The sequence below is a fragment of the Emys orbicularis genome, chromosome 1, assembly GCF_028017835.1.
Source record: "Emys orbicularis isolate rEmyOrb1 chromosome 1, rEmyOrb1.hap1, whole genome shotgun sequence".
Classification (NCBI taxonomy): Eukaryota; Metazoa; Chordata; order Testudines; family Emydidae; genus Emys; species Emys orbicularis.
In genome coordinates this window covers 18958827-19247184 of record NC_088683.1, presented here as the reverse complement: position 1 = coordinate 19247184, position 288358 = coordinate 18958827, and the positions used below count along the sequence as shown (strand labels likewise).

The 288358-nt window shown below is 44.5% G+C and overlaps 1 protein-coding gene across 1 annotated transcript; it reads left to right on the top strand.

Moving 5' to 3' along the window:
• The first annotated feature begins 165058 nt into the window (after positions 1-165058).
• Positions 165059-176021, top strand: FAM107B (family with sequence similarity 107 member B). Its single transcript, XM_065423510.1, has 3 exons — positions 165059-165201; positions 172703-172856; positions 175905-176021. The coding sequence occupies exons 1-3, from the start codon at positions 165074-165076 to the stop codon at positions 176019-176021; spliced, it is 399 nt and encodes a 132-aa protein (XP_065279582.1). The 5' UTR covers positions 165059-165073.
• Positions 176022-288358: the final 112337 nt, after the last annotated feature.

The following is a 288358-nucleotide window of genomic DNA, read 5'->3' as shown; positions in this document are numbered from 1 at the left end:
AATAGTGGGACTCTGAAACAGAAGTGATTTTGGGGATTTTGACTATGGGTTTGTAGCGGGGTGGTTACCCCGCTCCTGCCCTGAAGGGCTTAAAACAGCCCTGGGGGAAGGTTGTGGCAAGGAAGCAGCTGCAGCTGGACCACACCCCAATCAGGCCTCAGCTGGCCCTATATAAAAAGGCTGTGAGTCAGAGGCCAAATAGTTTCTCTCTGCCTTCAGAGGGAGAAGGGCCTGGCTGCAGTGAGCTAGAGACAGAGTACCTGAGTGGAGCAGGGCTGGGGACAGGCTGAGGAGCTGGGGCGCTCCAGCCTGGAAAGCCCCAGGCTGCGGCCTAGTAGGAGGCCAAGGGGTACTGGGGGTTGCAGAGGGCAGCCCAGGGGTAGGCCAAGGCAGCAGGTCCAAACCCAGCCTTGCCTATGATGAGTGGCTGATACTGCAGTCTGCCCCAGGGAGCAGGGGCTAGTTGGTGACCGGCAGTGGCCTTATTCTGAGGCGAGGTAGGGATAGTGGGTGGGGGTTCCCTGGGGAGGGGAGACCCTAGTACTGAGGGGTGTACTGCCAGGGGGCAGCATCCGAGATAAAAGGGCACCGGGGTCTGGGAGGGACATGGGGGGCCGGAGGACAGGCGGACCACTGGCCTGCAGGGGGTGCTCCAATGCTGAAATGAGCTAATTCCTGGAGATGACCAGCAGGAGGCGCCGCAGGGGTGAGTCCACTCCTCTACAGGGTTCTTTTTCTTTTAACTCTCCAAAAATGCAGTGCCCCTGGACTTAAGGTTCATGTGATCCCAAAAGAGATTGCTAGGTCCAACAGAGAAACAACAGGTGGATATATGCTGTTATACATTCATGATATTGCCTATCATAGGTGTTCTAATAAGACAAATTCTGCTCTCAGTTATGCAGATATAGTTCCCTAGAAACTTTCCAGAAGCTGAAGTGCTGGAGTTTGATCAAACTTGAAAACATGCCATGAAGCTTGTGGGAAGGATACTAAAGAACCACATGAATCAAAATGAAATAAAAGGGTAACACGAATACCTGAGAAGTGAAACCACCAAGTTTCCCATGAGTAATAATTAATCAAGATAAGTGTAATAGTCTTCATCATATATCAGGGTGTGTGTGTGTGTTAGGAAGTATCTCCAGCTGTCTGTTAATCTAGGTTTTCATTAAGTCACCCATTGCCATGATATCTAAATTTGTTCCATCCTGTACATATCCTGCTGTGTCTGGGTCTTGTGGCTCATGTGGCAAGTAAGTCACGCTGTTGGGAGTGAAATCCCATCTGTCTGTTTTTAACTCTGAATTTGTCTACTCTTGTGAGTCTCTATTGCCATTGCACATACTCTAAAGAGGAAAATATTCTGATCAATGACTGTTCTTGCTGGAGAACTGAGTTGCTAGCATTGGCAAGTATGTTACGATTGCTGTCCGTATGACATGATTTGACATGTGCCCTGTGAGGGGGATAGAAATCTACCCCAGAAGTGGCTGCAATTTCAGTGGTGGTAGAGGGGTAAGGTTAGGCTGAAAGGGGCTGTAAAGACAGGTTAAAAAAGCAAAGTGTTAGCATTTATTACCATATAGTTCATGATTATGCCATGGAAGTGTCACAGGGTGCGAGGGCCCTTTTAAGGGGAGTTTGGTTCTCTCCCACTTGTACCTGGTTACATGCCTCCCTCAGGTGATGGGGTTGGGTCAGGTGACTAGGCATTTTGGGTTTTCTATAAGATGGAATCTGCTGCTGCAGATGTTGCAGGAGGGAGACCTGGGGCTAGGGAAGGGCTCTCTGGAGTGGCCTGGCAGAGATCTGGGGAGCTAACCAAGTTGGGGCCAGATGCCCCGATACAAAGGTAAAGAGGAGAGACACCAGCAGAGAGGCAACTGTAGGGGCTACAAAGGTGATCCAGAGTTGGAGAAGATGGGGAAAGAAGCTCCCCTTACTAGCTAAGGGGCAGGGCAGGAGCAAAATCCTTGAGAGAAAGAATGAGACCAGGCGGTGCATAATGCACTGAAGGGCTGGGAGACTTTAGTTTAGAGTGAAACTGTCATTTTATGTTGATATACTGGACCCGTAGCGGGATGTTATTTCTCTGACAGGGGCCTGGTGTAGTTCTTGGGAAACCCAAGTGGCAGCAGCAGTGGGAACCAATACCAGATGAGACAACACTCCCCTACAGCAAGGAATGTTGGCATTGTGATTTAATAGAATCATAGAAGATCAGGGTTGGAAGAGACCTCAGGAGGTCATCTAGTCCAACCTCCTGCTCAAAGCAGGACCAACACCAACCAATTTCCTGAGACTTTAAACAAGTCCCACAGGAAATCTTTGGCAGAGCTGGGTGTTGAGCCCATAACTTGTGAGATGCTGGCCTGTGTCTTAAAGTCCATCCTTCCTCTCCTGCAATGGGTGCAGTCCCAATCTTGAGGCACTTACAACCCAATAGACAAAGATGAAGAATAAAAAAACTGGCCCCGGCGGACCCTGAGTATTCTCTAGTGTAAAAATCCTGGTCCTCTTGGTGAGTGAGCAATGCATCTTCTGTATTATGAAGTTAGAGTTAGACATCAGGACTCTCTTAAATGGAGCTCCATATCTGACCTCTCAGTCCTCATACTCAAAGGAAACCTGCACAACACCTTCAAAAGACAAGCCGGGGAATTTAAATTCATAACTCTGCTGGATACTAAAAACCAGGGACTTCACAGAGACACTGGTTTTATGGCTCATTACAACAATTTGTAACATGCTAACACTGCCTGCTATCCCTTAATTGCCCACTTCATTTTAAGTGGTCTCCTAATGCTTGTGTGAACCCTGTATATTTAATCTGTCCCACCTGATATTTAGCTTGGACACTCTGGTTACCTTCTCCTGACCAGCTCTGTGAAGCTTAACAGCTTGTCAGAAGTTGGTCTAATAAACGATATTACTTGACCCACCTTGTCTCTCAAAGGTGGTGGGGTTGTTTTTTGTTTTTTGTTTTTAAATTTTCTAGTGTTTCCACTGAAACTGGAAAACAAAGTTGTTCCCCTCTTTTTTTCCTCCTCCTTTCAGTAACAGGGGGCATGTTTGCCAGAAGCTGGGAATGGGCAACAGGGGATGGATCACTTGATGATAACCTGTTCTGTTCATTCCCTCTGGGGCACCTGGCATTGGCCACTGTTGGAAGACAGGATATTGGGCTAGATGAACCTTTGGTCTGACCCAGTATGCTGTTCTTATATTCTTATGGAGGAAAAATCTCAAAACTTTTATGAAAATTGTTTCTTTTCAAAAACCTGGAGAATGAAAATGACTGGTTTTGTCACTTCCCCAACCCCCAATATTTCAACCACCTCTACTTGAAAAGATCTGTGTAAACCAACAAACAAAAACCCAACAAAACCCAGTATGCTGTATTCATTCTGTAAATCCTTTTGCACACTCAGGTTATGGTGGTTCACTGTCTGCTAAATGAGCCTTAATGTCTCACCCTGCTCTCTTTCTGAAGCGGCTGTCTGTGTTGCTGATCCTCATGTGATTCCAGTCTGTGGGGGCCGGCAGGATGAGATCATTCTCATTCAGTTGTCTTTTATACTTTCTGGTACCATTAAAATGACAAGCACGGTCAGCAGCCATACAGTTATAACACACATTGTATTTCTTTGTTCTAGGCTTTCACTGTCCCTCTCTAAACTTACCTTCTTGTCTGGAATGCTGATCAAAGGATGCAATCTCCAGCTAGCTTACAGCCCAAGTGGGAACTGAGGGGCTGATTCATCAATGCGTAAAGGAGACATGGGCCAGGTATAAGCCATCCTTAAAGAATACCCCTGGAGCATGTGGCCTGTGGACCAGCTGCAGAGCAGGCTTCCCCAGCTTTGTGCTACCTCTGCTCTGCCCCCTGCACTAGGCAGGCCTACTGTAGAGGCTAGACGGGGGAGGGTAAATCGGGAAAGGAGGTGGCAAACTGAGGGCAGGAGGGGATGTGGCTGTGGGACAAAAGTTGTGGGGGGTGCTAGCCTGTGCTATCAGGCTGCACCAGCCTAGGGGAGGTGGAAGCCAGCTCTATTCTGACTCTGCCTATGCAGGGATGAATCTAGCCCTTAGTGTTCTTGCTGCAGGTCTCTCACAGTCCTGAAGCCTGGCCTACACTACAAAGTTAGGTTGATGGATCGACCTAATTGTGCATGTGTCTATGCTCAAATTTGTCTTTGGCCAACATAAGCGCTCCATGATGGTGCTGAAGTAACTCCACCTCCCTGAATGGTGTTGAGCCATGGTCAACCTAGTGAGGCCAACACAGTGCGAGGAGTGACACTGCATGACCTGTGTTACCCCTAACAGTCCTCCAGCAACTGTCCCGCAATGCCCTATAGTCACTGCTCTGGTCACAACTCTGAACACCACTGCCCAGGGGTCACAGACTGGAAAACCCCTGGCCCCCACTCAAAACCCTCATGTATTTTTGAAATGCCTCTTCCCGATTGCCCAGCTTGGCAAGCACACCTAGCATCTCTTCCTTGTTGTGGGCAACTGCCCAGCCAACCATGGCAACTCCATGCACTAGACACGCTCCTTCCTGGAGCAGATGGGAGGTATTGGATCTCCTGGGCCTGTGGGGAGAAGAGGCTGTACAGGCCCAGCTAGGGATCAGTCCTAGAAATGCGGACAGCTACAAAAAGCTTGCAGAGGGGATGCAGGTGAAGGGGGACAATCAGGATCAGCAGCAGTGACGCGTGAAAGCAAAGGAACTGCAGCAGGCAAACCATAAGGCCAGGCTGGCCGACAATTGATCAAGTGCTGGGCTGCAGGCCTGCTATGCCGTACTAGGTGGAGACCCCCACCAGCTCCCCACAGAGCACTGTGGCTACCTCCAATGAGCCCAAGACACAGACCCCTGCCATAGATGGGGTGGGGGCCATGTGGTGGTGGTGGTGGTGGGGGGGGGGGGGAGTCCAGGTATGCCACAAGCCAGGATCTTTTTGAAACTGCACCAGAGTCTAGCCAGTCCTGCCAGCAGCGCATAGATGAGCCCAATAAAGGGGAAGGAACCTCAGGTCAGTGTGTACATTTTTTCCCTTACAGTCTTTAAATGTAAAGATGGTGCCTGGCCCATCCCCAAATTAGCAGGACACAGGTGTCGTTTTTTTCATTGTTTCTCTTGTATGAGAAGAGGGAGTGGTCCAACAAAGGGAGAGTTATCTGCTTTTCATTCCCCGGCAGGGTTAGGTGGTGGAAGGGCACGCCGAGCAGTTTGTTTTTGTACATAGGGATGTACCTTGTATCCTTCTGAGCGATCACAATGAAATGGTCCTGGAAATACTCTGCAATCCACTCTGAAGGTTTCTAGGGGTGGCAGCCTTATTTTTTCCTCTGCACGAGGGCACTTTCCCATACCACTCCAAGATAACTGTGGCAGGCACCATTGCAGTACACAGGCTAGCAGCGCGCAGGCCCGGGTGCCTTTGGGACTCCAGCAGCAGCTGTGCTCTCTGTGCCAAAGCTGAAGTGTCAACAAGTACGTCTTATATAAGACTTTTATGGGAATAAGGGAAGTGAGTCCTGAAACTTATCTTTCACTTTCTGCTGTGACTGTAAATAAAAGGATACATCTGTCTATTATAGCTGTAGCTGCTGCTGTTGGAGCCTTGCAGGGTTTTCCCTCCACACGCGGGAAATGCCTGACCCTGATGAGGAGAAAGAGGACTAGGGAGGATAGATTCTGCAAGCCAGTGCTGCACTGGACCGTGACCAAAGGGCCTGGAGGGTGAATATGGCAGACAGCATGGAGATGGAAAGAGCAGATAGGAGAGAGGCCCAGGTGACCCAGCAGGAATAGGAGTGGGAAATGCAATAGGACATAATGGGGTTTCTCAGTAAGCAAACACAAATGCTGCAGACTCTTGTGGCCCTACAGGCCAAATAATCACAGGCTCGCCTCCCTTTGCAGTCACTAGAGAACTCAATTTTATCACCTCCCCCCCCTGATGTTCCCCATGGCATTTGGGGCTACATACCTACCCCTACCACTCCATGCAGGGGGACAGTAAGGATAACCAGATTCACATGCACTGACCTCTGAGCGCAATGGTTGGTCCAGATGTATGCAAAATGGACAGGATATTTTCTACCTTTCCAAGTAAAGTTCTGTTCCATTCATTTCTTTTAGGAGTTTGTATTGTATATGTTTTTCACTGCACCTTATTTCCAAAAAACACTGCAAAAAATAAATTCATTTTCATTATTTTACAAAATCTACTGCAGAATGCCTACAGTTGCTCCTAGACCATTACTTGTAATTGTACAGGAGCATGGAACTCACAGGTTTAGTGAAAAACACTGTAATAATTATAAATGTACAGCAAGCACTGCATAATTCCTAATGGCCCCCACAACTTCAGGACCAGGTAGAGAACAATCCACCCATGCTGAGGCTGGGCATTAAAGTGCTCTTTTAAGGCATCTCTGAGCCTCATAGCTCTATGCTGAACTCTTCAAACTCCACCTCCACCCCATGAGCAACTTTTCCTCCTGTGCCTCACACTTGTTATGCAGGATGCAACAGGCACATATGACTATTGGGATATTTTTCTCACTGAGATCCATTCCTGTGAACACCGCCAGCATCCCTTCAATCTGCCAAAAGCACATTCAACTGTCATTCTGCACCTGCTGAGCTAGTAGTTGAATCTTTCCTTGGTGCTGTCAAGGTAGCCAGTGAAGGGCTTCATGAGCAGTTCCCCAGAATTACTACTGGCATTTCAGTGTCACCAGTGGTAATCTGCCAGTCAGGAAAGAATGTCCCTGTTTGCAGCAGTCCTGTGTTCTTAAAGATGTGAGCATCATGTATCTTCCCTAACCAGCCTGCACTGATTTTGGTGCTGCATCCCTGGTGATCCACCTGTGCTTGCATAACCATAGAAAAGTAGACCCTTCTGTTGCTGTCTTCTGTGGCAAGGAGGGCTGGTGCCAAAATAGGGATGTGAATGCCATCTATCACCCCACCACAGCTTGGAAACCTTATTTCTGCAATCTATGCACTGTGTCCTGCACACAGTGCTGCAGGGCAGGAGATGACTAATTACTCTATGCACTTGCATGACAACGTCCCCCCATTGTGGATTTTCCAACTTCAAAATGATTGCCCATGGACCAGTAGCAAGCTTCCAGAGTAAGATTGCCACTGGCTTCTCAACTCTCAGTGCAGCTCTCATTCTGGTGTCCATGCGCTGGAGGGCTGGGGATAGCCCAGCACACACATCCAGAAACGGGGCCGTTTGCATCCGAAAGTTGAGCAGCCAATGCTTGTTGTCCCAAACCTGCATTACGAGGCGATCCCACCAATTGGTGCTTGTTTCTTGGGCCCAGAAGTGGTGCTCCACCATCTGCAACTCACCAGGCCCTCTGTTGTTGCGGTTCTTCTTGCTGCTCTGCACATACCAGAGGATTGTTTGTCCTGAGTCTGCAACATTCAGGACATCAGTGCAGAGCTCTGTAGGCTCCATGAATCTCTCAGAGAGGGTGGACACTGAAAAGGGCCATGCAGGTTTATAGGATTTTTTTAGAAAGGTGTAGAAATTATGGGATGGAGAAAGCTTCATGATGGGAACTTGAACTTTTGCTCCCAGTCACCCCTGTGTGACTCATTTCTGTCCCACCATTCGTTGCCAAAATTTCCCAGAAGGCATTGCGCATAGACAAGCGCACATTAGGATATCTATCTATGGTGCACTGCACTGCGCATAGACAAGCACTTCTGGTAACTGTGTAGTGCCGATGTAAATAGCCCAGTATGCGCACACACACAAGTGATATACTAACTGTGGTGGCTTTACACCAATGTAACTTGTGTCAACCAAAGTCTGTAGCGTGGATGAGAGTTTGGAGACTCCTGGTATCCCAGCCAAAAGTCTGCATTGCAAGGCAGAAGCCTCAGATTAGGCAGGTATGTCCATGGCACAGTCCCTCTTTCAGTCCTGTGTATTCCATTTTTTTACATATATGCTTTCCAAATCCTGGTTTTGAAGCTCCGAGCAAGATTATACAACTTGGCCTTAGCTCTCTGTCATCTGTTCATGTTGCTGTAAAACGTGTGATTTAATTTTATTTTCACTTTGCCCTAAGCTGAGTTAACATTTCAGAGCTGGAAAATCTGTTTTCATGACTTCGTTAACTTTCAAAATCCCCACACATGGGAAGTCCTGTTAGATGTACAGAGAGCCAGTAGGAACCTGCTCTCTGTATGTCTACGTGATTTTTTTGTTCGCTCAGAAGGAGGCTAAATTTAATTTTCTAATCTCTAATTAGGGCTTTTGGAAACTACTTAATTCCTGAAAGCTGCAAAGCCTTAGCTGTCTGTTCGCTTTCCTGACACAATCAGTTTCCAAGTCTCTAATAAATCCCGTTCCACTCCTAATATAAATGCTGGCACATAAATTAAGGCAGCTCAGAAACAACTCTTATGAGCTGGCCCTTCCACTAGAGATTCCCTCAATGCTACAAGTATTTGAAGAGTATAAACACCAAGGAGGGAGAGGAATTGTTTAGGGTGGTCTCAAGCATGTGTATAACTAAGACAATGATGTGCTGTGCATAAGTTACCAACAGGCTCCAAGGTGCATCTGCTTACAAACAAACAGGGGTGAGGGAATGGGGAAATTTATTAATTTAAACAAATATGCCCTTGTAACATGTAAAATGTGTTATGCTCCTATCTACTTGCTGGTCCACAGGGAGTGTAATAGTCGGCGGTTGCTACCCACTAATGAGGTTATGCCTGTAGCTCAGGTGATAGAGGTTAGTGGTTTGTTGATGAAGGTTCCATATTCAAACCCTACTGATGACCTATAGTAGGTCCCCTAACAAGAACCAAGGACCATTCCTACTTGGCAAATAAACACATTGAGTGTTCCATGCTGCAAGTGTTTAAACTACTGTATATTTCTTGGAGTATGGGGCGAATACAGCATGTAGACTCTAAGGTCAGAAAGGACCATCGTGATCATCTAGTCTGACCTCCTGCACATCGCAGGCCACAGAACCTCACCCACCCACTCCTGTAATAGGCCCATCACTTCTGGCTGAGATACTGAAGTCCTCAAATCGTGATTTAAAGACTTCAAATTACAGAGAAGTGATATAGACATTTACACTAGTCTAAACCTGTAAGTGACCCATGCCTCATGCTGCAGAAGAAGGCAACGCCACCCCCCAGGGTCTCTGCCAATTTGATCTGGGGGAAAATTCCTTTCAGACCCCAAATATGGTGATCAGTTAGACCCTGAGCATGTCAGTGAGACCCACCAGCCAGACACCTGAGAGAGAATTCGCTGTGGTAACACAGAGCCCTCCCCATCTAGTGTCCCACAAAGCAATATAGCACCTGGTTCTGCAACTTGAAGGAGGGTGGGCTGAGGATTTGTATAGAAGTCTGAATGTATTGTGCTCTGGGAAGTTTCATTGAGAGAGCTGGTCCATGTTACATTGAGCCTGTCCCTCTCTTTGGGATCCTTTCTTTCTGTATACAAATGTATTCAGGTCTCCGCCACCATCAGGGCAGAGGTACCTCATTCATGTCCCTGCCTGCCTCTCCAGTTACTGTCCCAACTCTCCTCTTCCCCGTTTCTTGAAACTCCTGCACATACTTCCTCACTGCCAGCTCATGGCTGGATCCATTCCAGTTTGGCTTCAGCCCACTCTTCTGCACTGAAATTGCTCTCTCCAGAGTCTCCTGTGACATTTTCCTGGCCAAAAGTCAAGGCCTCTACTCCATCCTCATTATGCTTGACCTATTTGCTACACTTAACACTGCAGATCACGCTCTCCTCCTTAGCAGCCCGCCCTTTCTTGGCTTTGATGGTGCTTTTTCCTCCTGAGTCTTTAATCATACATTTGGGGGAAATGCCTCATAGTGCTGTAGCTGTTTTACAGTGGTGCAAAGTGGCTACAAAGCAAGTTCCCTATGATCCCCCTGTTGCAGGTCAGATGTAGAGATCCCCAGGAATCTCTCCCAAACTAGTGCCCCCACATTGATTTATTAACATCTACCAACTCCTACAAACTCCCGCTTTCCCTCCTCTACCCTCCCCACCACTGTAGGTTGCTGTCATAGCCCCAACTTCTTCACAGAAATTGTCACAGGAAACTGAAGTCAATGGCTGGTGACTTGCTGACTCCAGTTGGAGTTGGCTCAGCCCTTATCCAATAATTCCTGTGGGTCTTTCACACATGAGCAGAGAGAAACATTAAAGGAAAATGTGATTGTTACAATCACCGACAATATTGTTACAATCACAAGAGGACTCAGAGTGGGTGCAGTGTTTGAAACTACCTTTTTTGTAAGTTCTCTTGGGCAGGAAGAGAGGAAGGATGGTCTAGTGGTTAGGGACTAGCCTAGGATTTGGGAGAATGACATTCAAGCCCCTGCTCTGGCACAGACTTTCTGTGGGACCTTAGGCACTTCGGATGGAATGCTAAAAAGCAGTTTGGCTCCTAACTGCCATTGAAATCAATGGTTGCAGTGGGGTTGTAGCCATGTTAGTCCCAGGATATGAGAAAGACAAGGTAGGCACATTGATGATATGTTCATCCTCTGGACAGACAACCTAAACTCCCTCATAGATTTGCGCCACAACTTCAACAACCACCAAGCCATCAAACTCCCTCTAAAACACTCCCACACTAGCATCAACTTCCTGGACACCATGATCAGCTTCAACAGTAGAAGCCTGCAGATAACTGTATACAAGAAATCCATGGATCACCACACCGACCTTCACTGATCCAGTAACCACCCCAAACACACCAGGAAATCTATTATCTGCAGTCAGGCCCCTCAGGTACCACAGAATTTGGTCTGAAGAGAAAGTCCAGATACACACCTAAACACACTTGAAACTGTTTTCACTAAACAAGGACACTCTACCAGAGAAGTAGATCACATCAGGGAACTGACCACACAGACACCCCAGGATAACCTGCTTCAATACCAGAAAAGAAAAACACACTGACTGCAACCCCTAGTTGTCACCTATCACCACAAACTAGCATCCATATGGGATATCATCAAACAATTACAACCCATACTTGATGGGGATCACATCCTGAAAGAAATCTTTCCAGAACCTCCTCTTTTTGGCCTTCAAACAACCCCCCAACCTCTCCAAGCTCATCATCGGAAGAAAGCTCCATGTAGACCAGGACACACCAACTCAAAGCGGCACCAGACCCTGCCAGAAGAACAGATCTAAAACCTGCAAACATATCTCTACTGCTACAATGATCAAAACCCTCCACAACACCTTTCAAGAGCCAGGAGTCCACACATGACTATCACAACATATGGTGCATCACATGCCCCAACAACATCTATGTGAGTGAAATCAGACAATCACTATGATCTTGATTGAACTCATGCAGAAAAATGATAAAAGACAAAAACATCCTATCAAATGTGGGTGAACACTTTTCACAAAGTGATCACAACATAGCTGACCTCCCAGTCCTTGTTCTCAAAGGAAACCTGCACAGCACTTTCAAAAGACAAGCGTGGGAACTTAAATACATAACTCTGCTGGACACTAAAAACCATGGATTTAGCAGAGACACTGATTTTATGGCTCATGACAACAACTCCCTACTGCCTGCTAACCCTTAATTGTCCACTTCATTGTAAAGTGGTCTGCTACAGCATGTGTGAACCCTTTATATTTAACCATCTGTCCCACCTTGTATGTAGCCTGGACACTTGGTTTACGTTCTTCAGACCTGAGGAAGAGCTCAGGTGAAGCACAAAAGTTTGTTCCGTCCACCAATAGAAGTTGGTCCAATAAAAGATACTCCTGCACATACCTTGTCATTGAAATCAATATAAGTTAGGATCCTAAAGAGAAGTTAGGAACCTGACTTTTTTTGAGAAGTCAGCCCTTGGTCACTCTGTACCTCAGTTCCCCATCTGTAAAATGGGAATAATAGCACTTCCCTATCTCACAGGAGTATTGTGAGGTGCTCTGATACTATGATGATGGTTCCTAGCTATCTTGCTGTTTGCACAGTACATACCACCAGGGCCGGCTCTGGCTTTTTTGCCGCCCCAGGCAAAAAAGCCTCCGCCGCCCCCGCCCCCGCGGGGGGGGCGGAGCCGGGGGGGGGGGCGGCGAGCCCCGGCGGGGGCTCCGCCCTCCCACCGGGGGAGGGCGGCCGGAGCCCCGGGGCGAGGGTGGCGAGCGGCGGCCGGGGGCAGGGTGCCGGGGGGGAGGGCGGCGGCCCCTGGCGGCCGGGGGGAGGGCGCCGGAGGGGAGGGCGGCCGGAGCCCTGGGAGGAGGGTGGCGAGCCCCGGCGGGGGCTGGGCTCTCCCCCCCCCCCCCCCCGGCGGCCAGAGCGCCGGGGGCAGGGCGGCGAGAGGGCAGCGAGCCCCGGCTGGGGCTCTGCTCTCCCCCCGGCGGCCAGAGCGCAGGGGGCAGGGCGGCGAGCCCCGGCTGGGGCTCGGCTCTCCCCCCGGCAGCCGGGGGGAGGGCGCGGGGGAGAGGGCGGCCAGAGCGCCGGGGGGAGGGCGGCGAGCCCGGCTGTGGCCCCGCTTTCCCCGGCGGCCCGAGCGCCGCGCCGCCCCCCTCCAGGTGCCGCCCCAAGCACCAGCTTGGTTGCCTGGTGCCTGGAGCCGGCCCTGCATACCACAGTGGGCCCCTGATCTCACTTAGGGTACACTGGTGAGGTACTACTGAGAATGCTTGAAACTCATTTTTTGAAAGGGAGTGGACTTCAAGTTAATTTTGTCCTCTCAGTGCTTGTTTGGCTTGAGTAAGGACTGCAGGACTTGCTTCACAGAGTTAAAGGCTGTTTAGTTGGTTCTGACAGTGGTGTTCAATCTGCTGCAGTTTTAATTTCATTTCAGTGTCACTATGTGACCAGACAAAGCACAGTTTTTCCCCTTTGCTGATTCATTTAATTTAGTTTGTATTTCTACCCTCCTCTTCAGCCTAGAAATAAACAAAAAATGTATAGACCTATCAGACTTAAATGACTGCTTTTGCAACCTGGAGGGGGGAAAAGAGCTAATTTCCCTTTATAAAAAAATCTGAGAATGGAATATGATCCTAAGCTCAGACATTAGTATTAAGTGTCTGAGAGGCCTCTCTTCTTGAGGTTGAATTAAAATTTTTTTAGTGCATGTCAGTATAATCAAAAGGTTTATAAATAGCCAGAGTCAGGCTGATATTTCAATCAGAAAGTGATTTCTGCTCAAATAAATCACGGGAAAATGGAATACTATTTCTGTGAGGAGACAAGAAAGATGTTTTCCCAGGCAGGAAGTACAAAAGCTGTTTATATGACAATGCCTCCTCTATTTTAAAAGTTGAGGGGGAAAATATATCTGAAAATAGCTGAACATTATAAACGTTATCAGGGCCAGAGGGAGATGAATAATGACAAATTTATCAGATAAATTTCACCTTTTTCCTGTTCAAGAATTGCATGCGAACAGCTTATGGTAGCCGAATACTCTGAGCAAATGATTCTTGATTTGTGGAGGGTATGTACACCGTTCATTGCAAGTATTGGTCTAATATTTGCAATTCAAGTTGTGTTGGTTAGTTTTGATTGGACATGTATGTTACATGGTATTGTTTCTGTTCCCTAATTGCAAGTGTGTATCTGTCCTCTCATTCTCTATCTTAGTGTTGTCTATGGTGCCCATTGCCATAGAATCAGAGTGCTTTCTGAGTAAATTAGTCTGCATGGAAATGTCCCTGGTGATCTTCATGAGTATTCTGCTTTTCTCCCCTACCTGGTAGAAGAAGCTATGATTGGGATACCCCTTAGCTGTCCCATCAATTTGGTTATAGTGGGAAAACTTTGTCAGAGGAGAGCATTGCAATGGTTAGACTTCAGACTAGTCTGACAACTGCTCATCTCCGAACCACTGTGACAGCTGCACTCCTATGGGACAATGCAGATCAAAAAGCCCAGGACGAAGTATTTGAGAGCCCGGGGATGAAGCATTCTTGGCTAAGAGGATCCAACTATTGAACAAACTTCCGGAAGAGATCAGGCAAATCCGGAATCTGACCACTTTTACAAAATACTGCAAATACCTTCCTCTTTGAAAAAGACTTTTTATAATAAGAATGATGCTCACAACACTGACACTCCCTTCGACCACTAAACACCTACCAACAAAAAATGGGGGGGGGGGAAAATAAAACAAAAACTGTACCCTGTAGCGGGGCAGCTGCCCCACTCCATGAGGAAAAGGGCTGGAACAGGCCAGAGAGGCTGCGCAGACCAGCAATCAATCAGCAAAGGCCTGTGGAGAGCCAATCAGGGCCGGGCTGAGCCCTATATAAAGGCTGCCTAGCAAAGGTGAGGGCAGTCTCTTCCTGACTAGTAAGGAGGTAGCACCTTGGACAGAGCAGTGCTGGGCAGGCTTGGGGGAGCAGAGGAGAGCTCCGGCCCAGTTACCTGCCAGGCTGCGGCCCCTGCTAAAAAGGGTCGAAAAGGTGCACGGGGCCAAAGAGGAAGTGGCCCAGGGAAGATAGGCGGACAAGAGGGGAGAGAAGGAGGGCAGAGAGAGGCTGCCGCTAAAGGATCCCTGGGTCGGGACCCAGAATAGCGGGTGGGCCTGGGTCCCCCTTTCCCTCCTTGCACTGCACCTGGCCACAGAGGAGTGTGGCCGAGACAGACTGCAACTTGCCCTGAGGTGAGGGGCTAGACTTTGGGGTTGTGGTTGGCCACTGAGGCAGGTGGAAGCCAAAGGACTGTCGTTACTCTCCCACCCCCCCGGAAGGGTGTGAGAATGGAGTAGTGGGTGCTGCCAGAGGGCAGTGTCCTGAAGCGGACACCGCTGAGCGGGGAGCAACGCGGTTCCCAAATCAGCAGAGCAGACAATGGGCGAGACACCATGCGCAGAGGGCGCTCCATGGCTGACAAGAGCTAATTCCCGAGCAACCAGCAGGAGGCGTCAGCGGTGGTGAGTCCTGATGCCTGATACATACCCCAAGTAGAGTTTCCATCCTGAAAAGGGAGAAATGCCAGACAGTCCTCTAGGGACATTGCTGTTGCTATTGATTTTATGTTGAAGATGCTTAAATGCTATGGGGATGGGCACCAGTATATAACCTTAGATCTGGAAGCTTGTTCTAGAGCTGAATCCCTTTGATTAAGGACAGTTTTTCTCTGACTACCATGTGATTTGGTTTGGGCTTTGTAAGCTGCAATTTCAAAGAGAAATGTGGTCATCTTATGGTCGTACCTCAAATCTATTGAAATAAATGGGACTCTTTCTATCAGCTCCAGTGAGTGTTGGCCCTGGGTAGGCAGCAGATGGAGATGCAGTAGTTGATGTAGCTGTATTCTGACTTCTCCATGGCCTTGTAGATCAGGACAAAGGCCATGCAATAGAAGTAGGCTGGGCACCGCTGATGGAGTCGGATCAGGGTATGATGTGTTCCTCTGCATTGCTGCCAGCCTGGTGGTGTCAAATGTATGGATCAATATGGCCAGATACATGTCTGAGAGTAAAGGGCCAAGTTTCCTAGCAAGCTGGAGATGTACAAAGGCATTTTTCACCACTGATACTACATGGTTTTCTAGGCTAGGAAAAGAATAAAACTTGACCCTGAGACTTTGCCCTACTTTGAACAGGATGCAGGTATCTTTGATGGAAGGAGATGAGCGAACCAGATAGTTCTCAAAAGCATTTCCCCAGCATCAGTTTGGTCTTGCCTGAACTCCGTTTTAACTAACTGTTCTTCATGAAGTCACCGATTTCTAGTAGGTGTGGTCACACGTTTGTGATATCAGTTGATTCTGTGGAAAAGGAGATATAGAGCTTGTTGCCATCTCCATACTATTGGTAGCAGTCTATGGCTCAGCACGTTAGACAATTGGGCCATTTTTATTTAGGAGCCTATCTCTGCATTTTGAAGACAAACTTTAGATGGTCAAATTTAAACATTTTGGCCTTAATATTCAGTTATCTTCTAGATGCACAAAACTACTTAACTGGAGTAACAGTCTGCTTTTGACAGCATCTATAATTGTATTTCAAAACTAGTGCTCAAAGTGACATCTATTTTTAAGATACTTTTTTCTCATGGTTCCTACTAGTAGACGTGTTTGGGTTTTCTCAAATTCCCTTTCAAGATTCAATGTTAGTCTTAGCTTTTGATCAGAGTCCAAAGGGTAGAGTATTTGCTATAACTGTCACAGAAGTTAAGGAAAAGTTTTGTTGAGGGGGAGGGAAATTTCTCAACCAAGAACAGTTTACATCAAAAATAGATTAGTTTCCAAAAAAGGAATAAATATGCTCCGCAATCATTCCATGTCCCAGAGAACTCGTGAAGGATACCATGTGTCTTCTGTATGTCACATGATGTCCCTGTTTCTGGATGGACTCAGTTCTGACTCGCTCTGTCAATCCGAGTGCATCATTCAAAATGTCTAGGACAGTGCATGTTCCTTGGCATTCATAATCTTGGTATTGAACCTAAAAAAAATTGTGTCTAGGCCTTGGACAGCTAAAAGCCTTTGAATGGTGCACGTTGGCTCTTTGGTGCTGGTGATGAGTTTATACCATTGTTCTCCATCCTTTAAGAACTATCATCCTCTTTGTCAGGTAGGAAGAAAGTTTTCTGTCAACCAAAGGCTGGGGTACTGATTGAAATGCTGAGCTATTAGTGCTAGACCCTGGCTACTGGGAAAAGAGTTAGGGATCTACATTTAAACATTTATCCAATTCCAGCCAGATCAGGTTCCAACACACTAATGAAGTACTAGTTTATCTTTGAGTTCCACCACTGAGTTCAGATCTGGATTTGTTGGTGAAACCAGACTTGGGGGAATTGGATCTGCTGTTCCACCTGTAACCCATTTCTACACTTTTGTCACCCTGCAGTAGCAGCTCTGGTACCCTAAACAGGAGAGAGGAGACCTTCAGTGTTTTGAGCACAGCTTGCGGTACTTAGTGACATATCCCTGCAGAAGTATGTCTGCACTTGGGGAAATTACTATTAGTTTGTGTGCACTGGTGCAGGTACACCAGTGCTACCAATGGTGTGGAGAGCACTAGAGTAGGCCAACTGCTTGTGTGTTCACCATTATTTCATGAAACCCTACTCAAAACAAGCCACACAGGCTATACCGCAGGAGCTCTTTCTAGGGGTTATATTATTCCTTGCACTGTCTGATTGGCGCAAAGCGCCCAGAAAACAGACAGATCTGCAGAGCCCTGCAAATCCGCAGATATCCGCTTTATATCCACAGACCATTTTTACGGATCGCAGCTCGGATGAGGATACAAATTTTGTGTCCGCGGAGGGCTCTGACGCCCACACTCATCCGAACGGAGTGGTTGTCACCCAGCCCTCAGGCTCCAGCTCAGCTCTCTGAATCACACAGCAGTGGAAATAGCCCGCTGGGCATTCTGGGAGTTAAAGTCTCCAGCTTTCTCAGAGGAGGTAAACTCCAGAAGGGAGTGAGCCAAACGCCATTTTGGAAGAGGTATGGTTGTACTTTAAACTAGTGAGTGGCAACGGCGGGCGCTGTGAGGAGAGTAGTTGTTGCTGCCATCTATCCCAGCCAGGTCTGTGTGCATTAGAGCTGCCACAGCTGTGTAGGGGTGTCCGAGCCCCGCACTGGGAGGGCGGCGCTGCATACGAGGGCCCAGGATTGTGGCCTCCCTGCCTGGAGCGGGGAAGGAGGTACAGTGGAGATGGGCAGGCAGTGGTGCAGGAGGTCTCTGGGGAGAAGTGGGGGGCGCTTGGGGGCCAGGGGCTTGTCACAGCCCTGCCTCACTGCTGCATGGTGACCTGTGGAGCTGTTAGTAGAGCGCTGCAAATCCATGGATATCTGCAGATATTCATGGAAAATTTTTGCGGATCCTGGATTGGATGCGATAAATTTTGTATCCATGTGGGGCTCTACAGCTAAGAATTCCACCAGTGTGGGGGAAAATGCAGCTGATGCAGAGTTGGTATAAATGGCCCCTGTACTGCCAATCTGCTCAATCCTAGGCTAGGGGCCATGTTGGGAGCATGGCTGCTCTGGCTATACCACCTGTTGTATGGTCCTCTAGGGGTTGTAGCCAGCTGGCATAAGCTAAAGTAGTTCTCAGGCTCCTCCAAACTACGCTGGGACTCAGGGCAGTGCAGATCCACAGTGCGAGTCAGGGATCCATAACCTGCTCCCTGATGGCATCTTCCTGCTGCTGCAAATGGAAGCTGAGTGAGGTGGATAATCTGGGCCTAGGTGTCTGTAACAGGGTAGGCTTCAAGGCTCCTTTGGGGGGACTCTTGTAAGCTGGAAGAACCAGAGGCAGGTTTCTTCACTGGAGGAAAACCCGATCACCTCTGTAAGTCTCTGCATCGAGTATAGATATGTGGCTGGAGTATAGATATTTTTGAGCCGGCTGCTACTCCCAGGGCATTTTTGATAAAGGACAGTCTAGATGCTTGGTAGGATTTATGAGTCTCTGGGAGCAGAACTCCTGAAGAGTGGCTGGGTGTGAGTTCCTCTCCAGCTTGGCTGGGCCGAGAGGAAAAGCAGCTCTGCTTCCTGACTGACAAAGCTCGTCAGAGCAGATGGACACTGTTACCCCGATAAGCAGTTGAAAGATAGTATAGACAGCATGTGCATGGGTACCCATTGTTCAGGTTGCCTACATGTTTCCATTATCAAAGGTCATTTTCGGTAGCACATAACTTTCTCCTTGCTTCATCTTTTTCAGATTAGATTTTATCTACTTGCACTGTGTTGGGGGGGAAAACTTTCCCTAGAAAGGTAACTGAAAATGGTGGAGTCATTATCAAGCACAGAGGGAGTGAATTTAATGCGGTTTTTCTGCTAAGAGAAAAACATTGTGACCCGTCTTTGAACAGCTGTAGCATCACACAGGACGGTGATGACAGAAACTGGAAATTTGCCCAGGGCCATAGTCTTTAGCTCATGAATGTACCTTTCCTTGGTCTGGTGAAAATTCAGTTTGATTGGGCTGAATTATAAAGGGTTTAAAAGGGCATTTGTGCAAGCGTCCTAGAATCCGTTAACCAATAAAGCAAACTGCCTCCTAGTGTTCCGTTGGCAATATGCATAAATGTAGTGGCAATTGCCGAAGGTGGAGGATGTCTCGGATTCCATTGGACGTGCAGATACTTGCAGAACGAAGTGGAGCCCTGTTTTGCTTTTCATAGATATGTGACTGTGGAATCTGAACTGCAAAGACACACACTAAACCAGTGAATGTCTATGAACACAGTTATGGGTTGCCAAGGGCTCCCCGACCACTGGTCGTGCCCATAGGCAGCGAGTTATATGGGCCCGTGGTGCCCAAGCGCCACCAATATTCCTGAAGGTGGGCCCAGCTCCACCAATGTTTGGGCCCCAGTCCCCATGCTTTGGGGGTCCCTGTGCCATGGGTCAGCAACGTGGGGCGCTCTCACCTCGCAGGCAGCTCCCCCGCTCCCCACAAGCAGCTTCCCCCATCCCCGGAGCCCCTGCGTGCTGCGGAGAGTGCCCCCCCCCTGCGCTGACCCGGCTCTCAGCCCATTGGCCAGGAGCCCCGGCCAATGGGAGCTGCAGAAGTGGTGCCAGAGCTGCCTGGCCACGCCTCCACAGCAGGGACGGGGAGGGAGCCACAGGCAGCGGCTCTCAGCCCTGGGCAGAGAGCGAGCAGTAGGAGTCTGTCCCTGTCAGACTGAGACACACAGACACAGCCGGTGAGCCAGGGAGTTATGGGGGCAGACAGACACAAGGACACAGCCGGGGGTTGTGGGGACAGACCGACACAGCTGGTGAGCCAGGGGGTTGTGGGGACAGACAGACACAAGGACACAGCCGGGGGTTGTGGGGACAGACAGACACACAGACACAGCCGGGGGGTTGTGGGGACAGAGAGATGGAGCCGGGGGCGGGGGAAAGGAGCAGCGATGGGCACCCCGGGGGCTGGCATAAAATACACAGGACAGAGGGGGCTTCCTGAAGGGACTATAGCAACACCCCCCGCAGAGCAGACTCGGGCTGTGGCTGGCTCCGTCCATCACTCCCCTCTGCCCCACAGAGACCCACGCAACCCTCTGCCACCCCCGAGAGACCCCCAATGGCCCCTGTGCCCCGTCACCCCTCTCCAGAGAGCCCCCCCACTTTGTGCCAGACAACTCCCCTCCCCCACTGCCTTCCCTGCTCCAAAGCTCCCTACAATCTCCCCCTTTGCCTTCTGCCCTCCTCCCCCCAGCCCAGCCCATTCCATTGACCGGGAGGCTCCCAGTCTATTGGCCAGCACGGCCAATGGGAGCTGCACCTGAGACAGGGTGCCTGCCTGCAGATGCAGACCTGCCTGGCTGTGCCTCCACAGCACGGGGAGGGGGAGCCACAGGTGAGCAAGCCCCAGTCATCATGATCACAGGCACAGCAATTCTCTGGATATTTAATTTCACTGAGGCAAGTAATTCAGTCTACTCTTCCTTTCCAGACAGTTTGTGGCTTTTCCTGTAAGAAAACTTACAATTTCTTTGCCAAGAAGTCCATTTATAGTTTTTTGACTTGAGAAGTACAGTATATTTTCTGGTTGTTCATAAGCTCATTTATTTTGTTAACTCAGTTTCATAGGCAATTTTCAAAGTCACTTGAATTGTACCTGGTTTTTTCCATTGGTCCAAAAACACATAGAAGATGTGCAGATTTTTATTTCTGTGGGCCACACCACCCTGTGTAGGAATGTAAATGTTGGAGCCAGAAAAGCTCTGCGAGGGTAAGGGTCCCTTCAGGAAATTGTCCTCAAGTCATTCATTCTTCTGGGCATTCCACTCTATTGTTCCCTCCTATAGTGATAGTGATCAGTGTTTCCACCCACAGGGGAGAGGCAGAAGACTGGATCAACCCTGCAGTGACTCTGCCTCTACCATTGTTCTCTGTCTGCTCCCTCTACCAGCCCCTTTGGTCTCCCTAGGATTGCCCCTACCATTACTCCCTCTGGGTCTTCTTTCTCTGGAGCTTCTCATGAAGTAAAGTCTGTCATTACAGGTTCTTATCTCTGTAATGTATTTAATTTTGATGTATTTATTAAGAGTTAATTAATGCACTATGGGAGTCCCCTTCAGCCCTCTGTATAAATTGATCCTCTTCTTTCCATATGTTTTGCCCATACGGTTTTCTGCAGCCCTAGGGCAGCCAGCAATAACCCCTGTGCCTTTGCAATGGGGTGAGGGAAGGGGACCATGGGTTCCCTATTTATGTGATTTGCAAGAAGTGTTATCATTACTCAAGGTACCAAATGTATTTAAATTATATAAGTGCCTTGTAAAATCCCAAAGCAAGCTCATTTTCATTTCTCATATAATCTCATATACAGTATACACACTTTTCATTAATTATGAGTTGAATTTATTATTATTATTATTGTTGTTATTATTAGCTAGGTTACTGTTGTTTTTTTTCAGTGTGGCAAAATGTGTGCCATTTTATGGGTTGAATGATTGAATGACATAATACCCACCTGCCCCCATTGTCCGTCACTAAGTCCAGTAATTTTATCAAGTGTTCGTCGCACAACATGGTGGTGCCTACCCCTACCTTGTGCTTCAGGGGGTCATGGGGTCCAGGGCAGCCTGGGGAGTTAGCGGGGGGCCTGGCGCTGGCAGCAGCGAGTGACCTGGCCCCAGGCCACCTCGCCGGCTCCCGGCATTGCTCAGGGGCAGGGGCTTCGGGGAAGAGGTGGAGTGGGAGCAGGGTAGGAAGAGGTGGGGCGGAGCAGGGTTTCTCACTGCTGTTGGTGCCAGGCACCCCGCTAACCCACCAGGCCACCCTGGACCCCACATCCCCCTGAAGCGCGGGGCCCCTATGGGATGGGACGGATCCACTTGGGCACCACCAAAAATTATACAAACCTGCCGCCCATGGTCGTACCCAGAATTCCCTTCATGGGATCCCACTCTGCTGAGCAGTAAGCCGCTCCATGGGATTGAGTGGGAGAGTCTAGCAGTGCATGCCTAGCTCGTGGCTTCCTTCCTGCTCACCCTTCTCAACCTGCAGAATGGGATCCTGTGTGACTACAGGGGCAAGGGGTTAGGAAGCAGGCTGTGGAGGTGGCATGGGAGGCATGCTCCCCTTTGTGACTCTTAGCCAGGAGCTACAGGTGAAGGAACCTGCTGATGGGATGGGGGAATGACTGTGTGATGCAAGTGCAGGGTGGTAAAACACAACAACAAAGGACCTGGCATGAAAATGAGAGGAGACCCCCAAAACAGAACAAAGCCCTGATCTGGCTGGATTGCACCTGGTGGGGTCTATCTCTTTTGGTGCTTGCCATGTTAAAGTATTATTGAACTGAAAATGCTGTGGAGAAGAAGTGAGGTTTGAAAGAGGAAAAGGTAGATGTTCCAACTGCAGAAAGGGGGTGGGGGGAATACACTGAAGTGGGACTGGGAGAAGGAGACATGGAGAACCATTGGGAAAAGAACAAGCCCGATGGGGAGTGAATCTCCTGGGGTTTTCCATGTAAGTTCTTGACGTCATTAACACCTCACCTACTGGCAGGACCCTAATTTATAGAGCAATACATCAAACTTCTTCAATGAATTAAGTACAAAAAAATCAGTCGTGAGCGATGCGCAGAATAGTCAGGATTCCTTCAACTCATCATGCAGTAAATTTCATCCTGACCATTCAGCTCTCTTGATAAAAGGCTATGTATCTTGGCTATCACCAATATATTTTCTCTGCAGCAACATTAACTCCCCTGTTGCCACCAAAGGGAGCAGAGAAGCATTGTACAGATAAATTGCTTTCTTGTAAGGGAAGTTCAATGGGGGAGTCAATCTCCGTTGTTTATCCGGATTCTGTAGTAGTGACACCTGCTAAAGTTCAGTGAAATACATGCAAGTCAAGGGCTCTTTTCTTCTTTGGAGAGAAATTGTCAGCAGTGTAATTAAAAAAGGGAAACTGGTTGCCAGATAAGAGCATCCCAACCAGCCCTTATACAGGCTTTCTCCACCATTTTGCATTAATAGAATTCATTAGCAAATCATCAGCTAGTATCACTTTCCCCAGTGAATAATCAAAGGGACATGCTGCCTGCTGATTGGCTATGCAGCCACTTCTTGTTGGGGAGCTTCAATCAAGGAGAATGAGTCAAAGTTAAAATTCCCCCAGACCTATTATTTGCTATAATTCTTTAAATACTCTTTTCCCCCTTGCATGTGCTTATCATTTGTGAAGCCACAGGGGGTGGATTGGGCTCAAAGGGGGGTTGCCAAGTCTATACATGATTAGGCTGATGTGTGCACATACAGGCCCAGATCCACTGATCCAGTGCACACCCCATGCACGAAACTGTGCACTGGTTACCACTGCAGGAGTTGGGGAAGAGCGTGTGTGAAGGATGCTCTGTCTCTGCCCCTCTAAAACTATGAATCAGCTGCAAGTTTTCTTGGCTGTTACTCAGATACCACAATGATAGGTGCAGAACAAGAACCTTTACATAATAGAGGAGGGGAGGCAGGAGGCTCCAGGTTGCAGCAGATCCTCTGCCCTTTCTCGGATCTACCTATGATTGTTTTGCACAATCAAAGTGTGCAGCTGAGATTTTGCAAGACCCAGACCATCCTTCACGGAGCCAACCTCCCCCTATTAGTTTTGTAAATTCCAACAGTTGGAAAGAAAACCTGGTACAATGCAGCTCTCCCCCCGCCCCCTGGACTCTGCCACCTCGACTCTCCTATCCTTTCTCAGTCACCCCTGAGTTGTTTGCATTATTCCCTGCCTGCACAGTTTGCTCCTTACTCTTGGGAGGCACCTTGCATGCATCATTCTGACAACAGCTTCGGTTTTCTCCCTGGGCTTTGCGTGTTCATTGTCTTTCCTCCACCCTGTGGAGCCAAGAAATGGGTACCATCTGACGCTGCAGTTGGATCTGGTCCCCAGTGTAAAATTCGGGTACTGAATCAGCCAAAGGAGTTCTGTTTGAGGAACATTATCCCAGTAGTTACAAACACATGCACGTACATTAACAACTGCCACATCTCTCCGCACGTTACCTCTGGGAGCTAGAAAGCTCTTTTAATGGAAGGCACATACGGATTTATGGGATGAAAATGGAGACTTTTTACAACACTTTCCCCTCCCCCCCACCCCTCCTGGAGAGAACACTTCAGTTGAGCTCCTCTGAGTGTTCTGCCCTATTAATTCTGCAATCTCTGTTTGAATAGATGACAGCCAGAATGTATGACCTCTACTAGGAGCAAAATTTACCGTAATGTTGGGGTATGCTGTATAAACATCACCATTCACAAGCAATAGAATTACAGCAGGTTGAAAGGTTTCCTAAAACCAGAAGCCAACACTTTCAAATCCAGGTTCCTCAAAGTGAAGCACTTAAATCCATATTTAGGTGCTAACATAAAAGTTTGCTTGATTTTTTCAGAAGTCCTGAGTAGAGACTTTTATGCATGCTCTGCATTTCTGAAACACTAGCCATATTTATTTAGGTGCTTAAAGATGTAATTTAGGAGTGTATCTTCAGGTACCCATGTTTGCAGCTTTTGGGCAGGGACCCCTTATTTACACAGATGTAATCCCATAGATTTTGGTGGGTTTGCACCAGTGTAGCTGGGAGGAGAATCTGGTATCTCTGCACCTTAAAGATCTATGCCAGGGGTCTCAAACTCAATTTACCTTAGGGCCAGTGCTAGTCCTCAAATCCTCCCAGCGGGCCAATAATGTCACTGAAGATGGTTTTCAGAAAATAAAACGTTTATATTGTATTTTTTATTTCAAATTTCTTAGAAAGAATAAAACTGTCATAGAACTTTATACAATTCTTTGCCTGCCAGAGAGTTTTTAGTGTTTGCCAGACACCTGGCAACACTTCAGTTCTGTCAGTTTGTTGATGTTTGGCTGCAGTGAATGAGCAGTTGAAACCTTCAGGATTGCAGGAAGGTGTGCATCAGATAATTGTGTTCGGTCCACTTTCCCACACTGCATGCTCTGCTGACTGCAGGACCTTGCTGGGCTGGGCCTCCTTGGGCACAAAAGTGGCTGAGGAGGAGGCACGGTCCTGGTCTGCCCACTGGTCAGATGCAGGGGGTGAGGAGCATGGCTACTACCCTAAAGAGATGGGGCAGTGGGTGGTTCTAACCCTCCCTGTGTGTCTGGGATTATGCTGCTCCTGCTGAGATGGTCCTCTCCTACCAACATTACATGGGACAGTGGGTAAAAAAGTAAATAAAGGGCCCCATTTCATTACACAGACCTGCAGTGCCAACAGCTAGAAAGAACCTCTTTCCTTTCATCTTATCTTCACCTTATCTTATCTGCAGGCACCAGCACATTGCCTCCCTGCAGGCGCCGTCCCCGGAGCTCCCATTGGCCATGGAGTCAGCGCTCGAGGAGGGGGGATGGAGGTAGCGTGCCCCCTTGCACTGTCATTGGAGCCACACGAGTCACGTCACCTCCCAGCCCATTTCCCACCCTTTTCCCTTGCTCCCTTGGCCTCACGCTGCCCCAGCTGACTCTGCCCGGCAAATAGTGATGCTGCCTCCATGGCTGACTCTGCCAGGCGACTAGTGATGGTATCTCTGTCCCTCTTCCCCAGCCAATGGGAGCTGTGGGGGAGGAGGGGTGGCGCCTGCAGCAGAGAGAGCCGTCAGCATGGCAGCATCTCTCCTGCCCTCTCCCCTCCTGCCCCCCTCCCCATGGCCAGCAGCCACGAGGGCCGGATGAAAGAACTTTTTAAAAAGTTTCCACAGGCCCAGTGGGGAGGTTCTCGTGCCGCAGATGGCCCGCAGGCCGGGACTTTGAGACCCCTGATCTATGCACTAAGACAACACAATAAAAAACACTCTGATACATAAGTAAGGGATCATTCTGCTTGTGTCTTTTTCGTGCATGTGTCTTTCACAACTTATCTAACATTTCAATTTTCAAAGGGCTTGGATAAGCTGCTGACAACCCTGGAGAATGAAGTCCTCTGTTTGGGTCTGATCCGGGGTCCACTGAAGTCACTGGAAAGTCTCCCATTGACTTCAGTGGGCTTTGGATCATGTGCATTTGTAACACCGACAGACACCGGTCATCGACAGGCGGGATCGAACCTGGGACTTCTGGAGCTAAATGCATGGCCTCTACTGCATGAGCTAAAAGCCATGTGGCCGTCAGCTAAAACTGTAGAGCAGACTCATTAATCTCTCTCTAAGTGGTGTTGGTGCCACTAGATGGGACAGAACACCACACCCAGGAGGTGTGTGGGTTACACTATATCCACCGTTACAGGAGTCAGCAGCACAAGCTTCCCCAGCACTGTGCCTCCACTCAGTCTTGGAGGGACCACTTCTAGGCATGACAGCGGAATTTGTTCTTGAGTATCTCTTGCTTAGTGTCTCTGCTCAGACTTTAAATGAATTGCAGTTGCAATGCAGACATTCGGAAATGGACTGAGACAGGGCCGGCTCCAGGTTTTCTGCCGCCCCAAGCGACAAAAAAAAAAAAAAAAAAAAAAAATCGCAGCAGCGCGATCGCGCCGCTCCACTCTTCGGCAGCAATTCAACAGCAGGTCCTTCGCTCCGAGAGGGACTCACCACCGAATTGCCGCCGAAGACCCCGGACGTGCCGCCCCTTGGTACTGGCCACCCCAAGCACCTGCTTCTTTAGCTGGTGCCTGGAGCCGGCCCTGGACTGAGATCACAGTACATTTCCGATAGACTGCTAAGCAAATCTCATGGGAAGGTGCTACTGACCTGGGCTGACTTTTAAGCTGGCAATCTGAAAAGAGAGAGGCTCCATAACCCATTGCCAGACACTTGATTATTCTGAACTATATGCAATAAATAACACATCAAACAGAAATGACACATTAGGTGGTATAATAAATATTGTGTTAATATGAGGAGTGCCCCTAAAGGTCATTTGAAATGACTGTTTCCCAAATAACAAAAACAGGACAATGCTATCATGTCTTTTACCTTTGAATCATATTTGTCACTGACACCAAATACATGCATTTCTAAAGATTATGGGCTAGAAACTTGGCTCACATAAGTCTGCGTAGCTCCTGTCTGTCCCATAAGGCACATGAGAAGACCTTCTCTTTTATCCCAGAAGTGTTAAAATATGGATGAAGTTATGTTTGCCCAATGCACTGTAAATAACCTAATTGTATTGTGATGGGTTGGATCACAGAAACCCCCTTGGGAACTACCAACTGATATGCCAAGACTACTTCTGCCCCTGCTTTCCCTGCCAACCTGGGAATCCAGCACCCTGTCTTGTTGAGCCAGACATGCCAGTCTGCTCCAACACAGACCCAGGGTCTGAACCATGTGCCCCAAAGCTGCAGACTTAACTGAAAGCAACTTACAGAAGTGTTCCTGTCTTTAACACTCAGATGCCCAACTCCCAATGGAGTCCAAACCCCAAATAAATCCGTTTTACCCTGTATAAAGCTTATACAGGATAAACTCATAAATTTTTCATCCTCTATAACACTGATACAGAGGTATGCACAGCTGTTTGCCCCCCCCCCCCAGGTATTAATACATACTCTGGGTTAATTAATAAGTAAAAAGTGATTTTATTAAATACAGAAAGTAGGATTTAAGTGGTTCCAAGTAGTGACAGACAGAACAAAGTGAATTACCAAATAAAATAAAATAAAACACACAAATCTAAGCCTAATACAGTAATAAAACTGAATACAGATAAAATCTCACCCTTTCAATAAGTTTCTTTCACAGACTGGACGCCTTCCTAGTCTGGGCACAATCCTTTCCCCTGGTACAGCCCTTGTTCCAGCTCAGGTGGTAGCCAGGGGATTTCTCATGATGGTTCCTTCTTTTCTCTCTTCCACCCACTTATATATCTTTTGCATAAGGCGGGAATCCTTTGTCCCTCTGGGTTTCCACGCGTCCCCCCCCCCCCCTTCTCAATGGAAAAGCACCAGGTTAAAGATGGATTCCAGTTCAGGTGACATGATCACATGTCACTGTAAGCCTTCATTACCCACTTGCCAGCACACACGTATACAGGAAGACTTACAGGTAAAACAGAGCCATCTGCAGTCAATTGTCCTGGTTAAAGGGAGTCATCAAGATTCCAAACCACCATTAATGGCCCACACTTTGCATAATTACAATAGGCCCTCAGAGTTATATTTCATATTTCTAGTTTCAGATACAAGAGTGGTACATTTATACAAATAGGATGATCACACTCAGTAGATTATAAGCTTTGTAATGATACCTTACAAGAGACCTTTTGCATGAAGCATATTCCAGTTAGATTATATTCATACTCATCATTTCATAAAATCATATAGAGTACAACGTCACATGTATCTCATTGTGCTTTCAGTTAAGACATTATTTCATTTGTCTGGCACATCATTAACCACATAGTCCCATGTCAGTCCACTTCTAAGAGGAGGAGTACTCATGATTCTGGGCCTCTTTAATTTCCGTAACCATTTTATCTGATTAAGTCTTGCACATTATGACTGATGCAAGTACAAAACCACATGGCTTGTGGGAGGAGTGTGGGATGTCAAGGGTTAAAGCAAAAGTTCATCTTTACATTTGGGAAGGATTAGTTGTCATGCTGTCACTGACAAGCTCTGAAAGATTCACTGCATCTGCTTTTGAGCAGTATCAGTTAGCTTTATCTATTGTATATTTTCCGCCTTCCACAATAAACAGTTGTCTCGAGACAAATGCACCGATGCAGATGTAACCCTTCTGCCCATCTAAGTTGGCAGCAACAAGGGCCGGGTTCTGTATCTAGGGGTTCCGTTTCAATAACGCAATGCAAAACTGGCTCGAGCCCCCACCCAGTGACCTGGGACAATTACATACCACCCCCTGGGCGCCTCTAAGAGGCAATACTTCCCCTCTCGCAAGCACAGAGTCTGAGTGTAGCAGAAAATGTTTAATAACATGAGGTAAACGACATCAGCATTAAATTGGAAAAAAACCCACCACAAACAGGATTCATAACACAAACCATGAGCAAAAGACCCACCCCAGCAAATTGGGCCGTGTCCTTTCCCTTTGGTTCTTGAATCCAGCAATCCAAAAATCACCCAGAGTCCCCAAAGTCCAACACCCCCAAAGTCTCTTGGGTCCAGCAACCACCGAAAGTCCCGAAAGTCCAACAACCCCCAAAGTCTCTGTCCCTGGTCAGTGCAGCCCCAGAGTAAAAGGGGGGCACGCAGGGTGTTAAGGGGCACCTTACGTGATCCGAGGCCGACCGGCCATCTCTCCGTGGGGTTCCGCCGCAGCCTTCACCACGAGCCAGTCCACTTCCTGCCGTCCCACGAACTGCTCTGCTCTACGAGCCGCTCCAGCCATCCCCGCAAATGGCTCCGCTCCGCTCACCGACCTGTGAGCCGCTCCAGCCATCCCCGCAAACGGCTCCGCTCGCCGTTCCTTGGGCCGCTCCAACCATCCCCGCAAGGCTCCGCGCCGCTCCTCCAGCCGTCCCCGCAAACTGCTCCGCCAGCCGCTTAGCAATATAGCTTCAGGCTCCCCCACTAGTTAACACAGCACTCAGTGATCTCACCTCTTAGTAACTTTAGCTCTTTTGTGATTTCAGCTCATAGTAGGGGAGCCCCAGTGCTGGTGCACCATTGGCTCAAACTGAATTCAGCTCAGCAGCCTGTAACTAGACTCCTAATAGAATCAAAGTTAGCTCTGACATTCAACAGTGGAGAGAGGAGGTGGTGCAATTGGTGTTTCAGGCCTAGGTGGGTGGGTGTCCCCATACCATCAGATACAAATACCTGTTCCCCATCCTCTCTCAAGTCACTGGGTTGTGGAACCCTTGTCTAGCGAGTGCTACTGAGGTGATGGTGAGACCCTCTGTCATAAAACAGTTTCATTGTCCTTGATTCACATAATCAGGGTAACAACACTTTATTCCTCCTGCCCCAATAACAGAGAAACTGGGGATCCCACCCCATCCAAACTAACCACTATCAGTTGCTGTTGTCTCATGCCAGGCGGGTGGGTGTGCCTATGCAAACAAGATCAGCCCCTGGAGTTCTTTTCCACACTCGCCATAATTCACCACCAGATGTCAGGGTAGAGCTCATCCTGACTCTGCTTACACAGATATGTGATGTAAAGAGAACCACCTTCTTCAAAGACAATGGAATGTAACAGAACAAGTGAAAACCGTACATCTCCACATGGAGATATAAATGGTGTCTAAGGCCTGGTCCCCACTAAGCCCCCACTTCGGACTAAGGTACGCAAATTCAGCTACGTTAATAACGTAGCTGAATTCGAAGTACCTTAGTCCGAACTTACCGCGGGTCCAGACGCGGCAGGCAGGCTCCCCCGTCGATGCCGCGTACTCCTCTCGCCGAGCTGGAGTACCGGCGTTGACGGCGAGCACTTCCGGGATCGATCCGGGATCGATTTATCGCGTCTAAACCAGATGCGATAAATCGATCCCAGAACATCGATTGCCTGCCGCCGGACCCTCCGGTAAGTGTAGACGTACCCTAAGAAGTTTCAACCTCAAGACTCTGATGCTAATAAATTAATAGCTTGAAGCTAGAATCTGAGAGGTATTAAATATTCAATTTCTCCTGAGAGTTTGAGTTTGAGGAGTTGATAGCTCAGTGGTTTGAGCATTAGCCTGCTTAACCCAGGGTGGTGAGTGCAATCCTTGAGGGGGCTACTTAGGGATGTGGGGCAAAAATCAGTACTTGGTCCTGCTAGTGAAGGCAGGGGGCTGGACTCGATGACCTTTCAGGGTCCATTCCAGTTCTATGAGATAGGTATGTCTCCATATATTTATCAACTACTTCTAAAGACGCACTGGATCAGACCCATCTTTTTGAGGCTAAAGAGACATTTTGCAACACTGACTAGCAAGAGACTATACGAACATACAGCTTTTCTTCTTAGCCTGCCTTGCCCATCTGGTGCAACTTGTTTTCACATACATACAAGCAAATGGAGGAAAAAGTAGTGGTTGAAATCCTTGGCTTCTCCACTTTCTCAGCAAAAAAAACCAAAAAATTAAAGATAAACTCCTCTCAGACTCAGCCAGTGGATCTTGACTTTGCTATTCTCCTATCCCACTTTTGCATGTAATTCCCATTGGCAGGGCTGCCCAGAGGATTCAGGGGGCCTGCCCCCTGCCGCCGAATTGCCGCCGAAGACCTGGCACTTCGGCGGCGGGTCCCGGAGCGGAAGGACCCCACTCCAGGGGCCCTGAAAAACTCTCGTGGGGGCCCCTGCGTGGCCTGGGGCAAATTGCCCCACTTGCCCCCCCCCCCGGGCAGCCCTGCCCATTGGCATCACAATCCCAGAAGATGAATGACATATGAAGTAGCCATGGAAAATACCTAGAGGAAAAGCTTCTTCTATCTGAGCCACATGGCACATCACAACTCTGGGATTCTATAATTTCCAGTGAACTGAATGGAAAAAAGTTACACTGAATCAGGCTGTTGGCTCCCAGAAAGGTTGTAAATGGAGCGGGTTGAATAATGGATTTTTCAGTTCTTTGGCAATTTCCAAATAGAATGATTTTATTTTCTGGCTGAAATATTTTGTTTTTTGAATTTTCACCAACTCCCCACCTATTAATTTTCCTTTTTTGGGGGGGGGGGGGGACACAACAATTTTTTCCCAACTAGTTCTAATTAAAATCACAACCAATCATGTTGTCATTAGGCAAGTGTTACACCCACATTCTCAGCTTTCGGATGGAAGCCAAATAACTGGTTTGGGACTTTAGTGAAGGTGAACAATGGTAGATAGGCATGAAGCTGTTAGAGGGGGATTGGGAGGAGTGTGGTGTAATTTGAGGTACATGGGCTAGCTGCAAGTTCTACATTTGCTTTGCAGCTACAGTGGCTGCCATCACGACATTTCACATTGGGCCAGATCCTCAGCTGGTGTATGTCGACATCGGTCTATTGAAGTCAATGGAGCTTAGCCAAGTTACACCAGATGAAGTTCATTCACAACTCAAAACTGAGGATCAAATACAGAGGATGGGAACTCAGCAAACAGAAACTCAAGAAAATGTGCCCACAAACCAGAACTGTTCGGTTTAGCACAGCTCTAGTCGTTTCCAAGAGCACATGTATCTCCCCAATGTGTCTCTGTCCTCTACGCACTTCCTGTCTCTGTCCTCAGTTATCCCTATCCCCTTGCTTCTTTCTTTTCCCAGTCTCAATACCTCCTCCCCCTACCTCACCCCCCTTCTCCATTGTGTGTCTCTCCCTACATTGTGCTTACTACATAAATACAGGACCTTATTCTCAGTTACACTATGGCCACTTGTCACCACCTTGGCATCGTAAAGATGCTTTAAAATGCATGAACATGTAAAATGCAAGCCCAAAGTATTGCTTTGCACAGTTTTTTTCCAAACAATACTGAACCAACCACATACCTGTAATTGAGTGGTATTTTTACAGGTTTTCCCTGTAATTACCTCACCCATCCTCCTCCTCTTTATGGCTATTAGTTTGTAGAAGCACTGTATTTGCTACCTGCAGAACGTTTCCTTAATACATCTCATCTGTCTCAGCTTTTTATGGTAAACGGGTCATTCTGAAGGTGAATCCTAAGGGTATGTCTACACTACCCGCTGGATCGGCGGGCAGCAATCGATCCAGCAGGGATCGATTTATCGCATCTAGTCTAGACGTGATAAATCGACCCCCGAGTGCTCTCCCGTTGACTCCTGTACTCCAGCACTGCGAGAGGCGCAGGCAGAGTCGACGGGGGAGCGGCAGCAGTCGACTCATCGCGGTGAAGACACCACGGTAAGTCGATCTAAGTACGTCGACTTCAGCTACGTTATTCACATAGCTGAAGTCGCATAACGTAGATCGATTCCCCCCGCCCTCCCAGTGTAGACCAGGGCTAAGTGTGTGCCCTCTCAGAATTTTCCTTTTTTTGTTCTGTAAACACCAATTTAAAAATTAAATGTGATTTTTCTGACTTCCAAGCAAGCTTTGCACTCCAAGGATGGATTATTTCCTTGTTGGGAGAGGAGTGAATTGGAACAGGTTTAGTTATCCCCATTTTACAGATGGGAAACCAAGGCAGAGAGACTAACTGACTTAATCAAGGTCACATAGGAGGTATACAGCAGAGCAGGGAACCAAAGCCAGGTTTCCCTAGGCTAGGTTTCCCTAACCACGGGACCATCCTATGGTTAGCAGAATACTTTGACATAAATATATGAGTGAACTGTGAGAGTCTGTTTATAGATTCCAAGGCCAGAAGGGACCATTGTGATTATCTAATTTGACCTCCTGTATAACACAGGCCAGCGAATTTCCCCAAAATAATTGCCGTTGAACTAGAGCATATGTTTAAAAAAAATCCAAACTTGATTTAAAAATTGTCAGGGATGAAGAATCCACCACAATCCTTGGTAAATTGTTCCAGTGGTTAATTATGCTCACTATTAAAAATGTACGCCTTATGTCCAGCCTGAATTTGTCTAGCTTCAACTTCCAGCCATTAGATCATGTTATGCCTTTGTCTGCTAGACTGAAGAACCATTTATCAAATATCTGTTCCCCAGGTAGGTACTTATAGACTGTTATTAAATCACCCCTTAACCTTCTGTTTGTCAAGCTAAATAGATTGAGCTCCTATAAGGAGCAATGGTCCCCAAACTTTTTCAATCATGCCCCCCTTACCTGGTCCATGCCCCCCTGGTATCCAGGTGTGGGGGGGTGAGTGGGGCAAGATGGGGGAGGGGGAGCTGCGCTCCAGAGGTGTGGGGATGACTGGGGCAGGGTGGGGGAGGGGGAGCCGTGCTTGGGGCAGGATTGGGGGCAGCCGGTACCTCTCTCGCTGGAGCTGTTTCTGAGTGCTCCACTGCTCCTCCAGACTCCAGCAGCAACTGCTGCTCTTCCCGCCCCCACCCAGTGGTGGAGGCCGGTTACTGCGGGTAACCGGACATTTAGTGTCTGGTCAGCAGTGCTGACCAGACACTGCCAGGTCCTCTTTCAGACTGGACTTTCTGGTTGAAAACCAGGCATCTGGCAACCCTAAGCCAGGGCCAAGGCCAGGGGTGGGGGCTGTGGCTGGGAGCTGGAGCTGGGAGAAGAGCCACGGCTGGGGCTGGACCGGAACTGGGAGCAGAGCAGGGCTCCCTCCCCACGCCCCAGGGGGCTGGCTTGGGCCCACTTCACCCCCTGGATGTTTCTCTGTGCCCGCCCCAGGTGGGCACGCCCCACAGTTTGGGGACCACTGCTATAAGGCATGTTCTGGCTCTTCTCTGAACCCTCTCCAGTTTATCAACATTTTTTTTGATGATGCTTGCTGATAATCTTGCCCCTCTCACCAGGTTACAGGAAACCACACATGCTCTCCTTCCTGCTTAAAACATCCATTTGCCAGCATTTGGTCGAGCCCAACGGTCTGTACCATGTGCTGCACTAGCACAGAAACCTCACTGCCTTCCCTTTGATAAGGGAAAATATGAGTAATGCAGTGGTGCGGCTGGTGGATGTGGTTGTGTGTGTTGTGAGCCCTTTAGAATAACATTTGTTCTTCCAAACTTCCGTTATGAAACCAGAAGCTCGCCAGGGTCCATTGCCAACTCTAGGTCCAGGTTTATCAAAAATGTCACTCTTTTAAATATGCAGTGTGGCGGTAGCCGTGATGGTCCCAGGATATTAGAGAGACAAGGTGGGTGAGGTAAATATCTTTTACTGGACCAACTTTTGTTGGTTTGCTTACAGAGATAGGCCTGAAGAAGAGCTCTGTGTTAGCTCGAAAGCATGTGTCTCTCACCAACAGAAGTTGGTCCAATATAAGATATTACCTCATCCACCTTGTCACTCTTATAAATGAAACTTTTCAAGTTTTTTGTAAGTTTTAAATGACTCGGATGATGGTGCTTCCACAGGGCACTATCCCTAAGATTTGTAGATTTTGCTGAGAGGATTTTTTGTTGTTGTTGCTCACCTGTTTAAATTTTACCTTGCTAATTTCATTACATCTAGTCTTGTCTTCAGTGGTTTGGCCTAAGAACCAAAGCATTCTCTATCTTAAGTACTTATATGGCACCTCACAGGATAGGTGCAGTCTTTATAAGTTGCCGAGGGTGCTCAACCTCTGCTCCGCCCCCACTCCACCCCTTCCCCCAAGCCCTCACCTCTTCCCGCCCCCACTCTGCCTTACCCCGCCTCTTCCTGCCCCTGCTCTGCCCCATTCTGCCCCCTCCCCAAAGCACGCCCTGTCCTCACTCCTCCCCCTTCCCCCCAGCGCCTCCTGCACGCTGCTGAACAGCTGATCTGTGGCAGGGACGAGGCGCTGGGAGAGAACGGGAGGAGCTGGTCGGCGGGGCTGCCAGCTGGTGGGAGGTGCTGGGGGGAGGAGGAGGAGATGATGGGGGTGCTGAGCACCAACTGAGCACCCATGGAGTTGGCACCTATGCCTCACAGTCTTTAATGTATTCCGCCTGTTAAGTAGGCAAGTGCTATTTGTCTCATTTTACAGGGCATGAGGCAGAGAGACACTGAGTGAATTCCCCCAAGTTACAAAGGAAGTCTGTGGTGGAGCAGGGACTTGAATCCACATCTGGGCTAGGAGTTGGCTAGTGTCCTACCCACTGGACCATCCTTCCTATCTGCTGCAAAGAGTTTTAATACTACTACTTCCATCCTGTTGAATGTAGCTATGTGTTTACTGATTCCATCGCTCCATACGTCTAGTTTATCTAATTACTCCTTTTATGAATCCACTCAAAGCCCATATTGAAAGAATATTAGGAGTCTTTTTCTCAACTCAATTTTGGAAGATGACATTTTAGATCTGGGTCTTGAAAGATTTTGGCCAAAGTGATTTTATTTTCTGAATGCTGAAGCCACACAATTGCAAAAGACAGAGTTCAAGTGCACATTACTTTACTTGCAGAGAAAAATATTGCATTTTATATTTGGTGTTGCTGTCATGTTTAGGTTAACTGCGTTAGTATTTTAATAACTAAAGCTTGAATGAATTTACTAGTATTGTATTTTTGTTTTTTAGACATGGATAAATATACAGAGGCAGTGTATCAAGTGGTTAGCTCATGGGACAGGCAGCCAGGAATCCTGGGTTTTGTTCTTAGCTCTGCCATTGACTTACTGTCTGGCTTTTGGCAAGTCACGTAAACTCTATGTTTTTCAATTTCCTGATATGCCATATGGGGATAATAATGTACTTACCTTTCTGACAGGGGAGTTATGAGGCTTGATTTTAATGTTAGTAATGTATTTTGAGATCCTTTGATGGAAGATGCTTTAGAAATACCTTTATTTTTATTATTAATAATAACTATTCCACATCTTTCTAATTAACAGTTTATTTGCATTTTCTCTCTTTTCTCTTTTGGGGGATGCAACTTAACAGGAACAGCAAGAAGCAGCGGAGTCACAGAAGGATATAGATTTGCCAGTCTCGGACAGTGAGCCGTTATCAGGTAGAATGCATTAAGTGGCACTTGTAGTTTGTTTCCTGACTGCCATGCACTGTACAAAGCATAGCCTGGCTTTTCTAAATCTGCTTTAGACAATCCCCTAAGAAGTGCTGATTTTCAGATCAGCACACATGACAAATATACCTAAAATAGCAAGTCTAAAAATCTGAGAACAGGTCTAATTCAGCTGTCAGTTCCACATCAAGTAACTACATTGGAATTACTCTGGATTTACTCTGATATGAGCAAAAATTGCCCCAAAATTTCCAGGGGTTTTCCCTGGCTGGTCAAAAAAATCCCATTCACCAAAACTTTTTCATGATGACAACTAGGTTTCATATTGGTTAAACTTGAGTCATGTTTAACATATGGGCTAAAGATTTTCTTAACTCCAGTGGATTACTAGATATGCCACATGAATAACAGACCAATTTATCAGTGTTCAGCTGCCATGAGTAAGAAAGGTCCTCTTTTATACAATCTGACCTCTCTGAGGCTTATTACTGAACCTTTAAGGTTTATCCAGGGCCCTGGCATCTCTTCAATGTAGCGTTACCAGATAGCAACTGTGAAAAAATGGGACAGGGGGTGGGGGGTAATACTAGGCACCTATATAAGGAAAAGTCCCCAAAACCACGACTGTCCCTTTAAAAAAGGGACATCTGGTTACCCTACTTCAATGGGGGTAGGACAGATTTGTCTTTTCCTTTTCCTCCCCTGGTGTTTAACAACGTGAACACTATTTAGATCAGTGGTTCCCAGACTATTTAGACCAGTTGTACCCCTCCTAATACCCAAGGCTTTTGTGACTGGTATTCTAGGCTTGCCTTCCTTATCTTAACGGTAAGCCTTCAAACCAGGACCGTGACATGCTGAAGTTGTGTACCGCTTAGCATGAGTTATGGAGCATCGCAAGCATAGTGCATCAGAGTGCTCACATCTGACTGGGAGGTGATGGGCACTGGCTGCTGTGACCAGGGGCTTGTCTACACAAACATTTAGTTCGCAGGAAGCTGGGCTGTGAATCTACCCCACACTAGCCTGCTGCCCCTTCTGGTAGTGTGTGTGAGCAGGGTCCCGTCCTGTGGACCCTGCTCACACACACTACCAGTTCATTAATGCGCTTTGATCTTCTAGTTCCATTTCAGAGTGCCCTCACAGGGAATTAGTGTGGCATAGCTAGTGCACTTTAAATTCACACCCTACTGCACACTGTTTTCCCTGTGTAGACAAGTCATCTGGTGGTTAGCATACTAGACTAGGAGACCTTGGTTCTATTCCTGTCTCTGCTGCTGACTCACTGTGTGGCCTTGGGCAAGACTTAGCCTCTCTGTATTTCAGTATCTTTAAAATGGGATACCTACGGGAAAAGTATGAGGCTTTATTAATTGATCTTGGTAACATGATGTGAGCTCTTTAGAGAAATGCAAAGCAGGGTTACTCTGACGGAAGGGCGTTTCAAGGCTTATAAAAGGGAAATGCCTGGACATATTTTTCAGATTGCATCTATTATTTGAAAATGCTTTTAAGAGCAATGAAACATACAGTCAGACCTGGTAATGATTCCTGGAACCCAATTTAATCTACAGCCCCACCCATGCTGTGGTTCTAGAATATCTGTTTTAGACACTTCAAAGACTGAAAACTTTTACCACAGTTTTAGGCACTTCAAGCCACGCAAGTATACTGTGGTTTCTTTAGACCCTCTCCAGCTTATGTTGTTGAGATGCTTCTGCTGCACCCAGCTGTGAAGAAATCACACTACTCGAGGAAATGGACTCTTGAGCGTAATTAGACTATTCTGGTGCAGTAACGTGCAGTACACATAAGAAAAGTCCAGTTTGTTGTCTGAAGGCTCAGGTTCCGAGCAGGGTCTCTCAGGAGGCTCAAGAGATGCAACCCTGGGAGCGGGAAGGGAGGTAGAGGTGGCTTTATATCACCCTTTCATTCCCAAATTCTGGGGTGGTATGGAGGCTGGAGGCTGCATAAGCAAGAGCGGCTCTAGAGGCTGTTCTGATTTACAGCTGCTGCCCAGAGCTGCCCATGGACTACTCCACAGCTCAGAATAGCTGGAATATTGAGGAGTCTGACCGCTTTCCCTCCCATCCTCAATACGCCTCCCCGCCCCCAGCGTGTCCCTGCATTGGGGGCTATGAGGAGGGGGCTATGTAGGGCTGTTGCACTGACGCTAAGCCAGCAGGGGAGCCCTTTTGTGCTGGAGGAATTCCCAGCTGGGAGATCTAGTTGCTTTCCAGCCCTTGGTGCCACATGAGCGGCATAAAGGGGCCAGAATGAAGCTGAGAATCTGGGCCAGAGTGTTCAAGATGGTCTGTACTGCAACACCGGCTCAGGGTTACTTCCCCCAGTGCGCCAGTGGAATGAGAGCATTAAGCACAAAGGGCCTGATCCAACTTCCACAGAAGTCAGTGGATATCTTTCCACCAGGGAGAGTTGGATTGAGCCCTATGCTTGGGCCAGGATAGGGTATAGACCAGGGGTGGGCAAACTTTTTGGCCCGAGGGCCACATCGGGGTTGCGAAACTGTATGGAGGGCTGGGTAGGAAAGGCTGTGCCTCCCCAAACAGCCTGGCCCCCTCCCCCTATCCGCCCCCTCCCACTTCCCGTCCCCTGACTGCCCTCCTCAGAACCCCTAACCCATCCAACCCCCCACTGCCCCTTGTCCCCTGACTGCCCCCTCCAGGGATCCCCGCCCCTAACTGCCTCCTGGGACCCCCCCATCCAACCCCCCCATTCCCCATCGCCTGACCGCCCCAACCCCTATCCACACCCCCACCCGGGACAGGCCCCCTGGGACTCCTATGCCTATCCAACTGCCCCCTGCTCCCTGTCCCCTGACTGCCCCCGGGGACTCCCTGCCCCTTATCCAACCCCCCCTTGCCCACCCCCTTACCATGCTGCTCAGAGCAGCAGGAGCTCGCAGCCCTGCCGCCCGGCCGGAGCCAACCAGGAGATTTTTAAGAGCAGATTGGACAAACACACGTCAGGGATGGTCTAGATAATACTTAGTCCTGCCATGAGTACAGGAGACTGGACTAGATGACTTCTCGAGGTCCCTTCCAGTTCTATGATTCTATGACTCAGCTGGGACTAATAGTTCTGTTACTGAGATCATAAGTACAGGGAGAAAGGTGGTGTGTTGCTTGCTTCTTCGAGTGGGGTTGTAGCTAGAAATCGGATTGACACTGTGAGGAACACTGTGACTGGGAGAAGTTCATTGCCTTCATATGCTATACTCTGGCTGTAGCTAGCTCATTTGTCTTGAATTGTTGAGACAGACTCAGACCTTTAGGGTTGTTTCTCCTTCCCCTGATCTTGTGTCACTCGACTTGTCAATGCTACAGTCTCTCTCTGTCTTTCTCTGTATTCTTAAATTCTTATGGAACACCTGAAGTATGGAACAGTGCTAATAGCTCTGGTATAAGCCCAGTGCAGTCAGGGCCGGCTCCAAGCACCAGTGGAGCAAGCAGGTGCCTGGGGCGGCCAATGGAAAGGGATGGTACGTCCGGGTCTTCGGCAGCAATTCGGCGGCAGGTCCCTCAGTCCCTCTCAGAGGGAAAGACCTGCCGCCGAATTGCCGCTGAAGAATGAAGCCGCCGATCGCGGCTTTCCCCCCCCCCGCCCCCCGCTTCGGGTGGCAAAAATGCTGGAGCTGGCCCTGAGTGCAGTGCAGACAACGCAGTCTGCAGCCTGGGCTACATAAGAACAGCCATACTGGGTGAGACCAAAGGTCCATCTAGCCCAGTATCCTGTCTTCTGACAGTGGCCAATGCCAGGTGCCCCAGAGGGAATGAACAGAACAGGTAATCATCAACCATCCCCTCTCGCCCATTCCCAGCCTCTGGCAAACAGAGGCTACAGACACCATCCCTGCCCATCCTGGCTAATAGCCATTGATGGATTTATCCTCCATGAATTTATCTGGTTCTTTTTTGAATCCTGTTATAGTCTTGGCCTTCACCACTTTGCCATCTTAACCCTGACTCGAGCAATCCAGCATTTCTCTTCCTTATGTTGAGGTCAGCAGTGATGCCAGGCTGCATGGGGTATGTGATGCCAGAAGAACAAATAATTCCAAGGACAAAGCTAAAATCATCCAACCCACCTGTACAAAACTTGAAAGCAGATCACAAGAATTGAAAAACCAGTGGAGTAAGCCAATGTTATTTTCTTTGTGCTAAAGAAAATTCATAGGATGGTCCCTCGCCTTGCTGAGATGGTGTGGTTATGCATTACAACAAGAGCAAACCATTCATTATTTGCATAAACCACTCACTGGCTCAGTTTGCAGAACACACAGATTTGAAAAAAAGACAACCCTCAGACTTATTGCAGGTAACTTGCAAACAGAAAAAGGGTCCCAATTCATTGAATAAATTGATCACTGAGAATAGCTTGGTGAGCTCTAGTACCTACCTATTTTGCAGCATGCAGTTATTACTTATCACAGTAGCATCAACCAGGATTTGGGCCTATGGTGCTATACAAACACACAGTGAGACAATCCCTGCCCCAAGGAGCTTACAGTCTAAACAGACAAGCAGTGGTTGAGAAACAGAAGCATGGAGAGGTGTAATGACTTAACCAAGGTCACACAGCACACCAGTAGCAGAGCCAAGACTAGAACTCAGGTCTCATGATTCCCACTCCAGTGGCCTAGCCACCAAGCTGCTTCTTGTAGTAAAAAGTAAATGTTTACATACCACTTTGTGAAATATAAAGTTCTACATACCATATGTGCAAAATACTATTATTATTGAGTGTTCCAGAATGATTTTTAGATGTTTTATTACTACTCCACTGCTCAAGGGCTTGCTCCTGCCCCCTGTGAAGTCAATGGCAGTAATTGACTTTGATTTCAGCAGCATTAGGCCCTAAATACTTTCGCATAGCATTGTCCACAGGTAAAAAGAGCTGCAACCATGCTGGCAGTCATGTTTCAATCAGTCTATGTGGGTGCTTACTACCTTATCACTGTTTGGGGAATATCTTAGGCACTGGCTGCATCCAGGAGAAACTGAGGTACAGCCTCCTGTTTCAGCTAACATGGGGGGAACTTTCTGTCAGATTGCTGATCGTTCAGGATCTTTGTTTTGTCTAAGATGTATCAGCTTAACATGAAGAAAGCCGGGAATGTTCAATATGCTTGTTTTCGTGGTGTCACTGTAAATTGAGGTGTAATTGTAGCGCGGGTGGGCATGCATGTGCTAGCTTCAATGTAGCCCACACGGGTAACTACAGCAATGAAGATATGGCAGCATGGACCTCAGTATGGGCTAGGAACCTGGATACATAGCCAGGGTTCCCAGCAGGCTTGTGCTCAAGTGGCTAGCCTGAACTAACCCCTGTGCTCCTATGTCTTCACTATTATTGTTACCTGTGCTAGCTAGATTAAAGCTAGCATGGGTATGCCAACCTGAGCTGCAATTACTCCTTACTTTGCATTGTAGATGTACCCAAATTTGTGCCAATAATGGATAAGGATCCAGCCAAAGAACAACAGTTGGAATTGGGGCAAAATTCATCCCTGGAGGAGGTCCTCTACAAAGCGCAACATGTATCAAACTGCTTCTTCCTTTCTGCTTTTCATGAAGCCTTGGTTATAGAGTATTGTACGCTCCTTGTGAATGCCCAGGGCAGGGTGGAGATTGACCAGTGTAGTGTTATTGATGTAAGATCCATCCTTTGGGAAAAGGGAAAGAAAGATAGTCTCATGCTTTTACCACAAGACTATGACCCTACATCTATCTCTGCTACGAAATATATGTGCAACTTAGGGCAAGGGCTCGTGTCTATGTTTAATGTCATGTAAAAATGGAAATACATAACTTCCTCTGATTTTCTGTATTGCCAATGTAAAAAGAGCCAGCTAGCGTCATGTGTTTTCTTTTTAAAGGGAACTTGACAAGGTTTATATCCGCATTAACCAAATGGTTTTTTCTTTTTTGTTGACACTGAACTTTAACCTGCTGCTGTGCGTAAGAGAGCACAAGGAGCCTTGCAGAAAAGCAGTCCATTTGTTTGTGATGAAAACAAGACAATTTAGAAAACAGTTTTTTACAGAAGCATCTACCACACTCCTTGCATACTGAGTGCTATTAAAACATTACATATAACTTATTTGAAATACAATTGCTATAACACATTTTTATTTCGAGGCTCTGAGAGCATTTTCCTTTCTTTTGCCTGCAGTAGGGCTATCCCAGCGTCTGACCATCCCAAGAGCTCTTACAATAGCTCTTCTGAACGTGAACAGACAGAGGAAGTGGTTTCCCTAGCAACGGAACTATATAGAAGCACTCACAACCTAACAGCTCCACCTCACTTGGGGTCTCTTTCCATTGTAGTTATTTGCTGTCATGGAGAAAGTGGCAAGCATGAATCTATTGGCTTGGCCAGAAGCAAACTGCATTGTGATGATGTCTGTTTTTGGATAGTGGATGGGGGGCAGAGCTCCAAAGGTTTAGCATTTCCCTTCAGTTTGAAGGCTAAGCATCAAGAAGTTGGGGAATCTTATTGGTGCCTCAGGAGCTGCCAAACTGGGCTGCAAACTTTGAGAGATTTGTTATTTCCTACTTCTGGTCAGGCTAAAAACAGCACAGGGACAACCTCTGTCATGGCATCTTGTCCCTCTTGCTGCCAGTGCTGGCGTGCAAACTGAAGGGAAGAGCCACGCAAAAAACAAAGGATCAAAATGTGCTAACCAACACTTTTCTCATTTCTGTAAAGGGAACAAGATCATTCTGACAGTACAGCCTGGTTATTTTATCCATAGGGGTATCTAATTTTAGTCCATGAACTTTCCCCACCTCTGTCTCCCATTTTGTAAAATGGCCTCACTGTCATTCTTTCCTTTTAGGGATAAATTCTCTACTGGCATAACGCCACTGACTTTAGTGGCGTTATGCTAACTGTGACAAAGTTCTGTCCTTGACTCCGTGGGTCCTGCATTTCCTGACAGATTTTTGCTAGCCTCAGAGGCTCACTGTGACCCTCCACATAGCCCTTCTCTCTCTAGAGGCAAGGGTCACAGTCTACTAAGCCATTTTCATCATAAGCCAGCAGGGGAGGTGAGAACAACCAACCCTCCCTCACAGTCTCTGTTGTCTCCCAGTATCAGTGATTAATCAGGGAGGGGAGGGCGGAGCCAGGCTCCAGCCCAGGGACCCTAAACTTAGCAGCTATGAAAGCTGACTTTTGGAAATAAGGCATGCACAATTCCCTGGGCTACTTCCCCACAGCAGCCCCCACTCAATAGCTTCTTCACAATTACCTCAGGGCCTCCTTCCTTGCACCTGATATGGATTCATACTACTTCATTCCTCCAACAGCTCCCTTCTATAGCTCCTGACACCCACCCCATACTGACTAACTGAGAGGCTTTTAACTAGTTCCAGCCAGTCCTTAATTGGCTTCAGGTGTCCCAATCAATCTAGCTGTCTCTCCTGCCTTCTAGAAGGATCTTAATTGGCCCCAGGTGTCTTGATTAACCTGGAGCAACTGCCATTTGGTTACCATGGTACCAGGGATTTGTTTAGCCTGGGGCTAACATACCTGTTCCTCACTACTTTACTGTAGCCATCTGGCCTTGCCCCATCACATAACAAAGACCATCCCAAATAAATGGAAATACTAATACCCACGAGACTGAATCGGCAAAACTTCTGATACATATAAACTTTTTTAAACATACAAAGTTACTTACAAAAAGCAAATTCAAATACAGTAAACAGATTTAAGCATGCACTTCAGGTATCTTCCGAACTTTAGCAAAGACCTTTGGTCATTGGACCAACCATATAGAAAGCCTCTCCTGGAAGATGGCCATAGCAGGGAATTTTTTTGTCAAAACATTTTTTTTGTTGGAAAACGCTGATTTGACAAAACTGAAACTTTTGTGGAAATGTACCAGTTTCGACAAAACTTGTGTCACAAAAGGTGTCTCAGATCTGGGATGGAATTTCTAGTCAGAGAGATAAAAACTGTGAAAGATCTTGATTTGTCCTAATGCAGAACAGGAACATTTTTCTAAATATCAAAAATGTTCACAGGAAGGAAAAACCATTTCCCACTCAGCTCTAATGCTCATTTCCATGGACAGTCCCATGACTCTGCCACTCTTAGACTGGGTCCCTCAGCTTCTGCACCCCTATTTCTTAATGTGACTACTTTAGCCGGGCCAATTTGGCTTGGCTGCCCGCAGGAGCTTTGTAACCAGAAATTGTCTGTAGTGACACCGTACAGAATTTTCAAAACAATTCTCTTTGACACAGAGAATGCTGCAAGGCCTATGCTGAGGCCTGGGGAAAAAAAACTTACTATTTTATCTAGAATGAGGCAGGTGGGTATTTCTCAGTTAATAGTTCCCCCACTGTTCCCTTAAAGACCATAGGTGTTCTTTCTGGAGGTACCACACATCTGTCATTGTTTCATGATCTCCTAACAGTCTTCTTTGATTTAACTCCATGTGGCCAGGCAGAATAACAAGGAGGTAAACTGAGGCACAGTCATACATCCCCTGTTTCATTTGGAGGTGTCAGTTTCCTAGACTGGCCAGTGAAGTCTACAACCACCTGGAAAAGCCTCATTTGAGGGTTTTAAAAAATAAACAAGAGTTGTGGAAGGGATATAAACCCTCATGCTTCAGGGCACAAGCCAACATCTAACTACTTGGGTGTAGGAAGAAACTTTCCTTGCGGGTAGAGTATTCCAGAACTGGCTACTACAGAGGGTTTTGCACCATCTTCTGAAGAATCCAGTACTGGCCAAAGTTGGAGATGGGATATTGAACTAGAGGCACTTTGGGTCTGGCAATTCCTCAGCATGGTGTGTATGTACGTGGACTCTTCAGATTCTCTCCAGCCCCAGGTTTCTGTAATTCCTTTTTTGTTCCTTTCGTGGTCCACATACTTATGGTACTTGAGAGCCAAATTCACAGCTGGTGCAAATCAACATAGCTCTATTGACAGTAATGGTGATACATTAATTTATAGCTGCTGAGGATCTGGCCTTATCCGCCTCTAAACATGTGCTCAAGTAGCAGGATAGCTATGTCCTATAAGACTAAAATGTGTAGCTAGTCACTAAGGGAGGAAAGGTGGTTTATTGGATAAGGCACTGGGCTAGCAGTTGGAAGAAAGAGGTTCTATTCCCAGCTGCACTGCTGTGTTACCTTGTGCAAGTCACTTCCTCTCTCTCGTTGTGTTTCCCTTTCTGCTAAGGCTATTTGAACTTTAAGCTCTTCAAGGCAGGGAGTAGTTCTCATGATGTGCGTGTACAGTGCCTAGCACAATGAGGCTTCAGTCTTGGTTGGGGCTTTCAGGTGCTACTGTAATACTACTAATAATGAGCTCTAGGCAGGTAGGCAGAGGACAGGACAGTGAAAGTTACTGATGTCAGCATAAAGGGCATTGCCTGGTCTACACTAGGAGTTTATATCGAATTTAGCGCCGTTACATCGAATTAACCCCGCACCCGTCCACACCACGAAGCTATTTAATTTGACATAGAGCTGTCTTAAATTCGACTTCTGTACTCCTCGAAAACGAGAGGAGTAGCGCTAAATTCGAAATGGCAATATCGAATTAGGCTAGGTGTGGATGGAAATCGACGGTAATAGCTCCGGGAGCTATCCCACAGTGCACCACTCTGTTGACGCTCTGGACAGCACTTCGAGCTCGGATGCTCTGACCAGCCACACAGGAAAAGCCCCGGGAAAATTTGAATTCCTTTTCCTGTCTGGGCAGTTTGAATCTCATTTTCTGTTTGGACAGCGTGGAGAGCTCAGCAGCACTGGCAACGATGCAGAGCTCTCCAGCAGAGATGGCCGTGCAATCTAATAGAAAGAGGGCCCCAGCATGGACTGATCGGGAAGTCTTGGATCTCATCGCTGTGTGGGGCGATGAGTCCGTGCTTTCAGAGCTGCGCTCCAAAAGAAGGAATGCAAAGATCTACGAGAAGATCTCTAAAGCCATGGCAGAGAGAGGATACAGCCGGGATGCAACGCAGTGCCGCGTGAAAATCAAGGAGCTGAGACAAGGCTACCAAAAAACCAAAGAGGCAAACCGACGCTCCGGATCCCAGCCCCACACATCACGTTTCTACGAGGCACTGCATTCCATCCTAGGTGCGGCCGCCACCACTACCCCACCAGTGACCGTGGACTCAGAGGATGGGATACTGTCCACGGCCGGTTCCTCGTCGGAAATGTTAGCGGACGGGGAAGATGAGGAAGGAGATGAGGAGGACGAGGCAGTCGACAGCGCTTGCACCACTGATTTCCCCGACAGCCAGGAGCTCTTCATCACCCTTACCGAGATCCCCTACCAACCATCCACAGCCGTTACCCCGGACACCGAATCAGGGGAAGGATCAAGCAGTGAGTGCTTTAAACATCTAAACATGTAATTTTAACATAACTGGTCCACCGTGGTAACACACGTTCCCACGCCATGAGTCCAGTAAGTAGTCTGGGATCATGGCACGGCACAGCATGGCGGCATACGGCCCTGGCCTCTGCATGGTCTCCCGAAGCATTCTTCCCCTCTCGCTCTCCGAGATCCTCATTAGAGTTATATCGCACATGACGCCCTGCTTTAAATTAGGGAGGGGAATGTTAGTATTGGGACTGCTTTACAGCCACGCGGTGGAGGCGGCAGAGGGGCAGCATACAGTGATCTTTCCCGGGGACAGCCGCGAGGTGGTGGGACAGGGGCAGAGCTCATGCTTCCCTGATTGCTGCCAGCAGAGAGTGGCCTTGCATTCAGTGCGAAAGGAGCCCAGTGCTACTATTACATTTTTAAGCTGCCACAAGTCTACGGCTTACCATGTTTTCCTGCAACAAAAGTAGAGGTGTCCTGCCACGCTTCTCTGATCGCAACTGCAAGACCCCAGGCACTGAAGGCGAGGGCCGAAAATTCGACCTTGTCCTGTGTGCGCATGTGAAAGGTCCAGTGCATGGTGTTGTTCACAGAGAAAGACTATGTTCTTTGTTAGCAACTTCATTTATCTGTCTCAGGAATTTACTCCCTTTTTCCCATTCCCACAGACACATCTGCGACTGTCTCCCAACCCAGCCTGGCATCACACTCCCAGAGGCTAGCGCAGATTAGGAGAAGGAAGAGAAAGACGCGTGAAGACATGTTTTATGAACTTATGGAGTGCTCACGAGAGCAGGCAGCCCAGACGACACAGTGGAGGGAGAACTTGTCACAAATGCACAGAGCAGTCATGGAACGGGAGGAGAGGTGGCGCCAGGAGGACCAGCAGGCTACTCGAACCCTGCTTGGACTAATGAGGGAGCAAACGGAGACGCTCCGGCGCCTAGTGGATGTTCTGCAAGACCGGAGGCAGGAGGACAGAGCCCTGCTGCTGTCTATCTCTAACCGCCCTCCCCCGCCACCAAGTCCCACACCCCCCTCACCAAAAGTCCAAAGAAGGAGGGGCGGCAAGGGCCGTTAAAACTTTCAGTCGGCCCCTGCACACTGCTGCAGCAATGGAAGGCTCTCGTTCCAAAGTTTGAAAAGCCCTTTCCTACCCATCTCACAATAGCCCACGTCCAAGTTTCCTCCCCCCCTTTTCATGTGCGGTTCATAATAAAACATCTGTTTCTGTTAAGTACTGTTTCCGAGAGTGTCTTTTAGAGGGGATTCTGTCTGAAGGGGGGGAAGGGGTTTGTTACTTGGACAGGACAGTCACCTGTAGCAGGCTACAGAGGCGGGGGCAGGTCCAGCATCAGGACACATACACAGTACAGTCACCAGTTACCCTGGTCAGTCTGGGAGGCGGTTTTCATGTTCTGGGGTGCGAGGGGGTTGATCTGTGACTTTGTGGCGGGGGAGGGCAGTTACAGATCTTCTGCCGCGGTCCTTATCCTGGATCACAGAGCCACGCAGCAGGGGATCTGTTACCCTCCGCCCCCTGCCAGAAAGTCACTTGGCCGACACATACATGCAGTCCCGCCCAGGACTGCTGGCAGGCTGCGTTGAAACAACCAATCCAGCACTGCGGAGCCTGTCATTCCCGGAGTTTAGAAGCATCATTTGCATCAAAACAATAAACCAGCCCCCCGCCACAGTCTGCGTCCCCGGTTTAAAACATTCCCGCGAAAACAGTAAGAAAGAGAACCTTGTTCAGTAACAAAACGGAACAGATTTTATTTGTTGGGAAGGTGGGGAAGGGGGTATGTAACTTGGAAGGATAGTCAACAGTAACTGGGTAAAGAAACGGGGGCAGGTTCAGTATCTGTGTCCACAAAGTGAACAGTCACTGGAGACCCTGCTCAGTCAGGAACCTGGCTTTCAAAGCCTCCCTGATGCACAGCGCGTCCCGCTGGGATCTTCTAATCGCCCGGCTGTCTGGCTGGACGTAATCAGAAGCCAGGCTATTTGCCTCAAGCTCCCACCCCGCCATAAAGGTCTCCCCCTTGCTCTCACACAAATTGTGGAGCACACAGCAAGCAGCTATCACAATGGGGATATTGGTCTCGCTGAGATCACAGCGAGTGAGTAGGCTTCTCCATCTCCCCTTGAGACGGCCAAAAGCACACTCCACCACCATTCTGCACTTGCTGAGCCGGTAGTTGAATAGTTCTTTCCCTGAGTCCAGTGCGCCAGTGTAGGGCTTCATGAGCCAGGGCATTAGCGGGTATGCAGGGTCCCCGAGGATGACTGTAGGCATCTCCACATCCCCAACAGTTACTTTGTGGTCCGGGAAGTAAAGACCTTCCTGCAGCCGTCTATACAGACCAGAGTTCCTGAACACCCTAGCGTCATGAACCTTGCCAGGCCATCCAACGTAGATATTGGTAAAACGTCCCCGATGGTCCACCAGTGCTTGCAGCACCATGGAAAAGTACCCCTTTCTGTTGATGTACTGGCTGGCCTGTTGGTCCGGTGCCAGGATAGGGATGTGAGTCCCATCTATAGCCCCACCGCAGTTTGGGAATCCCATCTCGGCAAAGCCATCTCTGATGAGCTCCACGTTTCCCAGGGTCACTACCTTAGATAGCAGTAGCTTGACGATTGCCCTGGCTACTTGCATAACAGCAACCCCCACGGTAGACTTGCCCACACCAAAGTGGTTAGCGACGGACCGGTAGCTGTCTGGCGTTGCGAGCTTCCAGAGGGCTATGGCCACTCGCTTCTGGACAGTCAGGGCTGCCCGCATCCGGGTGTCCTTTCGCTTCAGGGCAGGGGACAGCAACTCACACAGTTCGAGGAAAGTCCCCTTCCGCATGCGAAAGTTGCGCAGCCACTGGGATTCATCCCAGACCTGCAGCACTATGTGGTCCCACCATTCTGTGCTTGTTTCACGGGCCCAGAATCGCCGTTCAACAGTATCAACAAGACCCAGTGACAGCGAGATGTCCTGGGCGCTGGGTCTCATGTTCTCAGAGAGGTCGGAGCTAGTGTCCGACTTCATGCCGTCACGGTGGTGCCGTAGCCTCCTCTCATGATTGATCTGCAGCTGCCTCTGGTACAGGTGGAGGAGAAGCTGCGAGGCGTTGAGAACTGCCACAACTGCAGCGATGGTCGCAGCGGGATCCATGCTCGCACTGCTGTGGCGTCCGCGCTGTCAGTAATCAGAAAAGCGCGCGAACTGATTTCCCACCGGCGCTTTCAGGGAGGGAGGGAGGGAGGGCGTGAGTGACGGACGGATGACGACAGGCGCCCAAAAGCACCCTCGACACATTTTTTTACCCAGAAGGCATTTGGGGCTCGACCCAGAATTCCAATGGGCAGCGGGGACTGCGGGAACTGTGGGATAGCTGCCCACAGTGCACCGCTTCCAATGTCGACGCTTGCCCCGTTAGTGTGGACTCACAAAGTCTCACAAAGTCGAATTACTGTCCTTAGTGTGGACACACACGTTCGACTTAGTAATATCGATTCCACATAGTCGAATTAACTAAAATCGAAGTACTCTCGTAGTGTAGACAAGGCCCTAGAGTTTCAAATATTGCTTTCCAACTACAAAGTTGTCACTGTTTATATTAGTCAGTGTTTGCTTTATTTCTGAAATGTGAACTGTAAACAGAGCAACAGATGTCTTCTCCGAGGGAGGGAGAAGGGAGGAAGACTGAATTTCCTGCAGATGGGAAAGTCAGACAGGTGGTGGCATCTTTGTAGAGAGATTTGTTTTGCCAACTGTAATGAAGCAAGATACTCCTCAACCACCCACCGCTAAGTAAGTCTGCTATTTGTCATTTCAGAGAGGAGATTAAAACCCAAAGCTCTTCCTGAGCCATAAGCCCTGTACAGTGGCTCCTTTTCTGCCAAAATAATTAATAGTAGAGTAGCTCATCCTTCCATTCAGCTTCTTATACTCTTCACAAAGGGCATCTTCGTAGGAGGGGAATACACTCGCTCATATTAAGTCTCTGAGGTAAGAGGAGCCAGTAGGAAATGAAGAGGAGTTTAAAAGGAATATTGGAAAACTAGTAAGCAGCAGAGACCAATGAAACAGAAATGATAGGATTGGATAAGACATGAGGAGTGCTGAGAGAGCTAAATGTACATACTATCTGAGTTGTTTCTATACAAACTATCTACATCATATCCAAGTGCTAAGGACTCCATTGTGCATGGTACATATTCTCTGTAGTCTAGTACAACAGAAAGGTGTACAGGCCAAATGTGAGTGAGTGGTGTAGTGACCTGGCACATGGGGTCTCTGTGCTACTCAGATTTGGCCCAGGTGCCCCTCTGCCATGAATGTTTTTGGACTGGGGGGGGGGGGGGGGGAGAGACTCAGTTTCAGATTTTGTCCTGGGTCCCAAAAAAAATTCTGTGCAGCCCTGATTAAATCCAGTCCCAGGCTAGTGCCATAACCATTGGACCAACTTTCCTCTCATTGGGGTTACGTTCAATCTAGCAGAGAATGGTATAACATGATCCAGTGCCTGGAAGTTGAAGCTAGACAAATTCAGCCTGGAAATAAGGCGTACATTTTTAACAGTGAGAATAATTAACCATTGGAACAACTTACCAAGAGTTGTGGTGGATTCTCCATAACTGACAATTTTTAAAATCTAGACTGGATGTTTTTCTAAAAGATCTGCCTTGGGAATTATTTTGGGGAAGTTCTCTGGCCCGTGCAATACAGGAGGTCAGACTAGATGATCACAATGGTCCCTTCTGGCCTTGGAATCTATGAATCCAATAATCTATAAGTGTGGGGTTACCCTGTCTCACAGGGGGGTCCAGGATGGATTCTGCTTCAGGCAACCAGAAGTCCTTTTGGAGTTCTGAAGTTGGAAGAAGCAAGTTTTACATCCCGCAGAGGTGAACTCCAAACACAGACTGATGGTGATAGGATTTAGTCTGGCAAACTCAAACAGGGCTGGAGCAGGTGGGTGTTTGCTTATTTTTTCCAACCCCCCTACCCAGCCATAGTGAGGATTGTGGAACAGAACAAAAGGTGATGCTGGGAGAAGGCAGCTGTGAGCTGGTGCCTGGGGTAGTTAGAAAAAGGACTCTGCTCAGTGCCTGATGGGATTGGCTGAAGCTAACCATAGAACATTCAAGAGTTCTAGAAATCCTAGGCCTTGTCTAGAGTAGGATAAAAGGTATGTAGACAAGGCAGTGTATACTTCAGTATCATGGTCAAGTTAAAATCTAGGCTCCCTCTTAGGCTTTAAACCAGCTCAGGACATGTTAGAGGTTGTGGGGCTTTTGCTACATTGACTTTTCACATATGTTAGTTAGAAAGTGTTATCAAGTGCATTCTAACAATATGCATTTTATCGTGCTCTAGTTAAGGTCCCTGTCCACCCAATAAATTTGGCTAGACTGCCAACCTTGTGAGAGCTATCTAATCCTTTGTGGACTCGAAATAAGTCCCACACCCGACTCACCCTTACACCCAGAGATAATCAAAAAATACCATTCCACAGAGAGGATACCAAGGTGTAAAAACCTAGATAGAGAGACAAAGGCTATGCAAGGGATCCAAATTCTATTCTATGGGTGATGTGAGATATTATCCCTAGAGAGGTAGCTGAGGCTTTGCTGGCACAAATAGGATGAGGCGCTGCTGGTGTATTTACAAAAGGAAGTGGGTTAGTACCTTAATAAAGTCCTTCAGTGAGAAGCTACAAGTTACAAAGCAAGAGCAAATTGGATCAAGAAGGCCTGCAGAGGCAAAGCACAGAGAAGAAATCCCAGCAATGAGATAACCAGAAGAGTTCTCAGTGGGGAATTCAAGGGTGCATTGTGCAGAACCAGCATAATGTGGCCATAAAGCAGCCATAAGTCACCCCATTGGAGAATTAGCCTGCACAGGGAGCCTTTCTAACCAGGGCATGTCAGGAGCTGACTGGGAGCTGGAGGGGATGTGGCCTCATCTCTTCTGCAGTAGAACAATGTCCACAGGAGTCATTGTGGCTAAGGTGCAAATTTGAATCATACTATGGGTTGCTGTGATCTGCGTTGGGGGGTGGGGGCTGATTTGGCTCCCAGCGGCCCCAAAATAAGGAGAGCCCCCTTGGTCCATGTACTCAGCATGAGTGCAGGCCTTGGTGTCTAGGATGAGTCTCCGGAGAAACAAATTTCAGAGTAGTAGCCGTGTTAGTCTGTATTAGCTAAAACCACGAGGAGTCCTTGTGGCACTTTAGAGACTAACAAATTTATTTGGGCATAAGCTTTCGTGGGCTAAAACCCACTTCATCAGATGCATGGAGTAGGAAGATATATAGAGAGCAGTACATGAAAAGATGGGGGTTGCCTTACCAAGTGGGGGGTCGAGACAATACAATTAAAGTGGGCTATTATCAACAGGACGAAAAATCACTTTTGTAGTGGTAATGAGAGTGGCCCATTTCAAACAGTTGACAAGAAGGTGTGAGTAACAGTAGGGGGAAATTAGCATGGGGAAATTAGTTTTTAGTTTTTGTAGTGACCCAACCACTCCCAGTCTTTATTCAGGACTAATTTGATGGTGTCCAGTTTGCAAATTAATTCCAGTTCTGCAGTTTCTCGTTGGAGTCTGTTTTTGAAGTTTTTTTGGTTGAAGAATTGCCACTTTTAAGTCTGTTATTGAGTGACCAGGGAGATTGAAGTGTTCTCCTACTGGTTTTTGAATGTTATAGTTCTTGACGTCTGATTTGTGTCCATTTATTCTTTTGCATAGAGACTCTCCGGTTTGGCCAATGTACATGGCAGAGGGGCATTGCTGGCACATGATGGCATATATCACATTGGTAGATGTGCAGGTGAAACAAAGTGAGTCTAGACATCCCCAGTCTCTAATTAAGGTGAGAATTCCCAGCTCTAGCAGGGTAGGTTGGCACCTTTTTTTTCCTTAAAGCAAGTTACATGCTGAGGCTATAGAAAGAAAGGATGGTCTGGTGGCTAGGGCGCTAGCTGGAGATGTGGGTTCAAGCCCTTGCTCTGCCACAGACTTTCTGTGTGATCTTGGGTGAGGCACTTAATCTCTCTATCCTCCGTTCCCCATCTGTAAAAACAGGGGTACTAGCACTGCCCCAATGCCTGGAATGTCCACCATTTGGTATCAGGCACAGAGATATAACCCAGGAGATTCCACCAAACAGATTGCAGGGTCCTTGGAGATCAATCTGTACATACTACATCTGCCTGTGCACCTCTTAGTATTGGATGTCTTACAGGCACAATCCACTACACTGCCACCTTATATCGTTGCTTCAGGAGCTTTAAATCTCTTTAAAATCATATCTGAAAACCTCTTTGCCTCCTTGGAGCAGATCCTCAACTGGTGTAAATCAGCATTGCTCCATGGAAGCCGACGGAACAATGCTGACTGACAAACTGAGGATCTGACCTGCTAATGATCCTTCCCTCTGCTCTTAATATTGCTAAATAAGGCTGTTGTGCGGAATTCTGTGGAGACAGAACAGGCTGTTGCATTTTGCATAATGAAAAGCTTGTTCATGTTTATGCTTAAAGATGTCTATTCTTAATCGGGCTGCAGAACAGGACAGCCCACACGTTTGAATTTCATAAAGAGTGAAAATGAGTTAAATGGAATCAGGAACACAACTTATCTGAGCTTCAGGATAAAAGACAAAGGCCAGTCGCCTAAAGGTTGCTGGGAAAAGAGATTTTGAATGACAAATGTTTATCTTCCTTTGCTCACAGGCACTCTTTTCCATTAGCGGATGGGTAGGGAAGAACAATATGTTTTTTACATCCAAAGCCGGTGAAAAAGAAATAAATCCTTGAGTATGAAAACAACCCACAAGCCTTTGACTTTGTGCATCAGCATCCAGCAAGGAACATATTATAGAGGAAAGTGCTGGAAAAGAGAATAGACCTGTTGGGACCAATCCTCACCTAGTGTGAATTGGCACAGCTGCACTGACTTCAGTGCGGATTCACACCAGCTGAGCATCTGGCTCAGGGGTGAAAGTAACTTAAAGGACTTACCGGTACGCTGGAGTCCTGAGCAGGGGCGTGGCCTCAACCGGAAGAGGTGGGGCCTTTCAAGATTTAAAGACCCTGGGGCTCCGGCTGTGGCTGGGAGCCCCAGGGCCTTTAAATTACCCCGAAGCTACCAGCTGCAGAGGCGGCTGGGAGCCCCGGGGCTCAGGGGCGTATTAAAGGGCCCGGGGCTCCGGCCACCGCTGTAACGGTGGCCGGAGTCCAGTCCGGCACGCTGTAACGGCTCTTGCCGGTATGCCGGACTGGACCGGACCGGCTTACTTTCACCTCTGATCTGGCTCCAAAAGTCCAAAGAGAGCAAACTCTCAGCCAGATGCTCAGCTGTTGTAAATCAGTTTATCTCTGCTGAAGTTGAAGGAGCTAGGCTGATTTACACCAGCTAAGGATCTGGCCCCCTTTCTTTATGTCGTTGGGAGTCTAACGGAGAACACATTCCTGAAAGTCATTCTTAACTTAGCCAGGTGACAAACCTTCAGAGACCCTTAAATAGCAAGAATGACTAAAGCGTTCTTTTTCTCCCGCAGAGAGGATGTCCCGTAGCAGATTTATGAAGTGGAGAATGCAAGGCAGGCAATACAGGAACTCTTTGTAGCTGCAATTGTGATTTGTAACCTATGTCGAAAGGACAGTGAGGTCATACCCATGAAAGAATTGAAGTCTCCATATGATGTGCACAGTAATTGAAATAGTCGTGTTAAGAAATGGTTTCCATTGAACATAGCTTTCTTTTTTCCCCTTCACTGGATTTTTTTTATATATATACCTGATGTGAACGTACTCTCAGTTCAGACTCAAACACTGACACAGCAAGTTTGGTTTAATAACGACCTGTTTCTAAGGCGCAATAGAACTATGAAGAACTCTTTGCCATATTTGCAGCACCTCTCCCAGGAGGGTCAGGGACTGGCACATGGAGCAATGCATTTCCTGTTCTGTGTGGCTGTAAATAAGAGATGAATGAAGGAAACAGATGTGGAAATTTCTCCCTAACTTGTCACTCAAATGTAGCCAAAAGCAGACTTGGCCTCTTTGTCTTCTGAGTGATCTGTGTCAGCTTCATTTATATTATCTATTTCTGCTAAGGGACAAAGGCTGCTATCCTGATTGTGGCATTATCATGTTGCCATTTGAACAGGAGTGAACCGGGGAACCGAAGGACAGAGAAAGCCGAGATTTTGATTATTTAGGTTTCAGAACTGCCATCATTCAGGTAAAACCTGAATGTGATGCCTGACTTGGGGCTCTTGAGTCTTAGTCCTGATCAATGGACCTACTGTACAGTTGTGCCATCGATTAAAGTGTCTCTGCTGAATGTGACTACTGTGCATTATTTCCTGGCTTCTTATGATGACTGCTAAAAGTCTACCAGCTAGGCCTACGCATCTGAAGTTGGCGGAAGCAAGTTTTCTATCCAACAGAGGTGAACATTCATTGCAGGCAGTTTCCATTGTCACCAGCTTAGTTCCCTTGAAGGAAATGTATTAATAAAGAAACCATTTACAAATGCAGTAACCATGGAAAACCCAAGACTGTACATCCTTAATCACTCATTGAAATCAATGGGACTTCCCATGCGTGTAAGGTTTTGCAAGACTGGGCCCATAGAAAGCAGGTTCCCTGAAGAAAGGACTTTGTTTGTGCAACTCTGAGCACAGCTCTGCTCAATACATAGCTAGTAATTGCTACAGCTTATATGTATGCCGCCCCTTTCATCGTAATGTGTAGCAAAAGGTAGGGAAAGTAATTCTATGAAAACCTGCAATTATTAGAGATACAAGTGCGGTAATATTTGTTTATTGAGTCATTTTGTATTAGGAAGAGAAATCTTATCAGTGTTCTTTTACTGCATTAGCATGTGTCAAAAGATACAAAACAAACACTTAGGCCTGGTCTACACTACGAGTTTAGGTCGACTTTAGCCGCGTTAAATCGAATTTAGCCTGGACACGTTCACACGACGAAGCCCTTTCTTTCGACTTAAAGGGCCCTTTAAACCGGTTTCTTTACTCCACCTCCGACGAGGGGATTAGCGATAAAATCGGCCTTAGGGGGTCGGAATTGGGGTAGTGTGGACGGAATTCGACGTTATTGGCCTCCGGGAGCTATCCCACAGTGCTTCATTGTGACCGCTCTGGACAGCACTCTCAACTCAGATGCACTGGCCAGGTAGACAGGAAAAGCCCCGCGAACGTTTGAATTTCATTTCCTGTTTGCTGAGCGTGGAGAACACAGGTGACCACGCAGAGCTCATCAGCACAGGTAACCGTGATGGAATCCCAGGATCGCAAAAGAGCTCCAGCATGGACAGAACGGGAGGTACGGGATCTGCTCGCCATATGGGGAGATGAATCAGTGCTGGCTGAACTCCGAAGCAGTAAACGAAATGGCAAAATATTAGAAAAGGTCTCCAAGGCCATGAAGGACAGAGGCCATAACAGGGACGCACAGCAGTGCCGCGTGAAAATTAAGGAGCTAAGGCAAGCCTACCACAAAGCCAGAGAAGCAAACGGAAGGTCCGGGGCTGAGCCGCAAACATGCCGCTTCTACGCGGAGCTGCATGCCATTCTAGGGGGTGCAGCCACCACTACCCCAACCGTGTGCTATGAGTCCCTCACTGGAGAAACACACAGGGAAGCGGGTTCGTGGTACGAGGAAGATGAGGATGAAGATAATGTAAATAGCTCACAGCAGCAAGGAAGCGGAGAAACCGGTTTCCCCAACAGCCAGGATATGTTTATCACCCTGGACCTGGAACCAGTAACCCCCGAACTCACCCAAGACCCTGGGGGCACACAGGGGACCTCTGGTGAGTGTACCTTTGTAAATATTACACATGGTTTAAAAGCAAGCGTGTTTAATGATTAATGATTAATTTGCCCTGGCAATCGCGGCCAGTACAGCTACTGGAAAAGTCTGTTAACGTGTATGGGGATGGAGCGGAAATCCTCCAGGGACATCTCCAGAAAGCTCTCCTTCATGTACTCCCAAAGCCTTTGCAAAAGGTTTCTGGGGAGGGCTGCCTTATCCCGTCCGCCATGGTAGGACACTTTACCACGCCAGGCCAGTAGCACGTAGTCTGGAATCATTGCATAACAAAGCATGGCAGCGTATGGTCCCGGTGTTTGCTGGCATGCAGACAACATCCATTCCTTATCGCTCTTTGTTATCCTCAGGAGAGTGATATCATTCACGGTCACCTGGTTGAAATGGGGCAATTTTATTAAGGGGACATTCAGAGGTGCCCCTTCCTGCTCTGCTGAACAGAAATATTCCCCGCTGTTAGCCACGCGGTGGGGGGGAGGGGTGAAGTGATCATCCCAGAGAATTGGGTGTGTGGGGGAGGGGAATTAGTTGGGTTTGTGCTGCACGTTAACCCTGAAACCGCAGCCCCTCCTTTTACATTGCAAACCCATTTTAAATGGCCAACCCAACGGGTGCTTGGTATGGTTAATGAGAGCAGTACTGTTTTAAACCATCCCCACATGTTAACAAGGTTAAAAAAGCCAAAAGACTGTGTCTTACCATGGCTGCCTGCAAGCTGAAATCTGTGGCCTGGCACTGCGTGAGTGATCTCTCACACCAAACCGGCAGGCCCTCAATATAAGAGGAAAAATGCGACCTTGTAACGAAAGCACATGTGCTGTGTGATGTGAACAGCAAAATTTAACGTGAAAGAGTATACCCATTGTTCTCTAAAATGTATCTTTTTTAACCACCTCTCCCTTCTCCTCCACCAGCTGCAAATCTTTCTCCTTCACAGAGGCTAGTGAATATTCGAAAGCGGAAGCGAAGGACGCGTGATGAAATGTTTACAGAACTACAGACTGCCTCCCACGCTGACAGAGCACAGCAGAATGCGTGGAGGCAGTCAATTACTGATTATAGAAAAGCCCAATATGAGCGAGAGGAGAGGTGGCGGGCTGAATCGCGGGCTGAAGAGCAGAGGTGGCGTGCTGAATCGCGGGCTGAAGATGAGAGGTGGCGTCAGCTTGCACACAGAAGGCAAGAGTCGATGCTCCGGCTGCTGGAGCATCAAACTGATATGCTCCAGCGTATGGTTGAGCTGCAGGAAAGGCAGCAGGAGCAGAGACTGCCGCTACAGCCCCTGTGTAACCAACAGCCCTCCTCCCCAAGTCCCATTGCCTCCTCACCCAGACGCCCAAGAACACGGTGGGGGGGCCTCCGGCCACCCAGTCACTCCACCCTAGATGATTTCCCGAGCAATAAGTGTTAAAGTTTTAAAGTTTTAAACTGCAGTGTGTCCTTTTCCTTCCCTCCTCCCCCACCCATCCCGGGCTACCTTTGCAATTATCCCCCTAGTTGTGTGATGAATTAATAAAGAATGCATGAATGTGAAGTAACAATGACTTTATTGCCTCTGCAAGTGGTGCTTGAAGGGGGGAGGGTAGGGGAGGGTGGGGTGGTTGGTTTACAGGGAAGTAGAGTTAACCGGGTGGGGGGGTGGGGTCGGAGATTTCATCAAGGAGAAACAAACAGAAGTTTCACACCGTAGCCTGGCCAGTCACAAAACTAGTTTTCAAAGCTTCTCTGATGCGCACCGCGCCTTGCTGTGCTCCTCTAACTGCCCTGGTGTCTGGCTGCGCGTAATCAGCGGCCAGGCGATTTGCCTGTACCTCCCACCCCGCCATAAATGTCTCCCCCTTACTCTCACAGATATTGTGGAGCGCACAGCAAGCAGCAATAACAATGGGGATATTCTTTTCGCTAAGGTCTGAGCGAGTCAGTAAGCTGCGCCAGCGCGCTTTTAAACGCCCAAATGCACATTCCACCACCATTCGGCACTTGCTCAGCCTGTAGTTGAACAGGTCCTGACTCCTGTCCAGGCTGCCTGTGTACGGCTTCATGAGCCATGGAATTAAGGGGTAGGCTGGGTCCCCAAGGATCACGATAGGCATTTCAACATCCCCAACGGTTATTTTCTGGTCCGGGAAGAAAGTCCCTTCCTCCAGCTTTCGAAACAGAACAGAGTGCCTGAAGACGCGAGCATCATGTACCCTTCCCGGCCAGCCCACGTTGATGTCGGTGAAACGTCCCTTGTGATCCACCAGGGCTTGCAGCAGCATTGAAAAGTACCCCTTGCGGTTTATGTACTCGGTGGCTTGGTGCTCCGGTGCCAAGATAGGGATATGGGTTCCATCCATCGCCCCACCACAGTTTGGGAATCCCATTGCAGCAAAGCCATCCACTATGGCCTGCACGTTTCCCAGAGTCACTACCCTTGATATCACCAGGTCTCTCATTGCCCTGGCAACTTGGATCACAGCAGCCCCCACAGTAGATTTGCCCACTCCAAATTGATTCCCGACTGACCGGTAGCTGTCTGGCGTTGCAAGCTTCCACAGGGCTATCGCCACTCGCTTCTCAACTGTGAGGGCTGCTCTCATCCTGGTATTCTGGCGCTTCAGGGCAGGGGAAAGCAAGTCACAAAGTTCCATGAAAGTGCCCTTACGCATGCGAAAGTTTCGCAGCCACTGGGAATCGTCCCACACCTGCAGCACGATGCGGTCCCACCAGTCTGTGCTTGTTTCCCGGGCCCAGAATCGGCGTTCCACGGCATCAACCTGCCCCAGGAACACCATGATTTCCACATTGCTGGGGCCTGTGCCTTGGTCTAGGTCCATGTCAATTTCCTCATCACTCTCGTCGCCGCGCTGCAATCGCCTCCTCGGCTGGTCCTGGTTTTGCTTTGGCATGTCCTGGCTCTGCATATACTCCAGGACAATGCATGTGGTGTTCATAGTGCTCATAATTGCCGCGGTGATCTGAGCGGGCTCCATGATCCCAGTGCTAGCTATGGCATCTGGTCTGAAAAAAGGCGCGAAACTAGTATCTAAAGGACCAGGGGAAGGAGGGAGGGAGGGAGGGAGGGGCGAGTGACGACATGGCGTACAGGTACAGGGAATTAAAATCAAGAAAGGTGGCTGTGCATCAGGGAGAAACACAAACAACTGTCACACAGAATGCCCCCCCCCCCGAGATTGAACTCCTAAGCCTGGGTTTAGCAGGCCGTTGATTTGACGGAGGGAGGGGGGAAGGAAATGAATACAGAACAAATCTATTTTTTACATCTTAAGACGACGGTGCAGCATGACTGATAGCCCTCGGCATTTTCTGGGTGCTTGGCAGCAAATACTGGGCGCTTGGCAGTTAGCCTTCAGGCCTATTGCACGATCTGATACCCACTGCAGTATGATGACGATGGATACCAGTCATAATATACTATCTACTGCCAAAAGGCAAGGGGTTGCTGCTGTGTAGCAATGTAGCCCCACGTCTGCCAGCCCCATGTCTGCCAGCACCCAGATCGCCCTCGGCCTCTTCTGGGTGCTTAGCAGAAAATACTGGGCGCTTGGCAGAAAATAGCATACTACGACTGATAGCCATCATTGTCAAGACAGTTCGATAGGACAGAGCATGTCTGCCCAGGTGCCCATGATTGACAGCCACTGCTGTACGACGAGGACGGTTACCAGTCGTAATAAACCATCTACTGCCAAAAGGCAAAAGGTAAGGGGCTGGTGCAATGCAGCCCTACGGCTGCCAGCCCCACAGCTACCAGCACCCAGATCGCCGATGAAGGCTACCAGTCATGCTGCACCGTCTACCGCCAAAAGGCAGTTAGCTGCTGCTGCTGTGTAGCAATGCAGTCCCACGTCTGCCGGCACCCGGATGACATATGGTGACGGTGAGCTGAGCTGAGCGGGCTCCATGCTTGCCGTGGTATGTTGTCTGCACAGGTAACCCAGGTAAAAAGGCGCGAATCTATTGTCTGCCGTTGCTGTGACGGAGGGGGAGGGGCCTGACGACATGTACCCAGAACCCCCCGCGGCACTGTTTTGCATCATTCGGGCATTGGGATCTCAACCCATAATTCCAATGGGCGCCGGAGACTGCGGGAACTGTGGGATAGCTACCCATAGTGCAATGCGCCGGAAGTCGACGCTAGCCTCGGTACTGTGGACGTGGTCCGCCGACGTAATGCACTTAGAGCATTTTATGTGGGGACACACACAATCGGCTGTATACAACCGATTTCTATAAAACCGGCTTCTATTAATTCGATCTAATGTCGTAGTGTAGACATACCCTAAGAAAAAATATTGTGTTTCTGTGACTCAGTCATGCTATCAGTGCTAGTAGAATATAATAATATAATAATAATTAATAATATATTATTATTATTTTATTTTATGGTAATGCATAGAAGGCCCATCAAGATTGGGGCTTCATTGTAAAAGTACATAATTAAGAGACTAACCTGCAGAGCTAACAATCTAAACAGGCATAAGAAAGGAAGTAGCATTGATCCCATTTTACAGATCAGGAACTCATAGACATTAAGGCGAGAAGGGACCATCATGATCATGTAGTCTGACCTACAGCACATTGCAGACCACAGAACCTCACCCACCCACTCCTGTAATAGGCCCATAACCTCTGGCTGAGTTACTGAAGCCCTCAAATCTTGATTTAAAGACTTCAAGTTGCAGAGGCAGCGAGAGATTGTGACTTGTCCAAGGTCACAGAAGACCTTGGGGCGCCCAGGCAGTGTGAATGGAACCCTGATCTCCTGAGTCTGAAGCCAATGCTTTGACCACGAGGGCATCTCTCCCCTCATACATTTACCCTTTCAGTGGATAGAACTAGTATCACCAACCAAAACGTCAAGTCCAGAGCCAGATGGAGTCAGAATCCATAGGCGTTGCTGTCTGGAATAGGCTGTTGAATCTGATAAATAATTAGAACTGGATGTAAGCTCTGATCTGACTGTTGAAGCCAGTGTGAGTTTTGTCATTGATTCCACAGGAAGCAAGATAGAGCCCTTAATCGGTGTTTCTTTCTTTTTTTTTAAAAAAAAGACGCCACAGTGCAGCCTTTGTGTAAGGAAAAAATTGTGCTGATAATATATAGTGGTTTTATCAGGCCCTTAATTGTTGTTGCCAAGAAAATGTATCCTCTTGGGTCAGGGCTAGTCCAATGAATAAAATGCAAACAGCTTGGTTTGTGTCTAAAGACAGACTGAGACAAATGCATCCCTGGTGTAACTCAGTTGAAATCTGTAGATGAATTTGGTTCATTATCTAGCTAAAATCCTACATTAAAAAAACCCTCTACTTAGGTGTGTTGCTAACAACACTTAGCTTTTTAAGAGGAAAAGTTTAGAAAATCAAATTTACTTATCATCCTTTATTGCTGATTAACTGGCCTTTGCTTGGACAAGGATTCAGTCAATCTCTTCATGGTCAATTTCTGTTCTCAGATCCTATGTGCTAAGACAATGCTGCAAGGCTTGGGTTGCAAACCCTGCAGAGGAAATGTTCTAAATAAATAATACTCCTGATTTTCACTGAATTTTTTAAGGTTTCTTGTAGGGTGACCAGATGTCCTGATTTTATAGGGACAGTGCCGATTTTGGGGGCTTTTTCTTATATAGGCACCTATTACCCCCTACCCCCGTCCCGATTTTTTACGCTTGCTATCTGGTCACCCTAGTTTCATGTAATCATTTCTATAAACAAACTGCAATGGTGGTATACAAACTCCACTCTGGGCAACACAGGGTTAATAAGCTATTGTGGGCTCAGTCGGCCCCACTCTGCCACAACTATGAGAGATGTCAGTCCTGAAGGGAGGAACTTGAAAAAGGAAAATACAGCTCAGTTCATGGCAGACCAGACCTCCAGTCTTCAGCTCCACGGCTGGCTGAAGGCAAGAGCTCCTTGGATGACCACTGCCTGATGACCTCTATTACTAGAGATGTGAGGGATCACAGATCTCAGGCCCCAGGGTCCCCAAGTGGTGTCCAGACCACAACTGCCACCTGACAGCTCTTCAGAACCACCAAGGGAGGAGACTAGCAGAACTCTGGACCACCAGAGGCAGCACCTATGAAGCTCCTGACTCGAGCAGCTGTCTGGCCTCTCCGATTGGCCCAGATACACTACTTAAGCCAGAAGGAGGCACAGGAAGTTGTCTGAGCAACTAAGTGAACTCCCGATCTGCTACTGCAGTGGACTCTAACTCCTCACTCTGGTTTGACCTGTGGTACTGCTCTCTGACTCTGACTTCAGCTTGACCCTTGTACGGCTGTCTGACTCCAGTCCTGACCCTTGGCGAGACTCCTGACACTGATTCTGGCTCAGCCTTTTAGGTGACTCCAAACCCTGACTCCAGCCCTGACCCGTGGCATGATCCTGACTCCGACTCCAGCTCTTACGCTGACTTTGGTTCCTGGCTCTGACCAACAAACATGACCACCCTTGCTCTGGTCCCTACAGCTTGCTTGGATCACTATTCCTCCAACTGGTCCCAGCCGAGTACAGATCCAGCAGAGTTCCCCTTACCCCAAAGAACATCAGCGTCGCATGAGAAGGCAGCTTGGCTGCAGGTAGATAACTGAGCAATGGAGGCACAGATTGCACAGCTGGCTGCCGAAAATTAGGTATTGTGGGAGCAAGCCCATCAGCTCCATGCAGAGAATACTGCGCTCCGTGCCCGACCAGCCGCACCACCACCTGAGCTGGGACTTGTTATCCCCCGCCTGGAGAACTTCAATGGACATTGTTCAAAATTTCAATGCTTCGTGAACCAGTGCCACCTCTTGTTCCTGCTTCGACCACAGATGCACTCTTCCAGCCAGGCCAAGATAGACCTGATTATTAGCCTACTTGACTGGGGAGGCATTGGACTGGGCCTCCCCATTGTTGAAAACCAGCAGTCCAGTGCTGTCTAACTGGGACTCCTTCCAGCGGGTGATGTCAGCCATCTTGGATGACTCCAACCATGCTTGCTCTGCTGGGGCTCTGCTTGACCCTAGGAAATGGGAAGCATGAAGTCGTTTCTCAGTGGTCACAAGCCGGGATAGCAAGGCCATCGAGCTGACCACTGACCTCAGGTCTCAACTCCCATCCAAATATAGTGACTAAACTGACACTTGAAAAGAAAAACACAGGTGGCTTGCCCCCGCACAGCAACTACAATTGCCCAATTGAGTTACAAATGGGGTGAACTTTCCATTCTGTCACATTGACATCATGGCTGAGCCTGAACTAGCTACTCTGTGCACCTACATGCAGGACTTTATTTGCAAGTCCACCTCGCCCACCGGGGTGCCAGTGCTCTTTGTCAAAAAAAAAAAAAAATGATGTCAGTTTCTAACTTTGCGTGGACTCTTGGGCCCTAAAATCAAGTCACCATTAGGTATCAATAACCACTACGCCCAATCCCCAAACTATTGGATCAGGTGGGGGCCTCTTGGATCTACACAAAGTTAGATCTCTGAAGGGCATACAACCTAGTCTGTATTAGACCTGGGGAGGGGTGGAAGATTTCATTCCAAACCCCATTTTGAGTACCCCCATGATGCCCTTTCGTTTGATGAAAGCACCTGCCATGTTTCAACATTTTATTAATGATGTACTCTGGGACATTCTGGACCAATATAGGGTAGTATACCTGGATGACACACTTATTTTTTCAGAGAATGCTAAGCAGCACATCCAGCATGTCCATTCCATCCTGAAGAGACTATGTCAACATGACCTCTGCGCTAAAATGGAGAAATGTGTCTTTGACCAGACCTCCACAGAATTCCTAGGGTTCATCAACCGATGGTATTGAGATGGATCCTTGGAAGGTGAAAGTGGTCCTCGAGTGGGCAGCACCCCATAATGTTCACAAACAATAGCACTTCCTGGAGTTTGGTTTGTCCTGAGGTTCTTGGAATGTGTCACCCCCCCTCAGTGCCCTGTCTCACAAAAACACCAAGTATCTCTGGTCCCCTGAGGCCCAACAGGCTTTTGAGCAATGAAAACTTGCATTCACCACTACTCCCCTACTGGTTCATCCGACACTATGCACACTTCCAATGTGTCAATCGGAACTGTGCTTTCTCAGAGACACAGACCCCAACAGATGTTACATCTGTGTACCTTTTATTCCAGGAAACTCACACCTCTGGATTAGAACTAAGAGATTTTGGACAAGGAACTCCTGGTGATTAAAATGGATCTTGAAGAGTGGTGCCACTATCTAGAAGGGGCCTGGTACCCTGTCCAGGTGTATATAGATCATAAGAACGTAGAATATTTGTGTAGGGCCAAGGCCCTGGAACCAGTGACAACCTCGGTGGGCCCTGCTCTTTTCACATTTCAGTTTCATAATCTCCTATTGCTGAGGAGCCAAAAATAACAATGCCAATGCACAGTCCAAAAAGGGGAAACTTTACACTGATCTAGAGGATTCAGACCCTGAAATCTCCTGCATCCTAAAGCCTCCTAACTTCCTGGGTGCAGTGTCTCGCCAAGACTGGCTTACCTTAATATAAGCAGCCTCAGCCCATGAGGTCCCTCCTGATGAAAAGGAGTCCATAAGAACCCCATGATGTCCGAGAAAGGATAATCTATGTGAAAGGGTGTATATATGTTTCCCCTGGACCTCTGAGAACTATGTAAATATGTCACATCTCCCCATGGGGGGACATTTAGGCCAGATAAAAACTCAGTGCCTTCTGGTGGCTTCGCTTGTGACCCATGGTACAGGCCTATGTTGACTTTGTTGTGTGCACCTTCTCTAAGATGTCACACAAGAAACCGCTCAGATTGCTGCAATCTCTCAAGTCTCCTTCTAGCCCCTGGTCAGTCATTGTCCGAAATTTTATAGTAGAATTACCCGCATCCAATGGGTTCACAACCATTTTGATGGTGGTGGATAACCTCACAAAAGTGGCATACTTCATCCTCTGTACTGGCCTACTCTTCTCCTAGGAGACCACCCAACTATGGGTCGATTAAGTCATCCATCTCCATGGCCTCCCAGAGCACATCATCTGTGACTGTGGAGTGCAATTCTGGCATGAAGCCCTTTGAATGCTGGGCATTTGCTCTTGTCTCTCTTCTGCATATCACCCTCAGACAAATGATCAAGTGGAAAGAACTAACCTGATTCTGAAGCAGTATCTTCACTGCTATATAAACAACCTTCAGAATGATTGGTCCTCTCTGCTACCTCATGCAGAGTTCACGTACCGCAACGCGGAATATGCCTCTATAGGGCAAAGCCCCTTCTTTTCGAACTATGGATTTCACCCTTCGTTCTACCCAGAGCTACCTGCAACTCCCCCTTCCCAGCAGCCCTGGACTGGGCACAACAACTATGTCAAATCCAAGATGACTTAAAGATTCACTTGGAAGATGCCAAAAGGAGCTACAAACAATATGCAGACCACCGTCAACAGGACAGGCCCGCCCTTTCAGTAGGTCAGATGTTATGGCTCTTGATGAAACACCTACACATGGACAGGACATCTCATAAACTGGACAACTAGTTCCTTAGTCCTTACCGAGTTTGCTGCCAAATCAATCCAGTCACCTTTAAACTCCACCTACCTTAATCCCTCTGGATACACCCTTTCCCCCCATATATCACTCCTGAAGCCCCATGTACAGAATCCATTCCCTCACCACTTCCAACCTCCCGCCCCCCACCAGCATGCGTTCAAGATCACGATGAGCATATTGTCCATGAGATCCTCAACTCCACAATGAGATGTGGTAGACTCTGGTATCTCGTAGATTGGGAAGGTTATGGTCCTGAAGAGCACCACTGGGATCCAGCAGAGAATGTCCACACTCCTGGCCTGGTAAAAATCCTCCAGGAGCGCCACCCTGGAAAAACCTAGCCCACTGATGCACAGAGGGCACCCTGGGGGGGTGATGTGAGGGATCATATGTCTTGAACCTGAGCCCAAGGGTCCTCAAGTGATGCCCAGACTGTGACCGCCACTCCACAGTTCTCCAGAACCTCCAGGGGAGGGGCTTGCACCACTCTGGCCCACCAGAAGCTCCGCCCATGAAGCCCCTGATTGGAGCAGACATCCGGCCCCACCGATTGGCCCAGACACACTACTTATGCCAGAAGGAGGCACAAAAAGTTGTCTGAGCAACTGAGTGAACTCCCAATCTGCTGCTGCACTGGACCCTAACTCCTGACTGGCTTGACCCTTGCATTGTTCCCTGACTCCAGTTTGATCCTTGGTACTGCTGTCTGACTCTGACTTGACCTCTGGCACTGTTCCTTGATTTCTGGCTTGACCCTTGGCATGGCTGTCTGACTCTAGTCCTGACTTTTGGCAGGACTCCTGACACTGGTTCTGGCTCAGCCTCTGACATGACTCCTGACCTCAGCTCTGGCCCCAGTGCTTGGTGTGATCCTGACTCCCACTCCAGCTCTGACTCTGGCTTTGGTTCCTGCTTCTGATCCCAGCTCTAAGCACTAGGCTTGACCACCCACGCCCGGTCCCTAGAGCAGGACCTGATGCTGACCCACCTTGGTTGTGAGCATTTTTCTGTACTAGCCTGTGAACCTAGTTGGGGCTGCAGCTCAGGAGAAGCCCTTTGAAGAGAGCCTTGTCCCACCCGTGGGACAATTAGTTTGTGTTTGTGTTTGCTGGCAATCCTAGAAGGGGCTGATTGTCTGGGGCTCACCTGGAGGGCTGAGCCTCTTACAACTGGGCATCACAAAGCAGAGGCCTGGATGAGTGCAAGGGCATGGACCAGGGCATAGGGGGCACGCTGGGCAAGAAACCCAGTGACAAAACTCACGGGCAAACTTCCCTTCATAATAATATTCTAGTAACGACTCCAAGTATGGTGTTGTTATGATATGCTTGTAGTGTTCCTTGTCATCCCTGTAAAATACTGTAGTGGTTTTTTAAAATAAGAGTTTAGGTTTAAACTACTTCACAGCATACCCTGTGCGTGGAACATCTCAATTTCTGTTCATCCAGCCCCTATTCTTGCATGATTAAAATCACTGAGAGCTTGGCCATGGATTTCAGCAAGCATGATTATGCCTGCATAGAACCCGACTGACTTCAGAACTGGTTCTCATTGCCATCATATCCAAATACCCGACTACCAAGTACTTGATTTCTTACGTCTAATGTTGCCTTAATGTTAGGTTTCTTTGCATTTCATTTCTCACATTTTTAAAAAAGTGGGAAAGTAAATATATCTGTTGCTGCTCACCTTGCAGAACTCATGGACTCTGCTAGTTTTGCCAGCAGGGCTTGTAATGTCTTGTTCCTGAGCTATTAAGGCATTATCAGCTCCTCCTGCTTTGCTTGCAGAGTTTAAAAGTAAAGCTGGGGGGAAATTTTCCTTCCCAAAGTTTTCAGTGGAAAATGTCTTTTGCCAAAATGCAAATGTTTACAAAAAGTGTCCACTTTCGCCATAAAATACAAATGTTTCAGTGTCTGCAAACAAAAACTAAAAATGGTTGTTTTAAAACTGAATGTTTTGGATTTTTGATGAAAACCCCAACAATTTTCTACAAAGAAAACAATCATTTCAGCAGTTAATGGATCAAGCCCCCGCTACGTTAAATATGAAATTTTGTTTTATGAACCACCGAGACACCTATCGGACAATGCAGATCACAAAGCCCAGTCTGCAGCATGATAGTTGGGGACAAAACATTCTTGGTTGAAGGGATCTGGCTCTGGAATTAACTTCCAGAGCAGAGTAGGTGAATCCAGGGTCTGACCAGCTTTAAGAGATACTATGAAATCTTTATCTTCAAAAAGACCACAGCAAGCATGACACTCACAACTGACACTGTATTTGCCCAAACTCACCTCAAAATATATACTACTAACACTACTATCACGAAAAATAATTTAAAAAATTTTAAAATAAAAATTAGGGCTGTCAATTGCAGTTAACTCACATGATTAAATCAAAAAAATTAATCACGATTAATCACAGTTTTAATCGCACTGTTAATAAAATACTAATTGAAATGTATTAAATATTTTTGGATGTTTTTCTATTTGGATGATTTCAGTTACAACACAGAATACAAAGTTTAAGTGCTCACTTTATATTTTTCAGAGTAGCAGCCATGTTAGTCTGTATCCACAAAAAGAACAGGAGTACTTAGTCTCTAAGGTGCCACAAGTACTCCTGTTCACTTTATATTATTATTTTTATTACAAATATTTGCACTGTAAAAATGATAAACAAAAGAAATAGTATTTTTCAATTCCCCTCATACAATACTGTATTGAAATCTCTTTATTGTGAAAGTGCAACTTACAAACTTGTTACATAACTGCACTCAAAAATAAAACAATGTAAAACTTTTTAGAGCCTACAAGTCCACTCAGTCCTACTTCTTGTTCAGCCAATCAATAAGACAAACAAGTTTGTTTTCATTTATGGCAGATAATGCTGCCAGCTTTTTATTTACAATGTCACCTGAAAGCGAGAACAGGCGTTCGCATGGCACTTTTGTAGCTGGCATTGCAAGGTCTTCATGTGCCAGATATGCTAAATATTCATATGCCCCTTCATGCTTCAGCCACCACACCAGAGGACATGCTTCCATGCTGATGATGCTCGTTAAAAAATGCATTAATTAAATTTGTGACTGAACTCCTTGGGGGAGAATAGTATGTCTTCTGCTCTGTTTTACGTGCATTCTGCCATATATTTCATGTTATAGCAGTCTCGGATGATGACCCAGCATGTTGTTCGTTTTAAGAACACTTTCACTGCAGATTTGACAAAATGCAAAGAAGGTACCAATGTGAGATTTCTAAAGATAGCTACAGCAATCGACCCAAAGTTTAAGACTCTGAACTGCCTTCGAAAATCTGAGAGGGACGAGGTGCGGAGCATGCTTTCAGAAGTCTTAAAAGAGCAAAACTCTGATGTGGAAACTACAGAACCTGAACCACCAAAAAAGAAAATCAACCTTCTACTGGTGGCATCTGACTCAGATGATGAAAGTGAACATGCATCGGTATGCACTGCTTTGGATCGTTATCGAGCAGAACCCCTCATTAGCATGGATGCATGTCCTTTGGAATGGTGGTTGAAGCATTAATGGACATATGAATCTTTAACACATCTGACACATAAATATCTTGTGACACCAGCTACAACAGTGCCATGTGAACACCTGTTCTCACTTTCAGGTGACATTGTAAACAAGAAGCGGGCAGCATTATCTTCTGCAAATATAAACAAACTTGTTTGTCGGAGTGATTGGCTGAACAAGAAGTAGGACTGAGTGGACTTGTAGGCTCTAAAGTTTTACATTGTTTTATTTTTGGATGCAGTTATTTTTTTGTACCTCATTCTACATTTGTAAGTTAAACTTTCATGATCAAAAGATTGCACTACAGTACTTGTATTAGATGAATTGAAAAATACTATTTCTTTTGTTTTGTATAGCACAGTGAGCACTGTCCACTTTGTATTCTGTGCTGTAATTGAAATCAATATATTTGAAAATGTAGAAAACATCCAAAAACATTTAAATAAATGATATTCTATTACTGTTTAACAGTGTGATTAATCACACGGTTAATCACAATTAATTTTTTTAATTGCTTGACAGCCCTAATAAAAAAATGTAATAAGTAAACAAATCAACCAACACAAAAACAAAAATCACTTGAAACAGAGTTTTGGGGTTTGGTTTTGTTTTTTTACCCTCAAAAGTGAGAACTGACAATGACTCCATGAGATCCACTGGGGACTTTGCTATTGCTATTGATTTTATGTGGAAGGTGCTCAGATACTCGAAGATGGGTGGGATTATAAAAGATTAAAATAGGCAGGCATATATCCTGACCAGCTCTATTCAAAATACTTTGGGCTGCAGCAGAATTGCTGTCCTGCACAGTTTAGGAGCCTGAGTATCACTAGAATCCATTTTTTTTTAGTCTAAAAGCCCCATCCCAGGACACTGACAGAATTCAGATATAACTGAAGGGGGAGAGTGCTACTGAAATCACCTTCAAGGCTGCCTACCACCGAGCTGCATTTTTGCTGGAATGCCTTGTAACTTGTTTTTAAGCTACTGTTTAACTATACCAGTGATACAAGAACACTGGAAATGTCAGTATGCAAAATACTTTGCAGTTTGGCTCCCAATGAGATATCTTATTTCGGCAATTTTGTTTTTGGTTTCAAGACACTCTTAAGTTTCACAGATACCGTCGTACAACATTTTAACCAAAACCACAATCAAATTAGGTTAGTCGTGGGTATATTTAAAAAAAGTTCTTGTATTTCTTGTCAGACAAACAGACTCCTTTGCTCATGAATTTGTGTCCTACAGTCCATGCTTAATTTAATTTGCTGCCTGATTTCTTTTTATGATGCACAAAATTATATTATTTACCATTAATGATTTAAACAATGCCAGAAATATGCTGCAATGTGGGCAATACAGGAAAGAGGAGATGGCATTCTGAAAATGAGTTAGCTGACTTAATTTTTGTCTTGTTTGGATGCTAACGGAACCACAGCAATGAATTAACAGGGTTCAGTGTTTGCACTGGAGCCTGATAATTCCAGGTTAATAAGAGGTTGTGGAATAAGGGTTCCGTTAATCATCCAGTGAAAGGGAGGGTCTCCATTCAGAAGGGGACTTGATTAGCTCTTGACATTTGCAAGGTCCATTCGTTGTCCTCCATTCACTGTGTCACATGGGGTACATTCACCGCTAGTGGTGCCTCCTGCAGGCCATCCTGGGAATTAGCTCCACCAGGCTTGCACTCTCCCTCCAGTGGTGTCTTCCCCTGTCCTGCCTCGCTCTGCTGCCCCACTCACTCTCAGATCTGCAGTCTCCTCTTTGTGGCTTGGCCTTCCAGCTAGGTCACTAAGGTCCTCCCCTTCCAGGGAATTCAAAGTCCTTCCAGACCCACTGGCTGGCGTCTCTAACAGCCAGTGTCACTTCCCCGTGGCTCGTAGGGGAACCCAGACCTGCCCTCTACACTGGGTTCCAGCCCAGGGACACTGTCACAAGCAGCCAATGTCTCTGCACGGTCCGGCCCCTTGCTGCTGTTTCCTTGGGCTTCTTCCTACTCATCTAGCTTCTCCCCTTTCTGGGCTTGTGAGATTCCCAACTCCCTTCACTTAGGGGGTAACTGCAGCCTGCCTTCCTGCAGCCCCTTTTGTTGATCACTGCTCCTGGGTTTTATACTCAGTCCGCCTGTTCCTACCCAGCTGATCCCACTTCTAATTAGCGGCATGCTCTCTGGCTCCTCCTCCAAGTGTACCAGGGGGAGTTAATTGGCCTGTCTGGCCACCTTAATCCCTTTTAACTCTGTGTGGGGCGGACACCCCATCACACAGTGTTTGGTTCAAACAAATCCAGATCACTGTGCACTACAACAAGGCCTGCTGGGAGGAGGGAAACAGGATATAAAAAACAGGTCCTGTTTCTCAAGTGTGGAGAGGGCAGGGAGTCTCACCCTGAAGGGGAGTACCCAGGGGTGAAAGTAACTTAAAGGACTTACCGGTACACCGGAGTCCTGAGCAGGGGGCGGGGCCTCAACCGGAAGAGGTGGAGCCTTTAAAATCCTTAAATCAAGATTTAAAGGGCCCGGGGCTCCGGCTGCGGTAGCGGCGGCTGGGAGCCCCAGGCCCTTTAAATTACCGCTGGAGCCCTGCTGCCGCTACCCCACGGCTCCAGCAGCAGGGCTCTGATGGCAATTTAAAGGGCCCGGGGCTCCGGCCACTGCTGGGAGCCCCAGATCCTTTAAATCACCAGCCTGGGGAAGCTGGTCCAGTCTGGTCTGGCATGGCGTACCGTACTGGGTTACTTTCACCTCTGGGAGTACCAGGAGATGTTAGTTCTCTCCAGGCCAGGGTAGAGACTGCCTGGCGCCCCTCCACTAGGGATGAACCCCTGCAACACAGTGCAAGGACTGAGGAACCCCCAGGATAAGGGGAATTGGTCACCCTGTCCTCACAAGTGGGCTGTGGAGGCCTAAGAGACAGTGCATAGAGGTTGGTGAATTAAGCCTGAAGAGAAGATGTGTATGGGAGCAATTTCCAGATATATGCTGTGTGTTGAGACTTTATTAAACCAGAGCCCCGGGGGCTGGGGGGGGGGGGAGAAGACTTGGTTTTAGAACTTTAGTTGTTTGTGTGTGATTACAGCAGACCCAGGAAGGAAAGAGAGTCATGGCTACACCTGAGTGCTTGAAGGGGAAGTAGCCTCCTCACACTAGGCTTTCATATGTTGTTATTAAAATATAACCTTGAAAAAAAGAACAGAATGTAACCAGTTTAGAATGGTCTTCCTGAGTCTGCACAAAGCCTGAAAGAATAGCACTAAGAGATGTGAAGTGCCCCGTTCCTGTCATTGTGCTGTTAACTCTGAAACCTAAGGGTAGCAGTATAAATGTAAACATTAACTATTTCTCTGTTGATCATGTTAGGAGGAACATCCAGTGAATGGTTGAAATGTTCAAAGCCAATCAGGGGCTTTAGCCACGCACATGCCCTTGAAACCAGTCCCAAACAGCTTCCCAGGAGATGAAAGTCTCAGCTGTTCCTTGCCTAACTGCCAAAACCTCCAGTCTCCCCCTAATAACTTCTGTGATGAAGATATAATGAGTCACAAAAACATGGGACATATTAAAATGTGGGAGAGCACTAAATGAATGGAATTTAGTAGTGTACTGAGTGCATCATTCATTTTCATATTTAAGCATCTCAATTTTAAAAAAATTTAAATGAAACTGCCATAGAATTTGCATTAGGCTGCACCGGAACTCTGCAGAAAAGCTGTTGGTATAATTTTGGATCAGCGATCTAAGTGGCACAAATTATGCCCACATATAATTGAAGTAAAAAAATGCCCTTGAACAATTATTTGCAGGTGCAAAAAAGGAGCTCGGTTTGAAGCGCCAATAAAAATCAGGATCCAGATTTTCTCTTCATGAGTGGCTGGATCCCACTCTGCCTTCCACACTGCACAATCCTGTTGTGAGTCAGTTGTGTTTCACAGGGTACAAGTCACCGCAGAGTTTGGCTGTCTGTCTATACCATTAAATCTGAACTGTAAGACACTGACTACACTGAAACTCATGCATGAATAGACTTGAAAGGATTTTTATCAGTAAATATTGGTGCATGTCAATTTCACTGTATATACACACACACAAACTGATGAAAAAATATTTCCATTAACGATGACAGAAATGTACAGAGAGGCAAAGTATTTACTTTGTATATTTTGACATATGATGTTGGCCCCCACATAATTTCACACAACTGTGAATTTACGTTGATAAAAACTAAAAAAAAATGCTTACAATAAATATCAATATTATGTCAAAATTATAAAAAAAATAAAAATTGAATTTTGCCAAGCCTAAGCACGAAGCACTTCTCTTCCCCCCACTGCCCCCGCTAATGTTTATTCTGGCACATTGTGTTACAGCTGCATAGCAGGTTTAGTCCTTCATGTCTTCCTGCACTGTTTGCTCCCAGCAGAGTTTGCCAGAACAGAGCTCTAATTGATACAAGACCTTGGCTGGAGCAGTTAAAGACCTTGTCACAGAGCAGAGGCCAATGGCTGCTAGGCCTGCACGTGTTGTCGGAGTGTAAAAGGACACGCTGGAATGAAATGAGACGAGGGTGGGGGAAAAGAAGCAGTTTGGTGGTGGTTGGGAAATTGAGGGGGGGCATCATTTCCAGGCAGGAAGCAGGAGGAGTCAGGCAGGCAGAGAGAATAAAATGTGTGGGAGCAGCGTGCTGATTAATATACCCATTGTCATGATCGCTGCTATTGAAGGGATAGGAGACCACAAGCAGTTCCTACAGCTGATCCTTTATACATACAGTAAATGTATGGCTGTTTACTATCTATATTTTATACTGCATCTGTTGTGTTAATTCAAAATTTCCAGTCCTTTCACTCATTAAATTGTTAACCTGTCAAAGGCCAACACCTGTCTGGCTTGCAAAAGAGCCAATATTCTAGTCAGCAGGACTACCTATGTGTGAGGAAGGTATGCAGGATCTGACCCAAAGTGTCTGGACCAAATTCAAAGGTGAGTCTGAGGGCAGGTCTACACTACCGCTTAAGTTGACCTAACTTACGTTGCTCAGAGGTGTAAAAAGACACACCACCCTGAGCGATGCTAGTTACAGCGACCTAAGCACTGTCCACACTGGTGCTATATCGGCAGGAGATGCTTTCCTGCTGACCTAGCTTCTGCCTCTCATGTTGGTGGAGTAATTATGCTGACGGGAGAGTGCTCTCCCATTGGCATAGAGCGTTTTCACCAGACATGCTACAGACACGCAGCTGCTTCTAGTGTAGACCTGCCCTAAGATAGTGTCATTTATACTGTCTTCCCTTAACATTGACTACAGCCTCTGGGTGAAATTCACCCCCGTGTACAGGACAAGCACAAGGGCCTATATACCATTCAATCCCCCTGAAGCCTTGAGGCTCTCAATTCACAATGTGTTGGTTAGTTACATAGCTCCTCCAATCACAGGTCAGAAACCATACCACACAACTTCTGTATCCAACCAACATAGTGCATCTTGAGAACTGCAAATAATCCCCCTGAAATGTGATGAAAGATTTACGGACCAAGAATTTTTCTTAGAAGAAATTCAAATAATGAATAAATTTGTACATTTTGCAAACAGGAAAAATGCAAAATTCACAGATTAAATTAATCATTTCAAGTTTTCTTTACTCGGCTCTGTCTGAAGTGTATTTCCTATTCTTCTTTTAGTTGATTTCTTGGTTCGTTGTGATTTCTTCAGTGTTTCTTGTTATTAGGCACAGCTTTGCCAGAATCCTGTGAAACTCAGTGGCTAGCCCTAGCCCTAACAAACAGGTCAATTTGCAACTTCATTTTAAAACACTTTTTGAGAAAAGCATTTTACTACAACTAACCTCGCCTTTCTTCCTCTCCCTCCAATCCCAGTTTGCTAACAAGCGGAGCCTATTTCTGATAGCAAAGGAGGTAACCATGAAGCCCTTTCGGTAACCCTCCAGATCTGCTGGGAATGCTGCTGCAGATGTATGGAATACTTCCGGCTCCACCCTTTCCTTCTCTCTGCCCCTCTCTTTTCCTCCACTTCAGCACATTCCCATGATCCCAGGGACCCAAGTGAATTCTCAAACCTAAGTGCTGTATCCTGTTTCCTGCAGTAGAACCACATCAGTGGACTTATATTTTCAGTTCTATTTTAGGTGCAGGTTTATGATGCTTTAGTCGTGGGACATATGAATGTGCATGCTATACCCTCAGAACCTCTGACATGTTGTTGTGAAATTCTGTTAAGGAAATTAGCTGGGAATAAGTATTGCATCATACATGGAATATACCAAAACATGTAAAGAAGAAAATATAGGGGGGAAATAGGATGCGGCAGAGAAACTGCCAGCCAGCACGGAAGGGGTTAAAGAGACCCTTTGGGCCCAGCTACCCCTCCCTGTGATACCTGCAGCTAAGGCCAGGCCTGGAGGGGAGAGAAAAGAAGGGAACCTGGCTCAGTTTGGGGCTGACTGGCGAAGAGGCAGAAGCTAGCTGCTTCCCTACCTCGGGGAAGGAGCACTAGCCTGCCAGCCAAGGTAGCCACCAGGAGACAAGCACTGTCTCCCTGGCCAAAGGAGAGTGTGTGGAAGAGGTCTAGGAGCACCTGGCCTTAGAGAAACCTGGGTGACCAAAGCACAGAGACCTTGGGGGGGTTGTGATCCTGCCAAACCTATGGCTGCCCCACCCAGAGGAAACAGGAGCCTCAACAGGATGCTGTCCAAGGTCCACGAGGGAACGCTGCTAGAGACAAGCCGCCACAGTGACTTGGACTATGGGGCCATGCTCCAAACTGAAGGGACAGTGGTAGGAAGTAGCCCAGGGCAGTGGATGTAGACTCCCTGCTGGGAGGTCCCATACTCAGGGATTGACTTACACAGAACCCTAAATTGGGACCTGATGGAGAGGGAAGGCCTGGGCCTCAATTCCTCCCCTCCCCCGCACCTTAAAGGCTGAGGCACCTTGACCAAGCAGGGGCTGGAAATCAAGTGCTCCAACTACTAGGCCGCCAGGCCCTTCAAGCTCCCTGTTAGATTGACTGATGTTCTGAAGTTGTGAATCACTTATAGGTCAGGTGCACCAGAATTTAATCTAGAGTAGCTCGAATAGCTCAGGATCATTTTAATTGGGTTATGTATTTAGTCTGAATGATCACAAGAGGACTCTGAGCAGTGATTAAATAATGGGATTAACACTGGAGATGGGTTGAAACCAGAACCATTTCTCTAAACTCCCTACAATCCAGGAAAGTAGACAAAATGAGAATGCAGCCGCACCAGCCTCAGTTTGGGTAATGTGGAACAAAAACCAGCCGATAAGGTTTTTGCAAAACCCAAACACACACACTCACCCGGCTCCCTGTTTTGTGCACTCATGCAGCACGGGGTCAGGATTTGGGTTTGCCTGTCTGTAGGTCTCCTTTCTGGCACTTTCTCCCAGTTCTCTTCTCAATGTTCTGTCTTACCAAACAGGCACACACATTTACTGCCCTTTGCCAGCATCCCAGAGGATTTCCAGGGCAAGGCTCAAGCTCAGTGGTTTGAGCATTGGCCTGCTAAACCCAGGGTTGTGAGTTCAATCCTTGAGGGTGCTATTTAGGGAACTGGGGTAAAAATCTGTCTGGGGATTGGTCCTGCTTTGAGCAGGGGGTTGGACTAGATGACCTCCTGAGGTCCCTTCCAACCCTGATATTCTATGATTCTATGATATCCACCAGCTGGGCCTCTTCAGCATTCAGGGGGACCCTCCCATTCAATCCTAAGCATACTGTTAGCATACAGCCTAGTTCCCTTCCCAGACGGAGCTTTCAAATGACAACTGAAAGCAGTCTACATCATCTGCCTTGCCATCGCTGCTCAGGGCTATCCCAACATATTTTCAGGATCCAGTCCACCTTTGTCCCCACCTGTAATGGCTCCCACCAAGATTTGCTCACTCCACTCCTCCCAGGCATCTCTGGCTTGCCTGCAACTTTGCCTCATGCTTTGCCAGTTCATGAGGATCCATGGCCACTGGCAACCTCCTTCCCCATATATGAATTGATAGGCAGAGCCAAAGCACAATTTATAGACTGAGGAAGCAGGTCAGAGTGCGGATTCACTACCTGCTTTCTGGCAGGCCACAGACAGGGCTACAGCTGGGGAGCTGAGAATGCACATTGACTGGTGAATCAGGCATGTGTGAGATGTGGGGGATTTCTAGAAGAGCAGGACCCCATGTGACTGCATGGCTCACCCACTGTAAGCCTTAGGCTGCCCACCTGCCTTCTTGTTGTCACAGTCAGTGACATGAAATCAGTGTTCAGTGTGCAAAGTCTTTGCCAAATTTGCTCCATCTACTTTATTGCTAACACAATTTATGACTTTGCTTGGCATGCCACGGGTCAAGTCGATGACATCAATGGAAGTAAGCAATGTGTTTTGACTAGATATTATCAAACTTATTTCCCCACCATCACCTGCAACTGATATATGTTTATTTTCCATAGTCTCCCTTGTACTAAGGAATATGGAGGGAAACCCTATAGTTATCTGTTCAGAATTTAAGAAGGGAAATATCCCTCCTTGCCCCAAACACCAGGAATACAGATAATGGTGTAGTCACTGGAGCTGTCCCGTGAGTAGAGTTGCCAGTTTTGGTTGGACGTATTCCTGGAGGTTTTCTCACATGACATTTAATTAAAGATTAATCTTTAATTCCTGGAGACTCCAGGATAATCCTGGAGGGCTGGCAACCCTACTCGTGAGTGACAGAATCAGAAGAGCTGGTGTAAAATGGCTTTTTCAACCAAATGGAAATTTTTGTATAAAATGTCCATTTTTGTTGAAAGATATTGTCGATAAAAGAAAAAAACGGAAATGTTTGGTTTTAAACTGGAAAAAAAAATCAGATTTTCGGGTTTTCATTCACACTTTTATGACAGGAAAAAATATCATGTCCCAACCAGCTCTAATAGTAAGACTAGAATTTGGCTTGAGAGTAAATGAAAGGAGAATTGTGTTCCTCTGTAAAGAAGAGCAGAACAGTTTATAAGTGATACTGACAGAAAATCATCCCATGACCTCACGTATCCAGTCACTTCACCCGTTGTTTTCACATGGAAGTCAAGGGGAGTTTTGTCTTAGCAGGTCAGCGTTCCCTTCTTCTGCAAGTTGTGCAGGGGACCAAAGATATGGAAATGCATTAGGAAGACTCTATTATTCTACAAAACTGAGGTGCTAAATATTTCAACCATAACATTGTATTCGTGCTAGGATAATTTTTTGGTGTTTTATAACTGTGTTGTATTTCCATAGGACACTCCAGGAATGAATTATTTCACTGATATCCCTCCAGGAAAAGCGAGCAGGAAGCTTTTTGTTTCCTTTTTCTCTCTGTGATTACAGGGATTTATTTATTACAATTGCGAGGCAGAGCTCCCTGGTGAGAGTAGGAATGAGGGCCCCCGGGGCTCAATTTCTAGCTCTGCAACTGACTCAACATAATAAAACAATACGACTGCAAAGCATAGTGAATATATATGGTGGACCTAGTGGTGGTGTATGTAACCTAGGAAAAGGCGGAGGGGTTATATCCACAAATAATACACATACAATACAGTACCTTACTTTTCAGTCTAGCTCTGTACTTGTTGTTAGCACAATAAAGAATAGCTGATTTAAAAGATGATATAAATGTGAAGTAACTCCAGTGAGACCATCTGGCTTTACATCCAACATTGTAACGGCCCAGAATGTAGCCGGATGGGAGCTGCGCCCGCGTCAATGAGGACAGAGCATTTTATTGAAACTATTTGTTTCTGTAATTGCTCACAGCCTGGGCTGGCCTGATTCACTATTCATTAGCATTTGTCATTCCTTGAGATATCTGTATGAATAAGGTCCAGTTTCCAGGTGATATGAATATCATGGTGCTTTCTTTTAGACTGAGAAAGTATTACAAATCTAAAACACAGGGGAGCGTAAACCTTGCTTTGAGTAGTCACATTAAACTTTAGAGTCTCTATAAATATTCAGGATAATCTTATATGGCAGTGAAGAATATGGGCTTGATCCAAAGCCCATTGAAGTCAATGGAAAGGCTCCAGTTAACTTGGATGGGCTTTGTATTAGGCCTTATGGTCTAGCTCCTTCATCATTGAAGTCAATGAGAGGTTTCTCTTCCATAACTGTAGGATCAAGATTTCCATGAGGAAATTTGTACTAAGTATTAGTATTTATTTATAAAAGCTCATTTCCTATCAGTAGTGGCAGATCATCTCCTCCTGTGGGAAAACCTGTAGAAGGAGATTATGACAGAAGAAATCTCCAGGAGGATTTCCTTTTGGAGATCCTGACCTCCCACACTATCTAATTGGGAAGAAATGCGGGGCAGGCAGGGGTATGCACAGGAATAAAAAATTGGCCGCTTTTGGAAGGGTGTTTTCTCTGGCCCCCCACGGCCGGAGGAGCTGTCTTCCCCACTGCCCTGTGGCTGGAGGAGCTGCCTTTCCCCACCATGGCCCTGGGGCTAGTGGAACTGGCTCTCTGTCTGTCCCCCAGTGGTTCCGGGGTCGGTGGAGCTCACTCTCCCCCCGGCAGCCAGAGGAGCTGGATCTCCTCTTACGGCCCCAGGGCTGGAGGAGCTGTCATCTCCCGCCCGGGCCGGGTCAGAGGAGTTCACTCTCATGGCCCCGGCCACAGAGGAGGTCTGTGCTCCTGCTGATTTTTTGGGGGGAGCTGTGGCCCTGCTTGTCCCCCTTTGTGCATGCCCCTGGGGGCAGGGTTTTCTTCTTTGCAGAATAGGCTGTGGTGCTGAACCTGAAGGATCCATGGAGACCACAGCCATTTGGGCACAGCGGGTCCTACACTATTTCTTTGCCCCCAATACACTGCTCCACTCCCTAGTGGGGTGAATCCATTACAACCATGCTACCAGGGTGTCTCTGGCCACAGCTTCCCCTAAGTGATCTGTGGGAAAGAAAATACTTGCCTTAGGCTGCATTTATTTTTTCTCAGAATCTATGCAGGGTAGGTGGAAATTGGAAGGATGTCCCCTCCAAATCTCAGCCCTCCAATTCCTGTCCTCAGCCTGTCCCATCTCTGTCCCCTTCCTCAGTGCCAATCCTGGACCGACTGAATACCCTATACAAGGGATGGTGTCGTGGAAGCAACTGAGCCTCTACTTCCCTAGGAGATGAAAGAGTCCACTCCATGTGTGGATCTAGGGGAGTGGGGGGCATAATTCGATGGAAGAAATTCTATGAAAATAAATAACTTTTATCAATCATACATTGCATTAAACTCCTGTGGAACCCTGGTTTGGAAGAGTTCAGTCATGAACTTCATTAATTTGATTGCCAGAAGCAACTATCTCTAGCGTAGGATGCAAAAACCAAAAAACACATCATCCACCCACACGCACACACAACCAGGCAAACCCAAAAGCCCTCTCTACATTCTACAATTCTAACTGTACAGATAAAAAAGTTTAATCGTGCATAAGAAATACACCATGTACTACTGCCGAAATATACATGATTGATTTGCAATAAAAGACTGCATAAAACTCCACACAGTCATAATTTGAAGGCTGTCTGAAAAAAGAGGTGAGTCTTAATAAAAGCTACAATACAAATGAAGAATCAGGGAAGTTTTATAGTGCTGACTCTGCTAATGAGTGTGGAAGGCAACAGAAATGAAAATGTTCCATCACATTGTTAGATTTTTTCAGGGAGTTATAAACTGGACCAATGGATTCTCCTCAGCATTGATACAGTTTGATCTCTTCTTGGATCGGAACGTTCCCTATACATTGCAACGCCTGGGGTGCTATAATGTCAAAGAAGCTCTTTCTCTTTCCAGTTCCCTTCTGACATTCATTTGTCTCATAAATTAAATGCATTACTTGTAATTTGGACTGAATGTCAGGCATCTCTCAAGGCTTTATCCTGCCTGTGGTAGAGCAAAGAAGAAACAAACTGACCTTTGGAAGAGAGCAGCCTATCTAGTATTTTTTTCCCTTGGGTTGTCATTAGGGTATTGATTTGTCACACCCATGATTCCTAGGAGCGGGAGTATTTGTTTGTGGGCAGCCCTATTGCTAGGCAGAAAGGCATCGTGTTTTTAACTCACTTTTGTGGTGACATAGCAGTCAGCGTGAATGGCACTGGTGATGTGTTATTTAACTGAAAGCTGCACCTGACTGTTTGTGATGGAGACTGGGTTGGAAGTGTTAACCCATACTCCTGAGCATTTGTGTTTACCATACTTAGTAATGTACCTCACTTGTGCTCACTGGGGATGCCACTTCTGAAATTGTAATCTTTGAAATAGCACAAAACATGCAGGATTTGATCAGGTTTTATAATGAGGGGAGAACAGCCATGGGGCAGATGCTTGTAGGCAGAGGATATATTATTTACCAGCAACCTCAGCTGTGATATGCTCAGTCAATAGTAAAGCCTCAAAGGACCTAAGGATAGCCACAATATTGCTCAGCCTGCTGATTTCTTTATAAGGAATGTCAGCTGGTTACTAAAATGGTGGGAGGAGAGATAGAAACCTGGCAAACTGGATATGATGATGATTAATTTCAAGGGGAAACCAGGAATGCATATTTAAAAACTGTTTAAAAATTTAGAATTTCTCATAGCTTCTATTATTATGGTGGCGCCAAGATCAACTGAGATCAGGGCCCAGTTTTGCTAAGTACTGTGCAAACAGAGAGTATGAGACAGTCCATGCCAGAAGCATAGTTCATGGGTGAAATTCCCATGGAGTTCAGTGGGGCCAGGATTTCATCCCACATGTTCAAGTATATTTCACTGAGAACTATAAGGAAAGAAAAATGAAAACACACTGTGAAATATTTGTAAATATTATATGTGAGCACACAGTGAGTGGGGTGTGTGTCTTGTAGTTAGACTATGGAAGGGGTTCTCAAACTGTGGGTCTGGACCCCAATGTGGGTCGCGACCCCATTTTAATGGGGTGACCAGGGCTGTTGTTAGACTTGCTGGCGCCTGGGGCCGAAGCCCGAGCCCCACTGCCCAGGGCAGAAGCTGAAGCCCGAGGGCTAAAGCCCTGGGTGGTGGGGATCAGACTTCGGCTTTAGCTCTGGGTGGCGGGGCTCAGGTTACAGGCCCCCTGCCTGGGGCTGAAGCCCTTGGGCTTGCCCCCCCCCCCCCCGGGGTGGTGGGGCTCAGGCGGGTTCAGGGTTCAGTCCCCCCCTCCTGGAGTCATGCAATAGTTGTAGTTGTCAGAAGAGGGTCACGCTGCAATGAAGTTTGAGAACTGCTGGACTGTGGGACTGGGAGTCAGGGGTTCTGTGTTCTATTCCCAGCACTGTCACCAACTTACTGTAGGTAAACAAACCACTTAGGGCCTAATTTCCGCATGGACTGAGCTGTACAGCTCCCACTGATTTCAAGTGGAGTTGAGTGTTCAGTCCCTCAAACATCGGGCCCTTAACCTCATTTTCCCCATCTGTAAAACCGTTGTTCGGCTGCTGTGACGATGGGCACACTGGAAAGAAGTTAGATAGAAGTTATATACCTGCTTTTTATGAGTGCTGAGGTTTAACCAAGGTTTGTAAAGTATTTTGAGAGCGTTAGATGAAAGATGCTATAGAGTCCTAATCCATCAGAGCACTGAAGTGAATGTTTAACTTTAAGCATGTGAATGATCCCATTGAAGTCATGGAAGCGTAATGGTTACACTGAGGAAAGGTGGGAGGAAGGGGACTCAAACTGTTTGACAGATGTTGTTACATTTTTTAAAACTGTGTTTTTAGGAGCGTTGTGGAGGGGGATGTTTGTTTATTTTCCCCTCCCTGATGGACTGAGCTGTTGATTGTTTGTTTTAGAGGGAAATTATATGAAATTGTCAATTTTAATTGCTGTAAAGGCACCCACAGCACATAGTTAATGAAGTAACATTTTTAATAAATAAAATAACCAGGAAAACTAACACAACCCTACTCCCCCACCCCGCCTGCATTACAGCCCAGATGTGTAACGACTAGATGTACAGACTGGAATTTCTCAGAGGCTACAGTGGAATATTAACATTTATTATTTAACATTTTATATTTTGATAGTACATAAAGGCCAATCAAGTGAAAGCCCTATTGTGCTATGCATTGTACAAACATTTAGTAAATGACAGTCTCAAATTGTAATGCATTGCAATTTACATATTACAGTTCTGGTTATAATGGGCACTCCCTTACCACATATTACAGTTGTTCTGTTGAAGAACTTGATTTCATGATTTTATGAGTGTTCCACAGTACCATACCATTTATCGGATATGCATTGTGTCTATAGAGAGATCACTCATACATTCAGTACCAAACCTATATATAGTCTCAGAAATATAGACTTTCTTTATAAGAGTCTATCTCCATTTGTCATGCACAGTGTTACAATGTATGGTGCTATAACAATTTTAAATAATGACAACAAGAGAAGGCAAACATTAAAATGATTGTGTTAACGGGCAGTAACTAGATATGTACAAGTAACATGTACAAGATAAGAAGGAAGGTGCAGAAAAAAATTCACAGCCTAGATGGTATACAGGACCTAATCCTATGAATAATAATACCCATCGCCTATATTGCACTCTTCAATATTAGATCTCAAAGTGCTTTACTCAAGAGGTCAGTATCATTATTCCCATTTTATCCCCCATCTAGTGGGGTCCTGCAGGTGTCTGTCCTGGGTCTAGTATTAGTTAATATTTTCATTAATGACTTGGATAATGGAGTGGAGAGTATGCTTATAAAATTTGCAAATGACACCAAGCCGGGAGGGTTTGCTAGCACTTTGGAGGACAAGATTACAGTTCAAAATGGCCTTGACAAATAGAAGAATTGGTCCAAAATCAACAAGATGAAATTCAATAAAGACAAGTACTACATTTAGGAAGGAAAACTCAAATGCACAGATACAAAATGGGGAATAACTGTCTAGGCAGTGGTACTGCTGAAAAGGATCTGAAGGTTATAATAGATCACAAACTGAATAAATCAACAATGTGATGCAGTTGCCAAAAAGGCTAATATTATTCTGGTGTATTAAGAGGAGTGTTATATTTAAGACACAAGAGGTAATTGTCTCACTCTGCTTGGCACTTGTGAGGCCTCATATGGAGTGCTGTGTCCAGCTTTGCGGGCTACATTCAAAAAAAATGTGGACAAATAGTAGAGAGTCCAGAACAGGGCATCAAAAATGATAAAAACAATTTAGAAAACTTGACTATGAGGAAAGGCAAAAAGTCTGGGCATGTTTAAGTCTCAAGAAAAGAAGACTGAGGGGGGACTTGATAACAGTCTTCAAATATGCTAAGGGCTGTTATAAAGATGATGGTGATCAATTGTTCTCCATGTCCACTGAAGGTAGAACAAGAAGTAATTTGCTTAATCTGCACCAAGAGAGATTGAGGTTAGAGATGAGGAAAAACTAACTATAAGGATAGTTATGAACTGGACTGGGCTTCCAAGGGAGATTGTGCAATTATTGGAGGTTTTTAATAACAGGTTAGACAAACAGGGATGATCTAGATATAGTTGGTCCTGCCTCTGCTTGGGAGGATGACTAATAGACCTCTTGAGGTCCCTTCCAGTCCTACATTTCTATGATTCTGTGATTTTACAGATGGGGAAACTGAAGCATAGAAAGTGACTTGCCGAACATCACCCAGCAGGCTAATAGCAATGCCAGGAACAGACCCTACATCTTCTAAGTCCCAGTTGAAGGAGTACCGACTGAGTAGCTGTTAAGGTTCTCAGCATAATAGAGCCCAACATGTAGGTAGTGGTCAGAATGATTTCTAAAACAGTTATCAAATAAAATTCTGCTGTCAGAAGGGTAAATAGAATCCCCCTTTGTCCTGCAGCCTGTGGAACAAACATATTTTGTATCTAGCTGTGTAGCATTAATCACAATATAGATTATTTGATCTGTAGGTCAACCACAGGGTCCAACTATTAACATATGGGATGTAGCTATTATCCCTCCTACATAAAGATACAGCATAATAGATAATTAAGCTTCTGAATGACTGCATGTGCAGTACTCTGGTTTTTCCAGTTCTCTTTGTGATTTGATCCAGAATCATTTCCTTTCACTGAATGCTTAGAAAAAGAGGAAACCAAGGTGGCATCCTGATCTTAATTTCAAATACACAGGAAAACTCTGAGGAAATCCCTTTTATGCCCCAGGCTTTATGTAAAGAAAAAAGAGAAAACTAAAATTTCATGTTGTTCATATCCTGTATATATGTGTATAGCAGATGTTTGTTCAGATACATAACTGATGTCTCTGCTAAGTTGTAGCACAGAAAAATGACCATAGAAACCTACAGTCGTATTGTTTTAGTTTATTAAAAGTCTAGACAACCATTTTAAAAATAAACAAATTCGAACACAGAGGACTAGATCCTCATCTGATTTAAATCAGGGTTGCTCCTTTGAACTCACTGGTTGATGCCAGCAGCGTCTGTTGCAAAAACACGGGGCAGATAAAATACAGTATGATTATTTAATATCTTATTACAGTAGCATCTAGAGACCCCAACTGAAACCAGGGCCCCATTGTTCTGGGCACTATGCAGACATCCAGTAAGAGACAGTCCCTGCTCCAAAGAGCTTACAGTCTCAATAATGTAATTTTGTTATTGTTTCTTTTTAACAAAATATAAACACAAACAGATAAGAAAAATCAAGATATTTAATAGAAACCATTTGATTGATAAGGTAACAAGCATGCCAAGTGGTCATGTGACATGATGTTTATAAAATGAAATGACTGTGTACTTTTGGCCATAAATGTTAATAAAAAAAGAAGGCATATCTTGTTAAATATTTCCAGTGTATCTTTCAGTCTGAGAGATGCTCTGAAGTGCAGCCAGCTCATTCATGGCTGGGATTCCAATAAACTATTTTTGGTAAAAAATGATATCTTACGTTTGTATAGTGCCTTTTATCCAGAAGGATCCCTAAGAATTTTGCCAGTGCTGTGTAGAGTTCACTACACCCATTACTTCAAGAGGCAGTGTAATGTAGTGGAAAAGGCACTGGACTAGGAGTTAGGACAGTAGGGCTCTGTTCCTGACAGCTGCAGATGTGCAACCTTGGGCAAGTCATTTCATCTCCCTGCGCCTCTCCCATCCTTTGTCTGTCTTGTCTATATAGACAGTGAGAGCTTCAGGGAAGGAACTCTCTCTCACTATGTGTTTGTGCAGTGCCTAGCACAATGCAGACCCAATCTTGGGCCTCTAAGTGCTACTGAAATACTAATAATTATATACAAAAATTATGTGAAAAGGATATTAAGGTTGCAAGTCAAGCGCTCAAAAGTTAGGAAATGCCACAGTTAGGGTTGCTTGTGCAGCCTTAATTTATCACCCTTGTGCATATGCATTACAAGAGTCTTTAATTACATGATCACATACTATTTTTCCACAGATATCTGCTTCATTCAGTGCTCCTCATTCAGTGTGTGGTCCCATGCCATGTTTACTGCATACTATCCAAACCCTGCACTCAATACAGAATTGTTAATTTCCTCCTAGACATTTCTATGGTGCTCTCTCTGTAGTGTATGAGTGCTCCAGAAACATTAACAAATTTATCTTCACAATGCATTGGTAGTGGTATTATCAGCCCCCTTTTACAGATGGGGAGCTGAGACATTGAATGACTGAGGCTAAAATTGTCAAAATTGTCCACTCATTTTGGGTACCCAACCTGAGATTCCTGTGGGCTGATATTTCAGAGGACATAGTATTTTACAGTACTTTGTTCACAGCACAGCTCCAGTTGACTTCAGTTGTAGTTGTGAGCATTCAGCACATCTGCAAATCTGATCTTTCGTGTCCTAAGTTCAGAAAATAAAGAACACGCAATTCATGGCCACCCACAAAAAATGTTTTCAGTGACTTGCCCAGCATCACAGCCTTTTCGCCGAGTGAAGACATGGCCTCACAGAAAATGCCAAGCAATCCTTAATAACCACAAGTGGTCAGGGCTGCAGCTTTACATCTTACCCTTGAAAAAACAATACTTCCAACCACACACTAATGCCCATAACCATGTTGGGGCATTGGGTTCACTGTGTTGGGGCACTGACTCAGTGAAAAGAGTGCCTTGCCTCCTTCTGAACCCCTGGAACCTTTTATTGTTGGTTTTTTTCTTGAAGGTCTCCCATATTCAAGTACTGTATTGCTTATTGCCCAACCCTGCTTAGCTCATGAGGTACGAGCCTGAGGTGGCATGGCTGAGTGCCATAAAGGAGATGTCCATCATTTGTATGATTCAAGAGTCTGCTGTCATTGCAACCATCCTTCACTGCAATCCAAGTCATTTGCTAAAGAAAAGTTTCCTAGTAATAAATATACAGAGTGACTGGGTGAATCCAAATATGTAAAACATGTATTCCAATTAACACTTCATCCAAGAAGGCTCATTTATGATTTGTGCATTCTCAAAGTATCCGTACCATTGTTTCAAATTGTCTTTTACTTCTCCAGCATGTATTACTTGTACTGAAACAGATTTCCATCTTATCTTCTGCAGTTTCAGATACACTAAAATTATCAGTTACACCCTCATGCTACAGTTGGATCCACACGGATGTATAGGTCTGTCCGCAGGGATCCAATGGCAAAATTGGGGCCTCAATTTACATTTAGTGATTGGCAGAAATATAAATGGGGGATGGGATGGAGTTGTTATGTTTTTGGATAAAGAAAAGAGAAGAAATAAATGGGTGGGGGAAGGGAAATTAAAACAAAAATACAGTTAGGGATTACCCTCTGACAAAGAAAGGAATGAGTCACTTTCTTGGGTGAATGAGGTCACCCAAAGGATTTAATGCCTTGACATCTTTAGAAAATATCTACAGTTAAAGCAAGCCCTGTTTCCCCCCACCCACTCCCAATTTGATTTGTTTCCTCTTTTTTTTTTTTAAAAAAAATTAATGGAGATATCCTATCTCCTAGAACTGGAAGGGACCTTGGTCATCGAGTCCAGCCCCCTGCCTTCACTAGCAGGACCAAGTACTGATTTTGCCCCAGATCCCTAAGTGGCCCCCTCAAGGATTGAACTCACAAACCTGGGTTTAGCAGGCCAATGCTCAAACCACTGAGCTATCCCTCCCCCCTGTTTTAAGAGAGAAACAACCACAACATTAAGGAAGGAGCCCTAAATCACAGCTCTTACCCAGTGTGTAAAACTGGAAAGCCTGGGAATTATACAATTGACATGAAAAGAACAGGAGTACTTGTGGCACCTTAGAGACTAACAAATTTATTTGAGCATAAGCTTTTGTGGGCTACAGCCCACTTCATCAGATGCATAGAATGGAACATATAGCAAGCAGATATATATACATACAGAGAACGTGAAAAGGTGGGGGTTGTCCTACCCACTCTAAGAGGCTAATTAATTAAGATGAGCTATAATCAGCAGGAGAAAAAAAAAACGTTTGAAGTGATAATCGAGATAGCCCATTTCAGACACCTTGACAACAAGATGTGAGGATACTTAACATGGGGAAATAGATTCAGTGTGTTCAATGGCTCAGCCATTCCCAGTCTCTATTCAAACTTGAGTTGATGGTGTCTAATTTGCATATTAATTCAGTTCAGCAGTTTCTCGTTGGAGTCTGTTTTTGAAGCTTTTCTGTTGCAATATTGCCACCTTTAAGTCTGTTACTGAGTGAACAGAGAGGTTGAAGTGTTCTTCTACAGGTTTTTGAATGTTATGATTCCTGATGTCAGATTTGTGTCCATTTATTCTTTTTCGTAGAGACTGTTCGGTTTGGCCAATGTACATGGCAGAGGGGCATTGCTGGCACATGATGGCATATATCACATTGGTAGATGTGCAGGTGAATGAGCCCCTGATGGCGTGCCTGATGTGATTAGGTCCTATGATGGTGTCAGCTGAATAGATATGTGGACAGAGTTGGCATCGGGCTTTGTTGCAAGGATAGGTTCCTAGGTTAGTGTTTTTGTTCTGTGGTGTGTGGTTGCTGGTGAGTATTTGCTTCAAGTTGGGGGGCTGTCTGTAAGCGAGGACAGGTCTGTCTCCCAAGACATGAAATCCTTTCATCCAGAGCCTCCTTTTTCCCCACTCGCCCTCCTTACCCTTTTTGTTGTGTATTATTTGTATTATGGTACTGCCTAGAGCAGTGGTCCCCAAACTTTTTACCTCATGCCCCCCTTATTCCTGTCCATGCTCCCCCCACCACCGAGCTGGGGCCAGGAGTGGGGCTGCGTCTCCTGGAGGGGGATGGGTGGGAGGAAACAAGGACAAGGAGTAAGGGATATGGGATCCGGGGCCAGTAGCGGAGCTGGGTGGTGCTCCCTCCCTGCCCCCTAGGGGGGGCTGGCCCAGGCCCCAGCTGTGCCCCCCCAAACATCCCTCCGCGCCTCCCTAGGAGGGCGTGCCCCACAGTTTGGGGACCTAGAGACTTGGGCCCTATTGTGCTAGGACACCATACAAATACATATTAAGAGACAGCCCCTGCCCTGTCTAAATAGACAAGATAGACAAAGCATGGGAGGGAAAAAAATTAATCCCCATTTTACAGCTGGAGAAAGGGAAGCACAAAGAGAGGAAGGGTATGTCTACATTGCCATGGCAGAGCTACAGTGCTTCAGCAGTATTGCTGTAGCACTGTACTGGAGATGCTGCTTACATTGAGGGAAGGGGGTTTTCCTTCGCTGTAGTTAATTTGCCTTGCCGTAGGGTGGGAGGTAGGTCGGCGGAAGAATTCTTCCATCTAGCTGCATCTACAGTGGGGGATAGGTAGGTCGACCTAACCATGTTGCACAGGGTGTGATATTTTTCTGGGTGGATCTAATTTTGAGGAGTAGCCCAGGCCTAAGTGTTTTGCCCCAGGTCACCAGAGGGTCTGTGGCAGAGCCATGTCGTGATCCTGTATCTCCTGAGTCCCAGTCCAAGACTTTAACCATGCAACAAGCCCTCTCCTGGCCTAACACCAACACAACGCATCTCCTCCTCTGTGAGCCACAGGGGCAGCCCCAGTCACACAGGGGCAGTGTGGTTTGGGACAGATGGGCACACAGGTTTTTTCTCTTAGGGGGCATTGTGTGTTGGGCTCAGGCTCCTAGTCGCAACTCCCTCCCTCCCAAACACAACCCTCTCTCACCCCCACTAGCCCCTTTCTTGGGAAACTCACAGCAGCGAGTGAACCCACCCGTCTCTGCAGACCCCTTCCCCTTCTCCCAGGGACCGTGACAACAAAGGAGGCGCTGGCTGGCTGGCTAGGTGCAGAGCCACAGCACAGCCCGCTGGGCGGGGAGCCGAGGGGGAGGAGCTGTGAGTCAGCAGCCAGCCCCCGCCCCGTGCAGGCAGGAGTCAGGGCTTGCCTGTGTGTGCAGGCAGCGTAGCAGCAGCACGAGCCGGAGGGGCAGCGCGAGCGCGTGCGGCAGGAGCAGCAGACACCGCCGCGCGTGGAAGCCCCTCTCCCGGAGCGGCGGGGCGCAGGGCGGAGCGCGGCAGCGGCTGGGGAGGAAGGTTCCTTTGTGGCAGCTCAGGGGCAGAGCCGCCCAGAGGGGCGAGGTAGGTGTTTGTGTCTGGGTCTCGCGCTCTCCTTTGCATTGCACACAAAGACGCTCTGCTGGGGGCTGGTTGGTTGGGGGTGTGTGTGTGTGCGCGCATTTGCTGGGGGCATTGGGGGGGGGAATAAAACGCAGGGTTTTGTTCTCTAAAGAGAGGCTCGGGGGTGGGGGGGGGGAGAGAGAGGGAACCACCCCCCTTCCCAAATTGTGCTAACTTAATGAAGAGCAAAGACAGATATTTAAACCGCCCCGCCTCCCCCTCCCGCCGCCTTGTGCTGGAAATCTGCTCGCGTGAGTCAGGGAAGCGGCAGCTCCAGGGCTTTCATTGAGGAAAAGTTCCCTCTGGCAGCCCCATGTGGGGTGCAGATGCCGTAGGGTTCAATCAGAGGAGCTGGGCGGGGGGAAGAGAGAGTGCCCCGTCTCTGCTCCCAGAGAGAAAACGAAGGGGTCTGTGTGCCTCGGTTGTAGGGTTTTTCTTAAGTGCCATTAAAAGAAAACAACCCCACGGAGAGTTAATTGTTCCTTTAAAAGGAAGGATGCATCGTGCTCAGTGAATCATGTGGTTCCCTGGACAGATACTGCGCTAAATCTGGGTCTGAAATCAGGGTTCTTGGCCATGAGGCATTTTAATCTGGAGCAGAACAGTTGTGTTTTTCCAGATAATGGTAGGTTTTCCCTGCATTTGGCTTCCACGCTTTTTTTGAGCTTGTGGGGTATCTTTGTTCGCCAGCATGTGTCTCCGAAGTAACTTCTCCTTCTCGTGACTGTTTCCTGAGTCTCTTTCCAGCGTCTCTTTTCTGTGTTAACAGTTCATTGCTGTGCCATACAACTTCTGCCTGCTAAAAGGAAGGTGTGTGCTGCTTGCATCCTCTTTCCATTATTCACAGACGTCTAACATGTCTAGGAACGTATGTATGTGTCCTTGGGTAGACAATGAGAGATACTGTAGGGTGGCAAGACCTATTAGATCATCTTAGCATTGCAGAATTATTCCTTATATTGTCTACCTTTTAAAATGTGAAAATAGTGTTCAGCCTTGAAATTCTGATGGGTAGGGGGATGGGCTGTGAATGTTCTGGCCCAGTCATACCAAACCTCCGGTAAAAAATTGTGTAGCAAACCACAGAGATTTGTTCTTTCTTTTTCTCTCTCCTTGGTTCCAACTCTTACAGCTTATGATTTTGTCAAAATTTCCCGTAGTGGCCTTGAGGCTGTAATTTACTAGATTTTCATAGTGCTTTGGGTTAAAACCCTGTACAAAAGTTACAGCCCAGATGTATTTTTGCTAATAAAATCTGTGTGTTCATTTGATTTAGAGATGGTGGGGGAAGGATATATATAACTTCACATGTAAAGTTTTTACTTCTGTTACATCATTTGATATTGTGTCATCAGATATATGTAGTCTGACTAGTATATCGTACATGTGTTTTTGACTGGATTGTTAGGGTTTGTGGGACAAGGCACAGGATCTGTTCTGCGTAATGAATCTCATGCCTGAAGTTTAGTATCCGTATACATGCATGTATGTTTGTAGCAAACTCTCAGCAATGGGACAGGAACACATGAACATTTGGTTTCACTGAGACTTTGTATAGTAAAATTAAAACACAATAAAGAGAGAGGTATTTCTGAATGATATAGCTAGGGCCCTACCAAATTCACGGCCATGAAAAACGTGTCACGGACCATGAAATCTGGTCTCCTCCTGTGAAATCTGGTCTTTTGTATGCTTTTACCCTACAGTATACAGATTTCACGAGGGAGACCAGCATTTCTCAAATTGGGAGTCCTGACCAAAAGGGAGTTCCAGGAGGGTTACAAGGTTATTGGGGGGGGGGGGGGGAAGTGTCATGGTATTGCCACCCTTACTTCTGCACTTCAGAGCTGGGCAGCCGGAGAGCGGCAGATACTGAGTGGGCACTCAGCTGTGAAGGCAGTGTCCCGCCAGCAGCAGCACAGAAGTAAGGGTGGCAATACCATACCATGCCACCCTTACTTCTGCACTGCTGCCTTCAGAGCTGGGTGGCCGGAGAGTGGCGGCTGCTGACTGAGGGCCCAGCTCTGCAGGCAGCAGCGCAGAAGTAAGGATGACAATACCATACCATCCTTACTTCTGTGCTGTTGCTAGCAGCGGGCTTGGCAGAGTCATATTGGCATGGAAGAACATTGTGTTAACTTGAATAGTTGCTTGTGGATCTCATGGGATACTGTGAAGGCAGTTGGAGCAGCAGTCTAACTAGTTAGTTTTTAAAAAGTCCCACCACAGATGATTTGAGCATGTTAAGTCTGACTTTCATTTACATGATCCAAGAAATTCAGAGTTAAATTTTTTTGTATTATCCTTAGTGTTCAGGCATTATTAATGATTTGTATTATGGTAATGCCTAATAAATAGTAAAGTAGTGAACCGTGATGGAGAGTCATCTGATGAGACGTGCTAATTCTCTTCACTTACTTTCCCTTATTTTTCTTTACTTGCTATCTCACTTTTCCAGTCTTGGCATCTTTCTTAATTCAGAAAAAGTAGTGGAGCTTGGCTCCTCTGAAAACCAGCTTACCTTGAACGCTTACAATTTTTGAGGTTGCTGACTGTACTGAAGCACCTGCTGGTAACAGTCCACGCTTTGGTAAGTTAAGAGCTTAATGGCAGCTGAAGTTCTGAATGTCTTTTGCTGCCCAAGAAAACACATATACAACTTATTTTTACAAGCTGATTCATGTGATAGCAAAATCTGTGTACATTTGCTAAGGTGGCAGATTTTTTAAATAAAATTGCCTAACGTAACAGATTATTCCAGGTTTAGAATAGATTGGGTGAGTAAGTCAAAGGTGCAATTCAGTGTATTTTTGTATAGCATGATGCATATAAGGTATCGATGCTTCTCAGCGAGGTCAAGGAGCAGTATTGGTTTACAGAGTTGGGTACAGTACAGTGTTCTTCATAAGAGCAGAGGCAGAAAAGCGATATACAAAGATAGAGCAGAGGAAGAAACAGTCAGCAGGTATTTTTGTATGTTAGCTACAGGAAGGGAAAGATGTAACAGTGTGGCTGAGAATCAATCCTAAGCTAAATGGAAAAGGCCTACTTATATGGCCTCCCCTTAGTCAAGTATTTGAGCACCTCACAATCTTTTAATTTATTGATCCTCACAACATCCCTGTGGAATAGGAAAGTGCTATTTTTCCCCATGGGGAACTGAAATGCAAAGAAACTAAATGACTTACCCAATGTCACAGAGGAAATTGGTGGCGGAGCAGGTCTCCGAAGTCTTAGGCTGATGTCCTAACCACTGGACCATCCTTTTCTCTCTCTACACACCATGAGGAGTGAAGCAAAGAGACATGGCCAAGACTGACTGAGCAGAGGGGCATGAAAACCACTTTTTCATTGGGATTTGGTGCCAGTTAATTGTGATGTATGTAGTTGTTATCTAAGGTACAAATTTATGTGGCCTTTGGTAGAGAGGCCATAAAACCAGGAGAGACCTCTAGAGTATGAAATGGGTGTATAGATGGGGGAAACACCCTAATCTCAACACAGAAACGTGATTCTGTTCAAAATCTTAGGAAAAGAGCCACTCCACTGCCTGGCACTGTGTGTGGTCACTACCTGGGTGTAAAACACTACCACTCTCATTGGGTTTTGCACCTGCTTTGCGTCAGTGTTAACGAACACGCAAAGTGCGTGGTAGTGGGGAACTGAGTCAGTGACTTCCTATACGAGGGAAATAGCATGAAGATTAACTCAGCTTGACAGCAGAAAGTCCTGACATCTGTGGGAGGGGAAGGACATGGTTTGACCAAACCAATACTTCCTTTCTAACTGTAATCTTAAAACCTCTCGGAATCTCCCATCCAGGCTCTTTGCTTGCTTAATGACTAGAAATTTTATTAAAGCTGTTAAAAAATTATATAATACACTGGTTAAGAAAAGAGTATCTGTACATCTGGGTATAGTGCTTAGATTATCCACAAATTACTGAAGTCCAAAACAACATTTTCTTGCAGCATCGAGATTGGTAGTTGGCAGTTCTGTGGGCAAAATTCATGTAATCCTGAATGTATTGTTTTGCACAACCCTACAATAACAAGTCTGTGTGTAAATGCAATGCAGAAAAGACTTTTTGATGAGGGAGCAGATTTTTAGTTTCAGGCTTCCAGCTGGTGGTGATAAATGAATAATCCAAAAGGGGTTTGGCTGCTGTGCGTGTAGAATCCCCACTGGGCCCTATACTTTTTTCTTTTAAAGAACATCTCAAATAGGCTGTCACAAATCCAGAGTAGGGTAAAGAAAGTAGTAAGCATGCCAGTGTTTCTAATGGCCTAGTGGAGTTTACATTTAATACAGAGCCGAATCTGGCTTGCTTTACGTTCAGAATGAGGGCTGTAGTCCATCATAAGCCTAGGCAGATGTGTCCAGAATTGTAGTTTCACAACCAGAGCAAGGACTATTACAGGAAACTGTATGTCTCATTTCTTGGTTTTTCATATATTATTTTCTAACATTTCTGGTTTCACGGTGTTAAAGAATGCACAGGTGCATGCTCTCAATGAAAGGGAGAAACAAGGCAGTCAGGAATTGAGGGTGAAATTCATTTTACCCACATAGTCCAAGAAACCAGGGTTCATGGAGTTGAGGAAGAGAAATTCCCCCCCCTCCTTCCCATGTCCTTATTCCAACCTATAGGAAGCACCTTTGCTTCCATGATGTATCGCAGATTCTGTATTTCCCTCCCCTGGGATATCCTAGCTAGCTACCATTGCTGGCCTTTGGCACAATCCACATGGGAAACCGCTCTGTGGCATGAAAGGGTGTGGAAGAGGTTCTAACTATTGGGAGGGTTCAGTGGTTTCACCAATGGCTACTCCCCTATCCCACACTCAGCCTCAAAGTGGGGAGATGGGAATTGTTTTGGTCCTCTGTGCCTGGGTGAATTTCACCCTTAGACAATACAACAAGTTAAGAATCTGAAATCTACAGGACAATTCTGGGGGAGTATACTCAATGGGTGAGTGTGGAATGATTGGTCCCTCAGCTTCGCGGTCAAAGTACATTTGTTTCCGTGATATATTTGCTCCTTGAAACAGCTTAATATAATCATGGGTTTCCCTTCATGCCCATAAGTTTGTTTGAATATTAAGGGGTTTCCCCCTCTGGTGAAGGACACTGCCTTCACCACCCCTGTGCCAGCTGGGACTAGCTAATACATGGAGTCCAGTTGCATCTGCCTCCAGAAGGAGGCTGTGCCAGTCAGAGGTAGCTTATAGTGATAACATCCACTAAAGTATTTTTTGATGAGAGGGAGGGTTCTGGGGAGAGTGTGTTTCTCTGAGGGGGAGATAATGGAATGATTCTTTCAGTGCCTTGTGTGTACAGTGAATAGGCATTCATGTGACCTCATGTATATACACTGTCCTTTGTTCTACTGAAAATAATAAAATAGAATTAACATCCCTGGGTATTTAAGAGGACGTGACAAGAAGTGGGTCAAGAATGTTCTGCTGTACATAAACACAACCTAGATCTAGGCTGGCATGTATGTGTGATATTTCTATACACACTTAAGTGATTCTAAGGCGTTAATTTACACTTTCTGATGTGCTGTTGGACCCCTGCCAAGCAAAGCACTTAAACACGGGGATCAAAATTGTTTAGTTTACTTTGAATCTGAATTCAAAGGTAAGTGGAAATCTTATTGTCAGGTAGCTCAGAAAGGCAAGGAACCTGTTTTGGACCAAGCGAAATTTTATTACTTACTTGCAGGTCAGGGGGCATGGATCAGCGTTCATGTTGTACTCCCCATCGGTACCCGGCACGAGCTGGGAAAGCTAATGATCCAACCAGTGGACCAAATTCGTTGATGAATCCTGGTCACGTGCTGCCTGAGGCACATTGCGCATATGCTAAGAAAAAGACTGGTAGGTTAGGTTGCTGAGCAGCACTTAAAAATAAATACTATATAGATTGACTTGCTATTTAAATTGAAAATGGGCAACGGGATGGATGCCTTGATGATTACCTGTTCTGTACATTCCCTCTGGGGCACCCAGCATTGGCCACTGTCGGAAGACAGAATACTGGGCTACATGGACCTTTGGTCCGACCCAGTATGGCCATTCTTATGTAAAAATGTCTTTGCTGCCTCAGTTTCCTTGTAAGTGCCACCAGGGAAATGGACGATTTACTGAACAGTCCTGTTAACTTGCTAAAGTCCTCTTCTAGGTTTTCTCCCTTAGTTGTGCCCAATAAGGCACTACAAGGAAGTGTGTACGTGGTTAATCACGTCTGTGCTTTCCCTGAGATGCAGGATGGGATACAGTTGTCTCTTGGACGTCAGTTCATGAGGTAACTGAGACAGGAGACCAATGTTCACTTGCAGCATCAGGATTTTATTTTTTTATTTTGGGTCAGTTTGGAGTATGATCATTTTGCATTATATGCTGCCTTTCATTCAGAAGGTTTCCAAGGCAACTTGTCCTTGAAGGAGAGCTATACTGAATAATGTACTGAAAACAACTTATATTTTTTTTAAAAAAAACCTGCTTGCTACCCTCCCATCCCAACACACACAATTGCCCAGCAAGAACTGTCAGAAATTTGGAATTCAGTTTTTCTTCTGACAGTTCCAAATACGGGAACACAGAAGAGGGGGAAAATTGGTTTTGTTTGCACCTTTTGGTTTGCTTCATTATGATGTATAAGGAGGCCTGAAAGGTATTTTCAAGGGTGTTTTAAAAATGTTCACTTTTAGAAATATCAGTAATGTCAAATCTGGTCATCTCCCATCATGCTGGAAGTGTCTGGATTCTCCAGACATACCCCTTGCGAGCAATTCTTAGGGTCCGATCCTGCATGCTTGTAAAGATCCTCATGCACTAAGATGAGTCCTAAATCCTGTGGGACTACATGCGTATGAAAAGTTACTTACATGTTTTTGTGTTTAAAGGATTGGGCCCTATGGCCTTAAGTGAAGGAGTGAGAGTGACCATCCTTTAACAAAAGTGCTTTTCTTCTAACTGTTTCTCGGGCCTTTGAGTCAAATGGACGTTAACAGGAATGCAGAATCCTAATAAAAATTGCTTCCCTTCCCAATTAACCAGGTTTCACCTTCCTTTGGTGCTTGTGATGTCATAGCCTTACTAGTTCTCCAGTTGTCCCTATAGTTCAAGAAAAACAGGCTAGATAAGAGCTAGATTTCTAATGTAAAAGATGACCAATTCTCTTCCCCCCTCCCCTCCCAACCCCAAAAATTTCAGGCTGCCTTAATAGTAGCAAAAAAGTACAAATCTATTGTTCCCCTTTTGTATGTCACTTTTGTAAAGGTTGATGGTTTTTTTGTTTGTTTGTTTTTTAAACAAATAGCTTACCTAAAATTGTAGAGTGGTAGTAGTCACTTCATAGGTAAAGCTGAAAGTGAAGTTGTCAAGCTGAACACACATGCTTCTTTAAGACCGTTCAGAGAATACTACACTCTTGCAACTGAGCTGGGGCTGCGGTTTATTTGTGTGTGACTGGCTTTTTGTGGAAGTGCAACCTTAACTCTGAATTTCTTAGGTTTCAGTTTTCCTTCCTTACTTTTAAAGGATATTAGTTTAACATACACTCCAAAAACGGAGATGCCTGAAGCTATAGCACCAGGTTTTGTGCGGTAAATTATAGTCATTTAATCATTTCTTTAATGTGTGTTATTTATTATTCACTTATTTACTGCTGTAAACTTATATGATGCTTTACAAACACAAAGCAAGACATAGTGCCTGATCTACCAAGGAGCCTGCAATCTACCATTATAGAAGACTAGTAATAAGATGATGATTGTGGCCCTACAAAAGCACTTATTTTCTTACAGTTTAGTTGTGTGTTATTCATATATAATTTGCCTTTTTTTCCCCCTTCAGTTGAATATACAGTTAGCTCATCCCAGTAGCTTTGAATTTCTTGATATATGTAGAGCTCAGGGGTCAGATAATCTCAGATTGATATTTGCTCATTTGTAGCTCTGAATGAATGGCATTTATTTTAGTGTCCAAGGATAACAAGAATGGAAACATACGAACTACCATACCAGATCCGAGTATCTAGTTCAGTATAATGTTGGTGCAGTACATTGTGTCATAAAATGTAGTCGGGTTGCACAGAATTCCCTAATTCCTATTTTTCTGACAGAATAATTCTAATTCTCAGTATTTTTTCCAGTCTGTTCTTGAGCAGTTATACCAAGTTGAAACTATATAGTGGGACATGCAGTTAGCTTCTCACTGTTGTTATAGAGATGAAAATTAAGACGCCTAGCATACATTTATTTTGGTTCACCCATTCCATACATGCTTTCCTCTCATTTCCTTGTGGGGATCATTGTCAGTGCACCCGTTCTTTCATTGTAATGATATTTTTCAGCAAATACCTTTAAAAAAAAAAAAAAAAAAAGTGATTGCTGGAACTAAAGAATCCCCACTTTCTGAAAAGCAGCAACTTGGTGCTCTATAGATAGGGGAATGTTTCCTTATGCATAGTTGAATTGGAAGGATGTACAAAGATACTTCTGTAAATTTCCAGCAACTAAAAGCATCACTGTCATTGGTTATAAAATGAAAGAACTAGCTAGATACCACTAAGCTTAGATTCTGGAGGGAATGTCACTTAAGATTTCATGCCAACTTTGTGTGTGTGAGTTTTTTTTTTTTTTAAACAGCATTGTTTCCTATCATTCATAATACTCCTGCAGATCTTCATAACAAGGTTTTAGGGATGCCACTAGCTGCATTGTGTTATGAGGAACATCCAGCTGAGAAGTGTTCTGGTAAGGTGTGTGTTTCCTCTCTCTGCAATGCACTTGGTGTGTGTGATCAGTCCCTCCTTGTGAGTGATTGAATGCATCTACAGAATGCCAATAATTCCCCAATTAAATGTGGGGATTGGTGAGCTGCTGGAACCCTGTAATGATTCTGAAAATGAAATGTTGTAGCTTAGTAACATGCCAAGTATGTAATACACTTGTATTACACATAATACCTTGGTAAGCTATTTTAATACATTGTCTCGTCTATCTTAAATCTTGCAGTCTATTTTGAAAAACTTGGTAAACGTCCATGTAAATCATTTTTATGTGGAAGGTTTTATAAAAGGGCTATTATGCAACAAATCACACATTTGAGATGAGCCTGATCCTCCAGCCCCCCCCCCCCCCCCTTCAGTTTTGGGAAAGTTCAGACCCAAGTCTCCACTCTTCAGCTTGAGCCCATTTCTACTTTCTTATTACATGTGTGGAATAGTGTCTTATCAACAAAAGAGACTTTTGCTGAAATTAAAAGGCAGCCTGTAAGTTCAGGCTGGATGTGTGTTTTACTTCCTGTGATCCCTTTTTCACTATGGCCGCCTAATCCAAAGATTCATACCTCATAAATCCAGGAATTTACTGAGCGTTAACTAGACTGTGCTTACTACTGGAATTGTCAGTATGTCAGAATACATAGTAAAAGAGATCTCTCTTGCTTTGAGGAAGGTAAAATCAACCAATGCCTTTGACTAAAAAATTTACATGCCAACTGTTAATAATTATTTGCCTTACAGTATCGCTTAGAGGCTTTACCAGCCATCAGGGCCCCGTTGTGCAAGATGCTGTGCAAACGCCGATAAGAGACAGTCCCTGTCCCAAAGAGTTTACAGTGTAACTACACAAGAGAGACAATGAGTGGAGGGAAATCAGAGGCGCGGAGAGGTGAAGTGACATGCACATGGTAAAAAAGTAGATAAGTGGCAGAGCCAGACATTGAACCCATCTCTCTTGCATCCTAGGTCTGGTCTATATAGTCTTTCTACTGATTTAACTGTTTTGGTGAGGGCTGTGATTTTTTTTCTCTCTACACCAAAATAGTTAAAGTAGTACAGGCCCTAGTGCGGATGTAGTTACATTCGAATAAAGGTGCCTTGTATCGGTTTAGTTCATTCACCATTCCTCACAGGAATAAGCTATACCTATAGTAAAGCACCTTTATACCAGAGTTACTATGTTCACACTAGGGAGTTGCATTGCTTGAACTATGCTGGTACAATTTTTTATGTGTAGACAAGCCCCTATTTTAGCACCCTCTCCGCTGAATGATGCTTATCACCGCCTCCCCATCACCTGCAACATTCTTGTTACCAACTTTGAAAATCTGGTACGAGATTTTAATAGAGCTCAGCACCCAGCAACTGCTGTGCCTTTCATTGGGCACTTCCGGGAGCTGAGTTTCTTTGAAAATCTAGACCCTGTTGTGGATTCTATCCACTTGTGCCAAAGCTTAATGAGTAACGTTGTACCAGTCCTCATCAGAACTTAATGAGAATAGTTCAGAGGTGCTGGGTCTTCTAGATGAAGTATAATGAAGGTGCCAATCACTGGTTGTCTTTAAAGAGACAGTTGCACTGTATGCAATAGTACAGGTGTTAGAATCCATATCCTGTGAGAGAAGAAGGGTTATGTTCAGTAGTTAGGGCATTGTTCTGGGACTCCGGAGACCGGGGTTCAATTTTACTGCTTCACCACAGACTCCTTGCATGACCTGGGGCATGTCACTTAATTTCTCTGTGTCACAGTTCTTCATCTGTGAAATGGGAATAGCAGTATTTCCCTACCTCACAAGGGAAGTTGTGAGGATAAAATACATTAAAGGATGGTGAGACGCCCAGATACTATGGTGATGGGCCATAGGAGTATGTCGCAGAGAGAGACAGAGGGATCCTGGCCGAATTGTAATTCAGGTATTTACATTGTGCCTCTCCAAAATCTGCTGCTTATGGTTTCCTATTGCTAAGTTATTCTTCCCTTCCTGAAAGCTGTCCTGGGTGTTGCTGGCATGGAATTGCTTCTGGATGGAAAGTGCTAAATAAGTAAGAAAATGCCAAGCTAATGAAGTGCTTCTTGTCAACAATCTGAGAATCCCAATCAGATACGTATTTTAGTATTCAGTTGTGGTGGGTGTGGTTTTCTGAGCTGTTTCTCTTGTTGTGCGAAAAACTCTACAATTGAAACTCTTTTGCTGCTGTAGCACAGCTTAACTCAGGGGTGGCCAACCTGCGCCTGAGAAGGAGCCAGGATTTACCAATGTGCATTGCCAAAGAGACACAGTAACACGTCAGCAGCCCCCTGTCAGCTCCCTCGCCGCCCCCAGTGTCTCCCACCCGCCAGCAGCACCACTGATCAGCACCTAACCCCCTATTCCTGTGCCTCCCGCCTGCTGTTTTGTGGTGTGCAGGAGGCGCGGGGGGGGGGGGCGCGGAGGAGGAGCAAGGGTGCAGCAGACTCGGGGGAAGGAGTGGAGTGGGGCTGGGGCAGAACCAGGGATTGAGCCGTGAGCACCCTGTAGCACATTGGAAAGTTGGCACCTGTAACTCCAGCCCCGGAGTTGGTGCCTATGCAAGGAGCCGCATATGGCTCCAGAGCCACAGGTTGGCCACCCCTGGGTTAATTTATCATGTGTGAATGTCGTTTTTCAGTTCATCCTCCAGTAATGGAAAGCTTTGCTATGACTTTCCAACAAAGTAAGTGTCAAAACTGAATAACACCCACTTGAAAGAAGTAGATGCAGATTTAAAGTACTATTCTGTGCATAAAAACACAGATTATTGTTAAACCCTTTAAAGAAATATATACTTAAAACTAAGTTTATTTTTCCAAATGCTTAGAGAAATTGAACTGATAAGAGCGCTGTCAAACAGAACACATGATCTGTTTAACAAACCATGTTTTGTGAAATGATAGTTTTTAAGGGGATGATCCAACTCTCACTGAAATGTAAGTACAGGTCTATCTGTATGCTGGTGCCCCTTTAGATGTACTATTAGGGTGACCAGATGTCCCGATTTTATAGAGACAGTCCCGATTTTTGGGTCTCTTTCTTATAAAGGCTCCTATTACCCCCCCCCCCCCTGTCCTGATTTTTCACAATTGCTGTCTGGTCACCCTATGTACTATTCATGTTTCAAAACACTATAGATTTCAGAGTTCTTCTTGTTTTACTTAAAGAATCAGTCATTGATATAGGATTTTTTCTTTTTTAAAGAAACCGGGCTAGCTTTCTGCAAAAATGACTACAAACATGCAACATTTACTTTCTAAACCCGGACACTGAAAAACAATGTTGTTATATCAGGCAAAGATTGCACTTGGGAACAGTGGTGTAGCCAGGTCCTAAGTGCAGGGGGAGCAAACCTAAAAAAGGCCCCCCCCTTGGCGCCTCCTCCGGCCGCTCAGCGTGTCCCCCCACCCCCCCCACTGGCTCCTCCGGCCGCGCTGCGCCCCCCCCCCTTGGCTCCTCCAGCCACGCTGTGGCCATGCTGCTCCCCCCCCTCGGAGGAGCTCGGGCCGGGGGGAGGGGGCCGGGGGCGGGCTGACGGCGAGGGCTAGCTGGGGCTGGCGGCTCCCGCCGGCGGAGCAGCAGGCACAGCCTTCGGGGAGGCTGGAGGGCTCCTCATGGCAGAGGTGGGGGGAAAGCCGCACGGCCGAGCTGGGCCAGAGCCGCCAGGGCTGGGAGCGGGCCGGCGTGCTTGGCCGGAGCCGCCAGGGTTGGGACCGGGCCAGCGCCCCGGGGCTAAGCCGAGCTGGGGCTGCTGGGGCCGGCCAGAGCCGCTTAGCCAGGGCCGGACTGGGCCGCGCCGCGTCTCGTCTTCCCGGAGCCCTCCTTCTCGCGTCTTCCCCCCACCCCAGCTTACCTGCTGCTGCCGCCGGCCTGCCCCCTGATTTCCCGCGAACGTGTGATTCGCGGGAAGCAGGGGAGGGGGAGGAGCAGGGGGGCGGAGCGTTCAGGGGAGGGGAGGAGGGGGAAGTGAGCTAGGGAAGGGGTGGACAGCTGCGGGGCCCGTTTAGGCACCGCTTTTCAAAAATGTGATGAGAGGAATCGGCTGCTTCCCCTGCACCCCACTAGCTACGCTAGTGCTTGGGAAGTACCGCACTACCAATACTAGTCAAATCCTGTCGTGTAGGGATAATTAGGCATCAGTATAAAAGGAATGAAATAAAGAATTCCCACTAGCATTCTGTTGACCAAAAGGGGGACAAAAGTTACATGCTGCCAAGTACAATGATTAAGCATATTTTTAAGATTAAACTTCTCTGTAATCAATGCACAGATTTTCTAACGCACCCTAATTAAGATGTGCAAACCCAATTTAAAACAACATGGTTGGTTCAAATGAGAGACTCGGAAATGTAGTATTGGAAACCATATATACAGAAGGAAAACAAAAAGATATTCAAGGTTTACAAACACCAAATAACTTTATTAACAGAAAAGAATGTAGACCAAAGTATTCATTACTTCGGACTTACATAGAGCTTTGCGTATGTTGAAAGCTGTACAAATACAAATTAATCCCCCCAACATCCCTCTGAAGTAGAGAAGTATTGTTTTTATTTTGCAGATGGGGAAACGAAGGCAGAGAGCTTGCCCAAGGCCATATATAATTGGGGGCAGAGCTAACTAAAATTTGAACCCTGGACTTTGTGAATTTAGTAGGATTTTTTAAAGGATTAGACATTTATATGGAAACAGAATGAGATAATATACAAGTAAGATAAAATCTTATTTTTCAGGGCATAAACCAACTGCTAACTGGCAAAGTGAGGTAGAAACTTATCTAATGGTCAGTTTAGGCAGTTACGTGTTTGGAGATCTATCAGTTAGCATATATTAAATGCATTAAAAACTCACTATTTTGATTTTATGTAATACTAATTTGTAAAATAAGAATGTCAGGTTAGTAGAACATAACGACCATACTGGGTCAGACCAGTGATCTATCTTGCACCTTATTTTGAAACATCTGGTACCGACCACAGGCTGCTGGACTAGATGGATCACTGGTCTGACACAATTTAGTGATTCCGCTGTCAACTCTCTACTTGTTACTCTAGATCATGTCACCCCTACACTGCTTATTGCTGAGTTGAATGCCCAGAAGGGAAAGTTAGTTTGTGCCATTCCTAAATTGCCTCGTTTGCTCCAACCTCAAGATTATGCAGACACAGAAAAGCAACATGGGGGTAATTCCACTTTGTCTTGAAAAGTTGTAACAATTGCCTGGTGGCAGCAGCATAAATAAAGTAAAGGAAACCATCCAGAGTTTCTCCTAGACAGATCCAGTATTTTCCAAAGTTGTCCTCGGTGGCTCTACTGAATGCTGAAATGCAGCCAACTCAGGGATGTGATGTGGCATCTTTTAATAAGATGTTACACTTGAGTTTTAGGACGGAAAGTTAAGTGAATTCATTAAATTAAAATTTTCCCTGTTCATTCAAGTACACAGAATATAATTACCTATATTAGAATTTGGACTGGGTGCAGAGGATAAACACGCCTTCCTCTTGTGAAAAGTGCCTTGGGGTCATTAAAAAACACAAGTACTCAGGATGTTGGGTTTTATGTCTCATCCCCCTCAGTAACACACTGCTACCAACACCAGTGGTTCTTAAACTTTTGTTCTGGTGACCCCTTTCACATAGCATGCCTCTGCGACCCCCCTCCCCCTTCTATAAATTAAAAACACTTTTAAATATATTTAATACCATTATAAATGTTGGATGCAAAGCAGGGTTTGGGGTGGAGGCTCACAGCTCGTGACCCCCCCCATGTAATAACTTCATGACCCCCTGAGGGGTCCCGACCCCCAGTTTGAAAATCTCTGCTCTACACCATGCTGGTGGCTCAGTTTAGAGCTGGTGGCTCAGAGAAGATTCCAGTTGGAGTCTGCCACCTGCCGAATTACCAACACCACTTTTTATTTGAAGGTCTCCCATCCAAGTACTGGCGTTGCCTGACCCTGCGTAAGCTTGAGAGATCAGATGTGATCACAGCACCACATGCTAGTCCTGAGATGGTACTAAGATTGAGGATTGGTTGTTTTAATCACAGAATGTTTTAATTACATTTTTAACTCCTCTTTGTTCTTGAGCTCCTGTACCTTATACGAGCAGTTCTCAAACTTTAGCAACCTGAGGACCCCCATTTTGATTTAAAATTTTTCGTGGACCTCCAAACACCCTGCTCAGCCTCAGGCCCCACCCCCACTACACCCCATCCCCCAAGGCCTCACCTCTGCCTCACCTCTTCCCGTGCCCACTCCGCCCCTGCCCCTCCTCTTCCCCACCTCTTTCCGCCCCGTCCCTCGAGCGTGTCCCATCCCTGCTTCTCCCCCTGCCTCCCTCCCAGCTCCTCCTGAACCCCCCGGGGAGGGGATCCGTGGACTCCAGTTGGAGAAATGCTGCCTTATACAAACGAAGGGTACTTTCTCTTGCTCTAAATCGGAGTGCAAGTTGAGATCTGGCTATTAGAAATATACAAACTTCAGAGTGTAACTTACTTGTTACATGTCAAATAATATAAATAGGCAGGTAAAATCCCAGGCCCTTTGAAGTCAATGGGAACTGCTCGCATTGATTTAAATAGGGCCCGGATTTCATTGTAAGTCACCAATGCAACTATTCTATTTAAATAATTTGGAGTTCCCAAGTGGTCTGATTGTAACAATTCATTTTGTATTAATTTTGATTAAATCATGAGTCTTGTGGCTTTTGGTACTTAAGAATTTAGCTAGAATGTTGTTGTCCTATAATAGGCTTTAGGTTTTTTTCTTTTTTGAAGAAGAGGTTGAAAGGCTTATTCTTATTTTTATTCTAAAAACAATTTTTTAGATGTATTCACACAAAAATAAAATGTAGAATATATTTCACAGTAATGGTATTGTGTAGCTATGGGTCAAGGTTCAGAAATGTAGAATGATCAAAACCATTCTGGCAAAATCTGAATTAAGTTAATTGATGTAGCATTTAATCAAGGCAGATGAATATTAACAGTTTTAAACCAAAGTCTCCGTAATGGCAATATCTCTCTTCTTGTAAACCTGACTTTTATATTTGAAGCTAGGACACTGAAAATGCTCAAAGAAGCCATAAAATCACATACAGGAAAAATGTTTTCGGTTGGATGGCAAGTAGATACAGGAAAGGATATATTACTACTGCTTAGTAAAGAAATGTCAGTGGCTTAAGACTCCCTCTTGTGAGTTCAGAAGGAGCATGGTTATAACAGTATGACTGAAATGTACAACCTTAAAAAAAAAAAAAAAAAAAATTGCTATCTTTGTGGTGTCTGTATTTCCTCTTCCAGCTGATACTTGTAAAAGCATGATCTGATAGCCCGGTGAGATGGGTGTGTGTGCACGCCCTTCCCACATCAGTTTAATCCCTTTTAAAAGTACACAACTAAAAACGTAGATCCTGTTTACACACTCACTCGTGTGCCTCTGGGTGAAATGATTCTCCAGTCCTGCTCCCCCAAAATAGCAATGAGCTCCTAGGAGTTTTTGCTAACATTTAGCCTCCAAATTGACCATAGCACTGGCTATGATTTACCTACTTCTGAAGAATCTTGCCCCTGCTTTCTTGTTACACGATCATTCCCCGTCAGAGATAGTTTATTCCTGGGTGAAGCTCATAAAAATAACTCTGTAGAGCAAACTTTTTGCATTTGGAATGCACCAAATCACCAAGTGTCAAGTAAATTTCTCAGGCGAGTTTATATTTGGAATCCCCTATAAAGTCTGCACAGGCCCTCCAGCCAATTCTCAACCCACTGTTCCAAGCTACGCAAGCTGAACATGGAGCTATCCTATTAATGTGGTCAGTATATTTCACCGGAAGGAAGTAAAAACAGTTCCAAGGAAGCACACTTAATATATGGTAAATTTGTTTGCCAAGTGGTCTTGCCTTCTCCCATTGGTGCCTACTCCTGCAAGGTGCTGAATGCCCTCCGCTCCCATTGGTGTCAGGAGGGCTTCAGAATACTCAGCACCTTGCAGAGCGGGCAGAATAGGAGAATAGGTCTTCATTAAAAAGAAAAATGAATTCATACATTCTCAGTACCTCATCTTTCTCTTCTGCAAGCAGATACACTCCCCATATGTGGGGTTTATCCCAGACTAAAGGGGACAATGTAGGAATCCTTGATTGAAATATTAGCAGCACATTGTTTAGAAAATGTTCCTTTATTTGAATGCATGATTATATCAAACCTCACATTTGCTGCTTTGTTATGAAATCCTCTTGGTTTGCTCCTTCTCAGTGTTTGCGTTATGCTATATGTTTTATATATGCTATATTAGGCCACCCAGAGGACTGCCTAATGTGGTTCTGAAATGAACCCTTTAAAGCCCAATCTGTACTACAACTAGGCAGGTTTAACTGAAATGTGTGCAACTGAACAGTACTCCAGATTCCTTCTCTTCAGTCCCTAAACGCTTTTCAACATGGTTGCTAACTTTTAAAAAAATTGATTGTGAAAGCAAACCACATTAATTTCCTTAACACAGTTTAACTGCCACATGGTGGGTATCTGAGATGGGGAAATAACGACTACACTTTCATTTTAGCTAACTTTCTAATCTGTAAACCACACACAGAGTTCATGAGGCTGAGAGGAAAAAAATGTGTGAGAGGAGTGGAAGTGTACACACTCATTACTTATTAAGGTACATTGCTCATTTATCATTGTCCTTTATAAATGTTGTGTTTATCTGCATGTCTTATTCCTGTACTTCATTGACCTCAGATATCAAAGTCCTGAAACTTAGGTGTTAGAAAACTTAGTAGGAAATGCACATTGTTTCAAACTGCCATGTGTGAGAGTGTAAGTGCACCTCATTTTGGTTCTTTGGCTTTTTAAAAAACTAACTACCAAACGAACTAGGTTGCCAGATGTTAGCATGATGAACAGTACAACAGTTTTAGCATAGGGTCTGTCATGGTATGTGGAATTGCAGTCCTTTCTTAAACTGGAGATATTGATTACAGAAAACTGCTACAACTACAGACACGAACAAAATGATTTCCCCATAGCTTGAATTCCAGCTTGGTCATTTCTGCTTACCAGGAACAATACCAAAAAGATACCTGGTAGCTGAATAATATATTGCAAGTAAAGATATCATCACAGGATCTGGGTACACTTGGCCGAGATGGATACAATTGACATATTCCTATAAAATAGAGGAATCTAACTTTCCCACCCTCCTCATCCCTTTGAGTCTTATATTTTAAGTTGACCCATTTCTTCCCCCCTCCACCGCCAGTCACCAACTTTGGTCTTTTAGTGACCAACTCTGAGGTTCTAAGCACCCTCAACTTGTGTTGTGTCGGTTTCAGTATAAGCATAAGATGCTTCCCAATTTTCAGGTATAGTCTGCACGGTTTTTCTATTGGTATAACTATGTTAGTTAGCTATATGACATTTTTATCAGTACAGTACAACTCCTAGTGTGGATGAGGTTATACTTGTAAAAAGGTGTGTTATACTGGCATAAGGGAATGGGGACCGAGTGGCTAGGCAGCAGTTCTGCAGAAAAGGATCTAGGGGTTACAGTGGATGAGAAGCTGGATATGAGTCAACAGTGTGCCCTTGTTGCCAAGAAGGCTAACAGCATTTTGGGCTGTATAAGTAGGGGCATTGCCAGCAGATCAAGGGACGTGCTCGTTCCCCTCTATTCGACATTGGTGAGGCCTCATCTGGAGTACTGTGTCCAGTTTTGGACCCCACACTACAAGAAGGATGTGGAAAAATTGGAAAGAGGGCAGCAAAAATGCTTAGGGGGCTGGAGCACATAACTTATGAGGAGAGGCTGAGGGAACTAGCATTGTTTAGTCTGCAGAAGAGAAGAATGAGGGGGGATTTGATAGCTGCTTTCAACTACCTGAAAGGGGGTTCCAAAGAGGATGGATCTAGACTGTTCTCAGTGGTAGCAGATGACAGAACAAGGAATAATGGTCTCAAGTTGCAGTGTGGGAGGTTTAGGTTGGATATTAGGAAAAACTTTTTCACTAGGAGGATGGTGAAGCACTGGAATGGGTTACCTAGGGAGGTGGTGGAATCTCCTTCCTTAGAGATTTTTAAGGTCAGGCTTGACAAAGCCCTGGCTGGGATGATTTAGTTGGGAATTGGTCCTGCTTTGAGCAGGCGGTTGGACTAGATGATCTCCTGAGGTCCCTCCCAACCCTGATATTCTATGATTCTATGAATAAGCTATAAAAATATAACCACAGTTATACCAGTGTAACGATGCCCACACTAGGGGTTGTAGAGCTTTAACTCTATCAGTCTAGTTAAAATGGCACAATTCTTGTGAGTAAACGAGATCTCAGAGAGTCCTCATAGGCCTGGGCCTTAATCTGACTGATGCGTACGTGTATCTTTCAGGATTGAGAGTTAGGTGGATTTATTTATTTATTTATTTTTAATACATATACAGAGGTCTTAGGGCAATGTTCTCCCAGGAAGAATGGAGCAGTTATACCACTTAAGACTGTTTCTGATATTGCTTTCAATAAAACTTGATTTAACTAAATGCACTGTCTGGCTCCCTTCCCATGTAGTAAATAAAAATAGATGTATTTTATTAAGCTGTTACGGCCCATTTTTTTTAAAAATAGTGGAATGATAGCTGCTTTCTGAGAGTTAAACACTTGGGTGGGGGACATTATACAACAAGGCAAAGATGGTTAGCAAATATTCTCTATTCAGACAAATCGTGGCTATTCATGTTACATTGGTCCTTATTTTGTTGCTTTTTAAAAAGGGTTCCTCTCTTTCCAAACCCGATGAACATTAAACTTTCATGTGCCTACAAATGATAAAACATGCTAGGGTATTTGCATGGAATTCATTTCAGAGGACTTGGGCACTGTGTATTGTATGTGATGCCATCTTCAGAGTCTGAAAGCAACTTTTTTCGCTCCTGGTTTTGGCCTTTTTTACATTTGGCAAACCTTGAACCTTCCTCCTCCTAGTCCTGTGCAATGAACGTGGCTATTGTTGATGCAAAGTCTTCCTCAACATTACTGGGGCCCTACTGGATTTAAAATATCTGAGCTGGTATTGGACAGCTGGAATCCCTCTAGCCAGAACAGGCAAACATCTGTTTACTCCAGGAAGAAACGTCTCCTGAAACTCTTCTGTGGGTGTGAGCCTCCTGTTATACACTGAAGTGGTCCTAGGAAAGTGCTTACACAGCTCAGGCTCAGCCTTCTGTTGCTTGGAGAATCAACCCTAATGTCGTCTGTCAGATTATTTTTTCCAGAGCACAGAGTGAAGATGATGAATTAACGAAGGGGGAAAGTAATAACTCTCACTTCCTTCCCTGATCCCCTTCCACTGCATCTTGGTTCTATCTTATCTTCAGGCCCGGTGGATGATGGTGTAGCCACAGATCCAAGTACTGAACATCTTCCTTGTGACTGTTGCAGAGATCTTGGAGAGATGAAATGGATAGAAGTCCGCAAAGGAAGCGGGTGAGGCTTGTACCTGGTCTCTGCTTGAAATGGAGTGGCATTTGTTTCGCTCCTCAGTGGTTTCTTTTTTTAGGGAGATAATACACTACAATGATGTTGCTGCCTCAGGCTCGCCGACAGCAATTATGGGCCCCAGGGCCATGGCCGTGCCTGGGGGGGCAGGGCTCGGGTCAGAAGTGACAAATCCGTCACTTCCGGGACGCTGTCACTTCTGGGACCGATCACTGCCGTGCCTTTTAAATTGCCTGGGTCCCGGGGCAATTGCCCCCTTTGCGTCTCCTCCCCTTCCTCCCCCCCCAATTGGTGGGCCTGTGCTGCCTTGATTCAGAATGAACGGTACCAAACCACTCCAGGGGATACTTCAGAGTGGCAAAGATGAAGAAAAGATGGCCAAGAATTAGAAGCATGTGAGGTATTTCCCATGTATGTATAAGGGGCCCCATTGCCACACAGGTGCACAAGGCTATGGCACAGTGTCCCCCTCTTCTGCCCTAATCTATATTCTCCCACACAACCCTCCCCACCACCGCTCCACCCCATCCTTCTGATATTGAATTGGGGCTGGCAGAGCTCCACTCCTGGCTGGGTACCTGCAGTCACCTATGCACGGGAACCCGGGCTGCATTCTTTTCCTACCGTCTTCCCCACATGGAATGCCATGAAGAATGGTAGAGTGAACCTGAATGGCTATGGGAGTGCAGGTTGAAGGAGCCCCTCGGATCACCCAGTGTACCATCACCTAGACTCTGAAGAAGTGGGTGCTTAGTGCACAATGAGTGTCCGTCTTGCAGCTCCAACCGCGGAACACGCCTGCAGCAGCCGCTGATGGTTGCCGGCTGCAATGGGAACCACAGGTTCCTGCTGTGCAAAGTCCAGAGTTCTAGGAACTGCCCAGGTAGTACATGAAGAACGCTGCGCTCCCACTGGCATCTAGCTCCCTTCTCTCTGTAGTGACTCACTTCCATCAGCGTGCAGTCGTCCTCAACCTTCGAAGATGAGCATGATACGATACAGAATCCCTGCTGGCTTGTCTTTAAAGGAAAAGTCGTGTCTCTAATTCACTAGAATTCTTTGGGCATGTCAGCAAAGCTGTGCATAAAGGAGAACTAGATTATAATTTAATTGGACTTTCAGAGAACTTTTGTCAGAGACCACGTGGCATCTGTGAGCGGCAAAATGGCTGTTGTGCAGTGAAATCTATGATGGTTAGACTTAAGAGGCAGGGAAGGAAGAAAGGAAACCCCAAACGGAAGTCCCAGTATACAATATAACAATCCTTCACCCAGCCCCTGGCAACTGAAATTTAATTGGGACTCTCTACTTTTAACTTTATCACACCATAGAAAGTGGGAACTTCAGCTGAGCTGTCAGCCCAGGGTCAGAGGAAATATCCATTTTTTTGCTCAAGCTCACTTTTTAATTTCCTGGCTTGCCTCTGAGTTAATTTTTATTTAAATATTGTTTTGATTTGTAGCCTTTAAAATGAGGAAATGCTTTTTTCAAGAGAGGTTGTTCTGAAAAAACAAGTGTCTGTGATTATTTAAGGAGTGGCCACTATGTCTCCTTTTGTTTTCTCATCCCCTTGACCCACCCTGGTATGAGTAAATTGTTGTCTAGTTGCAAATTGCCATTCCTTTGCTGCAGTCATTTGCTAATTGTGGCATGGCAAGCAGTGAGCTCATACAGAGTTACTGGGCTCAAATTACGGTTGAACCAGTTCAGACCTCTTTAATGAAAACCTTCCTCCTTCAATCCCTTTTTGCAGTTGTCCTACACAAGCAATAAAACTTCTTGCATTTGAGACTTTTTGAAATAAAATCTTCACTGTTAATTTCATTGCCTAATGCTTTTGATCCCTTACCTGTTTTTATTTAATATTGTTACCTTAGTTCTGGAGGGATAGTTTCTGAGGAGGAAAAAACTTCTACTTAGCTAAACCATTTTAATTTTTCATAAAGGGAGACTTTATTTATAACTTAACTCATTTTACAATGAGTTAAATGTCCATTTCAGCTCAAGATTTAATGTGGAAGCATGGATCATTCCAAAAGCCAGCAAAGTTTTCTGGATGTAATAGAATATGGATGGGATAATATTTTACAGTGGCTGTGTAATAAAGGAACACGTCAGACTGTTTATGGCAAAACTTGCATAATTTATCTAGGGGTGTATACACCTGATCTCATGAATCATAGAATATCAGGGTTGGAAGGGACCTCAGGAGGTCATCTAGTCCAACCCCCTGGCATCTAGTCCAACCCCCTGACACAGAGTAAACTCCCACAACCACATATAACAATGAGTGGTGTGTGAGAACTTTGAGATAAAATGTCAACCGGTGCTCACAAAATTACATGACCAGTGTCACTTCACCACCATCTTTTCAAATGTGACTTTTTTTCCCCCTCAGGTTGAGATGTCAGGATCTACTGTAGACTTCGTTAACGTAAATCGAATCTTTGGCTTTGCATGATATTGAAAGATCTATTAACTGTATTTTATTTATGGAGTGCCTTTGTTGCGTAAGTACTCGTATGGACATTTTTCTGGGCCTTTATTCATATTGGTTGCCCATTTCTTGGTGACCTTATATTTCTGCTATCTTTTGAGTTGGGGTGGTGTCATTCTAGGGCATTGCTGTCAAAATGAGATTTTTTTTCCTTAGGGTGACCACACCCAAAACAGTACATTTTGGTGTCATCTGATGTCTCTTCTCTTCAGAACTTCAGTGAAAATCCCAGTGTCATGATACTGTAATTTGAGAAGTAAGCATTCTTTCTGGCCGTTTTGTTTGACTTTTCCCATAAGCAACCTTACTGCCTTTAAAAAAAAAACTTACTGCCTTTATAATAATTTCAGTTCTAAAAAACTCCAGTACTCTCTGTACTGCTTACACTTAACAAGAAGATATTTGATTTTTTTTTTGGTCTTGTTGCTTTTTCCACTCTCCCTTTTCAGGAGATTTAATATTTATTCTTGCATTTCCTTGCATTCCTTAGGACAGGTCTGGGAGAAGTAACTATTTAATAGGGGACAGAGCCCAAAGAAACCAGTTCAAGTTTCTCTTAATGTAATAAAGCTGGCAGACTTGTCTAGGCTTTTGTTTGTTTTGCTTATGTAAACTGCTCACTTATGAATTTGTGCCTCAAGACACTGCCAGGCTTTTGTACCTGGCTTTTTTTTGTTTGTTTGTTATCATAGAATAGAATATCAGGGTTGGAAGGGACCTCAGGAGGTCATCTAGTCCAACCCCCTGCTCAAAGCAGGACCAGCCCCAATTAAATCATCCCAGCCAGGGCTTTGTCAAACCTGACCTTAAAAACCTCTAAGGAAGGAGACTCCACCACCTCCCTAGGTAACGCATTCCAGTGCTTCACCACCCTCCTAGTGAAATAGTTTTTCCAAATACCCAATCTAGACCACCCCCACTGCAACTTGAGACCACTGCTCCTTGTTCTGTCATCTGCTACCACCGAGAACAGCCGAGCTCCATCCTCTTTGGATGTAAGTGCTCTTTTAGATTCTCTCTACCTTATTCTAATACACATACATCATCTGTGTGTATGTGGAGAATTTTTATAGAGAGCTTCGGAAATTGGAATCTTTGGAAAATCCATCCCATAGTTTTGACGACATTGCCGTAGTGACAGTTTTGGGGTGAATCTTCCCTGGGAGGCAGCCACAAATGGGTGTACTTCATATCCCTGTGTATGTGATAACTTTAAATTTGTCCCTGTAGGTGTGAAATACCCATCCTTAGGCTGGACTGTTCAGTAAGTCAGTCAGTCTCTTCACACTGCCCTACCTACCTCCAGCTTCTAAAGCCCTTTGTAAGATATTTTAGTGCATGTACGCAATGGGTTCGTCCCTAGAATGTAAATTAATGCCAGCTACAACTCCAATGATGTATCTACTTGCTTCCTTTTTAATTGAGATTGAATAATGAGGGTGGGAGGGAATTAAATACCGTCAAATCATTTGCTTGTGATGTAAAACATTGAAACTTTCAGAGCTTGGGGAATCTCGATTTACAGAAGTTCCTTCTAGGCCTGTATCAAGATATTTGTACATACAATCGCTAAACTGCTTCTACTTTCTCCCAAGGAAGAATCACTCAGCCTAAAGTGCAATATGAAAGCTCATTGTGACTCCTTCAGATGAGCTGAGTGCTTTCGGTCTAATAGATGCTTAGATAAGACATCAATGATCATCACAAGTAAGGTTTAAAACTGTGGTCTGGGTCAAATTTCAGAGGTGACTAAAGAATATTTTAATGCTTTAAAACCTTAGCTCTGCTGGTGGAGACAAATCCAGTAAGTTATGATTCTGATAGATTTCCTTTAATTCATGACTTGATTTACAAGTTACAGCATCTGTATTGTTGAAGCATTTTAGGTGCATATTTGGAAGCTTTTTAATAGGTGTACCAATGGCAGGTGAAGGAATAATAGAAGTCAAAGATAGAAATGACCTGTCAGGTTATTTCTATCTAGTCTGTCCCTATTACTAATGCAGGATTGTTTTTGTACCACGCTATATCCTTCAGTTCCTTTTTAAGTGACTGGCCAAGATCCATATGTGCAATGGTTCGAATGCCTCCTGATCTTGTCCTGTTAGCCTTCTTTCTCCAGTCCCTCTGCGACACAGCGTGGTTACTGTCAGATTGCCATTAACTGAACTCCAGGGCCTCTCGCCTACATCTTTAGTTTGAAAGAGTCCCTCTGAGATCTTCTACCACTTTATAAGTCTGTCAGCCATGGATTCCCTGGCTGCTTCTGGGCGTTGCAGACCTTTCATAGATTCATAGATTCTAGGACTGGAAGGGACCTCGAGAGGTCATCGAGTCCAGTCCCCTGCCCGCATGGCAGGACCAAATGCTGTCTAGACCTCTAATCCTCTTTCATTTGTTAGCTCAAGGCAGCAGTGCAAAAATTATCATAAACTATGACTGCCCTGAGAGGAGAGCATGCAGTGTAGAACAGTTGTTTCCTTGCCAGGTAAGGTCCTACGCTGCACCCATGGATGGACTAGAGGTGGATAAAGCTCTTCTGCTCACGTTAGCACAGTGGAGATCAATTTACGCCCTTTGGCATTTGTTTATTCTCCAGTATAGAACTGTTGGAAATATGTTTCTAGTAGATTTTCCCCCCCTTTGAAACAGTTGAAGGATTCTCCCCCCCCCCCCCCCACTTTTTATGAATCTAAATATCAGATATGAAGTAAAAGTGTGTGTGTGTGTGTGTGGGGGGGTGTTTGACAGTGGTTGTATTTAGTGCATTGTACTATTCTTTGTAAGTTTGCTTCTCTAGTCACTGCCGGGCAGGGTTCTGAATCCAAGGTGTTTCTACTTCAATAGAAAATCCAACCAGTGAGAGAGAGTGAATGTTAATGAGATAATGGAAAATATTAACAAATGGAAAGGTCTGGCATTGAACGGGGAGGAAAAGGGAGATATGCGAAGGCAACAAAAGCAAGGCCTTAGTTTGCATGTTAATTATGGATTAAAAATTTACAATTTAAATTATGAGATTTAATCTGGTAGCTAAATAACAGTTTTATAACCAAGTGTAGGAAATAAAAAAACAGCACCAAGATGATGCTAGAGGGCCTGATTCTGAAAGGCCTCAAGCCTCCAACTCCCATTGCAGAATCGGGCTTATGTTGTTGGATTTCTAGGATAATTCTCCCCCCTCCCTCAAATATGTAGTAGGAAAGATGATCTGAGAAGGCTGTAATGCAGGTATTGAAAAGTGCTTGATTCAAAAACTGAGGCCTAGATTGCATTGAAATGCCAGTGGAGTTCAGGTAAACATGTAAAAAACAGAGGAGGTTGAGGAGAAATATCCTGTTTGTCCATAAGACCTGTTGAATCTATGTACAGGTAATGAATATGGATTATTGCTTAAAGTTATTAGTAAGAATGTACGTTTACTGTCCATTCAAAAAAAAATGTACAGCACCAGAAAGAAATACAGGGCCAGAACCTCAGCTGTTTAGAATTGACATAGACCTATGAAAATTAATGGGAATTAAACATGTACTTAAAGTAAAATTATATCTTTTGATTATCTTCCTGTTTTTCATGCCTTCTGTATACTGAACATTTTCATTACAAAGCTAAGGGAAATATGAATTAAAACAAGAGAGGGAGAGTTATGACACAAAGTACTATATATATTGAATGAATTGACCAGGACAAACCAAGAGGAAAACTGTAAATACTGTATTATGAATCTGCATTTACATTTCAGAAGCACTCGGCTTGTGATAAATGCAGTGAAGGCCTGGGGTCTTGTCTACATCTTATCTGATGAAATTAACCACACGTGTATGTACTATATTAAATCTACAAGCCAACATAAAAATTGCTATTAGGAAGTCTAAAAGTAACATGCATGGAAATGTAATTTCTTTATTATTCAAATAATAATAAAAATACATATATTTTTGGATACAGAGATGAAAAAATGAATATACAAAAGATAAACCTCACATTTGCAGAAGCAAGTTCCAGAGATAGCAAGTCTCTGGAAATATGTAAGCAGATCAAATATGCTGGTGGTTCTTTTGTAACAAGAGTGGTAAAGTCAGAAAGAGAACCTTGGGTTCAGATGGTCATCTAAAACCAAAGACAAGCTTGGACCAAAGGCAGTAGTGGGAATGTATCAGCCATGGGCCTACGTTTAATGGAGCCCTCTCAGACCATGGTATTGAGCATGCTCTCTGGAAACACCACTTGCATGATTTGAGAGTTAATCTAAAACGGGGATTTTCAACCTGTGGTCTGTGGACCCCGAGGGGTCCGCAAACTATGTCTAAGGGGTCCGCAAAAGACGGCTATGAAAATAAAGTTTCAGATCCCAGCAAAGGCATTCCGGTTTTCTGATCAATCAAAAGTATGTGAATAACCCTACCTACATGTCAAAACCTGAAAGTGTAGTCATTACAATAAAAGCCCCGTTTAGCACTCTTTCTCAGGATATGTCAGATGCTGTGCTGAGCATGTGAGTTTTCAGTCTAAGACTTCTATGATAGGGGTCCGCGGACCACAGGTTCAATTTTCAAAGCGGTCTGCACCTCCTTTGAAATTTTTTTAAGGCTCCGCAGGCGAAAAAAGGTTGAAAACCACTGGCCTAAACTAAGCCACATATAATGCACTCTAATAGAATAGTGATGTGTTCTATATGGACACAATATGATAAATAAACAAACAAACCTTGACGACCGCAGACATAACTCATAAGGGAACTGTGCAAACCTGTTACTACTGGTTTTTATTAGATAGACCACCTAATGTAGTTCCTAAGCACCAGAAATGTGAGGAGGGGATCTGCCAACGCTGAATGTGAATTGGCTTAACCAGTAAGTCTTCTACATGGGTATTGAATCAACAGACGTGCAAGATGCATGGCTTTCTAATCTCCATAGCCTAGAATCACCATCAGCATCAAGATTTGCACTAGCTTTTCTGCACCTAGTGTCCAGAGACCTTCCCGTCAGACTGGCTGTCTTCTCAAGGATCTGTATGACAGCAGGGAAGGATCATTAGAGCAGCCCTACAGAACAAGTGTTTATGGTTATGCTGGATGTAGGAGTTCCTGTTAGTTTCTTCAATCAGTATAAAGGCTTACATTTGGTTGCCAAGTCTGATTTTTAGACCTGGAATCTTGCAAAAATACATGATCTTTTTAACTTTTTGAAATATGAATTTATTTCTAGCCTGGTATTGCTTCAATACAGCCAGCATTTGGTGTTTGTCTTTACAGTGAGTTAATACAGAAGATAAAGGGTCTGATCCAAAGCCCAAAGAAGTCAGTGGAAAGATGCCTGTTGATTTCAGTGGACTGTAGATTGGGTCCATAGGTACGCTTGGTGAACAACTCATCCAGGAAACTCTTTTGTTGTCTTTGGAAGTCCCTGGAAGGATGATTAATAATGTGCATGCTTACTCCTTTGAATTTCAGGCTCATTGATGCAAAAATAACACTGCTTATCAACTGAGAAACTGCTCTAATTTTCAGAGGGGTAGCCGTGTTAGTCTGAATCTGTAAAAAGCAACAGAGGGTCCTGTGGCACCTTTAAGACTAACAGAAGTATTGGGAGCATAAGCTTTCGTGGGTAAGAACCTCACTTCTTCAGATGCAAGTAATGGAAATCTCCAGAGGCAGGTATAAATCAGTATGGAGATAACGAGGTTAGTTCAATCAGGGAGGGTGAGGTGCTCTGCTAGCAGTTGAGGTGTGAACACCAAGGGAGGAGAAACTGCTTCTGTAGTTGGATAGCCATTCACAGTCTTTGTTTAATCCTGATCTGATGGTGTCAAATTTGCAAGTGTTCTTAGAAAGGGTGAAAAATGTAATCTGCTGGATAAACAAAGTTCTGAACGGAGTATCAGGTCAGGCATGTAAATACTAGGCAAAGTGAGACCTGGCAGGGTCTGGGACAGATACTTAGCAGGACTTTCCTGTGGAAGGCAGGCATCTCCAGAAAGCTGCAACCCTTGGAAAGGGGATGGGACAATCTGGCTCCCATCCCCTTTCCAAGGGTTGCAGCTTTCTGGAGATGCCTGCCTTCCACAGGAAAGTCCTGCTAAGTATCTGTCCCAGACCCTGCCAGGTCTCACTTTGCCTAGTATTTACATGCCTGACCTGATACTCCGTTCAGAACTTTGTTTATCCAGCAGATTACATTTTTCACCCTTTCTAAGAACACTTGCAAATTTGACACCATCAGATCAGGATTAAACAAAGACTGTGAATGGCTATCCAACTACAGAAGCAGTTTCTCCTCCCTTGGTGTTCACACCTCAACTGCTAGCAGAGCACCTCACCCTCCCTGATTGAACTAACCTCGTTATCTCCATACTGATTTATACCTGCCTCTGGAGATTTCCATTACTTGCATCTGAAGAAGTGAGGTTCTTACCCACAAAAGCTTATGCTCCCAATACTTCTGTTAGTCTTAAAGGTGCCACAGGACCCTCTGTTGCTCTAATTTTGTTTGCAATTAAATTGGCATACTACTCCAGCATCTGTAGTACCCAGCTCCCATTAATGTCTTTGAAAATAAAAGGACTTGCTGTGGATTGGCTCCTTTTGTTACATGTGATCATAGTTTTTCTGTAGTTTTCGATCTTGTGTTCTACGTTTAGCTGTAGCCTGTGATGACTCTCTATCACAAAGGACCTATGCATGCTTCTGTTGTTTCTTATCCATACATTTATAATCATGCTAGTGTCTCTGTGACTCCAAGTGGTTTTAAGAATCTCTCTCCCTGCCAGGGTTCGGGTGTGAGAAGAGATGTTTTGGTTTTTTCCATCCTTAAGAGGCTCCTAAGCAGCCAATAGCCTTGGAAATGTTTTGCATTTATACACAATTCTCATATTTGTTCCATGTATTTCTGGCAACCAATCTTGAATAGATTCTTTTAGTCTTTTGAAACAACATATGGATGAGATATGCAGGTGCTCCTCCTGTCACATATGAAGAAGCTCATTCAGTGTAAAAAATACTTCTTCCATCTATAGGCAGGTAAAAATTTGAACAGTGAAATAAAATGCTATTATCGATACCAGCTTGACTGTTCACTTTCACCATAAGCACCTTATTGTTTTTTTCCATCACCTCTTTTACATGGGGTGGAGGGCAAAACTCCCAGTCAAAATCTGTAAAGTCGCCATATTATAGTCCTTCCAAGTCCATCTATAAAACTCATCTCTGCTGTAATTACTATAGTAAATGTCATCCGATGAAGGCCACACGAGTAGTGAATTGTGGTTATAGCTACTAATTTTGCAAGAACTGTGCACCCAGCTAGTCTGTGCTAAAACATTCAAAAAAAATGTTTTTTTGATTACCCTGTCCTCTCTTCCAATCTGCCCACCCCACCTGCTTGTTTGTTTTATCCTCTTGCAGTCTTTGGGACAGGGACTGTCATGTACTGTATGTTTGCATTGTGTAGCCCTGACTGGTTGAAGCCTTCAGCTACTGCAGTGTAAACATTAAATAATTATTTAATAGATTAAGCTTTACATGCAATCTTTAAAGTACAGTTTTAATAATAAATTCCATCTTGCATGAACAAAGTAATTTGGAAACCTCCTGGAGACACATCTCTGTAATAGCATACCTAGTAACAGGACAAATCTTGCTCGTGCAAGTAGCCTCATTAACTTTAAGGCAATGTCTACGCTACAGACCTTAAAATGGCACAGCTGTACCGATGCAGCTGTGCTGTTGTAAGGTTTCCTGTGTAGCGCTCTATGCCAATGGGAGAGAGCTCTCCCGTCGGCATAATTAAACCACCTCCAACGAGCAGCGGTAGCTATGTCAGAGGGAGAGCATCTCCCACCGACACAGTGCTGTCCACACCAGCGCTTCTGTCGGTGAAACTTATGTCGGTCAGGGGTGTGTTTTACCGACAAAAGTGCTAGTGTAGACATAACCTAAGGTTTACTAAGATGAACAAAATTTCGTCTGTCTACAATAATTCCTTGATATTTGCAATGGAATATATAAATCATATTCTTACACTGCTTTTAAACCTGTCCTGTGTGTACAGATATGGTTGTAGTTAGATTTTTTTTTTAAGCTGAAAAGAAACTCTTGTAAACTTAACGTACTCTATGTTCGTTCAAAAACAACTGCATCGTTTGCAAAAAGCTGTGGCTGGTTTTCATTAAATGCTGTGGGGCCCGCTTCGGAGCCCACTGAAGTCGAGGCAAAGCCTTTCATTGACTGCAATCCCTAAATCTAGAACAGGATCCATAAATTGTCTGTAAAATGTTGCTATGACGCAGTCTAAACCAACAGAAACCTATGGTGCTCAGCAGCTTGCATGTTGAACCCTTAGTTTCCAGAATTTGATGGTCTTTCCACAACATGTCTAGCTAGAATTTTCAGGAAATGGTCATGAAGAAAGAATAACTGATAGCATGACAAAGACAAAAGGGGATGGGGGATGAGAAAGCGCTAGTTGTCAGAGGAAGGGTAGATTGCAAAAGTAAGCAATGGGTAATTGTGTGTGCAATAGACAGAGGCAAGAAACACTCAACTCTGTCTGAACTGGTAAGTAACATTAAAGAATGTTTCTATTGCTATAGATTCTGCTGACCTAATCTGTTCAGTGGGAAAAATCAAGGCTAAATTAGAGCAGATTCTTTTATTTTCCCACCATGTCAGCTCACATCTCACTTCGTTATTATCTTGGTGACGGACATAGCTGCAGATGATAATGGGACCACATACTGTACTGGTGTCTTTTGAAACACTAGTTCATTGACACCATACAAAGTCACACTTAAGGAAGATCTCCCTAAGAGTACATAGGTAATGCATGTTTTTATTATTATTATTTTGTACAGACTAATCAGTTTGAAACCCATTTTTCTTCCATTGGAATGACAGCAAAGTGTTTTCACCCAGCTGTATGCTGTAGTTAAGGTTACATCAACATTTCTACTATAAACCCCTTATTTCCTGTAACTCTGCTGTATAATGCTGAGACATTAGAGTTCTTAGTGTAAAATGGTTTTATTCAGACTAAAGATTTGTCTGCTTTTTTTCTTTTTCTTTTTTCCAAACCATTCCCTGACCCTCTGCATCTGATTAACATGGGCTTAAATGTAGCTTAAGGCCCCTTTATGCTGCCGGAGCAGTGTAAAGGGGACATGGTGTAAATGAGAAGCAGGTGCCTTGTGCTATAGTTGGAATGTAGGGATGGCTGAATGTAAACAGAACAATGTTTTCCAGTAATTGGGAGCTGTTGAAGGTTAAGAGTATTAACCTACAGTAGTAGATGTTAACATTCACAAGGTTTGCACACTAAAGAGGGAAGCTTCTGGGAGTGACTGCAGAAGAAACACAGGGCTGTTTCCCCGGCGGGTGTAAATTGGCACAGTGCCATGTCTTCACTGGCGCTGCACCAGTTTATGCTAGTGGAGAATTCTGACCCACGTCATGGAAGAATCAATGGACAGGATTTGCATGACGAAAATAACAGAACCCAAGCCATATATGACTTGAAATAGACGAGCTGTTCTGCTTTCCAAACCCACAGTGGTAGGTGGTGGTACGTTTAGGGGAGCTGGGAGGATGGATGGAAAACCATTTACTTCCCTTAGGACAGAAGCAAATAGCTGCTGCTTATTATCCTTAAATTTGATGGTTTGGAATGTAGACCGTGAGGAAACGTGCGAGCTGCCATTCTTAAAACTGGTGCTGACACAGATGCATGTTGTTTTGGGTTTTGTTTTATTAACTGCTCCATGGGTCAGTCATCTCTAGCATCCACTTGTTCGGCAGTTGAACTCTGAGTTTGTACCGCCTACATGTGATCTGTGATAGATTTTCTGTGACCTTGGATCACATAATTCAGGGAGCATCAGAGGAAATTAACAGAAACGATGAACCTGCTCTTTAAAGGTCAAACTTGTATTTTTAAACAAAGTTTTCAGGACCTCCGAGTATTAATCCCAGTGGCCATGATTCTTGGATGAAAGTGAAACGTTAACTTTTTATTTTGTTCCAATTTTAAAATGTTTCCTTTCCATGACACACACGTAATTCATTGATGCTGTGTACTATAGTCTTTGGTTCCTCATTTACTCAAATTTGCATTTATAAAAGTTGTGAACGGCTTTCTATGTGGAGTTTATTGGTTGAGGAAGCCTCTAGGAATCAGCTATGTTATCTTTAGTGAACAGAAACTTAACAGGGTTACATAAAATCTTCTAGGGCTGGACATATGGACTATGTCATTGAGAACTGTTGAACCACTAAAAGACCATTCATAGATGAAGGTGTAGTTAAAAGTTAATTGCTGTCTTCACGTAAGTTCAGTTCTATGTGTTTTATTACTTTCCAGCTTCATATTTTTTTAACACGAGTGAAATTAAATGAATAATTGGGTGAGGACTTATAAAGGAAATGGAATATTAGACTTCACAGCACATGAGGGAGGAAAAGGTGATCTCATGATGTAAATGTTGAGTTAGGAGTCTCATGGTATTGTAGCAGGCCTACTAATTTTATTCTTAAATTCTGACCTGAAAAGAATAAATTCACACCTTATATTATTAGGAGGGATATAATTTTTTTACAGTAGAGTAGTTACTGAAAATCCTAATGGAAGGCAATCATCGCAAACTGAAGAGAAATGAACTCTTTCAGTTAATAGAGTCTTAAAAAAATAGCCTTCAGTCCTTCAGGATTTAAGTAGATGCACAATTTACTCACACAGGTTGTCCCAATGACTAGTTGCCATGAGTACAACTGTACTGGATGTGGAAGGAGAGGAAAAATAGTGATCTAAAATAGTTTTATTGCACATGAAGCTGAAATAACATAATTAGGGCCCTACCAAATGCACGGCCATGAAAAATGTGTCACGGACCGTGAAATCTGGTCTCACCCATGAAATCTGGCTAGAGTAGGGGAGGGGCAGGGCTGGGGGCTCTTGTTGTGCATTGGTCTCCAGATGCTAGTCCCGGCTGGACTAGAGAGAGACGGGACTTCCTCTTCCCCTGCAGGGGCTGCTCCCAGGGCTAGGTCAGACCCATTTCTGGGAACCTCCCCCAGCTGCAGGTAGCTCCCCCTTCAATAGCCTTGCGGTCCCCCTACTGCTCCCTTTTGGGTCAGGACCCCCACGGTTACAACAACGTGAAATTTCAGATTTAAATACATGAAATCGTGAAATTTATGATTTAAAAAATCCTATGACGTGAAATTGACCAAAATGGTAGGGCCCTAAACATAATTGTCCAAAATATCTAGGTGCTTCAGGACTACAACAAGTGTTGTACATAGACTGCAAAATTACTAATTTCCTTTTCCCCCCAATAGCCTAAAATACTTGGAAAAATTGCAAGATATTGGACTTTAAACCTGTGACAGGTCCAGGATTGGATATTGCCCATCCTGGGCCTTAGGTCAGTATAATTATTTTAGGCCAGTATAAATTCCTTGTTTGGTGGAAAAGAAGGAAATATTTCCCTGGCGGGTTGATTTAAAATTTAACAAAAAGATGGCATATGTAGCTTTCTTCAAGGCTTGGAATGTTATAAGTCAACTCTTTTATAGATGTGTTGGTGGGCAGGGTGTAGGTGATGTGGTTAAATGCAAGGACGATGACATTATGGTAGTGGACTGGGGCTTGGGAGATCCGGCTACAGTTCCTGGCTCTGCCACAAATTCTTATGTACCTTTGGGCAAGTAGCTTAATTTCTCTGGCCCTCTCACTTCTCAACCTGTGAAATGGGGATCATACTTCTCAACTTCACAGGAGTGCTGTCAAGATAAATTGAATGTTATTTAGGCACTCAGATACTATGGCAATGGGAGTCACACAAGTAACTAGACAGGCGCTGCATTTATCCTGTGTGATGGTAATATCTATGTGATCTGCCTAATCTAAAATATTTCTACTGAAGTTTTCTGTATTGATAGCAGGTAATCTACTCATTTTTATTTGAGGAATTTTAGTTTCTAATGTCTTGGCATTTAGATACTGTACTTTAACATTTAAAACGAAATTTATCAGTGTTTCAGTATTTTGGAAGTGACACGTGTTTAAAAAGTCTAGGCAGAACCTTGTAAAGAAGTAAGGGCAATCAAGTTTTATCTGTACTGCAACCTTCAGATAGGATGTTGTGGGACTAGTATTCTCCTGTAATATGCAGAAGAATGTTGGGCAGCAACTTGGTATTATCAGGAACAGGTCAAATGCTGACCGGTTGGACAAGTTTTTTCCCCTCTCTTTATTGCTACGTGATGGAGTGTGTGTACCATACACAGGCCCTGAATGGATTAATGTGAGCCTGAGAGGCCAGTTATGTTATCTGGCTGCATCTGGAGGGAGTGCCAGGCTTAACTGATCTTGTAGGCCAGCGGGGCAGGAGCAGGCTGGCTAGCATAAAGAGAGGAAGTTTGTCACAGAAGGGGGTTGCAGAGTGTAAGTCTGCCGTCATTCTCTGGGAATAGAGGTGGTGTGGAAGAAGCCCTGGGATCTTAGCTTGGCTAGAGAAGGCTGGCAAGCAGCTGGGAAGGCATAAAGTAGCCACTGGAGTGGAACAGGCCCTGGTTGTCACCCTGAGAGAAGGGCAGGATTTGGACTGCCAGGGAGAGAGATCCTTGTGAGGTGTTCTGCGGAGGAACAGAGTAAGGGGAACTTAAGAGGCTTAAAAGGGCAAGCCTGAGAGAGGCTGGGTAGGAAGGAGCCCAGGGAAACAGAGGCAAGAAGCTGGAGTGCCAAGACCTTGGCTGCTGGTTATAGGGTCCCTGGGCTGGAACCTGGTGAAGTGGGAATGGCCTTGGTTCCCTAATCAGCCACTGGCAAGGTGGCATGAGCCTGGAGAAGAGGACAAGAACATTGGAAAGCCCTGAGGCAGTGGTGTGAGGACCAGGGGCCAGGAGTTGGGACCAAAGACCCTCTTGTGAGGACACTGGACTGTTTTATATTAGGCTTTCTGTTACCCCAGAAGAGGTGGGCTAAATCACGACCAGGCCAGAGGGCTGAGTTACTGGAAGAGAGACACTGCAGTGACAGAGCGACTGTCAGCAGGGGGCGCCAGACCAAAAAACAGCTGCTTTGCTGTACCTGGCCAGAAGGGGTACCCTACTGGTGAGTGAACACCCTTCTCAGGCCAAAGTTCTCACAGTTAGGCCCCTGAGTCTGTATTTAGCCACTTTTGAAAATATGACCCATAGGCTCTTAAACATAAGCTCCTATTTCTGAAAATTTTCCCTGCATCTCTACTGTATGCAGCATATCTACTTAAAATTGATTTATATTGAATAGGTATTATGAGCGGTATCTCTGCTCTAACTTGTTAAATTTATTTTAACTTAAGGCTTTTCTACAAAATATTCAACAGACAAGTCTTTGGGGACCAGAGTGACAAGGCTGTAGTCCAGGGCGCACTTACTGCAATTCTGTCAACAACCTTTATACCTCACCTAGTTCATACCTTAAAAATCACAACTAGAACTTGGTTTCATACTGCATTTTAAATATTTTATGCAGCAGATCTCAAACTGTGGGTTGCAACCTCAAGTGGGGTCGTACCATCAGCAGAGGGGGTTGTGGCACTCGATAATGTGAGGAGGATGCCATTTTGCTTTGCACAGCATGACCTTGCATGCATGGTGTGAGCAAGGTCACAATGCATGGAAGTTGCCATTTGAGCAAAATGGTGCCCTCCCCCCCCCACCATGTGGTGTGACCTCACTCTCATGGTACGTGCAAGGTCACATTGTACAGAGGATGCCATTTTGTTCTCCAAAATGGCATCCTCCATGCTGCATGAGGTCCCAGGAGGAAATAATTTATTAAAATTGGGTTGTGTTAGCAAAAAAATTGTGAAGTGCTGATTTAATGCTTAATCCCACATTGCTTGATCCACCTCCACAGGAATCAATGGATTTATTTTTAGTAATGTCAGTGGTAGTTAGATCAGGCCCACGTTTCTTTCTAAATGAACCACAGGATCTTTAACTTCCTTCTTCTCTTGGTCCCTGGTGGCCATTCAGATACCTTGGTTATCATTTCAATTTCAGGACAACAGGCTTTGTTATTAATGTCTCTTTATTTTTGCCATTCCCATCCTGAAAAAAATTGATTAAAAGACTGATATGATCATGTCAGAATATCCAATAATAATGTATTCTGCTTTCATAGAGTGTATGTGCTTGATGTTAATATATATGTTACTGTACCTGCATTGGGCATTCCTACTTAATGAAAATAGTATTATAAATTCCTTTCCAAATTCATATTTTTTTTGCAGTTTCTTTTAAAAGATGGTTTGTGAGAAGAGAGGGGAAAAAAACAAGATCCTTGTATTTGCCAAAAGTAACCATTTTAGAAGATGAGCACCTCAGCGTAAATATACATTTATGAGTAAAAATGATGAAGCAGTAGAATAATTCAGCCATCTGAACAAAGGCTGTTTGTGATCAGAGATTGCTCTCTGAGTTAAAAGTTTGATGTTAAAAGTTTATTAAAAAAAATAATCATAAGATAAATGAACTACACATGCCTCTTCCCATAAGACTTAATTGCTTTCAAGTCTTAAAAAAAACATATCCTGTGTGTGCACATCTAAAATCCTAAACATTTTGCAGACAAATACAGAAATGATGGTATGTCTGGTGAAAGCTTGCCTGTACATGTACTTAACCTACATGTTTGATAAATCAAAACATATGAATGCTTGATTATGGTGAGACAAAGGCATGTCAAAATTTTTTAATGCAAGTGAAGAAAGCCAGGACTGGATTTTATACGTTTGCGAATCATAGCTTCTCCATCTCTCCCTGCCAGGGTTCTGTGATAGTGTACAACATTTGTTTTCAAATTTCTAAAACTTATTTATCTGGGACTTTCTGGTGCCCAGCTGATTTTTTTCCCCCCCTCCTCCCCCCCGGAGGCTATCAAAAAGGGGAGTAAATAATGTACTTCTCAGGCCTCAAACACTCCCTACTTCCCTTCCTCTCTGTGCAAATGCCTACCTGCTCTGTCTTCAGTTTCAGCATTGCTGCTGGTAAACAGCCAGAATGTGCACATGAAAAGTAGTGTGCAGAATAACTCTTGCCAGGGCAGTGCATAAGAGAGATGTCATCCTTCTAGTGCATAAGAAAGGAAGTGTAACTGAGCTTCAACAAAACAGTGAAATTGACTATATTCTGAGTTATCAGTGCACAAAGTAAACAGAAACAATCTAAATATAAATATATACTCTCTCTAATCTTTCAAAAACAATGAGGAGTACTTGTGGCACCTTAGAGATTAACAAATTTATTTGGGCATAAGCTTGCGTGGGCTAAAACCCACTTCATCAAATGCATGGAGTGGAAAATACAGTAGGCGGATATATATACACAGTACATGAAAAGATGGGAGTTGCCTTACCAAGTGGGGGGGTCAACACTGTAAACTATAGAGTTTCTTGCACCTTCCTCTTAAGCACCTGGTGCCGTCCACTGTTTGAGATAGGATACTGAACAAGATAGAACTCTGGTCTTATACAGTATGGTCATTTCTGTCTGTCTTCCTGCTTTCCTTATTGGACGTTTTGTTCCTATGATGGAGTCTGCGGGGAAAGGTTGAGCTTGTTTTTTGTTCTACATAGCATTTGTTTCATATGTGCATTACCTGTAAAAGCACAGATCTGACAATCATTATTTTTGAAATAATTTGTAGTCCGTATGTGTAGTTTTTTTCGTCTTCTTCAAATAAATTGAATTTATCAATTTTTTTGCTTAACTATTTCAGTTGAAATGGGGCATTGTATTGGGAATTTTTCTTTTACATTTCATGGACCAAATGAAATTGTTTAACATAATGTTGAAACATGAGGGGAAATGTCACTATTTGGGAATTAGAGATCTGCTGTTCAGTGCTATCCAGCAAGACAACTGGCAGATGTGTGTGCAGCAAACCTGGTATCAGTATAAAGCAGGTCATTTTGAATTATCTGTAGATATTGTAGTCTGATAGCATGGGCAAGCTTTGCAGTGCGTATCTCCACTATAACATTCACTTGCTTCTATTCTGAAGGCATAGTCTTCTTCGTTTTATTGACAGCTCTATTTTGTGCTTCTTTCTAACAAAAATGAAACGTTAGTGCTTAGTCATAAAACATCCTTAAAGTAATATTGCTTTGCCAAATGTCACCTGCATTGTCTTGTGCCATTTTGTGCACTCATTTTACATTCCTACAAAGCAATAGCTTAAAGATGCGCCTTTCAGTGAAAATTAGAACAGTAGCTCTTCCGAGTTATACTACCAACGCTGTGGTGCTATTAATAATACCAAGCAATTACTTTAGAGCCAGCTTTCCTGCTAATTCCCAGTATATTGTGTATGGTAGCTGTAATTGCATTAGAATTTCCTCCTATCTTGCTTTGGCTAGCATAATTGTTTTAAATAGTGTAGGTCACTAGTAGACTCTGATGCCTTACCGCTTTATTTTTAAGCCAATGGCACACTATGACCATGTGTTTTTAAGTGTATTCTATCATTTTCATTATGCACCTTAATGTAACTTCTTCTCCAGAAATGAGGCTATCAAACAGATATTTCACTTATTCATAAACATATGCCAACTTTTTCCTGATTGTTTTCATCAGATATTTGGCAACATAAATGCATAGCACCGGTCAAAGCAGCTACACTGATTTATGCCAGCTGAAGATCTGGCCCACAATTTTCATCTTTCTATGGATTTTGATTTACTCAGAACATGGACAATAAGCGTCTAAACCAATATGGAAAATGATTGTCACCATGTTAAAAATTTGTACTCACTTCCCTTCATTTTTTTAACCTAGCTAGCAAAATTATTTTTTAACTTTTTCTTTGGGGGGAGGCAATCTGGGCATGATCATGCATTTATTGGTTGGCGGAATTAGAGAAGTGTGGGAAAATAATCACACCTGAGGTGAAACGGGGAATTTTAGCTTTACACTAGCTGTATTTGGATGAGAAAAGTAACTTTTGTGGTTGAATACTTTGCTTTCTGGCCTGGAATACCTTGAGGGACTCAGTCCTGAAGCAAATAACCCGAAGAAGGGCAAGCCCTTTCTTGTTGTTTTGCTCACTAGGAAGTCTGGGCACAAATAAGATATCCACAGGCACTTTTTTCCAGCGTGTGGTTCCAACACCAATGGCTGACGAGACTTGGATTTTACAACTCTGCCTGGAAAAGCTTCTGACTAAAAGGACATGATGTCCAGGTCTGTGATGCGGAGCAATGTGAGTAAAGGATGCATACAATAATTGTACCTGGGTGTACACAGTACAATGTCCCAAATCCCTAGATTTTTTCCCCTCAATTAGCATTAGATGTTTTTGTAAATGGGCAGAGTTGTGACTCTGTAGTTAACTGGCGAAGAAATATAGTTAAAACTAGAAAAGTTGTATACATGGAACATACTTCTACAGTCTCTGTTCGGTAATGTACATCCATGGTTGTCCAGGCTTCTCACACTTGCAGAACTTGGCTATATCCATCAGGAATGTTTGTCTGTGAAAATCCATTCTGAAGTAGACACTAACAATATGATCATCTGTCTGAGAGGTGAACTCAAGCAACTGAACTTTCCTACAACTCTGATCCTATTAGCTTGAATATATGCAACCCATCTTCTTTTGTGATTGTAACACTGAACCTCTGGGTGGGCGGTTGACACCAGGGATTGAATCTGGGATCTCCTGTCTCTAAAAGTGTGGTCTGCTGCCTAAGCTAAAGGACCCACCTCTCTGAGCTAGGGCTGTAGCAGGCTTATCCTCTGCCCAGCCACCACTTGAGGGGGATGTGTATCACACTGAGTGAGTGTGAGTTACATGCAAGGGCGCCACAACAGGTGGGGTGGAGAGGGTCGAAGTCCCCCTACCCCCACCCCCACTGCATTTGGTAAAATTTTGTCCCCTGGCTGATAGTTCTGCTGCTGCGGCCTCAGAAGCAACGTGGTACTGAGCTGGTGGGTCTCCTTCCCCTGCCCATAGGGAACGGCAGTGACGGAGAAACTCAGGCTGCTGCTGGCTGGCAAGGTTGGCACTGCCTCTGCAGGGCTCCCCACACACTACCCATGGGAAGGGAGGATGCTGAGGAGCTGGAGGTGCTGATTCTGGGGAGGGGACGCTGGTTGCCTGGTGACTGGTGTTGCTGCTGTGAGGCCTCTTTTACTGCGCAGCCTGTGGATGCCCCACCCAACAGCTTGAACTCCCCTGCTGTCTCCTAGTCATGCCTGAGTCGGGTCTGGGCTGGACTGGCTCAGTCCCAGGCATCGGCCGGAGCGAAGGCTCCAGCTTCTGGGGGGATGCTAGCGCGGAAAAGCACCGACCCTACTCAGCAATTCAACTCCGTGGCTCAGGATCACATCTGCTAAGGTTCATCCTCCCTCACCCACCCAGTTCCAGCATTCCCCACCCCGGGGGGGTCTACCCCAATCTCCTCCCTCCGCTGCTGTTAGTATGGGGTAAATTTTTGGGAAGTGTTCGGTAAATTATTTTTTTTTTAGGCTTCACTCTTCTCCTGCTTGAGACCTCAACAAACTAGTAGTTACTCCAGCTCTAAGTCTCAGCTTTCCTATCAGGCCGTACGGAGACAGAGGAACATGGCGGACACATCTACTTAGCTAACCAGTCACCCAGGAAAGAGCTCACCAGCGAAATGACAGCAATGGCCCCTTTTTAAGACTTCTCTAACTAACATAAGGACATGCCACCATCACTCTCTTTCATCAGTTGGGGAAGAACTAGTTGTCATAGCAGCACTCTTGGGCACTCTCATTCTGCAAGTGGAAAACTCCCAATTCACCTCGATTTCATGATCTCCGCTGCCCTGATAGGCTGGTTGGAGTCAGTGATTCCTTTCTAAAGAGGAGAGGTGATGGCACAGAATGCTCAGCATGCTGCCCTAAGGTCAGTGATAAGTGGCAGTGCTACTCTGTCTTGCAAAGAATGCCAATGGAGACCAGAAAGCTCATTGACTCATGGGCTAGCAGCTGTGGGAACAAATTCTCAGTGAACTTTAACCCTAAACTATCTGGAAACTAACTGGAAAACTGCCAGCCTATAAACTCTCTCACCATAATCACTTCAGCATCTCTAATATGGTTCACGGAAAGAAACCCCTGTTTATCATGGGAAATATTTTACACGTCAGTGGTTCATAAAGGAATAAAGTAATTAGGCTACACCACACAGTACGGAGTATTTTTCTCTTACTGAGGGACATGGTTACTGAGGAGTTTTAGTACAGAGAACAAAGAAGTTCCCAGAAGACTTGACTTTTATTTTTCAAAACAAATATTTTGCATATTTGCATATTTGTTTTGAGAGCTAAACCATTTTAACTTATTTAATTAAAAGCGATGATTGGTGCATACAGACTAATAATAGAATTTAATTCTATTACACTTAATGTGAGAGTTACAATAATGGATTTATAGCTTATTAAAATGGTTATTTCTTAGTGTGTCATTTGCTGTAGCTCGAAATTTTCTTAACAAATTACATTAATTTTCATACAGTGTTGGAAAAAGGGAGAGAAACCAGATATGTATTTATAATTGCTACCAGTCAGGAATAAGGCATCTCTGTAATCCAGGATAGATTGAGAGATTTATTATGAGATTAAATGAAAATGTCAGAGCACAACAATAAGCAATAAAGTGGTTGGGGGGAAGAGAAGTTTTTCCATAATTGAAAAAGGGAAAATCCCCCAAAATAACTTTGCCTCGAAAACAGTAAAATCCGATCAAAAGTTCAGTTATCAGGATAAACTGGGACCCATACATGTTGAGTTGGGTGATTTGTTTGCATAATTGCATGCAAAGACATATATGGAAAAATACAAGAAATATGTTCTATACCATTAAGAATCTAGATAAGTGTGAGTATGTGTTTCACACACTTAACGTGGCCCAGATAGTCCACTCCATAACACTGTGGGCTGGTTGATCCAATGGCCCGGGGCTGTGGGAGAGTGCTGCCTTTGCAGCATCATGTCCTGCCTCTCTAGGGCCTTGGCTACACTGGCGCTGTACAGCGCTGCAACTTGCTGCGCTCAGGGGTGTGAAAACGCCCCCCCCCCCCGAGCGCAGCGAGTGCAGCGCTGTAAAGCACCAGTGTAATCAGCGCCTGCAGCGCTGCACGCTCGCTCGCAGCGCTGCAAGCTACTCCCCTCGGAGAGGTGGAGTACTTACAACGCTGCGAGAGAGCTCTCGCAGCGCTGGCGGCGCGACTACACTCGCACTTCAGCGCTGTGAATTGCCAAGTGTAGCCAAGGCCTTTATCCCATGAGTGCTTCCCCTCTGGATCTGTGCTTCCTGGAATTTTGGAGGTAGAGCTGGAGGCAGGAAATGATGGAGCAGGGGAACTAGCCGCTGTCTGTGGTGTCTTCCTCTTCTGTACCCATGGATTTCTGGTGGGAAATCTGAGTGGGAGTTACTGCGTCTTGAAGTCGCATTAATTCCTGCCTGTCTCATCAGTGACTGCAACTGTGCAGTTGCAAGAGGACTCTGGTAAGATCATTTAAAGGCCAGGAAAGAGCCCTACTCTCTGCGGGGAGTAGATTTGACTGGAACATCGGTGTGGAGGGAATGACCCTGCATGGGAACTGAGTGTCCCCTTACCTCTGTATTCTGGGATGTGGTGGATTTGGGAGAATGCACATCCTGCTTCCTCTGTCAGCTCCCCAACACCTTCCCTTGAAAAGGATGATTTGAGAGGAACTCTGTGGAGAGAAACTTGCAAAGTTTCCTGTGGCCTCTGTATTTTCATCTGGGTATCCCATAAAAATTTTAAACTTAAACAGTATCCACTGAGAATACATATATCAGTTGGAGGTTTTTTTGTATCCTGTTTAACTCTAGTTCTCTAAAGAAGAAAGTCCCTTCCCCTCATCTCCTGCAAATTTAGCAATGGCACAGCTCTGAGTTAAGCACTGTTCATGTGCCATTGTAACCTACACACCTCCTGGGTGTTGTGCTCTGTCCCATCTAGTGGCACCAAGACCACTTAGAGATGAATGGGTCTGCTCTACAGCCTTCACTAAGAGCCAGTTGGCTTTTAGCTCATGCAGTAGAGCAGGGGTTGGCAACCTTTCAGAAGTGGTGTGCCGAGTCTTCATTTATTCACTCTAATTTAAGGTTTTGCGTGCCAGTCATATATTTTAACATTTTTAGAAGGTCTCTTTCTATAAGTTTATAATATATAACTAAACTATTGTTGTATGTAAAGTAAATAAGGTTTTTAAAATGTTTAAGAAGCTTCATTTAAAATTAAATTAAAATGCAGAGCCCCCCGGACCGGTGGCCAGGACCCAGGCAGTGTGAGTGCCACTGAAAATCAGCTCGCGTGCTGCCTTTGGCACGCGTGCCATAGGTTGCCTACCCCTGCAGTAGAGGCTTATGCACTAAGCTCCAGGGGTCTTAGGTTCTATCCCACCCACCGATGACCAGGGTCTGTCAGTGTTACACAAGGATTCAACAGCTTTTAGTTGTCATCATTAAAAGCACAATACCTGGCAATTAGGACAAGCTGGGGTTTTCCCACACAGTCTCCTAATCCTGAAAAGGCTGAATAACAGTTTTGGGGTGTTTTTGTTAATTTTTTTCCCGTTTGGATGGAGACCAAGCATGAAACATTTCTACCCAAAACCTTCTGGGGATTGCAGTAGACATTAGTTGTGCAAATTTATCTATAGCAGTCACATAGGCAATAGCTATAACAGAAACGTTTTTATGATTTTTAAAAAATTCAACATATGGGCAAAGGAGTGGGGCAGCTGTGGGTGCATTTTAAAAAAAAAAATGAAGATACACCTGTGTGACATCGTGCTACTGCAGCACATGCTAACTAGAGTCCCCAGTCCTCCAAGCACTTACGTATGTGCTTATCTTTACATATGTGAGTCCATGGGGAATTACAGTATTAGAAAACAGAGGTCAGATCTTCAGCTGGTGTAAATTGAGGAAGATCCATTCATTTTAATGGTCCTACGCCAATTTACACTAGCTGAGGATCCCGTCCTCTAGTATTTTAAGTGTGTGCCAGAAATCTTGATCATGCAATCACAGTCTGAATTTCACGCTTCTTGAATTTAAGAATATATGTCCAAGGTACAAATACAACTAGTGATTTTTTTTTTTTTTTTTGAGTGCCTTGCCCAATTGAGCCACATTAAAGGGGCCTGATTTTAAGAAGGCAGTTGCTTGGCACATTCTAAAAGTCAGACTCTTAAAGGGTTTCAGTTTAGGCAGCCAGAAATTGAGGTGTCCAAAATCATTAGTCTCTTTTGAAAATCTTGACTATAATGTGATTAAGTGGAATGTTCAAATTTCTTGTCAACAGCTACAATTGGACCTCTGGAAGTATCAGTGAAGACACTGCTATCATTGTTCAGACAACCACATCTGTGTCAAATTTAGTGTGGTAGAAACTAAACATATAGAGAATATTTTTGAGCCAGATTTATCCCTAATGTAATTCCATTGACTTCAGTGGCATTACATCAGGGTTGAGTTTGGCTCATTATATTTTATTTATAATCCAGGATGTGTATGTAGCTACAGCACATCCTCGCCCAGGGTCTGGTACCCAAGAGGAAAACATGCATGATTCCATCAGTACTTTGTTAATTTAATTATAACAACAGATGCAGCATTTAATCTATTTGACTTCTGTTATTGGGTTACTAAATCTTACTCAGAGAACACTTTCATTTAATTACCCCGAACTATCGCACTGAGTAATAAGCCTTACAGCTTTTCAAAATGTTAAGCAGCTTTGTAACTTCCTCTATACTCTACTACATCAATAAACTAATATTTTTGCTGATAATACTTTTTGAAATGGGAGATGTAAATCTATCTTCCGCTTAGCAATACCTATTTCCTGCTATAGTGGTTTAAAAAATAGATGTATTTTTCTCTCTCACATTTCCCCCTTCCCCCCCCCCCCCCCCCCCCAACCTCACCCCGGGCAAATGAACTCAAATTTTTAAATGAAAAAGTAAGTCCTCTTCAGGACAGCACTTAAGCACTTGCTTAAAGTTAACATGTGCTACTTGAGGCAGTGGCCTGAAAACAACAGCAGCGTTTCCACTTGTATTTCCAGTGGTGCAATTTTTATGGCCTTTTTAAAAAGAAATGTGTGCATTCCACTAACCATGATATGATTACATGGGAGGTTTCGTAGTGAAATGCTTAAGCCCAGCTGCTAATGGGGACAGTAATTCCACTCTAGAGATGTCTGCAGTTGATTTAGTGGTTCTTAGGTCTTTGTGTGTCTCTGTTCCATGTGGGTTTTGTCTCCTTTTGATTCTTACAGCTGTGATATGTGCAATAAGTGTCTTGCCTTCTCGTGATTTGCTGACTTGCTCTTTCCATTCCAGTGATGCACTTTTGGCCACTGTGCCAGATATCTCACAGCTGCCCTGGTTACTGGTCTCAGCCTGGTGAGTGGTGCCTCCTAAGTCCATGGGCCTGACCTGTAACTGTGTGGGCAGTCAGCTGCAAAGCAGTGTTACTACAGAAAGAGGAATTCTGCATTCTTGTATAACATTTACAGTGTACTAATTTAACATAAATAATACTTTGTCTCTTCATTTGGTTTCAGGTGAACAGAGTCTTTGCTTTTAAACTTCATGTCCTTTTGCTCTGTTCCTGTTAATTTTAAATATTTCTTCCCTCTAAATATGTAGGCATATTTCTCCCATTTCCCCCTCCTACACATTGGAACTTCGTATAATTGCATGAGTGCTTATTTCACCTATTTACATAATGTTTCTGCAATATCAGGAAAGGGGCTTTGCAACATATGCCATATTTGGTAGGAAATTCTGGTGCAAGAAAATTGAACTGAGGAAGTACCCCATCTGTTTTGACAAAGTGTTCATAACAGATAACAGGAACATGTAGCTTCCGATGCTTTAGCTGATTACTACAGACAGAAAATAATAATGCTACTTGCATTCATTTTATTATCATGTGATTAGTGTAAAACAGTGGCTCTCAATCTTTTCAGACTGCTGTACCCCTTTCGGGAGTCTACTTTGTCTTGCGTACTCCCAAGTTTCATCTCACTTAAAAACGACTTGCCTACAAAATCAGACATAAAAATATAAAAGTGTCACAGCACACTATTACTGAACAATTGCTGACTTTCTCATTTTTACCATATAATTATAAAATAAATCAACTGGAATATAAATGTTGTACTTACTTTTCAGTGTATCGTATATAAAGCAGGATAAACAAGTCATTGTCTGTGAAATTTTAGTTTGTACTGACTTTTCTAGTGCTTTTTATGTAACCTGTTGTAAAACTAGGCAAATATCTAGATGAGTTGATGTACTCCCTGGAAGACCTCTGCATACCCCCAGAAGTATGTGTACCACTGGTTGAGAACCACTGGTGTAAAAAGTACAGTAGACAATGTGGCGAGTAATACAGGAAATACATGATTCAAAGGATACTTTCCATGATTTCCTGTTCCCTGGTGTATGACGCTGGAAGCAGCTGGCACACTGGAAAATATTGTTTAAAACATGGGCAGGTTAGACTCAGGTGCAAGTAATTTAAGAAACTTGGGGTGAAATCCTGACACTACTGAAGTCTAGACCCTATTGAAATCCCACAAGGTGCCTATTTCCATCATTAGGCACCTAAATACCTTTAAATATTTGGCCCCCTAAGTGCCTATCTCACTCTTGAACAGGGAACCTAGGCATTTCTGAAAATTTTAACCCAAGTCCGCGAGTTATTTTCAGTTAGTCAAATGGCAGGTAAATGTATCAAAAAATATACACCCTTATCTAAATTGTGATTATTCTTGAAGGTTTTAACAAGGTAATGTAAAGTTATGTGGTGACTGATATGATGCTTAGCCCTACCTTCTGTAAGTTCATTTTACCTTTCCTCTGCCATCATCAGCACATATTCCACATTAAAAGGGCACCCATTGTGTTGCTACAGATGCTCACAGTCCCGTAGAGTTCTGAATGGCTATCAGACAGTGACTGAATGACTAACAGCAGTGGTCTCCATTGAGCCAGTGACCTAGCAGTCCAAAGCTCTGTATCCCATGAGCCATCTTTTTTTTAGCAATAATTTAATGTTTAAGACTTAATAATCAAGAGGTGGGATATATCATGAATAACAACATGTTGGGAGGTGCTGATTGTCATTAGCTTGGCTTCAGGCTGTTGGTCCCAGCTGCTCTTCGGTGCCCAAAGAATCCCTGCCATGCTATCGTCATTGCTAATATCATGGAAACTTTGTTTTAGAGATTCTGTGAGAGCTGTTGCATTGTGCACAGTCTAGGATATTACTACTTAGCCCCCCCAACCAGTCAGGTCTTTGGGATAATTTTCAATCTTTCAGAGTGAATTTTTTTTTATGAATCAAGAAATCCGGCAAGTGGTGGGAAGATATTGAGCATTTCTATTATCTCAACAATTCTCTTTGGCAGAGAGGAGACGATGGCCAGGAATCTCTCTCTCTCATACGCACACACGCACTTGTATGGATATATATTTATATAGTTATATATTTGTATTTTTCAGTATCCTCAGAAAAATGCTAGTTTTAGTAGTAGACGTTATTTCGCCATTAAAACTAATAGGCATGATCCCTCTATTTTCCTATATGCAAAACACTTGTTGGAGTTGCTGGAAATACTGTGTCCACCTTTACTTCATTTTGGGTGCTATATAAGGCACTAAGTAGAATAGCAGAAATACTAGGATGTGGTGGTCTACAGCAGTAACTTAGTTCCTTGAAAGGAAATTTCAGACTCGGCAAGTCCAGGTTCACTTCCTAGCTTTGCTGCAGACGTGTGTAATGTAGGGTGTCACTTAATCTCTGTGCGTCGTGTGTATTTAGATTCAGTTCTTGGGGCAGGGACACTACTCTTCCTGTGTGTGTCTGCATGGTGCCTAACACAGTAGAATCACTATCTCAGTTGGGAGACTAGGCACTATTGTAATACAAAATAATATATCTTACATGGCTTTCATTTGAGTTTTTTGTATTGTATATTTCAATTGGCCTGCTATAATTCTTTACTCACGAGTTGTCATAAAAGACAAGCAAAGCAGCAGTTTCCTTCCTAAAGTTTTCTTTAGAAGAAATCTTTTCGGTTTTTCTCTCTGGCACACTCCAATTTGATCCTGAAGTGTTGCCATAATTTACTTTGATCTTGTCTGCACTAAAAAGTTGTACCACCTTACACCAGTATGGTTAAAGCAGTACAATCCACACAGTGTGGACACAGTTATACTGGTATAAAGGTACTCTATACTAGTAAAGCTATTCCCATACGGGAAGGGGAATAAGCTATAATGGGATAAGGCACCTGTATACTGGCATAACAATGTCCACATGAGGACTTTTTCTGGTATATTTGTAAAAAAAAAAAAAAAAAAGAATCACAACTCCGACTGACATGGTGGGACTGTAATGCTGCAGGTGAAGAGAAGACACAAAGGGCTGTCAATGCTGGGAAAATGTTCTGTGTGGCTTCTGGTGGCCTGATCCCTTTTTACTGAATGGTTTTCAAAACCTTAGGTCAGGCTGCCTTAAACCACGTAACACCACATCTTTGCTGTGGTTGTATCCAGTTTTTAAATTGCTTTAACTGGACCAGCTTTAAAAAGGGTTAATAAATGTCCCTTGTGTAGATAGGGTCTTAGATGGTGCGTGGTGGAATGGTAGGGAGGGCTTAGTCAAGTTGGTATTTGAAATTGTCTCTAGAAAATATACAATAGGGAAAAAAAACCTATATAAAAATTATAGGATTACTGCACATTTTCTTGATGGAATGGTGAATTAGCCATTCCTAATAATTGATGCAGTCTGAAAAATCTAACGTGTAAAAAAAAAAAAAAGTCACGCTGAGGCAGTGTCTGAAACTGGCATATTTTCTCCCTTCTGTGCTTTGAGACATTTGAAGAGCTCTTGCTGTTTTAGGGGAGGACCGTTTTTGATAAATGATTGTTATTGCTAAGGACAGTGCTATATGCACTAGAAAGGGCTTAAACCCTCAGGCTTTTGGCCTTTTATTGATGTTTTTTCAATGTGGACCTTAATCTCTAAGGAGCTGAGTTTTCTTTAAATTTATATATTTATTAGTGCAGCTCGATGGATACCTTTTTTGTTATGTGTCTGTATTTCTGAGTGAAAAGTCATGGACAAAATATAAAAATCAGAAAAGAATAAGAGTGCTATAATGACTGAAATAAAGAAAATGCATAAAAATACATGAAAAGCAAAATATCGGCATCCCCAGACTTTCAGGCTTTCAAGCCATAAAACCAAGGTATTTTATTCCTCCAACACTGAAAAGAGATTTCACAGCCATTATGATGATTTCAATCCATTTTCTTAAATTTCCACTGTTATTTTATTAACCCCTATTTTTTAGCTTGCTTTTTTAGCTTGCTTTTCAGCACTACCAATACTGTTTCTCTCTAATGTAATATACAAGTGAAAATTATTTACTGGTTTAGTAGAATTTGGGTTTTGCCTTTTGAACAGAACATTTTGTTTTTAGAAGCAATAATATTGCTTGTTTAAAAAACAAGATATTCATAATGAAATTGTTCTGTATCAATTTAGTGAAGTTTAGTCAAGGTGCTGCTTATCCTAAAATAAAGTGTAAGATTGTTATAATGAATTTGTATGCCTTCTGTAGAGGCTTTCATCCAAAGATCTCAATGCACTTTAATAAATTAGGCTTCACTGCTCCTATAAGGAAAGGAGTGGTGTTCCCATTTTATTAATAGGGCAATTGAGTTCAAAGGGTTTGAAACCTGTATTTTCAAAAGTGACCACTATTTTTTGCTATCTCAATTTTCAGGTGCCCAACTTGGTGTCTCATGTTAGGCACCCAAAAATTGAGGCACTCAAAATTAATGGACACTTTTTAAAAACATAGAGCTCAATGACTTGCCCAGTGTCACAAAGCAAGTCTGTGGTATAGTAGAGTAGAATCTCTCTTGACTCTTGGCCCTACATTCTAATTACTAGGCCACACACTAGCCACATGATAGAATTTGTGTGGTTGTGTCTATTGGAATGTGCAGATCCAATTTTGTATAAGTTTTACTTAATTCATGGAAAATGTGCTCTTTTCTCAGTGCTGCAGGCAGTTTACTCTGCAAGTAAATTTTAAAACATGGTCAAATGAAGTGTCTGAGTCTGACCTAAAAGGGAAGTGTTAAGTTTCTGTTTGGCAATCCTTTGTTGCTTGGTGCTGTTACAGTACCTTTAAGCAAATGGGTTGGGAAACTGTTGATACTGCAAGTAGAAAGATGAATGTGTCAGACTGGAACTTGAGCAATTTTAGTTGAAATGTTTGCAGGGGCTGGGGAGAACTAGTTCCTCTTATTTGGATTAATGGGATTGGTACTAAGCCAGAAATTTGACAAAGAGTAAAGACCTACCCCCGCATCCACTCTTTAAAATTACTCTGCTTGCATTTCAGGGTCATGGAGCAACTTCAATAGCTGAAGGATGTTTTAGGCCAGGGATTTCACAGTGTGAGCGACAGCTACAGAGAGAGAGGTGTGACTCAGTACCCTCTTCCAGTCACAATTTCATAGATCACATCCACTCTGTCTTGATTGCAAGAACCAGTTCCCTCCCTTTCAAAATTGTATAATATCCCTGTGGCATTTACAGCAATTGCTTATGTGAAAAATTAGTAGCCAGGAAGTATTTAGAGTGGGATTTTCTAAATCTCTTAGCAATGGCCGATCTCTGATCCCGTTGAAGTCAATGGAAGTTTTACCATTGATTTCAAGGGAAGCAAAGTTGGGCCATCTCTGAAAATCCCTGCCTTAATGTATATGTTTAGTTCTTTTAATACAGTTTAGCATCTGGAAGGGAGGGGCCTGTATCATGTGACCATCCACCTAACTAGGGGCTGCCAGCTTAGGCTCCACAGACCACCAGTGGTCCGTGAACAATAGTTTAAATACAGTTGTGTTAGACTCTGAGAGGGAATCCATAGTGCCTCTGTTTGGTAAAGAGTTGGGCTCCATAAGAAGGGCTTCAGAGGATGAGGAATTTAGATGAGGATTCATTTCAGATGAGATTTATTTCAGGGGGTGAAATGAATTTGTTACAGGATCCTAATTAAATGCATCAACCCATTCTTTCTGCATTATCATCCCTTTGCTTTTTTAAAAAACAAATGGGCTGTTTTTACCATTAAAAGAGTGTAGGCATCACATCACAGACTCTTCCTCTCCCTTTCTTCCTGCCTCCTACAAATAACTGGAAGGTAACACTGCGGTCTCATTCCAGGTGGCCTCAATATGGTAACTCTCCCCATACCTCCTTAGCAGCTGCTTGCTGCCAGGCTGGGGAGCAGGGATATCCATTGGCTTGCAAGTTTCTCCTTGAGGGTAGCAGAAGCTGGGCCTAACAGACAGCCCGCTGAGCTGCCTATTCATCTGGTGAATAAAGAACAGAGATGACTTCAGAAATGAAGTGGTACAGCTGGCAACTGGTCGTTACTGTTACAAATGAATAGCTATTTATCCTATTAATTAGGGAGCTATTGTCAAAATCTGAGATAGGGACATCTTTTCAGCCTGTCTTAAAGATAATCTGGGGCACACAGACAGTGTTTGCAAGGGGACTCCAATGTAAGGCGAATGGAAGTGGGGAAGGGTTTCTTCAGATTCCCCTTCTCTTTTCCTCTGTCCTGAGTGTAGGCTGTAGAAGAGCTGGCTGTAACCTCTTTCAGAGCCACTTGTTGGCTGGCCATATACGAGTGCTTTAGGGCAGCAGTTCTCAACCAGGAGGAGTACACAGAAGTCTTCCAGCGGGTACATGAACTCATCTAGATATTTGCCTAGCTTTACAACAGGCTACATAAAAAGCACTAGTGAAGTCAGTACAAACTAAAATTTCATCCAGACAATGACTTGTTTATACTGCTTTATATACAGTACACTGAAATGTAATTACAATATTTACATTCTGATTGATTTATTTTATAATGATACGGTAAAATGAGAGTCAGCAATTGTTCAGGAATAGTGTGCTGTGACACTTTTTTGTATTTTTATGTCTGATTTTGTAAGCAAGTAGTTTTTAAGTGAGGTGAAACTTGGGGGTACGCAAGACAAATCAGACGCCTGAAAGAGGTACGGTAGTCTGGAAAGATTGAGAACCACTGCTTTAGGGTACCTCTACACAGCAGCTGGGAGGTGTAATTCCCAGTTTGAGTAGACCAGGTCTGCACAACATGCGGCCCGGGGGCCGCATGCGGCCTGCCTGGACTCACTGTGCGGCCCGCGGGGGTTGAGTAGATGGGCTCACTGTGCGGCCCGCGGGGGAGTGAGTAGGCAAGCGGCAGGTGAGGGAGGGGGGCTGAGTAGGCGAGCAGGCGGGGAATGAGTAGGCGAGCCGGGCGGGTGGAGGGCTGAGGAGGCGAGCGGGCGGGCAGTGGCAGGGGGGGGCAGGTGAGCTGGTGGCGGGGTAGGGGGGGTTGAGGAGGCGAGCGGGCGGGCAGTGGCGGGGGGGCAGGTGAGCCAGCGAGCCGGAGGGGTGGGGGGCTGAGGAGGCGAGTGAGCAGGCAGTGGCAGGGGGGGAGTAGGCGAGCCGGGGGAGGGGGGCTGAGGAGGCGAGTGGTGAGTCGGTGGCTGACCTGTTCTACTGATCTGGTCTGGCTCCCATCCCCTCTCCCAGGGCCAGCTCCAGGCACCAGCAAAACAAGCAGGTGCTTGGGGCGGCACATTTCTAGGGGCGGCATTCTGGAGCCGGCCATCATAGGTGCCGACTCTGGGGCATGGGGAAAAAGTGCCCTCGCCGCCCCAGCTTGCCTCTGCCTGCTCCCCCGAGCGCCCGGCGCTGCTCCACTTCTCCCCCCTCCCTCCCAGGCTTGCCGCGCGCAAAACAACTGTTTCTCGCAGCAAGGCTGGGTGGGAGGAGAAGCCAAGCGGCGGGGTGCTCAGGGGAGGCGGCGAAGGTGAGCTGGAGCGGGGAGTGGTTCCTCTACCCCCCCATTACTTCCTGCGCCCCCCCCACCCTAGCTCACCTCCGCTCTGCCTGCTCCCCTGAACGCGCCGCCGCTCCGCTTCTCCCCCCTACCTCCCAGGCTTGCCATGTGCGAAACCGCTATTTCGCGCAGCAAGGCTGGGAGAGAGGAGAAGCCGAGCGGCGGGCGCTCGGGGGAGGCGGTGGTGGTGGAGCGGAGGTGAGCTGGAGCGGGGAGCGGTTCCTCTACTCCCCCATTACTTCCTGCGCCCCTCCCCACCCTAGCTCATCTCTGCTCCGCCTGCTCCCCTGAACGCGCCACTGCTCCGCTTCTCCGCCCTCCCTCTCCTGAGAGAGAAGCGGAGCGGCGGCACGCCCGGGGGAGCAGGCGGAGCAGAGGTGAGCTAGGGCGGGAGGTCACGGAGGGCCTGCAGGAAGCAATGGGGGAGGAGAAATGCGGCACGCCGGGGGAGGAGGCAGTTCTGGGGATTTGGGGAAGGGGTTCAGAAGGGGTGGAGTTGGGGTGGGGCAGAGGGGCACGAAAAAGAAAGGGGAGGCGGCCAAAATTTTTTTTGCTTGGGGCGGCAAAAATCCTAGAGCCGGCCCTGCCCTCTCCAAGGGTTGCAGCTGTCTGGAGGTGCCTGCCTTCCACTCCTTCCTCATTCACACCTCATTCATTCAACAGGGCAATTGATTACAAAGTGTGGGGGGGAAGATCTTATTCTACTTCTAGCAAAAAGACATTTTTCTTTTACCTTAATTATACTACCTTAGGGGCCCGCTATAACATATTACCGAGGTTCAATACTGCTGTTCGGTGGAGCAGTGCTGGGGAAGGAGGGTTTGTTTCCGCGGGGCAGGTGGCGCGGGGCGGGGGTGGTGTTTCGGCAGTGCTAGGGGGGTTGTTTCTGTGGGGCTGGCGGTGTGTGTTGTGTTTTGGGGGGGCTGGGTGGCCATGGGGGGGGTTGGCGGCGCTCGGGGGGTTTCGGCCCTCAGCTGTTTTCTTTGGAGTAATATGGCCCTCGCCGCTTTACGAGTTGTGTAGGCCTGGAGTAGACGAACACATGCTAGCTCCGTTCGAGCTAGTTCCTAAAACAGCCGTGTGTCTAGCCACCCCTATATGTGCCCAGGGGGTCGGGCAGAATGTTCTTGGGCAGCTATCCTGAGCTCCTGCGGTCACACCGCTATTTTTAGGTGCTAGCTCAAGAAGAGCTAGCATGTGTATGTCTACCCACACTGGGAATTACACCTCCCAGCTTCTGTGTGACCAATGGCACTCGCTTCTTTGTTAGCTGCGTGGGCTGCTTCCTCCCAGTCTGACTAGCAAGGAACCAGACACTGACCTGGGCACTGATTTCCCTTCTGCTGCTGCAGTCTGGCTAGTCAGCAAGAGGCTAGGAGCCCAAGAACTCCCACATCCCATTCCTGTCTTTGCCCAGGGCTTGGTGTGTGGCCTTGAAATCACCTAATGCCTCAGTATCTTTTTCTGTAAGATTGAGAGGACTGTGATACTTTTTTTCCTTGGAGGAAGACCGTGAAGATTGATTAGGTTATGTGTGTAATATGCTGAAAGCCCCCCAAGTGCACTGGGGGGGGGAGGGGACTTAAAATACCAGAATTGGCTGGCCCAGTTGGAGCAGAGGTAGACAAAGAGTAGCTTTTAAGTTCACTTCTTTAGAGCAGAGTGCAAGTGATCCGTCCCTTGAAGACTCCAGGAAAGGGGAACTGGGAGGAGGAGTGGGGGCTGGGGGTTCTACCACTTCTGGGGGGCTGCTGGTCACCCCCTTAATATTTGAGGGTGGACAGTCTCTGGATTATTGCCCTGATCTCTTGCTCTCCAAGGGCTTGATAGCAGATAAGCTGTGTAGGGGAATGACAACTCTAATATCCCCGTACGTGCCTACTCACCCCCAAGCTATCTCAGCCGTCCTCTGGTACAGAGATTGTAACTAGGCAATAGCAGTGGCCCCTTCATTTTCCCTCCAACTATCTCTAATGAAAAGCAGCGTCCTGTTTTGCACACTACATCCTGAAAGTAGACCAACATATTCATGTAGCTTCTAATCTGTGCTCCTGGAGGATACATTTTATCTGTGTGTGCGCAAAGCGTTGAGTATGTTTTGGTTTTTATTTTAAAATCATGCCATTCTAACTCCTCTGTGAAAGGGAGATGAAAGGTCCAAAGAATGCTCAACTTTGTGAGGAAAAGATCTAGAGGTTGTTCAGTCAGAGAGGCATTTCTTTAGAAAACGACGCCCTTCTGTCTGGGGAGAGGTGCAGGCTCCGTTGCCTTTATCCCCTGTAGGCTGGCTGCTGCTTAGTCTTGCCCTGTTGTCTTTACTTCCTGATTTGTGAGTCTGTGATGGGATCTGCTCATCGTAACTGGTCATAGAGCGGAAAAAGGGCCATAGCTGTCAAGGCTGGCAGCTTGGAAACTGACCTATCTGAAGGATACTGTTATCTGTTAATTTCTGGTTTCGGAGCTATTCCTGCTGCTAGACAAAATAAAAAAAAAAATGCATCTTTTGACTCTCAGGGCTGGTCTACATTACAGGGGGATCGATCTAAGGCCAGGTCTACACTACCGCGGTAGTTCGACAGCTGGCAATCGAACTTCTGGGTTCGATTTATCGCGTCTGGTCTGGACGCGATCAATCGAACTTCCGGGTTCGATTTATCGCGTCTGGTCTGGACGCGATAAATCGATCCCGGAAGCGCTCGCCGTCGACTGCGGTACTCCAGCTCGGCGAGAGGAGTACCGCGGAGTCGACGGGGAGCCTGCCTGCCGCGTGTGGACCGCGTCTGAACCGCGGTAAGTTCGAACTAAGGTATGTCGACTTCAGCTACGTTATTCACGTAGCTGAAGTTGCGTACCTTAGTTCGAATTTGGGGGTTAGTGTAGACCAGGCCTAAGTTATGCCCTTCAGCTACGTGAATAATGTAGCAGAAGTCGACATACTTAGATCTACTTACGGCCATGTCTTCACTGCGGTGTGTTGACGGGCGACACTCTCCCGTCGATTCCCCTTGCGCTTCTCCTTGAGGTGGAGTACCGGAGTCGATGCTAGAGCGATCGGCGGTCGATTTATCACATCTATACTAGACACAATAAATCGACCCCTGCTGGATTGATTGCTGCCCGTCGATCCGGCCGGTAATGTAGACAGGCCCTCAGTAAATGCACTAGTGCACGCAGGCATCTCTACTGTATCTTGCCAGACCTCATATAACTATTGTTTACAAGCTTTGCAGACTTATTCATCTTGACTGTCCTTATGCCCCTAATGGCATAGGCCCTAGTTTTATTAGAGATTTCTCTGAGCCTTGCTGTGACTAGTATCTGTGCTCACCCCACCTGTCAGGGATCCCACAGTTGCAGTTTAAATCTACAGGGCACTGTGCCTTTGCTATCGTGAGCCCCTGGGGCTGAGGGGTTCAGAAGGTGGGAGGGGGGATCAGGGCTGGGGCAGGGGCTTGGGGCCTGGGAGGAGGTCAGGGTGCAGGCTCCGGGCGATGCTTACCTTAAGCAGCTCATGGAAGCATTGGCATGTCCCCCCTCCAGCTCCTGTGCGGCCAGGCGGCTCTGCGCGCTGCCCCGACTGCAGGCGCTGCCGCTGCAGCTCCCATTGGTCGCAGTTCCCAGCCAATCGGAGCTGCGGAAGTGGTGCTTGTGTGTGGGGGGGAGGACAGCATGCAGAACCGCTTGGCTGCCCCTACGTGTACGAGCCGGGGAGTGGACATGCCGCTGCTTCCAGGAGCCATGCGGAGCCACAGCACATGCGGAGCAGGGCAAGCCTCCAACCCCGCTCCCCTGCTGGAGCAGGACAAACCCCAGACCCCACTCCCCGGCGGGAACTCGAGGGCCGGATTAAAATGGCTGATGGGCCAGTCGCGGCCCATGGGCCGTAAGTTGTCCACCCCGTTCTAGTGTCTGGATGTTTTGATCCAACAAGTTTGTTCCCAAAGAGAAAAAAACCCTGCCAACTCAAAAGCCGAGGCGCCAAAGAGTTTATGGGACCTAAACTTTGGCCTCAGTTAAAAGGCATGGGCAGAGTTTTCTTAGTGAGCTGGATTGCCAGGATGCAAACACCTGGAGGACGCTGATAGAACTAAGGAGACATGAATGGAAGGAAGTGTGGCTGAGTCCCACCAGGCTGGCCTGAAGATGCATACAAGTAGTCTATTTTAATATGGCTACATTGAGTATTTTTAGGAAACTGATAGGCTGGGTAAACTTGCACTATATGTTACTCTAAAAAATTTTTTTAAATTGGAGGGTTCTTCTGTGGGGAGTAGAGGTTGAATTTCTCTAATGTTCACCGCCCGCAAAAAGCTAGGTCCCGTGGTTCTTTGTTGGGGTGTGATGTCTCCCTAGTGAATTCCACTTTGTTGTAATTCTCAGTGGGAGTCTGGGATGCTCCAGAGCCTAGAGCACAACAGATGGCAAGAGGGCAAGCTTGCAACGTTCCCATCTCCACTGTGTTCGAGCCTGCAAGAGTCAGTGATCTATAGCTTTATTGCAACTTGACTTAGGCAGCAGTACAAATGACTGTAGTTTGCTGTCCACATTTTTTTCTGCTGTACCTGCTTAGTGGGTTACAGAGTATTTATGTTGTGATTTTTTTTTCATCTTCAAAGCACATTTAATTAAATCTTTCTGTAACAAATGTAAAAATAACTGTGTATCCATCTCTCGCTCCCTCATCCCCTCCCCCAGGCCATCCTGCCAAAGAATTGTGAACCAGGTTTTCAAAAGAGCTCAAGATTCATCAGCTTCTATTTAGGCACCTAAATGAAGTGGTCACGTTTTTAAAAGCTCTCCGTACTTCCCAACTCCATTTGTTCTTAATAAGAACTGCTGAGTGCTAAACACTCTTACAAAATCTGGTCATAGTTGTGCATGCTTTTAGCAATGTTGAAAATGTTGCCCTGTATTAAAAAATAAAAGAAAATAATATGTGCCCTATTTAAATAAAGTAGAGATTATGAAGTATGTTAAACTGAAGAACCGCTGGGGCATGGTTTTTTTTAGTAAAAAAAACAAACCCCAAACAAACTGGATTTGGGATCATGAGTAAGATTTCCAATGCCATAATTTTTTTAATTGTAACAATTTTGTATAAAATCCTCTTTTTCAAGGTTTTTTTCTTCTGCTCCTTTCCATGGCAATTTCTGCTACTGTCTGTAGGAAGTCCTTTACCACTGGGTGACACTGTTTGACAGTATTCTTGATGTTCGCTACAGTAAAGCCTGAAGAAGCTGTCCTTGAACTTCTGATTTTCATACTAAAATACCTAGAATTTATATTAGGTGTGCTGTCTCCATACAAAGTCCCAAAATGTGATTTATCCGGCTCTGCCATAATCTGTCCAGTGTCCAAATTCATTCCTGGTGAAACACAGTTGATGTCAATAGAGTTACATGCGGGACAAATCAGGTCTGATTCTCCCTTCCTCCCTCCCCCGGCCCACCCCATAATCACATTTTAAAGTAATCTAAGGATCGAAGAAAATTTACTGTTGCTCTGTATGGATTAATGTTGAACTGAATATTAATGAATTGCTAATTCCTTTTTGGGGGAGCAATATTTATGCAAATTATTCTGTCACGTTTATTTCCCAGGAGGCAATCGTTTGAATGATCTGATTCTACTAAAAGTGAAACTTGCTGCAATATGCACAGATTAACATTATAATTCTTCAGTGACAACCAGATTTCATATACTTGGTTACATATTTTTAGTAAATCTTGCTTAATCCCTGTAAAATGAATTGTGTGTGTATACCCCTACACAATATTTCTTTTATTACTGCAGAAGCAAATGTGGTTCATCCATATGCAATGAGTTCTTTGGACCAAGCCCAGGGTAGGATCAGATTGTTCCCTTGTCCCCAGCATGTGCGCTCTCTCTCTCCCCTCCCGCCCCCAAGGGTGTCCCATATATAGGTATGAACACCGACAAGACCATGGTGTTACCCTTAATAGAAAGGACGTAGAGAAATTGATAAACATATTTCTAAAGAAGCAGAAAATTGAAGGCAAAAGATGTACCGGAGCCTTTCTAGCCTGATTTGATTCTTGTCAGTATCTGTTGAGAGGCAGTGTGGTTTAGTGGATAGGTCACTAGACTGGGAATTAGGAGAGCTGGGTTCTGTTCCCAGCTGTGCCATTGATGTATGTGGGGAATCATAGAATATCAGGGTTGGAAGGGACCTCAGGAGATCATCTAGTCCAATCCCCTGCTCAAAGCAGGACCAATCCCCAGACAGATTTTTGCTCCAGATCCCTAAATGGCCCCCTCAAGGATTGAACTCACAACCCTGGGTTTAGCAGGCCAATGCTCAAACCACTGAGCTACCCCTCCCCGCTAGACCTTGGGCAAGTCGCATCCCTTCCCCATGCCTCAGTTTCCCCATATGTAAAATGGAGCTAATGATACTTATCTTCTTTACTCAAGTGTTTTGAGGGCTACTGATGAAAAGCTCTATATAAGAGCTAGGTGGTATTATCATTGACCTGCAGGGAAGTCTTGGGCAAGTTTCTTTTCCTTTCTGTGCCTTCCCCTCCCCCCACCTTTTTATCTATCTTGTCAATTTGGATTATTTGCTCTTTGGGGCAGGGCCTGTCTCTTACTATGTGTATGTACAGTGCCTGGTATGCACAATATGACCCCCAGGAGTCTCCAAGTGCTACTGTAATATGTATGTATTAATGGTTCTAGTGTCTCTTCTGCACCTTTGATTCCACCTCAGTCTACCCTACGGTTTGAACAACTCATCTAGTATGGAAATCTGTGTCATAACATCCTGGAAGGGATATTCTTCTTTCTTCCATTCCCTGCCCCCTAATTAAACAATGGTATTTGTGACTGCAGCTTTTCACCATTTTAATCTAGCAGCTTCCTTTAACTATAATTCTAAGCAGGAATGCAACTATGTAGCTCTTATAATTCATCTCTTCACCTTCTGAAGCAGCGATTTTGAGTTTTCCATAGGATCTTGCAGACACAATGAGAAACCAGTGTCTTTGGAAAGTGTAAAGATTCTCAGAGCCATTTCGTCTATTGCTGCCCATTCTTATTCCATGCAGATTACAGAACTGTGGTTCTCTCCTCAGCATAACTGCTCTGTTTGGGACTGTTCAGACCCAAGGAGGTTCATTGATCCAGCATATCCCTTAATATATGTGATTGATTTTGCTTGGAAGCACTGGGGTGTAGAATGAGTCTGGTGGTGGTCGAAAAAGAGATGCTAGCTTATAAATATGAAGCGAGAAGCAATAATGTGGTGGTAATTGAAGAAGCGAACACTGCCACGTTTATTCTGTTCTTCTTCTTTTGGGTGTCCATAAACCTTCCAATGCAAACATCTTTAAGCAGATATTGCCTATTCTGGCTGCTCCATCTGTGTTCAGTTGATGTTACAGTCACTGTAGTATTTTGAGCGGGGTCGGGGAAACAAGCTTTAAATATTTAATTGAATTTCCTGGAGGTTTTGAGTGGTTTAACAAGTTACAACAGAAATAGTTGTAGCTAGCAATGCCTGCTGCTTTCTGATTCCAAATCCCCAACATTATTGCAGTATCTTAGGCTATGTCTACACTACAGCCCGGATCGACGCTCTGAGATAGATTCACCGGCAGTTGATCTAGCGGGTCTAGTGAATCTAGTGGATCTTGCAGATCGCTCTCCAGTCGACCCCTGTGCTGTACCCCCGATGAGAAGAGTAAGGTAAGTTGACGGGAGAAACTCTCCTGTCGACCCCTCATGGTGTAAACCCCGCGGTAACTCGACCTAAGGTACATCCACTCCAGCTACGTTATTCACGAAGCTAGAGTTGCGTAGCGTAGGTCGACTTACCGTGGTAGTGTAGACATAGCCTTAGGACTGGATCCTGCACCACTTAAATCACTGGTAGCCTTGCTGTTGTCACCAATGGGAATAGGATCAGGTTTGTAATCTCTTGGCAGCCAGGTGATTAATGAATCCATTAAATGCTGGTAGTAGTACCTTATTTCTTAGGTTTAAGACTGATCTCCAGCTAACCCCATTCAGTACCATTCTAATCAACAAAACATTCCAAGATAATGTTATGGAGTTCGTCTCAGGCATGGCTAGCCTAATTGCACATCACTTATCGGGCTCATAACTTTCAAGTTCATACTTCCTATCTCCCATTATCACATAGCTTGCGGTTCCAGGGGGAAAGACTGCAGCTGTCTTGGAGACGAGATTAACAATAATTAACCATAACCATTTGCATTTAAACATGATGTTAAAACAATGGGCTCTTTATTACTGCCTTCTCTCAACACAGTAATCCCGGGCTTTCAAATCTGTATGCCATGGATGAGGAGTTAGGTGGTTACAAATGTAAGCCTCCTAGTCTCAGGGAAGTTTTGTTTATGTTGGGCTGCTCTGGGTAGGGTAGAGATCCAGATATTCCAGATTTGCTACCTTTGCTGCCCCCGGCATTGAACACCACTCACTTTCTGACACTAAATAAAGTCTTTGGGCTTAATATAGGGGAATCTTGGTGAAAATTAATGGCTTGTGATAACAGACTAGATGATGTAACGGTCCCCTTCTGGCTTTAAACTCTATATGCTGCCCTGCTGGGCTCACCTTGTACCAGTTCCCTCCTTTCCCCGACGTTAGATTCACCATAAACTATCTCTTATCCTAGATCAGAGATTCTCAAACTGTGGTCCGCGGATCACTGGTGGTCTGTGAGCTCCATTCAGGTAGTCCGCGGATAATTCCCTCTAAGGTGCGCGCCTGGGCAGCCGCACATGAGAGAGTGAAGCACCACCCACCTAATTAGTGGAGCCGCGCAGGCCTGGCTCCACTAATTAGGTGCCTGGACCCTGGAGAAGACGCACATGTAAGGTGAGGTGGTGACCTTGGGAGGAATAGGTGGTAGGTGGGATGGGGCAGTGGGGTGAGAAGAAGGGGTGGGGGAATTTGGGACGTTCAGGGCTGCAGTGGCCAGAGAAAGAGGCAACTTTCCCCAGCTCCAGGGCTGTGGCTGCTGGGGAGAGACCCCCCTCCCTCTCAGCCCCAGCTTGGGGGGCTGCCGCAGCGGGGGAGACCTCCCTTCCTCCCAGACCCAGCTTGGGGGCTGCCATGGCAGGGGAGAGAGGGCACATCCATCGCATTAGATAGGTAAGACTACTGATATTAAAATATGAGTTGTGTGCTTTTATTTGTAGAACAAAAAACATTAATTATTATTAAGGTTTTGTTATATATAGCGCTTTTTTCCAAAGCGCTTTACAATAGTTAGCTAACGGTGCAAACAGCATTTGGAAAGATCATTAAGTGGTCCACCGAGACCCTCAGCAATTTTCAAGTGATCCGCAAAAAAAAAAAAGTTTGAGAACCACTGCCCTAGATTATAAACTGGCCACAAATAGAATCATGAATACGCTGAAAGCTGATTATTTTGCCAGCGTATACGAGGTGTGTAAGCTCAAATCTTGGGTGGCATGACTGGGAAGGTAGGACTCCTCCTACCAAGGGCTGTCCACTGCTTGCCAGCTGTTAAATAACCTATGAAGGAGGAGTGGCTAACTCCAACCAAGACTGGGTAAAAAGTTTTCCACAAATTGCTCTGGAGTACAAGCACCTAGGGTGATACTGCATTCTGGAAGGAGGACATAACAGTCTTAATGACTTAGTGGACTATATAGGTACTGCTTGTTCTTTCCCACTCGCTACAACCAGATTTAGCCTTCCAGAAAAAATATCCATCCATATGAAAACTGTTTTTCATTCATGTGCTATAGCATCTTTGACCAGACTAGTGCTTTACATTGAAACACTCACACACAACCTTGTATAATACATTATACTTTGAAAGTTGACCTTCCAACTCTCCTGGGAGATAGCTAAGTTATCCCTGTGATGGGTTGGATCACAGAAACCCTCTTGGGAGCTGCCACCTGATGTGCCAAGACTACTCCTACCCCTGCTTTCCCTGCCAACTCAGGACCCCAGCACCCTGTCTTGCTGAGCCAGACACTCCCATCTGCTCCAACAAAGACCCAGGGTCTAAATTACTTGCCCCAAAGCTGCAGGTTTACCTGAAAGCAGCTCACAGAAGTGTTCCTGTCTTTAACACTCAGATGCCCAACTCCCAATGGGGTCTAAACCCAAATAAATCAGTTTTACCCTGTATAAAGCTTATACAGGGTAAACTCATAAATTGTTCGCCCTCTATAACACTGATGGAGAGATATGCACAGTTGTTTGCTCCCCCAGGTATTAATACGTACTGTGAGTTAATTAATAAGTAAAAAGTGATTTTATTAAATACAGAATGTAGGATTTAAGTGGTTCCAAGTAGTAACAGACAGAACAAAGTAAGTCACCAAGCAAAATAAAATAAAATGCGCAAATCTATATCTAATCAAACTGAATATAGATAATCTCACCCTCAGAGATGCTTCAGTAAGTTTTTTCCTCAGCCTGGACACCTTCCAGTCCTGGGCATAATTCTTTCCCCTGGTACAGCTCTTGTTCCAGCTCAGGTGGTAGCTAGGGGATTCTTCATGATGGCGCCTCTCCTCTGTTCTGTTCCACCCATTTATATATCTTTTGCATAAGGCGGGAATCCTTTGTCCCTCTGGGTTTCCACCCTCCCCCGCCCCCACTGGAAAAGCACCAGGTTAAAGATGGATTCCAGTTCATGTGACATGATCACATGTCACTGTAAGACCCCAAGCCTTCATTCCTCCCAGCCTGACTCACAGGAAGGATGCCTGCAAACAGAGCCATCCAGTCAATTGTCCTGGTTGATGGGAGCCATTAAGATTCCAAACCACCATTAATGGCCTACACTTTGCATAATTACAATAGGCCCTCAGAGTTATATTTCATATTTCTAGTTTCTGATACAAGAGTGATACCTTTATACAAATAGGATGACCACACTCAGTAGACAATAAGTTTTGTAATGATGTTTTACAAGAGACCTTTTGCATAAAACATATTCCAGTTGCATTATATTCACTCATTATCAATTTTTTATAAAATCATATAGACTGCAACGTCACAATCCCCATTTTGCAGATGGAGAAATAAAGACCCGCAGAGATTCTGTGATTTGCTCAAGGTTACCTAGGAAGTCCGGGCTGGAACCAGGAATGGAAGCCAGGTCTCCAGATTCCTAGACCTGTGCCAAAAGTGTGCCCTTCACCTGGTGTAAATAGTAATACACTACCACATATGCTATGAGGACGTTAAATCAATGATCACTACAATATGTTTCTTATCATTTATGTACTGCCATAGGTGTATCGCTGTGTATGCCTTATGTATCCGTTATGTATGCCATAGGGACAAGTAAAGGCCACAAGGTCCCTGACCCATGCCTTTTATAATCCAGGGGCAAAATTCTTTAAATGGCACCTCCCTAGAACAAGAGCATGATCGGGCACTGACGCATCATTTACCTTTCTACCGCTGCTCCCAGCCAGCAGCATCAGAACCCACCTCTTGCTAGCCCCACCCACCCTCCCCTCACCCAAAACAAATGTCTGATTCTTGCCTTGACCTAAATCCCATGGGACCCCCAAAGGATTCTGGGATTAAAGAGTCAGGCTGATATATCACGGCAGGTTTTGGGATCCCAGGTGGGTAAAGTATGAGAACTCTTCCCCTAGATTAGAAAGAGAATGAACAGTAACCGGAGAGTTAATTCTTAAAGGGGGGTTAATATGAACATTCCTAATTGGGGATCTCTTGCATTCCTCATGAACAGATATTTATACAAAAAATTATAATGGTGCTTATTTGATGTGCGCAAACAATGTTCAGATGTGCACAATTCGGAAGGAAAGTGGAAAACTTGTGCAGCATGGACTTAAGCGGCCTTTTTCACCCAAGCATGGTTGTGCAAAGCTGTGCTAGTTATGTAACTTCTGAGCAGAGGCATGCTGAAGTATTTTCATTCTAATGCCTCTAAAAAGCAGAGCGTGAGAGTGGAATCATATTTCTCCTAAAAGAATGCCTTAAGGTTACTTGTTACAAACCACAAGTCTGTGCAGTAGTTTAAAGATCTAAAAATGTAAGCCTTTCAAAAATAGTGTTTGATGGGTTATAGTACGCTCAGAACAGATGTTCAAGCTCTTTAAAGAATAAAATTGCACTTCCGGAGACATTACGCGATTGAGTGAACGCTTCTGTGCAAGGTTAATTTCAAAGTTTATCTAGGCAAAAACTAAAAATTAAGTGAATAGTCCTAGTTGCTTGCTTCAATGTATCCCTCTGCGGCCTGGATAAGTTTATTCTTTTTAGATAGATATTTTTAGGCCTTGATTTTTTTTAAAGGGGCCTCAACTCTGCCTCTGCTTTCACAGCTGGAAATAATTGTGTGCACAACTTGAAATGTGTAAATGTTTCATATGCATACATTTATAGTGTTTTTGTTCTCTCAAGAAAATTTTTGAAATTCAAATTCTATATTAGTTCTTTTAGGAAAACACCACATTTAAGGTGTTTTCCACTGTAAAGCAATTAAAGCAAAATATTGACATTTCTCAAGGGATTGTGACCACGAGGGTTTTTTGGCATAAATTTCCCATTGTTGCAAGAACCAGTAGGAACACTAGTGTAGTGAAGGCTCCTGCAGCTGCCATGTTATAAAGACCTGCCTTGGAGAAGTGTCAGATGACGCTGTTAACAATGCTAGTGGCGGCCTGTAGCCCTTTTTATACTAATGCTTACACTGTTGCTAACACCGGTAGACCTTGCCAAAAAACCCTAGTGTAAACACAATTAAAACATGTAATATGAAGAACATTTAAAACCAGAAATGTTCACTGGAGTGTATTTATGGATAGACTCTCCATAATTCAATTTGTAGGTTCTCAGACCATAGTGTTCTATCTGTACGTATAAAATAATAAAGATTAATAGATCTGTTCTGATCCTGCTGAATTTATTGGCAAAACTCCCATTGAGTTCAATGGAAACAGGCAGGATCTGGTCCTTACTTTTGATTTACTGAAGTGCTGATAGGATAGCTTTGAATGACTCTGAAAATAGCTTTCATACCTCTGAAAATATAAAATTTGTAGTTTGATTTAAGGATATTTACTTTGTATATTTTTACGACATTGACAATTTGTGTTTTAATGGTTATAAAACTTTAACTTTTTGAATCTCAACATCTGCTGTTATTAAATAATCGTTGTCTAATTCCCTCATTGTCTGATACCCCCATAATTTCCCACAATTGTGAAAACCAAAATCTAAACAAAGCTTAAAAATAAACATTGATATATTATCTGTCAGAATTATAAAAAAAATAAAATTGAATTCAGCCAAACCCCCGTCAACAGTACTAGATGCAGCATATAAGTGCTTTTATGTTGCTGCTGGGGCAGCTTATTACAAAATACATTGAGAAAACTAGTATACCACTGCTTTGGCCCAGAGTTTCAAACTCAGCCAAACATTTCCAACATCTATATAAAAGGTTTCTTAGCCTTGAATTAAGGTACCAATAGCATAGTGAAGTGAACTAGGCACCATCAGTAGATTTACATACTGCTAACAAAAATTTAGTGGAGCCTCTCAAATGCTTGCAAAACAAAATATTTGTGTTTAATTCTTTGTACCAAAACCCACACAGTATTGCCATAGAACTGAGGCAATGACATCTATCTGGGATACCCAAATACTAGCTTTGGACAAGGACTTTCTTTGCTTCAGAGACTTTTGTATAAAAGACAAAAGGCCTTTAGGACCTAAGCTGCTTTTCTATATCCCTCAAGAGCAGGGCTTGGGAAATTTTTAATGTTAGACCCCAGCTTCTCTATATCCAAACCATTCCTCAAAATCCCAACCTGAAATGTTTAACATGATTCTTCGTAAGTTTCACTGCTGCCCTTTAGGGTTCTGAATAGCAGCAGTGAAAACTGACAGGACACTATTCAGTTTTCATTTTGCTGCAGCTTGACAAAGCTATTTGCAGCAGCAGAGGCACCAGGGCTGTCTGTGTGTAGATTCAGGAAGATAATGCTGCATCCTTTTACATTCACTTTACTTATGGAAGGTTTTTTTTCCGCAGCCATGAGGGCTAGAAACTGTAATTTATTTTTCTTCTTAAATAGGGAATCTTAAATTTTTTAAGAAACTGTTGGCACTCACCTGGGAAATAATTGCAACAATATGAAAACCGATCAGTGTCTTGACAGTTTTCATTGCTGCTGTTCAGAATTCCATGGACAACTGAGAAATTAACAAGAACAGAGCACTTTCCTCCCTTCACCACATACCGGTGGTGGACTATGCTTTGTCACCAGGGTATTAATTTTTGGCTAAGAAGTTTAGTCCTCTGGCTGTTGTCTGATAAAATACTCAAGCCTGTATGTGTCGAGGAATTTGCCTTTACTAATCTGCATATTAGCAAGATTCCGTATTCAGTTCTGCTTTCCACTACTGGTAAATGGCATGTGCAGTCAGTGAGAATTGTATGGCCCTGGACAACGGCTCAGTCTTTTACAAGCTAATGCAGACAAAGACCGTTATGTGTCCTTAAACTTTTTAAGAACAAAATGGGGAAGAAACCTAGTGAGAGTGGGGGGGGGGGGGGGGAGAACACCTCCTTTCATTGCTTTCAGTGAGATCTAAAGTGTTCTGTATAGGTGTCATCAGGAAGACCCGCCTGCCCTACAACTATGAATATTCAAGTAAAACAAATAATATGAGAAAAGTAATTGAAATCTGTTTTTACTACTTGTATAGGGGGGAGAGAGAGAGAGAATATTAGGTTGAAAAGCAGTAGGAAAAGGAAACGATTACTGTATGTAGTACTGGCATGTTTCTAAACAGAACAAGTGTATTTAATGACTAGTTTACATGCTGTAGATAAGTATTTGAACATTTAATCTAATATTGTGCAACGGAGGCATTTTTGTCTGGACGTGAATTAAGTTTGCATGTTGTGACTTGAGAAAGGGTTTTATCGATGTGGGAGTAGTCTGGATTCATCTGAGCCAGAGTTTGGTTCTACTCCGAGTTCTGCCACTGTGCGACATCGGGCAAATTGCTTCTATGCCTCAGTTTTCCCATTTTTGAAATGGGGATAATACATTGTGAATGTATGGATGGAAATTGTTAGTTCTGTTCAATATTGTCACTGATTATTTATTATTTACTCAGATTGTAACCTCTTTGGGGTAGGGACTGACTCTTTGTTCCGTGTTCATACAGCACCTCACACAATGGGTTCCTAGTCCATGACTGTGGCTCCTAGGGGCTATGATAATAGAAATAATAAATAATAATAATAATTCTTGTGTAGGGAAATGCAGGATTGGGCCCACAGTTTGTGATTAAGGCTGGGATTTTGCAAAGGCACCAAAGGGAATGACTTGAATGGGAGTTGGCTGTCTCGCTTCCTTATGTCCAGTTGGAAATCCCAGCTGGAGTAATTGACAGCTACGGTCCTTTGTTTTTGGTATTTACTAGTTTTTCTCCAAAAAAATTGTGTGTTTTGAAAAAGTCAGTATTTGGGCTTTACTGGTTTTGTTATTTTTCTTCTACCTGAATTTTGGGTGAGCCAGGACCTCTTTCTCCCCCCCCCCCCCCCCTTGCCACAGCAGGGAGCGAAATGGGCAGGGAGACAGGTCTGGCAGCTGAGACCACCCGACTGTTGCAGTGACAGGCCCACAGGGAGCAGGTGGTTTCCTTAATGGCTATGTTGTGTGTACCGGGCACCTCTCCCCCTCCTGGTGCCCTTTGTTTGTGATTTTTATTGTGTTTTCACTCTTTTAAAAAAAAAAAATTGGAATAAGTTCCTGGGAAATTTTAAACAAAACTAAAAACTAACAGGACCTTATTTATAGCGTAATGATGGGTGGCCAGATTTTCAGCTCCCGAACAAGCTGTTATCAACTCAAGTCTGTCACTAGTCGTTCTTTTTACACTGGGAGACCTCAATTCCTGACACAAAGGGTCCATGTTACAATGTGGATAAATCTTTATATATGTTAAAAAGAAATGGCCTGCATGGGGAGAACAGTATTCAAGCTATATTTAAAATAAACCCTATGAAATTTCTGACGGATCCTCTCTGATGCCTTCCAAAGTAGACTTAGGTTCTGCAAAATGCTTTATCAAACATTCCCAGACAAAGAGACTGACTCATATTCTATTTCCAGGGGCTCTTATGTTAGAAAAATGATCCCTCAGTTGTGATGCACCTGCTGTAGGTAATTCTGCATTGGCTATCTCTGTGTGAAAGCAGCAATAAGTGTGTTGCTGGTTTGTTTATGTGATCATAAATGCTTTTAAAAATACGATATATCTACCCTCCACCTATAATAAGCATGCACTGTACATACTTGATTCTGTTTGAGTTGACAGACCTTGTGTTAGGGCCTAGAAAATCTAAATTGTCCTGTCCCTTAAAAACAAACAAGTATAAAGCTGGGTAGCAGAGCTTATTCAAAGGCTGCAATAAAGAGAATCTGTGGTGGCATAAACCAGTGGTGGGATGCACAGTATGGTCCTTCCAGCCAGAAATGTACCTTTTTATTTTTTGTTTTGTGTGGCATCTTGATAATAATCTGAGGGACATGCGATAAATTGTTAGTTGCAGCATATGAGAAAATGTTGATAACCCTGTGATGATAAAGATGCATTAGAAAGTGGGGAAAAGTGATGTTTTTTGTTTTGTTTTTTTTTAACATCTCTGTATTGTTGATGTCAATAAAGGATTTAAATGACATGTCTTAGAACCCTGTAATAGCCAAGTCTTGAGTTACTGCAATCACTGTTGTTACCTAATATTGACATTAGCACCCAAAGGTCCCAACCAGAATTGGGGGGCTATTGAGTTGGTCACAGGGCACATGCATACAAAAGCAAAGTCCCTGCCTTGAAGGGTTTAACAGGCTAAGGCCTAGAATGAACCTCTTACTCACTGTGGAGAGCAGGTACTCCCGGGAGTAGTTCCAGTGAAGTGAACAGCTGACATGTGAAGTGTAAGGGAAGAAATTGTATGATTCAGATAAATTATTAATATGGGAGACGCCAAAGGGCCTGATCTGTTTCAGAGGTGGAAATCCAGAGTAATTCCACCAACCCCATTGGGAAAAAAATGGCAATACTCTGGATCTGTGGTCTCCATCTATACCACACTCACCTCTATGCTTTGGGAATGTTACTGGCATAACAAAAAGACCTGACCTAAAGCTCATTAAAGCCAATGGATCTGGGAATCTTTCCATTGACTCCAGAGGGCTTTGGATTGGGCCCGTAGAACAGATGTGGGACCCAAGCTCTGAGCTCTTTTATATGGGAGTAAGTAAACAGTCCCTGTCTAATGATTAACTGGAGTGAAACTGCTGGTTTTGTACTCCATTGAGTAGCAAAGTGAAGGAGATCACAGTTCAGATTTGGTTAAAGCGTGGATTCAGTTTTTGCTCTGGAAAAAAACAGAGGTCTTTGAGTTTCTCTCAGTAGCTCTATATTAAAAGGTCTGCAATGTTCAGCTGTTCCATCAACCATGAGGATCGAGGTCTGTATTTTTTTTTATGCAACGTCAAATCAGTTGATCTCTGACACACCGCATGCTGTGAGGCGGTTTTTGTCTTTGAAATGAGTCGGTGGTTGTCTCATGTGAGTGTTTAGTTGCAGTGTGCCACTTTCTACTGGTGGGGCTCTGTGATAGTAAATGAAGGCAGAATTTGGCCCAAGATGTTTAATTCAGATGCAGGAGTTCTGTGTGCTGTGACTGATGCTGTTAAACGTAACTAGGTATTAAATGCCGCAAACAGATAATTTCAAAACTAATTTGCGGATTAGCTGCTAATAAAAAGCTCTTTTATTGTGACTTATGTATGATAAGAAGACGCTTTTTACCGCTTGACGACGTAAATGTGAATCCAGTGTAGTTTCATTGACTTCAAATCACTGGAGCTGTGCCGATTTTACACCAGCTAAAAATATGGCCCTTAATTGTTAAAGTTCCCAGGTAGGGTGACCAGAAGTCCCAATTTTTGGGCCTTTTTCTTATATAGGCTCCTATTACCCCCCCCCCCCCACCCCCTGTCCCGATTTTTCACATTTGCTGTCTGGTCACCCTAGTCCCAGGTCAAATTTCGATGTTTTATTCAAAATCTAACTGTAATCGAGATGTGAATTCTCATTGTGCATTTTGGGAAATTTTTTCCAAATTAAATTATTCTTTTTTCTAAGTAACAACAAACAAAAAAAGAGGGTAAAATGATTTGTTTAAAACACATGAATCTGTTGCTTAGTAGTGCTGCATTACAATACTGGCCGTACCTAAGAGAGATCATATTTTCCACTGTAGTTATTAAATGGGGTTACTGGTAGTGGGAAATGAAGTCCCAATGGACTCCACATATACACCCAGTACTCAATGTATTAATTGTTTTTTCAGACCTCAGTATCTTGTAGTTTATGCTCTTAGGCCCCAATGAAGCAAAACAGACTTAAGCATATGAGTAGTCTCGTTAAAGTCAATGGGACAATTCACATACTTGAGTATAGGAATGTGCTTAGTTATTTTGCTGAACTTAGTCCTCAGTGTTAAGATTTGATAACCAAGAAGGTCTAGTTTATTGAAGTCCACAGCCTGAAGAATTTTGAGGAGGAAATTGTTCCTCAGTCTCCCCCCATCCTCCCAAGAATACTGTGATTTTTTGCAAAATTTAAGAAGCTAAAGTAAACTGCTCTAGAGCCTTATGTCTACCTACTGTCAAATGTATCTATATCTATCTATTTATAAAAAGATAAATGTTACCCACATAACATACTTTAGCTGTATGGATGCAGCCACCAATTCTGTATTTCTTTGTGAAACAAAGTCTTTAAATGTTTTAGCGTGATTGTTTCTTGTGTTTTACAGATAACTTGAGTGAGGACACTGAACTCAAAGATCCATATCTTACTCCAAGAAATATCATGGCTGAACCAGACTACATAGATGAAGACAACCCTGAACTAATTAGACCTCAGAAACTAATCAATCCTGTGAAATCATCCCGGAATCATCAGGACCTTCACAGAGAGCTCCTTATGAACCAGAAAAGGTGAATTCAACGGAACTTTTACTCTGTAATCAAAGGGCTCGTCTTCATGTACAGCGCTACAGCTGCACTGATGTAGCTGTGCTGTGGTGAAGACGCTATTACGCAGACGGGAGAGCTTCCCGAGACGTGGTAGCTTCTCCCATCAACAGCATTGTCTACACCAGAGGTGAGGTTGGTATAACTATATTGTTTGGGGTGTGGATTTTTCACACCGCTGAGCAACGTAGTTGTACAGATTTAGGTCTGTAGTGTAGACTGGGCCAAAGTGTCGTGCTACCCAAAACCTGATTAACATTTTGTGTAACTTTAAAGATTCAGTGTTGGGAGGGCTTCGGGCTACACAAACATTAAATTTGCAGAAAGCTGGGGTGTGAATTTACACCTTTGAAGTGGGACTAGAGCAAAGTGAACTAATGACCTTTAAATGCACAGCTGCAGAGTCCACAGGGAACAATGAGTCTGCAGCAGGCTAGTGCAGGGTAGATTCACACTCCAGCTTGCTTCAAACTAAAGTTTGTGTTGACAAACCCTAAATTACAATGGCTACCCATAGCATTTAATTCTATTTCAAGTGTGTGCTGGATTGAGTTGACTGGTTCTTTTTCCTTGGTAGCTGTATCTTGTGTTCCAGAATCTAATCTTGTGGGTTTTTAAAAAATATTTATTATTAATTAATTAATATTTATATTGCAGTAGCACCTAAAAACCTCAACCAGGTTGCGTCTTGTTGTGCTAGGTGGTGTGAAAATGTGTGTGACGGACCCCGCCCAAAAATATTTCTTAGTCTAGGTCTATGCTAGGCACCTTTTTAGTTTGTGCTTCCTGCGTTCCCACTGGGGAGTTACAATGCAGCACACTGGTGTGCGTTGCAATTCACACCCCTGTAGTCTGAACCGTGGGGCCATTTATACAAGCCCTTAGATAATCTTCAGAATCTGAATTGTATATACATAAACTGATACAGTCTACAAACAGCCCGGAACAATGGGAAAAGTGAAAGCTTGCCCTATTTATCTCAATGGGATGAAGACTTGGAACGTAGTGATGAGAATTCATTAGCTGTCTCACGGCTGATCAGAGAGCACAGTAAAGAAGAAGGTCATGAAGCGCTGCAAAATCTGCTGTAAATGGCATTTCATTTGGCCTCACAAGTAGGCAGAGTTTGAGTTGTGGGCAGGGTTGGGAAAACGCTACTGCTGGTTTTTGCCACCCTCCAGCCTGACTCCTTATTTACAAAGACACCTTTAGGTCACATTTATTATTGAAGATAAAATTTCTCATCAGTTCTATAGTCTTCTTTACAACTAAGTTAGGTGTATATTTGGCATCTGCTTTTCTGATGCATGTGCATTACTATACATTATGCAAGTGCTACTTCCTTCATGCTGGTAGATGATACATAGCACACTGCTTTCTTTATATACTGCTTAAGAGCTAAGGGCCCAGATCCTGATTCTGTTGACATCTGTGGGCCCAGGACTCAGCCTATAGTTAGCTGGGTTTCTGTTTTAAATTAGTCAGCAATGGAGGTGAATAATTTAGAAAAATTTAAAAATAATCCACACAACCAGACTGTAAAATGAGCCAGATTATTGGAAAGAATTGTCAATTTAAACGGTATTAAAGATTTGACTGATTGCAGATGATATCCCTTTGCCAATACTTTGCTGAGAAACTTGGTATCCTCTTGTGCTTTTCAGTCCATGCTGTGTCAGATTAATGTTTCCAGCTTGACTTCATTCTTTTTCATTAATATATTAGTAAAATCCCTGGTCTGAGCTCTAACACAGAGACCTGGGAACTGGTATATTCTTAACGAGGACACTTATTAGCTCTGCAGCTTTGGGCAAGCCATTTAACCTCAGTTTTCACATCTGTTAATTGGAAATGATACGTACCGACCTTGCAGGAGTGTTTGTGAAAGTTTCAGTATATTACTCCTGGGAAATTCTGCACCAAAAAAAATTAAAAATTCTGTGCACAATATTTTAAAATTCTGTATATTTTATTTGTCAATAAATAAAGGTGGAGGTTCCAGCATGGCAGTGGGGAGCACAGGCCACTGGCTGCACAGGAGGTGGGAGATCACCCTGCAATCTTGCCACCTGCCTCCCCCCCACCACGACATGGACTTGGCAGTGAGTCTGCATCCGACCCTGACACAGGGCAAGGGCTGGGCTTGCCCCAGAAATACTCTGGGGCCCTGTCCCTCCATGCCAGATGCACTAAAATAGCAAGCAAGAGGGACAGAGTCTCGGACGCATACCCAGCCCTGGCCCCGATCCAGGTGTGGGGCAGGCAGGCTCAGCCCAGCAGGATCCAAGTGTCGGGTGAGAGGGTTCTGTGTGATGCAATCTGGGTGCAGGCGGCTTAGTGGGGGATCTGGGTGTGGAGAGGATCTGGATGCACAGGGGCTCATTGAGGAGTTCCGGGTGCAGGGGAGTGGGACTCCGCAGGGGGGTTCAGGTGAAGGTGGTTGGGACTTGCAGAGGGGGGTTGGTGGAGAGGCTTGGGTGTGGGAGGCTCAGTGGGGGGTCCAGGTGCTGGGGCTTGGTGGGGTCGGGGTCTGGGTGCAGCTGGTTGGGGCTCAATAGGGTGGGGATCTGGGTGTGGGCGGCTTGTCGGGGTGGTCCAGGTGCTGCGGGGGTGGGGGTTCGAGTGCAGAGGCCTTAAACGGGGGGGTGGTCTGGGTGCAGGGGTGGGGGCCCAGATGCAAGGGAGGGGTCCAGGTGCGGGGGGCGGTGTCTGGGTGCAAGGGGGCTTTGGATGCAGGGGGTGAGGCTTGGTGGGGTGCGGGTTCGGGTGCGGGGGCTTTGGTGTGGGGGTTCTTGGTGCAGGGTGAGTGGGGCTTGGCTGGGAAGGTCCGGGTATGGTGGGATCCAGATGCACAGGGGTTGGACAGACGGGGACACAGCTCCCCGGACAGTGGCCCCTCCCCCCTGCAGCTGAGGAGCAATGGGGGCAGAAAGCGGTGGAGGGGGTGCAGAGCTTCTTGCAGCCAGGGGAGGTTTCTGGAGATAGGTCTGACCTGGCCCCAGTCCTGTCGCCTCCTGCTCCCAGTCCAGACAGGGCATCCCCTGCTCTGCACCCCCCTCGGGGTGATTTACCTCTCCGGCGACTGCTCCAGGTGCCCGAAATGACATGCCTGCGCTGCTGGGGAGGAGTGCATGACCGCTTTTGCGGCTTCCCTATGCTTCCACATCAGAAGTCATTTTTCTGTGGGAAAGCAAAGAAATCTGGGGGGGACGTGAATTCTGCACTTGCTCAGTGGTGTAGGAGTAAGTATGTACAAGCAGGTGAAAGATCATTGCTATACATAATTAAAGATTGGCCTGCTCTTACAAGCTATAGTCATGCAACGCCATGGATTTCAGTGGGGCTACTTGGGTCAATAAGAACTACTCGCATAAGTAAAGGCTTGTAGACTTGGACCCCAACTCCTTGAGAGATTAAAAAAGGATTGTTTTATAGTTGTGTCAGAATATACCCACACTGTTGTAATAATGTTTGTACAAGGTATGCCTTGTGAGGCATCATTTATCATAATTTGCTGATCAATAATATCATGGCAAAATGCAGGTAGCAGGATTGGATGTGACGTTATAAACATAAGCTGAAATCATGACTAAAAGAATGTTTTCCAGATCAGTCTGGGGAGTGGCCAAACAGTTCCTCAGAGACCAAGGGCAAGCTGATGCCTCAGCCAGGTGTCAACAAGGCCGATGGACCATTACCTGCTAAGTGGCTGTTCGCTGGCAGGAAAGGGGACGGGGCAAAAAAAATCTACATCTTAGCAAGAAACAGCATGGAGTTTTTTCTCCACATCTTGCTCCCAGCTGGAAATGTTTTTTCAAGAGGGGAACTGAAACTATAAAAACAGGGGCAAATGCACTAAGACTCCCCTCTCTCTCCCTGCCCATTCTCCCTCATTCTCTGCACCTGAAAAGACAAAGGAAGCAGCTGTTGGATTCTAGGGGGAGGGATCCTGACTGCTGAAAGCATGTGGTGAGAAAACTTTGCTTTGAACCGAATATAGTTTGTTAAATTAGGCACCAGTAAGCGTTTTATCTTTATTTTTCTTGCAACCATTTCTGACTTTTATGCCTCGTTACTTGTACTCACCCAAAATCTCTCTCTTTGTAGTTAATAAACTTGTTTTACTGTTTTATCTAATCCAGTGTGTTTAAGTTGGAGTGTCTGGGTACTCTATTTAAAATAATAAACAGGCACATTCTTCCCTTAAAGGAATAACAGACTTATTATATTTGTACTGTCCAGGAAAGGGCTGGGGAGTACAGGACCTAAATTATGGGGAGAAGATCTGGGATGGGGATAGGGGAGGGTCACCCTGCAGCATAACCAAGGCCGGTAAGAGCCACGATGTGGCTGGTTGGCTGCAGCACACATAGACCTAGCTGGGAGTGACTTGCATGCAGGAGACTTTTTGTAAGCAGTCCAGGTTGGAGGCTATAGGGAACCCCGGTTACAGGGCAGGGCTGACACAGCTACTCATTAGTCTGGATTGTGCCCCAGTATGTCACAGTTATATATAATCCATGGTCAGGTAAATTTACATGGTTACAGACAGCTAGGATTTTTGTCTGATAATTTGTTCTTCATTCTTGAGTTTATGTCAATGACATTCATGGATATGTCAACTCCAGAGGATCTGGAATGGGTTCAAGTAGATTATAGGACTGCTGTGGTACTATTGCTTGGGGTCTATGGCCAGTGTTGGTGTGACTCTCTGATTATAAACATCTTCCACTTTAGAGTATTGTCCAACTCCCAGCCAAGTTTTGGATTAAAATCCTTAGTTTAAGAGTTTTTTAATTCTTTTCTGGGACTGGGAGGAAGGGGGTAAACACCAAAATCCTTTGGCAGGTTTTAAGCATTCAAATCCCTATATATTTTCCTTTTCTTTTGTAATGAGTAAATATCTCAGTTGGCTTTGCCTGGGAGAATGGATTTTTAAATAAAATCAGAAATGTATTCTCACAATTGCAGAAGACTACATGCTTTGGAGTATGGTTTTTAAAGTGTGTGTGTACGCGCGCGCACACACACACATTTTAAATAATTTTAATGTTAATTACAAATGTTACATATATACCCACTATATCAATATAAAATTAGCATGATGAAATGACCATTTTTTTATTTTTATTTTTGAAATGATCAGGTTTTTTCCACTACTTCTAAAAACCGAACATGAATGGGTATCCTCAGCATTTTAGAACACAGTATAGAAGGGTTTTTCAGTGGATCGGCCCTATTCATTTAAATATTATCTTAATATTTTGCATTTGTCCAGTACATTCCATCTGATCACAGTGCATTTTATAAACACTGTTTTAGCTTCACAGTGCTCCTGTGAGCTTGTCTAAAGTAGACAAGCTTTTAAAAGAGGTTATATTTGGCTGCCCTTCTAACATACATGCATATTTTACAGGCTGGCCTTTTCATGAAAAGCATAGTTCAGCAAACTCTACTATATAAGCTTTGTATAGTGCTAAAACGTCAGCGTCCTGAGGTTTAATGAGTGTGATATTTGAAATCCTGCTCCTTCCACAGCAAGGTCACATTGATAGAGGGGAGGCTCTTCACCCCGCATCCATTGCTCAGAAACATTTAACTTTGTCCGTTGCTTTAAGGGGGGCAGGATGACAAAGTTACAGAGCCCACTCTCTTTTATTGCCCTTGCTCCTTTGTCTATACCTGTTTATCCAACTTTCTACGTACAGAGTTTATGGCACCCATGTCATAGTGACTGAGCACATAATAGTATCTCCCTCACCCTGCAGAGTGTCTGCAAACACAAGGCACAGCTGTTGGATGAATGTCTCAGATGTGGCTATTCCTGAGGTAAGAGATGGGCGGGTGACAAAGGAAATTGAAGGGGGACAGGGTAGCTCGGTATTAATTGGTGGTTTAAAATACCATAAACAGCCAATCAGTCTTTATTAGACTGACTGAGACATTTCCCCATGTAGGAGAGACAGGAGTGCCATCGCTTTCTGACATCCAAACTGCCTAGATTTCCACATTTTAATCTTCCTGCCTAGTTCTGAATGTGTTCCTCCTTTTGTCTTTAGTGTTATAAGATATTGAGGGGGGATATGATGAGGGAAGGGTCCTTTTGCATATCTAATGCTGAAATTCTCCCAAATGCCCGGGGTCAGCTAACTAAATCTAAATGAATCCTCCACACAGTATAATAGCTCTCCAATGACAATGAAATGGACACATTACACAGTCCAAGCGGATCAGAGAAAGTTGGCAGTTAGGTGTGTGTGCGTCTTATTTTGTGTTAATGGGATTAAACATCAAAGACTAACTCCTAGCACCAAAACGTTTAAAGGCATTGAGAGACACTTGGAAGTTTCCTTTCTTATGCTTTTAATCTAAAGCATATTTAGGCTGCCCTGAATTAAATCTGTTTTTTTCCCTTTAAGGTTTATAAAAGCATAAAGCACCTTAATGTAGTCTGGAGTTTTTCTTTTCTTGTGTAGAGGAATATCCTATTACACGGAAGAACTGTGCTGCCCCCAGTACCCACACTGCTATGATTGTCATTTTGATTAGCAGCAGTATTTAATTTTAGAACCTCATTTGTTTATACTGAAATGAAGTATTCCTTTGGTGCAGAGTTTTACTAAGTGAGAGAGAGAGTGACTGCTACATTTTTAATTTTTTTCTGGGATTGGGATAAAGGGAGTAAACACCAAAATCCTTTGGCAGGTTTTAAGCAATCAAATCCCTATATCTTTTCCAGGAAGAACTGAAGCTTCTTGTTGGGAAATGGCTAGTCTGATCTCAATGTTGTTGCAGAGGTCTACTCTCTCTTAGCTTCCCATGGAGCTCTGGGTTTCACATGGCAGCTCTCAATGTTCTCAGTGAAAATGGTTCAACTGTTGACCATCACAGCCACCCACATGTACAATTCCCAGATGTTGAGAAAATGGCAGAAACCACAATTCCCATGAGTAATGTGATAAAAGTCCAGATGGGGAAAAATGTTCAGCCCCACTGTCACAAATGCCTCTGGACAGACCGTCCTGTGCAGAGTTGACTGGATAAAATCCATGTGGTCTGTTGGTTAAAACAGGGAGGCAGGAGACGGGAGTCGCAAGTTCTGTTCCTAGCTCTGCCCCTGACTTGACATGTGACCATTGGTACATCATTTCCTCTGGAATGGAGAGAGCAGGGTGAAGATTACAGCTAAGAGAGTGTGAGTTAGTCAGGAGGAAAACTGATATGTATATTAAAAGGAGATGCTTTTAGGGGTAATGGGGCCTGAAATTCTGATCTGGAGCTGGGATTTTGGTTGGTGCTCCTCTCTAATGTTTGTTCATTTGCTAGGTTCATACTATTACATATTAATACAGAGATATTTATCTTTAAAAATGGCAGTTCTCAGTTAACTTGAGGGAGACGTGCATACATTTCTGTGTGAATATACAATTGATTAAAAGCTCTATCTCTATTTTTTTTTCCAAAGGGGTCTTGCACCTCAGAATAAACCAGAGCTGCAAAAGGTGATGGAGAAAAGGAAACGAGATCAAGTTATTAAACAACAAAAGGAAGAGGAAGCACAAAAGAAGAAATCAGATCTGGAAATAGAGTTAATGAAACGACAGCAGAAGCTGGAGCAGGTGAGAAGGGAAATGGCGTTAAGAATAGGTAGAGAAGATCACTGGGCTAGACATTAGAATGGACTGGGATTGATGGGGGAATTACAGGAGCCTTCTGTCTATGTAAGTATTTGTGTTCTCTGTGTGCACCTAAACAGTCCTTAATGGATTTTATACTTGCAGCATTCCTGTGAGGTAGGGAAGTATTATCCCCATTGTACAGATAGAGAACTGAAACTCAGGATAGGTTGAGGCCTGCCTACCCCAGGAGGATTCATAACTGTAGTATGGTATATAGACGCAGCACAGAAGTGATTTTGCTGGTATAATCTATACCAGTTAAACAAGTAAAGTACAGACACTTCCTGACTTATGCAAGCGTTCCGTTCCGGAACGCCTTGCGTAACTCAAATTTCGCGTAAGTCGGAAACGTATCTCCGACCATTTTCTCCCCCCTCTCCCCCCCCCCCCCCCGGAAAAAAAAACCTTCCTATTTCTATTTTACAGAACTTTTTCCGTAAACTCAGGTTTGCATATGCCGGGTTTACGTAACTTGGGGTGCGTCTGTAGGCTATACCAGCATATGCACTTTTATACTAGTTTAACTTCATTTACGCTAGGGGTTTTGCTGGCATAGCTATGCTGCAAAAAATCACACCCCTAACCAATATAGCTGTGCCAGCAAAACTTTTAAGTGTACACCAAGCCTAAGCATCTTGCTTAGGGAAGTGCATGACCAAGCCTGAAACTGAACCCAGAGTCCTGATTCTCAATCCTGTGCTCTATCCACTAGACCATCCTTCCTACCCCTCCCTTAAAGAACTTTTGTTTTAAAGGCATGCAGTGTTACTGTGTATTCTCTTTTAACACAACCAAATGCAAGGTCACACATCTAGGAACAAAGAATGTAGGTCACATTTCTAAGATGGAGGAATGTCTCCTGGACAGCAGTGACTCCGAAAAGGACTTAGGGGACATGGTAGAAAACCAGTTGAACATGAGCTCCCAATGCAGTGATGTAACTAAAGGGATTCTGGGATGTATAAACAAGAGTAGCTCGAGTAGGAGAGTGGTATTGCCTGTGTATACATTGTAATCTGACCATTACTGGAATCCTGTGTCCAGTTCTGGTGCTCACGCTTCAAAATGGAATGTTGAAAAATTGGAAAGGTTCAGAAAACAGCTACAAGAGTGATTTGAAGTCTGGAAAATATGCCTTAAAGTGAGCTGCTCTCAATCTATTTAGTTTATCCAAGAAAAGGTTAAGAGGTGATTTAATCATGGTTTACATGTACCTACATGGGGAAGAGATTTCCGATTTGTAGACAGCTCTTTAACCTAGCAAAAAAAGTCATAATGAGATCCAATAGTTGGATGCCGAAGCTAGACAAATTCAGACTAGCAATAAGGTGCCAGTTTTTAACAGTGAGGGTAATTAACCATTGGAACAACATACCTAGGGATGTAGTGGATTCTTCATCCATTGCAGTTTTTAAATCAGGTTTGGCTCTCTTGCTAAAAGAAATGCTGTAGCTCAAACCAAAGTTATGGCCTTGATGCAGAATTTAAAAATCTATGACTCTATTGCCAGGCCTTTAATAAACAAACAAATAACCCTAAATACAGAGATTGTGACTTGCAATCTATTGGGGTGAAATTTTACTCTAATGCAGAGGGCCAGCCAAAGGTCTGTGTGTTCCTTAACAAGCTTTGTTTGTTTGTTTGCATTAAGACAATCCAACACACACCAAAGTGCCTTCAAACAACAAAACAACTTACTCGAAAGCATTATTTTTTTAATTTAAAAAATCAATTTAAAAATAATCATAATTAAAATACAGTTAGCCCAGCTAGTTTTCTAACTAAATATTAATTAATTACATTCCAAGCCACACAAAAAAAGTTTAGAAATTAAGAATTTTTGGGGGGTGAGAGATTCTGTTTTTTAAAATCCTCACCCCAACAAAGAGCCCAGTCTCAAAACATGTCACCACTTGGAAGCTCCCTGAAATGTCCTTGATTGGCTCAAGTTCAAATCTGGAAAAATAAATCCTGTTGCAACAGGGAAAACCTGCCCATAGCAAATAGTGTTGCAACTCTGCATGTGTGGCAGGACTGACATCAATTGACAAAATGATTCATTGTGGAATAGAGCCATTCTTTATTATAATCAGATGTGTCCCTTGTCACAGAGCCAGAACAAGGAGAGCTTGTGAGCTTGTTTGAGTGGTATGTGGTCCCCATTAATCATCAGGAAGACCCTGCTATATTCAAATGAACAGTTGCTCTCAGGATAGTATTTACTGTTTGCTTTCCAGAGAGTTGCTTCTTCCTGCCTATTGGCTGATAGGTTTGCACTCAGGACTTCCAGGTTAATTGTTATTCAAAGCAATTCATAAATAGCATTCTTTACTAGCAATATATGACCACACCTCATGGTGCATGGTAAGCAACTACATGCCCTAATGTTTTTTGATGGCTGCCATGTATGGGCAGGAACGCCACATGCTTTAAAAATGTTAGTAATTGGACACTCAAAATGTCGGCAACAGATGGGATTGGGAGAACTGTTGTTTTACTCTTCTTCTGCTCAAGATAGGCAAAGCAATTGGAGATGTCTCCATTAGACACCTAAATCCATATTGAGATCCTACAACCATGCATGTTAATAACTTTGATCTCCTGTATTCTTTCTTTGGGCACGATTGTTCCCCTCCTGCACTGAAAGCCAGAGGAGAGGATTTTATTTATTTTTAAATTGCAAGGAAATTCTCATGGATCTCTCCAAAGACTTAATCTCATTGTCCCGTCATGTGAGTACGGTTTGCCCCACGTGGCAAAGCTATTTCCAAGCTGGGTGGATCTTCCAGGAGAGACTGGTTAGAGGAGATTGTGATACTCTTGTCTAAATGCCACTTCACCTCTTTTCGTTAAAGTACGTTCTGGTACTTCTAAGTCTTTGAGGCTACATTTCCTTCTGTATGAAATCATAGCTTTAATTTTGGCCTGGGACTTTTCATTCGTTAATACAGGTATTTTATCTTTTTATAAACGTGACTCTCATTTCAGCTGGAACTTGAGAAACAGAAGCTCCAGGAGGAGCAGGAAAATGCACCTGAATTTGTTAAAGTCAAAGGCAACTTGAGGAGGACAGCCCAGGAATTGGCAGACGCTCCAGACTCCTAGAGGAAATACCTGCTAAGACTTTCAACGTTCCAGCAGTGGCTGCAGAGAGAGGCTTCTGCAAGTTGTCTGACTCCTTTGCCCTGGACAGGGAAGATATACGGCATTCAGGTGATGTTTACCGAAGATGGGTTTTGAATTCCTGGAACCTGTGTGGATTAAAAGTCTGCAACATAAACAGATTAAACTCGCCAAACACAGTACTGAGACCAGGGGATCAGCAGCCTGTTTTCATGTCAGGATTATGGACATGTCTGAAGTGCTTAATGAGAGACTTAGACCAGGGACACTAGAGAAACCCTTTGAGTGTTGCACTGCTTGGTTTCTTCTGATCCCAGTTTAGTGGAGACATCAAGCTTATATTCTGCCTTTTTTTTTATTTTATTTTATTCTCTGGTCATATTTTATGGAACTTTGCTGTGCAGGGAAGTTCTCTCTTTCTGTCCCTTCAGTCTGTGTAAACTCCATTTTGAAAATGTGGGCTCCTGCATTTAATTTTAATGGGGGTTAAATGTAGAGTGGAGTGGTGTGTCCTGGTCATTGCTGGGCATCTGTACTGGCTGTTACCACTGGGAAAATTGGTGCAGAGAGATAGGAATGTTTAAAATTCCAGGGCACTGGAAAAGCTAAAAAAGTTTTTAGGACCAAATTCTGTCTTTGGAGGGGCATGTAGAATTTGGCTCTTGAGAGTGCAAAAATTGGAATATTTCCTCACCTGGGCAAAAATCAAAGGCTGATTTCCCCTCTCACCTCAAACGCTTCCCTTGCCCCCACCCCAATAGAGCAATTACACTGTACAGGCCCATGTACAGGCGTACCTTTTTCCTGTCAACTCTTAGTGGAAAATGATACATCCTCTAGTTTTTATGTTCTTAAAGACTGCTTGGTTTGCTGGCATGGTCTTTCTCCTCTGGGACCTACAGATCTAAACTCAGTGTTAACAGATCAGTAGCATTAAACTCACAGGACTGACTACGAGCATTTGAACTAAGGGCCTTGCTCAGAGCACCTTGAAGACAATGGGAATGCTGTGCACGGATCAGCTACAGAATCAGGTTTAAATGAGACCAAACTAGCCCTCCAAGGCCACTAAAATGAGAAACTTTCCCTAATGTTAGATAAGCTCTGACTTCTCCCATCTTTTCTCTTGTCTCATGAAATAAGGGAATCAAGTTATCACGGAGTCTTAGGGCCATATTCTGTCCCCTACACGTAGCCCTATTGACTTGCCACCGAGTAAGATGGAACTCGGTCTGAGTAAGGGTGACAGAATCTGACCCTTAGTGCTTATGACTACTACTCTTCCCCTGTCAGGAAAGCCTGGAGTTGGGGAGGAGACTGCTCAAGAAGGGCCAGAGCCCCCGCGCGGTTACGTGTGCACACTACCAATGCCTTCATGGGAGGGATGCCTATCCACACCCGCTCGTCGTCTTTGCCCTAGAGCGCTAAACAGAAATAAATGCTCCTTTGTAATTACATCTGAGCTAACTGCTTGAGAATATTTTCTCTTAACCTCAGCAGTGTGTGCGCAAGATGCTGTTTTTCTCTTCTGTTTTTCCCAGGGTACTGGAAATTTAAATACAGTTTCAGTATTGGACTTGGGACATAGCATTCACAATTAACAGGGTTTCTTAGGCATCCTTCAAGTTGTCAAGATCAAGCTTTTTTTTTATGAGGACACAATTAGATTAGAAGTAAATAAAATTTTGGGAAACTTGTTACCATTGACTTAGATTGACAGTGCAGTTCACATTTAGAAGATTAAATGTTACAAGTGGTTTACAGAGCTGTTCAGGCTTTGGTCATACAAAAGTCAAAGGCAAAATGTAAGTCATTTTGTAAACTCTACCATATTGTATTTTTGGGAAACAGGACCGTAACTGCCGCAGGTTTTTTTCCCCTGTGCCTTTCTTGCTTTGGAAGAAGGTCTTCCTTTCTAGCAGCCAGTCATTCAAACACACACTCTGACTGGATTTGCCTCTTGTCTTTTGTTCAGACAGCCCTATGCTCCAATTTTCCGTTCTGCGTCCCCCCCGTGCAAGGGCAATGGAAAATACTCCTTTAGAAATGGTACCTTGATGCTGAGCCACTGCTGTTTATCTTTCTCACCCACTCCCTGCCTTGTGAACGCCTTCAGGCCTGCTGGATTCCACTTCCACAGCCAGCCTGAAGTCTTCAGAAATTGAGGCGACAACCTCATTTTGCTTGACCAGCACATTGCTTCAGACGAAGCTCAGCCTCTGCCATTTCACCTCAACGTATGTGGCAACCCAAACTCAGCTATAAAAGAAATAGGGCCTAATCCAAAGCGTGCTGAAGTCCGTGGAGAAGGCTTCCCATTGAGTCCAGAGGCTACTTATGTGAATATCTGCTCACCAGTGTGAGGAAAGGGATTTATGATCTGGTCCTTAGTTACATGAAATTTTAAGCAATCCTCTGTGTTTTCATTGAGCTATCTTCTTGAATTAAAGGTGGCTCACTTTTACCAATTTCTGTCTGTAATAGGGCAGGACAGTTTGGTTATTTTTTAAAAACCCTTGCTTTTTGTTAGTAAACGTAGGATTTCTTTCTAGCTCTGAAAGCTGGCTTTAACCTTCTGTTAATATCTGTTCTTGTTTGAGTGTACATATATAAATATATATAAATATAAAAAGGGAGCCTTAATAGGTGTGTTTTCATAATTTAATATTTTTTGTATTTGCTCTTGTATAATTGTTTTTAATTAAAGGTATTACAAAAATGAGGGTGGAATACTTAGAACCAAAGTTATGCTTAATAAAATCTACTACATGCTTGGAATATGCAACTGTCTCTGTCTTGACCTACTGAAAATGGAGCTTTGGAGCTGCGCTGAAATTTATCCAGGTCATTTTAAAATTATATTTTGTCTTTATTTTTGCAAGGAACAATTTCAAGGCCACACTGACTTGATTCCTGTAACTTGCCTTCATATTTATATGCCTGTAACATAGTCGGAAGATTAGTTTGGCAGAGGCAGCTAAATCTTGCTGTCTTTTTGCATCTTATTTTCACTGAGAATTTTTTAAAGACACTTAAAATCTAGGCAGCATGGAGAAGTGATTTAAGAAAGAAAAGCAATGCTGAGCTATTCAGCTAGTACAAGTGAACAAGGGAGTGGAAAGTATTAGGCAAGTTTTTGATGGGATTAAATAATTCCTGGAAGCTATTGTATATAACTTTGCTGACCTTATTAAAGCACATGGGGCAAAATTCATTGCAGAAATCAATTGATTGACAACCAGGCTACATTTGGCCCATTTAAAAAAAAAAAAAAAAGTATCGAGCCTGGTCCTGGGCTCAATCCTGCAATGTGCTCCCAGTCCAGCAAAGCATTTAAGCATACTGATTCCCACGGGGACTACTCGTGTTGAAAGTAAAGCACCTGCTTAAATAATCTGCTGGGTTGGGGTCAGTGTGCTCAGCACCTTCAAGGATTGAGGCCTCTAAGAGCAAGATAATGATCTATAAAGGCAGACTGGAAAAATACAGAGGGAAGAAGATGGGCCAGGGGAAAATGTTGGTGTCCAATTCACTCCTCCCCTCCTAAGCCCTTAAATGGGATGAAAATGTCAACCTGGGTGCTAGCGTAGTACAGATGGTGATAGGAGATTCAAAGGCCAATAATGGGGTGGAGTTTAGGGGAGGAGAAGAGCTGTGAATTCAGACCAGATGTCAGGAAATGCTTTTTTTCTTCAGAAAATACTCAGCATGTGGAATGGATCCTGGCAATGCTGCTGAAGCAGAAACTGGAGCTGCTCCAGGAGCCATCAGATGTGGGGGAGGTAGGAGGGAATGGAGTGTTTTAATAAGGGATAAGTTTCTATGGCCTGTTAGAAGCATTGCCGCTTCCCATCCCCCCCACCCCATCCCAAACATATAGAAATGTGTTTCAAATTATCCTCTAGATATTTCATTCCATTTTCAGAAAGAAATAAAACAAAGAACGTGGGATGTTTGATCTGCTTTTGTAGCAAGTCCAGCAAAAACAAAAAAAAATAGTCTTCCTTTGTATGTATGTAGGTTGCATCCTGTTAAATGGCTTTACACTTACATATCTGTTGTAAGCTCACTACAGGGTGAAAGCCTCTTCAGCTTTGCTCCTGCTGTCATGTGCAAACTGGTGATGGCATGACATACTGTGTGGGGAGACAGCTTGGTCACTGCAAAGGTTGAGCAGACCGTAGATTTTCATCCCTGATGAAAAATTACTTCATTAGACTTGATGCCATAAATCCAACAACTGTAATGATTTCTGTCCTGGAGTGGGGAGGAAGCAGACTAGGCAGTGCAACTTTTGATGGGTCAAAACCAGTATCATCAGGATTGGTGAGGGGAGGGAGTCAGATTAGGTGTGATTCCCAAGCAGTCTTACTACTGAGGATCCTCAAAGGCAAGGTCTGTCCTATTAGTGGCAAGCCAGTGTGCCCAGATAATGGACAAGATCTGGAAACCTGAAGATTGTTTGCTTTAAGTTCTTTTCACTTTAACAACCTTTCATCTGAGGAGCTCAAGACTTGCCACCCCCTTGTGATGCAGGTAAGTTTTATTAATTCACCTCACTGATGTGGGGGAACCGTGGCGCAGAGAAGGGAAGAGAATTGTCCGAGGTCACGCAACAAGTAGGTAGCAGCGATGCTAACAGAACAGGGAACTCATGATCTCCATTACCATGCTCCAGCCACTGGACCATGCTCCCTCCCCCAAATTTTTGGCATTGCTTTAGGCCAAGTTAAAAGCCAAGGGTAGGTTACAGGGAAGGGAATGCAAAGAGCAGACAATAAACCACTGGTGGGGTTTGTGACAGGTTCCCCCCGGGGTGCCACCTGAAACGGGGGTACCACTGAGCCCTCTGACCCACCAGCCTGGGCTCCCACTCACACTGTACTGCTGTGACAAGCTGCAAAGCTCTCCAGCCTGCACTTGCACCAGCATTCACACAGGGACACACCCAGCTGCAGTTACACACAGGCTCTTTAACCACCAGCTTCCCAGCCTAGGACCCCAGAGCAGTACCATCCTGCGCTGCTTAAATCTGGCCAGTATATGGGTTTAATACCCAGTCCACCTCTCCTTCAACATGAAGAGAACAATGCACACCTGTGGTAACCAAGCAGAGATTTTCCCCAAGCACTCCAGTCAAAGCTCACTGCTTTAGATTCAAACAAAACAAGTTTATTAACTACAAAAGATAAAGTGATTATAAGTGATAGCAAACAGAGCAAAGCAGATTACCTAGCAAATAAACAAAAACGCAAACTAAGCTTAATATACTAAATAGATTAGTTACGAATAGGCAGATTCTCACCCTAAGAGATGATACAAGCGGGCTGCAGATTCTTAAGGGGCAAGCTGCACTTGCTTTACAGTTTGGAATCCCCAGGTGTTTCATTGACAAGCTAGAAATCCTTTTAGCCTGGGCCCAGCACTTCCCCCAGTTCAGTCTTTGATCCTCAGGTGTTTCCAGGAGTCATCTTGTGTGGGGAGTGAAGAACCCCATATGATGTCACTCCCTGCTTTATATAGCTTTAGCATATGGTAGGAACCCTTTGTTTCAAAGCTTAGTTCCCAGACCAGTTTGTGGAAAAATACTGGCATCCCAAGATGGAGTCCAGCATCATGTGGCCTGGTCACATGTCCTTGTACGTGTCATAGCAGCCATTATTTACAGGCTGTCTGTAGCGTTCTCAGGAAGGCTCATTCGGTGGGGGATAAGCTTCTCCTATGGCCTATTATTTTTCCTAATGATCTATTACCCTGAATAGGCCCTTCCCCAACCCACTGCCTAGACTGAAAGCATCTTGTCTAGTGGGCGTTACCCAGGTGTAACTACATTTAAAGTACAGATACATAGTCAATGTTTATAACTTTAGATACAAAAATGATACATGCATACCAATAGGATAATCATATTCAGCAAATCATAAACTTTCCAATGACACCTTACACAACCTATCTTGCATAAAATGCATCATAATTATTCCATAATCATATAATAATATCACTGTGAAGAATATGGGGTGCAGTGTCACAGGGCTGGCCATGCTTTAGAAACCGTCCAGGGATTGAACTCAGGTACATTGGTGATGGGTACATTCTAAAAAACTGGATGTAGGTAGATAGGAAACCACGCTGCCCGTGACACTTGTATGTGAGTGACAGGGAGAAGGACTGCCCAAGCCTATAGATGGGCTTCATCCTGCACCGTTAAAATCAATGGCAGCAAGATCAAGCCCTTAAAAGCCTTTCAATATGACATTGCCTCACAGACTGACTAGTTTCCAAGCAGCTTTCGGAGCCAGCCTGAGAGGCAGGCTATATAGGCCATCTTGGGGGCTGATGTGGTAGGAGAAGCTCCAGCCAGACTAACCCACTGCCAAGTGAGACAGCATTAGAGTGGGGAGCCTCTCCACTGCACCGGCTGGTAGCAGCAGACTGGCACCTCAAAATGTCCAGCACCAGCCTTGCTTTGGCCTTATTAGGGTTGGTTCTGTGAGCGCCAGTCAGGAGCAGTTCTAACCAGAAGCCATGTCAAGTAGATGTGTCACCTTGACATGTGCGTTCAGGGGACAGTGGCTTTGTCATAGGGCAGGCATGCCTGGAGCGCCCTTCTATGGCTGGCAGGGGCACAGCAAGTGCGCCTATCTCTGGTTCCCTCCTCAGGAATAGAGTACAAATATAGCCTTTGTAGGGTTTATTATAAACATCCCATGCACATAAACCATAAGAAAACAAGTCCCAGTACCAAGCCCCACAACCATAGCCTATACGGTACATCAAATAGAGCCCTGGCACCCCCTTGCTGCCCTGCCCCATCTCTCCCAGCTCCAAGAACCAGCAGTCAGCTCCCCCTTCTGCTCTCTCAGCCTTCAGCCCCGTCTAGCCTTCTCTGTCCATGGCTTTCCGCCTCAGGAAGGATAGCTAGCTGTCTCCTCCATTGGCTTCCTAGCCATCAGCCCTTCTTAGCCTCCTGATGTTGGCTTTGGCTCTTTCATAGATTTCAAGGCCAGAAGGGACCATTGTGATCAGCTGGTCTGATCTCCTGTATAGCACGGGGCATAGAACTGCCCCAGAATAACTCCTAGGGCAGATCTTTCAGAAGAACATCCGCTCTTGATTTAAAAATAGTCAGTGATGAAGAACCCACCATGACCCTGGGCAAATTGTTCCACTGGTTAACTGCTCTCACCGTTAAAAATGTTCACCCTCTGGAAGCTCAGCATGCTAGCACCTCCGCTGGCTTCCTGCAAATTCCCCCTCTTTCCAGGCAGGACTTGCCGATGGTTTTCTGCAGCTCTTCCAAGAGACCTCCCTGTGACTCTGTCAGCCCCAACTCACTGGGTCTCTCTTCCTCTCAAATTCTCCCTGGACTTTTATACCCCTCCCCACCAGGCTGCCTTATCCCCTTAATTAACCAAACTGGGAGCTCCTGTTCTAGCACCAGGGGCTGAACCTGCTTCATTGACAGAGGCCAATCACCCAGTGAGAAGCTTCCTTTCAGCCATGAGTCTGCACTGGAGAGAGGTGCTCTGACTACAATGGCAGGAAACGCAGGGACCCGGACAGAGGTGGCCTAGCATGCAGAAGCTTTGAGCAAGAGTACGTATAGTCCTCTGTTGACATGTTCATTAGTGCTGCTGTTTGGGGCTGGTTCCTTAGTATAGGTGAGTGATTGATTAGTCCCTATGAATGTGTTGCCCAGCGTCTCCATGTCGCCTCACAGTTTTGTTTGGTCAGAGGGGGTAACTATCTAGGGAGGTTGTGGAAGTCCCATCATTGAAGGTTTTTAAGAACAGATTGGACAAATGCCATTCAGGGATGGTCTAGCTTTATTTTCTGTGACTCTAATAAAGAAAGTATTGGCAGAACGGGTGGGATTTTTAAATCCCCATTTTATCTTTCATTTAATACAGTGCTCTGAGTGATCCACTTTAATAGTATTAATTTCCTTGCCTTCGAATGGTAAGCTCAAGCACTTTGATAAATACACACAGACACACACAATAATATTAAGCCTTTACCTAGCGCCGTACATCAATGCACTTCATGAATATTAATTATCACAAAACTGCTGTCAGACACTGTACCGTGTATGTATTCTACACATTTCACAGATGGGAGTAGCTGAGGCCGAGCAGCTTGCCCCAGGCCACAGAGTGGTTTGGTGTCAGAGCCAGGATTAGACTTGCGGTCCTGGCTCCCAGCCCTATGCTTGGATCATTAGGGGTCTAGGTACCTATACAGTGATTGGCACTGTAATCTTTAGAGGAGCCTAAGGGAGTCAGGTGCCTAACTGACTGAAATTCAACTCCTTTGAAAATCCCAGCCTAAATACCTAAGGCAGATAACAGAATCCGCCTTCCAACCATCATTACCTGGAGTGCAGAGAAGGCGGCCTAGGGAGTGTGTAAACTTTGCTGCTGCAGGCTTCTCTGGTACCATTCCCTTTCAGAAATTCCCTAGAACACTTTGCTGTCTTCGGTGTCCCAGCTGGTACTGCTCACTCTATCAACAAGGAGGCAGCATGCATGCAAGATTAATTAAAGATGCACCTGACTGGAGAACAAAGGCATGACAGCTACAAGATTCAGGTATATAGGTGCTGCAGTTTCCTATTTGCTTACAGGACAAGAGTATCTACTTGTCGTTGAAAAGTCTCTCTAGCAGAGCTGTGTTCAAAGCATAGCATAACATCTCCGTGCTCAGTGTCTGCACATTCACCACTTGAAGGCTTACACACTTTGACCTGGGTTTAATTCCCGGCGCTGCTGCATACTATATGTAATCTTGGGCAAGTTACGTAGGCCCAGATCTACAAAGATATTTAGGCTCCTAATATCCATTGATTTAAGTAAGTTTGGAGCCTAAAAGCCTTTGAGGATCTAGGCCTTAATCTCTCTCTGTGCTTCAGTTAAACAGGGTTAATAATGCTTCCTGTCTCCCACCTTTGTCTTGGTCAGGGACTATTTCATAGTGGGTGCAGTATTTACTGCAATGGTGCCCTAATCTAAGCTGAGGTCTCTGGGTGCTACCGTAATACAAATAGTAATGACTTTTCCTTCTAAGTTGCTATTTACTATGTAAGCAGAGTGTAATATCCCCAGCTGATGGTCCAAGAACCTTAGCTCAAAGATTGAGTGTGGTGTGAAAGGAACCCCCAGCATCTGACTCTACAAGAAGAAATGTATCTCCTGCCAGTTTTCTCTTCTTCACATGTAGGGAGGTGAATGCTTCCTACAGCGATTGGAGTTCTGAGCCTTCTTCGTGGTGCTGGAATATCAAGGACCGTCCAACAAACCCAAGCCCCTTACCTGGTACAACTGTGACAACTTAGATCACCCTGTGTAAAGATAAAGATGTTCCAGGTGAATCACAAACAGTAAGTGGGGGTATGTTAGCAAATCAGCATGCCTGCTCTTGCCCATTTGGAAAAAGAAGGAGGGGCCGGGCAGGGGTGGGTTTGGTACGGTGTATAATGGTGGTGTCTGACACGGGCCTCGTGTTGAGCGAGGCCACCCCCTTGGCTCAGTGCAAGGTTGGTACACCCAGTCACACAACCGCTGGGACTTCCTATTGGATCAGGCAATTTCAATTAGGGGGACTCAGGGCTCCTCATGGGGCCCAGTAAACACTCTGTCCATGCCTTCTAGCTGGGGCAAACAATCATAGCTGGGCTTTGACCCTCTGGGAAGGGTAAAGCTAATAGTCTTCAGACCCTGGGCGGGGCAAAGCAAATACCCAGTCTCTAGTCTCTTAAGCCTCCTGGCTGGGGCAGGCAGTACCAGTTGGGGGGACTCTGGCCCTCTGGGCAGAGCAGAGCAAACAGTCTGCAGCTGGAGTCCCCAGTAGGCACCCCTAGTGGCAAGTGTGTGTGCTGGGTAGGGGAACCCGGGCCCAACCTACTCCACCAAGTTCCGACCCAGGGCCCTATGAAGCCAGGAAATTCCCTGTTAAGGGTTCAAGCATCGGCTTCTAATACATTCCATTGGTCACTTCCTACTGCCAGGCTCATCTTGAGTATCTCCTTGGCTGACAGCGGCTCGGCATCCCAGTCAGTCTCTGCAGCCGGCTGGTCATCTGCAGCATAGGACCGGGGCCACGGCTCCCACCGCTTGGAGAGTTGCAGGCAGCTCTCTGCAGGAGCCTGCAACTCACATCCTTCCGCCTCCTCAGCCAGCCCAGACTGAGCTGGGCTGCCTCCTTTTTGTCTGTCCCTTCCACCTGGAGCATGCACAGCAGGGACAAGGTGGTGTGGTCTCCTGGGCCCATAGTGATTGGTCCGGCCCCGTTGGCCCAGTGCAGAGTTGGTACTCCCTGTCACAGAGTCCACAGAGAGACGTCATTTGGCAAATGGAGTCAGGACAAAAAGATCATTTACTGATGGAAAGTTGAACAGGAATTAGCTTTCTCATTAGTAACAGAGGAGGCAAGAGACTTTCTTTTAACTGTCAAACCCTGAAGTCCTTATTCAGCCTTTCATTGGGGAAAATTTTAATTAAAGCCCATCTCTGTTTTTCCCGATCAGTTACTTCAGGATTTGGTCTGTGATCAACAGGATTTCATTGTTAAAATCAGTTTATAGATCAGTTTCTCTACATCTGCAGCAGTGGGATTTAGGGTCAAATTTTCAGGACCACCTCAGGCCTGGTCTTCACTAAAAAAGATAGGTTGACCCAGCGATGTCTCTCAGTGACATGAAAAATCCACATCCCTGAGCGATTTAGCTAAGCCGACCTAACTCCCAGTGTAGACAGTGCTAGGTCAACAGGATAATTCTTCTGTCAATCTAGCTACTGCCTCTCAGGGAGATGGATTACCTATGCCAATGGGAGAATCTTTGAGGATCTGAGCCTTAGGAGCCTAAATCTCATTGTAAGCCAATGGCACTTGGGCTCCTAAGTCCCTTTTGAAAATTGTGATTGTGGTTTCCTTTAATCCCCACTCCTGTGGGTTATCAGTATGTTACAGGGTTGGCCCCTATTCTCTCTCTTCCTTTGTGAGATTATTGTGCCAGTACATTAGAGTTAGCTCTTCATTTATTGTGGGCCAGATCCTCTTCTCATTTAGACAGGTTTCACACCAGTGTTGCTTCAGTGGAGCTACTCCTGATTTACACTGGTATAATTGGCAGGGGAAGTGGATTCTATACGTTCCCTTTTCAGTTGTCAGAGAATTTCAATACTATCCAGAATTAGGGATCATTAATCATCCTTAGAAATCTAGGCCCCTATTCTGCCACCATGGAGACCCCCTTGGCAGGAGCACCAGTGCAACTCTGGTGCACAAGTAGGGGGTTTCTCTTTGTATGAGGCCCCTGTAACTTATCCGAGGTGAAACAGAAAGTCTGCTGCAAAACTAAGCATACAACTTAGTCCTGTCCTTTAACCACTAGACCAGGCTGCTTCTTCTAATAGAATCTAATGTTGCACATGCTTCCTTTTTTTGCAGCCTCATTGCACTTCTGGCTCCGATTCTATCATTCACTTTGACTCCCAGTTCCTGCTGCCCAGCCAGTCTTCCTTGTACGTTGCTGATTTCTCAGGACCAGTTTATAAGGAAGTACACTTACTAACACTATGAGTCCTATGGCTAGATTGTAAAATGAGTATTTTGGACTGGAAACTGCATTGCTATTCATCAAAAAAATACACCAAGAAAACTGATCATATGACAAATTCAAGCCCTGCTGTTATGTTTCCCTGTTTAAGCTATAAAAGGTGTATTTTCTCCTTTTTATTATCAACATAATTCAGACACTCCTAATAGAATCCAGAATAAATGTTTTTGATTATTAGTATTTGAATTTTTTTTAAAAATCACACTAATACCTTCCGCTGAGGCTTTGAGTGTCTATGGAGACTTCCAGCTGGCCTTACCCTCCAATATGCCTGGGGCTGGGTTTTCAGCTTTAAAAATGCTAATTCATTTCAACTTGTACATAATGCTGCCATCTAGTGGTTGCAAGCGATACCAAAACAGGCATTTTCCGGCACGGGTACTTATTTTATTAATACAAGGACAGGAGCAGAATTTCAGAACAAGGATTTTCATCAGCAGTATTTTTTTCTTTAGTATAGAATTTAGGGACCAATCCTGCGAAGTGCTGGGTTCTCAGCTCCTATGATACTTAATGGGAATTGAAGGTACTCCGCACCTGTTTGGAAGTGCAGGATTGGGCCCTGAGTACAGTTCTTGATTATTTAATATTTACACCTAAAGACCACAACAAGGGTGGGGCCCCATTTGCAAGGCGCTGTATAAACCTATGGAGCCAAGATTAGAATTCAGGAGTTCTTGGCTCTGAGACTCTTGCACAATCTACTAGACAAAGCTGCCCCTCACAATTTCATGTAGCAGTGAATAGAGTGGGAAGAAAATGTTGAAAAATGAGATTTTTGGAGATTTGTTGGTGCTGTGTAATGTAATGTGAATTTTCAGTGCTTGGGGAGGTTTCAGTGATGGGCATTATAGTAAAACCTGTGATAGGACCCCCGCATCCGCCACTATTCTAACCCAGAGCTTTTCAGGTCAATCTCTTCCCTCCCAGCTCGACTGGCCAGGGAAACTACCACTTCTGCTATAGATCCATAGCCATTTGTCAACAATTCAGCCTTGATGAATGTTAGGAAAATCACACCTAAGCATCAGAGATCAGCCACTTTCTTATAGGCTGTGAATGTGCTTTCCTCTTTGACCCTTTCTTTGCAGTACAAGATTGTGTTTTCCCTTCACGCCTCCTTGCGCCTAGGCTGTCTGTCTTCCTTTGCTAAAGTTAAAGTAGTCAAATTGAGCTGTCAAGTAGTTTAAACCACAAAATGTAGGGGACGTTTTTTATTAATTACAAAAAAATCTAACATGAACAGGAATATGTTCATGTAAGAAAAATGAGGGAAAATCTACGTAGAAAACATTTTCTACCTCCAGTGTTGGGAACCCAGACTCAACAGCATGGTGCTAGTGCATTGACTGATCTAGTTTCAGTGTCCAAGCTGACTGAAATTCAGGGAATTTAAACAGCATAAAGAGTGGAAAAAGAGATTTAAACCTTGCACTGCCAGTATGGGTTGAGATTTTTTAAAAGCCCAATGGGGGATTTAGCCATGCAGCTCTGTATTAACATTGTTCAGTGTGCACTACCACCATGGATATTCCTGTGTTTGCACAACGTGTTATACAATGGACCCCCCCGCCCCCCAAATACTGATTGGGGCATGTAGCCACTACTTTAAACAAATAATAAGGGATAATAAGAATTGTACCGTCATTACTCAGGATTCTTGCTTCCCAAGTTATGAAGATGCAATTTGCCCTGCATCCAGTCAGATGGGGAGGGAAGGCTTGGTATTGCTGCTTTAGGACTGGCTGTGTGGAGGTAATCCTATTTTACCTCTTTTTTAAAAAAAACAAAAAACAACCTCCCTCTGGGCTGTCAGCTGAATACGGTAGTCTACATTCCCTGTCCTAAGCTGCTGTGCGCTGCCGCTACCCCAAAACGAGTGCTCCCAGAATTGTCTGTATTTAGGTGGGGGACGAAGTGATGACTGCATACACTTTTGTAGTCGGTTGGTGGAGCGTTTTGAGATGACAGACACTGGGCCAGATTTTCAAAATGGCTCACTGCCCTCCATGCTGAGTTCTTTCAAAAGTCTGTCCCTATTTAGAGTGTGTTTTTTGTGTGTACACACACACACTCGGTCTGACTGATTGTGGCTTCTGTAACATTCATAACTTCCGTATTGATGCTGATTTTCAGCCAGTCACAGGTGGATATTTTTATAAGTAATTAGAAACAAGATCTTTGTCATTCCAATAAAAGCTAATTTATTGGACTGACGAAAATTTAATATTTTTGACCAGCATACTGACATTGTTTAAATTAAGACAATATTTCATTAGTGACGAAAGACGCTACATTCTAAGTTAGGGTAGGTATTCCACTACTGATTCTGAATATTCCAGGGGTTTTGTTGTTGGTGTATGTCAGATGTATTTTATTAAAGTTTCATGTTTTGTTGTTGTGATAGCCTGCCCCTTTAAATGGTTGGGCACTCTGTACCCAGTGCAAAGCCTCACTTCCATTGGTTCCAGTTTGTTGCCGGAACAATAAAGTTACTACAGCAGACAGGCACACAGGGGGCTGATTTAAACACAGCTGTGTCCAAATATAACAGCTATGCTCTCAGTTAGGCACATTGCTTCAGTGTACTTCAGTTCCATTGTTTAAAACAAAGCCCTGCACAGTCAGTACTAGAAAATATCTAAATTAGCTTTCTGATCGATCTGGTGTTTTGCAGTATCACTGAGAGGCCCCAGTTGGGGATTAGAGCCGCCCCAAAGAGTTTACAATCTACGTATAACACAAAATACATCAGGTGTGGGGGTTTGGTCAGGGGAAAAGGTGCACAAAGGAATAGTGAGACAATTATGATAAGTTTTATGTGCTATGACCACCGCTAACAAACTAACTATTGTTGTGTGTTTTGTAGGCATCTATCTAGTATCTATGTGATGGACAAATCTTTAAATACAGGCCACCAAACAGCCATCAGGCAGTAAAAGCTTTCATAACCTGAAGGAGAACATTTCAATAATGTTGAGGTGGGAATAATGAAGCCCCTACAGGCAATCTGTTCGCCCCAGCGGTCCTGCTGCAGAAAAAATCCTGTTCAGTCAGGATTCTATGTGGACTACAGAAGATTGAATATGATCACAGAAGAAGATTCTTAGATGATGTATCAGACTTTCCAGTACAGACAAAATGAATTAGGACCTTAAACTTGCAGCAAGAGCTATTGTTTTTCAATTAACAAATATTCTAAACCCACAAGTTTAAAACAAAAAAACCCTCCTAAGATTGTTTTAGCAACCGCAGTCTCTGGGCTTTTTGTTCTCATACTAGCAACCTTCTAAAAGTTGCTAAACTCTTTGCTGACAAGCCACAACTTCAAATACTGGTTGTTTCCTGTACCATGTGCGGGGTGGAAACATTGGAGGTCTCTTGTGTTATTAAAACTAAACTGGCTTTTTAATAAAAGAGGTGCTGCCAACAACAGCTAACATTCTAGCAATGTGCACCCAGACTGACTTCCTAGTGCAACCTCCAAACTCTTCCTTCCTGCAACCTATGCTCCTCCCTCCAAGTTCCATGCAGGTTGCTGCACTGGTGATATTTGGCAGTAGTTAAAATATTCCACTTTGAGCTCCATCTTGCTGACCATAAAGAGATTGTGCTGTGGGGGTTGTTGTTATATTTAGGGTGGAGTGGTCATATTCTCATGCAACACTAGTATTCAAGACCCAACAGAATGGAGATTGAGTGAAATAAACCAATTCAGCCATAAAGCCAGATCCTCTACTGGGGTAAATGAATCAGTGTAGCACCATCTGTTGGCTTGGCTACACTTGCAAGTTACAGCGCAATAAAGGAGCCCCCGGGGGCACTAGCTCACTCCCCGTCCACACTGGCAAGGCACGTAGAGCGCTCTGACTCCGCGCCTACAGCGCTGCTAGTACTCCACCTCGGCGAGAGGAGTAACATTAGCTGCGCCTTGGCTACAACACACGGGCGTCAGTGTGAACGAGGTGTTGGGTTACTGCACTCTGATCGGCCTCCAGAAACGTCCCATAATCCTCTTAAGTCTAGTGGCCACTCTTGTCACTGTTTTGAATTCCTGTAGGAATGCGGAAATGCCCTTTCAAAGCTCTGTTTCTGACAGCCGGCATGCAAACCGTTACTGTGGAATGCTCTGTGTGTGTGTGTGTGTGTGAGAGAGAGAGAGAGAGAGAGAGGCGGGGGGGAGGGTGGGTCTGCTGCTGTCTGAACTTACAAGACAGCATGCTGACATGCTCTCAGCCTCCCAAAACCCCACTCTTTCTCCCCCCACATACACACAACACACTCCCCCCCCCGCATTTGAAAAGCACGTTGCAGTCACTTGCATGCTGGGGTAGCTGCCCATAATGTACTGCTCCCAATGCCATGCCAGTGCGCAAGCAGCTGTCAGTGTGGACAGATTGCAGCGCTTTCCCTACTGCGCTTTCCGAAGGCGGGTTTAACTCACAGCGCTCTACATCTGCAAGTGTAGCCATGCCCTGAGTCAGTGGAGCAAGGCTAATTTGCACCAGCAGAGAATCCGGCCCACAATGTCGTCCCTTAACTCAGCTTGGCTACTGACCACCAAGCATTAGGTTTATTCTTCCTACAACTGTGGCACCTAGAACCCAGCTCTCACAAGCAAAGCTGGGTAAAACAGGGTTAGTACTAGAATGGGAGCCCTCCACAGAACATCTGCTGAAGGCACTGCAAGAATTACTGTTGGTAATTCAGTGAATGACACTTTTCCCTCTGAATCGGCACAAAATAAGTGGCCCAGGATGCTGTTAGACCTGCCATCTTTGGAATGAGCTGTATAATATAAATTCTGTGTCGTCGTCGTAGTCATTAAAAATTCTCTGGCACTTGTCGTGAACGTGGCAGGATTAGCACTAGAGTACCAGCCAAAATCCAACTCTTAATTCCATTTGGACTACCTCAATCCCCCCTGAAGTTTCAATTGTATGCAATAATCTTATTCATTTTCTGTCTTGTGTAGTGTTGCTGTGTGGGGAGCCATGAAACAGAGAGAAGGAAAGATGTAAAGGTGGTTTCTTTTAATTAGTAGCAAGAGGAATGGTGGCTGCTCCTGGTTACCAAGGCCAAAAGGCTACTTTAGTGTTTGATAGGATAGGCCAAGATTTTCAAAAGAGACACAGATTTTCGGTGCCCAACTTTAGGCACTGGATTTTGAGAGAGTGCTGAGCACCAGCTCTTTGAAAAGGTCCCTTTTAGACGTCTCAGCGTTGACACCCAAATATTGAGGCACCCAAACCCACTAATCACTTCGTGAAATCTTGGCGTTATCTGACGGGGTCTCTTTAAAGGTAACAAGGTCCCAGAAAAAGGAAGTGGGTGGTTGTGTGTTACCAGCTCCCTGTGCACAACTTTTTTTCTCTTGTAGTGAGTGCCACAAATGTAATACCCACATTCAAAGTATTAGAATTATAGAAATATAGGACTGGAAGGGACCTCGAAAAATCATCAAGTCCAGCCCCTGTACAGTGGCAAGACCACGGAAAACCTAGGCCACCCCTGACAGGTGTTTGTCCAACCTGTTTTTAAAAATATCCAGTGAAGGGATTCCACAACTTGCCTAGAAAGCCTATTCCAGAATTTAATTACCTATGAAGTTAGAAAGTTTTACCTAATATCTAACCTAAATCTCTCATGCTGCAGATTACCCCCATTACTTCTTGTTCTACCTTCAGTGGACGTGGAGAACAATTGCTCATCATCCTCTTTATAATAGCCCTTGACATATTTGAAGATTATCAGGTTTCTCAAGACTAAACATGCCCAGTTTTTTTAACCTTTCCACATACGTCAGGTTTTCTAAACCTTTTATCATTTTTCTTGCTCTTTTCTGGACTGTCTTCAATTTGTCCACATCTTTCCTGAAATGTGGCACCCAGAATTGGACACAATACTCCAGCTGAGGCTTCACCAGTGCTTAGTAGAACAGGACTACTTACCTTCTGTGTCTTACATATGACACTCCTGTTAATGCAAATTAGCCTTTTTTGTGGTTACATCACATTGTTGACTCTATCACCCCCTGATCCTTTTCAGGAGCACTACCATCTAGCCAGTTATTCCCTATTTTGTAGTTGTGCATTTGATTTTTCCTTCCTAAGTGAAGTACTGTGCACTTACCTTTTTTGAATTTCATCTTGTTGAATTTAGACCAATTCTTCAATTTGTCAAGGTAATTTTGAATTCTAATCTTATCCTCCAAAGTGCTTGCAACCCCGCCCAGGTTGGTGTCATCTGCAAATTTTATAAGCATACTCTCCACTCCATTATCCAAGTCATTAATGAAAATACTGAACAGTACCAGACCGAGGACTATGGGATCTCACTAGATATGCCCTCCCAGCTTGACAGCAAACTATTGATAATGATCAAAGAATGATCATCTTTGTTGTCTGCAGAAACAAAGCCCATCACTCCATTTCTCCTCCTATTGTCAATGTCCTCCCAAAAGAGTAAGTGTCACTGGGTGACTGTGGCCCTTTAAGAGGGAGCAGGGACAGCACCTGTGCCTCATCAGTTCAGCCCAATTTGGGATTTAAAGCGGGCACCTGAGCCCTGGAGAGGGCAGAGACGCAGTGAGTGAGGGTTACTTTAGAGTAGTGGTTCCTGGGAGAAGGCTGAGGAGGAAGTTGCCTGCTGTCTGTAAGCCAGAGAGCTGGAGACCCAAGGGTCAGAGAGGGCTGAAGGCAGGGGAGTAGAGGAGAGGCTTACCTGCTGACATCTCCACACTGGAAGGCTGGTCCAGGGAAACAGTGAGGAGCCAGGGGGAGTGGAGGATGCTGCCATGGTAATGATGATCTCTCAGCAGAGAGGGAAGAGTGGGGTTGAACTCCAGTTGTGCTGCAGAGAGATGGAAGAGGACCAACAAAGAGCCCAAGTGTGGTGAAAGACTCTGGAGTATGGTATGGAAAGGCTCCTAGCAGAGAGGCTGGTAGGGATGCCTGCTGGGAAGAGTGGGGTTTTAAGGACTATACACACTGGGTGTGGGAAATGGATGATGTTTGGGACTTTTGTAGGGGATTCAATGAACTGTGATTTGGGAATAAACCAGTCCCAAGGAGGGGAATTGTTTAACCAAGAGAGCCTGACGTGGAGTTCTGGGGACTCTGAAAGGGGAAACTGAGGCAGTGGGGCCTTTTATGCCATGGCCTGCTGCACGAGGACACTCCAGGGGTGGTCGCCTTCTTGCAGCAAGTGTCAGGGCAAAAACCTGAGGTGAAGCAGGTATCTCTCACACACCACCCTAATGGGACATAGAATTTCCCCCTCTTTAGCATGGGCTTAAGTATTTACCTACCTTTTGTGAGTGCTGTGGACCTTATTTCATTATTTTGCACAGTGCTTTGAAAATGTCAGATTCAATTCAGCCCATGGGGATGTCCAGAGTTAAAAGCAGGAGCTGCTTCAGCTTGAGTTAAAGACTTTGTAGCTGGGAGCTGTAACAACTCATGCTCTTTGGATTGGCACAGCGGGGAAACTTGTAACACACTCTCACTGGTGGGTTACACATAGGCCTTGTGCTGGCCCTGTGTGCACCGGTGAACATCCTCCATGAAGCACTGAGCATGATTGGGGGAGGCTGTGACCCCTCATGGACAGTGCACTAGATTAGGACCTGGAGATCTGGCTTCTATTCCCAGCTCCACCATCTCTGTGCCTTAGTTTCCCCATCTGTATAATAGGGATAACAATACTGACCTTCTTTTGTAAAGTGCTTTGAGATCTACTGATGAAAAGTGCTATATAAGAGAGAGAGGTATTATTATTAAGTGCTCTTTTATCTTCAAGAGTCTATGATATTTCCTAAACACATGCAAAGAAAGTTGGTTCCCTAAGTAGAAAACTTCAGACTAGCTCCTTCCCTCATGGACCTACTCTCTCAGGGTTGTACCTTCCTTAGTATCTTGGATTTAGGCCTAGGCAGAAAACTGGGGCCCCTCGAGGCAACAGTTCAAAGTTGTGCATAGGGATTTAGAGAGAGAAATCCTGTTACTTTTTAACAGGATTTGTGTGCCTCTAAACCCTGAGTGCTACTTTGAAAATGTACCGCCTCATGATTAAAATTGACTAGGTAAGCTGGCATAAAGCCAATGGTGCTCAATGTGCTGAGTTCTGATATCTGGGAGGTTGCCTTGGTATATTTCCAAGTTTCAGAGAATGCTTTCGGAGAAATATAATGCCCACTTTAAAAGGAAGAAGACTGTGATGTATGTGATGTGGATTATTTATATGCCCTAACCAATGAAAATCCAGTAAATATGCATGTTCTTAATTTTCAGAGTGTAACTGCATTTTATCTATAAAAATGGCACTATAGGGTTCCATGTTCCAGATTCAATTTGCTTGGTTGATAGATCATTTTTCTAACTTCAAGCCCAGCCAACTTACCCTGGGATCTGAAAGTCGAGCTAAGGTTTTTCTGGCTTATGCATTACCTCGAGTATTACAATCCAGATTCTGCCATTGGAACCCAGTTAATAATTGTGGCTAAGGTTTTCAAAAGTGACTAGCAACTTTGGGTGCCTCCATTTTTGAGTGCCCACCCTGAAATATCATGAGGGTCTAATTTTCAGAGTGGGTCCACACTCAGTAAAAGAGGCTGTTGAAAGGTGTCCCGGTTCAAGCACCCAAAATCACTAGTCACTTTTTGATAGTTTATTATAGAGCTGGCTGGGAGAAAAAATTCCCATGGAAGATATAGATGAAACAATATAGTTTTGTAGAAAATCAGTGGAAAATTTCAACTTTTCATTTAAAAAACAAACAAACAAACAAAACCCTAACAGCCTAAAGTGGAAATGTTTATGGCCGAAAATGGAAAAGTTTGGGTTTTCTTGGTGTTTTTCTATGAAAAAATCTAAAAATTTTGAGGACAGCCGTCACTTTGTGATGAGATAACTGGAAAAAATCCAGGAAGTTTTTGGAAAGTGTAGGGGACAATTTCCTGGTGCAAGTGCTGGAGGAACCAACTAGGGGCAGAGCTTTTCTTGACCTGCTGCTCACAAACAGGGAAGAATTAGTAGGGGAAGCAAAAGTGGATGGGAACCTGGGAGGCAGTGACCATGAGATGGTCGAGTTCAGGATCCTGACACAAGGAAGAAAGGAGAGCAGCAGAATACGGACCCTGGACTTCAGAAAAGCAGACTTTGACTCCCTCAGGGAACAGATGGGCAGGATCCCCTGGGAGAATAACATGAAGGGCAAAGGGGTCCAGGAGAGCTGGCTGTATTTTAAAGAATCCTTATTGCGGTTGCAGGAACAAACCATCCCGATGTGTAGAAAGAATAGTAAATATGGCAGGCGACCAGCTTGGCTAAACAGTGAAATCCTTGCTGAACTTAAACGCAAAAAAGAAGCTTACAAGAAGTGGAAGATTGGACAAATGACCAGGGAGGAGTATAAAACTATTGCTCAGGCATGCAGGAATGAAATCAGGAAGGCCAAATCACACTTGGAGTTGCAGCTAGCAAGAGATGTTAAGAGTAACAAGAAAGGTTTCTTCAGGTATGTTAGCAACAAGAAGAAAGTCAAGGAAAGTGTGGGCCCCTTACTGAATGTGGGAGGCAACCTAGTGACCGAGGATGTGGAAAAAGCTAATGTACTCAATGCTTTTTTTGCCTCTGTCTTCACGAACAAGGTCAGCTCCCAGACTGCTGCACTGGGCAGCACAATATGGGGAGAAGGTGACCAGCCCTATGTGGAGAAAGAAGTGGTTCGGGACTATTTAGAAAAACTGGATGTGCACAAGTCCATGGGGCCGGATGCGCTGCATCCGAGGGTGCTAAAGGAGTTGGCGGATGAGATTGCAGAGCCATTAGCCATTATTTTTGAAAACTCATGGCGATCGGGGGAGGTCCCGGATGACTGGAAAAAGGCTAATGTAGTGCCCATCTTTAAAAAAGGGAAGAAGGAGGATCCGGGGAACTACAGGCCAGTCAGCCTCACCTCAGTCCCTGGAAAAATCATGGAACAGGTCCTCAAGGAATCAATTATGAAACACTTAGAGGAGAGGAAAGTGATCAGGAACAGTCAGCATGGATTCACCAAAGGGAAGTCGTGCCTGACTAACCTAATTGCCTTCTATGATGAGATAACTGGCTCTGTGGATGAGGGGAAAGCAGTGGATGTGTTATTCCTTGACTTTAGCAAAGCTTTTGATACAGTCTCCCACAGTATTCTTGCCGCCAAGTTAAAGAAATATGGGCTGGATGAATGGACTGTAAGGTGGATAGAAAGCTGGCTAGATCGTCGGGCTCAACGGGTAGTGATCAATGGCTCCATGTCTAGTTGGCAGCCGATTTCAAGCGGAGTGCCCCAAGGGTCGGTCCTGGGGCCAGTTTTGTTTAATATCTTTATTAATGATCTGGAGGATGGTGTGGACTGCACTCTCAGCAAGTTTGCAGATGACACTAAACTAGGAGGCGTGGTAGATACACTAGAGGGTAGGGATCGGATACAGAGGGACCTAGACAAATTAGAGGATTGGGCCAAAAAAAACCTGATGAGGTTCAACAAGGATAAGTGCAGAGTCCTGCACTTAGGACGGAAGAATCCCATGCACTGCTACAGACTAGGGACCGAATGGCTAGGTAGCAGTTCTGCAGAAAAGGACCTAGGGGTCACAGTGGACGAGAAGCTGGATATGAGTCAACAGTGTGCTCTTGTTGCCAAGAAGGCTAACGGCATTTTGGGCTGTATAAGTAGGGGCATTGCCAGCAGATCGAGGAACGTGATCGTTCCCCTTTATTCGACATTGGTGAGGCCTCATCTGGAATACTGTGTCCAATTTTGGGCCCCACACTACAAGAAGGATGTGGAAAAATTGGAAAGAGTCCAGCGGAGGGCAACAAAAATGATTAGGGGTCTGGAGCACATGACTTATGAGGAGAGGCTGAGGGAACTGGGATTGTTTAGTCTCCAGAAGAGAAGAATGAGGGGGGATTTGATAGCAGCCTTCAACTACCTGAAGGGGGGTTCCAAAGAGGATGGAGCTCGGCTGTTCTCAGTGGTGGCAGATGACAGAACAAGGAGCAATGGTCTCAAGTTGCAGTGGGGGAGGTCCAGGTTGGATATTAGGAAACACTATTTCACTAGGAGGGTGGTGAAGCACTGGAATGCGTTACCTAGGGAGGTGGTGGAGTCTCCTTCCTTGGAGGTTTTTAAGGCCCGGCTTGACAAAGCCCTGGCTGGGATGATTTAGTTGGGAATTGGTCCTGCTTTGAGCAGGGGGTTGGACTAGATGACCTCTTGAGGTCCCTTCCAACCCTGATATTCTATGATTCTATGATTCTATGATTTCCATGGAAATTTTCATTCAGCTGAAAACTCAATTTACAGTTTAAAAAAAAAAAACTTGGTGGAAACTTTTTGACCAGCCCTAATTTATTAGATGTGAGACTGAAGAGAAAGTAGCTCTCACTTCCATGCTCTGTACTGTGCCTGCTTATGAGCACACAGCTTACTGCCCACAATACTTTAGAAAAGGATGTGACAAAGACTCTGCCCAGTTCTCGAGGTATAAATTGGCGTAGCTCCATTAATGGAGCTTTGCTGATTTTTACCAGTGCAAGGTCTGGCCCACTGTATCTAACTGAAATTGTATGAGGCATTTAACTAGATATAATGTAAGTTGACCAGGTCAGGAATAACTAACTAACTTTTACAAAAAGTGCTAGGAATTTTATATGCCCACTATTTTCTATGACTGGGTATTGGATTTACAGCTCATCTGCGAGGTGGCATCTCCAGCCACACAGTATGGAATGATAAGCTGAAGGTTGTGTTCTGTTTCCTACATGCTATAAATGAAGAAAGGATTTTGATAATACTAAAGATTCAGCTCCATAGAGACACCAACATATTAGTGCAATAGCAAGTTGACAAAACTGAGGATTCAGCAGGCTCAAACATTTTTCTGCTTCTTAAGGCAGCAGCTGGATAGGGAATCTTTCACCCTGTAGTGTGCAAATGAAAAGGTTTAACAGACACACTGATTGAATGGGATGTATAAAGACACCATACTGCACCTGGGTCTTAAAAGAAGCTCTAGTGAATTGAAGATTTTCTAAATATGCTCATTAGAGTTTTCATTTTTAAGCTTCCAAAGTTCTAAAGCCCCAGAGGCGTTAAAGAAAAGAAACATACACACAGAATTTTAAATAAAGTTCTCTTCAGAAAGCTGACACTGAAAAATAATGAGTTCACTCCAATATGAGAGCAAACTAGCTGAACACAAGAAGTCCTTTGTTCCATTAGAGTCCCTCTACACATCTACAAGGTCCTACCATTTGTAGTGTCTTTGGACTTATAACAAAGATATTCTACCAAAAAAAAAAAAAAAAAAAAGCAACATGCGACTCTATTAGTCAAATTTATTTCTTGGCTGCATTTACACAATTGGTCTGTAAGGATAAGCAACAAGTTTTTCAGGCAATAAAAAGTCCAACAAGTTATTTAAATATTTCTTTTTAGGTTTTCCTTAAGAAACATTGTAACTAGAGTTGCATGAAAAATCCATAACCAATCATTAATTGAATGGAATCATTTACTTCTCAGTTTGTAGAGAGGCTACAAACACATCCTGGTTTTCTTGAACTATTTGAAATTATTTGCTAAGGAGCTTTTGAAAACATTTCTTTGTCAGCAACCTGGTTGCAAGCAGTTCCTATGCAAAATTTGAGCTGTTTTGCTTGATCAGATGGAAAGTCAATCCTTGATTGGATGCCTACAATTCTTAGCTTCCAGGCGCAAATACTAATACTTGTCATTACAAACCTGAAATTCACTGTTGGTGAATATTCTGCAATATTTGCTCAAAATTTTTTTTTTTACTTTAGTGAACATTCTGGTCCGTAGACTCATTTGCTACACTATCTGTAGAAAGTAAGACCAAAGAACTGTGCACCCAGGTGAAGAGAAAATAGTTTTAACTATTTCGATAGGGAATCAACGTCTCTCCTTCTAGCCGGGCAGCACTTTTTAAAAAAAAAAGCTCTTATAACTTTTCCTCGGGGGCAATGTCTTGACCTGCAATGTGGTGTCTGTGGTGAAAACAGGGATACCGGTAACTCGTTTTTACTCTCCTTCTCTATGGAAGGGAGAACCAGTCGGAGTCACTCCGAGTGGGATTTTTGTAAGTGCTCAGCATTGGTGTAACTCATGGTCCCACTGAAGTCAAACTCCTGTTGATTTCAATGGGATCAGAGTTAGGGCAATGCCGAGTGCTTTCAAAAATCCCACCCTACATTTCTCTGTGGTAATGGAGTCAATGGAGTTGCCAGTGACCATCAAGGAGTCTCTGTGAGTAGTTGGATAGAGTGAGGTGATGGCTCTCCCACAAGCAACTGGTCAGCAGCCCTGTGCCAGATTAGTCAACTTTGACTTCTGCTGTGGACAATACTGGACTTAACTGGATTGATGGTACTTAGGACCCATCTTTAGTATCCAAGTCTCCTGCCCACACTCTTTGGCTCATTGGCAATGTAAGATGGCAATGGCATATTGTTTAGCTTGCTTCCTACAGACAGATCCTTGAAGGTCCAGTTTTAGGAGACCCAGTCAATGAAAGCTTCCTCCAAAAATATACAGCGCCTGATCAATGTTGCTGTGTGGACCCAAAACTTTGAGAAATTTGGGGTTCAATCCTGCAAACCCTTATGCTCATGAGTAGTCTGCTCTGTTCATGTCGGTGGGATGGCTTACCTAAGCAATTGCAGGATTGAGCTCCCAGTTGCTAGAGTGATTTGGGATCCTTCAATATAAGAGGCACTGCCAAATATACATGTACAAAAAGACTGAGCTTTTCTAAAGTCACTTAAAACTTCTGACCTATTTTCTGGTTACTTCTGATGTAAATAAGAAGAGAAGGGATGACAATATCAGATGAGCCAGGAAAGCACAGGATGCTTAGCTCTGCTAAATCCTACAGCACTGCAAGCACTAAGGCTAGGTCTACACTACCCGCCTGAATCGGCGGGTAGAAATCGATCTCTCGGGGATCGAATTATCGCGTCTCGTCGGGACGCGACAATTGATCCCCGAATCGACGCTCTTACTCCACCAGCGGAGGTGGGAGTAAGCGCCGTCGACTGGGAGCCGCGGAGGTTGATTTTGCCGCCGTCCTCACAGCGGGGTAAGTCGGCTGCGATACGTCGAATTCAGCTACGCTATTCGCGTAGCTGAATTTGCGTATCTTAAATCGACCCCCCCCCCCCCCCGTAGTGAAGACCTGCCCTAAGACTGGATGTGTTTGGACTCAATATAAACTCCTTGTTGTCGTCTTATTACATTTGAAAGAGCTACAGGAAGGCACATGCCCTTGACAGTTAGCGAGCTCTATTGAAAGATGTGTAGCAGATGCCAGTTGTAACCAGCTGTGATGTGTTAGCAGCTCAAGGATTCTAAGGAAGCCTGGTTTAAAACCAAACCAAACCCCAGAGTCAAAATGGTGTCACAATCAAGCATGTTGGTGTAGAGTCTAATTTTAAAACGACAAGATTCAAACTGCTGTCTGTGGATAATGTTCTGTATCATTGTATATACAAGCAGAAGAAATGCATAGATATGATGGTTACTCCTGGGGCAATTCTATGCCAAAAAAATAAAAAAATCCGTGCATAATATTTTAAAATTCTGCCAAAATTTTGCACATTTTATTTGTCAAAATAACACAATGTAATCACACCAGTTTTAAGTATTTTGGTAATTTATTTCAAAATACATGTTAGCAAGTATATCTGTAACAATACAGTCCCCCCAAAAAAAATCAGGATTTTTTTTTTTTTTTTTTACAAATCTATTCCTTATGTGATGGGATCCCCAGGGCGCAGCCTGGGACTGTGGGACCGCTGTGCCCCCTGAACTCTCTCCAGCCTGAACTGTCTCTCACAGCGCCTTGAAAACCCCAGACCAGCAGCAAACCCCTCCAGGCGCTGTTATCACTCAGCACAACCACATGTGGAGACCCAACACCCAGCTAGATTACATGAATATGCCCAGAGCCACTCATGAATCACACAGAGAAAGGCACCAGAGCCAAATCCCCCCAATTCCCAGCACTCAGGAATATACCGTCTTGTACTGCTCAAGATGAGCAATGCAGATTTTTTAATTGATTCACCATTTCATCAATGGAAAGTGGTTATACACCAGCCTTTGCGAAACCTGAACAGATTTCCCACACACTTCATACAAACTCGCTGGTAAAGATAAACAGTAAAACAAATGTATTGACTACAAAAGAGAGATTTTAAGTGACAAGCAAAAGGTCAGAGTTAGTTACCAAAAGAAATAAAATACAAGTACGTAGTCTACACTCTCAACCAGTGTGGGCAACCTAGGCCAGGGAGTGGGCCGCATGAGTGGCCCTCCTTCATCTCAGTGGGCCGCAAGATTGAAATCGGGCATGTGCACTAACCATGACCCCATGAATAAGATTAAATACATTTACTACATGCTGAATATTTCATAACAATTTATAGAAATGCTCAATCATTCATATATTAATAGAACTGTCACCAACTTCAAACAGTAAAAAAAGAAATATTTACGCTTACCTACATCATACTCAGTGCGACTTCCAGTTGGATCTGTCCTCCACAAGCTTTCTTAGATTAGGAGTAAGGGCTGTGCAGACACTTCACAATTCAGCACTGAGGTTTCCATCCATTAGTCTGTTGCGCTTCTTGCATTTGATGTGTCCCGTAGCAGAAAAAGTCTGCTCACATGTGTATGTTGATCCAAAGATTGACATCAGCTTTGCAAGGCAATGCTGGAGAACTAGACCAGGGGTATTCAACCAAAGTTCTCGTATGCCTTTCCTATTTAGCTGGTTAATTTAGTCTTCATCCAGTGCATGAACATGAATTAATTCCTCCTCAAACTTCCTTTTATCAACCCCAAGCCTTTGACATACTACTCCACATTTGCTCAGATCAAATTCAAATGGATTTGAGAGCAATGAGAGGAAGGGCTTCAGATATCTCAGAGAAGAAAAGTGGTTCTCGAAATGCTCTGCCAGTGTAGACAGCACTTGCATGTGAACTGACGGATCATATTCATTTCCTTGATCAGAGTGTTTGTGTAGCATTTTTTTTTCAGATTTGGGAAGTGAATGTAGTCACATGAAGGTAACTGAGTTGACATAAACTGCAGGTGTAGCATGAATTTTCTGACACTAGCAATTAGTGTGGGCAAGAGGTGATTTTTGCCCTGCAATGACTTGTTCAACGCGTTCAGGTGACCAGTGATGTCGATGAGAAAAGCCACATCCAAAATCCAGTTTTCATCTTCTAACTCTGGGTACATTTGAGATTTCTGAGCAAGAACTTTCTGAGCACTTTACCACGGCGTAACCAACGTACTTCAGTGTGCATGACAAGGTCTCCATATTCTGTTTCAGTTTGGTCCACAAGTTCCACAAACTGACGGTGATGCAGGGGGCAAGTGTGTATGAAGTTAACAATCTGCACTACTTTGTCCATACAGCTTTCAGTCTGTCTTCCTTGTCAAGTTTAGCGCAGAGCACTTCTTGGTGTATTATGCAATGTACACAAACTATGTCAGGTACACAAGCTTTCAACAAAGCCACAAATCCATGGTGTGTTCCTATCATGAAGGAGCACCCTTATGTTGTAACTGATACAATTTTTTCCAAAAGTAACTCGTGCTCTTTGAAAAAAACTCCCATAAATTTCAGTGGTGCAGGATCTGACCCTTTAAGCACTTGCTTAATTCCAGTTCAAGTCAGTGGGACATCAGCATGTGCTTAAAGTCTCACTTCAGCCACATATATAAGCACATGACTAACCCTAAGCATTTGTTTAAACTCTCTGGGGGCAGGGGGTGGGGGGGAGGAAGATTGTTAGAGGCCTATAAAGAAGGAGCTTATTCATGACCAGGGACGGATTAATACATAGGCAAACTAGGAATGTGCCTATGCCCTAAATTCATGGGAGGGTGCCCAGCCCGAGCAGCGCTGTGACTCTGTGCACTAGGTTGCACCGCCACTCACTGAAACTTGGTGTGGTTGGCCCTCCTCCTTGACAGAGGGGTGGCTGGGTCAAGCCTGATGGGCACTGTGATCCCATGTGCCAAGTCACAATGCCACTCCCTTGGATTTGGCCCAGCCACCCCTCTGTAGTGATGATGGGGCAGGCGGGCCAAATTTGAATGAGTGGCATTGTGACCCAGAGCACGGGATTGCAGTGTTGCTCAGATTGGCACTCGCTCCCCACCCCTACTCTGAATTTGCCTGGGGCCAACTGGTGGGGTCATCCGGTGCTGTTGACAGTTTATTCTCTTACAGATGCTTAACTGATGCACTGGTGAATTTTGCAAAGACTGTCCCATTCAACAGTTTAAGCCATTGAACAACCATTTTAAGATTTCCTAAATTGTAGAGCTTGCTAAGAAAAATGGAAATAAGGAATGAGAAGGTAGGTTCATTGTACTCTCAAAATATTTTCATATTATCTCCAAAAAAAAGATGATACATAAGCCATTTTACAAGGCAGCCTCTGGATTGGCACAAAAATAAAGCACTGCCTTGGGCAGGAATGTAAGGAATTTTCCCTCCAGATAAACTGTTGTTAAAGATGATTGGCATCCAAAAGGGAGGAGGCGATCTATGTAGAGAGAGGTTTTGGTATTTCAAAAATGACCTAAGAAAATACTTGCAATCTCATTTAGAGCTGGCCGGAAAATCCAATTGGTTGAACCCAAAATGTCTCCGGAAAGCAAGTCTGGTTTGATGAACTTTTGCCAAATCATGGGCAGGATTCTGATGGAACCCTGCCTGCGAGGTAGGTTTCCATCAGAAACCTGCCTGTTTTCCTGCTAGCTTGCCTGGCATCCCCTCGGGACCCTCCATTTCCATGGTCTGCAGCACCAGGGCAGCCCTGTAATGTGGACTTCCCCGGGAACCAGGGCCTGGTAGGGTCTGTGTATCTGGGGCATTCAGTGTTTCCTGGATCCCTGCCAGGGAGCTGGGAGACTGGCAGCCCTGGTTCTAGTCAGGTCTCTCAGAATCTAGGCTCCTGACTTGGTAGCAGGGAACCTGGAAGTTCTGAGAATCCTGGCTTGGAGTTGGCACTGCTGTGTGAAATTGACAAGAATGTCAGTTTCAAGTGAAAATTTCTGGTTCCTGAGAAATTTCCAAAACATTTGGTTTTGGTCCAAACTGGAATGAACCCAAATTCTGAAACATCAAAACTTCTCATGAACTGGAAATCCTGAGTTTCAGTGAGCTCTACTCCAGTGATAATGGCTCTAGCTGCAGAGAGCACGGAATGCATGGGCCTAAGACTATTCCCGTTGGAGAAGCCTAGTGCTACGATGATCAAGAGGCCATCTACACCTGGAAAGTGACCCATCATTGACAGTGACTGTGGACTATCCCTGCTCTACAGTCTTCTCAGCTGACTGCTAGTGTAAATGGGATCAGATCACATTCAACATAATCATCTGTTAGGCTTTAAGGTACCACCAGACTCCTTGTTGTTAACATAATCACTGAAGCTGTGTCTATGCTAGGGAATTGAATTTTGGCTGAAAATGGTTTCCTCCCGACCTGGTATTGAATATGGCTTAATCCTTAGCCTAGAACAAATGGAACTGTTCTGCAAATCCGCTGCTGGTGACTCTCCCAGAATGGGAGGGAAGTCTCTAGTGCTGATAAAACAGGTTTTTATGCCTCCCTCCCCTCGTTCCCTGGCACAGGTGCCAGGGAAGGGAAGTAGCTGGAGTGCAGTGCACTCCAAATATCCACAGCTGGTCTTTGGTGCCTAGAAAATATTGCCAGATACCAAAAGTTAGAGCAGGCCCAGGAGCCATCCTTTGCTAATTGCTCTCCCTGAAATAGGATTGTCCAGTGTCTACCCTTTTCTCAGTACTCAGAAATCATCATTCAGGCCCCTAGAATAATGAAATTTTTAAAAAATTACTATTGGACTTCTTTTCTTTGGTTTCTGGTGGTTGAGCCTTTAGGGCTCACATTTTTAAGCTTTTCTTCACAGCCATCAGAACTAGAAACTTTCTTTTTGCTTTAAAATGAAAGCTGAGATTCCCACATAATCACTTGACTCCAGGAGTAGGGGCTTTAAACAAGTCTTACCAAATATTCCAAGATCCATGAGCTGGCAACATTGAACTCTCCCTGGGACTCCCCTAACCTAGCAGGGAAGCAGGCAATGGAACAACCAGTGTTATTCTCTTCTCTCCCCTGCAATTAATTGAGCAGTCAGCAGGGGAGCAGCTGAGCAGGGAAAGAACAGCAGTAGTTCAAAGCACTCCATTGGCTTGAGGCTCATTTGTGCCAGACGCTGTACAGAGAGAGAGAGATGTCCCAAAGAGCGTACAGTATTCTATTCTATTCCGTTCCTCACACTGCATCCACTCCAGTGGTACCTGAGCACCTTCCAAGGGGACCTTAAGCAACGTGGCTAGTATCTGTCACGTGGTTATTGCAATGTCACTTCCCTTTTACTAAAAAGAACAGGGGTACTTGTGGCACCTTAGAGACTAACAAATTTATTTGAGCATAAGCATGAAGTGGGCTAAAACCCACTCAATCGGATGCATGCAGTGGAAAACACAGTAGGAAGATTGTGTATATGTATGTGTGTGTGTGTGTGTGTATATATATATATATATATATATATATATATATATATATATATATATATATATATATATGACACAGAACATGAAACAATGGGTGTTACCATACACACTATAATGAGAGTGATCAGTTAAGGTGAGCTATTACCATCAGGAGAGGGAAAGAAAACTTTTTGTAGTGGTAATCAAAATGGCCCATTTCCAGCAGTTGACAACTCACCTTAACTGATCACTCTCGTTAGTGTGTGTATGGTAACACCCATTGTTTCATGTTCTCTGTGTGTGTATGTATATATATCTTCCTACTGTATTTTCCACTGCATGCATCCGATGAAGTGGGTTTTAGCGCACGAAAGCTTATGCTCAAATAAATTTGTTAGTCTCTAAGGTGCCACAAGTACTCCTGTTCTTTTTGCGGATACAGACTAACACGGCTGCTACTCTGAAACCTTCCCTTTTACTGTATTTTGTTGATAGTTCCACTATGAACTTATCTTCAGAGGTTGCTGTGATTGAATAAAATGCTCTTGAAGACTATTTAAAAATCATTCTCCCCTTTAAGTTCTGTTAGCTGCGGAAATAACACATTGCTTACAAGTGGAGCAGGTGTCCCTTCTCTCTCCGCACTTCGTATTCCCTATTCTTTTCGATGGCTCACAAGCTACTACACAGCATCAACCAGAGGGACACCAGATCTTGGGGGAGGATAAGTATGTTGCCTAATCCAAAACTTATTGAAATCAACAGAAAGACTCCCATTAACTTCAGTGAGCTTTGGATCAGACCCTTGAAGATCTAATTTACATCTCCAATGACTGTGACCCTTTTCTTTCATTTTTTAAAAAATTCCTCCCTGTGGCCCCCGATCTTCAGGAGAGCCCCAATTAGAAAAGATCGAAATAGCAAGCTAAACAGCAAATAATTGATTGCTCAGCACATCTACATACCCCCGTCTTTATTACAAATGACGGTTCATTGAGTGACTAACAATGTAAGGCACTTTGTGCAAATGTGAAATGTTATGAACTGCCTCCTTTGCTTTGTTGCTTGCCGTATCAACGCCAACAAGGGAAATCTTCCCATGCTGTGGTGAACCCTCTTCTAGCTCCTCCTCATTTATTTATGCAATCATTAAAAAAAAAAAAAAAAAAAAAAGGGCAAAACTAGGAATAACAAGAACCAGAAGGAGAAATAGAAGGAAAAATCCCTGGTAGCTAAACTTCAGAGCTATATCTTCCTGGCTGGCGTCTATTAAAAGCATTTCATAGTTATGAAATGCCAGTGCTTTATTAACTTTATGCCCACTAGCAAAGCATGACCTTCAAGCAATTATTCTGGATGGTAAAAATGCAACCGTCTCTCAAAGAAGGGATGATGGGAGATCAAGTCTTACACTGCTATCACCACAGGGATCAAATACCAGAAAGGGGATTCTGAGTTAAATCTTGGATGTGTTTGAAGTAGTGATTGTATTCTCTATTTTCCCTGTTGCGCATCATGATACCTGTTAGCAGTGGTCTCGTGACATAATCACTGTTTATATAACTGAGCAAGTCTGGTAAAATGTTCTCACTATGTGCATAATGATGTGACTAATTTCATTACTTATTCTGAGCACTCATCCAGTTAGCATGATGCTGAGATTATTCAGCTCCTGTCAGGATCGGGTCTGTGGCTTATGTATTTATGGTGGAAGTGACAAAGCAGACATTTGCATTGGTTTGGTAATGGTTTTACTAAAGCCCAAGGCTACCTGATCTTATTAAAATGGAAGTACTGAATTACTTCAGTGAACATTGCGATCAGTAACTAAACCGTTTCTTATTGCAGGGTTATGGCGGAACACTGATTCATGGAAGAGAATTCCTAGGAAAAACATAGGGCCAAATTCTCTCCATAGACTTCAAGAGAGGATCCAGTGATTAGGTACTAGCCAGGGACTTGGGAGCCTATTTGTTTGTACAGCGCCTAGCACATTGGGGTGCTGATCCATGACTGAGACCCCTAGGTGCTACAGCAATACAAATAAGGACTTGGGTTCAAGTCCCTGCTCTGCCATAGACTTTGTGTGCCCTTGGGCAAATCACTTAATTTCTCTGTGCCTCAGTTCCTCAATCTGTAAAATGGGGATGATAGTGCAACCGCCGAGGTGCTGTTACAAGGTGTTCGACGCACTGCTTGTCTAGCGCCTCGTCCTAATCACTACACAGTGCAGTGTGGATGTAGCCTGCTTTTCACTGCAGTGTGTAGCTACACATACACTAGTATAGACAAGGCCTATTTGAGATCACATACTTAACCAAATACATAATCAAATACACTGCAGCATGTGCAAGCAGTAAGAGAGGCTACCAGGGAACTGACAACAAATGGCAAAGAGGTGCTGATAGTATCGAAGGAGCATTTTGACAAAGTGCTGAACCTTATAGCTCAGGCAGATGAAAGCATTTTAGATGTGCTAGCTGAATGGGGCAGCTTGCAAGGCAGAATGGATATTGGCACTGAGCCATCAGAAGAAGAAATCAAATGAGCAGTGAAGCAGTTAAAAATGGGAAAGCTGCAGTAACAGACAATACAACAGCTGAGTTTCTAAAAACCTGTGGGACAATTGCTATGAAAGCATTAGGAAATCTATACAAGAACGTGTGGGAACAAGATGTCGTACCAGATTAGGCTAAAGGCAATAGTTGTACCAGTCGTGAATAATTACAGAGCTATAACCTTATCAGTACTAGGAAAAAATCATGATTCAGGCCAATTTTAGAGGAAGTAGTAGGTGAAGAATAGTGCACCTTCAGATCAGGCTGAAGCTGCATTGACCAGATATTCATGCACTGACAGTTAATAAGGGGTGGGGTTGGGGAAGAAGCAAGAATGGGGATTAAAGATGTTTGCTGTTTTTCTTGACTTCACAAAGGCATTTGATTCAGTTTGGAGGAAAGCATTATGGAAAGTAGTAAAATCATATGGACTTCTAGATAAAATAATTGCAATTATAAAAACATGTACAAAGCCTCCTGTAGTGCCGTAAGAAATGGTGGAAAGTTAAGCAACTGGTTGACGTCGAAGTTTGCTGTAAAACAAGTAGGGTGACCAGACAGCAAATGTGAAAAATCGGGACAGGGAGCGGGGGGGTAATAGGAGCCTATATCAGAAAAAGACCCAAAAATCAGGACTGTCCCTATAAAATCGGGACATCTGGTCACCCTAAAAACAAGGGAGTATGGGATCACCATTGCTCTTCTTGATCATGTTCTTACACTGGATATTAAGAATGTTAGAGGAGTTGGAGGGCATGACATTGGGTGATCTAGAGTTTAAGCTCTGTAGCTCATGTGGATGACCTCATCCAATTGGCAGACATGTTTGAATTGATATGATACTCCTTGCTACCTTGGAAAATTGGTTTAGTTGACTAGGACTTACAATAAATGCCAAGAAGACAAAGTGGTTGCATCTTGGAAAAGGGACTGTAGTGAAGCGATGACTCACCAGCGCGGCGCCTCCTGCTGGTTATCCTGGGAATTAGCTCAATTCCAGCCCGGAGCGCCTTCTGCAGGCCGGTGGCTCACCCGCCGCTGGCCCCGTGTCCTTCCTGGACCCCAGTGCCCTTTACTCAGGGGTCTGCCCCCAGGAGTACCCGCACTCTCTGGGTCTCCCCTCCCAGGGGAACCCCCACCCCTCTATTCCCACCTTGCCTCAGTGGCTACTGCCAGTCGTCATCTAGCCCCCGCTCACTGGGGCAGACTGCAGTCTGTAATGGCCACTCATCATTGGCAAGGGGATCGGACCAGCTGCCTCTGCCTAACCCCAGGCTGCACCTCTGCAACCCCTGTACCTGCTTTGGCCTTTGGCCTGGGGAATTGCCAGGCTGGAGCTCCCCAGCTCCTCTTGCCTTTCCCCAGCCCTGCTCTACTCCTGGTATCTAAGCTCCCAGGCAGCCAGGTCCTTCTCTCTCCACAGCTAGACAGAGACTCCTCACAGCTCCTGGCCCACAACCCTCTTATCAGGGCCAGTTGAGCCCTAATTAGCCGGCCACACCTGTGGTCAGCCACGCCCTCAGCTGCTTTCACTGCTTTTTCCAGCCACAGCCCTCTCCGGGGCTGCTTTTAACCCCTGTTCTGCGGGAGTGGGGTAGCCACCCCACTACAGGGACAATAGACAAACAGATGTAAATTAGATCTGCAAGGGCCTGATCCAGAGCTCACTGAGGTAAAATCTTATGTCTACCTTGGAAGCTTGATCAGTGCTGATGGTTCCATTAAGGATGAGGTTAAAAGGTGATGTGCTTTAGTACTAAAGTGAAAATTTGTCAAACCAATGTGCTAACTGTCCTACTTTACGGTCTGGAAGCAGTTGCATTAATTGAACCAGACATCAGAATGCTGGAGGCAGTAGAGATGAGCTCTTCGGAAGATGATAGGTGTAAAGTGGAATGATTTTAAGAAAAATGAAGACGTTAGAAAGAGAGTAGGATGTGAAATTAGAGTCAAATCGATTACAGTGGTGGGAAAGCTACTCAAGACAAATAGATAATAGGATGCTCAAGAAAATAATGCAAAGACAACCAAGGTCAATCCGACTGAGAGGCTGGCCACCAATTAGATGGTGGGACATCGTACACAGGGACGTGACCCGGCTGGACTTAATGAAGGAATGAACTGTTATAGTTGGAGCCAGCAATGCTGTACTGTAAAGTTGCTTTGGGATGAGAAGAATCACCTGGGAAGATAAAGTGAAGAAAGACACTCCTCCCCCTAGAGGAGGCACAGAATACCATTCTGATTGATGTTCAGATCAGCTCTAGGCATCTTGACCACCTGAAGCTACTCCTCCCTTCTCCCTGAGCTGTGAGAATAGCCTGGGACCCTCCTTTCCGTGTGCATCTGTTTATGATTGAAGGTATATTCAGCGATAGGGGAACTCACACTTTTTTTTTCAAAGACACCTAAGTGCTGCTGAACTCAGTGTTCTGCCTGTGAGGAGCCATTGAGACATTTCACCTGCATTGTGTGTGTGTGTGTGTGGGGGGGGGAATTGGATATCACTGGGGAGGGCAGGCAGGAACAGCAGAAGGGCGAGAGAGCTATGAAATGGGGTAATGCCCACCCCCCATTTGAAGGTGGCAGCCTTGCGAGGAGGAGGGTGAGAATGGTATGCGGGGGAGCTTGTGGCAGGTTTTTCTGAGGTGCAACCTGGACTGTGGGACCACTGAGCCCTCTGTCCCACCAACCTGGGCTACCTCTCACACTGTGACGCTGTTACCAAGCTACAAACCTCTGGCAAGTGCTGCACTTACACAGACATCCATAGGCAAGGACACGCGCAACTGAGTTACGTGGATGCTTTCCCCACCCACTAATGAACTAACAATAGAGCGGCTCCAGCCAATTCCCCACATTTCCCGTCTCGCACCTCATAACTGTACTGTCTCGCACTGGTCAAAAGCCTGACCAGTGAAAGTTCATTACCCAGTCTGCCCCTCCCTCAGTGTGGAGAGGACACACACTAGCCTTTGTAAACTGAGCTGAGATTTCCCAAGCACCTCAACCAAAACTCACTGTTTTAGGGAAAATATAAACAGATTTATTAACTACAGAAAGACAGATTTTAAGTGATTGTAAGTAGCAAGCATAGCGATCAAAGTTACCTCAGAAATAAAAGTAAAGTCACAGTCTGAGCTGTACTAACTAAACAGGATTTGAATCAAGCAGTGTCTCAGCCTAACAGGTGGCATAGTTCCTCAGTACACAGGCTGGGACTCTCCTCCAGCCTGGGACCACCCTCCCCAGTTCAAAGTCTTTGTCCTCCAGATGTGTTTGTAGGTGTTGCATTGTGGGGGGAGTGAGGCCAAGTCACTTTTTTATAGTTTCTTCCAGCTTGCTGGAAAGATCTTTTGATATGGGGATCAGGCATTCCCCATTGGTCAAGCAGTCTCCGTTGTCTATGTGTTCTCTCTGAGAAGACTTCTGGGATGGCCGTTGGGAGTGGATTCCCTTTAATGGGCCATCAGTGCATCTGACTGGTCCTTTGTTGTAGCTGAAAGGCTGGTTGTGGGTGTTCCCAACCTCACAACATAGTACAATCACACACACATAGCAAAACTTCATAACTTCACGTACAGTGATAGCACCTACAATCCAACAGGATATTAATGTTCAACGGATCAAGACTTTTAAAATGATACCTCAAAAGGCATACTTCATACAAAACATATCATAATTGTACGACAGTGGGGAGTATAGGGGTTCTAGGGTGCTACTTTGAGGTACTGAGTGTCATAGAGCTACACTGACAAAAAGCTTATTTTAGGTCGGTCCCTCTGGGTATGGAAGGCTCATGGGATTTGAGTTCAGGGAGCTCCTGTTTACATTGTTTTGAAGTAAGATGTTTTCATAGGGGATGCAGGCATTAGTTCTGGGTTGGAGTGACTACTGTTGTAGCTTGCTATGTGGGGTCCTTATTTGCAGCTGCATCCCTTTAGCATGGCCACACATTCTCTGAGGTACTGAAGATGATGGAGGATCTTTGTAGTCTGGAGCCACATTCTTCCTGGCTGGTGAATGCCAGTGAGGAGTGTGAGATTGTCATTACCTCCCTGAAGGAAAAGGCAAGAAACTAGCTAGTGACACTAACAAACTGGCCAACTATTATCCTGTGTCTGCTCTCCCCAGTTTGTTGCCTCTCCTCAACACTCATCGTAGTGAGATGTCTTGGAGTTCCTTGGTCTTTGTCAATCTGGATACCAATCTGTCTATGCAGGAGCTACTGCAACAGTCATAGCGGTTGATGATTTCTTAATAGTGGTTGAAGAAAACCAAGGGTGAAATTCAGGACTCACTGAAGTCAATGGCAAAACTCTCATTGACTTCAGTGGGGTCAAGATTTCACCTAAATATCTGTGCTGATAGGATTAGATCTGCTAGATGCCCTTTATGATGTTGTGCATGAAGACAAAGAGGGGTTTGATGTGAATGGGGTGCTATTGAGCTTAGTTTTTATCCCAGTCCCAGAGGATGGTGATCGCTATGCCGGGACACTCATGTAGAGTTCTACAGAGTTCTGTCTAGTTCACCCCTTGTTCAATCTGCACGTGAGACTGCTGGCTGGATTAGTATGGAAACCTGGATTACGCGTCTTCATTAGCAGAATGACCCCCAGAATTATGTCTTTGTCTCTTCTGATTCAGCTGGCACAGGTGAGTGCCTTCCCCAGTGGGGTGTGGGGGAAAGCTGGTTGAATGAGCTGGCTGGTGAGCCTCAATTCAGGTGAGACAGATGTTAGTGGCTAGGGACAGCAAGTGAAAGGCTGAAAATTACAGCTGGGATTTTAGCACCCAACTCTCTCCGGCTGCTTTGAAAATCGCATCTGACATGTGCCTTTAAATGTTCCTACAGCAAGTACAGCTGCCATTTCCCTACATTCTATCTGCATGTGGGAGTGAGGCTACCCTTAATAAATGTGGCTGCCACCTCCGACTGTCTTCAGTGAAATTGAAGGCATGCCCACAGGCAACATGGCTGTCACTCTATGGTTCAGGGGGCCGGACAGGACACTCGGACTGTGAGGAGCAGCAGACACATTATGAAAAGTGGAGTGGGAGAGTGAAGGGGAGCAAGACACTGGTGGGAGCTGGAAGCTAGGGGGCAAAGGGGGACCTGATGGCTGTAGGGGGATGTGGGGACAGGCGAGGCCAAGGAGGGTGCAGAGGATGATGATGGGGCAGGAGATGGAAGGGATAAAATGGCATCTCCTCAGTCTTGATGGGGGGATGAAGGGGGGAGTCAGGGGTGCCCCATTCTAGTAACCGGTGGGAGGCAGTGTTGCAGTAATGTCAGCTCTCTCAAATCATGGGATTTTGCACCTGCAGGAGGAGCTGTCATGATGACGCAAGAAGCTCCTCCGATCCCATGATTTTCAGGGCTGGGCACAGCTCTGTGTGAGAGCCTTGGGGCCGAGGACACAGTCCAGGGCCCTGAGTCCAGCAGCAACAATTCCCTCCTCTTGGGATCTCTCCACTTGGGATCTGGGCAAAGGAGAAGCCCCAGGAGGAGTCAGGAAGTTGGTGCTGAAAGGTCCAATGAAGGGGGGAGAATCGCGGGGGGTGGCGAGTGAGGCCGTGCAGGGGCAGGAATGGCAACCCTCTCCTCACCCCTAAAATAGGGGAAGTGGAATCTTCATCTGAGCAGCCAGGGAGAGGTATGCATTTTTGTATGCATTGAAGGTTGATTTTTCAACCTGAAAGGATCACACTTACATAGCCAGAGGAGTAGGGGGGAGTTAAAAAGTCAAAAGTCAGTCTAAAAAAACCATCAATTTTAAAATCTCGTGATTTGTGGGGACAATCTCATGACTTTGGGGGATCTAAGTCATGATTTTTGATCTCTTGAGGTTGGCAATGCTGGATATAGGTCCAGATCCTTAGCTGGTCTATGCTGACATAACTTCATTGACGTCAGTGGAACTACATTGATTTACACTAGCTGAGGATCTGACCCACTGTATCAAATTCTAATCTCATTTTGATGGGTGCAAGGGCCTGTTCCTGGGAGACAATGAGAGCCTCCTGGGAGTTGAGGATTCAGAACCTCACAGGCAGTGCTCAGCATGCTGAAGTACAGTATTGGGTTTCCAATCTGGAGTAACTGAAGTTGACTTCAATGGAGTTACACTGGGTTAAATTCAGAATATCTGAGAGAGGAATTGGGCAAATATTCTTTATAATACACAGTCTGTGTGGATCTATTATGCTATCTGCCATGATTAAATAAATACACGTCAGAGCTTCTCCAGTCCCAATCCCCAAATCCTCAGGGTTTATTCTTCAAAACCCTTGATTAGAACAGTGGGGGATTCCATGAAGCACCTTTTTTATCACCTACAAATTATACCTTCTATTCAGAATTCCCATGAAAGCAAATGATTAAGTGAGAATTGGCTGCCGGAAAATGTTTAATGAAGTCCTGAAAAAATCAGCAAGAGGAGTCCCACAGTTTTCAGAAAAGTGCGTTCAGTACTAAGATCCTTGGAATATAATCATGTTGTTCTGCTGATTTATAACCCCTACTGCTTGTGAAAATTAGGAGCTTTGGGAAAAAGTCATTTATGTAGACAGGAAGTGAACCATGCAGGTTCAGATTTCTTGTTTTCCATGTTAAGTCCCTATGATATATTTTTACTTGAAGATGAAACAAGAGGTTGCTTGATGTCAAAAATCTGTTAAATAATTTTTAGTTCCTGATCCCAGCTGAGTTTTACAGTTCAGTTGGTCTACAGCTATCTCCAGTGGGCTATCAGATCTCTGGTATGCTGCTGGTTACTTAGGAAACTTTTATTTTCTGGTACAAATATCAGCAATGTGTAAAGGACAATATTACTAGCTCAGTTATTTAAGTGTTTTGCCTCATTAGGTACATAGACTTATACTGTATCAATTGTTATCTACCTCTCCTCACTCGCACTTGTAGCTCATATGTGTTTCATAAAGGCATGGATGTCAAAGTTTGTTATATATTATGCAAAGCACATTTGGCTCCTGCTCCATTGTCAGTGGGAGCTTTTCCATTGACTTAATTAGGGGCAGGATTTCACCCAAAGAAGGCAATATTCTGTTCTTCGGATCCACATGCCCTATTGCATGTGTTGTACACTTCCCATGTTCCTTATATGTGCAACCCTTCTGCCAGGTGGAGCCAGCAGCAAGCAGGGCCGGGTTCAATATCTGGGGATTTCAACAATACAACACAGAACCAGCTCAAGCCCCAACCCAGTAACCTGGGAAAATTACATACCACCCCTGTGCTCCTCTGAGAGGTGATACTTCCCCACTCGCAAGCACAGAGTCTGAGTGTAGAAAAGAAACTTTTAATGAAAGGAGGGAAGTGACCTGACATTAATTAGGGAAAATGCCACAAGCAGGAGTCATAATCATAAAACTGAGCTGGACACCCACCCCAGAGTGCGTGGGGCAGTGTGTTCTGTCTCATGTTCTTGAATTCTACAACCAAAAGTTCCTTTTCTGTGCGCCTCTCTGCTCCCTCACCATACCCCACTCACAGTGGTTGTTCTTGGTTAGTTTAGGATCCAGGGTTCAGAGGTGCATCTATACGCGTTCACCTCCCACCCGGGGGAAGAAGGCACCTTGCTTGCGCCGCCATCTGAACACTTGTGCTGGCTGGCTGCCCCACCAGCCACTCATCCCTCTCTGCTGGCCGCCCCGCCAGCCACTCGTTCACCAGCCGACTGTCAGTCATCTTCTGCTGCCACCTGCCTCTCTGCTGTGACCTCTACAGGTCAGTCTTTTAGTGATTTTCAGCTTTTTGCAGGCTGGGCAGAAATGCTGTTCTACCACAAGTGATTTCAGCTCTCATTTACGCACCTTAAAATAATAAAAGGCTTCCAAAGAAGGCTATTTAGCTCTATCTTTGAATAGTGGGGAGGAACAGGTTAAACCAGACTGAGGACCCGGGGGGGGGGGGGGGCACACCTGCTGGCTGGGACACCTGTCCCCACCCCTCTTACTTTCACAGGGAGCTGGCATTCGAGCCTCTGGCTTAACAAGGTCCTTTCAGCTGAGGGTGACCCCCTCATTAGGGACAGGTTAAGCACAGTTCTGCTCCCCTTTATTCATACAATAAAGACAACAACACTGATAACAACATTTCACTAACCCTGCATTCAGTACTACAGTGATTTGTAACCCAACACCAGCCAAAGTTGATCACTTTGAGCAACACAGCTCCATCTGCTGTATATCTTGGCAGAGTAGGTGTGTTCAGGAGCAAACTGTATTTACATGAAGTCTCTCTCTCCCCCTCCCAGCTAGCTGTCAGGGGAGAACTCATTCAGACCCTGCTTATATCTGTAACTTCCACCTATTACTGGACATCGATGGAGTCAGGATACAGGAGTTGATAGACCAACTGGCAGCTCAGGTGTGACAAAATCTGTTCTCCTTTGGACATCAATGAGAGAGGCACATGGGGCATAAATGCAGAATATGGAGACCTGCACTGCAGGCTGGAGAGGATAATTTTGCTTATAACGTAACACCTGCTCTCTGGAGGGCCGGCATCCCTTATGTTATGTTGAGGGTGGGCTTGGAATTGTACAAATAGAAAAGATATGGTCTCAGCTCCAGCAAGTTTACCATATAATTTAGACACCAACAGTTCAAATACAGAATGAAACAGGTGTATGCAATGCATCCCTTATGCTACAGCTCAGTGAATAATAGAACTGATAAAACAACACAGTTCTTTATGCAAAAAAAAAAAAAAAAAAAAAAAAAAAAGCAAGAAATTCAAAGAAAATGGACATTTTTCATTTGTCAAACATTTTTGACAATTGCTTTTGAATTTCTTGCCTCTCCAAGAACTGGTTGTCCATTGTAAAAAAAAAAAAAAAAAAAAAAAAAAAAAAGTTTTGTTTTAGATTTGAAGTGAAAACAACAAAATTACATGAAGACAGGAATTTTCTTGTGTTTCTTCTCCTTTTTGAGAAAAAAATTGCAAGTAATGTTTTATTAATAATGTTAAAATTATGTACTAATTTTAATTTAAAATGAAATTAGTTAAACAATTTAATGATTCATTTGACTAACTTTGGTGCTTTTTCTGTTTGCCAGTTCTGCATGTCATTGAAGGGTTTGTTTTCAATTATTCTACAGAGTTGTTTATGAATTTACTCTACATTCTCCAGTTTGTAATGGGTTGCTTGTTTGCAACTGGCCACATAAGTTACATGGTATTATTCATCTTCACTGACTGGATGAGTTACTCTAGACAGCTTTCTTAATTTAAAACAAACATCTCTCATGGATATTTGACCTTTGAGAGTAAAGATGAAAGCTTGGGAGCATTTGGGCTAGTAAAAACTCAGTTGTGTGAATGTTCATGAAAAGGGGATGCATGCAGGTGCAGTTAATTTGTTTAAAAATTCTAGCATAGAGTAATATTCATAAAACGTGCCCAGACTGTATTCATAGCTGCTCTATATTATGCTTGGCTTTCATTAGCCTAGGAAGCAGAGACTAGAAGTAGTGCAGGGTACTCCTGCTACACCACCAACTGCCCTCTGCACCCAGGGTTGGGAATGGGGCCACGATAAAGGCCTAAGCCAAATTGACATGAATTGGGAAGGTCTCCTGCTCAGGGCCATTCTCATAGATTCATTTCTGCTCACTTTAAGGCCTCTTTTTATACCGCCGGAATGGCATAAAGGGGCCTTAGTGTAACTAAGACTCCGGCCCAGTCAGTATATTGCTAGGGCCAGCCTGTGAAACTGGAAGTGGAAATAGAGGAAGGCCTTGTACTATGCGCAGGGGTATTTTCACCAGGACGCATTTTCTAAGCTACTTAACACAGAGGCTAGGTCTACACTATGGGGGAGGGGGATCGACCTAAGATACGCAACTTCAGCTACGTGAATAGTGTAGCTGAAGTTGCGTATTTTAGGTCGACTTACCTGGCTGTGAGGACGGCGGCGAGTCGACCGCTGCCGCGCCGCCGTCGACTCCGCTTCCGCCTCTTGCCGCGGTGGATTTCCGGAGTCGACGGCAGAGCCATCGGGGATCGATTTTATCGCGTCTTCACTAGACACGATAAGTCGATCCCCAATAGATCGATTGCTACCCGCCGATCCGGCGGGTAGTGAAGACGTGCCCTAAGAGGAATCTGATGCATTCCTAAGGCTAAATAAATAAATAAATAAATAATAAAAATACAAGCTTCTATTTTCATGAGCCCCAGGGAAAAGTCATCTCTGGTGAGGATGACTAAGCAGCATCTGGGAAAAGGGTGGCCTCCGTTAGCATCTGGGACATCACCCCACTACTCCTACCAAATTAACAGTGGAGTTTTAACAACGTGATCCCCTACAATCCCTCATCTGTACATTGTTGCAGCCTAAGCTACCTGGCAGCATCCCTTAAGATCCAACCAAATGTGTCCATGCGGCACTCTCTGAAAATAGAAACACTGAGGAGCGGTGGGGGCAGAATAAAAGCCCCAATTGACGGGAGTGGAAAAACTCAATTACAGAGATAAAAGAGACAGCCCAGGCATATGTTTTCTTAGCTTTAGATCAGACCTGCCAGCTCTCATTATTTTCTAGCAAGCCTCACTTTTCTCCATTAGAAGAGGCTCCAGCTACATGTTCACTTGAAGAAATCTCATACTTGCCTTGCTCACCTGAGCCAGTGTTATCAAAAACAGGCTAGATGCTGCGTAGTGGGAGGTAGAATGTGAAATTTTCAGAGGGAAGAAAGATAGCCAAGAGTGGGGGCCAGGGAAAGGAAGCTTAAAAAAAGAGACCTAGGTGAATCAGGTAATCGAAACCTCAGCGTTAAATAAAAGGCCCCACTAGTAACTGAGGAAGGGAGACAACACAGAATGCAGCGGAGGGAGATCACATTTGTCTGAAGAATGAAAGGTGCCAGGGTGAGTGAAGCGGGTACAAAGGTCACAGTTTTCTTCATTCAGCATCCACACGCTTCTTACTCTCCAGAAGTGTTGTCAGATCTGTCTGTGTGTCGGACTGCACACCACTTCTCAGCTTTAGCTAGTTCCCCCAGGAGCTGTCCTTGCACACTGAGTGGCAGATTTCCCCAAAGGGAGGAGGGTAGGACTCTGCGTGCTGCATCTTTTTAATCTAGAACTGATTTATGTGCGTGGCTTGTGCAGAGAACAGACACACACATTATAGATGTATAGAGTATGTGTATATTTTATACAGCCATACACACAATACATATGCGTGCACCCAATATATCTTACATCTAAAAAACTACATTAAAAGAACATTATTAAAGTTGCAAAGTCAAGAACTCAGCTGTTAGGACATTCCAGAATTAAGGTTGCCTGTGCAGCCTTAATCTATCCCCCTTGTGCATATACATTATGATATAGTCTTTAATTGCATGACCACATACTATTTTTTCCATATCTCATTCAGTGCACAGAAGAGACATGCTCTGGAAATGAATCAGGGCTGTGTAGTGAAAGAGGCTGACGGCTGTAGGTTGTGCTGCAGAAGTTGGAATGTGGGCAGTGAATGAGGGATGCTGGTGGCTGGAAGAGACAGGATGACCACAGAATTAATGCAGTTGAGTGCTGCCCTAGGGAACTGGCTTTGATCCCTGACCCTGCCACAGAGTTCTTATGTGATGCTGGGCAAATCACTTAAACCAAAGTGGCCCCTAATTATGTGTGTCTCATTTTCGGTGTGCTGAACCCGAAACCATGGGGGTCTGATTTGTGGAAGTGCTGAGTACTCATAACTGCAACTGAAGTCAACAGGAGCTGTGCTTTGAACATACGAAGTGCTATGTAATGTTAAGTACTCTGAAAAGTCAGACCAGAGGGGTTTCAAATTGGGCATCCAGAATTAGTAGACATTTTTGAGCTGAATCTCTCTGTGCTTCAGCTCCCCATCTGTAAAATGGGGATAATACCAGCCCCCTCCCCTCATACATGTGTTGAGTATAAATTAAGGTTTGTAAAGCACTCAGGTAACTCTAGTGATGAGCCTCATAGAAAAGCCCAGGGGGAAATTAATAATTATATCTTCATAGCAGGATTTGACTAGCATGCAGTCAATACAGTCTAGGGACACATTAAACAGTGAGCATAAAACAAAATATTGAATAGCTGCTCAGTCAGTGAACACCAGCCATCATGTACACTGAACGAGGCAGGGGTTCTGTGGAAAAAGTAGTTTGTAATCATATAATTAAAGACTATATCATAATTGATGCACACCAGAGAGCCAAAATAAGGTTGCACAGGCGATCTTAATTCTGGCATTTCCTAAGTTTTGAGTGCTTGACTTTGCAACCTCAGCAGTGTTCTTTTAACATAGCTTTCTGCATGTAATACAAACACTGTCGTAAGTATCTTAGACCAGGGTGAACTCTGGAAAAGCTTTCTGTGACTATTCCCTCACCTTTTACACCCAGCGATTGTCAGTGTCCATTTCACCATCGCTTTTTGTGAACAATCATTCAATTGCATGTAAGTTCAGTCCTTCCTGCCTCCGACTTCATTAGCCAAATGAACCTGGAAAGGTGAAGTGAAATTTAGGGATATCTGTCATCCTCACCTTCTAGTTCTGTTGCACTTGATTAGACACATGTCCAAATAGTGGCACCAGCAAGAAACAAGAAAATTCAAAGAGACATGAGTGAAATCTCAGAATGAAGATTGGATTTAGTGTCTGCCTTCAAAACGAACAAACATACTCTCATGGACGAGCAGCTTAGACCTTTCTCCCATGCTGTGGCCAGACTACTGCCAGGTGGGGGTAGGGTTGGCAGAGTAGTTCCCAAATCCTAGGTTACATGCATCTAATTAAGCCCTGTGGTGGGGCGAAGACTCAGCGGCACAGTGCCTCCTGCTGGTCGTCTCGGGAATTAGTTCTTTCCAGCCCGGAGGCCCCTACTCTGGAGGCAGCAACACCACCCTCAGGCTCGCGGTGGTGGGACCCTTCTCCCCACTATCAGCCCTCCCATCGGATTTGCATCCTCCCTCGCGTCTAGTCTGCAAGGCCGTCATCTGGCGATGCCTCCCTGCACATCTCTGCCCAGGGCCCCACCTTGCTCTCCCCAGCCGCTTGCCACACTCCGCTCCAGTGTTATGTGTGGCATTGCCAGCATCCGCTACCCTGGCTCTGGCTCTGCGGCTCCCACTGCAGCTCGGCCCTGGCTCCCCGTTGGTGGGGCTCATTTCCACTGCTCCAGCTCAGCTCTGCCTCTGGGCTGCTTCTCTGGCCCCTCTGGCTGCTGCTCTCTCCTTGGCTCTCCCTTACTCTGCCCAGGCAGCCCCGCTCACATGAAGGACGGGCCCTGGGCTCTTGACTCCCTCATTGGCCTGCCTGCCCTGTCAACCCGGCTGACTTGGAACTCTGGCCTCTTCCCATTAGTCCCGGGGACTGTCTGTCGCAGGATCCTGATTCCTCTACTGCTCTCCCCTTTCTCCTGCTTTTGGGAGAGGGACAACCAAAACCCCACCAAGTTTCAATAGGGGATCAACAGCCCCATTACAGCTGCACTTCTCTCTACTCTCCTTCTCTCGACTCTCCCAGCACAAAGTGAAAACAGAGACAGTCACAGTAGCTTTTTTCCAGCCTCCCAGCCTTTGGCCAGCTGAGTGGCCCAGCATCAAGGAGGTGACCTATAGCCAATTCCCGCTCTTTGTTTTGCAAGGACATCCCTTCCCACCAGTGCAACTCAGCTTGCCTGCAATCAACTGCCTGGTTTCATTATGGAGGGAAACTCCTCCCTCAGATTAAAGTCAGGGGCCTCTTAGCTGATCTCTTGTCCCCAGGTCATCTCCCACAAAAGGAGGCAAGAACTGAAAAGTGTGGTGCCCTCCCTGCTCCGAGTCAATAATGGCTTTTGGGGGAAGGGCTCTACACAGCTCCACAACTACAAAACATCACCGCAGCTTGAAAGCCCCTTTTGGATGACAACGTATTGGAGCACCCACCACATCTCATAGGTTAGTGTGTCTGTTATCTGGATAATTCTCCCTGCTTTCTCTGCATGCAGCCAGGGCCGGCTCTAGGCACCAGCAATACAAGCTGGTGCTTGGGGCGGCACATTTTTAGGGACGGCCCAGCCAGCGCCAGAATGCCGCCCCTAAAAATGTGCCGCGGCTGCCCTAGCTCACCTCCGCTGCCGCTCGCGCGCCGCTTCTCCCCCTCCCTCCCAGGCTCTCAAGGCTGGGAGGGAGGGGGAGCAGCGGCGCGCGAAACAGTTGTTTCGCGCGCCGCGGCCGCTTGGGATCTCCCCCTCCCTCCCAGGTTTGAGAGCCTGGGAGGGAGGGGGAGAAGCGGCGCCCGCGCCGCGGCCACTCGGAGTCTCCCCCTCCCTCCCAGGCTCTCAAACCTGGGAGGGAGGGGGAGATCCCGAGCGGCCGTGGCGCGCGAAACAGCCCCCTCCCTCCCAGACTCCGAGTGGCCGCGCGCGGGCGCCGCTTCTCCCCCTCCCTCCTAGGCTTGAGAGCCTGGGGGGAAGGGGCGGCGTTGAGGCGGGGCCGGGGGTGGGGTAATTAAAAAACGGGGGGGGGGGGGGCGGCAAAAATCCTAGAACCGGCCCTGCATGCGGCATTATCACTGAAAACCAAAGTCTTGCTCCTTCTTCATCTGTGCATCCATATTCCTCAAAAAATCCTTTGCTTCATCTGTAAATCCATTCTATCTGCCTATATTAACGGTATCTCTCTAGGTTTTGATGCTGCAGTCATCACTGAGTACCTAGCAAGGCATTTAAAACATTATATTAATATGATCGCTCTCTCTTCCCTCCACACCTAGGGGGATTTTTTTTAATAAGTACTCCAGTGGGAAAGGTAAATCAAAGAAATGGGATTTGTATTTTGCCCTGAAGGTAGCAAGCTCATGATATGTCTAATCTTCCCTGGAAACAAGTTCCAGAGTCTTGGCGCAGTTGCTGGGAAAGCCTGGTCCCTTATGATGACATTTCTGTAGTTCCAGAGAAACATAGGTGTCCTGGGAGATCATGGTTATGGAGAGTGAAGTGGTCTAGAAAGTAACATGGGCCAGTCCCATGAATGACATTTTAAAAAAAGATGATGTGTTTTTAAGGCCAGGCTCTTGATTTTTGAACTCCCCCTGCCAGGGGTGGTTCTATGTATTTTGCCGGCCCAAGCACAGCAGTCAGGCAGCCTTCGGCAGCATGCCTGCGGGAGGTCCGCCAGTCCCGCGCCTTCGGCGTACCTGCCACCAAATTGCCGCTGAAACCACGGGACCGGCGGACCTCCCACAGGCATGCTGCCGAAGGCAGCCTGACTGCCGCCCTCACAGCGACTGGCAGGCCGCCCCCCACAGCTGGCCGCCCCAGGCACGCACTTGGTGCGCTGGTGCCTGGAGCCGCCACTGCCCCCTGTCCACCCCCCAGAGCATGTGCATGTGACAATTGGTGTTGCCCACTCTCCCGCATGTACTGGATAAGAGGATTTTTTTGGGCCCTGCTGCATGACCTCTCACCCCTACATCGGCCCATCTCCCACCCAGCAATTAATCCTGTCCCACAGTGCCCCATCAGTTCTCTCCCTACCCAACTCCCCTCAATTCAAGTGTGCAGGATCATTAATCGCATCCTGCTATGAAGGACCATGACTCTTGGAAATGTGTGTGAAATAGTGGATGGCTTTGACGCAATGGTATTCCCTAACTGCAGCAGGGTGATAGATGGCACACATCTTGCAATTTTGGCCCCAGACCGTCTTGCGACAGAGAACATCAGTAGAAAGGGCTACTTCTCTATGGTATTGCAGGTGCTGGTGCATCACTGGGGTCGTTTCATTGATATCAACATGGGGTAGTCAGGGAAAGTGCATGATGCATGCATTTTCAGGAACACTGGCTTGTACAGAAAGCTGAAAGCAGGGACTTTCTTTCCGGATCAAAAGATTCTAAAGGCAGATGTTAAAATGCCCTTAATGATCCTGGGAGACCCAGCCTATCCCTTGATCCTGTGGCTCATGAACCTTACACTGGAAACATGACAGCAGCAAGGAGCACTTCAACAACAGGCTCAGCAGGTGCAGAATGATTGTTGAATGTGCATGTGGCAAAATAAAGGCTCGCTGGTGATGCCTTTTTGGCAGGTTAGACCTCAGTGAGGAAAATATTCCTATGGTCATAGCAGCCTGCTGTGCTCTGCATAACATTTGTGAAGCCAAGAGGGAAAAGTTTCCCCAGGGGTGGAGGGTTGAGGTGGGTTGCCTAGTGGCTGATTTTGAGCAGCCAGATATCAGGGCTAGTAAAAGGGCTCAATGGGGGGCTATTCAAATCCGGGAGGTTTTGAAGCACAATGAGCTCCAGTAATGTGTGTTTCTGTAATGCATTCAGCCAGGCTTTGTTTACTTGCTGCCTGAAAGGACCCTTGTAATGATTGCTTCCTAAGCGTGACTTGTAGTCTGAAACTGTGCCAATTGCCGCTGTGTATGAATTCCAGCAGCAACCATCGTGTCTAGGAGAAAAATAAAGACTACATTTTTATTAAACAGAAATAATCAATATACAGAATTTGATTTCTTGCAAAGGACGTGACACTGAGGAGCACGTTCTTAATGGAGGCTCTCATAGCTGTGTGTAAGTCCAGCTGTCATTAGGGGACCTGTCCGAAGGGGTGGAGTGAAAGGAGTACTGCGACAGGCCAGGAATATGCAAGGAATGTGTAGGGGGAGTTTGGGGAGGGCATGGCATGCTGTTCTATACAGGCTGCAAGGGGAGGCGAGCACCCATGTGTTCTGACTGCAGCACAATCAGGGACTTCAGAATCTCTGTTTGGTCCTCCATCAGCTTTATCATCGGCTCCTGGCCCTGCTTCCTCTCTAGGCTATCTATTTTCAATTTTTCATTAATTGTCTCTCCCCACGCCCTGTCATCATGTTCTTTGGCATTGGACGATTGGAGCTCCTCCCTAAACATGTCCTCCTTACTCCTCCTGGTTCGCCTACTTATCTGAGGGAGGCGCTCAGCTGGTGTGCTTCAAGGGCACAGCTGCAGAAGCACAAGAAACAAGAAACAGAGGCAGTATTGTGAGTGCACTCACAACATTGAATAATAATTAACTACACCTCTTTCCCACTCTCCCATGGCAAGCAGACAGCTTGGCAAGTGCCCTAAACACGGTGAGTTCAGCCCAGGGTTGGGGGGGCAGGGGAAGTCCAAGATGGCGCAAAGGGTCTAGGTGGTTTTTTAAGGAAATCACTGAAAGCACCTAGGGACACTATTGTAAATTCTGCCACCATTTTCCACAGGAGGGGGTGATTGAAGCTGATATCTCATTCCTGAGGCTAACCGAAGATGCAAGGGTGCGTCTCCTGCATGGGTGCGCCTTCAGAGTGGGTCCATATGCTGCTCACGTGTGTGCAGCTTTGCTCTCTGCAGAAGTGATTGCCAATTGGCATGGCACAAAGCACCTCTGCCAAGGAACCTTCAGCAGAGGATGCCAAGTACCTCCAGGAAAGTGTCCTAGAGATCTCCATGAAGGATTCCCATGAAATCTCAGTGTGCATTAACAAATCTTTCCACAGAGCCCCCACTGCATAGCTGCGCAGGGGGATGGGGAGCAGACACAAACACGGCCAGTCTTGTACATTTCTATCCCTTAACCCACTTCTAACATATAATGAAACAAAGGACAGCACTACCTTATGTCACTGAGCTGCATCAAATCAAAATGAGAGCTCCCCTCTCCTGTATCAGGAGAACCAGAGCTGGGCTGCTGGGACTGGCTTGAACCCTCTGGAGTCGAGAAGAGGTCCTGGCTTGCCACGCTACCCGACGACCCTGTCGCCTGTCCCACCCCAACCTCCGACTCCACATCATCATCCATTGCAAAAAGCTCTGTGCCTCTCATTGAGGTGGTTTTATTTTGTCAGCATAGCAGGACAGTTAAATCAGCGGGAGGAGCACTGTAGTATGTGCACCTTCACTGTTTTGTCGATGAAAGCTGACTTTTGTTGGCAAAAGTGTGTAGTGTAGACAAGGAGAAATTGCGTCACTTGCGAGGAATTCACGAGTGTTGGCATGTCCGCTGCAGGTCACAAATGTGTGGAGCAGTTTCACCAGATCTAAGTCTGAAGAGGCAGGGCAGGGCACAGTCTCTAAAACAAGTGAGGATGGAAGAGGAAGATTTTCTCTATTGTACACTCTTATCTGCCAAGTACCGTAGGTAGAATCTTAGTGGAGATTGTTAGGCCACCGTGACACAATTATATTTTAACTGAGCTGTACTGTATGTAGGGTGACCAGACGTCCCGATAAAATCGGGACCGTCCTGATTTTTAGCTGTTTGTCCCAATATTTTGCTCCGCCTTTTTTTTTTTTTTTTTCCGGCCGGCAGCACTCAGCTTCTTTATTTTTTGCCCCCCCGCCTCCCATGGTGTCCCGATATTTTCTTCCTCACATCTGGTCACCCTAACTGTACGTAAGGGATAATTACAGTAGGCTTGATCCAAAGCTCATTGAAATCAATGGAAAGCCTCCCATCAATTTCAATAGGTCAGACTCTGCGTTTCCAAAACTATTCTTACGCGGATGTAGACCAGGAGGAACTCAACTGAAGTTAATGAACTTACACTGATTTAGAACAAATACAAGTGGGAGGGGAATCAGGCCCTTCTTCTAATCCACTGCTTTGCTTAATCTATTCTATTGTAATGCTCTGGAGGAATTTACTCAATTGTTTTTTATCATTTGTATTATTATCATTACCTAGAGGTGCCAAGCCAAGACGGGAGCTCCTTTGTACCAAGCACTGGCTATAAACATCCATACCTGCCTGAAGAGCTTAACTTCTAAACAGACAAAAGGATGGGAGAAATATAGTCACAGAGAGGTGAAACGACTTGCCCAACATTACCCAGTGGATCAACAGCAGAGTTGGGAAAAGAAGGGGTTCTCCTGACTCCTAGAGACAGGATTCTGCAAGAATTACCCTCTCTTTTCAATTTCTTTCTTTCAAAAACTATTTAACAAGGCTGCAGCCATGAGATCAGTACCCTTTAAACAGCACAACTATTGCATTCTTGCCTTTCCCCTGCAGCTGTCCTGCTCTCACTCCTTCTCGTATAGGGCAACAGAAGAAGGTCCCTTTGTGAATAAAGAGAAAACACAAAATAAGAAGATCCAGATGTTTGCACTGGAGAATATTAACAACACCCAGTACAAATGATTTCATTCTTCTTTGATAACCATCTCTGGGACAGCTGGTAAAAACAGACACAATGTAGCTTGGTTAAAAACATAATGTTTCAGCCTTAGTAACGGACCGTACCTAACCCTGCTGCTTAGGGATGTTGTCTCAGAGATTCCTTCTCTTCTGCCCCGCAGTCATGACCTTTAGAGCTGTTCCTTCTTGCAGTTTGCTTTTGGGAGAATTGTGAAAAAGTCTCATTCAGAGATGAATTATGTCTTCCGAAGCCATAAAAGCAGCAGCAAAATCAATACACAGAGCAACACAATAAGCCCCCAATCCTGTACTGAACTCCACACCGACTCAAGGCTGATGCTCACAAGAGCCCCATTGACCCAGAAAGCTCAGTGCAGGATTGAGGCTTATGACTGCATTCCATTCATTTGTCAAATAGACTATGAAATACAAAAGCTAAAGTTCCCTGGGGAGTCGGGAACCCTTTCTCCAACACTTCCCCGTAGTAGTATTATTACAGTAGTGCCTACAGATTGCAACACCAACACCCCACATTGTAAGAGACAGCCCTGTCTCATAAAACTTGCAATCTAAATAAACAAAGGGTAGGAGAAAGGCTCCTATGGCCCAGATCCTCAAAGATATTTAGGCCCCTAACTCCCATAGGTGTCTAAGGCCATGTCTACACTTACACGTTTACAGCAGCACAGCTGTACCGATACAGCTGTGCCACTGTAAGAGCGCTGGTGTAGCTGCGTTATGCCGCTGGGAGAGAGCTCTCATAGAATATCAGGGTTGGAAGGGACCTCAGGAGGTCATCTAGTCCAACCCCCTGCTTAAAGCAGGACCAATCCCCAGACAGATTTTTGCCCCAGATCCCTAAATGGCCCCCTCAAGGATTGAACTCACAACCCTGGGTTTAGCAGGCCAATGCTCAAACCACTGAGCTATCCCTCCCCCCGTTGACTTAAGAAAACCAGCTCAATGAGCAGTGGTAGCTACATCGGCGGAAGAGAATCTTCCACCAACATAGCACTGGACACACGAGTGCTTATGCAGGCAAAACTTATGTCGCTCGGGGGGGTGTTTTTTTTCACCAACATAAGTGCTAGTGTTTTGCTGACATAAGTGCTAGTGTAGACATGGCCTAAATATCTTTGAGGAGCTGGACCATATGAGCCTAAGGCCAGGTCTACACTGCAAACTCACATCAGTATAACTATGTCGCCCAGTGGTGTGAAAAATCAACACCCCCAATCAACGCAGTTATACTGACCTAACCCCTGGTGCAGACAGCACTATGTCGACGGGAGGGCTTCTCCTGTCAACATAGCTACCGCCTCTCGCAGAGGTGAATTAACTATGCCGACGGGAGAAGCTCTCCCATAGCATAGTAGCCTCTTCACTGAAGTGCTCCAGTGGTGCAGCTGCACCACTGTAGTGTTTTAAGTGTAGACCTGCCTCTAAGTCTCTCTAAGCCGGCATGGTCAGCTGGGAAGATGCTGTGTGAATTGTGCATGCTGAGCAAACAGGAAGAGGAATTTCAAAAATTCCCAGGCTTTGAAATGGAGGCGGGGAACATACCTGTGTACTTGGGTGCAGAGCAGCGGAGTTCAAACTGCTGACCAGAGCGGTTAGGATGGGAATTAAGGGATCCCATAATTGGAGGCCTTCCTAATTGGAGGCCAATTAGGGCGCCATAAGCAATTGCAGTGACGCTGTGTTGCTCTAACTACGTCACAAAAAGCCCAATGCCGCTTGTTGTGGTGGTTTTATGTTGCCATAGCAGGGGAGTTTCATCAGCGGGAGGAGCATTGTAGTGTGTACACCTCCACTGTTTTGTCAACAAAACTGTGTACTGTATACAAGGCCTTAGGTGAATGCTCGTGTACTTAATTTAAAGTGCTGTGCCTTCTCTCCAGCCAACCTCCCTCCTGAGCACTTAGTAAACAGCACTTGGACTTGACGAGGACTAAAGTAAGGATGAGGCTGTACAAGATCTTTTTCCTGACCTGAGCTTAAGATACTGAGTACAGATATCCCCATAGGTAAACACTGGGCAGTCTTGTAAGATGTCAAGCTGAGGAGTTCTCTGTTAGAATAGTGTGTGATTGCCGGCTATATTCACAACAGCTCCTGTTACAAAGAAAAAGTACTTTTAATGCAGTATTGGCATTATGAGAAAAGCAAACATAGTTTAGAGAGCTGGTCAGAAAATGGGGGGGGAGGGGGCGAGAGAGGGAGCGAGGGTTCCATGGAAAATTTCAAGTGTTTTCTGAAAAATCAAAAACCTGAAAACTTTCTGGTTTTCTGTTCAAAAGATCTTGGTTTGGGGCCAAAAAGTATTCGGTTTTCACTTTTTCGACAAAAGCGTCAAAATTCTCCACAAAAAAGCAGACAATGTTTGTCTAGATGAAAACCCAATTTTCCACTGAAAAACAGTTTTGATCAAAAGTTTTTGAACAGGACATCAAAACATCTACAGGCCCGGTAAGAAGATTAAATATGTACTTTAGTTTAATATTAAAAAAAAGGCAACATAGGAAAATACTGGATTTTTTTTTACCATCATCTCTAAAAGAAAAAAACAAGGCTGGGATTCCTCTGAGGATAAGAAATAAAACCCTTCAGTCTAAATACCTAGTGTCAGAAGCTTCTTAGCTCTGATGTGTTTTGATTCCACAGCCAAGTATTTCTAATATGTCAGGCATGCTAAAAAGTTGTGGAAATATGTGTTGACAGAGGGAACAGAAGTTGAATTCAGTTAGAACTCTTCCAAAGTGTCAGTGGATAGAGCTGATCCATCAAAAATGTCCCAAATGGTTTGATGTATTAAAAGAAACAGTATGAAGTCTGTTACTGCAAGTTGTGTTGTTCACGTGTCAGTCAGTTTCCTTGTCTTTAACACATTCTCTCTCTCTCTCTCTAAAAACTATAATTTAAAATTAGAGATATTCTCAGCTGCCCCCCCAAAAGATAATCCAACAATATTATGTATTTCTAGCACCTTGCATCAGAAGCGCTCGAGGTACTTTACAAATAATCTTCCCAGCCCCTGGGTGAAATTGATAAAAATCATTCATCCTTTATTACTGAAGAGGAAAACGAGGCACAATTTAAGGCCCAGACATCCAGGCTCAGATCCTCAAAGGGAGTTAGGTCCCTAAATGCCTTTGAGGATCTGGGCTCTGGTACATCAGTGACAGAACCAAGAATAGAACCCAAACTGGGTGACTACTGGGACATGCTATTAGCACAAGACATTGCTTTTTTCCTCCTTGCTAAGAGATTACTACTAGGGAAATCCTAGCATCAGCTCTGAGGATCATCGAAAGCTCTGAGGATCACCAACTAACAACAGAAAGAGCACCAGAAAGGCCCAGTAATTCTAATTTGCAATACTCAAAAATGAGTTAAAATAAAAAATAATCGGGGTTCTGCCCTTTTTGCTTCTTTGCAATGTACAAAAGTTGTTGTATATTTTTCTTTAAACCACCTGCTTTGTTTTGTTTTTTACCTAAAGTATATCAGGAATGTATTCCTGGTCTTCTTTGGTTTTGGTGGAGGACTCAAAAAGTGTCGTATGTGGATTGTAAACTTTTTCCAGCCTGTATTTGAAGGCTTGGAGAGAGGCTGAATGCAAACAAAGACATATTTTCTCCCAAGTCTTTCACAGGTATTTGAGTTATGGACTTTGAATTAACAAAAAATCCTGACTCCACTGAAGGCAATGACAATACTTCCATTGCTTTCAATGGGGTCAGGATTTCACACACAGAGTTTTAAAAAGCCTGAATAAAATCATTTTCCCATTCAGCCAAGCGGCACTAGCATGGTGCCTCTGATTTTGAAAACCTGTTAATTTCCCAATCACTAAAAATCTCTTTTTAAAAATGCGAGACTTTAATTTTTGGCATAAAAACTTTATTCCAGACTCCCTGAGCTTGTTTGCACTTATAGATGGTTTGAAAGAGTTTGGTTAATGTCTTTTTATAAACAAGGGTTAGGATTCCTGTGGTTTCCCCACATGGCAGCTGTAATAGGGAGCACAGAAATACCACAATAGTGGTTGTTTTTATGCAGTCTCTGGCCTAACATGAAGCACGAGGAAGCTTTGTCTTGTAAGAAGCCCGTCCCAGTTTCCAGCCCAAGGAAGTCTCACCAAGCATCTGAACCTTGTATTGCCAAACCAAAGCATTTAAAAAATCACGAGTCAGGCCCTCCAAAATCATGAGATTTAAAAAAAATAACATCTTTGGGGGGCTTTTCCTTTTTCTTCTGGTTTTTGACTCTTAAGGCACACTCAAGTTGCATTTTCAAGCTTTCCTCTGCAACCACGAGGGCTCGAAAATTACTCTTTTTAAAATGAAAGCTGAGATTCTCAACTAATCACAGGCCCTCCCAGAGCGGCGGCTTTATGAAAAACAGCAAATATCACAAGATTCATGAAAGTTGGCACCACTGAAATTTTACAATAGCTCACCTGCCCCAAACCTTTTGAAGAAAAAGGATGCTACACGGTCCATCTTACCTACATTACTAGTCAGTATTAGGGTATGTTTGCTGAGCAAATGAATCTGTGCCTGAACAAAACCATCACATCAGGCTGAAATTGGTGCAGCAACAAAGGTAGGTGCAATCCCCTCCCTCCTGAACTTCACTGGCTCCATGTTCACTAAAGAACAGAATTCCAAATCTTGGTCTTAAGTCACTTGTATGCATGTTCTTCTGTGGATGGATTAAAGCCACAGAGCTTTGCAGTAGAAATGTGTTTTCAGGAGGAATTCAAATTAGGAGGGTGAGAATCTTGTACACAAAAATGGGAGAACATTCCAAAGAACCAGAGTGGGTGAGGCAGGGCATTTAGATGAGGAGGAGATGTTCACTTGTTGCATCTGTTGCACTCACTACCTGTGTCATAGTGCAAATTCTATTGTAAACTCTTCAGGGTAGGGATTATTTCTTCCTGTGTGATTGTCCCAGCACAAAGGGACCCTGATCTTCACAATTGGGCTGTACTCCCGATTGGTGCCTCTGGAGCTACTGCAACATAAATAATAATAATAAAGGAAAGGGGAGCATGAGGAAATTAGAACAGAGATGTAGGTTGAATGAGTGTGCAGAGCCTTGAAGGTGAGGACAGAAAGCTGCATGGGAACTGAATCATTATTATTATTGTTATGATTCATTTATATGGAGCCTTAAGTGCAGATGTCAAATCTGTAAAGAAAGAGTGGAAAGAATCAATATTTTCCTGTTACATTTATATAGTCTGTCAAGGCCCTGTAAATTATAGTCATTTTTGGAATCAGAGATGTCACCCACCTGTATTCTGGACTTCACGTGGAATCCAGCGACTGTGTATGTTCTAATATATAGCATCAGCACAGTTTATTGTTAGACATAAAAAAGAGAAACTAACCATAAAAGGACATTGAGCTCTATAACTCTGACCAGCTCATCTCGGTGAAGGGTATTAGCTAGGGACACATAAATATTGGATGGGAAGCAGCTTTCTTTCTTTCAGCACATTCTACAGGATAATCCATTTGGCTTTGCAATGTCAAAAGCTTGTTTTGTGTATTAACAAGATTGGTTTAGTTGGTCCCTGTTTGCTCTCCCTATGGCTCGTGTTCCCTTTAAAATATTGTGCTTCAAGTTTAAGAACCACAGATTGAAAAGTGACATTAAATTAAGTATACCAAACGGCTCCCTGCCTGTCAGTTACTTAAGTGAACTGCTAGCGTAGTAGGTCTGAAACTACTTCCCAAATTATTTCAGGGTTCGCACTATGCCGGTGCCTGGCCATTAGCCATCAATGTGCAAACAAGCGCTTCCAACGCTCTGTGCACAGAGATTGCAATGCACTGGAGTATATGTGGAGGCTGAATGGCAGGGGACTGATGGGATAAAAGAAAAGCACGAATGCACAATACTTGGACCAGCAGCAGGCGATATAAATATGAGCAATGAGCCAAATGTTGATGCCTCCTATATAAGGAAAAAATTGCAGCGATCATTTGCAGTTTCATTAGAAGTACTGTCAGACCTTTTGGGGAGGTGGAAGGTTTTAATAGGATGGGGGGAAATATTGCACTACAAATAGCAGGCTTCTTGAAAATGCCACAGGAAAACCCGAATGATTTATCATTTATATAGGCTCTGGGAGAGCCACAGAAAGAGTGATTATTTACACCCAGAGATTCTGCATGAAGCTGCTGCACATCCAGTCTACCCTTCTTCCTGTACTCCTTGCTTTGTTTAACTTTGCTGCAGAATATATAACTGCTAAAGAGAGAAGCAGAAAAGTCTCCAGCAACTTCATGGGTTTTGGTGCTAATATTTGTTTGTTGAATCCTTAAGTCCGTTTCACCCCAACAATGGAAAGCTCCATTTTGAGGGTCAGCAAATTGCCTTCTTTCAACACGTGGGATGAATCCAAAAGCAAATGTATGAAAGTGGGATAGCATACCTCATATGGCATGATGATATACCATAATGTATGGCCAGGCAATCAATGCATGTGCAAACATATGTACAATACTGGGAGAGAATATACAACAATGAGATGTGGTATAAAGGTTTTGTTGATATGAGTTTTTTCATGAGGCTTATGAAGTCTGAAGTCAGTTATACAGGGCCACCCACAAAACGAAAAAAACAGATAAAAATCTTTATACAACAGCATGCAAGCAGACGTGGCTAGGAGGCAGTGTTACCGAGAGGATAGAGCACCAAACTAAAACTCAGAAGTTCTAAGTTTGACTTTTGGCTTTTCTGGCGATCTGTGAGGCAAATCACTTCTCTGTTTCTCCTCCTACCCTCTGTCTGTTGTATCAGTTCAGATTGTTCGTTCTTTGGATCAGGGATTGTTTCTTCCTGTGTATATGCACAGCACCTATCACAATAGGGCATCAGTCTCATTTGGAACCTTAACACAAATACCATAACACAAATAATAATAGTCAGTCTGCACCACAAGTTTTACAGAAAAACTATTTTGCAAACGAATAAACCAATATATTGGGAGTATTTTTAGCATTCATCCAACTGTAAAGCCAGGTGTCATTAGTTAACATGAATTTAGGAGTTTGAAAGAGGAAAATACACAACGTGTACATATTAGAACCTATACAAATCACCTAAACAAGCTTTCCCATGTATAACCATGTGGAAGTGCTGAAGTCTGATTGCTTGAGCGGGGCTAGAAACCTTGTATTTTGTGGTAAGTTTGAAATCTCGCCTTACCCAAGGTATAATGCTCCTGTTTCTAGTTCTGAAGGGTTGTAAGTGCTAAGGTACTTATATGACCCCTATGATCATAGTATGCGAGTACCTCACAATATTTCACACAGCTCCCAACACTCCTGTGAGGTAGGGAAGTTCTGTTATTCCCATTTCACACATGGAAGCATTGAGAAATTAAGATGCTGATCTTCAAAGTTATTGAGGCACCTAATTCCCATTAAAATCAATAGAAGTTTGGAGCCTAAATACCTTTGAGGATCTGGGCCTAAGTGATTTACCCAAGGTCTGTATTAGAGTAGGGACTTGAACACAGGTTTTCTATACCTACAACTGGTGCGCCTAACCATTGGACCAGCCTGCCCCATCCCATGATTGGTCTATGGATGAGAATTGCCTCTCCCTCACCTTTTCAACCCAGTGTTGGGAAATTCATATTTTTGGGGAAAACTGACCACAAATAGAGCAATGGCTATTTGTAGCTGCTCAGAGGTTTGGAATGTTAAACACAGTCACAGGGTAGATGGATTTGTGGGCAAAGTGCAAGTGAAGAAGTCAAACTATACATAATTGATCACATGGCTCTGCAATTTATTAGCAGGATCACATATGCCTACTCAGGCCGGTGGTGTGATACCATGGTGATAGCAACCTCCTGACCCTAATTAACTCTGGTGCAGAATTGCCCTATGGTAGGAACATTTCCCAGCATGCTTTGTTGTGACATGCACTTTAAATTTGGCAAAACTGAAACACTACAGCCCTAAAGCAGCCATTTTGTAATTGGTAGCTGCTTGGCTTCATTCATTCCTATTCAAGCTGATAAATAACTGGTATGTTTTTCCTTTCTTGTTGCTGAAGAAATTGCATGTGCCTAGAAGGGGGAATGTGTTAGTCCCCTCATATATATTTTGCTAATCTGCATTTATCCTATCTGGTATGAGGCCCTTCTCAGGTAACACTGTATTTTTGTCCTGTCTTTTCAAGTGACATTAAGAAAATTCTGTTGGAAACTAGCCTGGAACTTGAGGGCTGAGCATTGCGGTGAGAGACTGGCATTCAGGAGCTCTAGGTTCAAACTGCAGTTCTGCCACACTCTTTGCATGTGAGTCTAGGCAAGTTACATTGGTCTGGATTTTCAAATGTATTTAGGCTCCGAAAGGTGCAGATAGGTAGGTGTGCCTGGTGGGTGCCTAAATCCCATTGAAATTTATGAGAGTCAAGTACTTAAACTATCCAAAATCCCAATAGGCACCTGTCTGTCTGCAACTTTAAAAATCTGGTCCTTAATTTCTGTCATTCTGTATCTCTAAAATGGGAAGAATAAGCCTTCCTTTCTTCACCTGGGTTTTTGAGTCTTAATAATATATGTCTAAGGAAATCAGACAGCTCAGTGATGGGGTTAAGTCAATACCTAGCAAGAGTGGAAACAAGGAAAGAAGCAGGGTCAATGATGGGCTACTTAGGCAAGCAGAGAACAACAGGTTCCTGCTTGCCTAAGTAAATAGCTCCATGCTTCATTGTCATGGAGTACTCATTGGTTCCTTCGGTCTGGCCAATGCAAAGCGAGATTACAACATTCTCTGTGGTTTGTGCTCTTCTACAGCCACCTAAGCAGGGTCCAGGACTTAACTCATTGTGCTCTAGTTGGTAACTAAACCCAAGCTTTTTTACGAGTCACTCTAGGCCCTTAGGGCACCGCATAAATGTATGTGGAGTGTAAATCCTGTTAGTTAGCCTCATTCAATATACTCTCTCATGCCTGGTAAATTAGTCATGTGTCCACACAATCACTATTTTTTCAGCCACAACAAACACTTCCCAATAATATTACCTCAGGGAATGTGACACACAGAGATTTATTAAACTGAGAAAAGTAACAATGGATAAAACTGACGTTTGCTAAATCATCGCTCAGTTGGAAATGCATATGGCAGGGAAAAGAGCGTGATGAAAAAAAATCCCATTTTAAACTAAACTAAAGCCTTTTAAAGTCCCAGAGTGTAGGCAGTTCATGTCACTCAATGTTTGTATGAACACAGCATGCAGGTACCAGTATATTTCTGTACACACACCTGTGGCATAGGCAGCGTAACCGAGACTTGCTGATCGAAGGCTCAGAGGCTAGCAAGGTGCTCAGATATGTTACAGTGGTGGGTGCCAATATAACTCTGTGTAGATTGATGGAATGACTTTTGATGTGAGCAGTTCAAGTTATTCCGTAGCCCACTTCCTAATGACTCGGGGAAATTTTGCTTCTATGCTGTAAAATACTGTCTTAGGATGCAACACTTAGACCTGTTAATTGCGCCAGCCCTCTGCTACACCTGTGCAGCTATGTTGAAATCAATGGGGCTGGAGAAGGGTGGAATTTAGCCGCAGTGTTTAATCAGCGGGGGCTGGGGAGACAGACAAAATCAAGAGGGGGAAATATGTCCGTTCTTTTGATCAAATACCAGACTGAACAATCTGAAAAGCGACAGGATATAGGGACAGGCTCTTAGAGAGTGTAAATTGGCACAGCTTCACTGCAGAGGAGTTGCCTGATTTACCCCACATTATTTGGCACATTATAAGAAAAAAGAAAATCATGGATGCCCCTCCTCTATCCTAGTGCAGCTATAAAAATTAGCCCTGACTTTATGCATTGCACTTGCTAAGAGTATAAATCCACACTATTGACGCTTATCACAAGCAATAATGGTTTGATGGTTTGATGGCTAGGGTGTTGCCCGGCCACATGGATAGCTGGGTTCCATTCCCTTCTGGCAGCATCAGAGAAGATAGGATGCTAACATCTTTTTGGCGGGCGGGCGGGGGGGGGGGGGGTTGAGGAGGAGGAGAGAGGGAAGGTGGAGGGAGGATGAAATCTGCATTGCTCGTTACTCTGAGTCAGGATTCAGCTTCCAGTTCAGAGCAGTGTTAAAGGTCTGGGGAGAGCTTGCCATAGGAAGGCTTGGGGTGGAGAATTTGGCCAAATGACTGAACAGCCTCATTGGAAGGAGCCTATTATTGCCCAAGTACAGTGGAATGTTTTTATAGTGAGTCACTTAATTCACAGAACAGCTTCACACTGGCAGCAGAGGTCCCCCGCAGCTTGAGTTGCATTTGCACATTACAATGCACTACGTGGGGATGTTCACACTGCATCACTGCAATTAGAGTTTCGTTGTCTCCGTTTTCAGTGGATGTTGGTTCTACAATAACAGGCTCAGCGATACCAAAGGGAATAACTCTGTTCATGGTGGCGCAAAGGATAAATCTGGGTTCAGACACACTGCGCCAAATTTTCCACGTAGTCAACACCCTAAAGTCAGTGCTATATTTTGAAAGAAGAGCTCAGGTCCTATTTAGACACCCTAAATAAGGGCCAGATTTTCAATAAAGGTCAGTACTAAATATGTTGAGTTCCTTTGAAAATCTGCCCTCTTGAGTGTACCTCCCTCGCACTATAACTAAACTAAACATATATATATATATACACCTCCATATGTGGGTCAAGCATGATTATTGGACCATGAGATTTAACAGCTTGGGAACATATTACAATTAATAATGAAACACTGTCACTCTGCTTTGTAATCTGTTACAGACAAACACTATCCAGCAGGGTCAAGGGGGTTGTAAATACCTAACAGGCTCAAATGCCTCTTCAGCAGCATAGCCCTGAACTTCATTGTGCTTTCAGTTTTTGCTTACAAATGATATTTAGTGCTAAATTCAGACTTGGTGCAAGCAGCTCTGTATTCTACCCTTGTATTATAAGAAGTATGGGCCTGATTCTCCACCTTTGTAGTTATGTACACCTGTGTAAAGAGAGTGCAAACTGAGTGTAAAATTCTATAGGAATGACAGTGTTCTACATCCTGTTTGCACAGATATAAATGGCTACCCAAAGGGCAAGGCAACGGAAAGTAAGGCCCTTATAAGTTGTGTTTTTCAGAGGGTCACCATAGTTCAGTAGTTCAAGCATAGGACTAGGCATTAGGGGACCTGCGGTTCTTTCTAGACAAATACTTCGTGTGTGACCTTAGCCAAGTCCTTTGGGTTAAAACTTTGGTTCAATGAGTGTCGTGGGTACTTTATTTAGGTGCCTTAAATATACATGTAAGTGCTGAATTGTACTTTTCCAAACTTAGCAATTTTGGTCTTAATCAGCTTCAGTGTGTGCATAGTGCTTTGAGAGCCATCAGTGGAAGATGCTCACGTAGCCCAAAATGTTGTGTTCTAGCGTGTAACGATCCCAAGGCACTTAAGGTTAATAAACTGATAATCAGTCTATATAGGGACCATTTAATCCACCACTGAAATATCACCGCCTGTGGGGTGAAACATGGCACGTGTTTTTCAGAGCAGACTGCCATTTCGCAGCAAGTTGGAACAGAAAATGAAATCTATCTTATTCATTTGAAACTGGAAGGGGAAGAAGGAAAGAAGGCTATTTATTATCTTCATAAGCATTTAACAGACACTGGAATTACACTCCCTCCTCCCCCCTGTACCCTCCCAAGCCTCAACTTTCCCAAAAGTGCTACAGGATTTTGAATAACCCACTAGCGATCAGGACTTGATTTTAGCTTTCCCCCAAAGTTCTAGCACCATGCTGGGGTGCTGGTTCAATAGAGACTCAAAGGGGAGAATGCTGCTTACTGAATCACCAGCACTCTGCGGTCTGTGGATTTTCTTTGTGGGTTCCCTAGCCAAGTGCTGATCAAGCCCAGCCCTGTTCAGCCCTATGTCACGTTGCACTCTGTGATTTTATGAAAATATGCTAATGAGTGTGAATATAATGTAACTGGAATATGCTCCTACAAAAGGTCTCTTGTAAGGTATCTTTACAAAGCTTATAATCTGAGTGTGATCATCCTATTTGTAAAAATGTATCACTCTTGTATCTGAAACTAGAAATATGACTCTGAGAGCCTATTGTAATTATGCAAAGTGTGGGCCATTAATGGTGGTTTTGAATCTTGATGGCTCCCATTAACCAGGACAACTGACTGTAGATGGCTCTGTTTATTTGTAAGTGTGGGGAAATAGAACAGGGGGGCCTTCTTTTTAATAGCCAGAGCTGTGGATCTGAAGGGCCCGAAATAAACCCTCCAACAGAGATCTGCTATGCTGACTGCCCTTACACAGAGCAGTACAGGCCTAAGCCTGAACAAGACTGAGCAATACAGTTCTCTGCCTAACTCGGTCAAGGGTAATGGCCGGGGGGGGGGGAACACGGAACAATGCTAAAGGCTAACAACAGAAACTGCTTTAGCAATATAATAACCGCAAGTTTATGAAATACATTAAGAAATTGCTTTTGCAAAGAGCTGATCACTCTTGCAGTTGTAGCTATCTGCAAACTTTCCGATTCCAGCTATCTGCAATATTATCCAATCATAGATCGTCTTTAGGCGTCCCATGGTAACCCCCCTTAACCCTTAACCGAAACCCCCCGGAAAATAACATGTGCCTTGCTGAGAAATGTACCCAAACTGGTGCCAAGTACCACCCCTGGGGAAAACCACCAAGCGCCCCTCTACCCAAATAAACACCCAGCTCTTGGGAAATAATGAGGAGGGTACCGGGAGGGGGGGGATTGACCCCAACCCCAATTTCTTAACTCATGACATATTGTTTGTACTTTGCTTGCAGTTTAATGAGATAAAAACCCACCTGCGAGCGGTGCTCGGTGTGTCAGTCTTCGGACTGCACCCCAATGCACTGGTATGTATGTCAATAAACTGGCCTCAGGCTTGAGTCTTTGAACTAAAATCACTGCGTGGGTGTCATTGACCACGACATAAGTCTTTCTGTATACCTATGTGCTGGCAAGTGGGTAATGAAGTTTTACAGTGACATGTGATCATGTCACCTGAACTGGAATCCATCTTTAACCTGGTGCTTTTCCATTTAGAAGGAGGGGTGGGAACCCAGAGAGGGACAAAGGATTCCCGCCTGTGCAAAAGATATATAAGGGAGTGGAACAGAACAAAGGGGGCTGCAATCATGAGAAATCCCCTAGCTACCACCTGAGCTGGAACAAGGACTGTACCGGGGAAAGGATTGTGCCCAGACTAGGAAGGCGTCCAGTCTGTGAAAGAAACTTATTGAAACATCTCTGAGGGTGAGATTTTATCTGTATTCAGTTTTCTTACTGTACTAGGCTTAGACTTGTGTGTTTTTTATTTTGCTTGGTAATTCACTTTGTTCTGTCTGTTATTACTTGGAACCACTTAAATCCTACTTTTATATTTAATAAAATAACTTTTTACTTATTAATTAACCCAGAGTATGTATTAATACCTGGGGGGGGGGGGGGGCAAACAGCTGTGCATATCTCTCTATCAGTGTTATAGAGGGTGAACAATTTATGAGTTTACCCTGTATAAGCTTTATACAGGGTAAAACAGATTTATTTGGGGCTTGGGCCCCATTGGGAACTGTGCATCTGGGTGTTCAAGACAGGAGCACTTCTTAAGCTGTTTTCAGTTAAGCCTGCAGCTTTTTGGGGACATTGTTCAGACCTGGGTCTGTGTTTGTAGCAGGCTAGCATGTCTGGCTCAAACCAGGCAGGGCACTGAAGTCCCAAGCTGCCAGGGAAAACAGGCTCAGAGGTAGTCTCGGCACATCAGGTGGCAGTCCCAAAAGGGGTTTCTGTGATCCAACCCATCACACCCTAATGCTCCAATTCCGCAAAGCATTTAAGCACATGGTGATGTGTACTGAAGTCACTGATGCAGCAAACACTTTTGGCATATTTCTCCAAAGTCTGGGAGGAAAAAAAAGACATGGAGAGTGAGAATCAACTTCTCAGAACTCACCTAAGGCTACGTCTACGCTACAGCCTATGTCAGCAAAACGTATGTTGCTCAGGGGTGTGAATATTACACACACACACACACACACACACACACACACACACACACACACACACACACACACACACACACACACACACACCCCGAACGACATCAATTACACCGACTTAAGCGTTCATATACACAGCGCTACGTCAGCAGGATAGCTTCTCCCATGACATAGCTTATGCCGCTCGCAGAGGTGGTTTTTGTATGCAGACTGGAGAGCTCTCTCCCATTAGCATTGAGCGTCTTCACCACATGCGCTGCACCTATACATATAGACATGGCCTTAGAGATAGCCTTGAGCATATGCTTAATGTTAAGTATATGTTTAATTGCTTTATCAGAGCCTAAATTCTAAGTTGCTCTTTTTGTTACCCCAGAATTTGACATTCCTGTGTGTACCCCAGAATTTGATAGTACTGCAGTCAGCAGTTTTGTATGTTCAGCCACTGCCAGCTGAAGACCAAACATCACATAGCTAGGAAAATCTTAGCCCCTGAGAGACCAGGCCAAATAACTGCATGTTTTTACCTCTGCTATCAGAATGGGAGGATGGGATAAGAAGTGACTGTATTGTGTGAAAAGAAGGAATGTTTGGATGGCCGACCTTGGTCTTGAGCATCTCTGACACCGTTAATATGTAAGTTTAATTACTGTTATGACTAGAAATGTTTTGATAAGAGAGAATGTTTTGCTGAATGAGTAGTTTTGCTGAAATTAGAAGAACTGGTGACCCATTAGGGGTTATTATGGTGACCCACTAGGAGTCACTATAGCTTATGTGCTTTGTTTGAAGATAGCTATAAAATATGAGGTGAAAGAATTTGCTTTGGAGCAGTCCGAGAAAGCTTTCTTTGGGCAAGGATCTGACCGCTAAGGTCCCCAGCAGCTACATGGAAGGCAGGGCCCCTCTGAAGCCTGCCACTGATCCCTTGAAACCATTTCTTGACTTTAGGTAGATATAAATGTTTTGAAATACTCTAGCCCTATTGCAACAGCGTGTGTGTGTACTTGATAATAAAAAAGGAGTTTTAGGGGAAAGCACTCTGGTTTGTATCAATTATTGATCAGACGGATCAGCTATGCCCCCACTGATTTATTCCTGACCGTGCCTGGGGAGAAACAGTTAAGTTGCCACTGTTGTAGGTTCTGAAACCCCTGGGTAACGCTTGCACAACCCTTTTGTTCCTGACTTTGCAGAAAAAGCTTTGAAGTAACCTGGGCATGGCACATTTTCTCATCATTACTTCTGCTTTGAGGTGAAGTCGTCTCCTATTGGAATTAGGTTAATTCATAGACTTGAGGGGCTTGTTCTTCCCTCATTCTTCCCTTATTCTATCTGATTGACTGTGAATTTACAACCTGTCCCTAGATCAATAACTGGGTAAAATAAAAAGTCCCACGTCTTAACATGTAGGGGCTGTGGGGCTTGAAATGCCATGGGGCTAAAAATAGCAGTGTAGACAATTCTGCTCAGGCTAAGCTTGGGCTCTGGGACCCTCCCCCCTCACCAAGTTTCAGGGCCTGGGCTCCTGCCTGTGCCCAAATGTCTACGTAGCTCTTTTTAGCCCCGTAGCACAAGCCCCATGAACCCAAGTCTATTGACCTGGTTCTGAGACTCACTGCTGCAGGGTTTTATTTTTTTTCAGTGTAAACATGCCCATAAACTCTTCAAAGGTGCTTATCCGTGTGTTAACTTAATTCCTGTTTGTAAAATGCTCAGATATCTTAACAGCACCCTTGTGAGGTTGGGAAATGTTATAGATGGGGAACTGAGGCACAGGGAGATAAAATAACTTGTGTAAGGTCACATAGGAAACCTATGGTCACATAGGCAAATGTCTTGCCTCCCAGATGAGTACTTTAACCACAGACCATTCTTCCTCTTCCCATGGACCCCTGCCTCAATCATTAAGAACATAAGAACGGCCATATTGGGTCAGACCAATGGTCCATCTAGCCCAGTATCCTGTCTTCCAACAGTGGTGGCCAGAGGGAATGAACAGAACAGGTAACACTGCTCTACAGCCAAAATGCTTCTGAAATAAATGTAGTCAAACTTTACTAATTCTGGGTCACTGAGAACGAAAATGATGCTTAAAATTGTTGATTGGCTCTAGTTTTCAAGATATGCTATTGGGTCAGTATATACGACCCTTGACTTGGGAATGGCGGAGGATAAGTGAGTTATAAAGGGAAGGGATCTCAATTTAAACCAGAAATGACTAAAATACATCTTTGACTGGATCTATGAATAAATCTATGACTGGGTTTGGACAGTACTTGCTTTTTAGGCAAAATAATGAATGATGCAATCTGAAGCTGGTATTGCGTCATACATGATATGAATTGCATCATGTTATTCCTAGAAGTCATGGATGATGCAATCATAACGAAGCTTACATCACTCTGCTGAACAAATTGCCCTAGATCAGCTCTAGAAATCATACAGTGTCGTGCTCTCTTATTTGTCAGTGTTTGATTTTGCAAAGGGACACATTTCTGTTTAGCCAAAGTGAGCAGAGATGCCTCGTACTTGTGTGAACAGTGCAGATAACTTCTGCTATGTTTGTGGTGAAGTGACTTTTGCATCACAAAAGCGCAGTATAACCACTATGGTTAAGAAAGCCTATCACCTTTATTTTGGCTGCAAAATTGGAGATCAGGACAAGAGGTGGGCCCCACACATATGCTGCAACACTTGTGCAACAAATCTTCGCCAGTGGTTGAACAGGAAAAGGAAATCTATGCCTTTTTGCAGTGCCAATGATTTGGAGAGAGCCAACAGATCATACCAGCAATTGTTACTTCTGCATGGTGCCTCCAGTTGGGAAAGGTGTGTCAAAGAAGAAAAAGTGGACAGTGCATTATCCAAACATTCCATCAGCTATACGCCCAGTACCCCACGGAGAAGGACTGCCGGTTCCTGATGCACCAGAATCATTCTCACTTGAGTCAGACGAGGAAGAGGAAGAGGATGAAACTTCTGGTCCTGAACCATCAATGTCACAGGACCCACATTTTCTCCCATCCTCCTCCTCTGAACCACACCTCAGAACACAAGGTGAACTGAATAACCTTGTCAGGGATTTGGAACTACCCAAGAGTAAGGCAGAGCTGTTGGGCTCCAGACTACAGCAGTGGAATCTCCTGGCAGGTGATGTTAGGGTTTCCATGTTCCGTGACCGTCAAAAGGATCTTGTCCCATTTTTCTTCATGGAAGGTGATCTTGGAGCCTGCAACAACATCGATGGTGTGATGGCAGCCCTCAACGTCGTTCACAATCCAGATGAGTGGAGACTGTTCATTGATTCATCGAAGACGAGTCTTAAAGCTGTTTTACTGCATAATGGCAATGTTTTGCCATCAATTTCAGTTGGTCATGCAGTCCATATGAAGGAAACCTATGACAACATGAAACAACTTTTGAGGTGCATAAACTATGACCAACATCAGTGGCAGCTTTGTGGTGATTTGAAGGTTGTTGCTCTCTTGCTTGGTCTGCAGACTGGATACACAAAGTACTGCTGTTTTCTCTGCGAATGGGATAGTCGTGCAAGAGATTCCCACTACATCAAGAAAGATTGGCCACTCTGACAGTCATTGGAGCTTGGGAGGAAAAGTGTTCAGCATCCACCACTTGTTGAATCAAGGAAGATTTTGTTACCACCCTTACACATCAAGCTGGGTCTGATGAAGAACTTTGTCAAGGCCATTGACAAAACACAAGCAGCTTTCAAGTACCTCCGTGGAAAATTTCCAAGGTTAAGTGAAGCTCAGATAAAGGAAGGTGTCTTTGTTGGTCCTCAGATTCGTGAACTTCTTCGAGATGATGCATTTGACCATGCACTGCGTGGCAAGGAAAAGACGGCATGGAAAGCCTTCCAGTTAGTGGCAATAAATTTTCTCGGAAACAACAAGGCAGACAACTACAGGTTGTTGGTGGAAAACCTCCTCAAGGCATACAAAAGCCTTGGTTGCAACATGTCACTAAAGATTTTTTGCACTCTCATCTAGATTTTTTTCCACCGAACTGCGGAGCAGTGAGCGATGAGCACGGTGAGCGATTTCACCAGGACATTGCAACAATGGAGAAACGCTATCAGGGCAAATGGAGCCCATCAATGCTTGCAGACTATTGCTGGACAGTGACAAGAGATGCTCCATTTAATGAATACAAGAGACAAGCCAAGAAGCGCCGAGTAGACACTGAATAGGACTAAACTATGTACATAATAGTTTTTTGCCTTTTGTTTCATAATAAATTTTATTTATATAACCCTTTTGCTGATTTTTAAAGTGTTACATAAACAGGACAGGTGAAATATTATCATGTAAAACAACCATAAACACATGAAAAGACCTAGGTTTACAATTGATGATTAAGACTCTACTATCTACACAATATACATAGACATAAAATGTAAAAACTTAAATATCTTAGAAACAGTAGCCAATCAGTTGTTTTAATTGTCATATTTGAATTCAGCACATCAAAATACATAATAAATAGCACATTTTATCTCTGAAGCAGACGACTTCTCAAAAATTGTAGACCAGTGTAATCATCAAGTGGTCCATCTCCTGTTGCCCATTTCCAGCTTCTAGCAAACAGAAGCTAGGGACACTTCAGAGCATGGTTTTGCATCCCTGCTCATCCTGGCTAATAACCATTGATGGACCTATCCTCCATGAACTTATCTAGTTCTTTTTTGAATCCTGTTATAGTCTTGGCCTTCACTACATCCTCTGGCAAAGAGTTCCAGAGTTTGACTGTGCGTTGTGTGAAGACATACTTCCTTTTGTTTGTTTTAAACCTGCTGCCTCTTAATTTCATTTGGTGACCCCTAGTTCTTGTGTTTACACTTCCTTGTTTACTTTCTCCACACCAGTCATGATTTTATTTATCATATCCCCCCTTAGTCATCTCATTTCCAAGCTGAAGAATCCCAGTCTTATTAATCTCTCCTTATATGGAAGCTGTTCCATATCCCTAATAATTTTTGTTGCCCTTTTCCAATTCCAATATATCTTTTTTGAAACTGGTGTCACATTAGCTATCCTCCAGTCATCTGGACAGAAGTTGATTTAAATGATAGGTTACATTCCACAGTTGTTAGTTCTGCAATTTCACATTTGAATTCCTTCAGAACTCTTGGGTGAATTCCATCTGGTCCTGGTGACTTATTACTGTTTAATTTATCAGTTTATTCCAAAACCTCTGACACCTCAATCTGGGACAGCTCCTCAGATTTGTCACCTAAAAAGAATGGCTCAGGTTTGGGAATCTCCCTCACATCCTCAGCCATGAAGACCGATGCTAAGAATACATACCATACAATAGGACAGATCAATTCGTGACACAAGTCTGCTTCATCCTCTGGCCATGATGGCATACTGAATTAAGTAGGAATCCTAAGGAAGAAGCAGTTCTTGTATTGAGAGAGGGTTATTATGTGATTCAAGCCTGGACTAGGATTCATCAGAGCTGGGCTCAGTTCTTACCTCTGCCACACACTGCCAGTGTGATCTTGGGCCAGTCACTTAATCTTTCTGTAAAGTGGGATTATAACTTTATTTTCCCATACCTTTGTCTTGTATAACTCTTCATGGCAGGAGCTGTCTCTTACTATGCACAGTGCTTCGCACATTGGGGCCCTGACCTTGGCTAAGGCCTCTGGGGCATTATTGTAGTAGAATAATAATCATCGTGTGTCATACTGCATATGGGTTGACATGAGTTTTGGCAGCCTTTCCTCCTTCCATATGCAGCCTCACTCACTGAATGAAAGAGACTCTTCCTTCGATACATAAACTCTCATATCAGAAAAAGGTATTCACTGCCAACAAACATTCTTAAGCTAAATATGCATGGGATCAGCAGAACATTGGCAGACCATTAACTGATAGTATTACAAAATCCATTGTGTATGTGCAAAGTATATTATTTAAACCCTTATGACTTAGGCAAGTAATAACCAATTTTCACCAGACTCCCAAAAGGGACAGCTGTGACCTTGGGACGATCTTCCTGCACAATTTCAAATTTCTACCACTGATCTGCCAGAACAGTTTGGTTTTTTTTCTTAAAAAAAAAAAAAAATCACATTTTTACAATGGGAAAAGTGTATTATTTTATAATCTTGGTTCTTGAAAATAAATGTACTATTTTGACTCAAACTTTCCAGAAAAATTCCTTCCTAAACTGGAAATAAACTTGCCAAATTTCAGCCAGAAAGAAAAAAGACTGCAAAAGTTACAAGCAACTTAAAAAGACCCCTTAGTACAAAAATTCTTAGGCACTCTTAATAACAGGCATTGGTAAATTGTGTCCTTATAATTAATAAATCGCTAACAGTGGAATTAAAATTAGGGTTAGTATTCTGTCTCCACATGCGCCCATGCAATCTAGCCGATGTATGTGAAGGCAGAAATTCACTCTTCTCTTTACAATCAAAGATAATTGGGTGCATTCCCCTTAGTTCTAATACTAAGCCCTTTGTGAATATGGTTCATCGCTGTGCTGGTTTTTTTTGTTTTTTCTGGTGGTGTTCATTTCAATGCAGTTAATTTACAGCCTTGTAAAAGTGGATGAAGCGGTTGCGAATAAGGCCCTATACCTTCAAAGCACTGTCTATACATCATTAGCTCAGTGTTCCGAGGAAGGTTAATTAAAGTGGGTCAGATCCTCAGCTTACTTACATCATCTGAGATATGCTAATTTTCACCAGCTGAGGAGCTGAATCAGTGGGTGTATAATGCTACCACCATTGAAAGCAAGAGGAGAAATCTGCTTTGGTAATGTTTTACACTCTTTGAACTGGTGTAAATGACTACACGCGGCAATGGAGAATCAGCCCCCTTTTCCCCTACAGTTTTCCCATATTATTACTGAAAATCCCCCCACCAAAAATCAAAATTGTGGTGCAGACAACAGGAATTTGTCCGTTGACAAAATTAAGGATCATCTTAAAAATAACAAATAATGTTTCTCTGTGAGTAATGACTGCAATGTATACTCTAATGAACAAAAGCCTGCAATGTCGGATCTGTACTTCTTTTTCGGACTTGTAACCAGGGCCGTAGCAACAAAGAACGTGGCCCCCTCCGAACATATGTCCGGGCGGGGCCCCTTACAATGCAGAAACTGGAATGCGGTATTTATTTTGCCACTTTTAGGGGCCCCCTTCCTTGCGGGGCCCCCTCCGGTCGGAGGGTACGGAGGGCGCTCGCTACGCCTCTGCTTGTAACAAATACATGTATGTCTTTTAAGGCCACTTAAATTAAAACATACCATAAAAGTCATGTGAAAGGCAAATTAGTCTCATGAGAAATTTAATCTAAGGTAGTAACACACAGTGAGATTCCACAGTGGGACGAAACATCATGTAGACCATATAATGAAACACATATATTTTATGATGAAAATGCATTCTGTAGTGACACATGCTTTGTGTTACACAATATATTAAAGAAAATTCGATCATTTTATGAGCTACTATATAAGTACCATTTAGGATGTACAGTTAAAAACTATGAAGTCAAAGGGTGTAAGTTACAATTGCAGGGTCATGTGCCATAGAGCTAGTGGGTGGAAATAGTCTGAATGCATAATACTACTTGATAGATCTCAGTATAGCCACAGCTTCCTTGAGCAGAATCCCCTATTTTATAATGGCCCAAACTCCCACTTTCCCATCCCAAGGCAAATATCTGGAAAGCGTGAGACAAATTTCCAAGAATACCCCACTTAGGGAATGATCTGACCCGGTATAATTTAGAGGCATTCCTGAGTTTTGAAAATATGGGGGCTATTCTGGATTTGCATTTCAACATCAGAGCCCTATAGTTTGGGGTGTTAAGATTTGGGACTTTCTTTTACCCTGTTATTGATCTAGGAATAGATTGTAAATTCAAGTGTGCATCTAGGTTTGGTTTCTGAACATGTTCCCCACCTTGAAAATTTGGGATGCAGGTTTTGGGCCCATCTCTATTCCAGAACACTCAATCTCAGGTACCAGACAAAATCTCAGACACATTATTCACTTAGCCCCAGATAATGGTTGCAGTATGATTAGAACTGGAGAAAAAGGGTCAGGTTTCGGGGGGATCTCTACTGCAAGGAGGGGCCCGGCTACTCTCTCTCACATGGTGGAGCTTCAGCATGTAACACTGGCCATTCAGTGTGCTTAAGGAAGCTCTGTGTTCTACAGTTCTGCTTGCCTGCTGCATCGCTTATTACTGATGAAACATGGCCTTTAATTGTATGATATTTATTGTGTATGTTTGCTAGTAAAGGATGTGTCTCCTTGGCATGCTGTACATCATATAATACACGCATTGCTCCCAAATGTGATTTCATCCAGAATACAATTGAAGCTAATGGGAGCTTTGTGTTCTGAGACAGCAGGATTTGAAAAACAAGGTAACAGCCAGACATCCACTATTCTCAAAGGAATGAATTGGTAGTTCTCTGTCTAGCAAAGGTTTACAGGTAATCAAATCACTGGGCCTCATCCCCCTCTTGCTTACATCAGGAATAACCACTGAATGAGATACTGGCGTGTGAGTCAAATCAGGGCTGCTGTCTGCCTGACAGTAGTAATTAGAAGTGAAATTAGGGCCTTGTCCATGATTCAGACATTCAACTCTCACTGTCACCAGCCAACATTAGAGAAGCAGTGACAGCCTATTAAGGCCATGCAGACGTGTCCCTCTGGAGCCATGAAAAGCTGTTTAGAAAAGATTAAAGTTTGAAACAAATGATGTGATTAGGAATTACCAGCACAGAATGATTCAGGCCTCAATCCTTCACTTTCTAGCACTTTGTGTAGTCTAGAGTTACCACCTTTGAAATGCAAAAACACCAAAAACCCAGAACTCCTCCCTACAAGACAAGCCAGCTGCAACCCCAATCACAAGGCTACTCTGCAACCCTCCCCCTTCAACAGCCACATATAGTATCTAGAGAGAGAACACATATAGATAAGATTGATAACCCCATTTTCTTACCATGGTCGTGTTTCTCCAAACGGCTTTGTTGGGGTCATTTTCACTGAGATTAATTTTTCCTAAACTGCATTGGTTCTATATTTTAACTATATGCTTGAATGTGAATGTTTTGGAATTTTATACATTAATAACATCCATTGAGTCTATTTCTTGAATTTGTGCTTGCTGTTGGATTTTGCCTTTTTCAGCAATTTCTTATTTTTAACGGTAACATCGTAGCATCTTTAGCTGGATGCAAACTTTTAACGTTAGATATCCCAGTGTATTGTGATGCTGCTGCAAATCTTTAGACCCACATGAAAAAATCCCGGCAGATTGAATTATTTTTCTGGCAACTGTCAAATCCATTAAAAAAATAGCCAGGCCAGTCAAATACCCACCGGGGTTAACCCTAGTGTAGTCCTGTGTAAAGTGAGTGTAAAATGCTTCCATCAGGAACTCCCCATGGCAAGAAGGCGGTGGAGAGGAACTGGGATTGGGCAGATCCTTGGGGTAGACTGCACGCTTTCAAGACCTCTTTCTCTACACAGCAAAAGGGGAGAGTGGAAGGAATTGTGCCTCTGAGTCAGAATTCCTTTCTTGTGGTACTTCTTCTTGGATGGTGCCCTACATGTTCACCCTTGATTGGATGTACCTACCAGCTCTATCTAGCACATAGTATTTCACAGCTTTAAACTGTTTGCAGTGTTGTTGTAGCCATGTTGGTAGCTTTAAACCATTGTTTGCAGTGTTGTTGTAGCCATGCTGGTCCCAAGAGAGACAAGGTGGGTGAGGTAATATCTTTTATTGGACCAACTTCTGTTGCTGAAAGAGAGAAGCTTTCAAGCTACACAGCACTCTTCTTCAGTTCCGGAAGCACCTATTGCAGTAGGTCCTGAAGAAGAGATCTGTGTAGCTTGAAAGCTTGTCTCTCTTACCAACAGATGGTGCAATAAAAGCTATTGGACTCACCTTGTCTCTATCACAACTTTAAATGCATGCTAGCAAAAGTCAAAACAAAACAAAAAAGTAGTACTGGTGCAATAGCTGCTTTTTATTGCATTTTTTCACTATTATTTTTGGGGTGTGTCTGATACCATCCAGAAATGAAGGTATTGTAGACTAATATATTAGAAAATATTGTTTGCCGCCAGTCTTACCAACATAAAGTCCTAAAAATATGTGCAGAACTTTTGGATTTTTCTGCCCAGTGGTATTCAAAGTGTCCTTCCCAGGTTAATACCTGCCCAGTGGTATTCAAAGTGTCAACAAACTTGATGATACTTCATGACTAAGGCTGACAGTTTCTCATGGAGGTCATGGAAGTCATGGATTCCGTGACTTTCTGGGACCTCCGTGACTTCTGCAGTGTGCAGTGTGGCTGGCCCGGTGTGGCTGGCCAGAGCAGCCCCCGGGCCAGCCACACCAGACACTGCTGGGGAAGTCTCGGGCCACCGCACCCCCCTCCCCCAACAACAGCAGGAGTTTGGATGTGGGAGGGGGCTAGCAGTTGGGGCGCAGAAAGGGGTGAGGGCTCTGGGCGGTGCAGGGGGTCCCAGGAAGCGGCAACATCCCTCAGCTTCTAGGTAGAGGCACGGCAAGGGGGGTTTGCGTGCTGCCTCCATCTGCAGGCACTGCCCCCAGAACTCCCACTGGCCATGGTTCCCAGCCAATGGGAGCTGCGGAGCCGGTGCTCAGGGAGGAGGCAGTAGGCAGAGCTGCCTGCCTGCGCCTCTGCCTAGGAGCTGAGGGATGTCACCGCTTCCAGGGAGGCGCGGAGGCAGGTAGGGAACCTGCCAGCCCTGCCAACAGATGTACTAGGGCTGTAAAATTCATTGATGCTCAGTGGTAAGGTTTTTGCAAAAAGCACCTCAACTTTATTGTTATGTAGGATCTTCCTTGACATGCCTGGTACTGGATTATGGGAGAAGTATAATAATATATAAAAATTGCATGGCAACCTTATTATAATGTCTATACTATTCATAATACAAAATTGAAACTAACAAAATAGGAGATCAGCCTTGTCAACACTTGCATACCTGAGTAACTTTGATTTCACTTGGTCTGTTTATGGGAATAAAATTAATCATACATGTAAATGTTTGCAGGATTGGGCCTCTGCTATAATCTCCTAATTTAAACACCATGAATAATACAAACCTGAATTTAACAAAATACAAATTCTTCGATATTAAGGCTAGGAATATAGAATCAAAACATGCATAGATTAATTTGCAAAACACAAAACAAAACCAAAAAATATAGAGAGATTTTAAAGATATGGAGCTGAAACAAACTGTTCCTCTTTTACATCTGTCTAAACAGATTGTTCTCTAACTCAGACTCCCTGATATGAATCAGGAGGTAGGCCTCAGGTTGGGGATTAGAAAACAACCACAGGGAGAGCATCATCTGAGAAGCCATCGATATAAGTGGAGCCAGCTGTACTCCATACAGTGGTGTTGTGCAATTTTCCCAGATGGAACTTCTTGAAAGTATTGCCCATGATATTGGTGTTCTCCTGACAGTGCCGTATCATGATTGGCTGGCACTGACTACATCCGTTCTTAAAGTACCTTGTTTAGGAATGTAACTCTGTGAGTAATGCCATGGAGCTGTCCCCTTCCATTGATTTTAGTTAGACTGCCTACGTAGATGACTGCAAACAGCGAAAAATTGGACAGCTAACATCACTGTGGGTATTCAGGCACTTTGGGGATTTTCATGGGCATTGATCGATTGAGCAAATAACCTGTATCTGCAGTATTTCTTGTAGTGTTAGCTATAATGTGTGAATATTGCCATTTTGGGCAGAAGAATGAAGGAAGTAACTTCTTGGCTGCCTTGCTCACCCCCAAGTAACCATCAAAGCTCTGAAGTTTCTTGAAGGTCACCTCTGATTTTATTATGTATTCTAACTTCAGACAGTTGCATCATAGCTAAGCCAAACAAACAAGATGAGAGCGAGGCTGTCAGGTGATGGTGTACAGACATACCTATCATATTGCAAAAACAAGTTATCTCTGTATTAATTTCCTTTCCAGCTTGATCAATAGTTGCAAGGTTTATTGAATTCACACGGCACTCAGCTTGACAATAAAGCAGACTCTACAAACTGTGCAGAAAGGTCATCAGATCCTTATCTTCTGGATCAGGGGGCCCCGATCCAAATCCCCAATGTAATTTACTGTTTAAGGATTTAGAAATTAAAGGACTGTGTTTTAAGGTTAGAAAAAAAATAAAGCACATTTTTATTTAAGCTACAGGCAGTGAATGACTAGTCACATTTAAACATCTTTTAAAAATAGGGTTTGTGAAAGGGGCTCATTTGCACTAATGCATGTCTGACATCCTCTTTTCATCTACAGAATAGGTATAGGATTGTCAGTGACTACGTAAACTCACCCCAACATGGTTCTGCCAATGTATTTCAACCCTGAACTACTTTCACACCCCTTCACCTGAGAGATTGTGGAAGTAGTTCAGATTCTCTACTCAGCTGGGCCCTGATTCAGCAAAGTACTTTAGCATGTGCATAAAATTAAGCATGTGAAAGGTATCTTTTGCATAGTATGTGATAAAACAATACAATACATGGTATGTGTGACAGTATCCCTGGGTGCAACCTGGAACTGGGGTACCGCTCTACCCCCTTAACTCTTCAGCCTGGGCTGTCTCTCATATTGCTTTGCTAGTGACAAGCAACAAACCCCTCCAGGCGCTGTTATCACTCAGTACAACAGTATGGGGAGCCCCACACCCAGCCAGATTGCATGAATGCTCCCAAAGCCACTCATGAATCACCCAGAGAAAGGTGCCATCCAATTCTCCCCAGCCTCACACCCCAGAGCTGTACCATTTTGCCCTGGTCAGAAACCTGACCAGTGTACATTTATTACCCGGTCCACCCCTCCCTCAATGTGAAGAGGTCTGCGCCAGCTTTTGTAAACTGAGCTGAGATTTCCCCAGCACTTCAACCACAGCGCACTGTTTAAGTAAAGTATAAAACAGATTTATTAACTACAGAAAGATAGATTTTAAGTGATTATAAGTGGTAGGCATAAAATATCAGGGATAGTTACCAAAGAAAATGAAAGATAAACATACAATCTAAATCCTATTACACTAGGCAGTATTTAGATCAAGCAATTTTCTCATCCCACTGGATGTTACAGTTCATAATACACAGGCTTCCCTTTTAAACCTGGAGCAGTCTCCTCAGTTGAAGTTTTCGTTTTCTCCGTGTTCTTATTGCTTCCAGCGTAGGTGGGGGAGGAGACAGGCAAAGGCATGTGGCCACTGTTCCCTATTTTATAGCCTTTGTCCATGTGCCTAGAAGACACTTGCCCAGACGTGTCCTGGTGGGCTGTGCTGAGTCACTGGGTTGAGCAATCCCCCTGGTGTGGTCTTGTGCATAGAGTTGGGCAGCCCTTATTGAATTATAAATCCCTTGATCATAGAATCATAGAATATCAGGGTTGGAAGGGACCTCAGGAGGTCATCTAGTCCAACCCCCTGCCAAAGCAGGACCAATCCCCAACTAAATCATCCCAGCCAGGGCTTTGTCAAGCCTGACCTTAAAAACCTTTAAGGAAGGAGATTCCACCACCTCCCTAGGTAACCCATTCCAGTGCTTCACCACTCTCCTAGTGAAAAAGTTTTTCCTAATATCCAACCTAAACCTCTCCCACTGCAACTTGAGATCATTACTCCTTGTTCTGTCATCTGCTACCATAGAGAACAGTCTAGATCTATCCTCAGATTACAACTCCCCTTCTGATTAATAGTTGTAGAACACCCTCTTGCGCAGGGTCTTTGTATGTCACTCAGCATGGGCCAAGGGATGTGCTGGCTGCCGCTTCCCGTAGCCCCCATTGGCCTGGAATGGCGAACCGCGGTCAGTGGGAGCTGCAATCGGCCGAACCTGCAGATGCTGCAGGTAAACAAACTGTCCCAGCCCGCCAGTGGATTTCCCTGATGGGCTGCGTGCCAAAGGTTGCTGATCCCTGACCTAGATCTTTCCTGGCACTAAGACTTTGACCTAAATCTTTACCTCAACATTTAGTTTTGATGTTTTAGTTTTAGTTGGTAGTTTTAGTACCAACACACTAGCACATCCCTACATTTCTTGAGCACTAAAGAAATTGAAGGGCAAATATGCCCCTTTACTCAGCTTCTAGGAACTATCGCCACCACACTACCAAGATTAAACAGTCATCGTAAGATTTATGTAATGTGTCTGCCATACCATCCTCACCTGGAAATGTACCTACTTCTGAGTTTTTTATTACCATTGCTGATCTCTACAGCGGGAAGTAACTTTCCCTGTGGTCTGTTATAGGACCTGGTAATTTTGATAAATTAATCCTCTCATGAAGCAATCAACTTATAGTAAAGGCTGACTAATACTGATTATAGTATTTGTAAAATTTCTTTAGGTACTCTCATTGAGAAATAAATTTGAAAGCCCTATCAAGAAATTATACTTTATATTATTATTTGTGATTACTGTATCTTATTTGGATAAATAAGTTTACTTGCCCTTTTCACCATGTTAAAACTCATGACATTTACAACAGAATGTTAAAACTTGTATGAAAGAGGTTTTGTACAGTTACATTTTGCAAGGACTTGTGCGCCCAGAATGTATGTCTGTTGTCATCTACTGAACTTCTTGTACATACATGAGGCATTCTGAATAAGCTACTCTTCATGCTTCCTAGAGTAGGTTACAGCTGAGAGTGCCAATTTCAGGTCAGACTGCCAGGATACAGGGCATATACTTCAGGCTGGTGGTGTATTCTATTATAAGGCTTCACCAAGCCAGTAACAGATATGTGCTTCCGAAATACTGTACTAGTTATTATGGAGCCACAGACAATCCCCTTCAGGCCCTCTAGCCACTCATGCACCACCCAGACAAACCAGACTTCTCTGATACATGATTATTAAAACCACAAATCATGTATATTAGGTTCTTCCAGCTCCAGAGAGCCAGCCACTTACCCCAGGTCAAAATATACTTCAGGATGTCACCCCAAACTCATGCTGGTAGCCAATCCGTTAGTAAACTAGAACTAAGGGTTTATTAACATATAAATAAAGAAAGAGAGTTATTAAATGGGTAAAGTGAATCAGATACATTGCAGTTGATTTCAGAGTCTGTAGATCAGGATAAAAGTAGTGATGTTAAATCTGCTAGCTTCCAAAAAGTCTCTCTGGTTCACGTAAAAGATTGAGGGTCCTCAGTCCATTGTTCAAAGTTCCCCTTGTTAGAAATCATAGCCCAGAGACTTAGGGCAGGAATGAAGCAAGGAGGTGATGTCACAGTCTCCTATTTATACCCCCAGTCCATATGCATGGAAAAATACTGGCTCAAACATGGAGCTATGCATCACATGTTCTACGTGCCCTGCTGAATCATGGGCATCCATAGTCTGTATGCTGTCTGAGGCATCCTTGGGAGGGGCCCACTGGAAAAGTTGATTCTCCTTAAGGGCCCATCATCACATGGCTGGCTGGTCTTGACATAAATCTGTCTTTCGGAGTGTTACCCAGGAATACAACACGTTTAGTAACAAGCATGCAGTAAAATTTCATAACTTCATACCCAATAGTGATATTGTATATACACATTTCAACAGGATAATAATAATTAGCAGATTATAACTTTTTCAATGATAGCTTGCAAGGCATACCGTGTACAAGATTTATTGCAATTGTGCAACAGCGGTGATGAGAATAATGTAAATATGGTCACCTTCCTTTTTCTACAGTATTACACTTCTCACCTGCATTACAAGGACACACATGTCAAAACCAGAAAAGGTTTGTGTCAAAATTTTCATTGTATTAGAAAAATAATCAAAAGAGAAGGCCATGACTCACCTTCAGAAAAATCATCATTCTATTTTCCCAACTTGCTTTTCACTGGGTTTGGTTAATTCCTAATGGAAATTTCTGCAAACAATTAGTGGTTCAAGTTACCAGTGAGAAGCATGTTTTCAAGCTACTTGCCTCCCACTCAGAACAAAGGGACCCTAATCGGATTCAATTACTGTACAAGTGTAGCATCACTGCCCATAACACAGACTTGACTCTATTATAGATTCTAGAATAATTAAACAGCAATAGTGTTACCATGGAGTTACTATTGTTTTGAGTGAATCCACTGGATAATTATTACATAGTTAGCATAAAATGTATTGTGTATTGTGCTGTAGCTCCATGCTCCCACTGTAGGTTTAATCGATAAATATTTAAGAAAAATTCTCCTGTGCTAGGGCCAAATCTTCTGGTTTTTAGTTACTCTGTACCAGGGGTAGGTAATGTATGGCACGCGTGTCGAAGGCGGCACGCGAGCTGATTTTCAGTGGCACTCACAGTGCCCGGGTCCTGGCCACCGGTCCGGGGGGCTCTGCATATTAATTTAATTTTAAATGAAGCTTCTTAAACATTTTAAAAACCTTATTTACTTTACACACAACAATAGTTTAGTTATATATTATAGACTTAGAGAAAGAGACCTTCTAAAAACGTTAAAATGTATGACTGGCACGCGAAACCTTAAATTAGAGTGAATAAATGAAGACTCGGCACACCACTTCTGAAAGGTTGCCGACCCCTGCTCTATACTCTTGCAAATTTTCCTGCAGGATTTGGCTCATTATGAATGTGTGTCAAAACCTACCTCTTATGGTCTAAATAATGGCTCACATTCTTGAATGCAAAGCTTTTTAGAGATTGAGCTAGCAGCTTGATTGTCCTGAGTGCCACATGTGGTATTAGTATTAACTCAAATTAGTGTTCACATGTGTGATTCAGGGATCATGTCTATTCATAAGTCAGTCTTGTGGGTTCAATCACAGCTCAATTTAGAGTCTGTGGAGGACATGGGCGTGAATGGAAAGGCTAAGAAAAAAGTTGTAATGGCCCAAGGACCAATTCCTGACCCACATCCCTACAGTTCCTCTCTGTTGAATGAAGAAATCTGGTAGGTTTTAGTTCTCTCTCATCCAGCTTCTTCATCTATCATGAGATGCAGCATGAACGCTCTGCCCAGAAACAGTTGGAAACCTTTTTAATGTTATCTTGTCATTTCAGCCATTACCCTCAAACCATATCTCAAATCATGTGTGTCCTATCTCAACATCTTCCTTGTATGCAGAGACCTAGCACTGACTAGGGCGAGAGATTTAAAGATTGAGAGAAATGGTAAATATGGGATCAAGCTTATGTTTAGGGGGAGGAAGCACCCCATAACATTCTATTTGTGGTACAATGTTGTACCCAGTACATAATGATACATACGTCATCACTGTGCAGCCTCCTTTCTGGAGCTGATTAAGTAACATTAATTAATTAACAAAATTTACAAATTTTGCAGTTTTTTCAAATGACAGTTGATTTTCATGAACAAACAAACCATTAATGTTCAAGAATGTATATGAATTTTACAACAGTTTTCAAATAACATTTGCCAGTTTTTAAAAAATTGCCCATCTCCAATTCTTGCAGGATGAATACTGAAACAAGGCACAAAAACATTCTAGAGGATGATGACTTAATAGAGAGACAGGTAGTTGCCTTAGTTCAAAGTCATGGTTCTGATGATCTCAGTAATAAAACACTTTATTCAAATTCTTAACAGAACCGTGTTTTCTGCCTCTCACCTTCACTCCTCACATGTCTTGTTCTAAGTCCAGTGACGACTCCTTCCATGTTTGTAATGTCCACCCCCCACCCCACCACCCACTTACTTTACTTAGTGCCTTTCTGCATTTAAGCCACTAGGTGTCGTAACTACTCACAACTAGGTGTGAGGAGCTCTTAGATTTGTCTGTCTCTATCTACTATAATATGTCTATCGAGCATCTATGTAGAGTTATATCCTTAACTGTAAGGCTGTTAATTTTTGCAGGTGTTAATGTTGTAAATGGATAGATTTTTGAGGACTGGAAATAGTTACAGTTAGATGCGTTAATCTGGTAATGAAGGCGATTGATTTTGATTCAGGTGGGGAATTATTACTTAAAAGAAAACCAATAAGGGAGGAAATATTTTTCTATTTCTCCTTTTGGCTTCCTTTAATAATTAATGTTTGAAAAGTGCTGCTAGGAATTTTGTGAGTGAATTCAGTTGTGATTCATGTGCTCTTTTTATCTTTATGAATATATCTTGCAATACTTGCTCCTAGGCATGTCTTTCTCAGAAGCACTCAGGTAAAGATCGTAAAGTAAGTTATGTAAAGTAAGTTTATTCCTTTATAAACAAACATAAACCCTCAATTCCCAAATGCCAAAAAGGATTTAATTAATGTGGACTGGTGTGCATGCTGATAAACCCTAATGAATATGAATGATTGATGAGAACTCCAGTAAAGGTTTCTGAGAATTTAGTTTCTACCTAAGGCATTGTTCTAGGAAAGCACAGCTTGGCAGCAGTAAACTAAGATATGGCACTCAGGAGTGCTTGGAAGAGTGATTTTTTTATTTCTTGGCCTCAGTCACTTTACGTGGGTTAGGGTTACAAAAGTTTATCGCCCTGTCACATGGTAGGACTTCAGTCTCTTTGGTTACAATGTCCATTAAAAGACCTCAAAGGAGTGAAATAGACCTACCCTCCTTTTCAATTTGTCACCCGGGGCTTTAGGGAAACCATTTTAAGACCTCTGGTCCTGAAAGCATAACCCATTGGTGTGTGCTACAGGTTGTCCTGCCGACCCCACCCAGATCCTCAGTCTGTTACAGCCCCAGGCCCCCAGCTACAGATCATTGTACCAGCTCATGTGCTTAGCTCTTCCATGTGTTAGCCAAGATGGCAACCAGCAGTGAAGCACATGTATAACATTACATCTGTGAGTAGTTCAATAGGACACTTGCACAAGTGTTTGCACGATTGGTCCCTAAATCACCCACATGGCAGATGTGCACTGTATGCGAATATTTGGGAATCAGCCTAGTGAATTTAAAATCATCCAAACATTGATAGTGGGAGCCACCTTTTGGGTAAACATTCCCGTCTCTGAGTGAAAGGAATCGTTGTTCAAAATGAACAGGGTCGGTTAGGCATTTCTCTTACTCTTCCCCACTCTTTAAATTGTACTTACTGGTTTCATCCATTATTAGTAGGATTTGGATGAACCAGTGTGAATAAAACCAAGCCTGAACTGAACCTTCTTGGAGATTTGAATATGGATGGTTAACTTTATTTTGTTGTTTTTTCCCCCTCAAAGTGTTCTCCTTTTAAGTGTGCCATCACTTTCTGGTCTTATGGGGGATAGTCTCATTCCAGGTAATTCAGGCTCCAGTGTGTAGACCCCAAGAGATCTGGAGAAACAATCCCAACTTTTGGCTGTTTGTCTGACCTGAATTTCCAAACCTTTTGAGCCTCACACTAATTATAAGAATAGCCAGAAGTTCAGATTTGGTTTGACAAGCTCTTTCTACTAATGCATAAGAGTGTCTTTGCTCTCCCTAGAGATAAAGCTGTGATCATTCTGGCACAGCTGTTTGGGATTAGGGATTTGATCATTAAACTCACTGAAGTCAATGGGAGGCTTTCCATTAACTTCACTGGCCTTTGGATCAATGGCTACACGGCGGATCAGATGTCTCCTTGCGGCAACAATGAGATTATAATAGTTAATAGCTGTTTTTACTAAGGTGTCCTTTCTTCAGTGCAACCATTATGGCAATGTCCTACAGAATTTAATGGGGATGAAACCAGAAGGTATCTTGTCCTAAAACTGCCGGTATTTATTAGCGGATATCCTTTCCATAGAATTTTTAAACCAATGTATGGAATTTAATAGGCAGTTCCTATAGAGGGTTGATTAAAAATGTGCAAAGAGATTATCCTCCTTAGGACTTTCCCATAAGGGAAGGGAGTGCAGTTATCAGGGCCGGCTCCAGGCACCAGCCGACCAAGCACGTGTTTGGGGCGGCACCCTAGAAGGGGCGGCCAATGTTGGGGTGGCGGGGGGCGCTCGCGGTGGGTTTTTTTGTTTGTTTGGTTTTTTGTTCAGCGGGGCGGTGCTCGAGGGGTTTTTGGGTTTGTTTTTTTTGTTTCGTCCGGGCAGCGCAGGGGGTGTTTCGGCGGCGCGGTGCTGGGGGGGTGCGGGGACTTCGGCGGCGCAGCGCTGGGGGGTTTGGGCAGCGCGGTGTGACACTCCGGGGGTTTGGGCGGCCCGGCGAAGCGCGGTGCGGCGCGGCGCGGCGCTCCAGGGGGGCGGGGGTTTGGATGGCGCGGCGCTCGGGGGGGGGGGGGTTGGGCGGCGGTTTGGGCGGCCCGGCCCGGCCTGGCCCGGCGCTGGGGGGAGGGAGGGGTTTGGGCGGCGCGGCGCTGGGGGGGGGGGGAGTGTTACGGCGGGGCGGCGCTCTTCTTTTTTGTCTGGGAAGGCAAAAAAGTTAGAGCCGGCCCTGGCAGTTATGAAGCTAGCAGCAACTCCAAGAAGAGTGAATAGCTTGTATCATGTAATTTTATTGCCATTTTTTCACAGACAGACACCCTCAACAGAACTGACTCCAAACTCAAATTGCTCTTCAGACTCACAACCACCCTCAAATGCCTGCCACTGGAGGGGTCTTTTCACTCCAAGGAATAACTAAACAAATACCTAGCAATTGATTGTAGTTTAGCAATGGAAACTATTCTTCAGCATGACTGGCTGCCAAACCTAAATATCTCTTACATAGGTTGTGCCCATGTGGGGGGTGGTTATGCAGCTGCTGCTGCTGAAAAAACAAACCATCGATGGGAAGGACAGAGGTGAGTGTCTGAAAAGAAGACTGAAGTGAAGAAAATGTGTACAACTACTGATACTGCACACTAGGTGGATATATTACATGGAGATCCTGGGTTATGATGGCAGAAGTTGGCGTAACTCAGGGCTGTTTTAACCCATCGTTTGTAAAGAAAATTGGGATCTTTCTGGATGAAAGACATAATAGTAAATGTAAAGTGCATCTATATCGCTATTATTGCATCTGCTATCATCTTAAGTGATTGGTTCCAGAGACACACTGCTCTTTTTCAGGCTGTGGTGCAGCAGTAGCGAGGGAAGGATGGTGTCCCAAATGGATCATGCACCAATGCAAAATTGATGGGGCATGTAGTTATCTGGCCTAAATTGTTTTTAGGAATGCATTCACAGCCTGACTTCGCAAGAGTTTGTCCACCCTAACACAATGCTTGACAGATCTTTTAACTCAGGCAACAGCAAGCCCTTCCATGATGGAAAAATAAATAGATATGTTTGTCCAAAGGAATAGCACTCGTTGGGCCACTGGAAAAGCATCTAAATGCAAAGGGCTTTGTGAATGTATTCAGTGTGATTCTGGGTAATGAGATTCATACTTTTTGACTGGTAATCCTCCACTAGACAGCATTTTAAATTTTTCCCTTGATTTGTGTGCTGTATTTGGTCCATAATATACATATTTTCAAGTGTCATTTTTAATTTAATGCATGATTGAACATATTACCCCTGGCAGAGCTAAATAGTTAAACTAGAATCCATCAATTTGGCTGAACTGTTGACATGCAGAATAATATTAGATACATTAATTTTAAATGGAGAATGGAGAGCTGGCTTGGTGGTTTGTCAGTCAGGTGGTACCCCTCTGCTCTGTACAAAGCAGAAGACATTGACTATAAACATGGGAGTCCCTTCTTTGTAATCTCCTAAAGCAGGAAGAGATACCATGTAACGAGAGATGGGCTCACGCCTCAGAATTCAGACCTTCCAAAGTATGGGGTTGTTTGGCTCTTGGGTTTTGAATCAGCACATTTATGAAGATAGTATCTGCCACAGTTTCTGGGTAACTGTATTCCCCCTTGGCACTCCACCAATGGTACCCACTTAAAAGTTTCCAGCTCCCAGCCATCTCTCTCTCTCTGTCTCTCCTCTTCCCCCCGCCCCCTCCCCAACTGGGGGTTTTTAAGGCTGCACAGTTCCCTGCCTTACACTGTAATATTCCCAGGAAGCCAGACTGCCTAAACAGGCCAGCATTTACACTTCACTTTCTCTCCAAAGGCTCTGAATAGTGCAATTGCCAATAGTTACAAGTCACCATGCAGACCTTTCTAAGCAAGCACATTTATTCTTAAGGTGAAAGCATTATAGAGAAAATATATTAAAAACAACAAAAGATCCCACACGCATGTTAAAAAGCTTTCCAGAGGTCACTCCCCACACCTCCAAACAGGGTGTAGCTTCAACAGGCAGGATTTCTGCATAACGAGAGGTGGAGAATTTGCATTAAACTCACCTTATGTATTCCCCAGGAAATTCACTTATGATTTATTGTCTCAAAAGTCCATTCTTGCCTGGCACATTTTCAACATAGTCCTTTGAACTCCTAGGCCTCATATCACCCCCCTAGAGAGGTTACATACAATCCCAGTCCACAATAATGCATAAATTTAGCATTTAATACAATGGACCCAAAGATACTTAAACTTAATTCAGTAAGGTTTTCAATGATATTGCAGGAAACCTGTCACAGTGCCGTGTGCAAAATTCAACACCAGGCTGGGGTTTGGCTTTTGAACACCCCAAAATCTGGTGCGTATTTGGAGCTCAGGTTTTGATTTAGTTTTATGTAACTAAGAAGAGCATTCACCTCTCTGGGGATTGATGTGATTTTTTTAAAGATTTCTGATTTATACCTTTATTACCTGAACAGTGAAGACCTGCATTTTTTGCATGAAATTATACCTGATGTCACATCAATCGTTGTTTGATTAGCATACAAGCAATGTATCTATTTTGGGGCACTGTACCTTTACATTTCTAGGAGTCAACTGTTGTGTTGGAGGTAGCTGTTGTTTTGTATCCAGGACAGAGGCAGCATGTTATGGAAGACACACACTCTAAGCAGTCTTTTGCAGACTTCACTTTTGCTCCATTTTTATACTGTTATTCTCCTAATACAAAATTAAAGGTTATTTTGACAGGAAGTACCTGGTAGCTCATGGTTGTATGTGGCAAAACATAACCATTGCTACTATCATGAAGAACCCACAAACACTCAGAGAAGGAAATTAATGAGCAGGAAAACTGTTTGTTAAAGAGCCATTGACGCTTCATAGCCAACTTTGATATCCTATCATGAAATGCTTTTCTATGCAATTATATTTGATAATTGAGATTTTCTTTATTATGAAAGATAATTGAATGAAGGCAGGATCTGCATAGATTAGGACTTCAGAGGAGGAATTATTATAATACCTAGCTCCTATATATTGTTTTTCATCAGTAGATGTCAAAGATCTTTACAAAAGGAGACTCCATATCATTGTCCCCATTTTACTGAGGGGAAATTGAGGCACAAAGAGGTGAAATGATGTGCCCAAGGTCACTCAGAATGTCAGTGGCAGATAGAAACCAGGTCTTTTGAGTCCCAGTCTAGTGCTCTATCCAACAGATGAACTCCTGAATAAGACTTTGTTTTCTTTTTAATTTTTTTATGTAAGCAGTGTTTGCCAGCCTGATAGTATGAACCCTGCTAGATATCCGCAGAACAGAGACTACCCCTGCCAATGTGCCTTACTTCTGATCTAGAGACACCACCATTGGGGTGAAAAGGGTAATTTGTCTGTCTTTGTCTGCTCAGACTTGGCGTCTGTGCTGGGGCTGCCAATGAGAGTAGTAGCCACTGTGGTGGGTTTTTGTGATGTAGATGCTGGTCCACCAGAAGCTGGTGTAATCCACACGCCTTCTGGGAGTGGTGTTCTGTCCATCTAGTGGCACTGAAACCACCTAGAGAGAGAGAAATTAATGAGTTTGCTCTACAGTCTTAACTAACAGCCAGTTGGCTTTCAGCTCATGCAGTAGAGGCTCATGCACTAAGCTCCAGAGGTCCCAGGTTCAATCCCGCCTGCTGACAACCGGGGTTTGTTGGTGTTACACTGGCACTACATGGGAAATGGCAGATTCACTCTCCTATATTCTGGGATTGGAGACGCCCAGTCCTCCTTTCTCCCTCTCCTTCATGGAACACAATGCTCCTAGATTGGCCTCTCTTTGCTCTGGGGATATGATTCTGGAATGCAGGGCTTCCTGTGCATGGCAAATGGTTGGCCTTCTTTTCCAGGAAACACCCCTGTCAGCCTAAAGTGTGTGGGGAAAAATTGTCCCTTTCCTGTTGTATGCAGAAGATGGGTTTTGCTAAGTGGGCAGATTAGGAAAGTGAAAGCCCTGTCATCTTGTGGTCTGAGGATAGGCTGCCTTCTGTGTAGGTGCATAGGCTAGAATTGCCCCTGTCGTCTTATATTCCAAGAATTGGTTCCTGAAACCCAAGGCTCTGTCTTGCTCGTACTCGTAGGATGTGCTAGTTCTGTTCTTCCCAAGCTTCAGGGATAGTTTTTGGGAGTATTAAGATTCTGGCTGGTAACATGGGGAGCTGCTGGTCCTTCTCCCACATGGTGGGGTGAATTTTTGCAATTTTCCGGGGCTTATTTTATCTTCGCTGATATTTTTTGCTTCTTCTTCATCATCATCATTTTATAAAGATTTTGTTTGTTTAATCTCCAAACTCTCTGAGAGAAAACAATCCTAGAAGCAGAGCAAAGTTAGGAGGGAACATGGAGGAAAAAATTAGATGGCTTCCAGCATTCTATTTCTGAGACAAACCTTCCAATCACCTGCATACCACATACATGGGGAAGAATTCCAATATCAGTAGAGCCTCTTGTTTATTTCATACTTGCATGATATATTTCCTCATCCAGCGCTTCAGAGACTGTGGAGTGGTTATAGAGTTCCCGGTCCTCCACAGTCACCAGAGAGCACCAGAATGTGTTGCAGTAGGAAATTCCTGGTTAGGGAGTTCTCTAGTTGCTGCTTAAAGCATGGTTGTTTGATTTTCACCTCACACTACATGGTATCAGAAGTAAGTGAATCTCTCTTTCTAAGGCTAAATCTACATTACGAGCAAGGGGTGTGATTCTCTGCTTACATCAAACTAGTGCAAGTATCAATAGCAGTGTAGCAGTGGTAGTACAGGTAGTGGCAGCAGCTTAGCTGGGCTGAGTACGTACCCACCAGTTTCAGGCAGGTCTGCACTTGGCACAGATAAACCATCATGTCTCCTCTCCTGCAACCTATGCTACCACATCTACACCTCTATTTATATGTGCACTAGCTTGATCAGAGCTAGTGTGAGCATGTGTATATGAGCAGCGGGTTCACACCCCTCGCTTGTAGTGTAGACATAGCCAAAAAAAGGAGTAAAGGAAAGAGACCCCCAAATTTCCAGAGTTGAGAGTGGAAAGTGGAAAATTGGAGACCACCTGTGAAAGCTGCAGCAGGAAGGAGGCAGAGCCCTGTCTCTATACAGCAATGGAGCCCATAGCACAAATCTCTCTGTTAGAGAAGTTTGATTTTGGCACTCAGGCAGCAGGCCTTGCTGGATCAGGCACAGGCACAGGCACCAACTTTCCAAAGTGCCAGGTGGTGCTCGACCCCTGGCTCTGCCCCAGGCCCTGCCCCCACTCCACCCTTTCCCCCAAAGTCCCACCCACGCCCCACCTCTTCCTGCCCTGCCCCCACCCCGCCTCTTCCCATCCCCACTCCACCCCTGCCTCTTCCCACCCAATTCTGCCCCCTCCCTGGAGCACGCCGTGTCCTCACTCCTCCCCCCTCCCTCCCATCCTCCTGCATGCCACGAAACTGCTGAATGCAGTGGGCGGGCGGAAGAACTTTCTCCAGTTTCCCAAGGATTTGGCCACAAACATCCAATGTGGCGTTACTAGTCCCACGTAGAATCTTATTTGGTCGGGGTGTGTGTGTGTGTGTGTATATATATATATATGTATGTGTGTGTATATATATATATATGTATGTGTGTGTATATATATATATATGTATGTGTGTGTATGTATATATATATGTATGTGTATATATATATGAATGAATGAATGAATGAATGCAAGGACTACGCCTACCAAAGCTGCCTCCAATACAAAGATTGCACCTAATAGAGAAACTGGCAAAAACAAACTGTCCAGCAGATGTATCCACATGTCTTCACAGGGCTAGGAAAGCTGTCAGGGGGAGTACAAAATAAAACTGGTGCCATCAGCAACTCCCTTTGCTTTCACAGCTCCACGCTGCATCCCTACAGGAAGGCAAAGGGAGTTGCTGATGGCACCAGCTAGGGAAAGGCAAAGAAGAATTAAAGAAAATGGAAGATATGGGGGGTTATTTCCCAGGTATAGAAAAACCCAGTGACGGGTGTATGGGGATAGTTGTACCAAAGCCCAATGGCAAAATCCAGATTTATGTGACCCTTACACAACTTAATAAAAGTGTGTGCAAAGAAAAACATATGCTTCCTGCGGTTGACCAGACATTAGCTCAGTTATCAGAAGCCAAAATCTTAGTTAGATGCTACAGCAAGCTTCTGGCAAATCCCCCTTGCTAAATAATCTGTTCCATTAACTACATTCATCACTCTATTTAGAAGGTACTGTTTCTATCATCTTCCATTCGACATATCTTCAGCACCAGAACATTTCCAAGAGAGAATCTCTCAGATCATGTTGGTTTTGCCTGGTGTCCTGTGTCATATGTTGGTACATGTCAGAGATTAAAATGAACACTATGAGTGAATTTGTGCAGTCTTGAGACGCTTCCAGTGAGCTGACCTGACGCTGAATGAGAAATGTGTATTTGGCAAGGAGCAGATAAAATGTATCAGGCACATAATTAGCAAACAGGGAATTTAACTGGATTCAGACAAACTGAAGCCATTACTCGCCTTATCTGAACCCAAAGATGTTTCTGCTGTAAGAAGATTCCTGAGCGTGACCCATCTTACCAAACTTAACTCATCTAACAAACCCTTAAGAGATCGCCTGAATGGTTACAATATGTGAATTTAATAAAAATAAAAACTACTGACATTATCCCACCTGCTTTGGCACAGTACTCGATAAAACTATCCAACAACAGTAACAACAGATACATCTTCATGTGGTTTAGGAGCAGTGCTCATCCAAAAGCCGCCAGAAAGAGACCAGAGAACTTACTTTCATATTAAGAAGCCTCACAGAAACTGAACAGCAATATTCTCAAATGGAAAAGGAAGCAGTCACTTGAGCCTGTGAATGGCTCAGTGCACATCTGTTTGGCTTGAATTTTAACAGAGAAACAGAACACAAGCCCTTAGTGGCATTATCAGTTTCAAAACCTCTGGATGACCTTCCAATTAGAATTCAAAGATTTTAACTACAGCTGATACAGTTACCTTTCAATACTGAACACATACCAGGAAAGCACTCATAGTAGCAGACACTTTTTCTAGAGCTCCAATTGAGCAGCCACCAATGGAAGAAGAAAAAACCTTAAAGAAAGATGTCATTGTCTTCATTGACCTTGTCCTGGCAGTAATTCCAGCATCTGCCAGCTGACTTCAGCAAACTGGAGATGAACCTACTAAAAGACGAGACTTGCCAGAAACTGACTCAGCGTTGTCAAGAAGGGTGGGGTCAAAGGACTCAACTTCCAATAGACCTATTACCATAGTGGCAGAACAAAAATGACCTTCACATGCCTGATAGGCCGATGGCCTGCTTCTGCCAGGAAGGCACATTCTTATCCGACAGTACTTCAGAAAGAGATGCTTTTCAAAATCCATTAGGCACACCAAGGTATAAACAAGCATGGGGTACAAGCACAACAATCTGTATGGTGGACCAGTCTAAGTAGGCAAATTCTGACCTTAGTAGAGAGCTGCGGGATATGCAACAAGAAGAAAAAAAAAATCTCTGCAAAGCTATCTGATGGATCTTGGCAGCAAGTAGTCACAGATTTATTTTTCTGGAAAGGACACACATACGTTATTGTAGTCAACTACTTCTCCAGATATATTGACTTGGCTATTCTTACACTGAAGTGAGTATTTGCAAGACCTGGTGTTCCTGAAGTCCTAATAACTGATAATGGACCTCAATTTACTTCTGAAACATTCCTAGCATTTGCACAGGACTTTGATTTTGAATGTTGCCTTATCCCCAAAGCAATGGGGAGGTGAGAGAGCAGGGAAAACTTTAAACAGACATCTGAAAATGAACCCATATAAAGCACTCCTGACATATTGGTCAACAGTGCTTATGTCTGGACTATCTCCATCAGAAGTTCTGATGGGAAGATGAGTAAAGGATGCCTTTACCTGTGGCACCAGTACAACTTAAACCTAAGAAGCTCAACCTGAAGGAATTTTGAAAATGGGATGCCGAAATCTAAATTTGGCAACAACAAAACTTCAGTGTTCGGCGCAGAACTGGCATGGGGTCTATATGCCCCATAGAGGCTGAGCAGCCAAAGGGTTAAACAAAGCAACTGCCTGCAGGCCTAGCCAAGGCTGATTCGCAGCCTCCCAGCAGCTGAGAGGCAGGAGGGTGAGGTGACTACCAAACAGACTGAGGGATCTTAGCGAGAGCCTTCCTCCAGCAGACTGGGGAGGAGCTGCCAAAGAGAGCAACTCAGTGAAGAGGGACAAGCAGTGAGAGAAGCTGAGGAAGACTGCCAGGTTAGGAAGTAGCCCAGAGAAGAGTGAACGACTGTGGAGGATTGATTTCTAGCTGTGCCCCAGCAAGGGCCCTGAGCTGGAACACAGCCAGACACTCTCAGAAAAGAAAGGAATTAGGACCAATTAACCCCTGACAGGCCCAGAACTTTCATTTCCTCATTGCCCCATTAGACTATTGAGGACTAACTCAGCAGGGCCCAATCCTCAACCAGGACTTAACAAAGCAGAGTTGGGTGTGACAGTACATGGGTGGAGGAGTTGAATCTGTATATCTCCCTGCCTCACCACAAAGAGGAGCGGACTGCTAAAGACCCCCCCCCCCCACACACACACACACACACTCCACTACAAGAACAAAATCACTTCCTGGACTGAGACCAGGAAGCAAAGTTTGGCTCAAAAGCTCCCAGACATTTGCAGCTATTCAGAACTTGACAGAAATGCCCAGATCCCACCTGGTGGAGACTACAAGAAAGACTTCTCCAAAGGAATCGGGTTAATCTTCAGTATTTCCCAACACAATGAAGAGTGTATCTTGGACCTGCAGGTACGCTGTCAGGAAGTCAGCCACCTCTCCAGGGATCTCCATGCACAAACTCAACAGATGTGAGAAGGTGGTCTGGAAGACTGATCAGGCCCATTGAAAGACTAGATCTTTAGAATACTGCTTAGGACTGTTTAAATGCAATTGTTAAGGGATGTAGCGGTGTACACAGTTTTAAGGAATCAGAAGGTTATTTTGAACTGTTTGTGTATATACATTTGTTTATCATTTAAGTTTTTTACTCTTTTATTATAAAGAAAGGGAGATGTGGAGTGGTTATAGAGTTCCTGAGTTACCAGAGAAGACCAGGATGTCTTGTAGCAGGGAGATTAATAAACGTAGCATCTTCCTGGTTAGGGAGGTCTCTGATTGCTGCTTAAAGACTTGTAAATAAACAGGGACAACACTGAGCTTTCTTGGTTTGGTCTGAGCCATGTCAACTGAGCTAGATTTCAAAGGGCCTCTTTTCCCTCTAATACAAAGTGTGACACAGAAAGAGCTGCTACACTGTGAAGGAAGTAATTGATGGTTGAAATTGGCAGGTTTGCTAGCAGGCACTGATCATCTAGTTAAGGGAAGACAGATAAATCTGCTCATGGAAACCATTACGTCCTATTGGTTGTGATTGGAGTGAGCATGGCAGAAGTTATATAGCCACAAAGTTTGGCACCTGGGACTGGAGCTATATTACAACGTGGTGGTGCTTGGATTGGTGTGCAAATGTTTCTGCATCACCACTCCAGTCTAGAGCCCATCCCCAGAGAGGGTAGGGAGGAAGTATGGCAGCCACATGGAGAAGCAGCATTCTTCCTTACTCCAGAGCTGGGCTCCCGGAACTGTTCTTGTCCAGCTGTTTACTCTGCTTGCACCATCTCCTGGCATCCATGCTCCAGGAATGGGTTTAGAGATCCTGGCTTCTTCTGGGCTTAAAATCTGATGTTTGCAACATGCTGTCTGATGACAGGACCTGCAATGTTTGGGTGGGTTAGGTGGACTCAGTCAAGGACAGCTCAGAATTCCATCTGGTCCTTTCAACCAGTCCCTAGTTTGTGTTCTAAACAAACCAAATTAAATTAATGAATGGGTCTCAGTTTAAAGGATGCTTTAAAGGAACAGTATTTCAGACTGCAAGTGGAATAAGCACCATATAGTGCATCATACTAATTGCAAAGCTTTAAAGAGAACTAAATAGGTCCATAAAAGAGAAGATTTGGAGGGAATGTGATTATAAACTCTTCGGAGCAGGGACTGTCTTTTTCTTGTGTTTGTACATCACCTAGCATACCTAGAGTCGTGGTCCATGACTTGGGCTCCTGGGAGTTAACACAATACAAACAATACATAATATGATCAGCCCATAGGTACTTTATACCCAAGGTAGAAATGTGACTTTTGATTGGGAATTATTTAATCTCCAATGATAGGATGTACATTTTTTTTAAATTTCTTAATAACTGGCTGACTAATATCAACCAAAACTAAAGCTACTTGGGCCCACAGTCAAATAATAGGCAGTGAAAGCCACCATTTCTCACTGAGGCAAAAACGTTAGGGACCAAGGAGCAATTGCCTGAAGTTATAGAAGGGGATGTTTAGGCAACCTATTAGAAAACTGTCCTTTATAGTGAGGTAGGGGACGACACTCCCAAATGAGGTGGCTGAGCCAACTCGTGTGAATAAGCGTTTGCAGGGGAGTGCCTGTCTTAAACAGTTCTTCTAAACTAGAGGAGGTCTGACTTAATGATCACAGTGGTCCATATTTGTTCTGATGTCTAGGAGACTGGTCCTGCAAACACTTCCTCACAATCCCATTAACCAAAGTAGGACTACTCAGCGTTTGCAGGATTTGGCCGTATGACTGACTAAAATATTGAACCGGCTTCTGTGCTTCATAACATCACAGAAAGCAGTTACTATACTTTATATCTTCATGTCTTCTGATTAGTCCTGCTCAGTGAATAAAGAGTCCTGACCTGCCTATAAAAATGCACTTTCCTTTTTCCCATTGCATAAACATCTGTGCATTAGGTCTTGTCTACATGGTGCATTAGTCTGCACCAGAGGGGTGTAAATTCTAGTGCATAGTAGCATGTTGCACGCTAACTGCCCCATGTGGACCTTGCTAGTGCATGCTAAAAATTCCCTAGTGTACATTAGTGTAATATTGTTTGATATGAACGACCTTAATGTGGACTAGGGAATTTTTAGCGTGTACCAGTCAGGATCCCATTGGCCAGTTAATGCATGACACACTATTATGCACCAGAATTTACATCCCTTTGGTGTGGGCTAAAGCACTGTGTAGACAAGCCCTTAGAAAGAAGTTTAAGTGACTTCACTGACACATAAGAAATGAGTGAATCCATTGAACTGTGAAGTCTGTAGTTTTCAAAGCACTGTGTATGGGAGTCAGGTCCACAAATTCCACTTTCGTTAATGGGATTTGAATGTGTGACTCCCACATGCAGCTTTGAAAATTTACTCCTTCTGCTCCATTTTATTAACTTCTTTTTTTTTAGCACAGGAAATGGTGCCTTCTGTTTTCCTGAGGTAAGCTTTTAAAACTGTAACTTTCCAGTATAAATTATAATTCTATCAAAGCAGGGTTTTATACCCATCAGGGTTTTCCCCTATAATGGCAGCATATGTAAATTCAGAAATAGATCAAGCTGGGTTATAACTGGAACTTGATGCTTAACCAGGGATGACACTTGCTCACAGACACAGGCTAGAACTGATTGCCACATGTGTGGTGGAAAAGGAAGCTCAACAAAAGTATATGGACCAGGCTGAACTTGGTGATTTTTCAGCTTCCCCTGGGGATCACCTGTTGTGTGATGTACCTACATGACCCTAAGGTTGATCTCCTACTGTGTATTATTTGCTAAGTGCCCCTATCACAGCATATATAGGTGCATTAACATAATGCCACTCAAAACTTGGCTACTGTCCACTAAATCTAAAGCAGATTTGTGCCACAATCAATTATAAGTTGAACTGATTGGAAAATGGTGAGAACTTGAAACTTTTGAAGTTGCTTCCCTTCAAAACAACAATTTTTCACTTTTTTCATGAATTTTTTAAAAACGTTTAGAATATTTTTCTCTTTTTTAATCTCCCCCCTCCTCCTCTTTTCCCCCCCACTATCGGCAATAAAATAGATGAAGTTTAGAATGGGGGGATTTTCGGAGGGAGGTTCCACTTCTTTGCTTTACTTTTTTTTCATTCTTCTGTTCTTTTATCAGTATGCAGTGCAAGATAAATGTGCAAACCCTGCCAAAGTTGCATACCTACGTCTTTAACATAACATAAAACATAAGAACATAAGAAAGGCCGTACTGGGTCAGACCAAAGGTCCATCTAGCCCAGTATCTGTCTACCGACAGTGGCCAATGCCAGGTACCCCAGAGGGAGTGAACCTAACAGGCAATGATCAAGTGATCTCTCTCCTGCCATCCATCTCCATCCTCTGACGAACAGAGGCTAGGGACACCATTCTTACCCATCCTGGCTAATAGCCATTTATGGACTTAGCCACCATGAATTTATCCAGTCCCCTTTTAAACATTGTTATAGTCCTAGCCTTCACAACCTCCTCAGGTAAGGAGTTCCACAAGTTGACTGTGCGCTGCGTGAAGAAGAACTTCCTTTTATTTGTTTTAAACCTGCTGCCTATTAATTTCTTTTGGTGACCCCTAGTTCTTGTATTATGGGAATAAGTAAATAACTTTTCCTTATCCACTTTCTCAACATCACTCATGATTTTATATACCTCTATCATGTCCCCCCTTAGTCTTCTCTTTTCCAAACTGAAGAGTCCTAGCCTCTTTAATCTTTCCTCATATGGGACCCTCTCTAAACCCTTAATCATTTTAGTTGCTCTTTTCTGAACCTTTTCTAGTGCTAGAATCTCTTTTTTGAGGTGAGGAGACCACATCTGTACACAGTATTCGAGATGTGGGCGAACCATGGATTTATATAAGGGCAATAATATATTCTCAGTCTTATTCTCTATCCCCTTTTTAATGATTCCTAACATCCTGTTTGCTTTTTTGACCGCCTCTGCACACTGCGTGGACATCTTTAGAGAACTATCCACGATGACGCCAAGATCTTTTTCCTGACTTGTTGTAGCTAAATTAGCCCCCATCATGTTGTATGTATAGTTGGGGTTATTTTTTCCAATGTGCATTACTTTACATTTATCCACATTAAATTTCATTTGCCATTTTGTTGCCCAATCACTTAGTTTTGTGAGATCTTTTTGAAGTTCTTCACAATCTGCTTTGGTCTTAACTATCTTGAGTAGTTTAGTATCATCTGCAAACTTTGCCACCTCACTGTTTACCCCTTTCTCCAGATCATTTATGAATAAATTGAATAGGATAGGTCCTAGGACTGACCCTTGGGGAACACCACTAGTTACCCCTCTCCATTCTGAGAATTTACCATTAATTCCTACCCTTTGTTCCCTGTCCTTTAACCAGTTCTCAATCCATGAAAGGACCTTCCCTTTTATCCCATGACAGCTTAATTTACGTAAGAGCCTTTGGTGAGGGACCTTGTCAAAGGCTTTCTGGAAATCTAAGTACACTATGTCCACCGGATCCCCCTTGTCCACATGTTTGTTGACCCCTTCAAAGAACTCTAATAGATTAGTAAGACACGATTTCCCTTTACAGAAACCATGTTGACTATTGCTCAAGAGTTTATGTTTTTCTATGTGTCTGACAATTTTGTTCTTTACTATTGTTTCAACTAATTTGCCTGGTACCGACGTTAGACTTACCGGTCTGTAATTGCCGGGATCACCCCTAGAGCCCTTTTTAAATATTGGCGTTACATTAGCTAACTTCCAGTCATTGGGTACCGAAGCCGATTTAAAGGACAGGTTACAAACCTTAGTTAATAGTTCCGCAACTTCACATTTGAGTTCTTTCAGAACTCTTGGGTGAATGCCATCTGGTCCCGGTGACTTGTTAATGTTGAGTTTATCAATTAATTCCAAAACCTCCTCTAGTGATACTTCAATCTGTGACAGTTCCTCAGATTTGTCACCTACAAAAGCCAGCTCAGGTTTGGGAATCTCCCTAACATCCTCAGCCGTGAAGACTGAAGCAAAGAATCCATTTAGTTTCTCCGCAATGACTTTATCATCTTTAAGCGCTCCTTTTGTATTTTCATCGTCAAGGGGCCCCACTGGTTGTTTAGCAGGCTTCCTGCTTCTGATGTACTTAAAAAACATTTTGTTATTACCTTTGGAGTTTTTGGCTAGCCGTTCTTCAAACTCCTCTTTGGCTTTTCTTATTACACTCTTGCACTTAAGTTGGCAGTGTTTGTGCTCCTTTCTATTTGCCTCACTAGGATTTGACTTCCACTTTTTAAAGGAAGTCTTTTTATCTCTCACTGCTTCTTTTACTTTTACTGTTTTTCTTAATTTGGGGTATACATTGAAGTTGAGCCTCTATTATGGTGTCTTTAAAAAGGGCCAAGCAACTTGCAGGGATTTCACTTTAGTCACTGAACCTTTTAACTTTTGTCTAACTAACCCCCTCATTTTTGTATAGTTCCCCCTTTTGAAATTAAAGGCCACAGTGTTGGGCAGTTGAGGTGTTCTTCCCACCACAGGGATGTTGAATGCTATTGTATTATGGTCACTATTTCCAAGCGGTCCCGCTATAGTTACCCCGAATTTCACCCCGAAAAAGCTCTAGCTGGTACAAGATGCATCAGCCCATTGACTTAGCAACATTGTCACTGTGAACATATCACTGTGGTGTCGGAGAAAAACAGAGTTCTCACTCTCTTTGGTTGGGTGCAGCAAAGTCAGATACTTTATTCTCAAGCAATTGCATAGAGGGAGAGAGTGCACTAGGACACAGGGTTTCCCCCTCCTAGGCAGGTCTCTCACTAGGTAAACAATTACAGCAAGCATTGATACCTTTTGTTACATACAATAATGAGCAACGGCTGCATTTTGTTTATACATAGGTTTATACATACATCCTGATATCTTATTTTTCACATCTATTTAGACTCTAGTCTACATTCCATATTTATCTACACAAGGTTGCAACAACTTCTCACACAGTTCTTTCCCACTCGCCTCCTACAATCCTCGCTTCTACAAATCTCGCGTTATTAGGGTTACAGCTAGCCTGACTCTTGCTCACAGAAGAGACTGTATGCATTGAAATCCCCTTCAAATCCCTGTCAGTTCTTGCTCTACTTCCACAGTGGTGTTCCGCTGTCTGCACTGGTTCCCCCTCGCATGCAGGCTCCAGTTCAAGTTCTCTGTCCTGATATTCAAAACTGTTCATGGGACTGGCCCTCTCAAGCTCAGAGACCACCTCTTCCTCTCTGACCCCCAATGAGAGCTGCGTCCCACTAGTACAATGAAATGGTCGCCTAATGGGGAATGGTTTGGGAGTGCAGGAGATAGAAATTTCACAGATAGTGGTTCTAGACTTTGAGACTGACTCCCAGAAGAGCTAAGAGTGACCATGATCTTCATCACCTTCAAACCAAATGCAAAACTCCTTTATTCAACTTGGCTTTCCCTCATTGATTATAGCATGTACAGCCCTTTGCCTCCACCACACAAGCATAGCCCAAACTAAACAGCCTCCCCCATTATAAACTAATCAATCTCGGTCATCGGCAGGTGGTGGTTGTCATTTCTATTTTTAAATACTTGGGAGGTGCTTGGTTACTATGGAGATGGAGGACATGTTAGTACCTAGATAGATCTCAGAGGGAGCTCATCACTTCTCAAGATCAGGCAGACTCGTTGTGTCCTTACTGTTCATCTTTCATGGGGAACATATGAAATGCAACTTCAGTGGCTTGGTCAAGTTGGATTTTGATAGACTCATTCACTGGGTGCAGAGCCCTGGGTTAAGAAGCCATATAGAAATATATAGGGATGAAAGCAGTAGCATTTTATTGCAATTACTCTAAAAACCTACAGAATTTAATAGAGAATTGAGATAATTTCTACAGAATTTCTAAGCCAACCAATGAAGTTCTATAGCAGTGACATGATTATCCATTAAATTTTATAGAAGAATTTCATAGAACGCTATAGAAATAAATAGAGAATTATATGTAATTCTGTAGAAAGGATCTCATTCTCTATTACACTGGCTAGGATTTTTCTATAAGGGAAACCCATAGGCTCTTCTGCTGTGGAAATTCTTGACATTCTTGTGAAATGTTAGATTCCTAAACCAAAATTCATGTTAATTAGTTAAGCAATAAAAACACACTGGTTCTGCTCTTTATCTATTCAAAAGTGCAATACATTTATATTTACAGTGTGGCTAACAGGATATTAAAGAGACATGGTGGGTGAGGTAATATCTTTAATTGGACCAACTTTTGTTGGTGAGAGAGACAAGCTTTCAAGCTTAAACAGAACTCTTCTTCAGGGAAAGGTACTCAGATCCCCCAAATACAAGATGGAAGATATTGTTTAGCATAAGTAGTTAACACACATTCTAAGAGACCATTCAAGGTGAAGTCTTTGGACCATTTTGTCCTATGACTGCAGTGGTGTTAATGGCCCACTTCACTTGTATGGTTTAAGTTGCATACCTTTACTGCTGATGCAAACCATTGTACTGTAAAATCAGGTATGCAAAGAATTGTCATGCTGAAAAATGCCAATCTGTAATGGCTAGTTAAAAATCAGAAAAAAAAGGAAAACAAGAAGAATGACATCAGAACCACCATATAAAATGTCACAGAAGTGTAACTGTGTGGAGCTGTTGGGGTAATATTGTTGAGGAATTTGTATCCAATATCTTCACTGCAGTGCATACAGCTATCTCCTCTCTCTCTGAATCATGCATTTCACAGTCCAGTAATCCCTTTCAGGGGTGAAACTCAACTCTGTCTTCTGTATTCTGCTGCTATTGCAAAGTCATTCCTATGAACTCTATGGTGAGGTTTGCCATCTGGGACAGATAGGTGCAGACTACAACAGTTCCCAAGCTAATATAGACACTGGCTCAGTTCCTCAGCCAGTGTAAATAAGCATACTCTGATTTAAGCCAGGTAGGGGTCTGGCCTACTTAATTTAAATATAAAAATATTCGCTAGCCAAATTAAAGTATTATTGTTTGTGACCCTGATCCTGCAAACAATTCATCCAGTTGGAACTTATGGTTGGATGGAATCCCATCAGGAGGAAGGATGGTCCAGTGGCTAGGGTGCTAACTAGAGGGAGACCAGGGTTTGATTCCCTGTTCTTCCCCAGATTTCCTGTGTCACTCTGAGGAAGTCATTTAATTTCTCTGTGCATCAGTTTCCCAACCGTAAAATGGAGCGTTGTGAGGATAAATATGTTAGACGATGAGGTGTTCAGATGCTACAGTGGGAAGACCATATGAGCATTTTTAGACATTGAAATTAGTGGGACTTCACATAGGTGCCAGGGTCCATGTACATGGGTTGCTTTGCAAGATTGGGGCTTATGGTTTGTAACTTCAGTGGGAGACGGATAGGGCTCTGACTAGATAACTGCTACTCAAATAACTTGATCTGTATCATCTGTAAGCATATTTCAGAATAAATATTAATGAGAATTTAATGACTGGACTTCAGATTCATAAAGAATAATATTCACTATGAAAGTGCATTAGTGAGAAATCACTGTTAAATGTCTAGTACAATTAATATATAAAATACAGTAATTGTCTTGCAAATTACCTGCTGAGAATGCAAAGGCAATTAATTGTAGCATTGGTTTATATTCAATGAGTTTTATAATGAAATTTGCAAATTACCAGCCACAATATTTAGGCCAATTACCAGTGCAAACCTACACTGAACTGCTGGCTCTCATTCTTTTCTGTGAGTTTTCCATAGAACATATTACTAAAATAAAATAAGTGAGGAATTAAAATAGCACATTCACTTTTAAAGTATTTAATATTCAAAAATGTTTCCACAACTATAGATGGTGCCTGGTCAACAATGATCTGTTTTATTAATACTACTTTAAACTTTGAATTATTGTTATAAATAGCTATGTGAATTACATTTTGCCATTTTCAAATAGATTTCAATGTTAAATATGACACCACTAGCCTAAGTATATTTTGAACCGCAATTGAGTGTGAAGTTTTTAAAGCTTTGGTAACTTGCTTTGGCAAACACCGCTGTTTATCAACATCTGCATTGATATATACATTCTGAATGATTTCATCAGAAATGTCTGCACATCTTACCATTATGGCTATTAATTTCAACAGTGGAACAGCTTTTCCTTTTAAACCAGCATTCTCACATCCTTTCGCTTAGCTATGTCGATTTTAAGCTCTTCAAATGAGAGACCGTCTGTTACTGTGTTTGGAAGTACCCAGCACAATAGGGATTGTGTATTACTATAGTATAAATAATAAGGGATTCTAAGGGGAGAGATGAACATGAGCATTGTTCATCCTAACTCCCATGTGTCTTAGGGTATTGTATAGCACTAGTCTCTTAAGTACTTCAGACACTTCCCATGTAAACTAAATCTGCATAGCGAGTTCCTTAGGCCTGGTCTACACTGGGGGGGAGGGTGTTGATGTAAGATACGCAACTTCAGCTACGGGAATACCGTAGCTGAAGTCAACATATCTTATTCCGACTTACCTCCCGTCCTCACAGCGCGGGATCGACGGCCGCGGCTCCCCCGTCGACTCCGCTACTGCCACTTGCTCCGGTGGAGTTCCGGAGTCGACGGGGAGCGCGTTCGGGGATCAATGTATCGCGTCTTAACGAGACGCGATATATCGATTCCCCATAAAATCGGGGAATTTTAAGTCTGGACGTACCCTTAGTGGATATAGCAGACTGCTCTTCATTGAACATACCTATCAACATTTAAATATTATTTATATTTAAACCACTATTTATTGTTATTTTTTGAAGTTCTGTGTCTTGTTGTGGTGACATTCTTAAAGAGGGAGCTCCTGGTGTATGTAACTTCCTAAGGGACCCGTGGTTAGAGAGCTACTTCCAGAAACTGGAACTCAGTTCCTTGTTCCATCACAGATGTCCTGTGTGACCTTGGACAAGTCACTTAGGGCCACATCTTTAGAGGTATTTGGATGCCTAACTGTCATTGATTTCAGTGCCTCTCTGTATCTTCAGTGCCTATCTGTAAAATGGGGTAACAGTAATTCCCTGCCTCACAGTGATGTGGCGAGAGTACACTGACTTTTAGTTCTGTATCTGTACAGCGCTTAGCACAATAGGGTCCAGTCCATGACTGGTACTCCTGGGTGCTATGATAATACAAATAATAAATACTAATCAAGATTGTGAGGCACTTAGATAGTATCTTAATGTTAATATAGATATGTCCTAGAAGTTCTTGAGCTCCATATTAGTTTGAGCAACTCTGGGAATTCATTTTGTAGCCAGAGCCTGTTGTCTGTGTTCACTTTGTTCTGGGTGATGGTGGTCGAGGAAGAGGAAGCACTTGGAAGAATTCATTTCATCACTAACTTCACCCTCCACTGAGGGCATCTGCCCTCACATCATCAAGGCAGTCTTCAGCCTCAGTGGTCTCCCAGTCAAATAGTGACAGTGGCAAATAATGTCCTTTTCCCATCTCTGATTGGTAGAAGACTGCATCCCCTTTTACTGAATTCAGACTTAGCCAAGACGTGGCTTCACAGGCATGTGAATCCCAGGTCCGATTACTGTAACCCTGAATGTAGGTATGAAATTGCCGACCGTCAGGCTACAGTTGGTTCAGAATGCGGCTCAGAGAGTTTGCTCAGAAAGATGCGCTGTGAGCACTGCCCCTCAGTGCCCTGCTCTGCAGCCTTCTCATTGAATAGCAGGTCATGTGCGAGGTTCCATTCCTCATCTTCCCTGCGCTCCACCAGACTGGCCCAAGTTATCTGAGGGAAGGTGCCTCGCTCTGTGTGATCGTGACCCCGTCCACAACAGCTGTGTTCCACTGGAACAGTGGAACTGTCAGCCTCCAGGAGGAGGCGCCTTTGTGCGGCAGACCAAACTCTTGGCCACGACCTACAAATCTGATCAGCACCACCTCGAACCTGAGCCTTTCAGAGCAAAATGCAAAACTCACTTCCACCTCACCTTCCTAGAGACAGAGAGCATCTCTACAATTTCACTTCATAATGATCGGAGGCACCATCCCCCTCCCATGGTGCTGGGTACACATTTAAACCAGTCAAGCTGGTAAATTTGTTCTGATTGGCCCCTGCTAGGCCTCAGCTGGAGTGTTGCTTTTGCTTCTGAGCACTGTGTTACAAACTTAGGGCTGGTCTACACTGGGGGGGGGGGGGGGAATCGATCCAAGATACGCAACTTCAGCTACGCTATTCGCTATTCGCTAGTCGAAGTATCTTGGATCGAATTACCTGGGGTCCAGACGGCGCGGGATCGACGGCCGCGGCTCCCCCGTCGACTGCGCTACCGCCGCTCGCTCTGGTGGAGTTCCGGAGTCGACGGTGAGCGCGTTCGGGGATCGAAATATTGCGTCTTAACGAGACGCGATATATCGATCCCGGATAAATCGATTGCTACCCGCCGATACGGCGGGTAGTGAAGACGTACCCAAAGAAATAAAACTGGAAAGAGCTGGTTGGAGAGTAACAGACACGAGGAAAAGCTTTGGAAATGTAACATAAGAGGAAAGGTTAAAGTGACTGGAGAAGTTAAGAGAAGGAGTCGAGATGAGTGAGCAGGTGACCTGACAGCTGATATTTACAAACAGGTAATAGGAGATATTTAAAAAGGAGAGGGATCAAATATTGTGGCTGCTCAATAAGGACAAAACAAAGGTGTAATGTACATAAACTGCAGCAGAGAAAAGAGGTAAGAAAACTTTGAGTATGATTTGAAAACAGAATAAGCTGACAGGCAATGCTTTAGGTTTGCTATCACTGCAGATGTGCAAGGCTAAGAACCGGACTGTGCCCTTGTCTTACTCATCGAGGTAGGAATCTAGGGTATGTCTACACTGGAAAGTTTCTGCGCCACAAGTTATACCACTTATTAAAATGCTGGAATTAAACCGCTGTTGCGTGTCCACACTGTGCTCCTTGTGACACTGGAGCACATCCACATTATCAGCTCTTGCAACAGCAAAGACAGCAGTGCATTGTGGTAGCTATCCCACTGTGCAATTGGCTGCAGAGTGCTTTGGGAAGGGTTTGCAATGCCTTGTGGGGCAGGCACAGCATCACATGATGCAGGTTTCCCAATCCCATTGTTCCATGGGCATCCTACTACATTGCCAGCTGCTTTTCAACTGAAGGGGACGGGGGAAGTGTGTGTGATAGGGAGTGTGTGTGTGTGTGTATGGGGGGGGGGAGACAGTGTGTTTTGGGGGACAGAGAGTGTGTCAGCATGCTGTCTTGTAAGTTCAGACAGAGACAGGAAGCAACCAGTCCAGGGGGAGGGGGAAACCCCAACATCAGCCCCCTGCCCCTTCCCCCCACCCCCCCCCCCACAAACACCCTCTGTGTTCAACAGCACAAGCATTCCACATTAATGGTTTGCTTTGTGTCCTGGAGCAGATCAGCACAGCTCGCAAGGGCTGTCAGAAATGGTGCTTTGAAAGGGGAGGGGCGCATGTCTCCAGGGCAGCTCAGTTCAAAACAATGAGCAGAGCGGTCACTCGAGGCATTATGGGGCAGCTCTGGAGGCCAATTACAGCGCAGAAAGCAATCAAGTGTTTACACTGGCAAAAGAGCGCTGGGGCCTCTGTGCAAATAGCCTTACGACGCTCGTCAAGGTGGGGTTTTTTGCAGCGCTGCAACTGAGGAGTTTCTGCGCACAAAGTGGCTTGGCAGTGTGTGCACGGCTGCGGTTTGAGCACAAAAAGCTGCTTTACTGCGCAGAAACTTGCCAGTGTAGACAAGCCTTAAGACCTTCCACCCCACCCCTTTGCTCACCATTCCCCTGATCTTTGGGTCTGGATCTGGTGTAGAGCACAGCCCCTCATCTCCAGATAGGCCCCCTTGCTGCAAGTTGATGACAAGGGGCAGGGAGTGGGAGTGGCCTTGGCTCTACCCCTTTGTAAACTGGTGTGGCTGCGCCTCTGAGGGAAGTCATGCCTCTTCGCAGTCTGGTCTGCTAGAGTACTCTCACAACCAAGAAAAGTGGGAATTAGCGGTACTAGGCCCTGGCCTTCAAGTAGGGCAGGGCAGCAAACAATTAGGATTCTGGCCTGCAGTCAGGCAGAGCTGTAGCAGTTTATACGCCCAACTTCAAGAAGGATGGAGCAGCAAACAGTCAGGGCTCTGGCCTGCAGTCAGGCAGGGGATGAGCACCAAGCACAGTCTGTTGTCCTGACTCTGGTGGGTGACAGACAAACATAGGGCCTCTTGGCCTACAGAGGGGGGAGTACTGCCACCCTAGGGGTGGGATGGCAGGGGGACATGGGCCTACCCAACTCCACTGTGTCCCAGCCCAGGGCCCTAACAGTGGCAGGATGGTCTGTCTCTGAGCCAGTGGGGAATCCACCCACAACACTGACTGTTTCCGGTGGCACCACAGCCAGACGGTAGTCTGGTTCCCCTGGGCTGCTTCCTACTCTCCCCCTCAGGTGTACCTGCATCCAGGGGTCATCCTCAGTCTTCCAGGGATATACCATCAAAGGTAATGGTAGCAGCTCCTAGGGTCAGGAAGCTTGTGCAGGTCCTCAGGGCAGCAGCGGTTCTCCTGAGCATCCTGCCCCAGCAGCGGGGAAGGAGCGTCTGTCTACCTTGGCAGCTCTTTCTCAACTGAGCTGTTTGGCCGGCCTTTTCTACTTCCTCTTCCTGTCCCACCCCTCCGCTTCCAGTGTGCGGGGCGTGGTCCTCCTGGTTCTGCTCACCAAGTGGCTTGCGGCATTCCCTCCGAGTCTGCTATCTCTCTACACCTTTCCACTAGCTGACCAGAATAGCCAACCAGTTGTGCGGTGGATGGAAGTAGATTGCACTAATTTAATGTTCACAGACTGAAGTAATGTCCTTCCTGTTGCAAGGGTGAGAGTTCTGAGACTTGGTCCTTCCTTAGGCAGCTAATGGGATGAAGCAGATACACACTGCCCCTCACTCAGGGCTGGGAGTAAAGTCTCAATCTAGCACTAAAACAGACATCCATCTACTAAGAATGGATTAAAAATTGTGAAACTGATCCTTCCATAATGCAGAGAGGTGGGAAACAAGGTCCCACTGGAACCAAATGATTCTACAGTGCAAAGTTCCTTCCCTCTACCTTTTACTTTTTCTTATCAATTGGTGTCTTAGTAATGCTGCTGGAAGGAAAATTCTTGCATGACCCAATATGCAAATCTAGCTGTGGGGAAGGCTGGTGGGCATTTAACTTGTATGCAGTTGTGTCCGGAAGAGGAGCTGCTGTTGTTTTTAAAATATTTTTGAGAGCTCTTGGGGATTCCAGGTGCTTTTATGCCTCTGAAAAGTAGGTCAGTCGGCACAGATGTAGCCTAATAGGTCACTTAAAATGTCAGTGATTAGGCTTTTCAGGACACTTAAATTAAGTTTGTGTAGCTACTGTATTTTAAAGGCCCTCCAAGCCCTATGTGGGGGCCTTAATAAATCCAGCCTTTTTAATTAACACTGAATGAGCCTATCTGGGTTATTATCTTATAAACCTCAGAGCAGTACAAACCAGCCATCATATAAAATCTGTGGCTTTTAATTGAGTAAAATTGACAGTTATAGAATGTTAATTAATTATCATGTCATCATTAAGATATTCTTTGTGATTAACGGCTATATAATATGTTTATTGCCCAGCCATTAACCTCAAATAATTAAAGTATTTTAGTATTGCACCAACATGCAATAATTATACTATTTAATTTAACTGTGCTCTTGAGAACCTTAGCCTGACGACTATCAATAATAAAGGTGTGACAACCACAGGAGTGCTAGCGAGAGGCTGGGCTTTATTCCTGACTTCATAGGTAAAGGTTACAATAGGTTATTGCTCTGTAGCAACATTGGTGTCAATATCCACTGTGTTTACTGTCGTTACATAGTGCCTGATCCAAAGCCTGTTGAAGTCAATGGAGAGATTCCCACTGACTTAAATGGACTTTGAATCAGGCCCTTACACCAGATTAAAACCTTGTCTTCACAGGTATAAGGTAGGGTGTGAATTTAAGCCACTATAGTTACACCAGTATAACGTGTGGCCACTCTTATTCTGGCATAAGAATGAATGCCTTTTCCAGGTTTGCTTATGTCACTTTGGAAGTAGTATAAAATAAGTACCCTCCCCCAAGCCACTCTTATACCAGAATAAGAATATCCACATGGGGGATTTAGCCATATCAGTTTAATTATACTGGTACAACTGGAAAAATATCCTCTGTAGACAAACCCTTAATCTGAAAGTCAGTGAAGTTACACCAGTGTAAACTTGGTATAAGTGAGTTTAGAATAGGTTTCCTGTGATTTTACTTACCCAGGGCTGTCTATCTCTTCGTCCCTTAAGAAGAATTTTTCTCTGGGGACCCCACTCTCCTGGCCAGCCATATACGTCCTGGTGTATGTGTCCACAGCTTTGGAGTTTGGTGGCAAGAAGAATTCCAACTGGCTAGATAGCACATAAAGCCAGGTACCTCACTCAGTCTGGGGAGAATCTTACTTGTCTAATTGTCCCACTGAAGTGAATGGGACTGTGACAGGATCCCCAAGGTGCAGCCTGGGACCGTGGGACTGCTGTGCCCCCTTAACGCTCCAGCCTGGGCTATCTCTCAGAACGCTTTGCTAGTGACAAGCAGCAAACCCCTCCAGGTGCTGTTATCACTCAGCACAACCACATGTGGAGCCCCACACCCAGCTACATTGTATGAATGCTCCCAGATCCACTCATGAATCACACAGAGAAGGGCACCAGCCAAATCCCCCCAGCTCCCAGCCTTGTACCTCAGGAATATACCGTCTTGCACTGCTCAAGACGAGCAGTCCAAATTTATTTTCCATCCATCGATGGAAAGTGACATACACTAGCCTTTGTAAACCTGAGCAAACACCCTTACCCTTACTTCAGGAAAACTCACTGGTAAAGATAAACAATTAAACAAATTTATTGACTACAAAAGATAGATTTTAAGTGATTATAAGTGATAGGCAAAAAGAGCGGTTACCAAAAGAAAATGAAATATAAGCATGCAGTCTAAACTCTCAACCCTATTAGACTGGGCAACATTTAGAGTAAGTAGTTTTTCTCA

Bases quoted from the DNA above. Each gene is read 5' to 3' on its own strand.
- FAM107B (XM_065423510.1), top strand. From the start codon at position 165,074: ATGGCTGAACCAGACTACATAGATGAAGACAACCCTGAACTAATTAGA. The intron at 165,202-172,702 runs GTGAATTCAACG...TTTTTTCCAAAG, and splicing joins CTCCTTATGAACCAGAAAAG to GGGTCTTGCACCTCAGAATA. The intron at 172,857-175,904 runs GTGAGAAGGGAA...CTCTCATTTCAG, and splicing joins GACAGCAGAAGCTGGAGCAG to CTGGAACTTGAGAAACAGAA.